This window comes from Lissotriton helveticus, chromosome 3_2, assembly GCF_964261635.1.
Source record: "Lissotriton helveticus chromosome 3_2, aLisHel1.1, whole genome shotgun sequence".
Taxonomy (NCBI): Eukaryota; Metazoa; Chordata; class Amphibia; order Caudata; family Salamandridae; genus Lissotriton; species Lissotriton helveticus.
Window position 1 is genome coordinate 401,817,171 of NC_136062.1, and position 288,358 is coordinate 402,105,528.

At 45.1% G+C, this 288,358-nt stretch overlaps 1 protein-coding gene across 3 annotated transcripts; it reads left to right on the forward strand.

Annotated features, from left to right (window-relative positions):
- The first annotated feature begins 16,600 nt into the window (after positions 1-16,600).
- Positions 16,601-203,045, forward strand: CD44 (CD44 molecule (IN blood group)). Of its 3 annotated transcripts, none has more exons than XM_078684321.1 (8): positions 16,601-16,819; positions 125,583-125,748; positions 143,927-144,063; positions 150,227-150,307; positions 154,602-155,951; positions 181,658-181,786; positions 183,192-183,270; positions 200,044-201,109. In XM_078684321.1, the coding sequence occupies exons 1-8, from the start codon at positions 16,753-16,755 to the stop codon at positions 200,258-200,260; spliced, it is 2,226 nt and encodes a 741-aa protein (XP_078540447.1). In that variant the 5' UTR covers positions 16,601-16,752; the 3' UTR covers positions 200,261-201,109. The 3 variants fall into 3 exon arrangements, with proteins under 3 accessions (XP_078540447.1, XP_078540448.1, XP_078540449.1); XM_078684322.1 differs by having other exon boundaries at positions 16,617-16,819; positions 183,192-183,264; positions 200,044-203,045; XM_078684323.1 differs by having other exon boundaries at positions 16,638-16,819; positions 154,602-155,432; positions 200,044-200,404.
- The last annotated feature ends 85,313 nt before the right edge of the window (positions 203,046-288,358 follow it).

The following is a 288,358-nucleotide window of genomic DNA, read 5'->3' on the forward strand; positions in this document are numbered from 1 at the left end:
GATGCCTGCAGAGATCTAAGGAAACACTTTGGAGATATAAGCTCAGGTATGCTGGACACCATCATTTTCAATAGGGCAACTATTCCTGTCACATTAAAAACACTATTTTGTGTCCAACAGTAGTTGGTAGCCATCAAAGTGCAGCATCATGTGACAATTACTAACTGATGTGTAACTAAATACTGTCCTTAACCCTACCTTCTATTCAGTATATGCTAGGTTCCATGTGAAACTCGCATCACAAATGACACTAAATTGTTCTTGTGCTCAGAGCTAGCCTAAGAAATAAAAGCAGATACATGTTTTGCTGCTCGCAAGAGGTGGTGAGGGGTGGGTGGATGGTGCTTCCCCCTCCAACGTTTGGGTGGAAAGTGTGCACTTACAGTACACATTTACAAACGTATACAAATCATTGCAGGACAACTGTGTGTGCCGTGGAAGAAACACGATTGTCCACTGCCAATCTTTTGGCCCCAAAGACTTCGAAAAGGAGATGAGCGAGAACAGATATGGTGGTGCCAGAGAATTAAGACAGTGGAATACTAAGCATAGAAAAAAAGAACTTACATTGAGAAGTAGTTGAACAACAAAGATGATAATAGTACGGTGCTCTTAGACCCCGTTTGAGGGACCACAGGGCAGGCAGGGGCTGCAAACTCATAACCATTGTGGTTGAGGTGGTTTTCCACTGGTGACCTGGGATCTGTCCTACTATGGTTCTAAAACTGGGCTAAGTACAACCCTTTCACTCTTGACTGTCAGGGTAGCGAGGATGCGCACTGAGCACTGAGCAGTCACACGCCTACTGTATCCCTGGCTAAGTACAAGTGCGCTATACTTTTCTGTTCCAGTACTCTCTACCCACCAGGGTGACACTAGAGTTCCCCTGGCCTCTATTCTGTGGTAGAGGAATGAATAAGGGACAGGTACAAATTAGATCACTGTGCACTCTCACAGGCTTAACATGCACAACTCAGTCAATAGAGTAAACGTCAGGTTTTAGTTGGACAGAAAGTCTTAACCCCTTGCATGTGTCGGATGCCCCCCGGCCATCCAAAGTCACGGTGGGCGTGTGCGGAGGACGGCCGGGGGCCGTCCGATCTGCGCACACGTCAGATTTGCCCGCAACGTGGTTAAGTACATAGGCCAAACTTCCTTAGAACGCATCTTAGTACTTTGCTCTGGCTGCAGCTGAAGCATTGCAGTGCCTGTGTGACGATACGATAGGCCAGTGTAGTCCCACACCTACCGTCCTCGTGGCAGCCTTTCATTGTCACATGCATTGATGGATGACTGCAGTGCAGTAGGTCAAGGGTTCACAGTGTGTCTAGCAGTTGTGACTACTTAGTCCACTCAGCAATGACAAATCTATGTTGTTGGATAGTTTAGCAGGCCTGGTAGTCACATTATGACTTCTCAAGCACTTCTAGCCTTCAAGGCCGACTGGCTATCCTCAGCGGCAACATGTAGTTCCGGCCTCCTGGAACGACCAGGGTCCACTCAGTAGTGACAAGTCTTCCTTCCAGCATCAGTAGCAGCAGCAGCAGCTCACAGCTCATAGCAGCAGGTGGTAGACTCAATTTGGTAAAGCCTTTGGGGCATTTCTCAGCCAGTACTGTGCAGACAGCCTGGGAGACACACTCTAGACTTTTAGGTTAAATATAGTTTGCTTTTTCTGGTGATGCTTCTCACACCAGGGTGTATCCAAGTAGGAGAATTGACCACATGAGCATTCAATCAATCAATCGGGCAATTGTTAAGCACCACTAGTCACCCATAAGGGGCTCAAGGCACTGGGTGAGTTGGGGTTGGGGGGGTTAGCAGGCTCCAGTCCATCAAGTGGGGGGTCTATCGAAGAGCCAGATTTTGAGGTTTCTTGCGAAGATGGAGAGCAATGTTATCTGTCTCAGGTGAAGCGGAAGGACGTTTCAGGCCCGGGCTGTGAGGAAGGAGCAGGAGCAGCCTCCTGATCTGGTCTTTCTGGTGCGGGGGACCGCAGCGTAGGAGAGCTGGACTGATCGTAGGGTCCTCTGAGGTGTGTGGAATTTGAGTCAGCAGTTCAGGTATGCTGGTCCGGTATCGTGGAGGCCCTTGTATGCGTGGGTGAGCATCTTGTATGACTCTAGCTTTGATGGGGAGCAAGTGGGGTGTGCGCAGGTGCTGGGAGATGTGGCAGTGTCTTGGCAGGTCAGGGACCAGTCTTGCGGCGACTTTCTGGATGTTCTGTAGCTTGCGGGTGAGGTTTTTGTTTATTCCGGCGTAGAGTGCGTTGCCGCAGTCGAGTCTGCTGGAGACTAGAGCAAGAGTGACGGTCTTTCTGTGTTCGAGTAGAATCCATTTGAAGGTCTTACAAAGGAGGCTAAGGGTGTGGAAGCAGGAGAACAAGACGGAGTTGATCTGGCTGTCCATTTTGAGCTCTGAGTCCAGTATAATTCCCAGGTTGCGTGAGGGTGGCGGGCTTCCTAGGGCGGGGGGCCACCAGGTGTCGTTCTATGTGTTCTATGCGTCGAGGTTTGGGCTCATGATGAGTACTTCTGTTTAGCTGTTTTTCATACAGTTGGCGATGGCTACCATGCCTTCTCGGCTGGCATCAAAGTCAATTGAAAAGCAAGGAATCTCAGGAGCCGCTTGGTGACCCTTGAGAGCAGTAGGCACATTGTAATATTCCGAATGTGAGCACTGAACGAAACAAGAACAAGGGGAGACAATAAGGAATCCAAACAAAGCCCTTCCCCTCCGCCCACCTTTTCTCCTTAGTGAGCCTAACAAAAGAGAAAAAAGAAAATGTCAGCATGTGTTCCCTATATGTTACTTCGTTTCTACCACATCAGTAAGTGGGATGATAGTGGCGTCGTCAGGGACCAATTTGAGGATAAGGAAGTACGGTGGGCAGGTCAGTTCTCGAAATTCTGTGGTGAGCATAGCTAAGAAGGGGGCCTAGGTTTTGGCATAGGCTTCACTCTTCCCTGCTGCTGCCATAGAAAGCTTCTCCATTGGCAGAAGATTCCAGAGCTGGTGTACCCAGTAAATATGCTCCACCTCAGCAGCCTTTAGTAGCAATTCTCATCACAGCGGCAGTGTATTGGTCTAGGAGGCTTAGGCCTCACTCATAATTCAGGTTTAGGTGATGGAGAGGCATACCAGGAGCAACAAAGTGGTGGGCAATATTTATACCACTTTGCTAAACTTGTCTCGACCTCCCTGATACACAGAAAAACAAAAAGATTCTTTAGATGGACCCAGTCAGTGTCTGTGTATTTATTTCCTTTTAGTGTTCAAACGCCTAGGATATTTTGAACTTCTTCCTGCTGCCAGGACTAAAGGCGTCTCTGGTAATTTTCACTTCACACAAGAAAAAGTGAGCTCCCATAAATTGAATATAAATATATAAAATACTTTCCAGGCTTCAAAGCTCTTTTAAAAGCTCGGAATGCATTAGTACTCATTCTCCTTGTAACATTGGCTCCATTTTCGTCAGGTTTGTAAACACTGTCTGCTTATATGCTGAATGTGTCTGGGTGTGTGTATATGTTATGTTATGTTAGGGATTGCTTGTATAGTACTCGTCTTTGTGCCTCCTTATCTGATAATACATCAATGTTGGATGACTGTGTATTACTGTGTGTGCCTATATACATGGGGGCAGATTTACAAGCCCCTTGCGACACATTTACGCCACCGTTGCGTCACTTCTGTGACACAGCAGCGGCGTAAACAATGCGCCGTATTTACAACGTGACGCCTCTAGGGAGATGTGTCACATTGTAAAGCCCTGTGCCACATGAAACCTGCGTCAGGTTTCATGAGGGCGTTCCGGCGCAGGGTGAGCGTTCCCTCGCAGCTACGCCTCGTAAAAATGATGCAGTGAAATCTACAAGATTTCACTGAGGCACTTTTACGGCCATGCTACGTCAAAACCCTGCGCCTGCTTGAAGCAGGTGTAAGGAGTGGCGCAGCATGTTAGGCATAGGGTGCCCCTGAGCCTTGCTGGAGCCGCGTCGCACCTGCAACGCGACTGCAGCAATGTGCCGCCTTTACGACAGGGATGCGACACGCATCTGCCCATCCGACGCGCCACGGCACGCCGCATTGTAAAAGCGGCGCATCAGTGGTGGTGCACGGGTCGGATTGTGTGTAGCATCTGTTCTGGCGCATCCCTGCTAATTTGCAGAGATGCGCCAGATCTCGTAAATCTGGCCCGTGTTCCTTTGTCTGTGTGTACCTGTGTGCCTGAAAGAATACAATTTGGAATTTCTGTGTCTATGACCTCTGTGTTTGCCACAAGGGAGCCAGGTTCTATTCATCTCAGCGCAACTATTATTGCTAATGTAAATTTCTGCAGTACTGTAGACGCTGATCAAATATGAGCATTATGTCAGCATTGTGGAAGCTGGGGATCTGCATACGTGATGGCAGGATTTTGACATGTTTTAAACTACATGTTTTATTTGTGTATTTACCAATTTAACAGTGTGCTGGCTGGTGGTGTTTTGCCACTTCATAGCGCAGTAGGGGCTGACAAAATAATACCCTAAATAGACCTGGGTGAATTTTTTATTTTGCCAATGTAATTCGGATAATTTGGGGAATTTTGTCTTATGCTATTATTAGACCTGTCAACCTTAGTGAGGTCTTCCAAACTTTTTACCTTCTCCACTCCTAGTCAACCTTAGAACCCGGTGCACATTACCACTGCTAACCAGTGCTAAGGTGCTTGTGCCCACACCCAAAAATGTGGTAAAATTGGTTTAAACCTAATTGCCATATTAAATTTACTTAGAAGTCCTGAGTGAAGTGGTATACAATATATACATAAGGCCGGTAAATTAACTCCTTAACCACAGCGCAAATTCCGCCGCGGTGGGGAAGGTCTATTAGGTGGGCGGGGCCGCATCGGCCGTGCGCAGCACTACCAAGGGAGTGCTTGCGACGGCCGTTGGCCGATGCCCGCATGCAACTAGTTAAATGCTACTAGTGGACTTGCAGCACTTATTGCACTACATACTTAGGTAGCCCCTAACATATGCTCCAGGCCTGCCATTTGAGCTTGTGCGCAATTTTAAATTGCCAATCCGACTTAATAAACCTTTTGCCAAAAACTCCCCTTTTACCACATATAAGTCACTCCAAGGGTAGGCCCTAAACAGTCCTAAAAGCAGAAGGCATTGTATTTAAAAAGTTTAACATGTACTTTTAAGTTTTACCCGGTCTGGTAGTGAAAAACTCACATATTTGTTTTTCACTTTTTCACTGTTGGGCCTACCTCACCCATAGAATAGCAGTGGATTATCTTATTACATTTAGTAAGTAATTACTTTTGTTTGGTAATAGGAGGATTGCCCTGCTGTTTGAGACCTGCCTTTATCCAGGACCACCAGAGTGACTCAATGTGCTAGTTTGTCGGCCTCCTGTTCAGCGCCACAGCTTCAACAACTTTTAAAGTGCATCTTGAAGTGACTCCTGACCCCCCACCCACAAGTGGTTCTCCTCAGCCCTGGACCCTTGAAAGTGGTGCTGAAGGTACCCAACCAGCTAGATTCCAAAACGTTTCTGCCAAAAGTGCTCGGAGAAATGAGAGGAGGCCAAGACTTACCTGCTCACTTATCTGTCTAAAATGTATTTCTTGTTGGCCTGACTTGGCGGTAGCTCCTGCCAATCCTGTTTAGCGTCTGCTCTCTGGAAGGGTATCCAGCCACCTGGAGCCCTCGTCAGATACCACCTGCAGCTACATCATGCTGCAGATCTTCGACTTCCAAAAAGAGACTAAGGGCCAAATGTAGGTAAATCCTTTTTTCTGACTCTAAAATACCGACTCATAACGAATCGGTATTTCAGAATCGGAAAATGGGATGTAGGTAAAAAATCAGTAAAATTTACCGATTCGGTATCACTCGGAATTCATAATCGGTATTTACCGATTCGGTATTTACCGAATCGGTAAATACCGATTCGGAAATACCCATTCACTCCTATGGTCCTTCTGGCCCATAGGAATGAATGGGATTTACCGAATCGGTATTTACCGATTCGGTAAATACCGAATCGGTAAATACCGAATCGGAAATCGGAAAAAAAACATGTGAGCCTGTAAACCAATCAGGAACACCCACCACACCCCACAACGAAGGTACAGAGGAACCAACCAATCAGATTCAAGCACCCCTCCCCAGTACCTGGGAGTGGCCACACCCATGCAGGTGCAGAGCAACTGAACAGTTTGGACAGCAGGAGGAAAGACAGAGGAGCTGGCTTACCTGAGCATACCTGAGCAGCAGAATGGAGTCCCAGGATGGCCAGAAGGATGCAGCAGAGCACAGGTGGAAGATCAAATTCAGCCTTGCAGAACTGCAGGTGCTAGTTGAGGAGGTGGTTAAACACCACACCTAAATTTTTGGAAAACAGTCTCTGCATGTTGCAGAGTCTGTGAAACGTACTACCTGGCTTAACATCCAAGCCAAGGTCAATGCCATTGGAGTCACCCACAGGGACATAGATGACCTCAAAAAAAGATGGTACGATCTGCGTATCATCACTAAGAAAAAAATTGTTGCACACAGAAAAGAAGCTGCAGCCACATGTGGAGAAAAAAACAGAGCACCACGACTGACAGACCTTGAGGAGCTGGTTAAATCCACCCTGGAGCCGGAGAGTATCCATGGCAATTGGGGACACTGACAGCTCTGCCAGAGCTGCAAGGAAACAAGGTAAGAAACATGGACAGTAATCCCATCCCATTTCCCTGTCCCCCTTCCCCACTGTGTGTGCCTGCATCACACTCCAGAACAGGTTTTACTTATGTCCAGCAATGCATCATGGGAGACGTAGTCATAGGTAGATACATCAATGCAGTCACCATAGAATTCAGCAAGGCATGCCACACACTACTACCAGAAGTTGATGTAGACCAGGCAATTGTGTGAGAGAAATGTGATTTAATCATGACACACAGGTGAACAACACCACTGACCCAATGTCCATATCTGTCCACAGGAGAGTCATCGCGCAAGACAGCACAGGAGAGGGAGGAGAGGGCACCGACAAAAGAGAGGAGGGAGAAGACAAGAGAAAGAGCAGGTGACAGAGCTGTTCAGCAAAGGAATACCACAGCGCAGGCAGCCACTACACCTGAGCGAGCCACCACACCACAGCCCCAGTCACCTCTGTTGTTTGTGACTCAAGACTCAGAACCAGCAGCACTTTCCCCCACACCAACATCACAGTCACCTGTGCAGGGAAGGGCAAGGAGGCTTAATGTGTCCCCGCTCCGGATTCTTGAAACATCAGAGGAGGAAGATGAGGAGGGTGACATGCCAACCAATCCAACTGTGTCAGACAACGCTGGGCAGCAGACTACTCCAAGAGCTGCGCGGTCCAGTGTCTGAGGCCGAAGGGCACAGGAGAGAGATGAAGGCCAGGATGTTGAGGGGGTCTTCTGCGGTCTTGAGGCCAACATGGTGAAGGTACAGCGCCTGCAGGCAAAGGCAATGTTGGCAGTTCACAGGCAGGTGCGCAGTATGAATTGCAAGATGGCAAACATCGACCAGGGCATAGGCAACATGACAGTGAGCATGCAGGCGATGGCAAAGGGGATGACAGACATGACCCAGTGCATGAGTGCTCTATGCGACAAATTAGATAGGGACCACTCAGAGAGGCGCAGAGTTCGTCTGTGTAAGCGGCAACAGACAAAAGCATTGAACCGATTTGCCACTGCAACCTCCCTGCTGTGCCACCATTCTGTTGCTATGCAGGATGCAATTGTGCACTGTTGCACCGATTTGTCAAGGGGGATGGGTAGAGTCACCTCTGCCATGGAGCTGATGCTTACGCAATAGGCTGCCACTGCTGGAGACACAGGTATGGGGGAAACGGATGAATCCACCAGCAGGAGCGGCTCGAGCACTCCTGTCCCTGAAATAAGTAGGAGTAGCAGGCGCCAATATGCTAAGCCAGGCACCACCGAAAGCCTTGTGAACCAGCCTCGTGCATCCCGCACTCTACTGCGTGAATGAAAACATTGAAAATGCCCTCAACCCACAGAACGGGTCACGGTGAGGTAAACTGTGACCACCCAGTCATGATAATGGACATTGTAATTCCATGGTGTGGTATCATTTGAATGCCGTAGTGACAATTAAACTACGTACTCCATATACTAAGCCTGTCTGTGTCTCATTACTTACTTAGAAATATTGGCGTGTGATCTCTGCCCGTCTCAGTCTCCCATCTGTTGCAGGTGCTGCTCCTGTTGCATAGGGCTCTGCCTGTTCTGTGTCGTCATCAATGTCCTCATGATGTGTAATCTCCTCCTCTGTGCCTTCCTTGGTGGCAAGATTGTGCAACATGCCACAGGTCGCTATTATTTTGCAGCACAAGATTGGAGTATACTGTCGTGCACCTCCGCTCTTGTGGAGGCAGCGGAACCTGCTCTTGAGGAGTCCAAATGTGCATTCCACAATGTTGTGAGTAGATCTCTGAGCCACATTGTAACGCCTCTCACTCCTGGTAGATGGATTGAGGTAGGGGGTGAGCACAAAGGACCGGAGGGCATATGCGCTATCGCCTAGGTGGAAAAGAGAATGCCATTAGTTACATACTCATAATACATTCATCTGCTATGACTGTCAGGGTGTGTCAAAGTCATTTACCTAGCAGGTATCCGTCCCCAAAATCTCCAGCGACTAGGCGTGTGTATATCCCACTGTTCTGGAATATGTACAAGTCATGGGTACTCCCAGGGAATTTAGCCACAATGTCTGTAATGATGTTGCCAGCGTTGCATATCACCTGCACATTTATGGAGTGCGTTGACTTCCGGTTCCTGTATATGTGTTCTGTGGCTGCAGGTGGGCAGAGTGGGATGTGGGTGCCATCTATGCAGCCTATCATGTGTGGGAAGTGTGCCAGTTGATATAAATCTGTCTTGGTCTTTGCAAGTTCCGCAGGTGTGTCAGGGAAACAAATATAATGATGCATCCTCTGCATCATGGCCTCAAGGAACTTCCTAAAGAAACGGACAGGCAGCTCTGGGAAACACCACCTACTGCAGCAATCACACTTTTGGTAACTACCAGAGGCAAGCAGGTGTAGGCTACACAGCACCTGCACATGGGGTGGGATGGCGTGCGCCCTTGGTGTTGGGTGCTCCAGGAGTGGGTGCAGGTCCCTGATCAGGTCCAGGATGGTTTGGGGTGTAGCCTGTACCTTTGCAGTATCTCTGGCTCAGTCAGTTGGAAAAGTGTTATCCTCTGCCTGTACACTTGCTCCTCCCTTATCCATTCCCTCTCTCCTGCTGCCTGTAGCCGTAGCCACCTTGCTATGACGTAGAAAGCCGCCATTCTGGTTACACTGTTGCACTTTGGGGCCTTATTTTATAGCCTGCACCTGGTTACCACCTGCTTTCAATCCATGGTAAATACCGACTCTTAAATACCGAATTTCATTGAATTCTGTATTTTTTTAGTTTACTACATCTCCATTGGCATTTTATACCATTTCTTATTCACCGATTCGGTAAATAATAATTCGGTAACTGAGGATTCAGTATATTCTGATTCGGGAAAATACTGACTCATATTTTCCGAATCTGTAAAATTTTGACTCCTACATCTCATTTTCTACATACTGGTCGGTAACGGCCGAAATTACCGATTTTCGGCCGTTACTGACTGGTATTGGCCTACCTACATCTGGCCCTAAGTCTGAACACAAAATCTCCACCGCTACTTCTGATGATGACGCTTCTTCTATAGACACCCTTTCAAACATTTTTCTTTTACATTTCTGCTAACCCCAAAGCATTCCTGGGTCCAATTGACTTCTTTGAGACACAACCACGCTCCATTAAAGTTGGCCAGAACTTTCAACTTTGCTCTGGACTTGCGCAACTAGATGTCCACCATTATCGCTTTGATCTTTTAGGCACTAGAATGCAGGAAACCTTTTTAAAAATTATAACTCTGGTTCCACAGATCGTTTTTTAGGTTTCGCTTGTCGAAAGCTGCGCAAGCAGCGTTTCACGCAGGCGAAATCTAATGTTAGAACAGTATGGGGGACTTGAACACGCCCCTTCTTCCATTGGCTAGCTCCATAAATGGAGGCTAGCCATTGGAAGAGATTGGCTGTCAATTACTCTTTCCCCGTCGGAACGCGATTCGGGGGCGTTTCCGTGTGTTTTTTTAAGTCCCGCCCTATCCTCTTCTCATTGGCTGGAATTTAACCTTCCAGCCAATGGGAAGGAGAGAGCACGAAAATCACGCCCACAAGGAGTTATTGTTGTGCCGTAAGCAGGGCGTTGTAGGTGGGGCAAGCTACTGTGAGGTCACAGGACTTTAAAAATCCCAATACTGGAATAATTTACGCACGGTGTATTTTACAAATAACTATACACAATTATAGACAATTATTGAATATATTGACAAAAGAAATGTGTATATTTTCCGGTGGTCTGTGCAGCAGATTCGGTGATACGACGACGGACAACACTGAATGCTCCAGTGTACCGCCAAATTTGAGCAAGTTCAGACTTGCTCCTACTCCTAGGACTGACGCTATTTCTCTGTGATCACTGTGACATTATAGGTCAGGTGGCGTGCAATCTGCTAGCCTCATTGCGCCCCACGACTCCTCCCTCTAACTCCCACACTTTCACAAAAAGCGGTCCCACTTCAAGATGGCACCCAATTGTTCGGAAAGGCTCTTTCGTAGTCTTTTCCCTCTGTCTACACAGCTACGCTTCCTGGTTATCCATTAGAAGGCCACTCCACTCCAGCACGACCCCTCCTACCTAGGCGTCAGGTCGCGTGCTGCCGCGCGCTCCATACTTGGCGATAGGTTGCGAGCTATGATCGGATTGGCTGCGACGAGAGCCGGCGGTGCAGGGTGCGGCCCGGCGACCCGGATGTGCAACTCCTTTGGAGGAGAGGAAGAGACCGGAGGAGAGAATGAGCCGCAATCATGGTGAGGGGGTGGGGGTATTAAGGGAGGGGGGAGACTGAATACTCCGGAGAGCCTCCTCGTCGTCATGGGAGGCGGAGGGTCCATGGTGTAAATGAATGAGGTGTAGCCTGTTACGGTGGCAGGAGAGGTATTGAGTGAATGAGGCTACAGGGACAGTCACACGTCTAGTGGGGTTTGGGGTGCAACCGCTGCAGTTCTGAATGACGTCTAACAGCCCGAAAATAAAGTGGTCGAGGGAAGCTAGACACTTCGTGGAGTATTGTGCAGATCATTGAGGGTGGAGGCGGCTGGTGGTGTAAGGGGCAGAGGGAGTATCACTGTAGTGATGACGATAGCAAGGTGTGGAGGATACCGGATACCTCTGAGGGAGTTGAGGGAGCCCCACTGGCGTTGCACTGCCATTTCTGTAACTGTTTCAGAAGGGGCGGATGGGCATGGAAAGTGTTGTTGCTATTAGTGGCCTCTTATTTACTGCCACCGGTTGGGGTTATTTCCCATTCAATCAAAGTAGTTATTATACGTTGTGACACAACGGGATGGCAGCTACCTTTTTTGTGTTTGTCATGTACCTTGGCCTTATTGATATCTCGAGTTAGTCCAATTATAAGGGCATGTTATTTTACTTGAGACATGTCACTCTTTCAAAAGTGAAAAAGTCGTATAGAAGGGCAGACATTTTATGTTGGCTGCTTGTGGGGCACTTCAACTGTTTTCTGTGGCTGCTTCAAAGCAGAGGTAGGATATTGGGGTAAGTTGGGTAGAAAAGAGCTGGACAATTTGTATCATTGGAGAGGGAATGTGGGAGAAGCTTTGTGAACATAATGGGCTACTGCAAAATGTTGACACTGGTGGCTTTGGACTTCTGCTGTCCTGGACAGGAAGGCGGTAATAGAAGAGGCCTAGCAGATTAAGCAATAATGCTTCAGTTTTGCCAAAGTAATGAATAAAGAGCTGCTTTTCAAAAATCATTGTCCGGGAAAAGGAAAAAGCTTTCTAACAAATAAGACCGGAGTGGAGAGGATGTGGTGCACCGGCCAGGGCTGCTGACTCGAGAGCTGGGGGTCCCTGTTCAAGTCTGCTGCGCCATGCAACACTCCGAGATTCTATGCAAATCACTTGTTTTACTTGTGCTTTCAGTTTCATTGCGACTGTGCGCATTTGTTTACATGTGGCTAGCCGTATTTACTTTACCGCAGCTGCGCGGACGGGAAGTAGCAGGGGGCACAGCCACACGGATGCCCCCACCCTCACTACAGTAAGGGGCCGCTGTCAGATGAGTTCGGGCAGAGAGTTCACTAAAGTGACGTACCGGGACAGGGTTAAACTGGAGTATTAGGAAGAGGGAGGCGAGTGTGTGTACAGCGCTACAGGGAGCAACATATACACGGAGAGTATACACAGGGGCAGCGGGCACTGTCGAACCAGGACAGTGGGCACTGTCTCATGGGGTGAGGGATGGTCATCGGTACAGGACAGTGACGAACGTGCCACCACCACCATACAGGGGTTAGAGATGTGTTTGCCTCAGTGGACAATGTGTTACTGGGCCTGTGCCCACAGAAGGTAGTTATTTGGTTCACTGAACAGTAGGCTCTATGGCCAAAGTGCACCACCGGTTGATACAAGAGAGAGAGTGTAGAGTGCCACGAAGCGGTGGGGGCTTGTTTTGTTAGGCACGGGGAGAGTGTGTGTGTGTGTGTGTGTGTGTCTCTGGTTGTGTGTGTGTGTGGCTCTGGGTGTGTGTGTGTGGCTCTGGGTGTGTGTGTGTGTGGCTCTGGGTGTGTGTGTGTGTGTGTGTGGCGCTAGGTGTGTGTGTGTGTGTGGCTCTGGGTGTGTGTGTGTGTGTGTGGCTCTAGGTGTGTGTGTGGCTCTGGGTGTGTGTGTGGCTCTGGGTGTGTGTGTGGCTCTGGGTGTGTGTGTGGCTCTGGGTGTGTGTGTGTGTGTGTGTGTGGCTCTGGGTGTGTGTGTGTGTGTGGCTCTGTGTGTGTGTGTGTGTGGCTCTGTGTGTGTGTGTGTGTGTGGCTCTGTGTGTGTGTGTGTGTGTGGCTCTGGGTGTGTGTGTGTGGCTCTAGGTGTGTGTGTGTGTGTGGCTCTGGGTGTGTGTGTGTGGCTCTGGGTGTGTGTGTGTGGCACTGGGTGTGTATGTGTGGTAGTAATTGCTGTATGCTGAGCTCATCCGTACGGTACAATAGGTCTCACATTTGCGAGTGATTAAGCTATTGGCAATGTAAATGACAATGCCATTTATTTATCTGTTTTCAAAACAAACACATAAATACTATTTTTGTCATTTACAATGCCAATAGCTCTAACTTTTTCAAAGGCAAAACCGTTGCATTGTAAATGCTTGTTATAGTTTAGTTATCAAATAATGCATTACATTTTACTATATTTTTCTAAATTGGTGAGGTATTTTTCTTGTGTTGTGTTTCCACTTTATTGCCAATTCAGAGCTGCGTAAATACATTAAACATTGCCTCTAAGTTAAGCCAGGCTACTTTTGTGTCAGCCAACCAGAGTTTCAAGCACAGGTAAAGCACAGACTTTTTTTTGTCTTGCTTATACCTTTGATGACGTTTGACCCTTTTCAAAAAGAAAGTTCTCCCACCTCAGCTCCTTTCTGGAAAGCTTTGGGTGATCTGTCAAGCAGGGGCCGGGAACACAAAATCCTCATGCATTTTCCGTAGACTTTGGAAAGAGATATTTAAAAACTGCTAAAGGAAGTCTAGATCCCTATCCAGATAGTGTACTTTTTGTGATTTGGTGTAAATCCATTCAGCAGTTTTTTAGAAATTAGGGATCAAAAATATTTGCATAGCTGGACAGATGTGATTCAGGCACTCACGCAAGAGTCCTTTAAAAACCCATTTTGAATAATAGATCGTTTTGATTGGCACAGTGCCCTTTTTTTCCTTTAGCCAATTCACTCCTACAGGAGATACACTCCTGCAGGACTCAGTGTTCTGATTGGCTGTCTGCAATATGAAGAAAATTGTTGAAGGCAGCCATTACAGGACTCGGAACCTAGTCCCTGTCCTGAAGTTAAACTTGAAAAATAATATAAATTAGGCAGGGTAAGGATACCCTGCCCACCTAGGGCCAGTGGGGGAGGAGGGGTCTCTACCAAAAGGCAACCCCAGGGCCACAATTTTTTTTTATATAAAAAAATCTGCAATCCTATGTGAGTCCTACGAGTGTGCGCTTCCCCCTCCCTAGACTGTGGCAAGCCCCAGGGGCCCAATCTCCCGGGGACAATTCATTATTAAAAATGGAAAGGGCGTGCAGCTCCCCTCATGAGGCTGAATGTGCCCAGAGGTACCCACACCCTGGGGCCAAAATAATTATTAGGGGAAGGGAGCACGCAGCCACACTCCCCAAGCAACCTCAGGGGTCCTAATATCCCAGAGCCATTCCCAAAATATAGGGCAGGTTAGGCTAGTTTCGACCCCCTCTCTGAACCTTAAAGGGCCCTGGGGACCTCACCTCTGGGGCCAGCTCATATACTGAGTTCCGGGCAGCCTACCTCTGGGGACACAGTAATTTCCCTGCAAGAAGCAGCATCGGCAGGGCAAGTAAGTCAACTACCACCTGGCGAACATGCCCCTCGTTAGAGCAGACTTTTGTTTCTCATCTGGTGGGAGCAGACTAAAACAGCTGCTTCTACCAGGCTGGAGGAATGCCGGCTCCTGAGGCAGCCAGAGTGGGGATGGAGGCCACTGGGGCCCGGGGCACCTCTCGGGGCCCTCAAACTAGTTCTGGGCAGGTGTCCTGGGTAGGTACCTAGGCACCCACCTAAAAGCCGATGGCAATTGTGGTGTGATCGCCACATGCGTAAATGTACTTTATAAACCTTAAATGTCAGCAGTTGTGATTCTGTGAACGCAATTGCCATTTTAGGTTTATGAAGTAGTTAGTTTGCACACCTAAGTCGAGCGTGAGTTCACGTACGCCCTGTGGCACTGGGAGTGTGAGTTTTTCGACTCATCACAGATCACCCCATGGGCCAAATTAAATAAACTTTACAATTGTTTATAATGCATCACATGCTCCCTTGCACCATGTCACTGTCAGCCTGGTGAGGAATAGATCAAGCAGAGTTTGCTGCTTTGTGTATTCATAAAGATTTTTGCACGAGGGAAACTGTCACAAACTGGCTTATCTGTGTCTTGCTGTCGAAAACTGACATATGGGACAAATATAACTTTCAAAACGTGAAAGATGAAACAGGGATTAAGGCCAAACCTCTGTGTTTCGTTTCTTCTGACCACAGCAGTATCAACATTGCAAAGATTAATGAGCGTCATTATTTTAACAAAACAAATGTTTTTTACTTAATAAGAAAAACTACTGCGCGCATAAAATATTATATGCAAAATAAGCCTCATATTTCTTTCCGCAATTCTTTCACCGTCAACTTTCTCTATCTGTGTACTTATGCAAAATTGTTTTTGTAAATTGCACGGGGGTAATCTATGTTATTCACTTCCTACTGCAAGCCGCACACCGGGGGCAGACGAGCCGTTTCTGCACGTGTTCACGTGTGCACCAGTGCAGTTAGTGAGTGCACTCTGGCCGCACGCGCAGACCCTTCCGTTCAGAAGCGGCTGCATTGGGGGCCGGTCTTGGATTACAATGAAGGAATTGTAAGGGAGGGGAGACACGCTGACATACTTCAGCTTTACCCAGGAGCCCCTGGGCTGCCTGTGATCGTAATATAAAACACATGCTTCCCTCAGCCCACTCCTCCCTTACCCTGCCCCTCCCACCACACACTGGAGGGGCAGCCACTGGCGAGCTCGGAGTACCTGGACTTCACGTATCTAGGGATAACTCGGAAGGAAGCGTGCACTGAATAGTTCGCTGAGTAACTGACAAGGTGAGCGTGCACACCTCGGTTATTCTACAGCCTCCATGAATTAAATAACTACAATAATAAAACAATCGCTTGTGTTTATTACGAGAGTGAGTGAACGCTCACCGCTGACATCAGCGGTGATCTGAATGTCCAGACTTTGAGTTCCGGGAGTCCGAACAGCCCCTAATGTCTTCTGTGTACGGAAGAGACGTGTAGTCGCTAATAGTAATATGTATCAGTGTTAGTGCTTAGAAACGGCAGGCGTTTGGTACGAGCCGCTATACAATACAAGTTATCGTGTAAGGGAAGGCTGCTACCCCTCCTCTGTGTGCCGACCTGCCCAGACCAACTGTTGGACCCCCGAACTTTCAGTCCGCTTTGGTTGTGGGAAAGAGGAGCGGTTCAGTGACTGGGAGGTGGGACGGTGGCTCCAGGAGACTGGGATTCCAATCCCTGTTTGGCTACTTGACCAACTGGTGTGACCCTGGGCATGTAACTTTATCCCCGGGCGCCTCAATTCCCTTCTATTCCTAAAGCTGCGAGTGCCCAGAGGTGATTGAGCGGGCACATTCGTAGGGAGCTATATCCCGTTGTGGGGACACGTGCCATTGGGGTGGTAAAAGTTCGTGCCTTTGTAGCCACACACCCTGTGTCAGCCAAGAGCAGCAGGCTGAGTAAACTCTCACAGCTACCCATCCACTTCGAAGGACGAGCCTTTCTCTCCCGCCCTCCCTCCTCCCTGTCTCTCTCTCTCTCTCCCCAGCCTGGGTGTGACTTTGAGTCAGCCTCTCTAACTTATGTCACTGCCTCAAGCTCCTTTGCATAGAGCCCTTGCCTGCCGTGTGCGCTCGCGGACGCAGCTCTAGCGCCCGGATCCCTTTCCTGCCTCCCGGATTGCGCCTTGGGGTGAGAAGGGGGGACGCAGCCCACAGACCACAATGGCCCGCCTCGTGCTGACCCTCACTTTCGGATTGTGCCTGCTGGCGGTGTGCGAGGCTGACACAAGTAAGTTGTGGGACTTTTGGCTGGATCCATGCGCGCGGAGTTGCGGTCTCCGTGGGAAGCACGAGTCGGCCACGCTTCGTGGCGTGGTTTTCACGCTTGTGTGTCTGTGCTTTCATCACAAATGTTGCATATGTGGAACACGCTGTCAGAAATGGCATAGAAGACGAGGGTGGCGCTTTTTTAATGTTATGTGCATTTTGTGTATTCGAATAACTGTTCAGAGACTCCAAGCTTGGCAACTATGCCTGTGTGTATAATACACAGGAGCACCCCCACCTCCGGTAAAAATACAGTAGGATAGAGAATGTCACGGGGTCGGGGCTGCAGACGGCATGGACGTGCTGAACAGGATGCTATGTTGCGGATCCGCACAGAAAGTTGAAAAGCGTGGCGTTTTTACGCACAGTTGGTGGCACGTGGCACTAACAAAAAAGTGCTGTCCCGAGGAAAGTACACAGAAGTTGCTGGTTGTCGAGCTCGGTGTGTGGCCACCCGGGACGAATAGACAAAGGGGACCAGGGTTTCTCGTCGTGTAGGGTCCCTGCCTCCCGCCCAAGGTCAGACAGCGCCCCCGGTTCGTCGGCGAGAGCTATTGGATGGCGGCACTGAGTTTGTAGTTGTGCATCAAAGTAGACAGTAGCCCCCTCTCTCCGAGGAAGTGTGGGGTGGGGTGAAATCTGAACTTTAGGGATAGTTCGTGTGCCAGCAGAAGGGGGGTCCGGGCGTAGGTCCGTGCAGTAGCTGAAGTGTGCAGCGCAGGCTTCGGTGAGAGTTGCTTCACTGCACACGGGGAACACCATGCACTTTCCCTATGACGGTGGCGTCTTGTGCAGTGTGTGCTCGTGACATCATAGGCTGTGTTGTTTGAATAAATATCCGTCACGTGTACACTGATCAATGCCTCACACACTCTCTCACTCCAACCTGTGTGAGTGCAGATATGAGATGGAACGCACATCCATGCGCACAAACACACGCAAATGTGCAAACGCATGTACATACCCACATCAGGCGCGAACGTACATGTACACATAGGTGAACACAAGCACATGCATTTGTGGCGGCGCATACCCACATGTTCACGCAGGTAGATATGCATGGACGTGCGTTACACGCACGCTTGCCATTTATGTACATGCATATATTTGCGCGCACGCACTACCGTGCACACCCCGTGCACAGTCAGCTGCACGGCACACGGCTGGAGCATACCGGTGCATCCTGAAATAGTTTATCCCTAGAACAGAGACCTATTGTGATGCAAACTGCCCGCAGGCTCGTGTTGGGCTCCTTCACGTGCTACCTGGCCTCTGTCCTTGGCTCGAGCCTTCCCTGGGAGCCGAGAGGCCAGGTCTGAGGACCTCGCAGCGCTGCATGGGCACCACTACAGCAGACGTTACCAGGGAGCTGCAGGCGCAGGGTCCACCTATAATCAGTAATATGTGTGGGACGGTGTCTAATAATGCGGTCACCGCACCCCTCTTCCTAGATTATCAGGTCTGGGTGGGGACAGGGCTTGTGTCATTTCCCTCTCTCTCTCTCACCAGCGCCTTTGAAAGTATGTGTACTAATGGCCTGTGTACCCACTCGTGTCTCTGGTTCTTGAGAATGTCTGAAAGCTCTGCGCACACATTGAAGTGACGCCGCCTCCACACTGTGGCCACTTTCCGAGCCTCAGTAAACTTTGAGGCAAAAAAGAGGATGTGGCGCAAGGAAAACTACGCAACCTCTGTTGCTATCTTTATGCAGATGAAAAACCGCAACACACGGTGGATGCGAGGAGCACACGCTGTCACGGGGAGGCTGCATAGAACCGCACAGCACTGGGCGTTTCACCCTGCTTTTCAGACAATGGTTTGAGAGAGTTCTTAGATACGACTTCTGGAAGAGTTGAGAAGATACTGTGCATGAGTGTGAGGGGCGTGGCCGAGCTCTAGCGCAGGCAGGGACCACCAATAACGAGTTTTACTTAAAGGGGCCTCCCAGAAAGTGTTGTCAGGCTAGGTCTCAAAACCGAATCAGACGTCATGAAACGAAGGGGGCATTCTTGAATCAGAGACCCAACCAGGCATCAGGAACCAAAGGGAAATTCAGGAGTCCCGAAACCCAGCATAAGATTAGAAGGCAAAGGGGCATTCTTGATTCCACAACTTAACTGGACTACATCATACATGGAGGTACTGGAACACGGAACTCCACCACTTATCATCAACCAAAGAGACGTTCTGGAATCGGCAACACAACAGGCCGTGATCAAACAAATGGACGTTCTGGAATACAGAAGAGATGTTCTGGAATCCGCAACACAACCGGCTGTGATCAAACAAATGGACGTTCTAGAACACAGAACTCCACCACTTATCATCAACCAAAGAGACGTTCTGGACTCCTCAACACAACGGCAGTGTTCAAACAAATGGAGGTTCTGGAAAACAGAACTCCACCACTTATCATCAACCAAAGAGATGTTCTGGAATCCGCAACACAACCAGCCATGATCAAACACATGGTCGTTCTGGAACATGGAAATCCACCACTTATCATCAACCAAAGAGACGTTCTGGAATCCGCAACACAACAGGCTGTGATCAAACACATGGACGTTCTGGAACACGGAACTTCACCTCTTATCATCAACCAAAGAGACGTTCTGGAATCCGCAACACAACCGGCCGTGATCAAACAAATGGACGTTCTGGAACACGGAACTCCACTACTTATCATCAACCAAAGAGACGTTCTGGACTCCTCAACACAACGGCAGTGATCAAACACATGGACGTTCTGGAACACGGAACTCCATCACTTATCATCAACCAAAGACATGTTCTGGAATCCGCAACACAACCGGCCGTGATCAAACACATGGACGTTCTGGAACATGGAACTCCACCACTTATCATCAACCAAACAGACGTTCTGGAATCCGCAACACAACAGGCCGTGATCAAACACATGGACGTTCTGGAACACGGTACTCCACCTCTTATCATCAACCAAAGAGACGTTCTGGAATCCGCAACACAACAGGCCGCGATCAAACAAATGGACGTTCTGAAACACGGAACTCCACCACTTATCATCAACCCAAGAGACGTTCTGGAACCCGCAACACAACAGGCCGTGATCAAACACATGGACGTTCTGGAACACGGAACTCCACCACTTATCATCAACCAAAGACATGTTCTGGAATCCACAATACAACCGGCTGTGATCAAACAAATGGACGTTCTGGAACACGGAACTCCACCACATATGGAACATTATGGAATGTGTGACACAAATGGACATGATCAAACAAATGGACGTACTGGAACACGGAACTCCACCACTAATCATCAACCAAAGAGATGTTCTGGAATCCGCAACACAACCGGCTGTGATCAAACAAATGGACGTTCTAGAACACAGAACTCCACCACTTATCATCAACCAAAGAGACGTTCTGGAATCCTCAACACAACAGGCCGTGATCAAACAAATGGCGGTTCTGGAAAACAGAACTCCACCACTTATCATCAACCAAAAAGATGTTCTGGAATCCGCAACACAACCGACTGTGATCAAACAAATGGACGTTCTAGAACACAGAACTCCACCACTTATCATCAACCAAAGAGACGTTCTGGAATCTGCAACACAACCAGCCATGATAAAACACATGGACGTTCTGGAACACGGAAATCCACCACTTATCATCAACCAAAGAGACGTTCTGGAATCCGCAACACAACAGGCTGTGATCAAACACATGGACGTTCTGGAACACGGAACTTCACCTCTTATCATCAACCAAAGAGACGTTCTGGAATCCGCAACACAACCGGCCGTGATCAAACAAATGGACGTTCTGGAACACGGAACTCCACTACTTATCATCAACCAAAGAGACGTTCTGGACTCCTCAACACAACGGCAGTGATCAAACACATGGACGTTCTGGAACACGGAACTCCATCACTTATCATCAACCAAAGACATGTTCTGGAATCCGCAACACAACCGGCCGTGATCAAACACATGGACGTTCTGGAACATGGAACTCCACCACTTATCATCAACCAAACAGACGTTCTGGAATCCGCAACACAACAGGCCGTGATCAAACACATGGACGTTCTGGAACACGGAACTCCACCTCTTATCATCAACCAAAGAGACGTTCTGGAATCCGCAACACAACAGGCCGCGATCAAACAAATGGACGTTCTGAAACACGGAACTCCACCACTTATCATCAACCCAAGGGACGTTCTGGAACCCGCAACACAACAGGCCGTGATCAAACACATGGACGTTCTGGAACACGGAATTCCACCACTTATCATCAACCAAAGACATGTTCTGGAATCCACAATACAACCGGCTGTGATCAAACAAATGGACGTACTGGAACACGGATCTCCACCTCTTATCATAAACCAAAGTGACATTCTGGAATCCGCAACACAACCGGCCGTGATCAAACAAATGGATGTTCTGGAGCACGGAACTCCACCACTTATCATCAACCAAAGAGACGTTCTGGACTCCTCAACACAACGGCAGTGATCAAACACATGGACGTTCTGGAACACGGAACTCCAGCACTTATCATCAGCCAAACAGACTTTCTGGAATCCACAACACAAAAGGCCGTGATCAAACACATGGACGTTCTGGAACACGGAACTCCACCTCTCATCATCAACCAAAGAGACGTTCTGAATGCGCAACACAACCGTCCGTGATCAATCAAATGGACGTTCTGGAACACGGAACTCCACCACTTATCATCAACCAAAGACATGTTCTGGAATACGCAACACAACCGGCCGGGATCAAACACATGGACGTTCTGGAACACGGAACTCCACCACTTATCATCAACCAAACAGACTTTCTGGAATCCGCAACACAACAGGCTGTGATCAAACACATGGATGTTCTAGAACACGGAACTCCACCTCTTATCATCAACCAAAGAGACGTTCTGGAATCCGCAATACAACAGGCCGTGAACAAACAAATTGACGTTCAGGAACACGGAACTCCACCATTTATCATCAACCAAAGACATGTTCTGGAATCCGCAATATAACCGTCTGTGATCAAACAAATGGATGTTCTGGAACACGGACCTCCACCACTTATGGAACATTATGGAATGTGTGACACAAATGGACATGATCAAACAAATGGACGTACTGGAACACGGAACGCCACCACTTATGGAACATTATGGAATGCGTGACACAAATGGACATGATCAAACAGATGGACGTACTGGAACACGGAGCTCCACCACTTATGGAACATTAGGGAATGTGTGACACAAATGGACATGATCAAACAAATGGACATTCTGGAACATAGAACTCCATCACTTATCATCAACCAAAGAGGCGTTCTGGAATCCCAAACACAATCGGTCGCAATCAAACAAATGGACGTCTTTTACCGTTGATGGGAAAACATCTAAAACTGGTTTCTGGACGGGAAACAACCTGGGAAATGTTTGTGAATACAAAGAAACTTGTGAGTTTGTGAGCATCGCTGTTTCATTACAGATGTGACAGAATGAAATGCCCACCAGCACCCACTAAGAGATTTACAACTACACCCTGCCTGTGCAATTGCACCTTTACCTGTGCAAACTCGTGCTGTGTGAATGAACACCACACTTGAATATGCTTTTGTAATTAACACTAATTGCATCTCTTGGTGTTGCTGAGGTGTGCCGATATATGTGTGAACCGAGTCCTGTGAATTAAAATAAGGCTTATTTACATATTCAATGAAACTCTGGTGTGGAACACGCCCCGATCCCCACCCCACTGCAGTGTAAACATGACGGGTAAATAGAGTGTGTATATAAAGAAAATGTCTGCTAGGCCTTCCTGGGAGTTAGAAAGCATGGCGACCTGTCCTACCTGTAGTATAGGGCACCTCTGTCAGGGCAAACCCATTGTTCACCAGCAGAGATCTATTTATTTGTTAGTTCTTTGAGTGATGTGCCATGCTGCCTCAAGGCACTAAACGGTGGTACTAAAGATAGTCACATGAAAAAAACAGTCATGGGTCTGAGGTGATGCCAGGCATAGATTCTCTGCTAAAATCACCAAGAAAAGTGACCGTCTGGTCGCCAATGAAGTCTCTTTGGTGATTATTTTGTAGAAACTTTCCGATTGGTAGAGACATCCTTACCCAGGCCCGGCACCTGCCAAGGTGAGGACAGGGTTGGTAATTGGGAGTTTAATTAAGCAATTCAGCCAGTAGTTGGAATAAAACCGACCACAGGATAAGATCATGCCTGGTTGTTTGGTGCTCAGGTAAAGACACCATAAAGGAAGGAAAGCACAACACCTCCACGCGAACCCCCTGCGCGTCGCTACACTGGGACCCCTACCAGTAGTAATGGACCACAGACGCTTTAATGCACAAGCCTGTGAGGACGTCAGTGGTCTGTCCAAGGGCTCTACAGACCACATACGCTTTAATGCACCAGCCCTGTGAGGACGTCAGTGGTCTGCCCCTGGGCTCTACGGACCACAGACGCTTTTATATACCAGTCTGTGAGGACGTCAGTGGTCTTCCCCAGGGCTCTGCGGACCACAGACAGTTTTATACACCCGTCTGTGAGGACGTCAGTGGTCTGACCCAGGGCTCTACGGACCACAGACAGTTTTATATACCAGTCTGTGAGAACGTCAGTGGTCTGAGCCAGGGCTCTACGGACCACAGACATTTTTATGTACCAGTCTGTGTGAACGTCAGTGGTCTGACCCAGGGCTCTACGGACCACAGACAGTTTTATGTACCAGTCTGTGAGGACGTCAGCGGTCTGTCACAGGGCTCTACGGACCACAGACAGTTTTATATACCAGTCTGTGAGAACGTCAGTGGTCTGAGCCAGGGCTCTACGGACCACAGACATTTTTATGTACCAGTCAGTGAGAACGTCAGTGGTCTGACCCAGGGCTCTACGGACCACAGACAGTTTTATATACCAGCCTGTGAGGACGTCAGCGGTCTGTCACAGGGCTCTATCGACCACAGACAGTTTTATGTACCAGTCTGTGAGGACGTCAGTGGTCTGTCCCAGGGCTCTACAGGCCACAGACAGTTTTATATACCAGCCTGTGAGGACGTCAGCGGTCTGTCACAGGGCTCTATGGACCACAGACAGTTTTATGTACCAGTCTGTGAGGACGTCAGTGGTCTGTCCCAGGGCTCTACGGACCACAGACAGTTTTATGTACCAGCCTTTGAGGACGTCAGCGGTCTGTCACAGGGCTCTGCGGACCACAGACAGTTTTATGTACCAGTCTGTGAGAACGTCAGTGGTCAGTCCCAGGGCTCTACAGGCCACAGACAGTTTTATATACCCGTCTGTGAGAACGTCAGTGGTCTGAGCTAGGGCTCTATGGACCACAGACAGTTTTATGTACCAGTCTGTGAGGACGTCAGTGGTCTGTCCCAGGGCTCTACAGGCCACAGACAGTTTTATATACCAGCCTGTGAGGACGTCAGCGGTCTGTCACAGGGCTCTATGGACCACAGACAGTTTTATATACCAGCCTGTGAGGACGTCAGCGGTCTGTCACAGGGCTATATGGACCACAGACAGTTTTATATACCAGCCTGTGAGGACGTCAGTGGTCTGTCCCAGGGCTCTACAGGCCACAGACAGTTTTATATACCAGCCTGTGAGGACGTCAGCGGTCTGTCACAGGGCTCTATGGACCACAGACAGTTTTATGTACCAGTCTGTGAGGACGTCAGTGGTCTGTCCCAGGGCTCTACATGCCACAGACAGTTTTATATACCAGCCTGTGAGGACGTCAGCGGTCTGTCACAGGGCTCTATGGACCACATACAGTTTTATGTACCAGTCTGTGAGGACGTCAGTGGTCTGACCCAGGGCTCTACGGACCACAGACAGTTTTATATACCAGTCTGTGAGAACGTCAGTGGTCTGAGCCAGGGCTCTACGGACCACAGACATTTTTATGTACCAGTCTGTGAGAACGTCAGTGGTCTGAGCCAGGGCTCTACGGACCACAGACATTTTTATGTACCAGTCTGTGAGAACGTCAGTGGTCTGACCCAGGGCTCTACGGACCACAGACAGTTTTATATACCAGCCTGTGAGGACGTCAGCGGTCTGTCACAGGGCTCTATCGACCACAGACAGTTTTATGTACCAGTCTGTGAGGACGTCAGTGGTCTGTCCCAGGGCTCTACAGGCCACAGACAGTTTTATATACCAGCCTGTGAGGACGTCAGCGGTCTGTCACAGGGCTCTATGGACCACAGACAGTTTTATGTACCAGTCTGTGAGGACCTCAGTGGTCTGTCCCAGGGCTCTACGGACCACAGACAGTTTTACGCACCAGCCTTTGAGGACGTCAGTGGTCTGTCCCAGGTCTCTATGGACCACAGACAGGGTTATGTACCAGTCTGTGAGAACGTCAGTGGTCTGACCCAGGGCTCTACGGACCACAGACAGTTTTATATACCAGCCTGTGAGGACGTCAGCGGTCTGTCACAGGGCTCTATCGACCACAGACAGTTTTATGTACCAGTCTGTGAGGACGTCAGTGGTCTGTCCCAGGGCTCTACAGGCCACAGACAGTTTTATATACCAGCCTGTGAGGACGTCAGCGGTCTGTCACAGGGCTCTATGGACCACAGACAGTTTTATGTACCAGTCTGTGAGGACGTCAGCGGTCTGTCACAGGGCTCTACAGGCCACAGACAGTTTTATATACCCGTCTGTGAGGACGTCAGTGGTCTGTCACAGGGCTCTATGGACCACAGACAGTTTTATGTACCAGTCTGTGAGGACGTCAGTGGTCTGTCCCAGGGCTCTACAGGCCACAGACAGTTTTATATACCCGTCTGTGAGGACGTCAGTGGTCTGTCACAGGGCTCTATGGACCACAGACAGTTTTATGTACCAGTCTGTGAGGACGTCAGTGGTCTGTCCCAGGGCTCTACAGGCCACAGACAGTTTTATATACCCGTCTGTGAGGACGTCAGCGGTCTGTCACGGCTCTACAGGCCACAGACAGTTTTATATACCCGTCTGTGAGGACGTCAGTGGTCTGACCCAGGGCTCTACGGACCAAAGACAGTTTTATGTACCAGTCTGTGAGAACGTCAGTGGTCTGACCCAGGGCTCTACGGACCACAGACAGTTTTATATACCAGCCTGTGAGGACGTCAGTGGTCTGTCACAGGGCTCTATGGACCACAGACAGTTTTATGTACCAGTCTGTGAGGACGTCAGTGGTCTGTCACAGGGCTCTATGGACCACAGACAGTTTTATATACCCGTCTGTGAGGACGTCATTCGTCTGTCCCAGGGCTCTACGGACCACAGACAGTTTTATATGCCAGTCTGTGAGGACGTCAGTGGTCTGACCCAGGGCTCTACGGACCAAAGACAGTTTTATATACCAGTTTGTGAGAACGTCAGTGGTCTGAGCCAGGGCTCTACGGACCACAGACAGTTTTACGCACCAGCCCGTGAGGACGTCAGTGGTCTGTCCCGGGGCTCTACGGACCACAGACGCTTTTATGCACCAGCCTGTGAGGACGTCAGTGGTCTGTCCCAGGGCTCTTCGGACCACAGACACTTTTATGCACCAGTCTGTGAGGACGTCAGTGGCCTGACCCAGGGCTCTATGGACCACAGACAGTTTTACGCACCAGCCTGTGAGGATGTCAGTGGTCTGTCCCAGGGCTCTACGGATCACAGCGTGGCTGGGACTCTGAGGTTCTTAGCAGGACAGCATTAACAGCACCACAACGCACCTCGAATCTCTTGGTTTTCTCATGACAATCATCACACTTAGAGTGTCGGCCAGCTGGCATGTGTCTATGCTGCTCATAACTGTACTCAGTTTGCATGAACAGAGAAGGGAATCGAGTCACAGGGAGAGCATGTGATTTGCCTAAGATCACACCCTGTGATTAAGTGAAGAACGCGGTCTCTGGCATCAACAGAAGGCAGATGGCCAGTAGCACCCTCCTTTCCCACTTTTGAAACGCCCAGGGGCATGAAAGACTTCCTTCATTGTTTTTAAAATATTCTGCTAGTCCATGTTGAAAAGCCTTGCTTTTATGGGGAGGGCAAGGGTTGGCACAATGAAGCTGATGGCAACGTATTCCGTGAAGCCGCGGAACGCAGAATTTTTGGAAATTTTGCGTTCTTCGCGGAATGCGAAATTATGCAAATTCCGCGAGCGGACCGGAATTTACCGCCCAGTCGTAGTCATGTGCCAACGTGATGATGAAAAAGATTGGAAAAAGGTAACACTGACAGTATATGCAGCAGGCATGTGACAGTCCACCGACCCCAACCATCCTTGGGTATTTATCTATTTTCATTTGGGGGTATCCAACGTAGGTACAGGAGGCACGGATCAATTCATAATTCTCGGTGTAACCACTGAATTTGACAGATGATCTCATATAGTACTCTGCACGTACATTGATTTCCTGTGGACATCCTAAATGTCTGGCATGAATCCGGCCTTTCTGGCTCTTTGTTGGACACCACCTCCGATATTTTCAGCCAAGCAACAAGCCACAAGCACCAGGTGTGTCTTTTCCTTGGAACCAGTGTTGACACTAAATTATATTAAACTTGAGGTGATTCTTTTCATTTCCCATTTATACAGAAGCACTGGGCAGTGGTGTGGCTTGTGGGGGCACTGTTTTTGGGGGTGTCGGAGATGAGTAAGTTGTGTTTGTCAACTACTACCATACCCCTGCCCACTGAGAACCAGTTGTCCATTTGCCGCCAGACCCTCCTCCCCCAGAACAAGTCGGCTGCTCACCCCCCACTCTTAACTGCACCGTGCGGCAAACTTAGGGTCTGCCCCGGATGGTAGTAGGTCTCTCTATGCCACTGGCACTGAGCTCCTTTTTAGGTCGCGGCCTATCAGGCAGTGGAGCTGCCTGGTTTGCTGACAACATCCTGGGGACATTCAGAAATCTACCCTAGGAATGCATTCCACCCTTTGCTCCCCATTTGCTTTGTGGTTTGCTACTCACACGTCCTTGCTTTCTATCTGCTGGCTCTATTTGTTTTAGGCTGTCCAGCTGGAGTTCCCCCTTTCTGTGGCCAATATGTTATTTACTGTTCCTATATTTACTATATCCTACCAGTAGTGCTCGATTTCTGTAAACAGGCCTTTAAATCTTGTTCTTATCATGTCATATTTGCTCTGCATTCAAAGATTAGGTCAAATGTCAGGCGCTGTCTGGAGGGAGCTTGGTGTTTACTATTTTCTTTCTCTGACTTGAAAGTGAGAGGATTTATGTGACAATCATGCTGGCTACTGAGGGAGTGCTATTTCTAGCACACAATAAAATATAAATGCCTGTAAATGAACTGTGCCGATATTTCAGAACTGAGGTAGCAGAAATGAAACATATTTTTTAGTAATTCTGAAATGTGGTGGAAATAAATATTTTAATACAATAAAAAAAACTCCAGTACACTAGGTAATGACAGTTCCACCCATTATAGTTTGTGCGATGTATACTTTTTTAAGTAAAACTGCATGTTTGTACAAATATAATGCTCATTTCAGTTGAAGATATGTTGTCTGTAATGGCAGTACGCTACCACACCATGCATACTGCACTTTACCCCACTGCACTCTATTCTGCACCACTCTGCTCTATGCCTATGCACAGCTGTACTTTACAGCACTCCAGTCTAGGCTACTCCACTCTACTCTGCACCACTCTACTCTACATCACTGCACTCCATGCCACTGCATTCTATGCCAGTGCAGTACCACTCCACTCTATGCCAGTGAACTCTATGTCAAGCTACTGTACACCACTCAAATCTACTGTTCACCACTGCACTTAGTGCCACTGTGCTTTTACACCACTGCACTCTACCCTGCATCACTTCACTCTAAACCATTTCACTCTGAAACAATCTACTCTGCGCCACTCCACTCTACTCCACTGCAGTCTGCCCTGCACTGTTTCACTCTGTGCCACTTTACTCTACTCTGTGCCACTCTACTCTGCTCTGCACCACTCTAATTTATGCCACTGCTCTCTATGCCAGTGCAGTACCACTCCACTTTATGTCAGTGAACTCTATGTCTATCTACTGCTCACCACTCTAATCTACTGTGCACTGTCACTGCACTTTACACCACTGCACTCAACCCTGTACCACTTCATTCTAAACTACTTCATTCTATTCTGAAACAATTTACAGTGCAGCACTCCAATTTACTCCACTGCAATCTACGCTGCACCACTTCACTCTGTGCCACTTTACTCTACTCTGTGCCAGTCGATTCTGCTCTGCACTACGGTACTCTTTGCCAGTAGACTTTACTCTAACCACGGCATTATATCTAAGGGTGGGCGGAGAGCTCCGCACCGCCCGCGGAGTGTGCGGAGTTCTACCTACTCCGCGCTCCACGGAGTAGGCAAAACTACACGCATTCCGCTGCGGAGCGTAGTTGTGCAGCCCATGCGTCCCACCCGCCCTATTAACAATTGTTATACAAGCTTAAAATAACAATATAAAGTAAATAAAAATGCCTTACCGGAGCTGCGGCTTTCCCAGGCTTCCCTCTTCCTTTATCGTGACTTCGAGATGACAACTATGCATGCGTGGGTGCCCGCGCATGCGCATTTCTCACGAGAACTCTACTTTACTCCAATCAGCGCCCCTGTATGCTGTGCTGTGGCACTCCAGTCTACATCGCTCTACTCTACATCACTCTACGGTAATCCACTCTACTCTGTAACCCTATTCTACATCAATTCACTCTACGCCAATGCACTCTACGACACTTTAGTCTAAATCTATGCACTCTAAGCCACTGCACTCTATGCTAATAGACTCTGTACTTTACGCCACTTCACTCTAGGCCACTCTACTCCACTCTACGACACTCCACTCCACGATACTCTACTCCATGACTCTCTACACTATTAAACGCTAATCCACTCTATGGCACTCCACAACACTCTACTCTACTATATGCCACTCTGCATCGTTACTCCACACCACGACCATCTCATCTGCTCTCTGCCATTCTACCAATCAATCAATCAATCAATCGCATTTGTAAAGCGCAGCACTGTCATTTGTGGGGTATTTGTGCTCCCTGGGTGTGACGTCTCAGTTGTAGAGCCAGTTCTTGAGTTTCTTTCTGAAGTCCGCCAGGGAGGGGGCTTTACGAAGATGGAAGGGCAGGCCATTTCAGGTCTTGGCAGCGATGATGTAGTGTCCCCCGCTGCGACGGATGTTAATTGAAAGATTAAGGAGAGTGGATGCCTAGAAATACGTTTTTTAAATGTTTGTCTTAGGTTTCAGAGAGTGGCTTCCAGAAAAAAAATGTATTCGTTTTTTGAAAAAATGTGAGTGTGTTATTGTAAAAAAGTTGATTTAAATTTAGTTTCAGGATAAGGGTAATTGCATTATTTCAACAAGTTAATTGAAATTTTCTTTCAAGATTAGGGAGAGTGTATACCTAGAAAGAAGTTTTTTTAAAGTTAGTTTTAGGTTTTAGAGAGTAGATGTCTGAAAAAAAATGTGTTCCTTTCATGAAAAAGTAGAGTGTGTTACTGTAAAAAAGTTGATTTAAATTTAGGAGAAGGGTTTCGGGGGCAAGTGGTGACCACTGGATGTCACAGGTGTAAGACACAGAGAAGGGGTGAATAGGAGAAGGGTTTCGTGGTCAAGCGGTGACCACTGGATGTCACAGGTGTAAGACACAGAGAAGGGGTGAATAGGAGAAGGGTTTCGGGGTCAAGGGGTAACCACTGGATGTTACAGGTGTAAGACACAGGGAAGGGGAGACGAGAATAAGGGTTTTTGGGGAAAGGGGTGACCACTGGATATCACAGGTGTAAGACACTAGGGAATGGGAGAAGAGAAAGGTTGCGGGGGCAAGGGGTGACCTACAGATGTTACAGGTGTAAGACACATGGGACAGGTAGGCTGGCCGTAGAGTTGCGGGGTCAAGGGTTGACCACGAGATATTACAGGTGTAAGACACAAGGGACAGGTAGGTTGGCCATAGAGCTGAGGGGTCAAGGGTTGACCATGAGATATTACTGATGTAAGACACAAGGGAGTGAGGTACAGGGAGAAGTGTTACGGGGCAAGGGGTGACCACCAGATGGTTACACGTGTAAAGCAAAAGGGAATGTAGTTCATACGATTAGATTTCCCATTTTGCCCTCAAACTATTGGACAACTTTCCTTAGTTCCTCTCAGACTCCTGGCATTGGCATTGTAGGCCATTTAATGTGCCTACAGGAAGGACTAACTTTTCAACTCCCCTGTAACACATTATACTCAGACCTATCCTGTACCTACCTGTAGCATCACGTTCTGCGAATACAAGCAGAGAAAATATTGGACCATCCGATGTTGTGCACCGTATAACAGTGTGCAGCTCCTACAACCACACATCTGTTCGTGATTTCACTTCTCCCTCCATGCCTGTATCCTGGCCGGTGCAGCCAATCACCTTATTGCACTGGGTGACCCTGCAATGAGCTTCTTGTTATGAATTATTGGAAAAGACGTATGTGGACGGGGTGTCTCCATAAGTACGGAGTAAGTGGCTAAATATACCCGTGTGCCACTGAGAAACTACGCAGATTGTGCCACAGTACAGCGCACGTCAATGACGTCATTGACCAAAGCAAGGACATCACCGGCCTATTATATTAATTGTTAAAAATAGATTCTTTTACGTATTGTTTTACGTAGCACATAGTGGCCTGGATTTTACTGTTTTGTCAAGCTTTGATTATAGCTTACTAATATTAGCCGTCACTAAGGCTTCCGTCATCGACCTCTGAAGAACGAAAGGCTGATTCAGCCCGGCCACAGTTTAAAACCGGAGACTTCTAGGTTACATACAGATCCCACAACTTTAAGATTGGAACTTGAGGCTACTGGTGGTGATAACCCCACTACCACTTCAACCATAACCTTTTTCAACCGGTTTCACTTTGGTTAGGAGAGTGTGATACAAGTAGAAAAGGGAAGTGACCGAAGGGAAAGCTACTGCGCGCAATCATGGTGCAAACTCGTGCGGCACTTTCCCCACAATACACAGAATTTGAATACTTTCTAGTTTCACGGCGTGATTGAACACCATTTTCTTGTGGATTATTAAATAGTGTTTTTCCAAGGATCTCATATAAGCGTAGCTATGCGTAACATCTGCTAAATAATCTACCTTCAATTGCATAATTTGTCTCAGAATTTGCATTTCCTTGCCACATTATTGTCTACCCTGCGCATAATTTGTTTTTCTATTAACACTTGATCGGAGTGGCCCGGGTCATCTATTAGATAGGTCTGTTTAGGTTTGTGATCCAATGATTCCACTTGTAAATTATTTAAGTGTGTGTCCCAGGTGTCAATCCAAATTATTTGGATGTGCCACAGCCCCCAGCACTTTAATAGGATAAGCTTGTTTCAACCAACCAAGTTGTGTTCAAATTTCATCAAGGTTGTTGTATGATTGGCCTCTCCCTGGAAATGGCTTTGGCCTGGCACAGACCTAAGTGTCTTCTGCTCTGTGTCTGGACCAGTTACTCTGGTTTTATGCTTCTTCCTAAGCAGTTTTACAGTTTGAGCGCTGCACCGTTTTTATGCACAGTTCTATGTCTCTTCATCAAGTGGAATTGTGGACTTAGATTTAGTCATACAACATTCTTTAGTACACAAATGATAATGATTGAGGGACATAGTCACTAGGCCATTTGGAAGTGTTAGTTTCAAATCTGTGATTCACAACATTTAGTTTTATTCTTTTGTATTCATAAAAAGAGTTACTCACATGATTTTGTGCGAGATTAACTTGAAAGTTTCAGACCACCTATAATTGTACTCAGCTGTGGGTATTCACAAATTTTGTGAGCCAATTTCAATTCGGAAACAGATTGAAGATTTACTCTTGCCTAGGGCCAGTTCAGAGCTCGAGGCAGCTCCACGTTGTCTCCCTGTTATCGAGTATGTGCTCCTTTTAGAAATGAAGACATCTGGTATTATGACTTGATTATTATGATTATTGTGGTTACCTTTGCACTTCTGCCATTTCTAAGAACTGTAAATAACAGATGTTACTATTACTAAATATATTAGGACTACATTTACAGAACTTGGAAGGATGAAAGGCTGATTTTGCCCTTCAGTAACCCAGCGTTGGTGCTACATTCAAGCTAAACAAATAGTTATAAAAAGGCACAGATGGAAATAGATTGCATACAATGGCCTCGTTCGTTGGTGAGAGGGGCCACACAGAGGACAAAGTAACGTTTTGGCTGCAGCATCAAAAATATTTGCATTTGAACTGTAGAGATTGAAACTCACGCCCTGCAGGCCATGGATGCTAATCGGGAGCTGTCAACAGCAGCCTCTACCCTCGTGTACTCTTTGGTACCCATGATACTGTCTATGTGTCTCTTTTGTACCCTTTGTACTGTCTTTGTGTCTCTTTGGTACCCCTGGCACTGCATTTGGTACCCTTTGGTGCCATTTACACTGTATTTCGTACCCTTGATACTGTCTTTGGTGATTGTGTTGCCCTTGATACTATAATTGTGTCTCTTTGGTGCCCTTGATACTGTCTTTGGTACCCCTTAGGACACTTGTCTGTCTATGTTTTTCTTTGGTACCATTGGCACTGTTTTCCTATGTGTTGGTACACTCGACACTGTCTTTGGTACACTTGATACTGTACCAAATGTACCTGTCTTTATTACCCGTGACACTGTTTGTGGTGCTTGTGTTACCTTTGACACTGTCTTTGGTACCATTGGCACTGCTTTGGTACACACTGGTGCCCCTGACACTCTCTTTGGCACCCTTTGGTACCTTTGACACTGTCTTTGCTTCCTTTGACATTGTCTTTGGTGCTTTTGTTGCCCTTGATACTATCTTAGTATCTCTTTGGTACCCTTGGTACTGTCTTTGGTACCTGTAAGTACACTTGTCTGTCAGTGTTTCTCTTTGGTACCATTGGCACTGTTTTCGTATGTGTTGGTACACTTGACACTGTCTTTGGTACACTTGACACTGTCTTTGTTACCCTTGACACTGTCTGTGGTGCTTGTATTACCTTTGACACCGTCTTTGGTACCACTGGCACTGTTTTGGTATGCTGTGGTACCCCTGGTCCTCTCCTTGGCACCCTTTGGTACCTTTGGAACTGTCTTTGGTGCCTTTGTTACCCTTGATACCATCATTGTGTCTCTTTGGTACCCTGGACACTGTCTTTGGTGCCTTTGTTACCCTTGATACCATCATTGTGTCTCTTTGGTACCCTTGATACTGTCTTTGGTACCCGTTAGTTTACTTGTCTGTCTTTGTTTCTCTTTGGTACTGTTTTAGTACGCTGTGGTACCCTTGTCATTGTCTGTGGTACCCTTTAGTGCCCTTCACACTGTCTTTAGTGCTTTTGTTACCATTGAAACTGTCGTGTGTCTCTTTGGTACCCATGGCACTGTCTTTGTGTCTCTTTGGTACTGGTGGGACTGTCTTTGGTAACATGTATTACCATTGACTGTCTGAGCTTCTCTTTGGTACATTTGACACTGTCTTTGTGTCTCGTTGGTACTGTTGGTACTGTATTTGGTAACATTTATTACCATTGACTGTCTGAGCTTCTCTTTGGTACCCTTGACACTGTCTTTGTGTCTCTTTGGTACTGTTGGTACTGTCTTTGGTAACATTTATTACCATTGACTGTCTGAGCTTCTCTTTGGTACCCTTGACACTGTCTTTGTGTCTCGTTGGTACTGTTGGTACTGTATTTGGTAACATTTATTACCTTTGACTGTCTGAGCTTCTCTTTGGTACCCATGGCACTGTCTTTGTGTTCCTTTGGTACTGTTGGTACTGTATTTGGTAACATTTATTACCTTTGACTGTATGTGCTTCTCTCTGGTACCCTTGACACTGTCTTTGGTACTCTATAGTGGCGTAGCTAGCCCTTTGGCCGCATTGCAGAGCGGGATGGTGCTTGTGATTGCTGCCCTCAAAACGTATTCAGCCCGTGTCGGAGCGCCCCCCCCCCCCCTCCTTGCTTTGCCACTGCTGGAACACTGCAGTATCACTGCTGGTCTGCTGGTCTGTGATGTCACTATGAAACTTCTAACATTTTGATGGATTGGAATCCATGCTCCAGATGTTTTCGGAACTCAGCAGATCTCACAGACAGAAGCTGAACCCATTGACCTATCTAGCCAGAAAGTTGTTATGAAATGAAATGAAAAATTATATTTGTATAGCGCCAAAACTACCCGGAGGCCTCGCAGCGCTTATATTGATTGTTAAAATGGGCTGCCGAGGTTACCGGGTTTTGGTGTACAGATGTGTTTTCAGCGCTTTCCTGAAGGCCATCCTGTTGGGGTTCCCTCTAAGGGCGAGGGGGATATTATGCCTATCACAGAAAGTGCAAATCAGCCCTCCATCGCCAAGACTAGTCAGGGATGACTGAAGATAACACTATGGCCCTCATTACAATAGTGGTGGGTTGACCGTCTGACTGCCAACGTTTTGGGATGGAGACCGCCCGACATGTAGTCGGCAGCTTCACCTGCCTAATTATGATACGACTGCTATGTAGGTGGTCGGAAACAGGTTATTTTCTATTGTGGTTTGTGCTGCGAGGCAGAAAGGGACTCACCAAAATGCTCAACAGAAAAAGAGAAGTCTTATACATCCATGCCCGTGTGCCAGGCACCATGTGGTGTAAATGTAAATGTAAATGTACATGTATTTATATAGCGCAAATCACCGACACGGTATCTAAGCGCTTGCTTAGGGAACCCGTCCTGGTATTCCCCTGTGAGATACCCCGGCAGGGTATCCACAAGGTAAAAGCCAGGCATCCCGCCACGAGGGGCCGTAGTGGAGATTAAGCAAGCTATTGCCCAGAGTCGCAGAGTGTGACCCCGTGAGTCGAGTGGGCACCGGAGCGAGAATTGTCGAGTCCGTGGAATTTTTGAGCTCGAGACCCGCCGAGGTGGGGAATCGAACCCTGGTCCACAGCTGATCTCAGCTTCCGGGTCTGCCGCCTCTAACCACTGAGCCACGCTTCTGCCTGACACAAGGTGCATGGATGTTTGTAGGAGCACCACATCTGCCCTCCGGGCCACACATAGGAAGCCCACGAGTGACTGGGTCACTGATGGGGGTCCCAAAGCCACTTTCCGACAGCCTTTTCATGGAGGCAGGACTGCAATGAAAAGGCTTTTGGAAACTGACATCCTAAATCCTACGGTGGTGCCTCTGTAGGCACCGCCTCCATTGTAGGGCTTAGGCTTCAATCGCCACCCCGACGGGCTCCTTCAGTCTGTCGGAGGCGATGGTCTTTCCATGCGCTCTAACTGCCAGTACAGTAATCCGACAGTCTGACCGCTGCCTCAAATGGCGAACAGACTGCCACCGATAGCCTGACGGTGACAATCTGCCCGACAACATAACTAAGCCCTATAACACAACTCTGCTCCTCTTTTAGGCACTGATTAGGAGTATAGGTGCTATTTAGGACACCTGATAGATAACGAGACGCTGGGGTACTTATTTATTGGGTGCAAACAATAGCTCCTATTACAGACTTGTTGGGAATAACTTGGATTTTGGGGTTTAACGCAAGTATCCGCATGGTACTGTAAACACTGTGTAAATTTCTCCTGTTCAATTTTGCAAGCTTTTTGGTATTTAACGCATCCGATAATTATTAGATGCTTTAAATACCTATTACCTTGTAATCCCGAACTGTACGTAGACATGGGTTTACATATGGGTTGGAATTAACTGACCCATACGTAATCAGGCACCTAATGTTATTTTGCAGTGATGTATGACATCCTCTTGCTTTAAGTAAGGCCTTGTAGTGTTTGGGTACCTTCTAGCTGGTCTTGGGATTCAGGAAAGGACAGCATTCTGATTTCTGGCTGAGTTGAGTCATCACTAGCGTGGGTGTGTTTTATAAGCATCTTTAATGTACGTTACAGATGGTAATTATCTTGTAATGGCTACTGTTGTTGGGTGTGTCTGCACAAGGACACGCCTTAACTCATTGAGGCTTGTGTTCAAGTTGGAGGATTTTCGTGTGTATTGCACAAATTGATGCATCTGAGGCAAATGAGTATTACGTGTCTTGTTAAGGCCCACCGTGCCACCCTAAACCAGACTAGCTGTGGGGTGTTTGAGTGGGTGTTGGTTTAATGCCTTTGGTGTTGTCATGGAGTGGTGTAGGGTTTGGTGAGAGTAATGTTCAGTTTGATGTAGGCCAACAGTATGATACCTCTGCACTTGGTTGGATCTGTGTCCGTTCATTTTGGTTGAGATGGTCTGATGGTGGTTGTGAGTCATTGTCTCTCAAAGCTGGCACTCTGGTGAGATTGGTGATACATAACTATATGGAATATCAGAGCTTTGTTACACGTGTGCTCAGTGCTCCGTATCTGATGGTTCTTATGTGTTGTTTCCAGACAGTAGGTGCTTTTCAGTGCACAGCAAAATCTCCAGTCAGTCAATTAGGATTTACAAGGCTAATCACCCGATAGGGCATCCAGGCGTTTTCAGGACCTGTACGCTTCTTCAGACAACCAGGGCATCCTGGCCATTCAGTATTCCATAGGTGAGGTAATGATCCGGAGGTGAGTTGAGAGCCTGTTCCAGGGGCCTCATTTATGAGGCCTTGCGTGAGTTTTGCGCTTCCGATGCGTCACTTTTTGTGACGCATCGGCGGCGTAAAACATGCCTCCTGTTGCGCACTATTTACAAAGTGACGCATCTAAGCAGATGCGTCACTTTGTAAACCCCTACGCTACATTATACCTGCGTCAGGTATAATGTATGCAGAGGGAGCGTTCACCCGCAAAAAGCCTCGTAATAGTGACGCAGTGAAATCTATGAGATTTCACTGCGTCACTTTTAGGACGCTGTTGCTTCAAAATCTTGCGCCTGCCTCACAGCAGGCGTAAGACTGACGCAAGCCCTTTCACATGGGGCTTTCCCCATGTGAAAGGACGCATTGCTGGAGTTGCGTCACTTTTGTGACACACTCCAGCAATGCGTCACTTTTGCGCCTACAGATACGTCAGAAATACTGACGTATCTGTAACTCCTTGCGACATGGTGCGTCATATTATAAATATGACGCATCAATCATGTCGCAGGGAGAGCGCTGTGAAAAGTGACGCATCGCTGTTTTCACGCAGCGATGCGTCACTTTTCATAAATGAGGCCCCTGGTTTTTTCTGCGATGTGGGAGTGTGGGAGAAGGAACGTACCCCACTTCTGCTTCGGGAGATGCGGGGAGTATGGGCAAGTGAGTGGGTGATACACCTGCATGGCTCCGTAATGATATGTGTAGCCTCATCCGGTGTGCACTTTTATTTCTATGTGTGAAGTTGTGTCTAACAGATTTGGACAATGTGTGCGTTTCATGTAGCTATGTGTAACCAGTGGGTACACATTAGCAGTATGGTGCGTTATGAACACCCAGATTGTATCTAATGATTGCATTTCGATTCCTGTCCATTTGACGGCGCTCTCAGTTCTGGGCTTAGTCACTGGGCGGTGCGCCTCGGTTCTGATGCTTTTTAGCCCTGTTTAGATCCGTTGCCTGGTCGTGATTGGACTGTGACTGGGATGAGCTCAGACTGTTAGTCAAGCAGGCGCAGCACTAGGCGCAGCCTGGAAACTACCCATCATATCTTGAGAAACATCTCCGGTTGGCAGGTTTATTTGGACGAATTAACAAGAGCAGGGAGGGTTGGGCGCCATGATGCAACCAGGCACCGCCAGGCAGGGAGCAGCAGCTCTCGATGCTTGATGTGGTGCAGACTGTGGAAATCCCAAAGCCTCAGCATTCTCTCCTCTGTGTCATTTGTATTTCAGAGTGACGTGTCTGTCGGAAAATCAGAATATATCCTGCCAGGATGCCTCTGAAAGGCTGAGTCAATCACATGTCACAGTTGTCGAGACAATGCACTTGATGGGTTGGAAGACAGGCGTAGGCACGTAATACACAGAATACAGGGCCCACTAGTGCTTAAAATGGAAATATAGCAGTGCATGTGCTTCCACTGCAGAGTGCATGCTTGCTCCTGAGCAGTACTGGTACCCTCTCATTACATGTGATGCAGTAGTGCTTCTGCTTTCAAATGAAAGCAGTACAGTTAATCAGTGCTGGACAGTACCTGCCCACAAAAGCACTACTGCCCACCCTTTTGTGGCACCTGCAGCGTCCCAACCCCTACTACCAAGAGCCTGGTAAGCACACACCATTTTGGCCAACCACATTGGTCCAAAATCTGGTTGTCCGAACTGGAATCATCATGTACAACGCATGTGTTACAACGCATGTCATTACAACACATTTTTACCTCGCAAAATCCATTACAACGCATGTCATTACTACGCATGTCATGTTATGTTAAAAAGTCTCTTTTATAGCGCACGGCTGCTCCGAGGAGCGTCCCGGCGCTTTGGCAAAGAGACATACAGCTAAGAAACACAACGCAACAACCCCGGAGGTCCCGACAGAAAAATTATACCGAAAAGAGCCAGGTCTTCAACTCCTTTCTGAAAACAAGAAGGTTGTTTGATTTCCTCAAGGAGACAGGAAGCTCGTTCCAGCAACGCGGGACCAGGTATCAAAAAGGCACGCCCTCCGATCCGGGCTAATTTAATTGGAGGGACGACAGCTTTGGCCAACAAAGCCGACCGAAGCGACCTCCTAGGGACATAAAAGGCCAGGCGCTTCTCCATATTCTTAGGACCAATAGAATGGAGGGCCTTGAATGCCAAGGTCAGCACCTTAAAGGTAATTCTTTTGGCAATGGGCAGCCAATGCAATCTCCTGAGAAGTTCTGAGGCTTTCGCCCTGCGTGGGAGACCAAAAATGGCTCTTGCAGCCGATTTCTGCACAATCTGCAATCGGGCCAGCAGATATTTAGGCAGCCCGATATACAGGGCGTTCGCATAGTCTAATCGCGAGCCAATCAGAGACTGCACGATGATTTTTTTATGCTGCAAGGGGAGAAACTTCCGAAGCATTTTCAATATGCCGAAGCATTTCCCCGATAGACCGATGATTTGAGGTCTAAAAGAGAGGCTGTCATCACATTGCACCCCGAGGTTTTTAACTTTCACAGCGGCCTCAGCAGGCGGAGACATGTCCTGGGGTCACCAGGTCTTCCAGTTAGGGTCCGGCGGACAGCCATAGAAAAGCAACTCCGACTTGTCGAAGTTGCATTTCAGCCCGTTCCGCCGAAACCAGTCGAAGACCACACCCAGGCACTCCCCAATCAAACCACCATCAAAAGCCTCACCCTTTTTAGATGTAAAAAGGAGCTGGGTGTCATCAGCATAGGATATGATCCGGGCACCGAAGGACTCCGCTACCGCCGCCAGAGGGGCCATATAGATATTGAAGAGGGTGGGGCTCAGGACAGACCCCTGAGGAACCCCCACCTCGAGCGGCGGCATTTCTGCGGAGAACGGAGGTGCCCAGACCACTTGTCGCCGGCCGGCCAGAAAGGACTTAAGCCAGTACCACACCGTCCCACGAAAGCCGAACTCCCAGAGTCTAGAAAGGAGAGCGGCATGGGGGACGGTGTCAAACGCCGCCGACAAGTCCAGCATAACCAGAATTGCCTTCCCCCCCAGATCAAGCGTCTCCCTGATGACATCGGTGATCTCGAGCAAATCTGTCTCCGTTCTATAATTAGCACGGAAGCCTGATTGGGAATCATGTAGAATGTTATTGCTCTCTATATAGTTGGAAATAGAGAGCTGGACATGTTTCTCGATCACCTTTGCGAGAGCAGGGAGAAGGGAGTTAGGCCTGTAGTTAGCATGGACTAAAGGATCCAGCGTGGGCTTTTTGAGTAGTGGCAAGATCAGGGCATGCTTCCAGGCCAACGGAACTTCGCCCGTAGTCAAGGACAGATTCAACAGCGGATTAAGCATACTGTTGATTGCAGGTGCTAATTTTCCTAGACATTTCGCTGGGCAAGGATCAAGTGGCGAGCCAGACTGGAGCCGAGAAAGAAGGTCGAGGGAAGAAGCTACAGATAAGGAAGGGAAGTTAGCAAAAACTGTACTTCTATCCGCAATGGACGAACAAACGATGGCCCGATGACTGGAAGATGGACCGAGACCGGCGTCAGAGAGAGAGTCCTGAATGGACTTAATTTTGTTAATAAAAAAGTCCCCCAGCTGACTGATCCAGACCTCAGAATGCGAATGCGAGGGGGAGTTCGAAGAAGGGGCAATGAACTCCTTTACAATCCTAAAGAGCTCTTTGCTCCTATTTTCCGCCTCGTCAATTCTGCGCTCCAAGAAAACCTTTTTTCCCTCGAGAATGTGCTTTCGGTAGCTCCTGACTACCTCCCGGTATTTAGATTTATCATCCGGGGCGTATTTACGCCGCCACATTCTCTCCGCTTTCTTGCATTCCTGGCGCATTTTTCCCATAGAAGGAGTAAACCATGGGGCCGAGGAAAGTCTGGCCCCAGATTTAGCTGGTCTCCTCGGGGCCAGCTCCTCAAATCTAGCAGCCACCCAGTTTTGGACGGAATCTAAGTCTTCCTCCAAACTGCCCGAAAGCCGACAAGGATGAAAACGCAAAGCATCGGCCAGCATTTCCACCGAGAACTGATGGAAAGGTCGCCCCGACCATTTGACCTCTTTCTGAATTCTGGAACCTTTCAGAGTGGAAGACAGAATGCAAAAGTCGATCAAAAAATGATCAGTCCAGAGCACAGGACGCGGCATAGAAACATCTAAGATCCTCGTCGAGAAAATCTGGTCAATGGTATGACCCTTGATATGCGTGGGGTTAGTAATATAAGAAATCAGCCCCAGAGGAGCCACAACCTCCTGTAATTTAATGGAGTCGGGATCCGCAACAATATCCATGTGGACATTCAGATCCCCCAGCAGGATACAGTGCTCCGATCTAAGGCAAGGCACCGATAATGCCGCCTGTAGATCGTCCAGAAAAGAGCCGAAATGCCCAGGAGCTCTATAGACAAGAATCCCCGTGCACGTTTGACTGGGAGAAAGCCTAAGGGTAAAACCTAAGGCTTCACAGCCTGTGATATTCTCAACGGCAAAGATGGAACAGGGGACATTCTTGTCCACGATCAGGGCCACACCCCCGCCTCTACCTCCCACTCTGTCCTTCCTGAAGATGTTATAATTGGGAGGAATGGCAGTTGCCAGGTCAGGACCTGAGCAATCCCCTAGCCAGGTTTCCGTGAGGAACAGGCAAGTTGTTCCAGAGCCATACAGCAGATTCCAGATGTCAACAGCATGTCTGCCTAGGGATCTGGTGTTAAGGAGAGAGCATTGATGGCGCGTGGGAGGGGGCATCGTGGCAGAGACCTTCAAAGTAGAGGCCCGCCAGCCACATGGCGCACATCCCTTCCTGAGAGAGCGGCTGCAAGGCAGAACATAGTGGCAATGGGAGGACTGTCTGCGCCACGCAAACAGCTCCGAAGATGAATAAATTAGCATGGATATGGAATACGAGCCCCTCAGCCGAAAGATCCAGGACTAGCGAGGTCCTACCTCGTCCGCTTCCGTGATGCAGACGGGCGCAGACGGGCAGGACTCTGGCACGACTCAGGCGCAGGGAAGGCGCTTCCGCTGCGCGTCACCGCTGCGCGCTAAGAGGCGAGCTTTAAATAGCCAGCTCTCAGCGTGGCTGGACGCAGGGACGCTCCAAGATGGCGTCCGCTACTCCCTGCCCTGCCCAACCCAAGATGTCGCTCCCCACCACAGAAACCTCCCCGGAACCGAACCCGCAAAAACTGCGGTGATCTTACAACAAATTTAAGGTGCAGGTAAGGGACCGGAGCGCGTTATTAAAAACAAGGGAAAACGCAAAAATAAATTAAATCAGATAGGAGAAAAAACGGACTGTTTAAAAATGTTCCAGAGCAGCGCTCTAGGCGCACGAGACAAACAGCGATGCGCCGCTGCGACTTTCACCCGCAGGACTCCTTAGCCAGACTGCCCCCTCAGCAAGCTCGCCCTAAATAGCCAGCTCTCAGCGTGGCTGGACGCAGGGACGCTCCAAGATGGCGTCCGCTACTCCCTGCCCTGCCCAACCCAAGATGTCGCTCCCCCCCACAGAAAACCTCCCCGGCACCGGACCCGCAAAAACTGCGGTGATCTTACAACAATTTTAAGGTGCAGGTAAGGGACCGGAGCACGTTATTAAAAACAAGGGAAAACGCTAAAATAAATTAAATCAGATAGGAGAAAAAACGGACTGTTTAAAAAAGTTCCAGAGCAGCGCTCTAGGCGCACGAGATAAACAGCGAGGCGCCGCTGCGACTCTCACCCGCAGGACTCCTTAGCCAGCTTAATCCATTACAACGCATTCCCCAAAGTAAATCACCAGCAGAGTTGGAATAGTAATTGCATCGTAATGGAGTATGCGTTGTAACAACATGCGTTATAGCGACATACGTTGTAAGGGATTTTGCATTGTAAAAAATGAGTGGTAATAACATGCGTTGGAACGCGTGCATTGTAAAGTCTCACATTCTGTCCGAACATCCAAATGACTGCAAGAGAGTCTTCTGATAGAAACACGTGAAAAGTTCTGCCCTTGGGTGGACATTGTGGTTGTTCGCCCATGGGTGAATAATAAAAAGTGTACAAGAGGCCCTGTACACCCCCTGGCCTAGGAACATCAGTGAGGTACACTGACATCTGGGCCACTGGAAGTGTTCAATTCTGCGGCTATGGCTTTTTTTGATTAATTATAGATTTGCCCCATTTACCACATAATTCATCATCTACTGCATAATCTGTAGATTTTAACAAAAAAAATGTTTTTTACTCAAACGGATCAAAAGTTACTAAAAACATACCCATGTGTGTTCGTGTGTAGTGGTAGACCCTTCGTGAAGGTTCACTGGTCATCTTTCAATTGCTTATTTCTGCATTCCGTTGTTATATTGGTGCTAATGAGGTTACATATTCGCAAAAACAGTATGTCTATGTGTAACAATGACAAAATATTGAAGTAATACAATCAAATAATGTATTGTATTTATGCAGCATAATTTTTCTTTTCTTGCATAATCTAGTCAATCTTGCCGCATAATTATGTTATTTCCTGGCCGATTAATTCCAGTGGTCCGGACTGTAATAAGAGATACACCGAACAGTGTGTGTGGGGGAGGGGTGATAGCTCAGTTGAAGACTACAAGGCAAGGAATTGTGATTGGTGGAGACTCACGGTTTAATTTACTTACTCCACAATAGAAATGAAAAATTCATCAATTTGTGAGAAAAGAGGCAAATTCCACCAAGATATTGGTGGGATTTTCCTGTAACATATGATATTGAGGAAATTCCACCATACTCCCTATTGGATTCAGCCCTTCCTCCGGAAATCGGAGCATTTTTCATTAGCACCCGTCTCCCACCAGGGCCGGTGACACAGCGTGCCTATGACCTGTATTCTCTGTGCGACGGTACCGTCATATAACAATCCAGATGTATTTCTGCCATCATCCTCTGCGCGGTGCAGCCGTCGTTTGCCAACCCAGGCCTTCTACCAACTGTGTTGAATGTTAAAGCTGCTGCGCTGGCCTCGAAAAATTTAAACCAGCCCCATGGTGGCCAGTGCCAAGAAGCCCCGCTCAACCTGCAGGCGCTAGAAACAGGAAAAAACACACCGCCAGAGCGAAAGGAGAAGTGGTTGGTGCCGCAAGCAGCCTCTGAGGAAGCAGTAGTCACCCCACGGACCGCAAGGTCTGTAACAACTGTCAGAGGAAACCTCTCCTCCTGCCCCAAACTCTGACTCACGAGTTCTTGTGAAGACCCAGCGCCCACGACCAACTGCAACACCCTTAGGCGCGTTGGAAAATGTTAAATGCGTTTCTGCTGCTCATGGAAGTTGCTGACCTCAGGTTGAAAGGACACACGCCCCCTAATTCTACTGAATTGATATTTTATTCACGCTCTAAAGCGAGCAGAGGGATCATCGCGGCGCTGTAAGAACCTACCAAATATATAACTAAACATGCAAATCTGAAAGAATGTTCGAGGCAAGAGGTCGGTACTCACATTATTCTTGATACACATTATCAGAGCTATCTGGGTGGCTCAGTGAGTTAATGTTTGCTGCTGATCTTCAAGTGCTCCGTAGGCCACAGATTCACATTCTGGCAAGACCAGCTCAGACTCCCATCTTTCTAGTTTGGGTAAACTGAAGTACCATTAAATTGGGATATGGTCACAACGTGTATTTCTAGTGCTTAGAAATGGCAGTGGTGCTGTATGAGGCACTATATAAAGGATCCTATATTAACACAGAACACACTACAGAAACGGTAGCAAGGTACATTGAGGCCACTCCCACATCATAATATTGCCAACAAAAAAGATGAAACCCGATGCAGCCGGTTAAATGCATCCAAAAGGCTGCCAGGTCCGCCTGCTTGTTGATGAATCTCCCGCCCTCCAATGAAGCCCGCCCGCCCGGTCTGGGTACCACTGTTGGCCCAAAACCACCCTCTTCTCGCGGTCCTCTGTGCTGCTTCAGTGGTGATTACACACTCCCTGGTTGTTTTCTTGCTCCACGAGTTCCCACATTCACGAAGGAGCAGTCCCACAGGCAGGAATTTCTTTTAAAATAGATCAAATGACTTTTGTTTGCGGTCTGGGGTCATATGAGGAAGGCAGTATCGTGTTCCCTCATTTTTTCACTCCGTAGAAGCTGGAGGAAAATGCGGCCTTCTCAAGTGGGCCCCGAGTAGCTGGCTGGCGTAAATGCCTCCCTTTTTTCACTTTAAAGTGTCCAGTAAGTGAATGACAACGCAAGACACACAAATAATGGACGGAATGTTGAACGAATCAAACATGAATATGTGATCTTACAACGAATTCCGTTGCAACGCATGCCTTTACCACGCATGCGTTACAACGGAATGCTTTTTCTTCGCAAAGGCTTTTCCTCTAATACTTCGTGGTGACGTCATACGTCGTTAAGAGGAAACAGAAGTTTCTTTCCGTTTCCTCTTTTAGGACGCCGTTTTCCTGCACAACTCGACGTATTTTCGAGGTGAGTTTCTTTTTTTGGGGAGGAGACCCCCCAAACCCCCCTTTTTTTTGTTACCCTTTACCACACATACCTTTACTACGTACCTCGTAGTAATGGTATGCGTGGTAAAGGCTTTCGTGGTAACCACGCATGCGTTGTAATGCATGCGTGGTTACTGTTTCCGTGGAAACGGCCGCGTTGTAGTGGCTGTTTCCCATCAAACATTCACGCCCAGTAAAGAGATCTGAGTTAAATCCATCCTTCTATTGCTCACCATGCCACCCCAGTTGAGACCCAGCCATATGGAAATCAGTCTTGACCCTGATCCTCATGAGAACAGTCCACCAAAACTGCCAAGTCAGGTCCTCTCTGGACCAGAAACAAGCATCCTGAGACGAGTTTCGGGGTATCACGCCTCATCAGCCAGGCAAGCTTGAATTCTGTGGCACAGTAGGCCCGTGACCCATATTTGGACATACCCAGCGCACTCAGTGAATGACATCGCAATGGGTCGTAACTCGTAAACCAGTAGTAGATGTGCATTAAAAACAGTATAGGAGCATTTTGGGGCAGGGAGAGTGAGCATGGGCACATAGTCAAAGGCCTGGCTAAAAAAGTAAAATATTCTGTATGCTTTTTCAGTCTTTCACCTTCAGGTGACTACATATAAAATAATGCACAGCTTGAATGAAAACGAATGCATTTTAAGTCAATCAGTGGAAAATGCACTATCACACATTATTAAACCACTATTACTTAATGCACAGCAGAGGTCTGTGTCTGTAACCAGAGGGCTGCAGTATTGAAACATGGATGGTGCAGTGGAGAATAGTGACTTGTGTAAGTTTAGTGCTACGAGATCCTTGTCTGTGACAGAAAGCCCTGTGAATATGTAGGTCATTATTTCAAAGTTGTATTATACACAGTAGAAGATAGTCTGCTATAAAATGTGCAAAAAGGTATAAGATAAAAAAGTGCTTCCAAAATATAGATTTATGTATATAGAGCAATTTTTTATAACTGTTCTTTAAAACGACACACTACACAGCTGCTTACTTCCTTGCAATACCACTCAAAATAATAAATCTGTGTTATCAGGACGTTTCAATGGTTCCAATATTAAACCAGTACCGGCTTTCAAACACTCTTTACAATTGCAGATTAACCCGTTGTGCACATTATTTTTTTTTTTCTGAGAAGCAGGCACCCTGGCAGGAAAGGCTTGTTTAGCAGTCTGCCCCTCCCTCGATTTAACAACACAGGAACTTCAGTTGTAGCATTTAGAATTACCAAGTGGTGGCTTTTTCTCAAAAAGTAGGGGACATTTTTTACTTAAATTAAAAACATATGGGCATGTAGTGGCCCTCAGATCTCGTCCATTTCAACCACTACTTTAATCCAAACTAGCCATAAACAAACAAAGACACGTTCTGCAATTAAGACTCAACGAGACATCTTTGAATAAAGGGCCGTTCTGTAAACCCCATAAAGATATTACTAAACAAGGGAAAACTCTGCAATCAAAAAACTAAACCAGACATTGTCCAGCAAAGGGTCGTGATGGAACCTAGTGCCTAACAGACATTATCACTGAAAGGGACTAAATGGTGAGACAATATAGAATCAAAAATGAAATACACGTGTTCCATCAAAAGCAAATCAGATGTCTTCCAACAAAGTGACGATGTAGAATTGAAAAGGAAATTCACGTTTTGCATCAAAGGGAAATATAGTGTCCAAAATGCGACCAGACGTCTTCCAACAAAGAGACAATACAGAATCGAAAATAAAATACACTTCTTCCATCAAAGGTAAATATGGAATCCAAAACCCAATGAGATGGCTTCCAACAAAGGACAAACTGAAATACAAAGCACAAACAGGTGTCTACCAACAAAATGACAATCTAGAGCCAAAACAAAAATACATGTCTTCCAGTAAAGGGACAGTATGGAATCCAATACCTAACCAGACGTCTTCCAACAAAGTGACAATATAAAATCGAAAATGAAATACACTTCTTCCAACAAAAGGAAATATGGTACCCAAAACCTAACCAAACGTCTTTCAACAAAGTGACAATATTGAATCGAAAATGAAATACACTTCTTCCATCAAAGGGAAATACGGTATCCAAAACCTAGCCAAACGCCTTTCAACAAAGTGACAATATTGAATCGAAAATGAAATATACTACTTCCATCAAAGGGAAATATGGAATCCAAAACCTAACCAGACCTCTTCCAACAAAGTGACACTATAGAATCGAAAATGAAATACACTTCTTCCATCAAAGGGAAATATGGTATCCAAAATCCAACCAAACGTCTTTCAACAAAGTGATAATATTGAATCGAAAATGAAATACACTTCTTCCATCAAAGGGATATATGGTATCCAAAACACAACCAAACGTCTTTTAACAAAGTGACAACATTGAATCGTAAATGAAATACACTTCTTCCATCAAAGGGAAATATGGTATCCAAAACCCAACCAAACGTCTTTCAACAAAGTGACAATATTGAATCAAAAATCAAATACACTTCTTCCAACAAAGGGAAATATGGAATGCACAACTTAACCAGACTTCTTCTAACAAAGTGACAATATAGAATCGAAAATGAAATACACTTCTACCATCAAAGGGAAATATGGTATCCAAAATACAACCAAATGTCTTTCAACAAAGTGACAATATAGAATCGAAAATGAATATAGTGCTTCCATCAAAGGGAAATATGGTACCCAAAACCTAACCAAAGGTCTTTCAACAAAGCGACAATATTGAATCGAACATGAAATATACTGCTTCCAGTAAAGGGACAGTTTGGAATCCAAAACCTAACCAGACGTCTTGTCACAGTTTTCATCAAAGGGAAATATGGTATCCAATACCTAATCAGACGTCTTTCAACAAAAAGTGACAAAATTGAATAGAAGATGAAATATACTTCTTCCAACAAAAAGAAATATGGTAACCAAACCAGACGTCTTCCAACAAAGTGACAATATTAAATCGAAAATGAAATACACTTGTTCAATCAAAGGGAAATATAGTATCCAAAACCAAACCAAACGTCTTTTCAACAAAGTGACAATATAGAATCGAAAATGAAATACACTTCTTCCATCAAAGGGAAATATGGTATCCAAAATCCATGTAAACGTCTTTCAACAAAGTGACAATATAGAATCGAAAATGAAATACACTTCTTCCATCAAAGGGAAATACGGAATCCAAAACCAAACGAGACTTCTTCCAACAAAGTGACAATATTGAATCGAAAATGAAATACACGTCTTCCATTAAAGGGAAATATAGTATCCAAAACCAAACCAGACGTCTTTCAACAAAGTGACAATATTGAATCGAAAATTAAATGCATTTCTTCCATCAAAGGAAAATATGGAATCCAAAACTTAACCAAACTTCGTTCAACAAAGTAACAATCTAGAATCAAAAATGAAATACACTTCTTCCATCAAAGGGAAATATGGTATCCAAAATCCAACCAAACGTCTTTCAGCAAAGTGACAATATAGAATCGAAAATTAAATATACTTCTTCCAACAAAGGGAAATATGGTACCCAAAACCTAACCAAACATCTTTCAACAAATTGGCAATATTGAATCGAACATGAAATATACTTCTTCCAGTAAAGGGACAGTATGGAATCCAAAATCTCACCAAATGTCTTGTCACAATTTTCATCAAAGGGACATATGTTATCCAATACACAATCAGACGTCTTTCAACAAAAAGTGACAATATTGAATAGAAAATGAAATACACATCTTCCATTAAAGGGAAATATGGTATCCAAAACCAAACCAGACGTCTTCCAACAAAGTGACAATATTGAATCGAAAATGAAATACATGTCTTCCATCAAAGGGAAATATGGTAAACAAAATCCAACCAGAAGTATTCTAACAAAGGGACAAACTGGAGTCCAAAGCACAACCAGATGTCTTCCAACAAAGGGAAAATATAGCATCCAAAACACAACCAGACGTCTTCTAACAAAGAGACACTATGAAATGAAAAAACAACTATAAGCATGCAGTAAAGTGACACAGTGGAATCTAAAACCCAACCAGACATCTTCTAATAAAGGGATAATCTGGAATCCAAAACCCAAACAGCCGTCTTACAGTAAAGTGACAATCTGGAACCCACCACATAACTACATGTCTTCTGATAGAGGGGCAGCATGGCACCCAAAACTCAACTAGACGTCTTCTAGTAGAGAAACAAACTTGAATCCCAAACCCAACTAGAAAGCTTCCAGTAAAGGGACAATCTGGAATAAAAAACACAACTACAGACTTCCAATAGAGGGACAACCTGGGACGTAAAGCACAGCCAGACGCCTTCAAATAACAGGGCAAATAACTACTGAAACTTAGCAAGCATCATAAAACTACTGGAAGTACCAAACTGTAAAATGACATCCATATTTGATTAAGAATAAACATTAACATATGCTTGGTCATATGCGTAAATATTAGATCTGTAATACATGGGAATAAATGTGCTTTATATAAATAAGGCTAGGTTTGCATACGTCATTGAAGCTGAAAGCCCTTCAGAACCTGCACATGGAGTAATTACCACCCTAGAAGAAAATTCTCCTATTCACTCTGTCAATCAGAAAGACATTTAAACAAATATATTGTCCGGATAAGTAACTGGCCCCTTTACATGTTCTTTCGCTCAGAAACAGGCACTCTGACAATAGCACACAGAGGCTGAGATGAAAGGCTGCTTGGCACCCTCCAGCCACCCTAAACACATGTCTGTGTGTGTCATATTAAAGTGCTGGATCTGGGCTCAGATATACAAAGTCCCGGGTCGTGTGAGGCTACCAAGGGGGTGGAGATGCAGTGCCCTAAGTAACTTCCCTGTGTACATCAGGATAATGAACGTTTTCCTGTGTCTTATCCACAACAGTAATCCAGCTGTGACAGGTTGTGAAACTGGGCATGAGCCAGAAAGAGGCTACTGGGAGATGCAGCCCTGGACTACATCCAGGGGCCCAGTGGAGGTGAGAAGAGCACCCTGAAGGCCCTGGACCAATCTTTTATCAGCATGGTAGCAAAGCAGTATTTGTTATTGGGCAAGACATGTATATGCTAGTTTTGATCCAAAGTGGAATGGGTCACTGAGTAATCAGTAGGGGTGCTCACCCGTCTACGCCTTTAGAAGCCTGGTGGAAAAGTGGCGGGGACAGTCGCAGGTCTGACCAGTGATGGACTCTGCACCAATCCTCCCATACCTCCACTCAGGCACTCTATAGGGAAACCTGAATCCTTAGAGTGCCAGAAATTTGTATCATTTGCTTATGCGTAATTAAGTGAAATTTTAGAAACATTACATGAAGTTACCCCCTACGCATACATGAAATGCAGATCTATCATTTAGCGCTATATTTTAGAGCAAAATGTGACTTCATGTGAAATTTTTAATGTGAGAATGTATTATGAGAAAAATAAACACAGCAAGCAATAACCACTCTCATGGTGTTGGTCCAGTGTGTGTTCAGTACATGTTTACCACTCCATCTGTGGTTTCGGACTAATGATGTAATCTCTGGAATTTAGTTTAATGCAAAATTCTCAAAGTAATGCTAATTACGCTGGCGTAATTATATTTTTGCCCAGGCCAACTGATTACCCAGCATACCTCTCAACCCTTGTTATGAGCTGAATACAGTTTGGTGTCGTGATGTAATAGAGTCCTGATTGGGTTAGTGTAGAGAGTGGGTTTCTAGTTATTTATGTATACACCTTTAAAAGAATGTAGTATTGCATTGTATTCTATATTCTGGAATGTTTAAAGTGCATCTTTCATTTTATACCTGATGTCTGACTGTATTAGTCGTGGGTTCTGTGTAAGAAAATAAATCTTCTCTCCATACCAGCAAACTTTGGAGCAGCTTTTATCTTTATTTTTAAAATAACTTCTTACATTTAATGGCGACGAGGAATGGATTGGATTCTGTTGTCAACGAGAATGATGGTGATGTGGTTTTCAACATCAGTGATTTAACACAGTGTAGTAAACAATCTGAGGAAGAATGGGTTACTTGGGTTAAGGGTGATCTCTGTCTTGAAAGAGTAAAAATATTTTTAGTCCAAGGTTGGCCTTGTGATAGGAGCTTATCTATGCAAGACGAATGCTACTCGCAGGTGGCGGCAGAATTATCAGTTGTGAATAATGTTCTAATCAGAGAGGACAAAGTAGTACCACCTGAAGGTATAAGGTCTAAAATCATTTCTCTTGCTCATGAGGGACACTTAGGAACATCTAGTACGGTTAGGAAGATTAAGGAGATGTATTGGTGGCCAGGTATCGATGGTCAAGTTAAGAGCTTTGTAGATAAGTGTCCGGAATGCTTATGCTCAGATAAGCATTGGTGCTTATCCACTTCTCCTTTGTGCCCTGTAGAGTGGCCTAAAGGTCCTTGGCAAAAGTTAGGAATGGATTTTTCATGTCCGTTTAATCTTCCTGGAGGTGATAATAGATTTTTGATTGTGATAATTGATTATTTTTCTAAGTGGCTATACTTTTCATTTGTACAGAAAGCTGATTCTAAATCTGTGGTTAAATTTTTACAACATTTATTTATGATTGAAGGTGTTCCTTCTGAAATTGTGACAGACAACGGAACTCATTTTGTTTCTAATGAGTTTGAAAATTTTCTGAGTGTTAGTTCGTCTGTATAGTCCAGCTTCTAATGGCCTGGTGGAAAGAGCAAATAGATTATTGAAAGAAGGTGTGCAGACAGCTGTGTCTAACAACTTTGATGTTTGTAAGTATCTTTTTGATATGGTCTGGAGTTACAACACAACACCCCATTCAACCACTGATGTTTCTCCTTATGTCTTACTAAGGGGTAGAAAACCTGTTTCTATGCTTAATCCATCATGGTTGAGAGGTAAATTAGGGGACATCGATTCTAACATTGATTTACGCAAAGTCATAGAATATGTAAAACAAAAACAAACAACATACAAAAGAAATTTTGATTTGAGAAAACATGTCAAAGTGACTTCTTTATCTCCTGGTGACTGGGTGCTTATAAAGAAACCTATTAAGGTAAGCAAAGGAGAATCAAAGTTTTCAGAACCTGCTAAATGTGTTAGGGTATCGAAAATAGCTGTAATGCTACAAGATCGTGGATGGTGGAATCGAAATGCGGTGATTAAAATTACACAGGAACAAGCTTAGATAATTTGTAAAGGATTCAAAACTCAAACTGACGCAAATTGGTTTGATTTTGGTGGTCTTGTTCAGAAGGATGACATTCTTAATCACACTTATTCTCATTCTTGTGATGCTTTTAGATCTGTCTGCAGCGTTCGACACCGTGTCACATTCCATCTTGACTGAGCGGTTGTCGAACGCTGGCATTAAGAACAAAGCCCTTGCCTGGTTAAGGAGTTTTTTATCCGATCGCACCCAGACTGTCACCATGGGTGCATATCGTTCAGTGGAGATGGAGATATCAAAAGGGGTGCCCCAGGGTTCGTGTCTAAGCCCGACCCTCTTCAACATTTATGTGGCACCCCTGGCTAGAGTGATGCGTAGGTACGGGTTTATCCCAGTATCCTACGCTGATGACACCCAGCTCCTCTTCCCCTTTAAAACCCTCTCCGCTGAAGTAAGAAACTCCTTCTCATCAGGCATGAAGGCGGTGGCGCACTGGATGTCCTCCAACTGCCTTCAGTGCAACGTCAGTAAGACGGAAGTCATGCTGTTTGGAGAAGCCAGGTTGCTTTGGGCCCCGGATTGGTGGCCACAGGATTTGGGAGCAGCCCCAGAACCCAAGCAGATAGTGAAAAACCTGGGGGTCCGTCTGGACCAAGAACTATCTCTAAAACAGCATTCCAACTTCATCTCGGGTTCTTGCTTCCATACCATCAGCCTGTTGCGTAAGGTCTTCCCTCTACTGCCGGATTCCTTTAGGAGGACGCTAGTTCAGGCACTCGTGCTAAGTCGGATCGACTATTGTAATGGCCTGCTGCTTTCTGCCAATGAAGGCGTGCTGGCTAAGCTCCAGGTCATTCAAAATACAGCGGCCCGCCTAGTTCTGAATGCCCCACCAAGAACTCCATCCAAACCCCTCCTTGAGCAATTACATTGGCTCTCGATCCGGCAAAGAACAAAATTTAAGACAGCTTGCCTGATCCACAAATGTCTTCATGGACAAGGGCCTGCATATCTTGGAAACAAATTTATTCCCTACATGCCATCTCGAACACTAAGATCAAGCAATAATCTGCTCCTAGTGGTGCCCCGCGCCAAGAAAGCGAGGCATGGGAATAAAGCGTTGTCAATTGCAGGACCCACATTATGGAACAGACTTCCTCTGTCCTTAAGACAGTGAGCACTTAAAATTCAGAAGGCAACTGAAAACTGTTTTATTTAAAAATGAGATCTAGCATCTGCTCCAAATTCTCATCTTCTGTTTAGCCGGCACCAAAAGCGCAGAGATACTCCATCTGGAGTCGATTCAAGCGCTATAAAAACCAGCAAATAAATAAATAAATAAATGGTTCAAAGATCTGTGAAAAATGTTCAAGATAACGCTATTGGATCTGGTGATAATGCAGCAATCAGGTGTAGTTCTCTAATCAGTGCTCCCTTTCGCTCTGATGATTTTGTTTATTATTGATATTGTTTCACTCACCTGTTGAACTCCTTTTCGTTTTGATGATTTTTGTTTATTATTGATATTGTTACACTCACCTGTTTGTGTGTATATATATATATATATATATATATATATATATATATACATATGTATATATATTTTTTTTTTATAGGTTGGGGAGTGTGTAGAGAGTGGGTTTCTAGTAATTTGTGTATACACCTTTAAAAGAATGTATTATTGCATTGTATTGTATATTCTGGAATGGTTAAAGTGCATCTTTCATTTTCTACCTGATGTCTGACTGGATTAGTCGTGGGTCCTGTGTAAGAAAATAAATCTTCTTTCCATACCAACAAACTTTGGAGCAGCTTTTATCTTTATTTTTAAAAGTACTTCTTACAGTTAGTTATATCATTACATATATGCTCTGAGCTTTTTGTACATTCAAGTCATTATTTGTGCTGGGGTGTGAGAGCAGAAGCTGCAAAGAGCAACTTACCTGGCGGAGCAATGTGCACCAAGCTACGGTCTCTGGAGGTGCCCCTCTGGAGGGGGTCGAACAGCGTAGGATTCGTAACGCGGGCATTCGGGCAATGCCTGAAGGGCCGGTATCCGAGTTCCTGCTGTGGCATGCTTTTTTTTAGCAATCTGGGGGCCGATTTGGGCGCTGTCTCTATTGTTCAAACAGCCAGCGGCCCAGTGAGTGTCTGAGTGGCCTTTCTATAGGCAGATGGGCGCTCGTTACCTCCTGTTTAGCAACAGGCAGAGGGGTCACACCCTTTGTCTCGCTGGCCCTCCCATTAACGTGTGCACATACTGAGCGGGGGGCAGGGGGCCTGAGTAGAGTGGCCTCACTTGTTTCCAGGTGTGTTTCCAGCAGTGTAAACTAACGTGTGCATTTTTTTTTTACCCCCACTTTTTTTTTTATAAGATTACGCCGAAGCAGTAATTTGAGGAAAGGCATTATGCAAATGTTGGCTGACTTTTTTTGCGTGCCCGGGCCGATTTTTAGCACCAATCCAACCCTGGGGTCGAACTCCTCTTGAGAGTATGCCGCACCCAAATATGTCCTTTTTTAGTCCCAGCGAGCTCCTTACTACCGAGAGCAGTGGGCGGCACCAGCCTTATCGAGCTTGTTAAGAACATATATCCCACTGATTGATTTAAGGAAGTGACCATACCTTAACAAGACGAGTGTTAGCAATGGGTAAATATAGAGATTTCCTGCCTTTCTTTCTTCTACTTTTTTCCCTTTCAGCCTTTTTACTTTTTATTTCTTCCCCAATATATACTTTTAAATTGCCAATGGACGTCATTTAGGTCGCTGCTGGGCCCCCTGTCATTCCCCCGTGACCCCTGGCGCTGCCAGACTATGCGACCTCTAGAGTCAGTTGTGGCAGAAACAGAATCAGCTCGTCCTTATGGACGTCCGTAGGGGCTTTACTCACCTTATTACATCTTTGTCAATTTTTCATTAAACTAATAGCGAATACAATTAAACTATCGCTATTAGTTTAATACAAAACATAGAGTACAAATAGTTGGAATATGATTTTCCCTGGCAGCTGAGGTAAGTACAAAGAAAGCTTTTTAATGTATGTATGTTGTGTGCGCGCTTGTAGTTTTGAGTGTGTTTATATAAGAGAGAGTGTGTGTATGTATGTGCATGTGTAGGCAGATTGTGTTTGTATGTGTGAGTGTGTGTATGTGTGAATGTGGGTGTACATATAGGCATATGTATTTGTAAGTGAAATTGAAGGTCAAGGGGCATGTGAAGTCACTTCCGCTACCCCTGGCATTTGGCTGAATTGATGTTCATGAAACTGCCTTCTATGACTCTTACATTTCAAACTTACATTATACTAATTTGGTATCGTATTCTTGTCCTCTATTAAATTAATAAAAAGCTGTCCAACTCCAAAGAGCTTAGTCGAGTTTCAGAGGGCAAAGAAGGCCCAAGTTTGCCTCTGTGTCTTTCATGTAGGAAGATGCAATACAGGTACTTTTGTGAGGAGCAATCTGCTGGATTCATAAAAGTCCCAAACAGATCAATGTATTGGATCTGATATAAATAAAACTTATTACCACTAGATTTACTTCTTAGGACGTTATAGGGTTTGTGTTTTTGTAAAAAACTGTTATTGCATGTTTAAGCACTGAAGCATACAGCATAGGGTGAACAGAATTGGAGATTCAAAACCAGGTACAGGTCAGACAGAATAGTATGATTAAAGCCTTTAGTTTTAATTCTATATCTGGCCTGTTCCGTTTTTTGCGTAGCCTTGTAAATGTGTGCGATATACGGGAAACATCCTTTACAAGGAAACTTTTACAACGGAGTGCTTTTACAACGCAGGTTTTACAACGAAAACCATTACAACGCATTGCACTGGGGGGTGCTCTAGGATAGGGAATAGTTTTAATTTACTATCCAACACCTTCCCTACTATCCACGGGGACTGGAGTTGGAATAGTAAATTAAACTATTCACTATCCAGCACCCCAAAGCGCTATGCGTTGTAACAGCATGCGTTGTCAAAACTGCGTTGTAACAGCATGTGTGGTTAAAGCATGCGTTGTAATGTCATACATCCGCGATATACACATACACATACACACACACACATACACACACACTAGGCTTGTAAATGTGTGTACACACATTTACATGGCTACATACCCTTGGCAATGGCAGGACCTCCACCCTGCGACACCCTGACCCCTCCTCCCCACCCTGTCTCTCTGCTGGATGCAGACAGGAGCCTCCTCCTGTGCTGCCTGGCAGAAAACAACAATTTATTTTAGACTGCAGAGGCCTCTGTGACAGGGGAAGATATATTTCAATTCTGCTTTGCAGGATAACCTGACCTTTGTCCCAAAAACCGGGACATGTAGCTACATTTACAACAGCGTCGGGACACCGGGACTGTCCGGGGAAACCCGGGACTGTGCGGGGTAATCCGGGACATCTGGTCACCCTAATACAGCAGCCTGGATCACGCTTTGATACTTCGATCTACGACAGACGAAAGATTATCAGGTGAAGCCTCAGCAGAGCAATGCAATAGATGGGTACATAAGTCACCTCTAAGTGGGTGTGGGGGCCCTAGGTGCGCCTCGATTTCTCATCCATCCGCGGTTCATAAAATCAGTAACATTGGGTTGGGACCCATAAATATCCATTGCACGTCACTAATGCAAGATTACCCTGGGGTGAGCACGCACACTAGAAGTATCCCTGTAGATTTAATGTTACGCGGTTCAACTAAGCGTACTTAGGGAAAGAATTACAAGCCCCTTGCGCCACTTTTGCGTCACTTTTAACACAGGAAAAGTGACGCAGAGTGGCGCAAGGGGCTTGTAGATCTGCCCTGTAGTATAGATTCGTTATACCATCTGAAAATGTTAAACAATTGCATACAAGTGCAGACGGTCGATTCTTTTATTGAAAAGAAACCTGAAATGTATGCCTATTATACACAGGCTTATCAACCCTAAAACAGAAATGGGATATAGCTACCCCTTTAAATATTGGGTTTGGGATAAATGACTCACAGGTTATTTTTTAATTCCCCACATATTAATATTCGGCTACAAAATATTTTTTGTTTTAAAGTGCATCCCCCAAATGGAGCAAAGACTAAAACAATCCTCATCAACAACACAAGTAAAGTGACTGTTCACATTCTACACCATTGCTTAGAAAACTGCGCTGGCTTCCAGTGAAGGATGGGCCGCATGGCGTTCAAGTGGCGAAACAATACTGCTGGAAAGAGTGGTAAAGCACCTACCTGTTCGCAATCTAAGTTCCAGTGTGGCCAATCGGCTGGTGGTTCCTAGATTTTGAAAACTTAGTAGGGGAGAGGAGTTGGCCTAACGGCTAGGGCGCTCGACCGGGGATCTGGGTTTGAGTCTCGGTACAAACGCCAAAAACCTCCTGTGAATCTGAGCAAATCACTTAATCTCCCCGTGCCTAAAATGAATGTGTGTCCTCATGTAACGTAACTGGTGCTATGTAAAGCGCACTGATACTCGATTCGGTTCAGGTCTAGTTCGCGCTATGTAAAACTCAGCAAAAAAAAAAGAGGTCTAAGCTTTTCTGTGGGGACCCTCTCTACTTGGAACGCGATACCAGCCAGAATGTGCCTGGTTCGCAATGTTTTGCAAACTGTTAAAACATAATTATTTAAATAGGCTTATTGCATAGGGTAGCTCTCAAGTAGGCTACAACTGCTCCAGGACTCCAAGAACCAAGCAACCGAGTGTGTGCTCTAGAAATATTATTAACATAACAACATAACATAACTACTGTTTAACCCACGGTGCCATTATTTCGGCGCAGTGCGGGCGTTCTACAGAGTGGGCGGGGCCGCAACGGCTGTTGAACGTTCGCAGCACCAGCCAGGTAGTGCTCCGAGCGTACAGTGGCCTACGGCAGCACTGATAGGGTTAAATGCTGCTATTAGTAAACGGTGGTCGTTGAGAATCTGTACAGCAAGGTAGAGGTGTTGTGACTTGATGGCTATAGGAGAGCAGAAGCCTATTCTGGGAGATTTCCATTTAACTGTTGTTTAACTGGGGGCAGCTACTTACACTTCTTCAGAATATTTTTTTTTTCTTTCTAATATTTTATTAAACATCACAATCTAAATAAGGTCATTATTTTGGCATCGTGAGATTATTGATTGACAAAGGAATGAAACCTGCATGTGTTAGAAGTGGAATCAATTTTATATTGCATAGTAATTAGTTTTCAAAATTGATATAAGGAGAATGGTGATATAGAATATTAGGTCAAATTGATGACAAGGAAAACGGCACTATTAAAAGGATTTTGTTATGGCAAGAACCAATTCTTTATATTTTGGGCTCTATCTTCTCCCTCAGTTAATGATCAATTATGATCTTATATTAGATCATCCCCATTGTAGCTACCCCTAGTATGTATTCACTTTGTAAAGTAGTTATATTGAATTTCTTTCTACCGTCTTAGAATGAACTCTCAAGTTGGTCTGTATGCCTGCTATTACTTTTTACTTGTTTAAAAGTATAATAATCTGATATTGTAACCTAGTTACATTTTGAAGTTCTTCAAATTGAATAAATGTGTACATTTGACAGCAGTGAAAGCTTAAGTGTATCTAGTGAAATGGAGAAGAAACATTTAAAAGTAGATAGTGATCATGATTAGAAGATCATGGAACAACTGTGTTTAGTTTCATGAACCCAACCAGTTATCCTACTATTTTTTAACAGACCCAATATATTATGATTAACATTAAGGCCAAAGCCCCCCAAGGTCCATTAATAACTGTCAAAAGAAAGGACTAGTTATAGGGCAATCCCGCTCTTTCACGTAGGCTGATGGCAATCCTCCTTAAGTAGTCGGATTGCTTTGGTCTAATTCCAGTCAGCTCTGTATTCTCATCTTTCCACCTCTTCCCACACAGATTCCTATTTCTGGCCTCCTGCCGTGAGTGGACTCTGTGGCATACATATGTAGCCACAAATAGAGGCGTGGGCTGCGCGGGAGGAAAGCTAGGGTAGGGTACTTATGTTTGTAGAAATAGGAAATAGAAAAGGTGAAGAGCCAGGGGCACCTTTGTTAACTAATGATATGAGAGATAATGTAAGGTTCTGAGTATTCTTCTTGCTCCTGTTCTAACTCTTCGTTGTCATCATCGTCATCATTATTACAATTATCATCTGTATCTTCTTTTTTCTTCTTCTTCACCTTCTTCTGTTTCTACTTCTTGTTCTTGTTCTCCTTCTACTTCTCTTTATTACCATTCATGTTTATATTATTATTAAGATTATTAGTGATACTTGTATTATTTTATTGTTCTTATTTGCATTATTAACAGTGGTAGTACTGGAGCAGCAGTAATAGTAAAGGATGTAATATTAAAACAACTATATTTTTATTACTATTATCACCCATGAGGGTATCCAGGCGATGGGGACCGGCGGGATTGCTGCTGCTGGGATGGTTGGGTAGAACAGCCAGGTTTTGAGGCTTCTCCTGAGCTCCTGCAGAGAGGGGGTCATGCAGAGGAGGAGGCTGGTCCATGATTCGGGTGCGAGATAGGAGAGAAGGTGCGGTCCCTGATCCTGCATCTGTGAATTGGGGGGGGGGGGGGTCAAGTAGAAGGGATATGATGAGTGAAGGTTCTGGGTAGGCTGGTGGAATTTCACCCCGTGTTTGCGCTAAGTTGCAGGGCTTTATAGGCATGGATGAGTAGGTTGAACTGGCACTGTTTGCTGATGGGGAGGCAGTGCAGCACATTGAGGTGGAAGGTGATGTAGGAACTCCTCGGGAGCTCGAGGATGAGCCTGGCTGCTGTGTTTTGAAAAGTTTGCGGTCTATTTAGTAGTTGTGCTATGATTCTCACTTAGAGGGAGTTGCCGTAGTCCAGGCGACAGGTGATAGAGACCTGGGTGACGGTGCACCTTGTGCAGTGCCATTTGAAAACTTTGCTGAGCATGTGCAGGGTGTAGAAGTAGGAGGAAGAGACAGTGGTTATATGCTTACTCATTGAGAGGTACTGACGAGTATGATTAAGAGGTTCCTTGCTTGCTCTGAGGATGTCGGGCCAAGTTCTGTTGGCCGCCAGGAGTCATCCCACAGAGAATTTCTTTTTACTAAAGATGATTATTTCAGTTTTGTGTGTGTTGAGTTTAAGGAATCTGTTTTGCATCCAGCTGGCGACGCTGCTCAGGCACCTGTGGAAGATGGATTTGGTGGTGGGTGGGTTTGAGGAGGACGAGAGGTTGAGCTGAGTGTCATCTACGTAGGTAATTATGTTCATGCCGTGAGTTGTTACCAGGGTGGCCAGAGGGGCCATGTAGGTATCGAAAAGGGTCGGGAGAATCCTTGTGGGAATCCACAGATTAATATTTCGGGCTCAAGTTGAATGGTGGGAGGCGGACGCTTTGGGTTCTTCCAGACAGGCAGAACACAATCATCTGGAGGGCTTACGCTTGGATGCTCATTTGGTGGAGACCGTGTAGGAGGGTGTAGTGGGACACAGTGTCAAATGCTGCAGAGAGATCAAGGAGAATTATTGTAGCCATTTCTACTCTGTCTATGAGAGTCCTGAAGTCATCTGTGGCTACTATGAGAACAGTTTCAGTGCTGTGATGTGTACGGAATCTGGATTGGGAGGGGTCCAGTAGGTTGTTTTCTTCCTAGGGGGAGGTAAGTTGGAGGTTTCTTGCTTTCTCCAATACTTTTGTCAGGAAGGGAGTTAAGGAGATAGGGTGGTCATTTTATAGGTCTTTGGGCTCTGCGGAGGGTTGTTTAAGAAGTGGTTAGACTTCCGCATGTTTCCATCCTTCAGGGAAGGAGGATGAGGTGATGCATGCGTTAATGGTGGTGGTGAGTACCTTGCTAATGGTGTCTTTACCCAAGTTGAACATTTGCTTGGTGGTGGCAAGGATAATCGGGTGCTCCTGAGTGGATTGAGTATATGATGGAGGTGGTGATGCTTGTAAAGAGAGAGGTACCCATGTGTTTAATGTGAGTTTGTGGGAGTTGGTGGTGTTGAGGGCCTGTTTAGCTCAGTTACAGGGGGTTGGGGATTGAAGTTTTGATAGATGGTGGTGATTTTGTTGTAGAAGAAGTCAGCAAGAGTATCTCAGAGCTCTTGGGAAGGGGTGACGGTATTCTCTGTGGCTGTAGGGTTGGAAAATTCTCTGATTATGCAAAGGAGTTCTTTACTGTGGTTGGAGCTGATGTCCAGACGGGTTGCTGTGGCATTTTCCTGGCTGTTGCGAGTTGTTGGTGGTACTTGTTGCAGGATAGTTTGTAGTTGGAGCGGTTATTGGTAGTTTTCTTGGTTTTCAGTTCTTTTCAAGTGCGCTTGAGGGATTTGATCTCAGGTGTGAACGAGCTGTGGTGTTTGGAGGGTTTGCTGGATTTGGGAGGTTTAAGTGGTGCGACGTGGCGGCATGGGAGGCTGGTCCAGAGTTCTTCTGTTAACTTGCTAAGAGCTTCTGCAGGGGGTGATGGGTGTTGGGTGGGGGGGGGGCATTATGTGGAAAAGGTCGATGGAGTGGTCTGACTAAGTGATTTCGGTGACATGCCTGTAACTTATTCTGTCACTGGCTGAAAATATGTGGTCCAGGATGTGTCCGGCGATGTGTGTGAGATCCGGGACCTGTTGGATGAGGACAATTATTTCCATGCTTTCCAGTAGGTCCATTGTGTTCATATTATTGTGGTCTTCCAAATGAAAGTTGAGGTCATCCAGAAAGAGGAAGCCTTAATAGTTTGTGGCCAGTGGTGTGATGAGATCGGAGATGGGCTTGCAAAAGTGGGGCGTGGTCCAGGGGGTCTGAAGGCAAGGGTGGCTCCGACTGTGTTTTTTTTGCAGTCTGTGTTGATCTGACAGTTGAGGTGTTCTATGATGGGGGTGGTGGTGTCGGAATGTGGCTGTGCAGTTTAGCTACTGGTATTATTTCTCTATTAATTATTTTTTGGGGATAGTGGCATTCGCTAATGTTGGGCCCAAGGAGGGGATTAGAATTTTTTCCCCAGTATTTTACATTATACTACAAGAGTGAGTGATTACATTCACACTCATGAGCCTTTAATGTCTAGGGAAGGATAAGTAGTGTGGAGACTATGTTGTGAGTAAATTCCTAGTTGCCACTATGACATTTGACAAGTTGAGTCAATAGATAGTTGGTACAAGGTAGTGGATATGTTGTTTGTTATTCACGGAGAAGGCTTGTTCTTCTAGTCATGCCTGGTGGAAAGTCCACCTCTCTGTGTAAAAGATGGCTTTGCACCGGGTAGCTGAGCTTCTGGTTGCCTCCCAGTCGCATTCTGGAAACAGAAGAAAATCTACGTAAAACAACCGCTTTTGCGACTCATAGGGAACGTTCCTAACACTCATAGACATGTAGTCCCTATAAACGAAGATCCCCAAAGGATGATATTTCAGCTTTCAATCACTCCCTGGTTGATCAGGTCTGCAACTGAGTTAATTGAATTTGTGCTGAACCTCTAATACGTCAGCGTTTGAGTCCAGTTATTCCCTCCAAATAACGAGAAGAAATAATACTTCACTCAAATCTGGGATTTCAGCCCCATTCGTTCACCAACCCTTCCAGGCAAGAACTAATGCAGTGGTTCCTATATGGGTTCTTAAAGTCGACAGTGTAGTAAACTGTTGATAAATGTCCTAAAACCAACTCGAGCCAGCACTCCTGCACTCCACTTGCGCATCCTACAGCGCAATACCACTTAAGATCTGTGACACCAGGCCTTCTATTTACATAAATTTCACAGAGCACAACCTGCAAATCCAAGATGGTTGCTGCCTCTCCAGAATTATTAGGTCTCTGTTAGAGTTCTGCTTGAACTCAGCCTCGGTTTCTAACTCATCGCCTCATTGGCGGCTGGCAAGGTGTCTTCTGGGTTCAGAGTTGCCTCAGTGACCAAGAAGAGTTTGGAGACAATTCACAGTTACACCCACCTGACATTAGCAGGCAAAGTTCAGAAGAGGTGCCCTAGCCCTTTTGCTGCCTTTTGGCCGTATTTTATATGCCCTTGTGAAGTGGATTTTGTTTACTCTGTGTGTATATAGATATATGAATGTAGTACATCCCGCTTAGTGGCTAACTGATATCCTGTGGTTGTTGCATTTCACACCAACGTTTTGAGAAAAAGGGTGTTGCGCTGATGCTTTAAAACACCCCAGCAGGTTAACAGTTAATGGCTCAACTGTGTAGGACGCCTTTATGATGTGCACACCAGGAGGTCCTAAGTAGCCATGCTCTATATATTTTTTTGTATTCTTGCCTATCTCAGTTGTTGATATAGTAATACAAATATATGGGCTGATTATGTAGGAAAGAGTTATATTCTTATTAAATTTGACTTGGAAAAGATAATTTAAATCGGATTATAGATAAGAGCATTTTGGCAAATTGGATAACTTTTTCAGATATAAATGTGTGCCCTCGACCGGTATCATTTTTTAATTAAAATGTTAAAACATGTGTTGAAGTATCCCTTATCTGCTGCGTGTACACTTTCACGAGTCATTGTACTGAAGACAAACATGATTTCGCCAGTTCCCCATAACGTCTGTTGTGTACAGAGGTCGCTCAATTGTGCGGCCGTCTCCAATAGAATCAGCTAATGCTGTGATGCCAGCCGAGAAGCCTGTGAAAGTGTCCACAGGAAGAGCAAGCACCCCTGTACACAGGCTGCCAAGTGTTTCCTTTTGTACTACAAAAGTACTATTACAAAGTACCTTTGTGCACAGGCTGCACAGTTTTTTTCTTCTTGTTCTACAGGAGCAGTACTCCAAAGTACCTTTGTGAACAGGATGCAAAGTGTTTCTTCTTGTACTACACGAGTACTATTACAAAGTACCTTTATGCACCGGCTGCAAAGTGTTTCTTCTTGTACTACATGAGTACTGCTACAAAGTACCCTTAGGCAGAGGCTGCAAAGTGTTTCTTCTTATACAACTAGAGTACTACTCCAAACTACCTTTGCGCACAGTGTTTCTACTTGTACTACAGGATTAGTCCTCCAAAGAAACTTTGTGCACAGGCTGCAAAGTTTTGTTTCTTCTTGTATTACAGGAGCAATACTCCAAAGTACCTTTGTGCACAGGCTGCAATGTGTTTCTTCTTGTACTAAAGTATTAGTACTGCAAAGTACCTTTTTACACAGGCTGCAATGTTTGTTTCTTTTTTGACTACAGGAGCAGTACTCCAAAGTACCTTTATGCACAGGATGCAAAAGTGTTTCTTCTTGTACTACATGACTACTGCTACAAAGTACCCTTTGGCAAAGGCTACAAAGTGTTTCTTCTTTTACTACAGGAGTACTACTCCAAAGTACCTTTGTGTACAGGCTGTAAAGTGTTTCTTCTTATACTACTGGATAGCTGCTCCAAAGTACTTTTGTACACGGGCTGTAAAGTGTTTCTTCTTGTACTACATGAGTACTGCTACAAAGTACCCTTTGGCAAAGGCTGCAAAGTGTTTCTTCTTATACTACAGGAGTACCACTCTCAAGTACATTTGTGTACAGCTGTAAAGTGTTTCTTCTTATACTATTGGAGTACTACTCCAAAGTACCTTTGCGCACAGGCTGCAAAGTGTTTCTACTTGTACTAAAGGGTTAGTACTCCAAAGTACCTTTGTGCACAGGCTGCAAATATATTCTTCTTGTACTACACGAGTACTGCTCCAAAGTATCCTTAACCACAGGCTGCAAAGTGTTTCTTCTTATACTACTGGAGTACTACTATTGCAAAGTACCTGTGTGTACAGGCTGCACAGTGTTACTTCTTGTACTACACAAGTCCTATTACAAAGTACATTTGTGCACAGGCTGCAAATTGTTACTTTTTGTACTACGGGATCACTGCTCCAGAATAGCTTTGTACACAGGAGCAAAGTGTTTTTTCTTGTTCTATTGGAGTACTACTCCAAAGTACCTAAGTGCACAGAATGCAAAGTGTTTTTTATTGTACTCCAATTGTACTGCCCAAAATGGAATGTTTAAGATACCTATTAAGAATACATTTGAACGGAAATGACTTCTGAAAACACAAAACTCCACTCAAAATACTACAATAAAAGGAAAAACATAAATCTACCGCGAAACCATCCACCGAAACCATCCCTCAGCAGCGCATGCTTATCACGTGGCGGTCAGGCTGCGTGTCATATGCGCGTCCTTCACGCTCTTCTCAACGGGCCCTCGGTGTTCTGGAGACAATGTCTGCCTTGTCCATCCTTTAATGCGCTGCTTTTGGCAGAGGATTGGAATTGGCAGCCTCTGATTGTTACTACGAGAGGCAGGAGCTGCGGACCCCTAGTTTTGACCGTGGCCTGGTCAATGGGTCAAGGGCCGGTGTATCCAGCTGGCCATCCAACAGAGACCAAGGTGACAGTGTTGGAGTGGTAGTCGTAAAATGGTATGCCTTAAATATTGCAGGGCTTTTTTACTTTTTTCCAAAGTCTCACTACTTCCACGTGTAACTTTTTTCCAAAGTCTCACTACTTCCACGCGTAACTTTTTGGGGAGTAAATGACAACCATGAACAAAATAATTGAGTCCACTAGCAGGGTGTGGTTGTAGCTCGAGTCCTCCTGGTTTATGGTGTTACTTGTAACGGAGGCGGTTGTCTTTGCAACCCTAGTGGGTGCCTGGCTGCTCTCCCTACCGGACCCTACAGCGGGCTCACTCCACGCTGCCTCCCTACACAACATAAATAGCAACCATTAACCACTAACTTTCTTCTAGCCTAGAACTATGCCTCAGATCAGTGCATCAGCTGGACTAATAATGCATGATAAAGGACTTACTGCAACACTCACAACTGGCAATAGAAACTGACACTTTGAAGTAAGCCTGGCCAGCTAATCTTGAGATATGTCCCTGCTCTGCTTAGACTTAAGGCCCTTGTCTCAGACTGTAGATGACACCGACCACTGCTGGTCCACATACCAGTGGTGCCACCAGGGGTATACACCTGTTACAACGCATTTTTTACTCCGCACTACCATTACAACGCGACTTTTACTCCGCATACCATTACAACGCATTGCGCTGGGGGGCGCTCTAGGATAGGGAATAAGTATAATTTACTATCCAACACCTTCCCTAGGGTCCACGGGGACTGGAGTTAGAATAGTAAATTATACTTACCACTATCCAGCACCTCTAAGCGCTATGCGTTGTAACGGTATGCGGTGTAAAAGTCGCGTTGTAACGGTCTGCGGAGTAAAAGTATGCGTTGTAACGTCATACATCCGCCACCAGGTAACAAATGGGCAACACTTCTCTGCTAGCTGCAACCACCAGTACATTCGTATAGGGTTGGTGGATGGATTATGTAGCATGACTGCGATTTTAAATACTCAAGTGCTGGGCTGCACAGGCAGGTATCTTTCATGGGGAGGCAGCATGTGCCACCATAGGTGTGTGTGTGACATCAGCACGCCATCTCCTATTGTAGCCTCTACCTCCCATGCAGTGGATTTTAGGTTATCTGCAGTTTGTCAATACTTGTAAGGCACCAATTCCAGTAACCCTGAACATAAACTAGTCTGAGCTAGGCTAAGCAGAGCCGGCCCACACACCTCACAGAACCTCAACACAAATGGGACGAGCCAACACGCTGCCCACAGGTTCCGTGAAGGGTGGCTAGAGTCAGACAGACATCTCACAGGTCTCCACTATGAGTGTTTAAAGCTGGTGCAACCTCGCTTCACACTTCCTCCAAGACTGACCAGAGCTAGTCCAATCACACCACTGGCCTCCACCACAAGTGGGACAGACTAACCTGCTGCGCACAGGCAACTACCCACAGGTTCCATGAGTGGTTGCCGGAGTCAGACAAGCATCTCATAGTTCTCCACTATGAGTGTTTACAGCTGGTCCAACCTCGCTTCACACCTCCACAAAGACTGATCAGAGCTGATCCAATCACACCACAGGCCTCCACCACAAGTGGGACAAACCATCCCGCTGCCCACTGGATCCATGAAGGGTGGCTAAAGTCAGTCAAACTACTCATAGGTCTCCACCATGAGTTTATAGAGCTGGTCCAACCTCGCCGCACACCTCCACCAAGACTAATCAGCGCTGATCCAACCACACCACAGGCCTTCACCACAAGTGGTACAACCTAACCAGCTGGCCACAAGCAGCTACCCACAGGTTCCATGATTGGTTGCCGGAGTCAGTCAAACTTCTCACAGATCTCCACCATGCGTTGGTTCTGCCTTGCTGCACACCTCCACCAAGACTGATCAGAGCTGATCCCATCACAGCACAGGCCTCCACCACAAGTGAGACAGACCAACCCGCTGCCCACTGGATCCATGAAGGGTGGCTAAAGTCAGTCAAACTACTCAAAGGTCTCCACAATGAGTTTGTAGAACTGGTCCAACCTCGCTGCACACCTCCACCAAGACTAATCAGCGCTGATGCAATCACACCACAGGCCTTCACCACAAGTGGTACAACCTAACCTGCTGGCCACAGGCAGCTACCCACAGGTTCCATGAATGGTTGCCGGAGTCAGTCAAACTTCTCACAGGTCTCCACCATGCGTTGGTCCTGCCTCGCTGCACACCTCCACCAGGACTGATCAGAGCTGATCCCATCACAGCACAGGCCTCCACCACAAGTGAGACAGACCAACCCGCTGCCCACTGGATCCATGAAGGGTGGCTAAAGTCAGTCAAACTACTCAAAGGTCTCCACAATGAGTTTGTAGAACTGGTCCAACCTCGCTGAACACCTCCACCAAGACTAATCAGCGCTGATGCAATCACACCACAGGCCTTCACCACAAGTGGTACAACCTAACCTGCTGGCCACAGGCAGCTACCCACAGGTTCCATGAATGGTTGCCGGAGTCAGTCAAACTTCTCACAGGTCTCCACCATGCGTTGGTCCTGCCTCGCTGCACACCTCCACCAGGACTGATCAGAGCTGATCCCATCATACCACAGGCCTCCACCACAAGTGGGACAGACCAACCCGCTGCCCACAGGATTCATGAAGGGTGGCCAGAGTCACTCAAACTTCTCATAGTTCTCCACCATGAGTTTGTAGAGCTGGTCCAACCACGCTTCTTACCTCCACCAAGACTTTGAACAGCTGGTCCAATCACCCCACAGTGGTACACGGCCGCCCAGCTGCTCAAAGGTTCCGTGAAGGGAGGCCACTCTCAGACAAACATCTCACAGGTCTCCATTATGAGCGTCTGTGGCTGGTGCAGCTCTCCAACTGGCCTTAGCACACATGGGAATACCTGAGCCACTGCCAGCAGGTTCCGTGAAAGGTGGACAGAGTCAGTCGAACTTCTCCCAGATCTCCACTAGGAGTAGAGCTGGTGAAACAATCCCAAAAAAATCCTCTACGGATATGAAGACTTATAGAGAGCTCCCTGCAAACCACCTGCACAGCGGCAGGCTTCTACTCTGAGTTGGAAGAGCAGGTCTCACTTCCAAATAGGTCCCCAGCACCTACCACACTTCCATCTTGTGGCTCTTCAAGTCAGTAGCGTAGCCTATATGTCATGGGTCATAGTGCAAGCAAGGAAATGGGCCCCAGGCTGCTGTTTGAATTATAAAACACAGCAATAATCAGGTTATACTGGGCCCCTAAAGCCTCTGGGCTCTGGTGCCACTGCACCTGCTGCACCAGTGGAAGCTACGCCTTTGTTCCAGCGGCCAGCACTTCTGCACTGGTGCCCTGAAGCCTTTCGTACCCTGCTAGCCTTTACTCTCTCTTGCTTGTCTGTTTGTTTCTTTCTTGCCGCTTTTTTTTATTTTTTACCCCTGAATTATTTCCTCCTTCATGCTCTATTTATTTCCTACTTTTATTGTGTATCTTCACTTTTGCCATTTATTTTTTTCGTTCTATTCACCGCCTCCGATATCCGCCCCAATTGTTTGTCCTTCCTGTCTCTCGTTTCCCAACAAGATCTTTGCTTTCTCTTCTCCTAAAATCGTGTGTGCAACGGTAGTAAGCCTCACCGTTGCGATCTGCTTAAATTCGCAGCATGTTTATTTATGGCCAGCCCTATAATGGCAGTGCCCTCTCCGAGGGGCAGCCCACGCTAATCCATGCCCATAATCCCACGTGGAATTCTGCATTCTTGTTTTAATTTGTGATGGAGCCGCAGTTAATCTTGGCCCCTGTGTTGTATCAAAGACTTTATTAACTGGTTTCTAGGAAGGAGAATGCCAGTGCCTGGCACGCCCTTTCATGGTGATTCGGTAATTCTTTCTGCTGAAAGGGCATCTTTTATTTTAGAATGAACCGTACAAAGCTTGATCAGTGACGTGAACTTTGAGGGCGTCGAATCCTAACTTCCGCCGAATGCCAAGTCATGTGGAGTCACTCTGGACACCGAGCTCAACCTCGAAGACACAATGTTAAAAACCACAAAGAGAGCCTGGTACCAGCTCAGTGTTTGTGCCGGAAAGGGACTTTAAAACTGCTGTCCAAGGCTGGCTTCATGGCCCCCAGACTCCACGCCGCTCCCCCTTTAGGGCATCCTACACGATGCAGGATGTCTCATCGAGAGCTGGAAGAAATAAAACCACATCACCCCTGTCTTGAGGAAGCTTCATTGGTTGCCCTTGTCGGCTACACCATCTTCAAAACCATCTGCATCATTTATAAAGCCAACATGACCCCCACCCCGCTCATCTTTCAGCGAGCCTCACTGTCTACGGTGGATCTTGGCCCACTCTCAGCCAGACTACAAACAAACTGGAGACTAACAGCTAGATTCATGAAAGGTAATTGCGCTCGCAAAGGGCCAGATTCTGAGTGTCTGGCCCTTTGCGAGCGCAATTTTTGCATTTGGGATTCATCATTCCAAATGCAAAAATCGCTATTTGCGAAATCGCATATTTGCGAGGAATTGCATTTAAGGAATCTCTATTTGAGATTCCTTAAATGCAATTCATTAACCAATTTTAAATTGTGAATTCGCAATTTCTGGCCGCTATTTACCACGAAGTCTGACTTTGTGGTAAATAGCGAAAAAAGTAGAAAAAAGCACTTTAGTGCATTTTTCTCAGTTGCATGTTACACACACACATGTCCTTTGGACATGTGTGTGCGCAACACCTGTGTAAATTTGCTTTTCAGGGGTGCTACAGGGAGTCCTTTGGACACCCCTGGCACCCTTGAAATCGCATCCTTATTTGCGATTAGCAAATTGCTAATCGCAAATAAGGAATAACTCCCCATTCATTCCATAGGAATGAATGGGGAGTTTGCGATTAGCAATTTGCTAATCGCAAATAAGGAAGCTGTAGGAATCGCAATTTATTTTGCGATTCCTACTTGAATCCCGTTTTGCAAGACCTTAATAGCGATTCCTTATGAATCACTATTAAAGACTCGCAAAACGGGTCTTTGATGAATCTAGCTGTAAGAGGTGCCAAAAAGAGACAACAAGACCACATGCCTTATTGATCTGCACAGACAGACTCCAGACTAGCATCCCTTATCGATAAGGGCTGCCCCATGTTGATCCAGGTCAGGAGAGAGTTGAAGACGCACCTCTTTAAAGAGCACTACATCACAATTCAGAAACTATGCAACAACCAGCTGCCTCTCCTAGACTATTCACTGTATGATCCCATCTGATCCTATACACTCTGCTGTCCTTGTGGGTAGGTCTGTGCTATACAAATAGCACACTTGTTGATATTTACAGTGTAGTGCATACGCCTAATATTAGGCGATGTGGTGAATAGGTGATGTATTCCTCAGGTGTGATGGCGGGAAGACTGTAGCGGTTCCCAAACCCCCAAAAAGATTTTGGAATTGTCAATTTAGCTCGAGGACTTTATAGCACTCTACAGTTAAGATTACGTTACACAATTTTTAAGGTACTCAGGGATTAAGAGATTTACCCAGAATCAAAGTATGTTGAGCCGAGGCCAGAATTCAAACCTGGTTCCCCAGTTCAAAAATCAGCAGCTGTTGTGGCTAGACCAACAAATCCTCAATTTCTATTCTCCTAGTAAAAGAAGGCATTGGCACACTTTCGGCAAGATGGAACACCTCACTTCATGTCATGATAAATAGTGTTTTTAGTCTTTGGCTTTCATTCTACATTATAATGCATTCTGGGTGTTGTAGTGTTGTTTTGCTTCCATTGAGTTTATTAGATTACAACACATGATAGCAATGACTGGTAAAGTAAAATCCCAGAACTCAGTGTCACCGATGACATGGGGTGAGGGTGGCATTGTATCATACTTTAAGGGAGGTACTATCGTGACAAGGAACTTGATTTGTACTGAATTACTATAGTCTGTAGGAAGTCTAGGCCTGTATTCGTGAAGGTAGGATAGGCTCAGTTTAGTGCATTGACTCTGATACATGATGTCCTGGTAGCTATTGTAACTAATGATAGACCCGCTTCTCCTAGTAGCTACTATAACTGACGAGAGCTCTTTTTAAAGTATTCTGCATTTTACTTTTTACCCGCCTGCTATCTGCACATCCCTCTCTACGTCCAGCCAGCCTTTTGACACTACTTCCATTCGCACTTTCTGTTTACTTTTTCGACATTTGTTCTTCTCCCATCTTACCCTTTCTCCTTCCCCCATCTCTGCAGTTTGAGACACCACCCATGATCCACCACTCCCTCATTCTTTTGAAGCTTGTGGGTCTCTGTGACTGTGCATTTCACTCCTCACAGTCGCTTCTCTCCTGGGCCATGCTACACCCTCATGCCTCACTGACAAATCTTCACATTTGTCTAGCCAGGCTCTGGCACCAGAATATCATTTATACTTCCGATCAAAAAACAAAACAAAAAACGGAAATGGAACTAAGGGAAAGAAACTATCTTATAAAAGAACCCTCACTCACCCTAGTGGTGACATGCTTCATCATAGGGTTCGTCACAGGAGGGGAAATATCCCTCCTGTGTGCTTCAACGCCTGCAATTGCAGCGGAGCTGGTGCAGTGGTTGTGGGGTGTGTGATGTGCGTAAGTGAGTATTAAAAGATCCCAACTATGCCCTCAACAAACTTTATTAAAAAGGGACAATTGTTCACACTAAAAGGTGTAGAAAATCACTACATGGCTTAGCATTATAACCATGGTGACTTTGTGAGAGAGGTCAACATGTTTCTGCTGTATGTGCTATATCAGCTCCGCTTTCTTCAGGACCAAAAAACAAAAAAACACAAACTCCTCCGGGGGTCCACACACACTAAGGTGCGTCCACACCGTGAGGAACACTTTGAGAAAATCAAGATTTTTGATACTCTCCTTCAAGAAAACTCACGGTTTTACCCGCAGTCAATCATCCAGGAATTTGCCCGGATACAATTTTGTCTGCAAAAACAACGTGCCACATGGACACGCAGTTCGGCAAATTCTTCACACCACGTTTTTATTTCCAACGGACGACTCGCCGCCTGGAACCTAGTGTTGATTTCACTGGTGTCCGGAAAGTGTTCCTCACGGTGTGGACGCACCTTAGTGTGTGTGGACCCCCGGAGGAGTTTGTGTTTTTTTGTTTTTTGGTCCTGAAGAAAGCGGAGCTGATATAGCACATACAGCAGAAACATGTTGACCTCTCTCACAAAGTCACCATGGTTATAATGCTAAGCCATGTAGTGATTTTCTACACCTTTTTAGTGTGAACAACTGTCCCTTTTTAATAAAGTTTGTTGAGGGCATAGTTGGGATCTTTTAATACTCACTTACGCACATCACACACCCCACAACCACTGCACCAGCTCCGCTGCAATTGCAGGCGTTGAAGCACACAGGAGGGATATTTCCCCTCCTGTGACGAACCCTATGATGAAGCATGTCACCACTAGGGTGAGTGAGGGTTCTTTTATAAGATAGTTTCTTTCCCTTAGTTCCATTTCCGTTTTTTGTTTTGTTTTTTGATCATCAGTACTCTAGACTGAAGGTTTAGTACATGCACTCATGTCTGTTCTTTTAGACTACTCTGTCTGATTGAATTTTTAACATTAGGCTCTCTCACGTTGGAAGTATATTGTATGGAGGGGTAGGAGGGAAGCCTTGAAAACCCTTTCTCTCAGGTTGTACATTAAAAACCAGAATATCATTGCCTAAATTTCATCTGATAAAAATATTGTGTCAAAAATATTGTTTACAAATGATTTGCCCCATTGGAGTTAATAGAAATCTACACCACAGAGACATTTTTGTAAAGGGCATTTAAGACATAAAATATAATTCAGACAATATTTTTGTAAGTGAAGACTTGCAACCCCAGCCAGGCACCTTCCTATCTGCCTCCTTACAGTATGTTTCTGCTGCAGACGTGTTTCTTTGCCATTTCTATTTCTGTCCTTCATTTTTTATGTGCCCTCTCTCCTTCAACCTCTCTGTTCCCGCTCTTTTACTTAAGCAGTCCCTCCGTATTTTGTCTAACCAGCCTCCTCTTCCTCACCCTCGCTGTCCTTCAATTTTTGTCTCTTTTCACCCTTTTCTGTGCATCGGATGCTGCGTCTCAAACTTCTTCCCTCTAATTAACCTTGTCCCGTCTCTCACTTCTCTGCTCCACCGTCTCTCTATTCCCTTCCTACGTCTTTATGCTTATCTGAATTCTTCTTTTTATCTCTCATAGCCCTTTTCCCTCTCCTCCACAGGCCTCTCCTGTAATCTTTCATTCCCTGTGTTAGACTCCCCTGCTTCCCCCTAGTCCACCACACTCTTTCACATTCCTTCCCTCCTGCATGATGGTTGGGGCAGTGAAAGGGGTCTCAGCCCTCTTTCCGCCTCCAGTCCACCCCTCCCTCCCCATGGACGTCAGTTTACCCAAAACTCATGGGTACGGCACACCCTTTGAACCATTATGACAAGGGTGTTCCAAAGACGCTTAACTAAGCCCAATTTCTCAAAATGTTGCAAAATGACACTTAATTAAGCAAAATGTTAATCCATTATTTTACTATTATATTTTAGCATGAAACGCGCACGGGAAGCTTCGTAGCCTCCATTGCTTGCGTCTAGGAAACAACCAATTTCCTTCTGGGTAAGCCCTTCAAGAGAGAGCACGTTCTTCATCTCTCTGCATGTGTGCTTACCCCCTCTGCCCTGCCCTCCGTGCTGCCCACTCTCTTGTGTGTCTTTCCCCCACCCCTGTGCTCTGTGTTGCTCTCCCCTTCGTAGCACACTCCTACATCACCCTTGTGTAGGTGCTGCTCCCCGCTCCGTCCGTGAATTTAGGAGCTTACCTGGAGGAGCAGATCTTATATCCCCCCACCTTTGTCATCCCGCCTGGATAGGTGTCTTCGCCTATTGGGGGTTCGTATGCCGCCCGGGCCCTCATTGGCCGGCGTGGCCGGCGCCTCTTCGGCAGCCACCGCGGGGGGGAGGGGAGGCGAGGCAAGGTTGTTTTTTCTCGCCTTGTCACTCTGCATGCCAAAACCCGTCCGCAAACTGGATTGTACCGGGAGGGGAGGGGCACGGTGATCGTTATGGCGCTGGCTCTCTAGCCCCCTTCGTGTGCAGCCTCTGCAATTGTCCACTGTGCTGCCTTATCCCTCTTGTGCTGCATAGAGTCTAAAACTGGCCCCCGCCCTGGCAGCCCACCGGGGAAATACATGCTGCCCACTTCTGCCGGTCCGGCCCTGCTGCTGCACCCTTTCTTATTTCACTACCCAACCAGCTCCCCCCACCCTCTCCTCCGTCGCTTCTCCCATCCCTTCAGTACACTTATTTGAATGTTTTATTTTGAGGGGAAAGCCAGGCAGAAAATTGCTACTACCCCTGCCTTAAAAACAGCACTTTTACACTACTACCTTATACGGCATCGCCAAACGGCATTGGCAAAGCCAATAGGTCTCAAAGGCAACACCTGCTGATTTTGCAAAGTCTTGTTTTTGTTCCTGTAGCTTCTTTCATAACTCTTTATGCCAGGGTTAGCAAAGGATGTGCCAGGCGTACCAAAGGGAAAGTCAGGGGCACCGGCCCTGGCCTATCAGGCCACCTATGCAGGGTATGTTCGTTCAGAATAGCTCCAGCGTGGTTGCTGGAGTCATGTGGGTATAGGGGAGTTTCAGCTCTCTTGTAAAAGGGTCAGGCCACCTCGCAGTAGCCTGAGGGTGCTTTGGGCAGGAATACCGATGCTCAGCAGCGGAAGAGTGATGAGGAATCCTAGGAGGTGAAGTTGGCAGTCAATCATCCACTGGTGGAGTGTCAATCAATTCATCATAGTAACTTCTATAGCATGACCAATCACCTGTATCAATTAATTAATCATAGTTACTTATATAGCATGACAAATCACCTGTGTCAATCAATTAATCATAGTTACATATATAGCATGACAAATCACCTGTGTCAATCAATTAATCATAGTTACTTATGTAGCATGTGTGAGATCTGGGGGTCTCTATTTGGCAATGGTATTCACCTTTGTCCAAATAGGGATCCTTACTTCTAAGTCAGGATAAGGGGATTACACTCCTTGATAACCCCTGTTCACCCCCTTGGTAACTTGGCACGAGCAGACAGGCTTATCCCAGAGGCAGTTTGTTAAGCATTTGTGAATATACACAATAATACAGTGATAACACTACAGATGGACACAACACAGTCCAAACTCCTGCAGCTTCCTTGGTTCTTCTCCATGGCAGAAAGGTTTCTTGTTCCAGAGGCGATCTAATTTCTTGGGATCAGGGTCCCAATATTTATACCCCAAAATCCTTTGTTCTCGGAAGGCAAAGTCTGCCTAGTCCAAACCAGTTCCTGAGCACTATGTTTACATGACTCTCCTCTTCCTTTCACTGTGCAGGGCAGAGACATCAGCCGCCCCACAGGGGGTGGAGCCAGCACAGGGGAGGCAAGATACAGCTCTGGAGCACTCTGTTGACATGATTCCTTCTCTCCTTTCACAGTGAAGGGCAGAGACATCAGACAAGCCACAGGGGGTGGAGCCAGCATTGTAGAGGGAAGGCCCAGACCTATTCAGGTCCCAAGTGTGACTCCTCCCTCCCATCTAGATGCAGATCTCTCTATTCACCACCGGGCTGCCCCAGCCTGTCTCCTGGAATTCCCCAGCCCTGTCACTCACAAACCCAGACAAGGAATACACAACCTAGCAGAGGCAGGCTCAAATGGTTAGGCAAGCAAATACCTGCTTTCTAAAAGTGGTATTTGCAAACACAGATTATTAAAATAACCTTTACTAAAAGATGTATTTTATTATTCTGAGTTCAGGCATACTAAATTCGAATTTCCACGATGTTCCCTGAGTCAGTTAGGATTATAAGAATGTAATAATCTAACTGCCCATTCTGGCCTATGAGAACAGGTAGCCTTCAATAGTGAAAAACGAAAATGGCTGTAATTCACTATTAGAACATGCTACACACATCGGAGCATGTCCTACCTTATACTTACAATGCACCCTGCCCTTGGGCCTACCATAGGGGTGTCTAATATGTTATGTTATGTTATGTTAATGGTTTTTATACCGCGCACAGCTGCCCCAGCAAAGGGGCGTCCTGGCGCAGAGAAAGGTATACACAACATCACAGAATGCAGCAGAATCAGGGAGTCTTATTAAAAAGAAAGGTTTTGATGACACGTCTGAACTGGAATAGGTCTTCCAAAGCATGGGTTTCATTAGGGAGAGCGTTCCATAGCTTGGCGGCTATTACTCGGAAGGAGCGGCCTCCAATCCTGCTCAGCAAAAAACGAGGCACAACAGCCAGATTCTGACCCATCGATCTCAAAGAGCGAGAGGGGACATATGGGGTCAGTAAATTCATGAGAATAGGTGGAGCCGTGCCCTTCAAAATTTGAAGCAGAGAGAAGGTTTAGGGACTGGCAAGAGGGTGCACTTGGCCAAGTCGACATGGCAGTGCTAGACTGCACATGGGCCTTGCAATGGCAGACCTGAGACACACTTTACAAGCTGGTTCTGTGGGTGGCACAGCCAGTGCTGCAAGCCCACCAGCAGCATTCGATTTACAAGCCCTGGGCACACATGGTGCACTGTAGTAGGGGCTGACAGATAAATCAAATGACCCAGTCATGGAATCCAATTAATACATCAATTTAACATAGGGAGCACTTGCACTATGGCACTGATTAGCAGTGGCACAGTGCCCAAAGCATAAATCCAGCAAAAACATATCGAATCAGAGGAGGCAATCCGTCAAAAATGTAAGGGAGACTCACGCCAATGATGTTTGGTCTAACAGCATGACACATCACCAGCGAGGGTCTCAGGGAGATGGTGTTGCTGTTAGCTTAGTAGTAGACTGCTCAGTCAAACAGCAAGGGTTGAGTCCTTCTCTAGTAACCCAGAGCGATGAGGTGGAGCAATGTGGCAGTGAAAGCCGCCAAGCATGTTGAAACCATGAAGAGGAACCAGCATGCCTTGGAGAGGCCTGGAGTGCTGGTGGCCATAGCTGGTGGCATCTGATGGGTTGTCATATTTTGCATCATTGTAACAATGTCTCTGAATCCCTATTTCTAGGATTCTCCTGTGCAGAGCTGCAGTGTCAGTGTGTGTTTATGTGTGTGTGTGGAGGGGGGTATATGTTTTATCTTGTATGCTTACAAAGGCCTCTGATAACTCTATAAGAATTCAGAAAGAAAAAACACTCCAAACCCTGTAATTAATGATGCGAGTGTTTAGTATAGCAACCGTATCCAAGCAGCTGCGCCTCGGAAGAGGAAATGCAAAGAACACAGCGAGACGGCGGATGATGAATGAGAGGGGCCGCTTTTGTTGCTGTCTCTGGGGATGCTCTCGCTCCAGAAATCTCTTTTTATAAATGTATTTAATGAGTTCTTGCAGTGACCAATTGTTAACCGAAGAGGTCCTCTTACCTGCTCCCTACTTGCTCCCCAGACCATGCAGTGCCAATCTTGCCACAAGTTGGGTTGGTGCCTGAACACACATAGTGCCATGTACACACAACCCCAGGAGGGCTACACATGAATAATCAATGCCACCAGCCTCTCCCCAAGTGACCATAGTCTTTTCAATCGCTCTGCAATTTAGCTCCTCGCTCATCACCAAACAGCACCCCAAGAAGTTGGCACGGATGCAAATAGTAACATACACCACCAGGATGCACTATGGCTTTCAACCGTGTGCCTCGAATAGTTGGCCGTCAATGTGGGTGGGTTCCACCCAGGGCCTGACCTACATCAAGGAGAGTGTGGTTCTAGGCAGCCTCCTAATGTACCCGCAACTGGAGGATGACAGATTTCCTCTAGTGGAATAAAAAAGAGCATCTATTCTGAGGGTGGCGGTAGAAGGGGTGTCATGCTCGGATAAATGCCACTCTTTCTGGGGAAGCCAACATCCTGGTACCAGTATTGGTAGCGCCAGAGCGAGATTCAGAACAATCCACCCTGCATCCCTCTGCAGCCTCTCTGGTCGCTGTTTAGAATTTTACTGAGTTTTGCAATGCAAATGATGCACAAACACATTTAGATGCACAATAAACATTGCGTCTGGAGCTGCACAAACAATCGGCAGCGTTTGTGGCATCTGTGCCAGTTAACCGACTCATGCCAACGTTCGTATTAAGGCAGCCAGCAACCTCACAAGAATCAGACTTATTTCATATTTTGAATATTTCATATTTTTTACGCAAATGACAATTAAATCAATGTCATCACTGATACGTCTTATGAATAACACACCAAATGATGGATGCAATGCCCCAATCAATTTCACAGACATGCCGCACAATCCATTCCATCCTTTTTTAGCTCGTCTGCTCCATACAGTGCAAACATGAGCCAACCATATACAAAATGAGTGAACAATAGGGGTCCACCCTAGACTGACAGACCGCCGTCAGTCTGGAAGGGGATTCATGCCACCCTGGACCAGTTTCAACCTTGTTGGGCTTCATCAGTGTGGTGTGCTCTGTGACACTGTGGCGTCAGGACCCCCGGCTGGGAAGAAGGGCTCGACTTTAGGGAGATCCGCTTGGCACAAAAAGTGGAGGACGAGGAGCTTGCATCAGCCGCAGTCAATGATAATTCATGTGGGCTACATTCCATTCCATCTTATTTGTTTATTTATTTATTTATTTAATGCGTTTTTATATAGCGCGGACTTTACCCGAAGGTGTCAGAGCGCTTCACAAAAAGAACAGAACTGATACGTTGGGAGAACATTACAAATGTACAAATTACAAAAGAAAACGTTAAGTTACATGCGGCACAAATGACAATTGTGAGCAAACAAAATAGAAGAGGTAGCAAACGGTGCATTACAGGAGGAAAAAGTGACATGTGTGCAGGTACCAAAAGCGTACAAAGTACAAGTAGAGGTATAATACTGCAATAAATGGCAGACACTCAGGCACAAGAACAAACGTTACGTAGGCAGCTTATCAAATTTGCATATGGTTAGTTCCTATCTGTAGTAGCACAGTGGGGAAAATGCATAGGACTGGAGTATTCTGTATTGGCTGGGATAAGTATTCCACCCAGCACTTTTTTGTTTTACTCAACTATTTAAAGCCCTGCCTATGTTAAATATTTTTCTTGCAAAGTCTGTATTAGGTTGTACACAATAATTCGAAACTTGAATGAGAAAGGTGGGTATGTACTCACACTTTTGAAAAGCCCTTCATGCAGTAAAACACTAAGGGGCAAATTACCAACAACTAGCGATATTTATCGCTAAATGCGCTTAGTGACTTTTTTTATCGCTGCCTATCGCTGGATATTTTAGCGGAGAAAACATGCTATTAGCAACGTTTTTCTCCATAGCGCTAAAATATCCAGCTATAGCGGCGTAATGCGAGAATATCGCTGAGAATATAGCGATGTTCTCGCATTAGCGCCGAAATGCTCTTAGCCATGTTATCCACCTCCCATTGGATAACATGGCTAAGAACTGGTCAGAGCAGGCGTTAGTTTTTGGCGATAGCAGGAATATTTCCATCGCTTAGCCAGCCTTGTGAATAGGCGATAGCGACGTTATCGACTGCTTTCAGTCGCTAACGGGTTGGGTACGCCCACTTTGCATGTCATTAGCGATAAATATCGCTAACATGCAAAGCGGGCCCCAAACCGCTCGCTATCGCCTTCAAGCTGTTGCTAACTGCTGTTAGCGACAGCTTGATAATAGGGCGATAGAATTTTCGCTGCTTAGCGGCTGAAAACGGCTGCTAAACCGGCGAAAAGTGCCTATCGCCCCCCTTGATAATATGCCCCCCAGTGTTAGAGTTTAAGTGCCATGGAAAGTAGAGCAGAGGTCAAAGTGGCGGCTCCTTGTCGAGGGCTTTAGAGCACTGCCGCCCCACGTCCTGTGATGCCCTACATTCTACAGGGACATCACAGGAGTCCCGACACCGTGCATTATTTAATGTAGCAGTGTTTTTGAAATCACTATTTTTGTTTTTTCATGAACACTGCCAGTGTGCAGGTCAGCTGTCTCTGCCTGTCTCCAAGCTCCTGATGACAGTAGGAGGAGGGGGCTGGCAGGGCTGGGCAACTACCAGTCCCAGAGGGCTGAGGCAACAACCAGTCACAGAGGGCTGAGTCCCAGAGGGCTGGGCAACTACCAGTCCCAGAGGGCTGAGGCAACAACCAGTCACAGAGGCTGAGGCAACAACCAGTCATAGAGGGCTGAGGCAACAACCAGTCACAGAGGGCTGAGGCAACAACCAGTCCCAGAGGGCTGAGGCAACAACCAGTCCCAGAGGGCTGAGGCAACAACCAGTCACAGAGGGCTGAGGCAAGAACCAGTCCCAGAGGGCTGAGGCAACAACCAGTCACAGAGGGCTGAGTCCCAGAGGGCTGAGGCAACAACCAGTCCCAGAGGGCTGAGGCAAGAACCAGTCTCAGAGGGCTGAGGCAACAACCAGTCCCAGAGGGCTGAGGCAAGAACCAGTCCCAGAGGGCTGAGGCAACAACCAGTCCCAGAGGGCTGAGGCAACAACCAGTCACAGAGGGCTGAGGCAACAACCAGTCCCAGAGGGCTGAGGCAAGAACCAGTCCCAGAGGGCTGAGGCAAGAACCAGTCCCAGAGGGCTGAGGCAACAACCAGTCCCAGAGGGCTGAGGCAACAACCAGTCACAGAGGGCTGAGTCCCAGAGGGCTGAGGCAACAACCAGTCCCAGAGGGCTGAGGCAAGAACCAATCCCAGAGGGCTGAGGCAACAACCAGTCCCAGAGTGCTGAGGCAAGAACCAGTCCCAGAGGGCTGAGGCAACAACCAGTCCCAGAGGGCTGAGGCATGAACCAGTCCCAGAGGGCTGACGCAACAACCAGTCCCAGAGGGCTGAGGCAACAACCAGTCCCAGAAGGCTGAGGCATGAACCAGTCCCAGAGGGTTGACACAACCACCAGTCCCAGAGGGCTGAGGCATGAACCAGTCCCAGAGGGCTGAGGCAACAACCAGTCCCAGAGGGCTGAGGCATGAACCAGTCACAGAGGGCTGAGGCAAGAACCAGTCCCAGAGTGCTGAGCCACGAACCAGTCCCAGAGGGCTGAGGCAAGAACCAGTCCCAGAGGGCTGAGGCATGAACCAGTCCCAGAGGGCTGAGGCAACAACCAGTCCCAGAGGGCTGACGCAACAACCAGTCCCAGAGGGCTGAGGCATGAACCAGTCACAGAGGGCTGAGGCAAGAACCAGTCCCAGAGAGCTGAGGCACGAACCAGTCCCAGAGGGCTGGGGCAACAACCAGTCCCAGAGGGCTGAGGCAACAACCAGTCACAGAGGGCTGAGTCCCAGAGGGCTGAGGCAACAACCAGTCCCAGAGGGCTGAGGCAACAACCAGTCCCAGAGGGCTGAGGCAACAACCAGTCCCAGAGGGCTGAGTCCCAGAGGGCTGAGGCAAGAACCAGTCCCAGAGGGCTGAGGCAAGAACCAGTCCCAGAGGGCTGAGGCAACAACCAGTCCCAGAGGACTGAGTCCCAGAGGGCTTAGGCAAGAACCAGTCCCAGAGGGCTGAGGCAAGAACCAGTCCCAGAGGGCTGAAGCAACAACCAGTCCCAGAGGGCTGAGGCATTAACCAGTCCCAGAGGGCTGACGCAAAAACCAGTCCCAGAGGGCTGAGACATGAACCAGTCACAGAGGGCTGAGGCAACAACCAGTCCCAGAGGGCTGAGGCACGAACCAGTCCCAGAGGGCTGAGGCAAGAACCAGTCCCAGAGGGCTGAGGCAAGAACCAGTCCCAGAGGGCTGAGGTAACAACCAGTCCCAGAGAGATGAGGCATGAACCAGTCCCAGAGGGCTGAGGCAACAACCAGTCCCTGAGAGCTGAGGCAAGGACCAGTCCCAGAGGGCTGAGGCAACAACCAGTCCCAGAGGGCTGAGGCAACAACCAGTCCCAGAGGGCTGAGGCAAAAACCATTCCCAGAGGGCTGTGTCAAGAACCAATCCCAGAGGGCTGAGGCAAAAACCATTCCCAGAGGGCTGTGTCAAGAACCAGTCCCAGAGGGCTGAGGCAAAAACCAGTCCCAGAGGGCTAAGGCAACAACCAGTCCCAGAGGGCTGAGGCAACAACCAGTCCCAGAGGGCTGAGGCAAGAACCAGTCCCAGAGGGCTGAGGCAAGAACCAGTCCCAGAGGGCTGAGGCAAGAACCAGTCCCAGAGGGCTGAGGCAACAACCAGTCCCAGAGGGCTGAGGCAACAACCAGTCACAGAGGGCTGAGGCAACAACCAGTCACAGAGGGCTGGTAAAACACAGCACTTAGGAGGATGTCTGAACTGCGCATGTCTCAGGGGACTGGTGCAACTGCGATCCTTTCATACAGGCATGCTCCATTTTATTTAGCAGACACACTGTACACGCCTCAAGCCTCAGAGTACATCTGCTAAATTGTGGCTGTCAAGGCACACATGAGTGCATCCCTGAAACCAACCAGAAGCCACACAGAGCAGCAGGTGCAGCATCCCCAGCTCTGTCCCAGCTTCTTACAGGGCTGAGTTTGTCTGGATGCTTGTTGGGAATCAGGGCATGCTGGTCCCAATGTCCAGCACCAGATTCCTGTTCTACTTCAATGAAAGTAAGATGAGTACAAACAAAATGTGTTTCTCTGTCCATGTGTGTATGAGTTCTTGAGTGATTGAACGTGGTTGGGGCTGATTGAAAGTGTGTGTGTGAGTGTGTTTGTGAGTGTCAATGATAGTGAATGTTAGTGACAATTTGAGTTTGAGAGTTTGAGTTTGTATTAACAAGTGAAGGTGAGTACGAAGGAGTGTGAGTGCATTAGAATGAGTGAGTGATTAGAGATTGTGAAAGGGAGTGGAGGTGAGTCTGGGTTGTAGCTATCAATGGTGCAGCAGGTTCAGTTGTACCAGGGCCCATGGCCAGTGAGTGTGAAAGCGTGAGTGTATATAAGTGTGTGACAATGAGAACCAGTGAGTATGAGTACGTTTGTGTGAGTAACAATACGTGGGAGTGAGTATGAGGGATAATGAGTAAGTAAGAGAATGTGAGTTAGAGTGAATTAGGGGGAAGGAAGTAAATGTGAGAGCCTGTGAGAATGACTAAGACAAATATAAGAAGAATGGTGTGAACTCCTGACAGGTATTACAGCCTACCACTTTCAAAGATCACCAGCCGACACTACAAACTGGAGTGAACTGTGGTGGAAGACCAGGGTTCATACAGGACTAACCATTGGTAGACTTTCTGAGATGTGTAAGGTTGAGGGGTGGAGATCTGAAGGTACAACTGTGTCCACTGTTTCTACATTTTTTCCACACAAGATAATGAGATCAGTCGAGGAATTTGTTTTCCTCTTTGCTAATAATACAAATCTAGATATATTGGTTAGTCTTGTCCCATGGGTCCTATATAGATAGTCAATTCAGAAATCTCCTTTTATAAAGTCTGACACAGCTTTAGCTGCCTGCCAGCCTCATGTTTTCTTAAAAATGAATACATTATCAGATGTATTCTTTGAGAAAAGGGCTTTCGGACAGCCATTGTTTGTCATTTGTTCATTTTGTTGTCAATCAAACACTGGGTCAGTGTACATAGACTATACATTTGGGGGCTTACATATGAGAGGCATGAACCACTATAGCGTCCCTTTTTGACGCATTAGCAGCGTTATACTCTCAGTCACATCCATGAGGTAACTCAAAGTCACTCTGCGTGGCTCTGCATGGCCTCATACTATGGAGTAAGACAAAGCAGCGCAAGGTGCTGTCTTGCCTAACTCTACAACAAGACGTCACCCCATGGGCATTGCAGTGGGTTTTCCCAGGCAGTGACCATGGATTTTGATGCTGCCCGCGTTTCACGTAAACCTGGGCAGTGCAAAAACCTTACGCCTCCACCGAACAGGCATAACTAGGAGGAATATGCTTATTTCTCCTCGTATTTACTCTTTCTCTGTGTACTGAATTCTGTGCCACCGATAGAAAGAGGCTAACGCCTCTTAGGATTGTATTTGTGCAAGAAGGTGCCACTTCCTGAACAAAAACAATCTTGTCTGCACCGGAGGCACCCTTGCAACTTGGGGGAAGAGTGCATATGTTGGCGCTAGGCAGCAAATTGTATGCCAGTGCAGTGCGAAAGGACAGAAATGCAACGTATTTCATAAATTAGGTGCAATCCAGCCCTTTTATATTGGAATAGGGCATCGCAGCAAGAAGACGTGCTGCGCTGCCCTACAACAAATCATCATAATTGAGGGCCCTAGTCTGGGGGTCGGTGTGTTCTTTTTAGCGATTTACTTTCACTTTCATTTCCTGTATCTTTTAGTTGAATTTGATTAGGTGGTATAACTGACTGTTATGTTGACAGCATTTTCCCTGTGCACTTCCAAGTAGTATTTGATGTATTCTTGCATGGAGCAGGCAGAACTTATTTTGTCTTACTGTGTGTTGGGGTAAATGTATTTGTTTTAGGATTTGGCTTGGTCCTACTGCGTTTGATGGAAGATGTGTTTGTTTGTTTATATGGCTGCATCTGCTGTGCAGAAGGAAAAAGAAGAGAATGAAACCATGCTTGATAGTGGCGCCTTTTAGCACGTTTACTGACATATAAACATCCGTTGACAAAGGCAACATTCGAAGCACAAACATGGATATGTTTAATTTGTATTATATTTACATGAAATAGCTTCTCCTGTGGTGACTCTGCACCTGAGCCTGTAATGCAGCTAGAGTCAATCTCCAGATATGGGAAACATCCTTTACAACGCAACTTTTATCACACAGTGCCTTTATGACGCAACTTTTACAACGCAAACCATTACAACGCATTGCGCTGGGGGGCGGTCTAGGATAGGGAATAGGTTTAATTTACTATCCAACACCTTCCCTACTATCCACGGGGACTGGAGTTGGAATAGTAAATTAAACTATTCACTATCCAGCGCCCCAAAGCACTATGCGTTGTAAAGGCATGCGTTGTAAAAACAGCGTTGTAAAGGCATGCGATGTAAAAGCATGCGTTGTAATGTCATACATCCCCAGACATTGATGCATTTTTTTAGGTCGAGCCTGGGCAGCGCATGCGTTGTTCTGCGAGGCATGCTGTACTCAGGTATAGAGTTGGTGCTCCGCCCACTCTCTGTCCATCTTTTCAATCGGCTCCTGTTACTGTCCTTTCTAAATGATTGCTTCTGGTTCATCATTAGGCTTGATAGCACCTCCTTAGTAAACCTAGTCTACATTCGTAACCTCTCATAAGAATTGGTATTTTTACTTGTGTGGTTACACATTATGATTATTCAGTCTGTGAGAACTATTTTCTTTCATTATTTTGCCCTACTCCAGACATACTGTGCGTTCCCGCAACAGGCGCACGCCATTCTTTCTTTATTTTTCCAGTGCCATCCGCTTTCAATAGAGTGGCCGCGCACCTTTCTTTCTTTATTTTTTCAGCCTGGTATGCTTTGAACAGATCGGCCGCACTCCTTTCTTTATTTATTAAATGCTTTATTTTATTAAAGCACCCCATGCTTCAAACAGTGCACATGTTTCGTTGCAACAAGAAACTGTGATGCCCAATTTGTGTCTTTTCAAAACTTTGTTCTTGCTTTATGAATTCATACAAGATTAGTAGCTGGACTTCTTTTTCTCTCCATCTTTGTATACATGTTATCAGCTAGAACTCTGTAAAAACACAGTATAGAGGTGCGTGGCTCTGTGTTGCCCACACCAGCCACTCTTGAAGTACTACTTCGGTGTGCGGCACACCACCTCATATTGCATCCATCTGTCGGGCTGTTATGCACCTTAGGTAAAAGTGCTGTGTAGAGACTTTATGTAAAGGTTGTGCTTCTCGTTACTGCTGTGCTATCACCATCTGATTTAATGCATGGTCAGCTAAATAGCTTTCGTAGCCTTTAAAGATAATTAAATACACATGCCAATTGAATTTTCAGTGCAAGACCTATTCGCTTTACCAATGCTTGTTTAGATTGAATTGAAGTGTGATATAGGGAATCACAAAGCTACTGTTTAAAATGTTTGTAGGTTTGTTTCTAATGTGTGAGTGAGCGTGCCAAGCTTTAAAATGGGACATTAAAGAGTTTGACAGCACAGTCCATGGGATTGACAATCAGCAGGAGAGACTGCACGTGTAAGAGGGTGAGGACCCGTAAGGCAGTGATGCTTTATTCTTTATATGAGATATATATAGCAACATCTGAGATGTGGTGCCGAACTGACCATTTATATAGCAAATTCTTCTGGAACACTTGGATCACGAACTAGCCTCTGGAAAATGAGGTTTGCAGAGCGCAAGCGAAGAGGAGAACGTGGCAGCATTCACAGGCCGGGGAGTCCAGCGTTGGTCCAGGAAGGAGGACACACAGTGAGGGTAAAGTCTGAAATGGTAAGGGTTGGACAAAGGCTCCCGCTTCCACTTGAGCTGTAGATCCCGTCCCAACCCCACTTGAACCGCTGCCAAGCGACGACCCTGCCAACTACATTACATCCACATCATTCTATGCATAACAAGAGCTCTTTCATAATCATTACAGAATATTCCTTCCATTCGTTCTACTTAAGAGCATTCTAGACATAAAAGAAGGGCTATCTTTTACATTGAAATAGGCAGTCTTTCTATTATGTCTGTACCGATATAAACATAATAGAAATACTATGATGATATTTCTAAGTGCTATAGATATCCTACCTTCCTTTCGGTGCCTATATGTATGGCGTAAATACTGAAAACAAACTGGTTGCCAACTAACAATTTGTGAAATCTTTGAGTTTCTAGCGCCCATTTGTCTTAAGGACATTTCCTTCACAGTATGGTTCAATAAATGAATTCATTATTTAAATTACAGATTAAATAGAGACTGTTTATCTCAGAGTCTGCCTTTCCTAATATAATAAAGAAAACACGACTTACCCTTTGGGTCCAGAGAGTGTTAGATAGTTCATCCACACTTAAACACCTAATCTTCCCACAGTAACACCCCTACAACGACGACCTGCCTTTACACGCTTTACTTTACCACACAAGTCATTACAATGACTAGTAGTAGGTGCTTGTTGTTGGACTGGTGTTAGATTATTAAGTCTAACACCTACACTACTGTGGAGTAGAATGGAGTTAGAATAGTGGAATAGACTGTTGTTAGATTATTAAGTCTAACACCTACACTACTGTGGAGTAGAATGGAGTTAGAATAGTGGCGTAGACTGGTGTTAGATTATTAAAACTAACACCTACCTTACTGTGGCGTAGACTGGAGTTAGAATAGTGGAATAGACTGTTGTTAGATTATTAAGTCTAACACCTACACTACTGTGGAGTAGAATGGAGTTAGAATAGTGGCGTAGACTGGTGTTAGATTATTAAGTCTAGCCCCTACCCTACTGTGGCGTAGACTGGAGTTAGAATAGTGGCGTAGACTGGTGTTAGATTATGAAGTCTAACACCTACCCTACTGTGGCGTAGAATGGAGTTAGAATAGTGGCGTAGACTGGTGTTAGATTATTAAGTCTAACACCTACCCTACTGTGGCGTAGACTGGAGTTAGAATAGTGGCGTAGACTGGTGTTAGAATATTAAATCTAACACCTACCCTCCTGTGGCGTAGACTGGAGTTAGAATGGTAATTTATACTATTCTAAAGTTTAGCGCCCCCAAAGAAAGCCGTTGTAACGACTAGCGTGGTTAAGTGCCGCATGGTAACGTCGCAGTTGGGGTAGTGAATGCATTGTAAAGGCATGCGGGGTGCCCGTCATACAACTGAGCAGAAAGATCTTTTTTCAACATTTACCATGTACAGCGTTCTTTTGACCAAATTTGGTGGCTCGCCTGCTCGTGAACAGATGCCAGGAAGGGATCTGGGCTGAAACAGCTCCGAATCGGAAAAAAACACCTTGTTTGTCTCTGAGTGCTAATATTAGATTTTCTTCAGAAAGGGAGAAGACAGCGAGAGTGGAAAAGGAATTCTGCAAGTAGGTCTAACAACACAATCACCGTGAGTAAGAGCGCCAGCCGTTCTAGAGGATGTATGACGTAACAACACATACTTTTACAACGCATACCTTTACAGCGCATTTTTTACAACGCAACATCCATTACAACGCATTCCATTACAACGCATGCAATTACAACGAATTTTTAAAAACTGCATTTACAACGCATTCCATTACAACGCATACTACCTTTACAACGCATACCATAACAACGCAAAACATTACATTGCATGTTTGGTAAGTATTGGATAGTGTAGGGGTAAAAATTACTATTCTAACTCCAGGGGGTGCAACAGTAGGGTAAGTGTTGGATAGCGTAGGGGTAAAAATTACTATTCTAACTCCAGGGGGTGAAACAGTAAGGTAAGTGTTGGATGGTACTGTTATGCGTTGTAATGGAATCCGTTGAATTGACTGCGTTGTAATAACATGCGTTATAGTGGTATGCGTTGTAGTGTCATGCATTGTAATGGTTGCGTAGTAATGGCATGCGTTGTAATGGATGTTGCGTTGTAAAAGTTTAGTTGTAATGGTAGTGCGTTGTAAAAGTTGCGTTGTAAAGGTTGTTTCCGGTTCTAGCATGCTGGGTCTTTTGGCTTAGTAGACTAATGCGTCCACTGTATGGGCCTGTGTTTGACCTCACGGTGTCAGGTTCGGAACCTGATGGGCCCCCTGAGCCTTTCATCCTTTGGAGATCAATAAAAGGAGTACCATTGAGTTGGGTAAGAATAAACATCTGTACTCTGGTGCCTTGGTATCCTGGGGTGATACTACGCTTTACAGATACACATTTTATGTTAGGGGTAAGGCTGCCATGAGCCCTGTCGTCCCTTTTTGGCAAGGGCCCATCCATTGCCGTAAACGCGAATGGGGCCCCTGTAGAATTGCTGAATGGCTCTTGAGCCTTTCTAATTCTCAAAGATATGCATTGGCCATGGGCTGAATGGAGTACCGTGAAGTGTTCGGAGCCCCCTGTAGGATTTGGCCCCCATGCACCACACGGATGCAGGGGTCTGCGTTCCACCCAGGTGCCCTTCACCCCTCTTGCAGGTGAGGCAATAGGTCTGAAACAACTCACAAAGGTGGCAAAGCTTCAAAAGCAGTGAAGACGCAGGGGGAGGGCCTAGCCAGTGACCACCTGGCATCTGTAGGTGCCCATGGGGGTGCAGTGGTGGGAGTGGCTAAAGGGAAGCTGTAAAGGTAGGAAATGGAGCCAAGACACCACAAACATCCCAAAAACGGTAGCAGCCAGCAAGAAATTAAATGTTCTTTCTTAAAGCTTGGTAAATACATTGATTTTCATTTAATTTTGTTGATGAGAGTGGAGGTTTCAAAGTATTAGGAGCAAATGATTACCCACTATGTTCCGTGATTACCGCTCTATTAGCGTGTGGATATTGCACCGGTAATGTACCACAAGTATTGCTTCAAGAAGAAAATACCGCCGGTGAAACCCATGTTAAATAGTGTAGCTTTTGGGACACATGTCTGAGTGTATTTGGCAACATGGCCTATGTTGCTGGAAGTACATTGTAATTTCTGGCAGTAAAATCGATGCCTGAGCAGTACAAATGCAGGCAGCATGCCAAGAATATATTGTAATTGCAAGAGAGGGTGATGCTCCCTGTAATAATCAGCACACTTCTGCATCACTGCTTCAGTGACTAGAGACCCCACTTGCACTTCACACTGTCGAGGCTGGTTAGGGCTCTAACCTGTGTAGGAGCAGCTCAGAACTGACCCGTTAGTGGACTGTGAATTCCATAACTATCAGGAAATATTGGGCCTCATTTATGAGAAATGACGCATCGCTGCGTGAAAGTAGCGATGCATCACTTCTCAGTGCGCACTCCTTGTGACATGATTGATGCGTCATATTTACTGTATGACGCGTCATGTCGCAAGGAGTTACAGATACGTCAGTATTTCTGACGTATCTGTAAGCGCAAAAGTCACGCATTCCTGGAGTGTGTCACAAAAATGACGCAACGCCAGCAATGCATCCTTTCACATGGGGAAAGCCCCATGTGTAAGGGCTTGCGTCAGTCTTACGCCTGCTGTGAGGCAGGCGCAAGAAATTGACGCAACAGCGTCCTAAAAGTGACGCAGTGAAATCTCATAGATTTCACTGCGTCACTATTATGAGGCTTTTTGCGGGGGAACGCCCCCTCTGCATACATTATACCTGACGCAGGTATAATGTAGCGCAGGGGTTTACAAAGTGACGCATCTGCTTAGATGCGTCACTTTGTAAATAGGGAGCAACAGGAGGCATGTTTTACGCCGCCGATGCATCACAAAAAGTGACGCATCGGAAGCGCAAAACTGACGCAAGGCCTCATAAGTGAGGCTCATTATTTTCTGTAATCCAGATTACACGCAGCCAGCGTCAGCTGGCTGCATGTAATCTGCGGTAATACATTTACAGCTGGAAATCATTTTGCTGTCAGTTGTAATTGAGGAAGATGATTTCAACAGTTTTTTACTCTATTTTCTCTTTCTTTAATAGCAGTGCTTAAAATGAGTAGTAATCACCCACAGTGCGACCACAAATGGTTCCATAATAAGGGCTGTCATGTATCAATAGTCTGTTTTCCATGCAAGTCAGCCCACTGCTCCTATTGAGACGGAATAGAGTTGGGCCTCTCTCAAACTTCTTTAACAATCACAAGCATGTTTTGTGGAGCTCATCAGTGGGAAGTTGAAGATATGCCCTCAGAGTCATAGGGTGGTAAATATATGTTTCCATAACAGATTAAAGCTGAATTCAAAATTAATACAAAAAGAAGAGAATAGTAGCCCCATTTCTGAAAAAAACAGCGAGATGAAAACACAATTTAGAAATTATGTTTGCTTATAATAAAAACGTCCTTAACAATTGATAAAAAAAATTATGTGGAGGGAGGAAGGGTAGGAAAGAGGTTAAGAGAAGGAATAAAGGTCCGAATGAGTCCCCTTGAAAAAGGGAAACATGGGGAGCATGGAAACAGCAAAAATAAAGGGATTTTAGAAATGAATTAAAAGAGTGTGGTTTGGGGCACCCCCTACAAACAAAAAGAGCAAGGGGAGGGAAAAGAAGTAAAAGGAGGCGAGAGAGAACAAGGTATTGGAAAGCCCCGAAAAGTAGGAAGATCTATTGGGGGCATAACCCCACCAGTATAGCAATTAAAACATGCATTGGCAGAGTCAAAATGTCTGGTGCTGGCAGCGAGCCTTTTTACTTTGTCAATGCATCTTTTGTTTTTGCAAATCTCTATTGTTTGGGAGCTGCTTTGCCATATAAAATATAAAAAAGCAAAAACATTTTTGTCAGAAAAATCACACATTTCGATAGTAGTTCAGACGCAGAAACAAACTACTAGGATTAAGTAAAGGCCCCTAGGGAGGAGTAGAATCCAGTCACCGACAGTGAAGTTGACCAGGGGCTAAATAGAGCTGACCCGTTATATTAGATGGTGCAAAACTAACCATAAATGCTGCATCCTATCCGGTGCAGCACTACTCTCCTGGCGGGATTTTAGTGAGCAGGAATGGGAAGGATTTCCTTCCTGAGCATTGGAACCAGCTCCAACCAATCCTGAAACAGTTTTCAGCATGACAGCAGCTCCAGGATTGGTTAGAGCAGGCTAACCCAGCGCTCATTTTGTAACACCCATGAAAATTGAATCTGCCCCAGATTTACAAAGTGCAAAACCTGGAAAAGCATCAATTGCGCACGTTTCCTGAGGTGAGGCGTAACAAGGAGAAATATGTTCATTTCACCTTGTTTTTCCTCTTTCCATGTGCGCAACACACATAGAAAGAGGAAACGCCTCCGAGGATTGGGTTTGTGCAGGAAGCTACCCCTTCCTGCACAAAAAGAAATCCTGTCCACAATGAATGCACCCTCACACAAGGATGCCTACGTTGGCAGTAGGCTGCCAAAACAGGCGCCAGCGCAAGCTAATAAATGGCGGCTGACATGGGTGTGGCCCTGCTGGTGTAGGGTTTGTGAGTGGTGTAGTAAGAGTGCTGACTCTGTTGGTGATCCTCTTACAGAGGCGGGAGTGGCCCCTAAACGGTGATCTTTGTGGGTGCCCGTGGTTCTGTGGGAGACTTCCTGAGAGCGTTTACGCCATGAGACCCCACTATTTGGGGTCCTCAGCTGGTGGAGATATTACATTGTTCCTTCAATGTTGAACTGGGATAGGATCAATGTGCGGTTTTATACACCGTGCTTCCTGGCAACCATATTTCTCTACTAGTTGGTTTACATTCAAGTTATTTAAAAAAAAAATATTTTAATTAAAATTTTATGTCAACTAAAAACAAAAACAACTAACCAACCAGCACATGGGACCATTCTTGGTGGGAGGGAAAATTCCGGCAGATTCTTCAATTTTAATATGAAATATAATTTTGCGTAATTTGCTCAGGAGGGCTGCAGAAGCGTCTGAGCAGTTCGTGGTGGAGTCACGGGGAGGGCCTGGTAACGTATTCAGAACGGTGCCGGCTGGGCTCATTAGAGCTGTCCATATGAACAGTCGCTTTTAATTAATCTCTAAGAACAGCAGAATGCGCAGATCTGCCAAGCTGCCAGTGCAGTGAAGGAAAAATGAAGCAAACATCAACAGCAGCGCGGCCTCCAACATCCTAAATGAGGCGATGCCGCGTGCTGACGCAAAACACAGTTTTATTCAACGCTGGTCCAGTTTTCTAGAAGGATTTCTGTTCTCAGAAACAACTGGGATTTAAATCTGTGTCTTCAAGAGTAGGCATATTCAAAGGACACACTGTGCGTATAAACATCTCTGTGGTGTGGTCCTTCCCTTTTCAGGTGTCTTCTGGCCAAAAGTAGGGTTCAGAAACAGGCAATATCAATGTTTTCCAACACTGGCAACAACTCCTAATACATCAACTTAACAGAAACTATACAGTTTTCCATCGTGTCTTCTGTTGGCAGACTTCATTTATCAGATTCTGTCCTTTTGCTACTCAGTGTGTTTTGATGATGATGATGGAAGCGACTTGTATCGTGCAAACCTAGGTGTCATCCGCAGCCACAGGCTCAAATTAACCCCTAATTCATAGTCATGTCTTGATAAGTGAAGAAAGGCAAAGCAGCGATGAGGGAAACACTGCTGAGTATCATCAACATACTTGTGGCAACCTACATCAAAGTGTACTACAGCGGGCTCAGTAAATATTAAGCAGGAGGAACAAGAGCCGAGATGCTGTGCGAACAAACAACTTATATTTGATGGCATTAACTGCTGTTGCCACCTTAGTTCTTTCACTGAGACCATTACATCCAAACAGTGGCTGCTCAAACTACAGCTCTATTTATTTATTTATTTATTAAAAGTTTTCTATAGCGCGAACAAGACCCTTAGGTATCAGAGCGCTTAACACACCAAGAAATACAGTAAAATTACATACACGTCTTTCCATAATGTACAGTACGATAGTATACGGTGATCTGAGGTAGGTAATGGAGTATGTATAGAGTACAGTATCAGTATAGAGTTGGTTATTTCCTATAAATTTTCCATAGTTAAAAAATTTAGTATCCTTTAAGTCAGGTGATGGATTGCCTTGTCTATGGGAGGAACTTACTCATGAGAAAGATCTTAGATTCTCTCTTGAATGTTCCAGTGTTAGTAATTTTTCTAATGTTCGGCGGGAGAGAGTTCCAGATTCTGGGGGCCGCTCCTGAAAACGCTCTATCGTATGTTTTTTTCTTCTTGAAGATTGGTGGTCTCAGCATCAGATCCTTGGCACTCCTGGAAGGTCTGTTTCCTCCCGATATTTCAATTTTCTGGGCAAGGTATCTAGGTGTGTTGTGATGAATAGCTTTGTGGGTAATACAATGTGATGTGGAAATCACATTTCACAATCCATGGCGGTGGGTGCAGCTGATAGGATTAACATCACAATGTGTCAGGCTCCCCCCTTGTTGACAATGACAAAAAAAGTTCTTTCTTTCTATGATTAAGAATGTTTCTTACTTCTTTCCCTCTGAATCACTCACTCCTAGTCACTGATTGGCAATTGCAGTCTCTGTAAAGTGCTGCTAAATGTGCTAAATGGCTGAATCTGACATGGGCAGAATTTGTAAAGCGCTGATAACCGGCTGACTAAGGCGTGGCTCCTGATTGGCCATTGCAGTGGCTATGAAAGTCCTCTATTCTAATAGGACCCTCTTCCCCAGCTTCCTCTTTTACAGCCCTATGAGCTTATACTACTCTAATCCTTCCCAGGAGATCCACTTTTCAATACCTCCTACTGCTCAGCGACCTGGCGGTGCAATACTCCCAACATAGCAACTACTCTTATATGGACATGTTTTCGCCAGTCGACTGCTGCAGTGCAACAATTCCCCTAGTGACATGGATGCAGACACTGCTCCCCTCATGTGATCATGAGTCTAGAAAAGGTGGAATCACAGGGCAGGCTGACATCTACTCAGACCACAAATGTATTTGCTCTTAAGAGAACGTGATCTATACTCTGGGGCAAGGGAACCTTCAAGAGGTAGTATGGGAATAAATGTAAATGAGGCAAACTACCAATTAGGAGTGTGTGAAATATGCAAATTTGTCTTTGCTACCATTCTTTTTTTGTTTTTAAAGTCCACCAACTTTTCTAATATTATCAACCTTAAAAAATGGTGAAAAGTAGGTATCCTCAAATATTCAATAAAAGAGACCGGCATAACTCTAGCCTCTGTGGGGCATATTATCAAGGGGGTTTATCTCCGCTTTTCTGGCTTTAAAAGCCAAGAAAGCGGAGATAAAATTATCTCCTTATTACCTAGCTGTCGCTAACACCAGTTAGCGACAGCTAGTAGGAGATAGCGACCATCTTGGGCCCCACTTTGCATGTCAGTGATATTTATCACTAATGACATGCAAAATGGGCGTGCCAAGATGTTAGCGACTGGAAACAGTCGCTAACATCGCTATCTCCTATTACCAACTTTTGGAGATATTCGCGCTAAGCGCGAATATCTCCAAAAGCTAACACCTGCCCTGAGCAGTTCTTAGCCATGTTATCCAATGGGAGGTGGATAACATGGCTAAGAGCATTAGCTCGGTAATGCATGAATATCGCTGACTTTTCAGCGATATTCATGCATTGCGGCCGTTTTTTATCGCATTTGCGATAAACCTTGGTAATACCAAGGTTTATCTGCGATAAAAAATCGCCGCAGCTCAGCGGTAAATTTTGTCTCTAACCAAGCAATAGCGATAATTATCGCTATTGCTTGGTAATATGCCCCTGTATCTCTAATAAAAAGTTTAGATTCTCTGCCCATCAGGGAGTGGAGACTCTACATTTTTCACTCTAAGTTGTATAAAAGTGACAATCTTTACAACTTTAGAAATTGTCACCTCTGTTTACCTTCGCCGGAGAAAGTATAATTTGTTCACTCCTGAGACCAACATATGTCCCTGACAAAGCCCCCGTCCGAGGTCACCTTGTCCAATGATACAGTAAAAGAAAGTGGAAGTCTGTCTACTGGTGAGAGCAGCGTTTTTATTATTATAACACTGCTCCTCGCCCTTTTTCCTATTTAGACCCACGTGGATGGCTAACAGAAGGACATAGAGGGAGGTGGCACCCTGCTGGGAATATGCACATGTTAATCTATGGAAAATCATTTTATTTTGATATGTGTAAATGTGTTGTATTTGTAAAGCGCACAGCTGCCCACGCGACGGGGCGTCCCGGTGCTGCACTCATACCACTGTGGAACCCTTCCTGGCTTTTCCATGTGAAATGTCCACTTCTGGGCACCCCCAAGGTGAAGCCAGGTATCCAAGCGCTGCTGGGGCCGTTGTGGAGATTAAACAAGCTATTGCCCAGAGTTGCAGAGTGGGACCCATGATTAGACTAGGCACCGAGGCGAGAATTATCAGGTCCGGGGAGATTGAGTCCAAAAACCGCCGAGGCGGGAATTGAACCCTGGTCCCGGGCCAGACCTCTGCATCAGGGTCTGCCGCTCTAAACATTGAGCCACGCTTCTTCTAATTGATGGTTATGTGTTAACCCTAGAGATCGCACACACTGTGCCAAGTGGAGTAGCGAGCTTTAATTGTCAGCCCCTGCCATCTCCATCGGAGTATATTAGTTTTGTATCAATGCATATTGATGTACATCTGTACTGACTATTGACATTCATTATACAAGTATGTACGGAGTATGGTTGTCACTTGCTCGGTAGGTGCAGTGGCACCGGAGCTCAGTCACTGCAGCCTTTTAGTACCCACCTGGGAATGGTAGTTGCCATTAAAGGGCCACAGCACTCGTGTTGCACCAGGATTGTGTTACTTGTGTACTCGCTGTAATTAGCCAGGCATCACACAGTCTACGAATAAAATGTACTGAGACATAAGTGGCGCCAAAAAGCTGCTGTTAAATAAGGCTCCAGTGTTCCTGAATTGATCATTGAATTGATAAGTTCTTCCTTGTGCGGCAGACATTCAGTTATTAACTATTAATGATGGCTATCAAGGAAGTCACCTCAACCCACAGGGCTAGTCTGCATTCCTGGGTTATCTGATGGACTCTGCAACCAGGATAACTCGTCCTAGTGGATGGTAGAGATTTCTCGCTAGACCGGTGTCACTGCAATAGAAGCATTCATCCTTGAGGCGCAACTGATCATTGATTATCAATAGACGATGGAAAGTGACTCTGCAGTGGGACCATTCACCCATGGACCACACCTGATAAGTGATTCTGGTGTAGATAATAGGTATTAGTGGGGCAGCAGTGCCAACATTCACCCGTAGGGACACCTTATATGTGATTCTCAGTAGACGATGGCAAGAGAATCTGTAGTTGAACCATTCACCCATTGACCCCTCCTTATAAGTGATTCTGGGTAGATCATGGCCGATGGTGCTGCAGTTGAACCAGTCATACCTGATAAGCGATGGTCGATAGAAAATAGCTCATGGGGCTGTATTGGAACCATTCACCCACGAGGAACCCCAAATCCATGACTCTCAGTTGACCATGGCTGGGACCGCTGTAGTGGAACCATTCACCTATGAGGCACCCCAGATCCAAAATTCTCAGTAGACCCTGCTGGTGCACCTATAGTGGAACCTTTCACCCCCGAGGCACCCCAGTTCCAAAATTCTCAGTAGACCATAGCGGGTGGTGCTGTAGTGGAGCCATTCACATGTGAGGCACCCCGGATACATGATTCTCAGTAGACCATGGCTGGTGCCCCTGTAGTGGAACCATTCACCCGTGAGGCACCCCGGATCTGTAATTCTCAGTAGACCATGCTGGTGCCCCTATAGTGGAACCATTCAGCCGTGAGGCACCCCAAATCCAAAATTCCCAGTAGACCATGCTGGTGCCCCTATAGTGGAACCATTCACCCGTGAGGCACCCAGGATCCATGATTCTCAGTAGACCATGGGTGGTGCCCCTGTAGTGGAACCATTCACCCGTGAGGCACCCAGGATCCATGATTCTCAGTAGACCATGGCTGGTGCCCCTGTAGTGGTACCATTCACCCGTGAGGCACCCAGGATCCATGATTCTCAGTAGACCATGGCTGGTGCCCCTATAGTGGAACCATTCACCTCTGAGGCACCCAGGATCTGTGATTCTCACTAGACCATGGCAGGTGGTGCTGCATTGGCACCATTTACCGGCGAGGCACACCTTAGTGATTATTGGTGCACCTTGGCTGGTGCTATTGCAGTGGTACCATTAAGGCATTAGGCATACTGGATACGCGATTCTCTGTAAAATACTCCTTGTTAGGACACTGGCTTTCCAGGTTGAAACCATGCCTTGGAGTCAGCTAGGCTAAATTTACAATCTATACATGCTTTGACTACACCTGGTGATGCTCTCAAAAGTCATGCCTATAGGATACCTGCTGTGTGTTACGAGTTGGTCTGAGGTATCCTATCTTCGGGAGATGTTGGCATTTGTGACCTTCTGGCAGGGCCTACCAGTTGTACTGTACTTTGTGCTCATTAAAGGTCTAGAGGACAACTTGGTCTGCAGCATATGTTCTGTGCCCTTTCATGGCCTTACTAATGTAAGACCGTGTACTTTGCACCCTGACCTTCAGTGTATGGCATTATAGTTGTAGATATGATCAGGATGGCCTCATTTCAAGTCAAAGAGAAGTGGAATAGCTCTGGTCACCCTGCACTTTGCAGTGTTCATTTGGGGAACCCCATATACATTTCATTGCAATTGTTCATGTGGGACATTACAACCAGCAGGACAAATACCATCCCCTATGGCAGGAGCAGCATTGAGAGGATTCCTCAGAGGAGGCGAAGGTGACATGAGCCTTCATCGTAATTGCAGTGACTTGTTGGAGAAACAATGGGTCAGGCTCTTGAAATAAGTGGCATTCACTGGACTGAGATTGTATATGTTCTTGAGGGGTGGATCTCAGGTGCCTGTGTTTTTGGTTATTGTGAGTATGACATTCTTCAGTTTTGACAATGCACCTCCTTGCCTCAGGAAGACGCCAAAAAGGTTACTGTGCAGAACCATCGTTCCTTGTTGTCATGGTGACAAGCTGTGATAAACATTGTGGTTTTCAGATTCGTTCTCCTTCTCTGGGGCTCCAACTTCAACCCCAAAAACACAGTATCTATATATTAACCTACATGTATCTTTGCATGGAGGATTTCTGGAGCACAAACTTAGCTAGAGAGCCACTGAGCACGGCAGAATCAGAGAGTAGTCAACTGGTCAGGTCCCATTGTTCCTCGCAGCCTGCAGCTATTCAGAAAAAGCAAGCAAAACCTGAACATTCTAATTGCAGCCAGGGTCCGTTGTTCCTCGCAGCCTGTAGCTTTTCATAAAAAGCAAGCAAAACCTGACCATTCTAATTGCAGTCAGGGTCCATTGTTCCTCGCAGCCTGTAGCTTTTCATAAAAAGCAAGCAAAACCTGAACATTCTAATTGCTGTCAGGATCCATTATTCCTCGCAGCCTCTAGCTTTTTATAGAAGCAAGTAAAACCTGAACCTGAACATTCTAATTGCTGTCAGGGTCCATTGTTCCTCGCAGCCTCTAGCTTTTTATAGAAGCAAGTAAAACCTAAACATTCTAATTGCAGTCAGAGTCCATTGTTCCTCGCAGCCTGTAGCTTTTCATGAAGAGCAAGCAAAACCTGAACATTCTAATTGCAGTCAGGGTCCATTGTTCCTCGCAGCCTCTAGCTCTTCATAGAAGCAAGCAAAACCTGAACATTCTAATTGCAGTCAGGGTCCATTGTTCCTCGCAACCTCTAGCTTTTCATAGAAGCAAGCAAAACCTGAACATTCTAATTGCAGTCAGGGTCCCTTGTTCCTCGCAGCCTGTAGCTTTTCATAAAAAGCAAGCAAAACCTGAACATTCTAATTGCAGTCAGGGTTTATTGTTCCTCGCAGCCTGTAGCTTTTCATAAAAAGCAAGCAAAACCTGAACAATCTAATTGCTATCAGGGTCCATTGTTCCTCGCAGCCTCTAGCTTTTTAGAGAAGCAAGTAAGACCTGAACATTCTAATTGCTGTCAGGGTCCATTGTTCCTCGCAGCCTCTAGCTTTTTATAGAAGCAAGTAAAACCTGAACATTCTAATTGCAGTCAGAGTCCATTGTTCCTCGCAGCCTGTAGCTTTTCATGAAGAGCAAGCAAAACCTGAACATTCTAATTGCAGTCAGGGTCCATTGTTCCTCGCAGCCGGTAGCTTTTCATAAAAAGCAAGCAAAACCTGAACATTCTAATTGCAGTCAGAGCCACGGTAGTACTGCATACAGGTATGATGAGAGAAGGGTTCATAGCTGTTATTAGTTTGTTTACCTCTTCCTTAAAGAATGAAGAGAATTCACAGAGGTTCACTGGTTCAGGTATGCGCCCTAGCACTGTTAGAGAGCGTATCTAGAAGGGTGTTGGCATTTTGGGTCCCAGCTTTGATGGTAGCAGGGCGCCTGGTCGTGAATGTTGTTCTACCAGTGCCTTGAAGGTTGCTCACATCTTAGAGTCTGTCACTGCTTGGAAGGTTCTGAAGAGCTACTCAAAAGATGTGTCAGTTTTAGATACTCCTGTCTGAAGGTGCATCTTTTTAGCTCTGATGAATGCCTGTTTGTAGCTGCTGTGAGGATACACGGTGCTCTGTGGTCAGGTTGACCTTGCAAGACCAGTCCACGTCTCTGCAGTGCCCTGGCAATACACTTGGGGACCGGTTTGGAAAGATCTGGATTTCTTTGCTTTATCTAGCATAATGCCCAAAGTCTAGAATACTCCTCAAGCATGTCAGGGTGTCGATAGGCGTAAAAGCGTACATACAGCCAATGGGTAAATAGGCTTCAGGTTACGGGACAGTAAATCAGTCTTGGTTTTATGTATGGAGTCAGTCAAGATGTTTTGATGAAACTTAAAGCGAGTGACGCTATTCTGCTCCTTCACAAAGTTGCTCCCTGATAGGCCAAGGAGTTCTATGTCGCTGTGTGTTCTTTTAGACCAAAAAATAGTTTTGCTTTTAGACAATATTTTTTTCATGTTGGCTAAAACCAGCAACTCCCACAGCAATAACGTTTTACAAGAACCATGACAAAATAAAACAAGTATGAACAAAACCAAAAGCCTGGCAGCAATAGGCAGACCTGTTGGCTGTGGCTTTACCAATGTTTGCTGATGAACGTAAGGATACCTGGATTGCACACTGCACCGGAAATGGGCCCGATTCACATAGATTTCCTCTGAATCCAATAAACATTCAGATTTCTTCCAGCAGTCCTACGCCGTAGACACACATATCTGAACCGGATCAAAGCTTGAGATACCAGCAGCAGGAGATGCTATTTTGTAAATGCTTGTGAAGTTCAGCAACACAAGTGCATCCGGCATCTCAAGAGTGCTCCACTTCTAGTCTGAGCGACCACGATGGCAATCTTAATAACATATTTTGGCTATGGAAACTTTACCGTAAGCTCTTTGCTCAGTTGGTTCTGTGTTACGCTACCACATCCTTTGTAGATGCCAAAAATTCAGGAACTGCAAACATCCGCGGAGATAAACACTTTCTGCAAGACTTCCTTGTTGTCATGGTGATAAGCTGTGATAAACATTGTGGTTTTCAGATTTGTCATCCTTCTCTGGGGCTCCAACTTCAACCCCCAAAACACAGTATCTATATATTAACCTATATGTTTCTATGTATGGAGGACTTCTGGAGCACAGACTTAGCTAGAGAGCCACTGAGCACGGCAGAATCAGAGAGTAATCAACTGGTCAGGTCCCATTGTTCCTCGCAGCCTGTAGCTTTTCATGAGAGCAAGCAAAACCTGAACATTCTAATTGCAGTCAGGGTCCATTGTTCCTCGCAGCCTGTAGCTTTTCAATAAAATCCATCAAAATCTGAACATTCTAATTGCAGCCAGGGTCCATTGTTCCTCGCAGCCCTTTGCTTTTCATGAAGAGCAAGCAAAACCTGAACACTCTAACTGCAGTAGGGGTCCATTGTTCCTCGCAGCCTGTAGCTTTTCATAAGAGCAAGCAAAACCTGAACATTCTAATTGCAGTCAGGGTCAATTGTTCCTCGCAGCCTGTAGCTTTTAATAAAAAGCTAGCAAAACCTGAACATTCTAATTGCAGCCAGGGTCCATTGTTCCTCGCAGCCTGTAGCTTTTCATGAAAAGCAAGCAAAACGTGAGCATCCTAATTGCAGTCAGGGTCCGTTGTTCCTCGCAGCCTGTAGCTTTTTATGAAAAGCTAGCAAAACCTGAAAATTCTAATTGCAGGCAGGGTCCATTGTTCCACGCAGCCTGTAGCTTTTCATGAAAAGCAAGCAAAACCTGAGCATTCTAATTGCAGTCAGGGTCCATTGTTCCACGCAGCCTGTAGCTTTTCATGAAAAGCAAGCAAAACCTGAGCATTCTAATTGCAGTCAGAGTCCATTGTTCCTCGCAGCCTGTAGCTTTTTATGAAAAGCAAGCAAAACCTGAAAATTCTAATTGCAGTCAGGGTCCATTGTTCCTCACAGCCTGTCGCTTTTAATAAAAAGCAAGCAAAACCTGAACATTCTAATTACAGTCAGGGCCCCTTGTGCAGAAAGCGGCCTTAAAAACAGTCACTACTACTATGTTATATTAAGCATTTCAAATAAAACATGTAATCTAAATATGAGGGTCTTCGAGTAAGAGTTAAAAGTGATCTGCATTTAAAAAATGTACCTTTGCTAAAACCACACTTGGAATACAACACAATCGACTTTTCTTTTTTCTAACTGCAAACAATGGAACAATGTATGCCAGTTTTTAACTTATACTTTAAAAAAAAATTGTGTTGAAAAGAACCCTAATTTTGTATGCGAACTACATTAAAAATAAGCATATAGGGGCAGATTTACAAGACCCATGCACCACTTTTGCGTCACTTTTAACATGGGAAAAGTGACTCAAAAGTGGTGCAAGGGTCTTGTAATTCTGCCCCATAATTTATAAAATTAAAGGGTAACCTAATACGTTTATATTATGTTCTCTTTGGGTCCTGTCACTTGTACAGACCGCCTTCGAGCTTGCCATCTAATTTGTATCTTTTAAATGGCAATACTGGACAATAGTGTAAAACACCGGGTGGGTATGCTCCAGATGTCTACATGCAAGCAAACAAAAGATCTCTTTTTATAAAACAAGCCACAGCCACCACCGATAAAACATCCACAGACAAGTCACAAATCACTGTCCAGCAGTCGCTCTGAGATAAGACCAATGCAGAAGTTATATTCAGTTGGTCTGATGATCTCATCCTTGCCTGGCAAGAAAGTGCTTTTTTCTCACACTTTTCCTGGTTGTATGTTCACGCTTTGCGCGATTGTATGTCACTATATCAAGGTCACTAATATGGACTACAAAAATATTGACTCCATTACATGGCCACGGTACATATATATATTGGGAAGTTCAGATGTACTGCTCTTAACTCTACATCTACTTACCTTGACAATATGTAGGTAGTTTGGATTTTTGTTTTGTATGTAGATAGTTCAACTATCATTTAGTGACCGCACCCTTGCTGCTGCCAGTGAGTGCATTTAATATTTCACCTCAGGGCAGACATCTTTGTAGTTCAGGTTTGTCAACAAACAATTCAATATGATTCTCACTTTTCTTCATGCTTTTTGCCCGACATGTGATGGTAAGTTTGATTGGTATTGGTGAACTAAATCTGTATGCAGAGCTCAAACTGGAATACCAAAACAAATGTACTGGAACAGATTTGAGAGATCACATGTATTGCCTTCCAGGTACTACAAAAGTAGTTATCTGGAGAAGGGCGGGTGTCCATGCAGGAGCAGGGTAGGGCAGGGACTCATCTGGAGAGCTAAGGCCTTTTGGGAAAATGCAGTGTGGGACACACGGAAACAATTGGATTGGTAGGGACTTTAACAATAGCAGACAGGATAAGGGTATGGTTGTACAATGGTACTAAGAAGATGGTAGGATTCAGATCCATTGCGATACAAAAGGGGATGATGGACGGAGCGTTTGAGCAAATCAAACACTCACCCGCAGTCAACTGATCTGGGTTTAATCCATCATCATTCTTTAGCCCACTCTGCCACCCCAGTTCAGACATGGCCATATGCAAATCAGTCTGACCCTGTGATTCAGATCCATTTCCTAGTGCCCCAACCTAAAAGAATATCTGAATGGTCTTTGTATTTATTCACATCTTTTGTAGTTGTCATAAAATATCAATTCACATGTGCTGGTGAAGAAATATTATTGAAAGTAACTAATGGAGGGTGGGTGGTATATTGAGGACATTGTGGTGTTAGGGCAATGCTGGTACCTCAGCAGACTACATTTGACTGTGCCCAGCAGATGAGGTTGGTCTCATATTCCCTCAAGTGTGATTTGAAAGCTTCAGCCACGCCACAGCCCACTGTGTGCATGCCTTCAAAGACACCCACACCGTTGGGTCTCCTGGTTGGCCCCCCAACTCTTAGCACCTTGAGACCTTCACAGGTGAGTAGACGCACTCTATAAACTCCTAATTGATTGATTGATCCGCAAACCCCAGCAGGACCACCGAAAGTAAGAGGAACAAGACATTGTGGTCCTGTATCAATCAGCATGTGGATCACACTGACAGCAGAGGTAGAGGATATAGTGCATTTGTAAACGTTTCCATCCGGCGGAGAGCGTCCTGAGGGTGCTGTGGTAGTGTGCATTATCAGTGGTCAGAGAGCAGCAAAACATGTCATTCCACTTCTACTCTGGACCTTAAGAAATGGGCAGTGTCATAGGGAAGGAGCTATGTACATATTGTTTGTGCATTTGGCGATCACTGCTTCTGTGCAACGTCATGGTAAAGTTTCTTTTTTAAGAGCACTACCCGGAAAAGGGTGTGTTGAGAAGATAAGATGACACTGCTGATTACTGTTGGGTAGGGTTGATGTATGGATTGTATTATTCCACGGAAAATTAAATATTTAGCAGCAGATAACCAGGTGGGACACTGTAAGGGGCTCTCTGGCCTCAGGTTGAGGAAAGAGTATAATAATAATCCACATTTGTAAAGCGCACACTCACCCGTAAGGGTCTCTAGGCGCTGGGGGCCATCAGGAAGATTAAGCAAGCTATTGCCCTGAGTCACATGGTGCTGGGCTAATCTGCCGCCGGTGCTGGGGATGGAACCCTGATCCCCAGATTCCGGAGTCAGTCGCCCTAGCCGCGGCGCCACACCAGTACAGAGGAGATGCACCAGGGTATCAGTCGATGCGGTACTCTTTGGAGTTCCTTTAAGCCACATGATATGTAGAATCCAAGATTGTATTAATTTCTCCATAGGGACATTACTGATTAAACTACGTTGAGAAATGGGCAAGAGAGGAGCGACCCAAATGGTGGACCAATATACAGCCGCGGCCCGTGCAGATAAGAGTGGTGGGGCTTAGTTGGGGGGGGGTGGAGCTTCGACAGACCACCACGCGGGGACATTAAATAAAAAATACATATTCCCTCGTTGTCGTCTGTCGAAATCCCCCACCCGCCCCCACCGTCCTACAGCTCTTACCTGCACGGGCCGCGGCTGCCAATTTAGCCACAAGTGCTACAGGAGATTCTCAGGAATCTAAAAACTTGTGCGCTGCGGTAAATGAGGGCCAATGGGAAGGGAGACTGATGTGTATGAACCTAAGTGTATACATGGATTAAATACAACACCACAGCTTGGGGCAGAGGAAGGCTCATTCTGCAACTAGAAACCAAAGTTGGGTACTGCTGGGGGAGGCTAAAGTCTAATACTAGAAAAACATGTTCGTGGACAGAATAGACCGATCCCCAGGGGAGGCGGTCGAGACAAACCGATGGATGTTCTAAAAAGACCTAGAACAGTTATAATAGAGAAGCAGTGCTGAGCAAGATGGAGTACCCACACCCGCCCACCACCTACCACTGTGGTCCCAGACCCAGTTTGCTGAACTAAGGGAGACACCGTTGAGCTCGCTGCCCCTTCACCACGGGGGATGCGGGGGCTAATGTAACACCACTGTTTCTGATGTTGGAGCTCAGCTGGCTCTGCCCTTAGACATCTTTGACAAGTTGGTCCATGTGCCACCGGGCCATCCAGTGGCACTTACCCACTTTCTTTAGGGCTGGGCAACCATCACTAGATTTCTATTCCTGGGATCAGCAAACAAGAAGGTACCAAAAAAGGAAACTGAATCATAGCCCCCACATGGAGGCATAAATCTAGTTGCTCGTTTGGCCCGATGATTATGTTTTTTTATGTACAGAGTATCTATCTTTGGGTGTTTATTCTTGAAAAACTAAAAATCTGGCGTCAGTCAAGGTGCCTGCTTGGTAAACTTTCAAATCTTCAGAGAACCCTCTACACTGTCAGCTGCTAAGAAGACTTAGAGATCCCTGTCAGGCAGGTGGGCATCTCTCACTCTGGCTGGTGGTCGTCCACCAGGGTGGCAGAGATCATCACTTACACTGACTTGGTGGCCTGAGGGACTGACAGCCACCCTCTAAAAGAGAACCTTGGTGTCCAGTGACAATTACATACAATTAAACTTACATAATATAATTTGCATATTCATGGATTGAACTGAAAACCTGACTTTGTGTAGAGTTATATATACATACAATAGTACTGCACGGGCTGTTACTTGCATATTTCTTTATTGAAAAGCTGTAGAGGTACATTCACACCAGGTGTCTCCAGCGAGTAGCTTGTGAGCTACCAGTAGTTCTCCAGGTAACTGTGAGTAGCTCTCCTGTGTGCAGCCCAGCCTTCTGATATAGAAGCTTTTGCTTAGTTAAATTATTATATGTATACCTCAATTAAAAATAATATATTCAAGACAAAAATGCAAGTCATAACTCATAAACTGATGAGAAAAATGGTCGAATTCTAAAAATATATCGAAAACTAATATACAAGTTGAAAATAATTCTTACTCATATTATTACTTGGTGCCACGGGGATTGCAGCAATGGCTTTTATGTATTGCCTGTGTAATATTTCCATTTAATTTGGAAAAGCCTATGGCAACGCCTTTTTTAATTTACTGCTCAAACCCTGCCTAATGCACTGATGCAATCACTGCTTTCAACCTTGGATGGGATGGTCACACTTACGTCACTGATATTAGCAGCTCGAAATGATGTAATTGAACAAGTGTAGCTCTTATTACAGTAAAGAGGTTGGAGACCCTTTATTTACACATAATAGATCGAAATGTGCTGTCTTTTGCATAGTTATTGCTTATATTGAAAACTGGACTTTTCAAGGGGTACATTTAGATACAAAAGTTCATAGAGTGGGCTGTCATTTGCATATTTATTAGAAATAGTGAAAAGCTGACCGTTTGTAGAGGTACATTTACATAATATATCTGCATGGACTGTCCTTTGCATATCTATTAAATATACTGCATATTCATTAGATATATTGAAAATCTGACCTTTTGTAGAGTTACATTTACATACCAGAAATCTGCCTGGGCTGTCATTAAATATTTATTAAATATATTGCAGATTTATTAGAAATATTGAAAAGTCGACCTTCAGTACAGGTACATTTACATACAATAGATCTGCATGGGCTGTCATTTGCATATTTATTATATCGAAAAGCTGACTTATTGTAGTGGTGCATTTACATACAATAGATCTACATGGGCTGTCATTTGAATATTTATTATATTGAAAAGCTGACCTTTTGTAGAGGTACATTTACATACAATAGATCTACATAGGCCGTCATTTGCATATTTAATATATTGAAAAGTTGACCTTTTGTAGAGGTACATTTACATACAATGGACCTGCATGGGCTGTCATTTGCATATTTATTATATCGAAAAGCTGTCTTATTTTAGAGGTACATTTACATACAATAGACCTGCATGGGCTCTCATTTGCATATTTATTATATTGAAAAGCTGACCTTTTGTAGAGGTACATTTACATACAATAGATCTGCATGGGCTCTCATTTGCATATTTATTATATTGAAAAGCTGACCTTTTGTAGAGGTACATTTACATACAATAGTTCTACATGGGCTGTCATTTGAATATTTATTATATTGAAAAGCTGACCTTTTGTAGAGGTACATTTACATACAATAGATCTACATGGGCTGTCATTTGCATATTTGATATATTGAAAAGTTGACCTTTTGTAGAGGTACATTTACATAGAATGAACCTGCATGGGCTGTCATTTGCATATTTATTATATCGAAAAGCTGTCTTATTTTAGAGGTACATTTACATACAATAGACCTGCATGGGCTCTCATTTGCATATATATTATATTGAAAAGCTGACCTTTTGTAGAGGTACATTTACATACAATAGATCTTCATGGGCTCTTATTTGCATATTTATTATATTGAAAAGCTGACCTTTTGTAGAGGTACATTTACATACAATAGATCTGCATGGCCTGTCATTTGCATATTTATTTTATTGAAAAGCTGACCTTTTGTAGAGGTACATTTACATACAATAGATCTGCATGGACTGTCATTTGCATACATACTGGTTATATTGAACATATGACGTTTTGTCGAGGTCCATCTACATGCAACGGATCTGAATGGGCTCCTGTTTGCATATCTATTAATTATACAAGAACGCGGAATTTGTGTGGAGATACATTTACATACAAAAGATATGAGAGAGCTATCATTTACATGTTTATAGATTATACAAAAAAACTAGAGATAGATGGGATGGATCGGAATAAGCTGTAAATTGCATATTCGTCAATGAAGAAGAAAAACTGGCTTGGTAGAGTCCTCAATGGACCTCTGTGAGTACCCAAGGGCTCATGGAAGCCACCTTGGCACAGAGGACCAGCCAGCAGATTAGCTTCAGCCAATGCCCTCTCTGTGACCAGAGTGGGTGCCAGGACAGGCACCAGAAGATAAACACCAGTGACATTCAACCCGTCTTCTCTGTTCATGATCAGATGTTGATAAAGCCTCTGCAAAGGTTACTTTTCGAGTTATAAATCCGCGATGTTAATAACTTGAGTTTATACTGAGATAAACAGCTGCCAGGCACTCCGACCACCAGGAGAATTTGAGGTTATTGCTTTCCGTGCCAAGAGATTGGTTGCACCGATACACAAGTACGTCACCACCGCAGTATTGAGAGCGGTGGGCTGGAGGCGTGAACCCTGTAGAAGAGATTATTACTTTTAATATCCTTCTGATCTGTAGCCCTCAGCAGCTGCTGGTGTTTCAAGAAAGAATAAAGCAGAATCTTTTTATGTTGTTTTTTGTGTGCCAAGATCAGCCGCAAAGCGTGGAAGCAGATAGACCAGACAATTCATTGGACGGCGACCACCTGGAGTCCCGCCATTTCTAGGATCCCATCCCACTAAAGAAAATGGCGGGTACAGTATAATAGCAGGACACGGTTTACTGCAGGATTCTAGGCGTAATCCCCTCCAGGACAACCCACTCTTGATAGGGCTTTTTCAGCAGCCAATCGGAACCTGCTGAAAACACACACCAATTGGGTTTGGTCAAAGTGCAGCCAGCCAGAATGGCTGAAATAATCTGGGGCCCCATTTATGAAAAGTGACGCATCGCTGAGTGAAAACAGCGATGTGTCACTTTTGACTGCGGCCTCCTTGCGAAACCAATGATGCGTCATATTTACAGTATGACGCATCATGGCGCAAGGAGTTACAGATACGTCAGTATTTCTGACGTATCTGTATGGCGCAAAAGTGACGCATTGCTAGAGTGTGTCACAAAAGTGACGCACCGGCGGCGTAAAAGTGACGTACGTCCTCATAAATGAGGCCCCTGGTGTTTTAGCCAACGCGAGTAGCTATCGTTCGATCAATCAGTTTCCATTTCACACCCATCTGATTGCATGCTGGGAGGCCAATCTCCATTACTGGTGGAGTGCTCCTGGAGCACTTTTATAGTTCTGCACCAGAGAGGCATGCCAGTGGTTAGTGGATTCTGGCGAGAGGGACTTTAAAAGTTTTACAGCACTTGAATTCGAGACAGTTAGTGGAATACCGCAGTATGAGATGAATGCTTTCCACATCTGTGAAAATGGTTACCCACCCTGACAGACCAGCTTTCGCTGCTCTAAGGTTTTGTCTTGTTTCCCAGTGGATGAACTGCTGTGTAGCACATTCCTTTTGACTGCAGTCGCTTCTTGGAGATGGTTTTCAGTGTATATATACCTCTAGTTGTTGCAGTTCTGATTATTCTATAACTAGTAGCAAAGCTCCTCGTAATTTTCCACTGAAAGTGCATAATGTACAAAACCCCATTTGCCGCAGCTGGAACCAGTATGCACCATTTGTAAACGGTGAACTATAGTTTCCGCCAGGGATGGTTGTTTTTAGCTACTGTGGTAGGTGTCCAACGCCCGCAAAGGAAGTGACTCAGACCTTAGTGGTTGTGACAGAATTTTCCCAAACCTCTGAGACGGAAGACCATGCAGGCCCTGGCAGGTTTTTACCTTACGATGACAGAGTAACCCATCCGCCGAGATCTAAATCAGACTTCTAGTGTGTTTTGAACCAGAATGCTGGAGGTACAGTGTGCAGGCACACCAGGGCAGTCCCCTGCGGCATCAGTGTAAAGGAGGGTTACACTGCACTACCGAGGGCGGGCTCAGCGTCACCACCAGGGTGTATGAACGCGAGGATCGCCTGGAGGTAGGGCGGCACATGCGTGCCCACAACACCTACATGCAGTGCAGGAATATTCATCAACTTGGCATGGTACTCTGAAAGCAGCTCTGCTTCCTCCCGCCAGAGTAGCACAATGTGCTTCACTTTTGGGGGATGAAGAAAGCTTCAACCAGTGTATATGTATGTGAGTTCTGTATGGCTCCATTAGGGCCTTCAAGGCACTACAGAGTAATTCAAGCATGACGATAAGGCCCCGTTGAAGCATTTATTTGTGTCCCTTCATAGTCGTCTCACACTATAGTTTTCTTTTGAATGTATATCCTTCTTACTATCCTGTCAATGTGCAGGGCAACTGATTGTGCTCTAGCTCTCTGGAATACCTTTTACCTCTGAAACAGTACTAACACCTTTTGGTCCAGAATGCTACCTGGGCTTGTGGAGAACCCTTGCGGTCCTTCCTCCGTCCAGTGAGCTTTAACGTTTACATAAACATTCAGAGCAAACCTGGACAGCCATTATCTATCTATGTATCTATCTATCTATCTATCTATCTATCTATCTATCTATCTATCTATCTATCTATCTATCTATCTATCTATCTATCTATCTATCTATCTATCTATCTATCTATCTATCTATCTATCTATCTATCTATCTATCTATCTATCTATCTATCTATCTATCTATCTATCTATCTATCTATCTATCTATCTATCTATCTATCTATCTATCTATCTATCTACCTATCTATCTATCTATCTATCTATCTATCTATCTATCTATCTATCTATCTATCTATCTATCTATCTATCTATCTATCTGTCTGTCTGTGTGTCTGTCTGTCTGTCTGTCTGTCTGTCTGTCTGTCTGTCTGTCTGTCTGTCTGTCTGTCTATCTATCTATCTATCTATCTATCTATCTATCTATCTATCTATCTGTCTATCTACCTCCCTACTTACCAACCTACCTACTGACCTATCCATCCATCCATTCATCTATCTATGAGTATTTATATAGTGTATACCTAACCAAGAGGCATCGGAGCACTTTAGAGAGTACAGTAACACACTAGACCTGAAGGTAGGTACCACAAAAAGGAAGAGCTGCTTACTTTTATTTATGGATAAGTGTATTTACGAAACACAAACTTAACTATGGCATCAAAGAGCTTTACAGACAAATAGTTAATATTTTTTGCACGAGCCCTGAAAATTGCAGTCAACAAGTTGGTTCACAGAAGCCAATTGTGGTAGCATTTACTTCGCACCAGTCAGCCAGGCCCAGTTACTTTATCCAAATGCCCTAGTTGCCCCTTACCCACCTCTATGAATCCATCTGGGGTCATCACCGTCCAGATGACAGGAGAGCACTACATGTCTAGCAGTTTCTACCCTGCTTTCTCCAAAATGTCAATATGTCCCTACGTGTTCCTACTTGCCCTGTAGCGCCTAGAGGCTTGGAGTAGCCTAAGGCAAACCAGGAAACTTTACAGGCTGCATTATTTTGTGCCCATTTTTCGGTGGTTGTTGGGGCACAGGGTCACCAGCCTTGTTGTTGGTGACTGGTCCATTGACGTAGATGGTGGAATCAGGGGTTCAGGTGGAGAAAACCGATAACTCTATGGAAATTTGTAAAGCGCTCACTACCCTAGTAATTGATGAGCGGTGCACTGTTCACTTCTGCTACTAGCCCCCTGAGAAAAAGGTTGTGTGCATCTCCCTCCGCACTAGTCCCACTGCACAGTTAAAGAACCCTATTTCTGACCACATGGCTCTACCATCTCTTCCTACCTCTGTTCTCCTGCCCCTATCTCACTCACTGTAGCTCTTGCGTTTCTGTGGGCGGAACTTAATATAACTCACCCAGGTGCTCAGGATTACGTCTGGGCGGAGTTTGCGGAGTTCTGCTGTGTGAAAGTACGCTAAGTGACAAAAAAACTCTGCCGCGCTCTGCGTAGTTTAGTAAAAGGCAGAGTGCAGTAAGTTGCATTGCTCGTGCTGATTTTTAGCAGTGGAGGTTCTCCTGCTCTGTCAATTCAGCACGAACGGCACCACGTGCAGCCAAAGAGGGTACTGCTTCTTTCTGCCTTTCGAGTAGTTGTTCTACTCGAGCGGCTGCTTCCTCAACGCGAGCAGCAGTTTTCTTTACACAAGCGGTAGCGACCTGCTGCGACTGCCCGCTTTGAGAAATGTTGCTGGGAGGTGCTCTTGCGTATAATTTACCTCACTTGCACTCTCCAACTTAACATTGACGAGCTACGCAGGAGGAAACTCTGCCCCGCTACGCAGAGTTTATCAGAACTTGGGGGCATATTATCAAGGGGGTTTATCTCCGCTTTTTTGGCTTTAAAAGCCAAGAAAGCGGAGATAAAATTATCTCCCTATTACCTAGCTGTCGCTAACACCAGTTAGTGAGAGTTAGTAGGAGATAGCGACGATCTTGGGCCCCACTTTGCATGTCAGTGATATTTATCTCTAATGACATGCAAAGTGGGCGTGCCAAGATGTTAGCGACTGGAAACAGTCGCTAACATCGCTATCTCCTATTACCAACTTTTGGAGATATTCGCGCTAAGCGCGAATATCTCCAAAAGCTAACACCTGCCCTGAGCAGTTCTTAGCCATGTTATCCAATGGGAGGTGGATAACATGGCTAAGAGCATTAGCTCGGTAATGCATGAATATCACTGACTTTTCAGCGATATTCATGCATTGCGGCCGTTTTTTATCGCATTTGCGATAAACCTTGGTAATACCAAGGTTTATCTGCGATAATTTCTGGCGATGCTTAGCGTTAAAAAATGTGTTGCTAAGCATCGTTAGCGATAAATATCGCTTAACATTGGTAATATGCCCCTTGGTGCTGTACGCCAAGGGGGAGTGTGCAAAACTCTGCGAACTCTGCCTGCAGAGCGGAATTCGCCGCCCACTTATACTCAGGATGCGCTCAAGGATCATGATGAAGAGAAGAATTGTGCATATGCTGATGTGCCTGGGTACAGCTACAGAGCGGTCCATGATGGTGAAACATCAGGTGGTGTCACTGGGTCATGTAAAAATCAAATAAACCAAAATTAAAAACACCCTGGACGGTGTGGGATGTACAGACAGCCCTGGCCTTATAGTGGGGACAGCTACATTTCCAGGAAAGGCTGAGCATCCCAGGCTCCATGTCAACGTTTGAGAGCATCAGTGCAGCGACATAGGAGAAGGATGTACATGAAGAATTGAGGTTCTGTCATTCCTTAGGGCAGTGTGATGTAGTCCCTGTAGCTAGCTACACTGCCATGATACTATGTACCTGCCTACTGGCCAGCGTCCGATGCCAGTGACGTTATTAGCAAATTAAAAGATCCGGAAACAAAGCTTAGGGGTTAATGCAGCTATAACAGAGATCAGTGTGCAAGCTGAAACTCCACATAGCCTTTATAGCCTCCACTAAACTCCATCCCCTGGGGAACTGGAGACAATTTATTTTGGGAGCAGTTTTGTACTGTACCACCCTATCTAAATCTCTGGGGGTGTTCGATCGGGACTGCCCATTCTCCCCCAGACCCCCAGGAGAAAGAAGACTGGTTTGACAGAGTCATGTCAGTCTCGTGTTGCCTGGATGGTATGACGAAGGCCATGTTGGTTCTAGACTGAGCTGGCATCGGTTCATTCTGAAGGAGAGGTTAGCAACAGCAATTCACGGCCCGACGCTGGAGGCTAGTCCATCCTACGGAGAAGAAAGCTCACGAGCTCCTGACCATCCCACTTTCAGCAGAGCACGTGCGTCCCATCCCGGTTGGGGACGCCAGTGAGGCTGGGGCCAGATGTTCGCAGCTGGCAGTGGACCCTTCAGACGGATGCTTCACTCCACGATTCTCCCTGGAGTTACATTTTTGCAGAATGAGCTGTTGGCTGCGGACTGAACCAAAAGTGTCCTGAGTTCAAATGCACGATTTTCCACATAGTCTAAGAAAGGATTCTCGCAGAAATTTGATTTTTGGAGGGTTAAGGGACTAAGAATACTTAACCGTCCTTCTGTTCATCAGTTTATCCTTCTGCAATTCTATCCATTTCCCATCTACCTATTGTTTGTCCCTTTCATTAATCCATCCGTCAATCATAACACCCTACATGTAACCAGTGTGTCCTTCACTACACCTCTCCTTTCCTCACTTTAATGTTTCCTCCTTCCTATGACTGCTTCTCCCCGTCTTCCCTCATTTCCCCTCTTTTCATTTTCTCCCCTCCTAGCTTTTTCTTGCTCACCTTTCTCTCTCCTGCTTTTTTTTCGCCGGACTCTCTCTATTCCCGTTTCAACATGTATCAGTTTCCTTTACTGTACTTGGTTCATTTGACAGCCCTGCGCCAACACCTCTTAGGTCTAGCACCAGAGACAAATAAAGTGTCCTCGGACAGAAGGAGTCCATAGATAACTCATCAGTGTGTAGACTCAGGTTCCCAAGCCATCGGGACCAGTGGCATTGTTTCCCTGTTAGCTGCTAGGGTTGGGAGTAGCAGAGATTTACAATTGACACTGATCCGTTGCCCTGATTTCCTGCACCCTGGGTGATGTGCCATAGTGCCACACCCTTAACTAGGAACAACAAAATGGGAGTGCATTATGCAGTATACTGTCCAATCGCCTCTTTGATAGCAAGCCTCTATGGAGCTGAAACTACACTGGCGTGAATTAGGAAAGACGGAGGGTATTAGGTGGATGAGAAGGAGGGCCTAGGACATGAGCTGCAAGCATAGTACAAAGAGTACTTACAGGGACTCCTTTCATCCTTCTGTGCCTTAATGAAACTCTAATCCCATATTGGAAGGTGGCTGCAGATCTGGACATCTCATGCCCTCATGACCACAGATGTGTGAGGTGTGGACCAACTCTATGTATGAGGAACAGTAAAAGTCTCTTGGCACATTGAGTGAGTCCATGAGTAAGACCACTTCCCAAAGAGTGAGGCTCACTCCTAATGCGTGAGATTTATATCAGAATAAGTATAGCAATGCCCCTAGCTGCCTCTAATTGAAGTCTTTACGCTATAGACGCTCCTTATACATTCAATGCCTCTTTTCAGTGACAAATTATGAGCTGGTCCCTGCATCGATTCCCTTTCACTCCTCATCGACCCCAACAAATCAGACATAGTTACTTCTGGCTCCCAACCTCAAGCTGTTTCTTTAACTCTGTTTTTTGTTGCCTTGATTTTCGATTGTAGTTTTCTCCTAACAGTAGACATTGTTTCTATAGGTTCACTTGATGCTATTAAATAATTTCATTGCTGTTGTTTATTTTAGTACTCAAGCGATCCTTGAGACTATTTAGGCACGGCTCGTGCTGCATCAAGAAACTGTAACCATCAGCTAAAAAAACAGTTCTTATCCCACTGCGGCCCTCCTCCTACCCTTCATGGCCCTGAACCCCTCTCTCGTGCTTCTTACTGATATTTCGCTCTTAAAACCACTTCATAATGTAATATACTCAATTATCCAGTACCTGACCTCGTTCTGTCATAATAAAAGCGGGAAACGGCCACTACAACGTAGCCGTTTCCACGAAATCCTTAACTACGCATGCAGTACAACGCATGCGTGGTTACCACTAAAGCCTTTACCACGCATACCTTTACTACGAGATTTGTAGTAAAGGCATATGTGGTAAAGGTAAAAAGTAAAACATTGGGGGGCTTGGGGGGGTCTCCCCCCCCAAAAAAAACTCACCAGAAGTCACGTCGGGATAGGAAGATAATCAGCGTCGTTTAAGAGAAATCGAAAAAAAATAATCCGTTTCCTCTTAACAACGTATGACGTCACCACGCAAGTATTCGAGGTAAAGGTTATGCGTGGAAAACGAATTCCGTTGTAACGCATGCGTGGTAAAGGCATGCGTTGCAACGGAATTCGTTGTAACGTCATACATTCAATAAAAGCACTCTGGCTTAAGCCTGATATAAATAAAATGAGTGAAATCAAATGAAATGGCATCTTATGGATCCATGCAAGGACGTACTAACCACTCATGCCCGGGTTTATGCATCTTCTGAGGTGCTTACTCTAAACCACACTGCGGCGGCCTGAGGTCTTAGGCACCTTCTGCAGAGAAGGTCACAACCGCATGCAGCTCCTCACAAGAGGTGCGGATAGGAAGCGCCTATGCAGCCCTCACCGCTTGGGTTGAAAGAACTAGCATCGCACCTGCTCTGAGAGAGCTACCTTGGAATGTGGCAGGCCGCATTAAAGACCGCCTTAAGATCTTGAAACTGATTTCCAGAGTTGTTGTGGCAACAATCCAAATCTATCTAAAATGACTCAGAAATGAGGATGAACTACAAGGTACCAGCATAGATTAACCAAGGAATTAAGCATTCCTGGTACACCTCAATTTGGAGAGGTTTTCTCATTGGCTATCAAGTTAAGGGATCATTGAACTGACCTGAAAGAAATGTCTCCCTCAAGAACAGTCAAGCACCAATAATTCTGGGAATTGGACAACTCATCTTCCCCAGCTAGACCACTAGAAAATGTGAAGATGAGCAGTTATGCTTTCCTTGGCTTACATGCTAACAATTGTACCCTGGGATGAGTCTTTTGTCAAGATTCACTCGCCACAACCATGCTGGTTCCTAAAATAATAGGCGGCCTTGGATTACACTGAGGAGCTGTCCAGTCAATCGAATCTAAGTAATTGGGGACATTCCATCGATCTGTCAAGGAAGATAAAACTACTTATAGGAGATTGAATATTTTATTTGGGAGTCTTTCCTTATCTCGTCCAATAGTGGAGTAACTGATTACCACCAGCTTTGTGCATTTCTAGGTAAGCAGCGTGCACTCAGAGGATTGGAGCTGAACACACCTACTAGGCTGGTGCCTGGGAAGGGTGATGTGATGGGGTCGGTCACATGACAGACAGTCTTCTAAGGCAAAGGTTAGCAAGGAAAACTCAATTTGTTTAGGCAGACCAATGTTTTCCAATGCATAACATACACTTAAAGTCAGCTGTGGGTCCACAACTACCCCATGATTGGATGATTTTGGTGTCTACTCATCCCTATTCTACTGTTTGTCTCTCCCAGGAGTATCCCGGTCTCTCTGTGTGCTAATTTTACGAGTTTTTGCCCTTCCCTAGCATACCTGAGGGGGACTTTTTTGTTTATTTGTTTTTCAGCACTAAATGGAGTGCATATGGTTCCTTGCTCTCCTTTCTTCTAAGATTGCCGGCCACACAAGCGCGTGAATGGTTGAACGTCAGTATAAACTGTTCACCTTAATTACAATGATAGCACAACTCACCCCCGATCATATTACCCCCAGGATCATGGATTCTTCAAATTGCATTTATTTAGATAAGTTTCTCTGTCTTCTAAGAATGCTTGGTTACATATTAACTTGCGCTTTAAGTGCAGAGGTGCATGATATCTTATCACAATTCAGAAAGGATAAAACACACTTACTGTTGTCAAAGTGCACATGCGTGCATTACGACATCATAAAAGAGCCCTCGCATTTGACGGTAGTGCACTTGGATGTGAAATCTATTCCAAGAACGCTTGGTCATGACATGAAAACCATGCTGGTCTAGAACTCTAAAGTGTCCTGAGTGAGTTTAATCTCACGATCAGTACAGTACATTCACAAACTTGAAGGGACTGTAAATGTGAAAATAGCAGAGTACAAGTAGATCCCAAAAATGTGGAACTATAGTGATCAAGTATTTTATAGAATAAAACCCAACTACATTCTAGTACACTTGACTTCAGGAGTGGTGCTACTAGAACGTGATCCGCGTGACCTCCTTACTCCAGCTCATTACAGACTCTGTCTGGAGGTCTGAAATGTTCACTTACAAATCATAGGGCCCGATTCACAGAACTAACTTAAGACAAAATCCTAAACTTACTACCATTTTGGTATTCACAGTAGGCAGTTACTCATTTTGGTATTCACAGAAGTTAGGACTCCTAACTTTAGGACTCCCAAATGCCTTCTGTGAATCCTGAAAGTCTTAAAGTTAAGATTTTTCTCAGTTACAGAGTAGTAAAGTTAGGACTCTTTACTTTAGGACTCCTAAACTGATAAAAATCCTAACTTTAAGACTTTTAGTATTCACAGAAGGCATTTAGGAGTCCTAAAGTTAGGAGTCCTAAGTTTACTACACTTAAACTGAGAAAAATCCTAACTTTAAGACTTTCAGTGTTCACAGAAGGCATTTAGGAGTTCTAAAGTTAGGACTCCTAACTTCTGTGAATACCAAAATGAGTAAGTGTCTTCTGTGAATACCAAAATGGTAGTAAGTTTAGGATTTTGTCTTAAGTTAGTTCGGTGAATCGGGCCCATAGATTTCAGGAATGTGAGTCTAATAATTAATTGTAAGCAAAACAGAACTACAACACCCAGAATACACTGCACTATAACACAGAAAAACAGACCTGGAAACACTCTCCCTAATGACCTGGATGGAAGTGGTCACCCCATAGGCAAAACAAGACATCTGTTGTAGGGGCTAGATTGCCCTTTAAAGGACTAGCTCAGTCCCCTTTAAGGGGGTGGGGAAAAGAGGTCATTCGGTCTAATGTATTACAAATCCTTGCACCAATTTTGCTAGACTGAAGCTGTCAGAATACAATAAGGAGATGAATATGAAAACGAAGTGCCACAAATTGTTCAGACTTAATAAATTGTGTGATCCTGCACATGTTCCTTTATATCCCTGTATTTCAGTTCCTTTATCACTCACACCTTTTATCGCCTTGGTTAGTAGTAGGATTCACACTCTTTCTGCTATGCCTCATAGTAGCTTTCTCATTAGCTTCCCTGTTGTGGTTGGTTTCAGCTTTTCAGAAGATCCTTGACTGCTCAGTGATCTGGGTGTCAGCTGTTGTGATTAAAGAGTGAATCTGTGTGCTCCTGAAGGGGGCCATGTTGGTTATTTCTCTGAGCACGGCTCCATTGGGATACAAACTCTCTGTTTCTTCAGTGCCTTGGGGGTATCAATGGTCTAATTACATATAGAAGTCTTTGAAAACTTCCACATACACTCTCTACAGTAGGATAAACATATAGGGACCTATTCACAAATGTAACCTATACTTTTGAATAAGTTTACACTTTGAGCAAGTTCACTACTTTTCGGTATTTACATACTGTACTATTATAGCACCTTACATTTGTGTAGTAACTTGCACATTTGTAGTAAAAGCAGAACTACACACACCAACTACTGGTACCTTAATGCCCTCCCATAGAAAATAAAGGAGGTAGGGAGTTAATACAAAATTGTTACTTACTACAAAAGTGAGGTTTGTGAATGGCGCCTTGTAGTATGTTTTGTAGTAATACACTAGTACTACAAAAGCGTACTCCAAAGTGCAGTTTGAGATCATTTGCTGGACTTCTAACTCACACGCTTTCATGGTGTGTCATACAATATTGGCTCCCTTCACTTGGTCACCCAATGAGGGGCTGATATCACACAACGGGAACACAATTAACTGGATCCCTTCAATGCAGTTGTGTGGGGGCTCTGCCAGCTGATGTCCATTCCAAGGCGTGAAACATCCCAGGACACTGGTGACTCCTCAACAGCTTTGTTTATTTTGGCGTGGGAGGAGCGAGGCAGTGAGTTAAAGTGCCTCAAGTTGATGTGCACGGCACAACGCCCCACCTCCTCAAAGGCCACTCTCTCTCTGACTCTTTTCCAAAACTAGGCTGTCAGCATTTGCCATACAGCCTCAGTGAGTCGAAGGATACTCTGGAATGCATTGCAAATTGTTAAGGAATGCTTTAAGTTCCACCCCACCGGAACTAATGGGAAGAGCTAGTGTGTGTGTAAATCTCCTCTTCTGTGTCCACAAGGACTAATAAAAAATCCACTCTTTTCCAGGAAGAAGAAAACTAAAAGAAGTTGGGGCATATTATCAAGGAACAGCGTTAACATTATCGCTGCTTTAGCATTAGAAAACTGACGCTAAAGTGCAGATAATGGTCTTGATAAATTGCCCTTGTGAATTCCCATAGAAGCCCCTTGATTTTTATATGTTGTGCAGCTATTTGTACTATTGCCCAAGGTCACTTACCCACAAATAGCAAAGGACTTATTTTTCTAAAATCTAGTCATTGATTGCTACCTTCATGCAGTTATTTATTTATTTATCTTTGGCATTGTGTTCATATATGGCACCTGCTTCTGGGCACTTTAGTAAAGTGATGGGAGAAGTAATCGGGAAAGAATGAGACTTAGAGCTCCTGGAGCCCCTTCAGACCACTTCCAGTCGTAGAAATGTCGAACAAGTGTGTCTTTTGGCTTCCATGGAAATTCATCAGGCCTACTCCATGTTGGGGTTGGGTAGATATTCTAAAGCTTTGAGACCGGAGAGGTTTTCTCCCAAAATGTTTATTCTTAGTCGTGGAAGCCCCCGGAAGATGTGGAACGCCAATATTTTGTGTCGGTAACGACAGGGCAGCAGTGTGAATCTAGTCAACATGTTCTTGTGGCCATTCCATGGCTGTGGGCACACCCTACTTCCAATCTTAATAAGATACGGAACTCAGGGGCATATTACCAAGGAGGGCGATAGGTGAAAATTGACGCGTTAGCGGCAATTTTTGGCCGCTGAGCGGCGATAATTCTATCGCCTTATTCACAAGCTGTCGCTAACAGCAGTTAGCGACAGCTTGTAGGCGATACCGAGCGGTTTGGGGCCCGCTTTGCATGTCAGCGATATTTATCGCTAATAGCATGCAAAGTGGGCGTACCCAACCCGTTAGCGACTGAAAGCAATCGATAACGACAGGCGGGCAGGCGTAGCGATGGAAATATTCGCGCTAAGCGCGAATATCTCCAAATAATAACACCTGCTCAGACCAGCTCTTAGCCATGTTATCCAACGGGAGGTGGATAACATGGCTAAGAGCATTTTGTCGCTAATGCATGAATATCGCTGTATTCTCAGCGATATTCACGCATTTCGCTGCTATCGCCTGGATTTTTATCGCTTTTGAGATAAACCTTGCTAATACCAAGTTATCTCAGCGATAAAAACCGGTGATGCGCGGCGATAAAAATATTGCCGCTAAGCCTACTTAGCGATAAATATCGCTATTTGTTGGTAATATGCCCCCATGTCCCAATGACTTCACGCTCCTGCTCCTACGGGGACGATGCACATTTTGAAGACCAAATGCTGTTGATTTAGTTTGCGCCAACCTATTACCACAAATGTTGCCTCCATTTTAATAGGGCTTTGCCAGTGCTCTCAATGCAGAGCTCTGGAACCTTCTATATCTAAGTAGGAAGAAACTTCTATGTGGCTCTAGGTTCAAATCGGACTACTTGAAAGTAGAGCTGGGCGAATTTTGAAAAGTTTTTCATCCTTAAATTCCTGAGTTATTTTTTTTTAAGTTTGCCATCCTGTAGAGCTTCAGTTAGTTTAAAATAAATTGTTCTGCAGAAGAACCCCGCTACTAAAATCAGGCTTTCAGGAGAAAAGATGAGCAGAAAAGTTTGATTTTCGAGAGAGAATACATTATCTTACAAAAAACAATTTGCAGAGGAAATTCCAGCAAACTCCAAAAACTGGGTAAAGTGCAAAATGGGCTTGCTAGGCCAAACTTCTTCATTTTTAAATGTCATTCACTTCTGCAGTAAAGTAGCACCATGCCACCAAACCACTATTCTCCTACGACAACAAACAGCTCTGGGAAACAAAGCTGCTCCAGCTTTCCAGATCTTCACAGACTGGTGAGCATTGTAGCTCATCCGCTTGCACCTCAGAGGTTGCCAGGGACGCGCCACCAGGAACTGGAGGAATTTTCCCTACTAGAATTGACTCCGGAAATCACGCCTTAATGTACACACAGGCGGTGACAATTTGAGATTAAAGGTCGGTGCGACGCGATATAAAAGGTCGGGAGCTGGGCAGACCAACAACCACCTCGTACCGCCACTGACTGTCGCAAAAGGATGCTGGGACCATGTTTTGTGTCTTTGCTTAGCAAGTCCAGCCTGGGTGAAAGGCCGAAGAGGACTCTGGGGATGTAGCTGGCGATGCTGATAACATTGGTAAACAGGATGGGCGGCAAAACATTAATGGAAGAAGGAATTGACCCAGACACAGGCTCAGTCAACCCCAGGCAGACCTTTTAGCGCCAACACAAATCACCCAATGAGGCGGGAGGGAGGATTCGAAGGGGGTTGGGGCTCCATGCTGAGAACTGCCCCATAGTCACTTCTGCACCTGGAAGAGGTGTGTTTCCGCGGCTAGGGCGACTGACTCCGGCTTCTGGGGATCACGGTTCGATCCCCGGCACCGGCGGCAGATTAGCCCAGCACCATGTGACTCTTGGAAATAGCTTGAGTAATCTTCCCAACGGCCCCCAGCGCCTAGAGACCCTTACGGGTGATTGTGCACTTTACAAATGTGGATGATTATTCTCCTATCAAACTCAATGCCCCTCCTGAAAACAATAGCTCTCTGAGGATGGTGACCACCGATGACCGGTTCAAAACCCTTAGGGCTTCATCCATGCAGAATTGTGCAACGCCGACAGTCTTCTTGCTGCACTGCCCTGCGCCAATGTGAAAGGGCAGCAATGCACCGGATTTAGGACGGTGCATTCCTGTCCTTGTCCCACTGCACTGGCGTGCCATGGTGCAAGGGTGCTTTCCTTGCAGGCAGGATTTTTTGTGCGCAGGAAGCGGTACCAATCTTTAGAGTCGTTTCCTCTTACTATACAGAAAGCAGCACACATAGAGAGAGGAAAAAACAAGGAGAAATACAAATATTTCTCCTCGCTACACCTGCTCTGGGGAGGCTACTCTAGGCTTACTTGATTAACCTCTTGCCCGCGGACGGAATTCCGCTGCGGTGCTGGACATTCCAATCGTGGGCGTGGTCATGACGGCTCCCGGCCGTCATCCGCACACGAGCACTGTGATGCATGACGGGCGGGAGCCGTTATCAGCACGCAAGGGGTTAAGTAAATATGGCACAGCATCAAAATCCATGGCTCCTGCGTGGGTAAACACACTGCAACGACCATGGTACGCCTCATTGACGCATAGTAAGGGAAGGCAGCGACTTGTGCTGCTTCGTCGCACTCCTTGTCTATGAGGCCTTGCAAAGCCAGACAGAGTGGCTTTGTGTCGCCTCATAGATATGATTGAGAGGTTTACGCCACCGGAGCGTCAAAAATAGTGACGCCCCAGCGTTGTAAGTCTCTCATACATAAGCCCCTAAATGTACAATGATTTCTCAGAGCCTCTAAAGCCGAGCTGGAAACCGACTCCGTGCAGGGGATTCGGCTAGCTATCCCTGTCACTGATCAGTTTTATATATACCTTGAAAAACATTTGAAAGGAGCACTCTGAGGTCAAGGAGGTGGTTGGATGACAGAATATTAAAATATAAATAGTGTGCTACAAACATATTATAACCATAATATTAAATACCAAACTATCATGAAAATAAGTACATGTAGGCATTGGCGTAACCAGGATTAATGGCGCCCATGGCAGCCCTGGCATTTGCCTCCTGCGATGGCCGTGTATAAGAGCGGTTGAGGCCACCGCCCCCTAAAACTCGTGCCGCCAGGGTGGACCGCCCTACCCAACCCACCTTGCATAGCTACTGCTTATAGGTAAGTATAGATTAACAATTTGTAACTCCAATCCTACTTAGAAAATCATAAATGAACGTGTATGTTGAGGCAATGATAGTAAATCTATGTATTCTGTTTTCCCAGTCACAGATTTTCATTTTTACCTCTGAACTTTTTGCCTTAATATAATTTTAGATACAATTATAAATGTGTTCATATTGATGCCATATATATCTGTACTATAATCCAACTTTCTCATCACTTTGCCTCAATATTTTCTGCAGATTGTTGAACTGACTTTAGCTGATATTACAATTTTTTGACTGTGCCAGATCACCTGATTTCTTTCTTTTCTTCTCATATCCCAGCTCTACACATAAGCTGTAGGTACCGCGGCGTCTACCATGTGGAAAGGAATGCACGCTACAACCTCTTGCTGGATGAGGCCATGCAACTGTGCGAAGCACTCAACAGCTCCTTGGCGACCATGTTGCAAATGCGCAACGCGTGGGACATCGGGTTTGAAACTTGCCGGTAAGACATTGATATGGAAATTATAGGGTGCTAAGATCCAAACTGGTTAGTAGAGGCTTCATTTGGACTCGATTTTCAGAATATTCATTGAATGTAGAAAGGTGTGATCAGTGAAAATTACTACTTTAAGGCCAGATTTAAAGTTTGGTGGGCCGGTTACCCCGTCACAAACATGACGGATATCCTGTCTGCTATTTTACAAATGCCATTGGATATAATGCACTTGTAATACGGCGAATGGTATATTCGTCATGTTTGTGACGGTAACCCGGTCCGCCAAACTCTAAATCAAGCCCTTAGTACTGAATCTTTCTATGGATTCCTTGTGGCTGTGGAGCGGTGGAACATGTAGTCTTTACTGAGGGTTCCACCATTTTTCTCCAGCAGCCCTTCTTGCATGACCTGTCCATGGCACTGAACAGGAGTCGCCTCTTACCTCTCAAAAGTAATGTGACAACACTGACTACTATGATGTGAATGGGGCAGCTAATAAAGGAGGTTGCGAGAAGGAGAGACCTCCAATGCACTACCTTGTAATGCCACACTTAAGCCACTAATGAAGTACATTTCAAGTCTGTGATAGAAGTGGTTCCTCCACGAGTAGTGCTTGATTTGTAAAAGAATGAGTGCTAGTGCCTGAAGGTCTGCTCAGATGCTCATGGCCGGTGCAATTAAATGTTGGTGCATTGAATGGCAAGGCTTTGTAGTCTTTAAATTCACCATATGCCTCTTTAAGTTACTACCAGGCACACCTGGCCCTTTATCTTACAGTTGACGGTCCCTGCTTTCTCCCTTTGTGGGTTTTTCGCCCCTTTCTCTTGCTCCACCTTTCCCCTTTGCGTATTCTTTCCCTCTCTTACACTCAGCAAAAGTCTGATGCATAAAACTTAATGCTGCTACCAATAAATTAGTGCCGGTGGCCACCATCAGCTCAAACTAAGTACTGTTCACAGGAGGTGAAACTGCTCCCCAGCTAGAAAGTAGTTTGTAATCTAGAGTTCCCCACTTTTTAATGTTTCTCGAAACACAGTTGAAGATTCTGAAGGACAGTCTCTAATATGTAATTAAAAGATATGTAAGTCAAGAAGACAAAAAGAGGTATGAGGAATAACCAATCTTTGGATATTTGCCAAGTTTAAGGTAAGGGTAAAGCACTGAGTAGTAAGCACGAAGTCTAGGTGGGTTGATTGACATAGTATGGAGAGTACCTTAGGAGTGCCCTTCCTGACACACATTTATACGTTTCTGGGCGTGATGTGGGATGACCGGGTGATGCACGAACTGTAGGAGTAGCAACTAATGCGTTCTGAGGTTCCCTCCTTCCTTATTGAGCAAATCCCAGGTGTAAAATCCCGGTACAGCCGGTATCCCTACTAGAAGCAGCAAATCCCAACAGAAAATACTATACATTTTCGGAGGGTTGCGCCAGACGACAGTAGATAGGAATCCACCAATAGCTGCGCAGTTGAATTATCCAATCATGTTTGGGGTTCCTTTCCAAAGAAGACAACACGATTTGTACAGAGCCACTGGCCATTCTTTTACAGAAAGAGTAGGAGACAGTTACAAGTAACATGTAAGAGGGGGCAGAGCTGCAGGCATGCTTTGGTACTGGGCTCAAATGTCCTATGAGCCCTTAGAATGGCCCTGTCCAAATCATCAGTATCTACATGGAGAACCTCTCTATAAACCTTACAGCAGTAGCATCAATGCATGCTATTTACAATGATGCATCTGGCATCCCGCTAACTAGCAAGTAAGCACAGTAGGCGGCTCTTGACCTCACGCTTGTCCCCCGCTCATCAAGAGGCAGCGGTTCAGGATTTTAGCCCCACCTCTTCAGCGCTTTCTGTCCAATTTGGGTATCGTTCCCCCTGGAAGTGCCCCAGCTTATATCTCTCTTCACTGTGCAGGACTCCCACCACAATGGCCCTTTTAATTACTTATTTCCTTAGCTCCTTTATGGGTCTACACACCATCACGCTTTAACTTCTGAAATATTTTTGTTTTTAACATTGGCATGAGCGCTAACCAGAAGGTAACCGTTCGAATTTAAATCCTATTAATCTAATTTCCATCTAGTGTCCCAAAGCAAGCTGGACCTTAACTCTGGTCCCATTTTTTAACCTTTTTAATGTAAACGTTTTCATAAAAGCTACAATATCTCTGAAGAGCAGCACGGTGCTACACACCATAAATCAATTACAAAAACACCTAAATTAGAAAAACAAGAGCATAAAGTACAAGAAATGTGAACATGTAAAGGGCATGACAAAGAATGTTTGGATGGTTAGAAAACGAAACAGACTATGCCGTCCCTGTGTTAATCAAGTGATTTAAGCAAATAAATCAACATTATTCCACTGTTTCTGGAATGCAAGTAGGAAAGGCACTAAAAAGAGAATGATTTTTTCTGAAGTAAGCCGTGGCTAAGATAAATAAGAAAGGGCTTGCCTACTACCTTCATATTTTTTGAATCATATGAACAGCTTAGTGGGAGGGACAAATGCTTACTTAATGGGAGGGACAAAGGCTTGCTTAGTGGAATGAACAAAGGCTCACTTAGTGGGGGGGGACAAAGGCTCACTTAGTGGGAGGGACAAAGGCTCACTTAATGGGAGGGACAAAACCTGCTTAGTAGGAGGGACACATGCTCACTTAGTGGGAGGGACGAAGGCTCACTTAGTGGGAGGGACAAAGGCTCACTTAATGGGAGGGACAATAGCCCAATAGCTTGCTTAGTGGGAGGGAAAAATGCTCACTTAGTGGGAGGGACTAAGGCTCACTTAATGGAAGGGACAAAGGCTTGCTCAGTGGGAGGGACAAAGGCTTGCTTAGTGGAAGGAACAAAGGCTCGCTTAGTGGGGGGGGGGACAAAGGCTCACTTAGTGGGAGGGACAAAGGCTCACTTAATGGGAGGGACAAACCCTGCTTAGTAGGAGGGACAAATGCTCACTTAGTGGGAGGGACGAAGGCTCACTTAGTGGGAGGGACAAAGGCTCACTTAATGGGAGGGACAATAGCCCAATAGCTTGCTTAGTGGGAGGGAAAAATGCTCACTTAGTGGGAGGGACTAAGGCTCACTTAATGGAAGGGACAAAGGCTTGCTCAGTGGGATGTACAAAGGCTTGCTTAGTGGAAGGAACAAAGGCTCACTTAGGGGGGGGGACAAAGGCTCACTTAGTGGGAGGGACAAAGGCTCACTTAATGGGAGGGACAAAGGCTCACTTAATGGGAGGGACAAACCCTGCTTAGTAGGAGGGACGAAGGCTCACTTAGTGGGAGGGACAAAGGCTCACTTAATGGGAGGGACAATAGCCCAATAGCTTGCTTAGTGGGAGGGAAAAATGCTCACTTAGTGGGAGGGACTAAGGCTCACTTAATGGAAGGGACAAAGGCTTGCTCAGTGGAAGGGACAAAGGCTCACTTAGTAGGAGGGACAAAGGCTCACTTAGTGGGAGGGACAAAGGCTCACTTAGTGGGAGGGACAAAGGCTCACTTAATAGGAGGGACAAAACTTGCTTAGTAGGAGGGACAAATGCTCACTTAGTGGGACGGACGACGGCTCACTTAGTGGAAGGGACAAAGGCTCACTTATTGGGAGGGACAATAGCTCAATAGCTTGCTTAGTGGGAGGGAAAAATGCTCACTTAGTGGGAGGGACTACGGATCACTTAGTGGCAGGGACACAGGCTTGCTTAGTAGGAGGGAAAAGGCCCATTTAGGGGTAGGGGCAAAGGCTCATTTGGGGTGGGGACAATGGCTATTTTAGTGGAAGTGTGGTAAATAATAATTACCGGGACTATTTTTCTATACATTAAATGAAAAGAATAGCTCAATAAATGAGAGGCAGAGTCCGTGGTATCTGAGTCATACGGGCTTTAATTAAGTGGCTCGAGCCAATGGACATCGGGTTCCATCACCTACTAAGGCTCAGAAAGGGATATTTAACATTTCATTAACATCATACAATATATATATAGTAAAACAGTACAGTTGCATTGAATACAGTAGGCGTAACAAGTGGAAAAAGAAAGATAAGAACATATGGGCGTGAAAGAAGGCGTGCACAGGGCGTGCACGGAGGTGTGTGATGTAGACGTCACAGAAGTGTCATAAGTGGGTGGACATATGGAGGGGGTTTCATGGGCAGCTGGAACCTTTAACCTGCTGGTGCGCGCAAAACGAGTCATGACGTGTAACTGGGGAGGGCTGGGGAGCGCTGACTTCTAGCACTAGAAGAGGAGACTGAAGTCTGGAATGTCAGAACGACCTGTACCTATAGCGTATCTGATATCTTGTGTTTGGAGTACATGTTGCTTGATTCTAAAAGTCATCAGGGCAAAGGCTTGCTTGTCACTAAAAGCTAGTGTATGCATATATTTCTTCATGTATTGCGTGTGCTATGGATCTTCTATGGATACTAATTCAGTAAATCACTTGCATGGAGACAGAAAGACTGGACTGTAGACGGATATGTTTATCCTGTTCGTTAGTTAGGAATATCAATCCGAGGAGCTGAACAGATAACTGTAGGCATAATATATTATTGGCAGGCAGGCCAGGCCGAGCCGGGCACCGCGTTGCTTGGCAGGAAGTAAGGGAAGGGTCAGGGATGCGGGCGGGGCTGTATCTCTCGGAGCGTTTCAGGAGGCTTGAGGCCTGGATCTTGTGTCCGGGCCCTGCGGAGCCTTAGAAACGGGTGCATCTCGATGATTTAACGTGCACCATGTAAAGACGTTGGCAACATAGGCCTAAAAGCCTAATTCACGTTGCTTTCACGGAGGACTGGATAACTGACATACTAACGTTGGACGCAACTGTAAATGCGTCTTTATTTCTCGGCCATGGAGGGAAAATGCATAGATTTCATGCACATATATTACATGTTGGGGAACACGTAGGGACACATAACAGGGCAAAATTCAATTTTCCTCATTCCCTCCTTGTTCCCTACGTTCCCTTCAGGAAACATCAATATTCATGAGACCATCTATCTGTTCATACAGCATCATTTGCTCGTCTTTTCTCATTTGGGTATGGGATTTTGGACGTGGAATACAAGCTGTGGCGCACAAGCCGCAAATCGCTGGACCACATTGTAAACAGAGACAACAACTGAATATGATCATTACTACTACTCCCAGGAATGACAGTACTCTCCATCCCCATGCAGATATTACACTCCAGAGCCAGCCGGACCAAGTCCAGGTGCCTGGATTCTGGTGTAGCTGATGAGCTATTTTATGAAGTCTAGTTATTGCTGAATACACAGACGGTGCGTTATTAGGAATGAAAACGCAACAACTAGATCCGATGACTCTACAAGCTCCGCCCCTATCGGCTAGGATGACGTCAAGGACAAGGCGGTTCTGAAGAACAACAAATCTCATAGCAGACTGCTCTTCTGTTAAGTTACCTAGGGCGGAAGTAGTCTCATTCACTACTGCTTCAAGGGTTCTGGTTAACCTGCGTATTAATTTACTATTCTGGACGGGACCTATGAAGAAAAAGAAACCTTTATTGAAATCCGTATACTGTTCCAATGCAGTTTCAGTCTGATCGACCATTGGGGACTCAATCTCCCTCCTATGTCTGACGTGTACTAGATGGGTATTTCGGTGATAATCGGATGGGGCTAAGAAAACTGGTGGCAATAGGAATGCAATATAACATGTTCCATCCCAATCTAGGGGCAAACGTACATAAGCGGTCTGACCACATATAAAATAGGAATGACGTGAAGCTTTGAAAGTAGACTTTCCTTTGTCACTGTACTCGACCACAGTAGTACAATCACTGTGTCCTAGGTGTACTGAACCATTCTTTCTAATACATAACTCGCCTTTCACTGGAAGAACTGTTATAGAAGGCAAGTCTGAATCAATCTCGGACTGAACATTCAAAACCATGAGGTTAGAGGAAAAATTACCTAGATCATATACTTCATTTTCTAGATCTATCCCTGTCCTATGGGGAAGACCGTCCTTGTCTGGGAAACAGGATTTATTCATAATTGTATTCAGAAGGGAAACTGTGGACTTATCGTCTAAAGATGACGTCAATGTAAACCACGCTCCACACGAACCATTGTGTGAAAACGGATAGGGAAAGAGTGGCAGAGCTCCCTTCACTGTCTGGAAAGGGGGGAGTCGACCACATACCCAGCAATTAGTGGCATTGCTGGTCTGATGCGAATAGTGTAACATACGAATAAAAGTATTGTTGCGCATTGCAAGTCGATAGGATAACTCGTGAGGGGGTAGTTCACTAAATGTGTGTTCTACAGTATCATTAGAGGAAAGGTGTGAATGTGAATCGAGAGGAGGAAAAAATACATGTAATATACAACTTATACATGTGATCATAAGACTCAGAATAAACATAAACAATAATGTAACGATGCATCTGCTTCGGAGATTTTTACAATATTTCGTTTTCTTGAAGTTTCGTCTATCTCTCTCACTATGTGGGTCTATCTCATACATGTCAGAAACCTGTCTAACCGCTTCACCCGAGGGGGACTTAAACAATTAAACGCTGTCTGACTTACTAGACCTAAGTTTGATTTTATACTCCTGCTGCGGAGTTTTCTCTAACAGGGGAAGTTTAGAGTCAGTATCGGGGCAGTCCTTGAAAAAAGTCTTTGGACACGGTCCATGGAAGCGCTTGATATGACTGGAATGGAGCCAGCCTTTTCTTCCTTCTAGTTTTACGGCGGTCCTTGTGGTCATCAGAACGAGTTTTGGCTCCTTCCAGCGTGGCTCCAGTGGGCTTGAGCGATCAAAATTTCGAACCAGGACTAGATCTCCGGGAACGACCTCGTGCGGTTTCACCTGGGTGTTGTCCGGGAAGGCAGCCGCGACCTGTGAACGACAAGAGAGTAGTGCAGACATCAAGGAAGCCAGGTAATCTGTCAGCATGTTACTGTCAACATCGGTAATTTTACGAGGCATATTCGGGGGACGACCAAAAACAACTTCATATGGTGACAAACCAGATCTGGAGTGAGCGACCATTCGCATATAGAAGAGGGCAACCGGCAGGGCTACCATCCAATCTACACTCTTTTCTGCACAGACCTTCGCTAATCGGGTTTTCAGAGTTTGATTGTGTCGCTCGACGAGGCCAGCTGCCTCGGGGTGTCGTACGCAGTGGAATTTCCACTGGTACCCTAACAGAAGTGATACCTGTTTCATGAGTTCGGACGAGAATGGCTGTCCATTATCTGAATACACGACACGGGGCAAACCATATCGAGGGAAAAACTCACGAACCAGCTGCTTGGCAGTGGTCACAGCAGTATAATCTGAGACTGGATAAGCTTCTGTCCATCTGGACAGAGCGCATACAACTACGAGGACATACTTGAATCCTCGACATCGGTCCATCTGTATATAATCCATCTGGAGGACTTCAAAAGGGTGGTCAGGAGGATGAAATCCACCTTGTTCCACGGGAACACCTTTACCTGGATTAAACTGACAACAGATCATGCAGGTACGCACTTTCTGCTTTGCTGCTGCTCGTAAATGCTTGTTAAACCAGAGATTCTGGATGCTGTCTAACATGGCTTTTTCTCCTAAGTGTGCTGGACTATGTGCAGTATTAATAATGACTTGAACCATAGAGTCGGGGAGAAACCATGTGGCTTTTCCCTTCGTCAACCATCCCTGATCTGTCTGGACCCCTCTTTGTTCAGTCCATTATCCTTATTTTGTCTGGAGTAGCATGGGTCTGTATGTCTAGTACATCTTGTGTAGGATCCTTGACTGTCATGCAAGTTGTCAGGACTGAAACGTCGGTCTTTGTCGTGTCAGCTGGAATGTCTGGAGTCTGAGCTGTAAGCTTGGCTGTTCGATCTGCCAGGTCGTTACCCTGGGAAATGGTGTCAGTGACTCTCGTATGTGCTTTGCACTTCATGACGGCTATAGCTGTAGGTAAATGTATTGCTTCTAACAGAGCTTGAATGAGGGGGCCATGCTGAATCTTGGCTCCATGAGACGTCATAAAACCTCTTTCTTGCCAGAGGACTCCAAAGTCGTGAACGACTCCGAATGCATAACGTGAATCTGTATATATATTTACTTTCAGGTTCTTGGCTCGTAGGCAGGCTTGGGTCAGAGCGATGAGCTCTGCTGCTTGAGCAGACAGGGTGTCAATACGATGTGTTTCTATAACTTCAGTTTCAGTAGTCACTGCATATGCTGCCACTAACTCTCCTGTACTTGTTCTCATACATGAACCATCCACATAAAGTGTCAGGTCTGGGTCAGGTAATGCAATGTCCGTCAAGTCTTGTCTTGGCTTTGTCATGGTGTTAATAACTTTCACACAATCATGTGTTGCAGGGTTTGAGGTAATCGAGGGTAACAGTGTAGCAGGGTTTAATGTGTTGCAGCGTCTGATCTCTATGTGTGGCTGAAACAGTGTCAGTTCATATCCTGTCAATCGTGCTATGGTCAAGTACTGAGTCTGTGTTCGGTTTAAAAGAACCTCCACGGAGTGTGGAATCTGTACTGTCAGGGGGTGTCCTAACACTATGGAATCACTTTGTCTGATAGCTAAAGCTGTGGCTGCAACTGATTTGAGGCACGCAGGCAAAGCCTGGGCTACTGGATCTAATGTGCTAGAAAAATAAGCACAAGGCTTGTGTTGTCCTGCTTGATCTTGTGTGAGAACAGATAATGCTGTACCATCGCGTTCAGTGACAAAAAGTGTAAAAGGTTTACTGTAGCATGGCGTCGCTAAAACAGGTGCTTGGCATAAAGCTTTCTTTAATTCGTTGAAAACAAGTGTATGTTCCTGGGTCCAAGGGAGGACAGTCGATGTCGCTGCCTCCTGTGTTGTCAACTGTATCAGTGGCTTGGCTAGATATGCGTACTGAGGGATCCATTGTCTGCAGTAAGAAGTGAGGCCGATAAAAGCTCGTACCTCCTTCTGTGTCTTGGGCTGTGGAAGATGTGCTATTAGCTGGATACGGTCAGGTGTCAGCTCTCTACCCCTCTCGGACAGCAAGTGACCAAGGTACACCACTTGCTGGACACAGAATTGCAATTTCGAAGGGGATACCTTGTGCCCCATTTCTGCCAGAAAATACAAGACTGTCAGTGACGCACGTTCGCAGTCACTTTCTGTACGGGCAGTAATCAATAGGTCATCAACGTACTGGAGCAGGGCAGTGTCAGTTGGCATGTGAATACTATCTAGTTGTCGTTTCAGTGCTTGACTGTAAATACTAGGACTTTCTGTGAACCCTTGAGGTGCACGTGTAAATTTATAGCTTCGTCCATTTAAACAGAATCCGAAAAGGAACTGGCTGTCCGGATGGATGGGGACACTAAAGAAGGCGTTCTTGAGATCGATGACAGTAAAGAACGCAGCTTCGGAATCAATGGCAGTCAATAGGGAAGAGATATCTGGAACCACTGGGTACTGGGGTATGATACATTTATTAAGTTCTCGAAGGTCAATCACTAGTCTATAGACTGGAGGTGCATTTGGGTCAGTACGTTTAAGGATCGGAATAATAGGGGAATTACATACATTGGAGTCAGTTTCTACAACCACTCCTTGAGCAATGAGCTCGTCAATGATTTTCGATAAGGCTGCTATAGCCTCAGGTGGCAACTTGTATTGTCGGATTCGGGGTAGTACAATTCCTGGTTTCAGAGTGACACGGTATGGTGTAATGTGCATATAACCTACATCAGTAGTGCCTTGCGCCCATAAATGCTGTGGTACATTCAGTAATCTTGGATCAAAATCTCTTTACACATAATGTCCTTTAAAATCACGTAAAAACAATCTCACTCCTTCCGGAGAACAACAAATCACTGCTCCCAATTCTTTCAATGTTTTAATACCAAGTTAGTTTTCTGGACATGATTTCGTAAGTAACAGGTCTGTAGTTCGGGACAATGGACCAACTTCTAGGGAAACTGGTTTCGATATTTCATTAACAATAGGCTTTCCTGAAAATCCCAGGGAAACATTTCTTGAGCCTGAGAGAGGAGCCCCTGGAACCTCGTCGTGACTGATGGTAGTCCTACTTGCACCTGTATCAATCAGAAATTTTCTGTCTTTCCCTAATACCTGGCTGTGTACATAGGGACCCTCTTGATCTACAGGAACCTCGATAAGAGGCAAGCCAACCTCCCTCTCTAGGCTGTTTCATGAATACTGCTGATAATCTGGATAATCTGACTGTGCGTACTGGTACATCTGCTGTGTAACTTGTTGTGTAGCAGCTATAGGCTGCGGTACTGTTACTGTCTGTTGTGCGTTCTGCGGTGGTTGCGTGTTTTGTGGAACATGTTCCTGTCTAGGAGGACGCGGTCTCTCTTTCGTCTTACCAGTAGCTATGTTGTGTTTCAGAACGGCACATTCGTTTATATAGTGACCTGGCTGTTTACAGTAATTGCATGTCCCTTTTACAGGAGCCGCAGAATGACTTGTCTGAGTCGTACCCCTCTTCTGACTATCCACTGGAACAGACTGTGCAACTAGTACTTTCATTTTCGTGTCTTTCATACGTCTCTTTTCGTGTTCTTGCTCTTCTCTGATTCGGTTCTGGTGGTACTGTAACATTTGTAACATTTAGGACGGGGTATTAGCTTGCCAGGTACTCTCTACTTTCGGTACTCGATTTTTAACTTGTGATAAAGAATTCTCTACTAATTTGGTAACAAAAAGATGTGGATACGATTCACTACTTGTTTTCAAGCCGCTATTAATAATGAAACATTTCTCAAATCTGGAATAAAAATCACTAGTGTCTTCATCTTGTTTCTGTTTACAGGCTGAGATGGCATCCCAGTCTTCATTTTTCGTGGTTAGTAATCTTGGCAAGACTTGTATTAACAACTCGGGCAATGCTTTGGCTTTATCCCCGAGACCAGTACCTGGAACTCGTGTTTTATCTTCGTTCTCTAATTCTGCCCAGTCAATCTTTTTCTCTCTCACCTCCCATTCTTTTTCTTTAAGTTTTTCATATATGCCCGCAGGCAACAGGACCTTTAACATTTTAATGATATCGGGATACGTGTATTCTCCCATGCGGAGCATGTCTTTTAATTCACGGTGGAATCCTGCTGGATCTTTATCGTGACAGGGCACTAACTTTTTCATTTCCAGTAGTTCTATTTTCGTTAAAGGGGTGTAAACAAATACTCGTTCGAGCGCACCTCCCCCTGTCCAAACAGGATGGACTTCTCGCAAGGGATTCTGTCTGTCTATGTAAAATGTCTTCCTTACTGGGGGTGGAACAGGAACGAAATGTGGAGTCAGGAACGTTCTGTATTTGTGGCGTTGTTCTAAAATCACATTAATCAATTCGGTACCTAGGCCTTTCCATCTGTTTAAGAGTAACTCGTCCAATACATTATATAGGGGACCTGGGTCAGAATGTTGACTTTCGTACAGTGTAATGAGGTGTTGGATCATGTACATACCCACCAGTCGCTGTTCGTCTGGGGAAAGATTCAGAAACGTCGGGCCACTACTTCGTCTTTAAATGTGCTAGAATTACTAGTCCATTGAACTGCTGATCGGGCTAGTTCCTGTTCATGCATGGTACTAAGCTCACTGTAACCTATTCGTTGTTTCAGACTCTATCGGTAGCTTGGAATAAATGTTCAAGAGAACACTGTTCTGGTACGGGAGGAAGAAAAGTTTTCTTACATTCTAGGCGTGTGGGTCTGTCAAAAGGTCTCGCCCTACCTACGTACGCTATTCTATCTGGGTTCTCTGTGTCTACATCTTCGTCTGAGGTCTCATTCTCTTTCTCAGTTTCTCTCGTTGCTTTCTCCCTTTCGTGTATGCCTAGAATTTCTTTACGAATCTTTCTATACATGGATTCTATACAACCTTGTTTAATGTGTTTTCCTTCGGCTATGTTATCACTCCATTTTGTCAGGGTTTTCATCTCGTCTTTGTTTTTACCTGGTTGGTCTTGTTCTCTTATTAAACAATTTATCAAAAACTGCAAGATCATATTTTGAGTCTCGACTTTCCTGTGTGCCATAGCCTCGTGAATACTTTCTGGTCTTTCCCCTGTTCTGATGAAATGATATATGTTGTCTAAATGTCCCCTCATTTCTGGTATGATAATCAAATAGTTTGTAACTCGTCTCAGACGTATGGAATATAATATCATCTGTTCTTCGCCTGGCACTGGGTCATATCTACAATCCGTAAGGTATTGCTTGAGGGCTGCGTATGTAGCTACTTTTGGCGTGCGTTGTAATGCTGCGTCTCTCAGCGTCATTCGTTTTACTTGAGGCGGGGTGATAGGGATACCTCCCCCTGCTCCTCCTGTAATAGAATCATCAACTAATACTGGATGTGCCGTTGGTAGTGTGACTGGTAATGTAGGCATACGTAATGTCGATTGGTCCTGGGTTACTGGCGGATTAAAAGGATTCCCGGGACCAGTGGCTGGAGGAACAGTAATAGCGTTAGTAACAGGGTTGTGAGGTTGAACAGGCGGAGTAGGATTCGGATTTGTATATTCTGGGACAGTGTCGTCTAAATAGGAAGAAAGGAAAATTTCAGCTGCGGTCGGTTTATGACGTAGCTTAGTCGGGACCAATGGTGGCGGTAAATTACAGGGTGCTTCCGGGGTCGCCTTAGGCAGGCCCTCGGCGAGAAGGGGATACATGCCTTTAATAAGGGCATTTCTTTGTCTGTCTAACTGTTCTGCTCTAACTCGTTCACCTTCTTCTAGTAGTTCCCTTTCTTGGGCTTTTTCTGATGATTCCCTACTTAGTTCTGCTTTTATGATTTCTTTTTCTGTTCTTTTATGCGATTCTTTACGCCACAATTCTATGGCATCTTTCTGGGATTGTCTGGCTTTCTTTTTCCATAATGCTTCCTCTACTCTCATGATGCACTCAGCATCCCAGGTTCCTGAAACAGGCCATCTATATTTCTCTTCCAGATGTTTGGTATAGTCTACCCATAAATCCAAGTACAGTATGGCATCTAAGCCATGCTTATGATACATGAAATGTCCGGGACTGTCCCTAGGTGGGACAGGAACTGATTCTTCGAGTATCCCTTTTCTGGTTCCTATCTGACGTAACTTTGAAAACAGAGGCATATTTGAACGTACTTGAACTTGAACACAATACACAGTAATGAATAGCAAACAAATCATTCATACCACGACATCGGACACATTAAAAACAGTTCGAACAGATACTACCTAGTACATTGAAAACATAATACTGGAAATCTCGAGAGACTATACTAGAAAAAAGAATTACTGGATGCACTGCTAAAACAGTACAGAACATACCGGTCTCATAAAGAGACACGTCATACCGTATCCACCTAGGTGAACACGTCGGACCGGATCTGTGTACCCAGACCCGTCTGGACCGGGCACAAATTAATGAACCCGTCTAGATGCGTTCCCAGCAATGGTACTCACCGGGAAGCAAAACTGAAGGCCTCGGAAACTCGACACTGGACTGGACTGCTACGACGTCTGGTTACTGCTACGCACTACGCATGCGCTTCGGGCTTCGGAAACAGGTGGGCCTCTGGATACCTCGGACCTTGCTCTCTCGGCTTGGGCTCTGGTCGGGACTTCCCGCATTCCTCACCGCCTCGTCTGGATGCTGGACCGCAGTCTCCGTCTCCTCCGTGGGCCTGAGGGAGTTTTTAGCAGGAAAACCTGCAGGTGCGCAGAAAGGGTCCGTCACGGCTGTAGAAGGGGTCAGGGGGCCTGCGTTACATCGCCGGCGCGTGGAGAAAGGGATCGTCCCTGTTCGGGCGCCATTATGTGGTAAATAATAATTACCGGGACTATTTTTCTATACATTAAATGAAAAGAATAGCTCAATAAATGAGAGGCAGAGTCCGTGGTATCTGAGTCATACGGGCTTTAATTAAGTGGCTCGAGCCAATGGACATCGGGTTCCATCACCTACTAAGGCTCAGGAAGGGATATTTAACATTTCATTAACATCATACAATATATATAGTAAAACAGTACAGTTGCATTGAATACAGTAGGCGTAACAAGTGGAAAAAGAAAGATAAGAACATATGGGCGTGAAAGAAGGCGTGCACAGGGCGTGCACGGAGGTGTGTGATGTAGACGTCACAGAAGTGTCATAAGTGGGTGGACATATGGAGGGGGTTTCATGGGCAGCTGGAACCTTTAACCTGCTGGTGCGCGCAAAACGAGTCATGACGTGTAACTGGGGAGGGCTGGGGAGCGCTGACTTCTAGCACTAGAAGAGGAGACTGAAGTCTGGGATGTCAGAACGACCTGTACCTATAGCGTATCTGATATCTTGTGTTTGGAGTACATGTTGCTTGATTCTAAAAGTCATCAGGGCAAAGGCTTGCTTGTCACTAAAAGCTAGTGTATGCATATATTTCTTCATGTATTGCGTGTGCTATGGATCTTCTATGGATACTAATTCAGTAAATCACTTGCATGGAGACAGAAAGACTGGACTGTAGACGGATATGTTTATCCTGTTCGTTAGTTAGGAATATCAATCCGAGGAGCTGAACAGATAACTGTAGGCATAATATATTCTTGGCAGGCAGGCCAGGCCGAGCCGGACACCGCGTTGCTTGGCAGGAAGTAAGGGAAGGGTCAGGGATGCGGGCGGGGCTGTATCTCTCGGAGCGTTTCAGGAGGCTTGAGGCCTGGATCTTGTGTCCGGGCCCTGCGGAGCCTTAGAAACGGGTGCATCTCGATGATTTAACGTGCACCATGTAAAGACGTTGGCAACATAGGCCTAAAAGCCTAATTCACGTTGCTTTCACGGAGGACTGGATAACTGACATACTAACGTTGGACGCAACTGTAAATGCGTCTTTATTTCTCGGCCATGGAGGGAAAATGCATAGATTTCATGCACATATATTACATGTTGGGGAACACGCAGGGACACATAACAGGGCAAAATTCAATTTTCCTCAGAAGGGACAAATGCTCATTTAGAGGCTCACTAAATAGGAGGGTCAAAGGCTCACTTACGGGGAGGGACACAGTTCTGCTCATATCAGCAGGTCATTGGTGAATGTGGTCCAAGGAGCGCATTTCTATGACTACCTCTTGAGTGTCCCATGAAGAGAATTGTGTTCCCACGCCCCTGGGAGAAAACATTTCAGAGCACCAAACAAAAAATATCTTGCCATTTGCATGCTTTTAGAACATTTGCCTCAAAATGGTGCCCTTTTTTGGCAATTCCAGGTGGCGCAGGCGTGCAAGATGGCTAAGTCAACCTTAAAATTCAGAGCCACAACAATACCATTACAATACAATACAATACAATACAATACAATAATTCATTTTATATCAGTGGCTCGCTTGAAATACTGCTCTGGCACCCAGGGACGTAATGCAAGGCCCATGCAGCCCCTGTAACACAGGGAGTTGGGGAGGGGTCCAACCCTTCAGGGGCCTCCAAACCCTTCAGGGTGCCCCATTCTATCCCAGTCCAATGAATATCTGTGACATATGTGAGTACAGATGTGTCATAAATCACAAGAAACAATACATTCTCACTCTTCAGTGGTTCCTAATTTTACTGCTTCTCCCAACTATAAGATGCTGAGTTAGCCCTGTGTATGTTCAAACCTGTGACACACACATATGCAACAGGCACAATAACCTGCGGAATAGTCTTACCGTAGCAAACAAATCAACATTCTCAAACTCTGAAGTGGGAGATTTCGAAATAAATCAGGGAACTTATTTTCCTCATTCACTACTATTGTAGCAGAGGCAATTTTAGGCGGGAGACACTTACAATAAAGCTATTTTTCGCTGAAAACGTAGTCTCCCATCTGAATAGGGTGCATTGACTCGTATGCCGCTGAGTTTATTATGCTGTTCTAGCTGCATAGACTCCCCTGTCCCTCTTATCCATACTAGTCACAGTGTTCTCCCTTCCTGAAGAGGTTTCCTCGTATGAAGGTAAAATTTGAATTTTCAGACCTCTGAACAATTAGGAGCACGTTTCACAATACACAATGAAGGACTCAACTGAGTATCAATTGAAAAGTAATTGGTCCAAATGGGTCCCAAATTTATAACGGACAAGTGGAATTGCATTTGTTGGTCCATCAAAATTTAGCCTACCTTCATTACCATTTGGATTTCCACAATAGATGTTGATCAGCTACAAAACCTTACATCGCATATTTGTAGAAAGATTACAGTGGCATTAATCAGTGGCCTGAAAAGGGGAACACATCTAACAAGAACCCAGTCCAAATATTTGTGCTGTCTGGTACTTCTAAGGGGAGTAAGGTCAGAGTGAGTTTTTTTTGGCATTTCTTCCTATTAGGTACCCTTGTGACAGGGTTATGTGTCCACCAAACTTTAACTCGGTGTTCACGTTTTCTTAAATAATAGCCAGGGCAAAGAATGTACCTGTATATTTCTCACATTTTCTTCAAAATATGAATTTGTACCAAGGCCGGCTGTAGGGCGGTGCGGGTGCTGACTCTTCGAGGGGGGCGCTGTGTTTGGAAGTATTTTATAGTTTTAAAACCACCTCTTGCTGCATTGCTGGCCTCCACAATTTTTATATAAAAAGAAAAATGTTCAGATAACTCGGTGATTAATGACCTTCCTGGAGAGAGAAAGAGTTTTGTCAAGTGGAAGTTTTTCCTCATTTTATGTATGGTAGCACAGAGGGCTAAAGTGCCTGCTGCAAAGAATGTGTACCACGCAGATCACAAAGTGCTTATAGTTTAAATAGGTCAGTGCTTTTGTCAGAGAGATCCTTTTGTTACTTGCCGTGTAGATGTTAAAATCCTAAAATGGAACAGCAAGCTAATAACTGTCATCAAAGAGCTGCAAGCAGACCGCAAGGTTTAGGTTAGAGCATTATGATGTTTTCCTCCATATTTCATTATTCTAATGTTTCAAAAAGGGTTCATGTGGGTAAAAAAAATCCTTATTATTAAATGTAACCCCCAACCATGATGTTAAGTTGTGAATTTCAAGTATGTGCTTCTCCAGACCAAGCACACTTAATCTATACTGCCTAGCAGCATGGATGACGCACAACTCCTACACCTTCAAAGCCTCTGTCTGATGAAACATTTCCTGTCCATTGATTTACACACCTATGTCTGATTGTCTCTGTGTAGTGTTTGTGAAGTAAAGTGCTCTGACACTCTAAAATGTTATAGGTGGCGGTATTCCCCTGCTGTGCTGGAGGGAGGGGATAGGGCGCATCGCGCCCCGGTGCTTATGACGAGCTCAGCTTGTCATGAGCCACGGTTCTCGTGTGCTCATGACGAGCTCAGCTCGTCACGGCCACGCCCGTTTCAATAGAACGCCCAGCACAGTAGGGGAATTATCCCCGCATGTGAGCGTTCTAACGTCCTTGACGAGCTGAGCTCGTCATGAGCACACGAGAACCGTGGCTCATGAATGGGAGGGGTTAAATACATCTGCGAGAGTACTTATGGAGACTTGAGTGAGCACTGTTAAAGGGTGGTAGTGAGGGAGCCTGTGGGGAACGAACGTGGGGGGCACCAACAAACATTGTCACACAGGGCGCCACCAGTGCTAAAGCTGGCCTTAATTTGTACCCTGATAAGTGTTTCTTGTAATAAAACTAACACATTTCAGTAATTCTGCCAATAACAAAATGGGTTCCAAGCACTAGCCTCCCAAGTAATGAACTAATATCTATGTATTAGCGCCTGTGTAGTTGGAGAAGCCTTCAAGCACTTTCAAAGTTTCATTGGCGTACAGCACACTACAACCAACACATGTCCATTGCAGAATTTATTTCTAAATTCACATGTTAAATTTTGTTTGTTATGAAAACCTTATGAAATATTCAATATCCATTTATCCTCGTGTTTTATCTGAATGCTTAGCATACAGGGGTCGTAAACGCTATATAAATACAATTTCAATTTTCACACATCATAGCTGACCGCATATGTGGTAAAAAACGTCCTTCCATTGGTTACCGCAAACTGCTAATTACAAAGCGTGTTTTCAGCTCCCGGTGGCATTCTGCTCCAGGCAAGCACATGGCACAGGTGACCCACGTAGCCCATGGCTTCCGCATGTCTACTAAGCAGCCATGCTACGTGATTAAACCTGACCAATCAGTGCCCTTGATTGTTGCCTCCCTCCCGGAAGTTGTAATCAGCAGGCTGTGTGTGTTTCCCTCTGCAGATACGGATGGATTGATGGAAACATCGTGATCCCGCGTATCCACGAAAACCCCATTTGTGCAGCCAATAACACAGGGGTGTATATACTTGTATCAAATATAACCGACAAGTACGACGCCTACTGCTACAATGCTTCAGGTAAGTGCTATGTTTACGCCAAGTGTAGCAGCGTTACAAAAAACTGAAAGACAGAGTGGGCGTGAGCCGCAGAAATAATAGCTGTAATAATGTATTGTCTACTTGGTTGAATTTACATGTAAGTGCTAGCTGTGAAGAGCTTCCCACCATCTAAGGTGGTGTCTTTTGCAGTTATTAATAGTTCTCCTTGTCAGATCTGTTTTCCTAGACTTGTTACAGCCAGCACCCCATGCCCACGCCAAACATCCAAGGCTATCCTTGCCGCTAAAGAGGAGAGAAAAATGCAACCCCCAGGGGTGCAGCTCACATCAGCAAGTGAAAACTGAGACTGTGAAAACATCTTCTGAAACAACATAGACTGCCAAATCTCAACCCTGCATGAATCTCTCCCTGCAGAGGTTCTGGCCCGCTCCTATTCCCATCAAGAAGCCCTTTTTCTCAAATTTGCTGGGCTGGAGTTAGAATAGTAAATCACCCTGCTCTTAAAATGTGTGGGTAGTAAGTCTGGCTGGATCAGGAATTGCCTACAGGTCAGATGTTTGTATCGAGATATTTCTGCGAGGATAATATTTTAGCAATGTATTTTTTAGAGTCTATGGGCCTGATTTAGATATCCGCGAATGGGTTACTCCGTCACAACGGTGACAAATATCTCATCCGCCAAAATATAAATCCCAATATATCCTATGGGATTTATAATCCGGCAGACTAGATATCCATCACCGTTTTGACAGAGCCATCCGTCAAGATCTCAATCGGGCCCTATGTTTTTGCAGTCTATAGTTTCTTATGGAACCATTGCTGAAACCTCACCCGGGTCTGTTAATTTACTGATGAGTACAAAGCAGAATCTCTGGCACGCGAGATAAAAAAACACTAAACCACCTCCAACAAGAGCATTCAACTCCAACCCGCCTCCTACTGTATTTCACTGATATACTGCACTTATTGCTTATGGAGAGGCTGAACGTGTCCAGGTTGTCAACATCCGAGAATTTCCATAACAGGTATTACCTGCTGAAATTTACAAAGGGAAAAATGTGTGGGTTGCAGTGTATATCGTACAAAACTCGTACATGCAAGAGTCTTAACAGAAGGTACTGCACATATCAAATTAATGAGACTGTCCATCATTGGGGTCCTAGACTTGTTGTATTAAGCCTTTCATGGTCCAGATGATGGGATTTGAAGATTCATTGTTTTGGGGCAGAAATTATAATTTTACATATCAAACAAGAGAAAATAGGAGTTTTCCTCTTAAGGTAGAAAAAGAACACAGACACTTCGCCTTGCAAAGCTGACCCTTCCATTGGTTACCGCAAACTGCTAATTACAAAGCGTGTTTTCAGCTCCTGGTGGCATTCTGCTCCAGGCAAGCACATGGCACAGGTGACCCACGTAGCCCATGGCTTCCGCATGTCTACTAAGCAGCCATGCTACGTGATTAAACCTGACCAATCAGTGCCCTTGACATCCCTGTAACTGTATATGTAGCATAACCCACTTCGGACCAAAGCAGACTCGCAATTCGAATTTCCATATTGGGAAAACATATTACATCAATGGTTTGTGGAATGGTGCTGGCCCATTGACCACATGTGTACAACGTGGGGATATGAGTGGGTTGACTGCTGAGAGAAGAACAGTGACCCATTCCTAAGGCCATCATTACAAGTAGTGCGGAATAGTGTGCTGTATTGCCACTAGGGGTGGATGGAACCCGTGGAGTTCACTAAAAACTCAGCGAGATTCTATGGAATTCCTCGAGCGGCGGAGCTCGGTACGTCGCGTAGCTTGTACTGATTATTAGCACTGGGAGCTTGTCTTGCTCTGTAAAATCAACGCGAACAGCACCACGCCAGAAGGCGATGCTTCTTTCTGTAGCTCAAGTAGATTTTCTACTTAAGTGGCAGCTTTCACAATGCGAGCAATAGCTACCTGCTGCTACCGCCCACTGTGAGAAATCTCGATTGGGAGGCGGTCGAGCGCTCAACTTTCCCCCTCGCTAACTTCCTTTTGGCGAGCTGCAAATGACAAAAAACTCTGCCACATGGAGGTCGGGAGGAGTGGAGTTTACCACCCACCCCTAATTACTACACAGTATAAGCATCACTACCTCCAGATGAGGTATTTACCGGATGTAGCAAATACCTCCTATTCCAGTTTCTCAACTTGGAAATGACTCATAACAGGGGAAATCAGTATTAAACACTGCATTGCACATGCTTTTAATTTTTCCGGGCCTTTTTTTCCTAGATACATTTTGACTAGTTTGACCTGCTTAAATCTAACAGGGGAAACTGTGAGGGTGTGACAATTACACAAATAGTAATACTTGTTTGCTCAATGATTGGACTCTGTCCTATACTTGAGGTATGGCCTAAGTAGGATTAATAAGTGGCAGCACTGCTCTGTTGAGCACTGTTAATATGCTCAGGTGGCTTCAGATTACCTTTTAGGGGGTGAGAAGGCAAAGTTAATAAGAAGTTGACATTTCAGGAATTCTTGAATTCACAAAGACGAAACTGGAGTTGTGTGGAGTAAAACGGTACATTTGTCATTTGTCTCCATGTATGTTGATGGACCTTAGCATTGGAACCATGACAAAAAGTAAGATTACCCAATTTAATTGAAAAGAGTGGGAATGACGCACCACCACCACGCTGCCACCTTGAGGGTTTCTTATATTGTGAAATGCGCAAGGGAAATTATGGGACTGGAACTAAGCTAGGATTCATCTAAGCCTCCCATCCTAAGAGTTTACAACTAATCGAGATTAGATGCAGGGGATGCAGTCTGACAGTGTTTGCTTTAATATCTTGGTATTAACTATGCACCGCAATAAAGGGTGCACACTCCGCAAAACTACACTTGTGGTGCTGGCCTAAATTCAGAGAGTTGTCATGGCCGCTGGCTGGGGGTGTTGCGATAGGGCAAGTATTTGATGGACTCTGCAACATCTGCAGTCCTGATCAGCTGTGGTTGACTGTACACTTCAGACACACCTATTGACCTCCAGCAGATGATACATGGTCTTCTCTTGATGTCCTGGGAGTGAACCTCTATCAGTATAGCGACACTGTTGCCTTGTAGCCGGCAGACTGAATTAGGCAGACCAGGGCTTAGAGACCCTAGGGTTGTCAAGGCAAAGCGAGTCAGAAACTGCCTGCAGACAAGGGCCTGAGTATGGGAAGGCTGGGTCTCCATTTAAGCTCTAAGTGTTGCCTTTGATAAATTGTGCGCAGCTGGGATGAGCCAAGTGGTTGGGTGTGTTGATATAGCGCTATAGATCCACGATAAGCAAAAAAACTCATCCCCTTTACCATCGTATGTGGTAAAGGGGATGAGTTTTTTTGCTTATCGTCATCTCGTGATGACCCCGAGAAGAATTAGGGAATGTTAAATACACAGCTGCATGACGGGGGCCCGTAGCACAAATTGAAATGGGTTCCCGTTTCAGCGGAGGGGCACCAAAATGGTCTCACACATGAGGATGCCGCCGGAAGGGATCGAAAGGTAGGGGACAGTTCACAGAGTTACCAGTCCAGTGATGGGAGGATGTAGAGAGGATGCTGCTATGGATTTCTGTCTAGCTGGAGTGGCAGAGAATGGAGATGCCACCCACAGCTATTGGTGATGAGTGTGGCTATCTTCCCCTCAGGGATGTCCTTAAACAGAAAACCAGCCACTGGGCATGCAACTTGTTTCTGAGCTTGTCCTGCCAGCCGGCGAGGGTCAGTTGCTAGCCTGAGTCCAGCACTTTGGCGGAACACACAAGCATACCAATAACTCCTGCCACTTCCCATGGTACCATGAGGGTAAAGGGCACCCTCCTGGAGCCTATGCCCTCACATCCAAGAAGAGGCTCCTACCTTTCCCTTGTCTGTCGTCCTGGTGAATCTGAGTCAGACACATGACGTCATCTCTGGAAGGAAGAAATTATTGTGACGTGTGACTGTCTGCCGTCTACACTTTTAGAGGCTCTGGCATGCTAAGGCATCCCCAGATTATCCTGCCAACCAATTCACTTTTCCAAAAAGCTGGTAGGGCTGGGGTAAGGTCAGTCATATATAAGGTTGGCTCTCTGAGTGATAACCAACATGAGGCTGCAAGAACTTACTTGTTGTGAATTGAGTTACCTTCTCGCCCCTCCTCCCAGTACTAAAAAACAACGCTTCTCCTATTTTGGGACAGAATCTCTTGCTGCTTATTCTGGGAAAGGTCGTCCCACACTCACCCAGTAAGGGTGGGGTTGGGTGAGATAGCATTCTCAGGATTCTCATAAGCCCCTCCACGCCCCCGATGCCCTAGCTATATGAGTGGTTCCTGTTAAATGTAACACAATGGGCTTCCTGATAATATACAAGTGTACGCTCCAAGCGTGAGCACAAAAGTAATCCCTTTGGTCGGATGGAACGTAATTCATTTTCTTACTACAAGGCACTCCTCACTTGGCCATGTGGGCACGGGGTGTTTATGCGGGCACGGGCTGGACTGTGCTGTTACTTGGGATGACACCTATATTTCATCTGGTCACTTTCCTGGGTCCCTTTGCACTGTCAAGCCAAAGTACAGGGCAGGAGACCAGAATCTCTTTGTACTGCAAACACAGCACTGTGCCAGAGTTTTGCTTGGTCTGGCGGCACAGTGGACTGATGCATCCTCTGCCGAGACCTGTTGGTATCTGCGTCTGTTCTATGAAGAGTGATAAATAATGTGTTTCCGGCTCAAGAAACTGTTTGTCCTTCTTCCATTTCGGCACCGAGAAAGTAGCAACAGCCAAGAGATGCGTCTTCCTTTGCCGGAGTCCGTCGAGCCTCACCGAGTTCCCCCACTTAATGCCTTGATCTGGAGCCGCCACACACCATCCTGGAATCAGTTGGAACCAGTTTAGAAATGCGAGGCTCGTGCAGGCCTCGGACAGTGACAACAGCAGTTATTCTGTCTTTACTTCCTGTCATTGCTTAAGTACTTCCGGTCTCTTTCATCCTGGCAGCAAAGGGTGGGGCAATGTTCTGTTCTGTTGGAGCCCTTGCCCTTGGGGAGGCAGGTGGAGTTACTAAACTGGTATTGATAGCATTTGGGCCTCTATTATATCTTTATCATTGCACCCACGTGCCACCAGCCATATGTCACTTCCATTCACCCGCCTGACAAACAAAATTACTCCATAGACCTATTGGGGACCTATTGGGGACGTCCCTTTTTCAAACCTATATCACCCTCGAAAAAGTGTCTTTCCCCAGATGATGTATCTATTCATTCTGCTTTTACAACATTTTTAACAATTGCATGGAAAAAATTAGAATGAGATAATATTAATCCTCATACTGACTGTATTCCTAGCCAATCTTTATTAAAGTTATGAATTTGTTTTATTCAAAATAGCTCTCACAATGTGTGTGTACAATTTTAAAGACTTACCGTTATCTAAAAAGCATTTTTAATGAGTTATCTTAATCTGAAATGTTCTTAATTGTGCTTTTCTTTTTGTAAAGATTTTAAATCAAACAATAAAAAAAAATACTTACTTACCCTCCAAAAAGGGTCTATACCGTATTAATCTTAATGGGAGCACCCTCGTTAGCACCTGGTTACACCTGCATTATTTTTTAGGTTGACAGATATGCTCTTGTTACTAGGTGTCAAGTTCATCTTAAGCGTTGGCCTACAGAGGCGAGAATGCAGAATTTATATCCTACTTCTGGGGTGAACATTATCTTATTAGTAACTCTTCAGCTATGAGAGAAATTTCCCACACACATAGTTTTGTGATTGATTTTTTGCAGGCAATCCTACTGCCATAAAGTTGTTTTATTAATTTTTTTTCCATCTAAAGCTGGTATCTTTTTGAAATTTGTGAGGACAACTTCGTCAGTTTTATAAACTCACACACTCTTAAATGAAATCCATAATCAAAAATTGGATTAAAGCTATTAAACTTATAATTACTCATTTATATTCCATAAAACACATTTACCCTGAAACCCAGTGATAACATCTCAGAATGCCAGCAGCATGCTTTTACAAACAGGTTATGGATGCTCTAAACATCAAAGTCAATAATTTCGCTGAAAATGTTTATCCTTTAGTCGAAGTTGTGTCATCTGTAAATACAAATACAGTGTACCTAAAGCTGTTTCTCTGTTTTTTACACACGCAGAAACTCGTGAAAAGGTCTGTGACAAGATTATTTTGCCAGAAAACTATCAATTCCATGTGCCCATTGACTCCAGCCTACAAGGTAATGTGCAAATTTAGCAAAGTGAGTGCAAATTAAGGAACGATTGTAACACATTTTCCCACACACTAGTCCAACTTGGGAGTGCAAAATGTTCCAGGTAGGCGGTGGAGCGGGCAGCCTCGAACGGCCCGCAGGATGCCTCGGGCCGCCTGGCAGAATGCCCCTTGTGCAGTTGTGCACACTGTAAACACGAGCTGTGCAGAAGAGCCTGTGATGGGCGAGTGTTTGTTTATTAGGTGACTACGAGGGAAGAGCTGTGCACATCTACCGCTGATGAATATTTAGAGATGTAATGTCTTACCTTTACAGATGCTAATTAGAAGCAATACGAAGGCCTTTAGTCAAGGTCACTGGCATTATTATACTGCAAGGAAAAATAAATTGCAAGGCAGCAAAAGGCAAATTATTTAAAAAATATTGTGATAAAGGTTAATTATGCAACCATTATATGGCAAAATTATCCAGCTAGTATGACATTTTAAAATTTTACGATGATGCAAATGTCTTACATTTTTCATTTGTAAGAAAAAAGAAAAATAGTTAATGTTCTTTTGAAACTTGACACTGACAATAAGGTGTTGCTGTTTTCACCGTAAGGAAAAGCTACTTATTTAGGGTACCCCTCATGGAAATCCATGCATTTTATGAATTTCTGTAAATTAGCCATGGACGTTTTGAGAATCCCAAAAGGTTAGAAACTGTGCCACATATGTGACTCTAACAGTTGCTAATTTCTTTGTGAATGAGATAATATGCAACCTTCGAAATGTGGTCACACTTAGCTAACAAATACAAAAACACAATTTTACTAATGTGTAGGTTTGCAAATGTGGGTAATGGAGTGATGACTCATATTGTCCATTTTCCATGATATAGTTAGTTTTTAATATTTTACTAACACTTTTCAAACAGAGATATTTATCTGCCCAAGAAGTTATCCTGATAGGGCAGTACCTTTAATGGCCTGTAGGGCGGCGCTCAACCTTTTGCATTGTCTCACACTGATAAGGCGGATGAATAGAGAGACTCATTGTAGTGTCAATTACAGAGAAATCGGCCATATGTCGGGCTTTGTAAAAATAAACATACAGATGTGGTTGACTTCAGGATCGGAGTCTCTTTGCTAGATTTGGTTTTGAAAATGCAAATTTCACCCCACGAAAGCTGCCTTAGAATGAGATTTTGTGGAATGTTGGGAACACCTACAACTTCTATCTTTCTACGCATCAAAATCAACTATGACTTATGCTCCATTGCCATCAGTTTTATCCTCCACTCACCAATAAACACATACTGCTCATTCCTTCTCATCATCACACCATCACTTCCCTTGAATGCCCAAGAAGCCTTTACCACGACGCCGTTACCACTCAAATGCCTTTACCACGCCACCTTTACCGCCTTTATCACACATGACTTTTTAATTCAGTTGCCTTTACCACGCATTCTTTTACTATGCAAGGTAAGTATATATGTTAAAAATACCTGTATGTTAACTGTAGGGTTTACGGGTGGGTAGCGGTAAAGCAATATTAAGTTGATTTTAGGCTTTGAGGGTGGGTAGTGGTGATGGGAGGATATGGTAATTTTATTGTTTAGAGGTGAATACTAGTAAAGGGTGGTTAGCATAATTTTAGTGTTTGGCGGTGAATACTGGTTAGAGTGGCTAGGGTAAATTTGTGTTTAGGGGTGGGTAGTGGTAAACGCTGGTAAGCACAATTTTATGATTTTGGGGTGAGCAGTGGTAAAGGAAGTAAGGGTAATTTTAGACTTTGGTGGTGGATAGTGGTCAAGGGAGGTATGGGTAGTTTTAGGGTTTAGGGCTGCGTATTGGCAAAGGGTGGTAATTTTAGGATTTAGTGGTGGGTAGTAGTAATGGGAGGTAAGGGTAAATTTAGGGTTATGGGGTGGATAGCGGTTAAGAGAGGTAAGGGTAAATATAGGGTTTTGGCTGGGTAATGTTAAAGGGAGGGTAGGGTAATTTTAGGGTTTAGGGTTGAATACTTCCCAAGGGTGATTGGGGTAATTTTATGGTTTAGGGGTGGGTAGTGTTAAAGGGGGAGTAAGATAATTTTTTGTTGTTTAGCAGTGAATACTATAAAGGTATGGTAGCATTATTTTAGGGTTTATGGGTGGATAGTGGTAAAGGGAGGTTAGGGTTCTTTTAGTGTTATGGGGCGAATACTGGTAAAGGGTGGTTAGGGTAATTTTTGGGTTTAGGGGTGAGTAGTGGTAAAGGAAGGTAAGCACACTTTTAGGATTTTGGGGTGAGCAGTGGTAAAGGAATTCTGGGTAATTTTAGACTTTGGTGGTGGATAGTGGTAAAGGGATATATGTGTAATTTTAATATTTAGGTGTCCGCAGTGATAAAGGGAGGTAAAGTTAATTTTATGGTGGGTAGTGGTAAAGGGAAGGTAGGGACATTTTTGTGTTTAGGGGTGAATGCTGGTAAAGGGTGGTAAGCACAATTTTAGGATTTTGGAATGAGCAGTGGTAAAGAAAGTAGGGTTCATTTTAGACTTTGGGGGTGGATAGTAGTCAAGTGAGCTATGGTTAATTTTAGGGTTTAGGGGTGAGTAGTGGTAAAGGGCAGTTAGAGTAATTTTAGGGTTTAGGGGTGCGTAGTGGCAAAGGGTGGTTAGCATCATTTTAGGATTTAGTGGTGGGTAGTAGTAATGGGAGGTAAGGGTACATTTAAGGTTATGAGGTGGGTAGCGGTAAAGAGAGGTAAGGGTAAATATAATGTTTTGGGGGTAGTGGTAAAGGGAGGTAAAAATTACTAGGGTTTCGGGGTGGTAGTGGTAAAAGGATGTATGAGTGATTTAAGTATTTAGGTGTGGGTAGTTGTAAATTGAGGTTAGAGTATAGTTAATATTTTAGGGGTGGGTAGCAGTAAAGGGGTAAAGGTAGCTTAAGAGTTGTGGGGTAGAGGGAGATAACGGTAAATGTAAGATTTAGAGGTGGGTAGTGGTAATGGAAGGTTTTGAGTACATTTTCAAAAGTGGGAGTCTTGGGGCTGTTGTCTCTTAAAAATAAGTAATGAAAATAAATATTACATTTTGGGTTTAGGTGTATGTAGTGGTAAATGGAGGTATGGGTCATTTTAGGGTTTAGGGGTGGGTAGTGGTCAAGGAAGATTACGAGTAAATAAAAAAAAGGTGGGGCCTCTGGGGTGTATTCTTCTAAAAAAGAAAGTATTTGAAAGAAATGTTAAATTTAGGGCTTAAGGGTTGGTAGTGGTAAATTGAGGTATGTGTAATTTTAGGGTTTAGGGTAATTATAGGGTTTAATGGTGGGTAGTGGTAACTGAAAATATCTGTATTCTTAGGGTTTATAGGTGGGTAGTGGTAAAGGAAGGTTAGTAGTAGGTAACAAAATTGGGGGATTAGGGGTGTTTTCCTCTTAAAAAGAGAGTAATTGAATGTAATATTCCATTGAGGGCTTAGGGGTAGATAGTGGTAAAGGAAAGAATGGATAATTTATGGTATAGAGGTGGATAGTGGGAAAGGAAGGTTAGGTGTAAATTACATAAAAGTGGCTGGCTTGTGTGGTGTTTACCCTAAAAAAGAAAGTAATTAAATCAAATATTACAATTAGAGTTGTAGGTAGTGGTTAATGGAAGTATGGGCAATGTTAGAGATTTAGCTAGTGGTAATGGAAGATTTGTAGTAGTGTAAAATAAAGAGGGTACCCCCCAAAATGAAAATAAATTAGTATTAAATTAAAATGTATTTATACATATATATATATATATATATAATATATATATATATATATATATATATATATATATATATATATATATATATATGGGTTTTACTTCGCTTAAATATAATTACATGAGTGGTAAAGGCATGCGTGGTAAGGGCATGTATGATAAAGACTGCTAAAGGCTACTAGGTAAAGGCATATATTGTAATGTCATACAACCCCTCATCACTGACCTGAACTTTTTGTGTTACCATTCTGACCTTCACTGTCCCGCTTACAATGAGAGGCCTTAAACCGTGCCCCACCCCTTATCTCATAACGGTGTCTTATGCCATTCCTTATTAATGCATCTTGCCCCATTCCCTTCCCTGCTGCCTATCATTTACAAGGCAGAGGGTCAAGTTGGCTGTCTTGATGCAGCTTGGTATGTTACATGATCCTAAGGCAAGTCAACTACACTGAAAAGACCAAGTATCCTATGACAGCAGATCTTCGCTTTCCTGTTCAGGTTTTTTACATCTGTATTTGAAAGGGGTTTGAAAAATGCTTGAACAGTGTTAAATATTACAATATGTCATTACAGACCCAAAGCACCCGCACAGAAAAGACACAGAAAAAGGACAGCAGTCTGGTGAGGATGTATCTGAAGATGGAACAGGTGACCCTCCTACCGATGGCTCCCATCATGTACAGCACCCCGAGGGGTCTTCTGACCAAGGAGCAGAGGAGGGAGTAACACATTCCTCTCAGCCTGGGGACTCAAGCCATGTGCTTCATCCGGGTGGGATTCCGGGTCCTGGAACAGAAGCCACAACAGATGCCCCTCACACTGGAGGTCCACATGAGGGATATCTTCCTGGTGGATTTATTGATCATGGATCCCATGATGACTCAACAGATGGGCCCAATCCTGAGGACCCTCGTCATGGTTCTCATGTCGATGGATTCGATGATGATGATGCAACAGATGCTCCCCGTCCTGGGGATTCAGGTCAAGATGGTCATCCTGGTGAATCTCCTCACCATGGGTCAGATGCCACCACCGATGCCACTCACCCTGGCCATCACCATCATGGGCACCATCCTCATGAATCACCTGATGAAGCACTAGGTTATGTTACAGATGTGCCCTTTCCTGATGGTTCTCACCATTCAGAATTCACCACTGCCATGGATCAACACAAAAGACCTGGATTCAATCCCAACATTGATTTGACTGATGACCGCTATCCTGATGATTCACATTATGATGACGACACAACAGATACTCCTCAACCCGGAAATTCAAATCACGGATCCCATGGTGGTGGATCTCGTGGTTCCAGTGACACAACAGATGCCACTCATCCTGGCCATTCTCATCATGGACACCATCCTATTGGATCATTTGACCAAGAACCAGGTGATGCGACAGGTGAGCCCTTGCCTGACGATTTTGACCCCTCTGTATCCACTAGTGCCACAGGTAAACCCAAAAGACCTGGATTCCACCCAAGCATTGATGCTGCTGTTACAGATTCACCGAATGCTGCAGGGCATCCTGATGTGAATGTACAGAGTGTCACAGAATCAGAGGGTTCGGACATGTCAAATTTTGTAGATTCAAATGCCGGCACGGACAAGTATCACGGTCGGCGTCATCAAACTAAGCCTAATGTCTGGCATCCTTTTGACAAAGATGACAGTCATTCAGGTAACAGTGTCACGTACACTGATGAGACTCCAGTCAGTCATGAGGACCATGCTGCTGGAGTTGGGGATTCAGAAAGTTATGTGGATGGAAATTCCCCACATGATATTAATTTAGATGATAATTTAGAAACTACAGAGGGAGACTTACTATATTCCAAACCCACCGGAGACCCAGAAGGTGCTGTTGTTCGTCCAGATGGAGCCCAGCCAGGTGGAGAAGATGGCCCAGCATCCACAAGCAGTAAGAAGAACATTGTCAATTTTCCATTCTTATTTATACTTGTAGGGCCTGATTCACAAAGGTAACTTACACTTTTGAGTAATTTACACTTCGGAGTAAGTTTACTACTTTTCCTAGTCGCAAACTGCGAGAGTAAATTCATTGCAAAAGTGTATGTTACATGTCTCCATCCCCTGTGTGCAGCAATTTGCTTACTTTTGTATGGGTGGGTGATGTCCTCTGTAAACACCTCCCTTTCCTTTCCTAAGTCTCTCATCAGTCCTCCACAATCCAATCCCTTTTTGCAGTAAGTCTGCCCCTTTTTCCACCCATCCCCTCCAGTCCCTTTCACATTTACAACTTAAACATATACTTATGTGTGCGGAGATTCCACCGTTGGGACGGAGAAATCCACACACATAAGTATAGTTGCTGCAGAGGGGCAAACTCTGCATGTTGTTTGTGAATAGCATTTTTTAGTATGTTTTGTAGAACTACAAAGTGTACTACAAAGTGCAGTTTGTGAATCAGGCCCATAGTGTGTGTACCGCAGAGTGCAGATTGATATTCATTGCAGAAATATGTTACTAAATTTGTGAAAAAAAACAAATCAGAAAAAGATAGATATTTTATTAAGGGTTATCGGATGGCAATCTAACGTAGAAAGTGATTTCATATAAGGATGCATAAAGGATGGGTGGATGAATGACTAATGACTATGAATGTGAGGCGGTGGAGAAGCCAAACAAGACATTTATTATGTAGACTTTTGCGGTCTTTACACCATCCATCAGGTCGGAGCACTACATTACGTCTGTCACCCTGACGGGTCAATGATCGACATACTTAGAGATCAATTAAAGTTCTCTATATCTTTTGAAGTACCGCCATCACAAACCTTTAAAGGTACTATAGGCTTTGTGGACAATGTCGTCAGTTTTGATGGCCATCCACCAAACTTTATCTTTTTCAAAAAGAAGCTAACAACATGGAAGTTTGATTTATAACTAATGACTTCCACATCCAGGTAGTTTTTTCCCGGATTGTGTCAGTATTATTATTTTTCACTGGTGGTGACAGACAGTAAAAAAAAAGGAGGGTGGTCGGTCAAGTGACCTTACTCTGACGGTCAGCACTCTGTGGGTTTGTTGGAGTAAGCTTCTGTCTACAGAGCCAACAGGGGCATCACTGACGAACAGCTGACAGTCCAACTCTAAATAGAGTGAATAGAACAGAAGTTTGGCAGACAGGATACTCTGTCATGTTTGTATAATGCCCATAATAAAAAAGAAAATAAACACTTCTTCCGTAGGGCGTAGGAGTATGCTAGTGGAGGAATGAGCAATTAAATAAATATTTGAATGAGGTAAGGAATAACTAAATGATTTAGTGGCTCAGTACATTCAAAACATAGCCACAATTTGTCTGAAATTTGTCTGAAAGAGATAATCGATGAAGGAGTGAGCAAATGCCTGAATTATTGAATGACTGAGTTGCTGAATACAAGGGTGAGATGTTGCGAATCCAAGCAATGATATGTATCCGTTTTTTAGTATATGAATAATTGTCAATGAGATGAATGAATGGCGTTATTAAATGGCATCTTTGATATTGAATGGGTTAATAAAGGAATTGTTGAATGTAGATTTAAGAGCCCATTTGAGGGTTGTTTATGTCACTTCTAACCATCCACTGTTCTGTCTAACTGTCTGTCTGGCCATCTGTCTCTCTATTTTTGTTCACTCATCCTGTCAGCCTTTCTACCTGCCAAATTATCTGTTTACTGGTTTCTGGTGTACAAATCACCAAGATGGGGAAAGGAAAGTACTACATATCTGAAAAAAATGCTATGAGGGCCGATGCAGAAAAGTGAATTAACATGTGTATATTTAATAACGTTTAGATCTACTACCACACCTTAGTGTAACTCATCCATGTTTCCACTTCACCATTTTTTAATAGAGATTTATAATTAGGTGTAAACTTGCATGGCTCTACGCCCTCCTACAACATAATGTATTAATGTAAAGCTACTGCAACTAACCTTTCACCTGCTGGTGGAGATCTCCACTATTATGGTGAAGATCTCCTGAAGAGAAAGTATAGGGGAATTTAATGAGGTTAGTTTTTTTAACTAAACATATTTTAATATGTGATATCAATGTAAAATATATGTATAATGTATATGTACACTAATTTAAAATATGTAATACTAACCTGGAATTAATACAATTGAAAGTTACAGCCCATTCAATCATCAAATGAAAAGTTTAGTAACTAATACAATAATTGAAATCTATTAATTTAATTTAAAAATATTAATTTTTAACAATATTTAAAAATTACCCACCCTCATCCCTCACTAACATTTTTATATTTGTTTAATTTTAGTAAACGTGATTAAAAGTTATGTATTAATTTATTTTAAATAATTTTGATTTTCTTTAGAAAAGGTAAACAATTTTTTGACTTAAGTCTACTAATTAATTACGAGCCTTCATTTTCTTCAGTGTGTGTGTGTTGCAGTACCAGGTGTTGCACATGTGTGGTGCTTGACCTAAAACAAAGCTGAGCTGTAGGTCATTTAAGCCTGTTTCGACATCCTTAGAGATATACTACTCTACTGTGGGTGTGTATTTTGTATTAGCAAGTCCCCCACAAACCTCTTCTTAAATTTCCCTTAACCCCACACATTTTGAGTAATGTTTCTCCATTTTCCCAGCACTCCACCGGTCACTCCTACATTTACTATTACTAGTAGTATACTTACGGGAGCAGAGATTACCACCCAAAAAGACAGGAGAGCTATAGGTGGTGGCCTGCCGCTGTAGGTCTGTGATTTGCATTTTGTACTACTGTAATAATAGTTTACACACTACAAAATTTAGTTTGTCAATCAGCCTTTATAGTTACATAAAAATAGCTTTTCTTATTCTATTTTTATGTTATTGGTATTCATACACCATATACTACAATTAGAAACTATAGTGCATCCTTAAGCAGCGGGTCTTGAACCTGGGTGTTCCATGACTCAATGGCATCCCTTGGTTGTTATTGTTTTGCGGTTAGAGAGTATGTTTAATGTTTAGCTTAAAAGTGGTTTGTGTAGATGAGAATGAATGTAAAATGTTAGGTCTTTGAAGGTGATGTTGGATGTGTATGGATTTTTACTTTAGATTAGATGGTTAGTTGTCCATTGATTTGCCAGGTAAAACGCCAGATAGGTAATTATGATGCAATATTGTATAGCTTACGGATGCAACATATTAATATTGGTTTTATAATAGTGATTTCCATCCTACTCGTGCCAGCGGTGCATGAATGCAGAATAGTATGTCCATTCAAATGTTATATAGAGTAGAGACAGGATTCATCCACAAATTACTTTCCAATTTTTCCAAGATCCCTATACGTCTTGCATATTGTGAAAGAGTAACCGAAGAATCTTTAGTGCTACTTGTAGTTAAACTGTATACCTTCACTTCTGGTAATCCCTCTAATTCTATTTCCTCGAAAGTTGTCAGTCTTCAATTTGAAAGTCAAAAAAATAATTCAGGATCATTACGTTTATCGCAAAATTCAATAAATTCAATATACTCATGGCATTGAGGAATTTCCAATTAATTTATTACCTCGCATAATAACCTTGTGCATTTGTGTGTATATATAACCCTTTGAATTTTGAATTTACGAACACCCACTGCCTCTGATCTTTCAGTGGGCTGACCATTCTTATGTCCAGTAGTTGCCACCGCTGCTACTACAGGCTACAAGTCATTGCTGACATCTCTGCCTTGTGTCTCTGCCACTACTGCTCTGGCCATTGCCTCATCAACACAAGCTACTTCATCATACTTCAAAACATAGCTGACATCACTTCTGGCTTGTCGGCGTCTAAAGTATACAACTCATTGCCAACGACACCACCTGGCATCCCTGCTTCTTCAAAATACTAGGGCGCATATTATCAAGGGGGTTTATCTCCGCTTTTTTGGCTTGAAAAGCCAAGAAAGCGGAGATAAAATTATCTCCCTATTACCTAGCTGTCGCTAACACCAGTTAGCGACAGCTAGTAGGAGATAGCGACCATCTTGGGCCCCAGATTGCATGTCAGTGATATTTATCACTAATGATATGCAAAGTGGGCGTGCCAAGATGTTAGTGACTGGAAACCGTCGCTAACATCACTATCTCCTATTACCAACTTTTGGTGATATTCGCGCTAAGCGCGAATATCTCCAAAAGCTAATACCTGCCCTGAGCAGTTCTTAGCCATGTTATCCAATGGGAGGTGGATAACATGGCTAAGAGCATTAGCTCGGTAATGCATGAATATCGCTGACTTTTCAGCGATATTCATGCATTGCGGCCGTTTTTTATCGCATTTGCGATAAACCTTGGTAATACCAAGGTTTATCTGCGATAAAAATCGCTGCAGCTTAGCGGTAAAATTTTGTCTCTAACCAAGCAATAGCGATAATTATCGCTATTGCTTGGTAATATGCCCCTAGATGTTGCTGACATCACCACAGGGCTTCTCTGCTTTTTCAGAGTACAGGGCATTGTTCCATCAACACCTGCCTGTTCTACTTTAGTGCTTTCATTACTAGACATGCCATGGACTTCGATTCACCAAAATGCCAGGGTTAGTGGAAGTGACATCAGCCATTCTTGTTCTTAATGACAGTCCAGGAAGTGACATGATATGACCTTTGAACTTCAATCTTACTAGGTAGTGATGTCACAAGAACGTTACCCCGAGGACGTCACAATGGTTTACATTGTTGAAGTTCCATAATAAAAGCATTGTTGAGGTAATAACACAACAAATACCAGTTTCTGTTTCAAATATAACTTGTATTAGGGTCCTGACATGATATGCAAGGGGATCATTACTTATTTCTCTTACTATTACAGCACAGGAAACCTAAATTGTTTGTACCACAAACTATCATGATTAAATAGTTCCCCTCCTGTATATTGATTTGAGAAATGTGTTAAAAAATAGTAGGGAGAAAAAAAAACGAGATTTAAATAAAAAAAATAGTAACTATGTCTACACTCATTGTCGTGGACCACATATTGTATGTACACTAGATTATTGTCCTAATTTATCCCATACTGTTAGTATAATTTGTTTTAAGATTGTTTCAAAGGCTATTTGACTCATGTGTAATAGAGAGTTGAATCTTTTATTCAGAAACTTTTTTCATATATTCACAATAATGAAATATGGCAACGTTGGTTTAAAAATGCTTGTTTTCGTAAAAAATGTTAACCAGAAGAATACAGATTACACTGCTAAATTTATTAATTTTACAAAACCTAACATGTGCCCCAGTCTCGGTCTAAGCAGGAGTTACAGAACGTAAAAAGTGCTTTTCGGGGTACTGTTTATCTTCTTTGCTTGGAGTGGGTTATTTTTAAAAGTGTTGGGACTTACTACTTGCCCAAAATTGTAGAGAATGAGCCTGACATCTTCTAGGCAGAGTTTTAAGACCTCTCCCCCCAAGAAAACCTTGAGAAAAAGGGACAAGATAGTGCATTTTCATTGTGCTAAAAAGACCCACGCCCCGATAAGCACTTGTTAAATATAAAAGTGTGTCCTGGTGTGCAGGGTCAATTTAGCCTTACTCTCCACAAGAGTTTATCCCATTTTTTCTAAACCTTTCGGGGGTGCCACCCTATGTCAAAAACTACCTCTGTTGTTCCAGGCCCAGTATATTGTCATGGGTTCTCCGGATATCCCATGAGTGCATTCAGTCCAAAATTACATACAGTATGCCACTGACAGAACTTTGCCATTAGTGCTGTTCATAACCCATGGGTGACCCCTTATGCCAAAAATTATCTCAGGGCCAGCAATGGGTCATGAATGTTCCCTTCCTATATGCTGTGGTTGGCCTCCCTTCAATTTGCTAGCACCAATATTTTACCTTGGGTGTTCCCTATCCCCAAATTTGCATTCAGTCTGCCACTGCTTGCATTTTGTCATGGGCGTGCAAGATAATCTATGGAGAACATCTCACCGAAACCTTCCAAGTGTGGACTAGAGTCCGCCAGGGTTGTTTACGCTCGCCTTTTTTATTCCTGCTGGCATTAAACTGGAAAATGAAGACATCTTTAGCAAGGAGAAGAAATGGGATCCAGTGGACAACTTGTACTTAACATCCACCGGGGAAAAAACAAGATCCTGAAGGCTAATGCAATCAGCACAATTGCAGTCAATCTTGTAGGTGATTCACTGGTAGAGGCTGAGGCCTTAACCTACCTGGGCCTTTTCAGTGTCAAGTACGGTGGCACGTACGCCGGCATCAAGGCATGAAATGGCATAGCAAGGGTTTTCTTCAGGTGTGGCGGTAGTGGGCATAGCAGGGCTGCCACGGAGACAGAACCAATCTCCGCACACTCCATTTAGCTCCGCTACACGTCGCCCACCTCGCGCCCGCACTATTAGAATGTTAAAAAATAACAATTTAAAACCACTTACCTTATCGGCGGCATCCCCGGGCTTCCCTCTTCCTCCATCATGCCTTCTTCTTGGAAACAGCACATGCGTGGGCGCCCGCGCATGCGCTTTCCTCACAAGAAATGCGCGGGCGCCCGTGCATGCCCAGTTTTCAAGCAGAAGTCACGCTTGAGGAAGAGGGAAGACAGGGGGTGCCGCCGATAAGGTAAGTGGTTTTAAATTGTTCTTTTTTCACATTTTAATAGTCCGGGTGGGTGGGAGGCCAACTCTTCTCCGCCCTAAGTGCGGAGAATTGCCTGCTCCACCTACTTCGCGGAACGTGGAACAGGCAAAATTCCACACATTCCGTGGGCGGAACGGAGTTGTCCGCCCACCCCTAGTTTTCTTCATTCAGCTAAAGAAGATCTGGAGATCCAAGAACCTAACGCTGCAAACCAAAATCAGGCTTTTTAACCCCAATGTAAAATCAGTCCTTCTGTATGGAGCAGAAACTTGGAAGACAACATAGACCACCGCCAACAAAGGCCGGACTTTGATCAAAACCTATCTGAGGAAAATTCTTTTACTCCGCCGGCCAAACATCATCAGCAACAACGACCTATGCAGCAATAACTTCATCTCACTGCTCATGAAGAAAACAAGAAATTTGGATAGTTCACACCCTTCGCAAGCCCGCATAATAGTCCACAGGGCAAGCTCTGACCCAGAACCCTCAAGGGAAAAGGAAAAGAAACAATGCCAAGAAACACCTGGTGCCCATGCCTGAAGGCTGACTGCTAGTAGATGAGTTACAACTGGAGTCAGACTGAAAGAAAAGCCTAGTACAGGGATTGATGGAGAGTCCTGGTTTATGACCTGAAGTCCATGAAGGGTTGTAGGCATAAGAAAGCACGTAAGTACCCATTTGCCAAGTATACCATGTAGAGTGACCTTGTTTGCTAACATTTTGTGAAGAACTGCCTTCAGAATGCCAGCGCTAGAATTTTCCCACAAGTATGTCTTAATGGCAAGAATGATCTTCAGTATGCATGGATCAAGGGCACATTTGTCAGTATTACACTGCATTCTCACTCATGCTCTCTTATATTCACTCATCACACTCTCACTCGTAACACACTAGTACTCCCTCAATCATTCTCACTCCAAATTATGTACGCTCACTGCCACTCGCTCATTCTTCCTCACACTCTCTCACACTCATTCTTTCAAACCCACATAACTCCCTCTTTTTTGCAGTGACTCTTTCTCTCACTCACTTATTTTCACTCACTGACTAACTCATACAGATTGACACTTAAGGCGCCTGTCCTAAAAAACAAATAGTGCCACGCAGTGCAGCAACCACAGTTGCTACTCTGCGTTGCGCTAGGGCAAGAGAGCATTGCATAGCCATATCTACTAAGAAGTGGCACCGCTGCTCTCTACCTAGGGCAGGCACACGGACAGACAGACTAGCACCACACATATTCCTTTACACCATGGTGCAAAGGTGTGCGCATGATGTCCTGGATAGGTTTTGCACTTCAAGGGTGACCTTCCAGTACAAAATACTATGCGTAGGCAAATTTGTAAGCTCTTCACTAATTGCATGTGTGTTGTATAGTGCAGCACACAAGTAATGTTTAAAAAATTAGAAGACATTAAAACATTTCTCCTACTTAACGCCTGCCTCTAGATGGTATTGTTTGGTGCAAAGCCCTGTCTAAGATTCTCCGTAGATAGGTTTGCATAAAAAAAAACGGGGTTGCAACATGGAAACACTAATATAATACCAAAGGCAGGCCATTAGGTGCAAAGCAGCACAAAGCATTAATTGCGCTACTTTAAATCGACTTTCCAGTGGGAAAAAAGGAGTGCAATGGAAATAAATAGTTTATAAAGACTTTGCATCTGTTTAAATCACTTTGCGTGACTTTGCACCGGCACACAGTCTTGATAACTCTGCCCTTCAACCTCCAACGCCTGGCAAGCCCTAAATGACGGCCATTCCCGCATCATTTCCTGGTTCCCCTGCATCTTCAGAAAACAGGCCATTACTGGCAACACCACTGCTTGAGTCTTTGCTGTATCAGAACACTACCTGCCTTCTCAACTCCTTCAGAGCACGAGACATACATTTTTGACATCATTAACCAGCTCTTCGCTCCACTAGATCACAGGCCATTTGTCACATCAACATAACCTCCTATTTGCCCGCAGAGCACAAGACATTGGGACATCAGCACTCACGTTATCCTATCTTCCACAGTGCAGGCTATTGTTCCATCAACACCCACCACATCTGGTTCTCTAGAACATGGGCTGATCTGAACATCGCAAATGATCAATCAATCAATCAATCAAGCAGGCATTTGTAGAGCGCACTACTAGCCCGTGAGGGTCTCAAATAGGCCTGGGCGGTAAATGACGTTCCGTTCACGGAATATGCGGAATTTGGGTAATTTCACGTTCCGTGGAGAACGCAAAATTGCCCAAAATTCTGTGTTCCGTGACTTTGCGAAATTTTTTGCTTGTTCGCTTTCTCAAATGAGTGTTCGCAAGATATTTCCCCCCGAGCACGCAAGCAGCAATTGCAAACAGTAAAAAAGCATCCCGAACAAGCAAATCCGCTTGTTCGCGGAATTTCTGTGTGTTCGCTGGGATTTTTTACCATTTCGCAGAGATTTGCGTAATGCGATTACGCAAATTCTGCCCACTCCTAGTCTCAAGGATCTAAGGGGGTAAGGGGGGTGGCAGCTACCGGTTGAACAGCCAAGTCTTGAGGAGTCTCCTGGGAGGTCAGCAGGTCCTGGTTATCTGGTATCTAATGATTTTAATAGTTCTCTTGAGCTCTGGACTTTTCTACATCTAGACCTACCTCCTCTAGAACTGAGTGCCGCTATGACAACTAACACGCCTAGGAGCGGCTTTGTCTGAACATCGAGAACACTGGTGGTTCTCGCTGCACGAATATCGAATGATACTGAGTTCTGGTCAGCATCTCTTTCGGCATCTGGACTTTTTTTATGCACCGGGCAAATCAGTAGGCATACTTTCTAATTTATATAACTAGTTTATCTCACAGACGCTATCTCTCAGGCACCTCATTCACTGCCGTATATGATAGAGGCGTGGTAATATTATCCGCTTCTTTTTTGGAGCTTGTGATCTCACTGAACCAATGAGAAACCAACGTCATGGGCACCATCTCTTCAGACTCCCTCTTTAAACAAATGTGGCAGTCTAGATTCCAATTGAAGGGTTGCAAAGAGTGACTGGAGTAAGCAGAAAAGCCTTTTAAAACAGATGCCATTCCATTTAAGCTTGATTTTTATTTTATTGAGGAAAATGTATGCATAAATACGAGCAACACATGGGAACGTACTGAATAGGAATTCTTTGGACATGGCAATTGTGGAACCAATGGGCTGGATGTTCTTGGCACAGTCAGTTTCTAAGCTCAGCAGATGTTGCTTATTTTCTAGTTAGCAGGCCATGGTGAATGTTTACAGCTGATGCTGTTTTGTGCCGTTCTACAGGCCAGATGCTGCCAAAAACAGTAATTAATGGGTACCATTTAGCTCAGTGCTTTCTGCGAGGTACAATACACCAGTGTTATAAACTGCATTGGTTAAAAATGCGTAAGCACCTGGTGGACTCATTTGCTGTTTTTGGCGATGAGCAGTCAATCAGGAAGTTAAATGGGAGGAAAAGGAAAGGCAAATACATGAAGGGAAAGAAGTGCGACAAAAACAGAAAAAGAGAAAAAGGTAGACAAACAGTCAAAACTAATAAAAGATGCAGTGCTTAATTTGAGCAAAAGTTAAGCACACATTCAATTACAGGGAGATGAAGTGATTTGCCCAGATTCGCAGGATGTTGAGCTGACGCTGAGTCTCGAACCTGGTTCCCAAGCTCCATAGTCGGCAGCTCTGGCACTTATATTTTTTACAAATTAACCACTGCACAAATGTGGATAGTCTGGTGTGAAGAATATTCCCAACAGATCACGAAAGGATTAGCCTGGATACTGGCACTATGTGCAGCCCAGGAAATATTTTCAAAATACATAGGAATGTGGCAATATGGTGTATACACAGAGTAATAGAAAATCATACCCCCCTCACAAAGGATTAGAACATTCCGCACCCCCCCGCACCCCACGTTCAAGGATCCAAATCAACAGAAGGATCACTGTCCCACAAGGGGACCTCTAAAAAGGGCCACACTTCATCCATGGAGGAATCCAGTAAGGGAGGAAAGAAAGTTGCTGTTCTCAGGAACACACCCCCTTTTCTGACAGGTGGCCACCAAACTCACCAGGCCTAGCTTTAGCCTCAATAAACCTTGAGCTGAATTGGAGACATCAACTCCCACCCCTGCGAGGACACGGAAGACCTCACCCCTCACCCCATCCTTCTCCCATTCAACCAATATGTGCCTGTCCCATGGGATCTAACAGCCAAGATTGATATGTATGATGCCACTGAATGCCTACCGTAGTCTTCTTACAACGCACTGGCAGTGAAATTGGAACAGTGCCGACGGTGGTAGGTGACTCCTCCACCACCACGATGCATATGGAAGAGGGCACAAATTGAAAGAACTTCTCAAAAACACGATGAGAAGCACATAGACCAGTGTTTTTAATCTTATGACTTCTGTGGATCCATATTTAGTCCTTACTGGAATCCCCACAGAATCCTTAGTTGTAACATGGGACCCCTGGCCTGAACATTTCACAACTATTTGAACCGCAGAACAATACATAAAAAGTGCAGAACCAAGCCTTCCTCAGACAAATATACATATTAATTATTTGATTTAATACACAAACAATTATTTAAAAATCAAAATTTTAATGGAAGGTTGAAGCTTTTCTAACTTCAATAATCCAAACTTTGTTCTGTTTGATGCACTTGCTCTGCTCCCATGAATCATTCTAAGGATACTCGCTTAATTTTGAATCCATTTTTAAATTCTTTCAAATTTGCAAAACATTTTATAATTTTAAATTGAAGATTTTTCTTCTTTATTTATATATGCTTTATAAATCTGATAATATTAATAATTTTTTAAGCAGGCGCGGGCCCCCTGAGTAGGCTTTGTAAACTCTAAAGGGGCCCCGGACCACCGGTTAAGAACCACTCGCCTAGACCATCTCATTTTCTAGACATACTACTGATGCCCAAGGATCCATTTGAATAATATGAAAATATAGTTTTTGAGACACAAAACCCACCAAAGATGATTGTTACTTTCTCTGCTGGATTCTCAAAGACCTTAAGTGGATTTTGGATTTTCTTTTGCTTTGACACAGTCAATGCTCCTTATCTCTATAATGCCTCTCCACACCCTCCTACTGTTTAAGGAATCTGTTTGCGGTGTAAATGACAATGGCTGCCAATGATAACATTTATTTATGTGCCATTCAGCAACTGGTGATGATTTTGTATGTACCAGTCTAAGATGACTGATACATTAATGTTTTTTCATATCTACTTTATCAAGGTATGCTTAATTGAATGGATATCTCCTCCTTCAAGAATTATAACATAGGGAGGTAATGCGTATTGTAAGTGTACTACATTGGTGTCGGGTGCCATATTCAAACCAGTAGTGTAAAGGTAGGTTAGGGGCATATTTATGACCAATTTTGCGTCATGTTTGCTCTACACAACGTGGTATATGCACAACACAAACCTTAAGTGAGATTTATGTAGTCACACAAGACCACTTGGCGTGGCCATGAGTGGCACCATCAATTTGGAGTAAAGCAACGCAGCTCAAATCTCTGTGTTTCCTTACTCTGCCATGGGAAAGCGTTCCCTGGGTTACCATGCAACTCCCATGGATTCTGACAAATTCCCATATTTACCAGAAATGGTTAACCTGGGAATAAGCTGTCAGCTGTAAGTGCAGGATTGTGCTCTGCTGTTAATCCTGTGTGTTTTTTCTTTACTTTCGTGCCTCCAGGGCTCACCCCCCGTCTGGGGCGATAAGTCTATAAGCTGCAAGTAGCAGTGATACCTAGTTGGGTATTACTGTCCCCCTGGGCACCGATTTGTGCTGTGCACCCAGCTCAAAAGTTCAATTCAAAGTTAAAGTTCAAAATGACTTAAAATGATGCTTCTTCATAATTGTGTTTATTTATCCATAATTTCATTTATTCCTCATGAAATCCAATGCATTTCGGCAGTTATTACTGCCTTCATCAGGGAAATAAGTTCTACAATAATCAGAAAATGAAAAATCAACATCAGTAATATCATCAATCTCATTACATATACTATTGTTCAACATGTTAACTCATTCGTATTTGGATTTTTATGAAACTCTAAATTAATTTAATGTGCGCTAAGTTTTGTGTGTCTCTCATTAAAACGTTGGAACTGTCTAAAGATAACATCGAAATAGCTTTCACTGAGCGTGTGCTTTACGAGGATAGTGCTATGGATTACTATGGCGGGTGTTCGCCGTCTACGTGTTTACCCTTCAGTCACCGCTATAGTGTCATTACAACATCGCTATACGCGCTGGCCTGTCAGTTTAAACATCTGGTGTAATGTTCGCTCAAACACCATGTCTACACACACTGCAGGCCTCTGGTTTCTAAGCGGTTTACGCGCTTACTGTGTTTTAACCCCACGTTTTTTAAAATTCAAATTGCTCACCTCGGCGTGTGTTACACACTGCTCTGTGGCTCAAAACGACCCGCTACCTCTCCTCTCTTCTGGTAAACGTTATGAGAGGTTCGCACCTGCGCACATTGATATCGCCTCCGCGATTTTTTGCTTACAATGTAACTTTATTGTTCACTAAGTGAATGCGAGGGTTACCGGTTCGATCCCCCCTGGTGCACGCTTCCAGCTATGATGGGTACTGCCTAAAAGCTGGTATCTTATTCACTAAGGCTAAATTTTTAATTTTAAGTACGTGGTATGAACTGAAATATGTGTATTTATAAGTAACAAAGAAATTCAGTCCGTTCATTAAGTCCGCTTGGTTTCAGGCTGCCAAGGTTATAAATCCAATAATTTTCCTGTTTTAATAAACTGGTTTTGTTGGAAGATCCTTCTTTTTTGGGCAATATTTCCAAAACGCACACTCTTAGTTGACTAACGTTATGCTGCATCTGAGTGAAATGTTCTGCAATGCTTGTCTTCGTGGATTTCAACCTTATAGTGCTTTTATGTTCATTTATGCGTATTTTCAGTTTTCTTTCGGTGTGTCCTACATAGACATCTCCACATGGGCACTTTATCATATAGATTAGGTTGGTAGAGTCGCATGTTGCATTCACTTTTAATGATATGGGGTACCCCTTTTGTGGATGTGTTATGGTGGATCCTTTTATAATGTTGTTACATGTGCTGCAGTTGTGACAGGGTACTGTGCCCCGAAAGGTGATTTTGCATGTTTCTTCGCTTCTTGGTTTGAGAAAATCTGCAAGATTTTTTGCACGAGTATGTGCAAAAATAGGTTCTTGTGCAAAGATGCCACGAAAATCCGGTTCCAACTTTAACATAGGCCAATGTTTTTTGATGATGTGCTCGAATTGTATGCTGACTGTGGAGAATTTACTTACGCATGTAATGCGGTTACTGGGTTTTTTATCGCTCCTTTTGAGGAGGTCTTGCCTTGGGTTTGATTGAGCCCGGGTTAGTGCTTTTTGAGTGACCTTCTGTGGATATCCTCTATCACTGAATCTCTTTGTCATATTGTCTAGTTGTTCTGCACATTGTGTGGCCTCGGAAACCACTCTCTTGACCCTGAGCATTTGAGAATATGGCAGATGTTTCTTAAGGGCTGGAGGATGGTGACTGTTGTATAGTAGTAAGTTATTTCTATCCGTGCTTTTGCGGTACAGGTTGGTAGAAAATTTGTTGGTGTGTTTGGTAATCTCTACATCTAAGTATTGTATACATGTTTCATTGATGTTCCATGTGAATCCTATTCGGTCTAACCTAGTGTCCAAAATCTTTATTTGTTCTTCCAAAGAGTCTTTGGTGCCCCTCCATATGACAAAAATATCGTCTATGAATCTTACATACGTCACTATGTGTTGGTTCCAAGTGGGGTTTTGGTAGACATGTTCTTCCTCGAATGCTGCCATGAACAGGTTGGCATATGCCGGTGCGGCACAATTTCCCATTGACGTGCCGTTCTTTTGGATATACCATTTATTTTCATGTTCAAAGTAACTGTGTAGCAGAGTGAACTGCATAAGTTCTAGTATGAAAACTTGTAATTCTTGTGGATACTCGCTATCCAAAAGTGCTCTTTCTATGGCTTCCAGCCCTTGATGGTGAGGTATCGAGGTATAAAGGGCTTTCACGTCGATGGTTGCCATGATCATATTTTCTTCAGGGCTGATGGTAGATAGTTTTAGCAGGAAATCTGTGGTGTCTTTCAGATATGATCGGGTTTTTAACACCAAAGACTGAGGGTATCTGTCCAGATATTTGCCCACTGGCTTGTGGATGCTTTGTTTGGTGGACACGATCGGTCTGCAGGGTGGATTCTGTAAGTTTTTATGTACTTTGGGTACAAGGTATATCGATGGTGATTTACAATTATCTTGAATTAGGTATTTTTTGGTTTTGTCCGTTATGATCCCTAGATCATGTGCCTTGTCTACTATTGTTAGCAAAGTTTTTTTGATCTCCTCTGTAGGGTTGAATTCCATCTCCATGTATAAGTCTGTGTCCTTAAGGTGTTCTGTCATGGTTTCTTGATAATATGTTTTGTTGAGTATTACAAGGACTCCTCCCTTAGCTGCCCTTTGGCAAATGATATTCTCGTTGGTCGCTATTGATCTTAAGATGCCAAACTCCTTTTTTGTCATGTTCATTTGGTGTGTCTTTTTCTTGGTGTTCAGTTGTTGTAGTTCCTTACTACAAAGTTGTTCATAGAGGTCAATCGTTTTGTGGCTTATTGGTGTCATATACGTACTTCGGGTTCTAAGACCCATGAGTTCATCCGGTTCATCTGTCGTCTTTTTTTCCACAACGTTCTCAAAAAAGTGTCTCAAACGCAGTTTCCTTGTTAGTTTAAATAGGCTAACATCGAGTTCTAATGTGTTAGTGTGGGCGGTAGGAACAAACGATAATCCCTTTTGTAACGTTTCTATTTGTGTGGAATTGAGTGTGAAGTCGGAAATGTTCAACACTAAGTTTTTGGTGTCTGTTGTTGCTTCTTCTTGTCTTTTTTTGTTGTTGTTGTTCGAGTTTGAGGTTGATTTGATACCTTTTCTTTTTCTGCGTCCCCTCCGGGGTCTTCTGTTTCTATCCGGCCTTCCTCTAAAAAAGCTACCGTCATTTGTGTTGCTGCTTTTTCGCTTTGTTGTTGCTCCTTTTGTGGTCTGTTTTTGGTTTGGGTTGTTCTTTCACTGTCCGTGGAGGACGTGTCTGTGTGGGACGTGTATCCTTTAGTTTGTCTTTTCCGGGCGTATACTTCCGCCCATGTGTACACTTCATGTAATTTATAGTCCAGTGTGTCACGTTTATATTTGCGCAATTTGCGCTCATTAACTTCTCGAGACAGACTGTTTAATTAATTGGTAATTTATATCCTCTAAAATGGTTGCGAGTTCTTCTGGTGAGATTAATTTTCCTAGTTCTGCTTTAGTTTGGTCTATATCCTGTTTAAGTTCTTCCAATATGTGAGCCAACTCCTCTATGATTAATAGAATAAGATCCAAACTACATTTGTTCAAGATGGCAAACCATTTTTCGGTGAAATTTTTTGAGTTTTTGCATAAGCCTGGCTTGAGAGCTATCCTGAACAATAAAGTTACATTGTAAGCAAAAAATCGCGGAGGCGATATCAATGTGCGCAGGTGCGAACCTCTCATAACGCTTACCGGAAGAGAGGAGAGGTAGCGGGTCGTTTTGAGCCACAGAGCAGAGCGTAACACACGCCGAGGTGAGCAATTTGAATTTTAAAAAACGGGGGGTTAAAACACAGTAAGCGCGTAAACCGCTTAGAAACCAGAGGCCTGCATTGTGTGTAGACATGGTGTTTGAGCGAACATTACACCAGACGTTTAAACTGACAGGCCAGCGCGTATAGCGAGGTTGTAATGACACTATAGCGGTGACTGAAGAGTAAACACGTAGACGGCGAACACCCGCCATAGTAATCCATAGCACTATCCTCGTAAAGCACACGCTCAGTGAAAGCTATTTCGATGTTATCTTTAGACAGTTCCAACGTTTTAATGAGAGACACACAAAACTTAGCGCATATTAAATTAATTTAGAGTTTCATAAAAATCCAAATACGAATGAGTTAACATGTTGAACAATAGTATATGTAATGAGATTGATGATATTACTGATGTTGATTTTTCATTTTCTGATTATTGTAGAACTTATTTCCCTAATGAAGGCAGTAATAACTGCCGAAATGCATTGGATTTCATGAGGAATAAATGAAATTATGGATAAATAAACACAATTATGAAGAAGCATCATTTTAAGTCATTTTGAACTTTAACTTTGAATTGAACTTTTGAGCTGGGTGCACAGCACAAATCGGTGCCCAGGGGGACAGTAATACCCAACTAGGTATCACTGCTTCTTGCAGCTAACCAGGGAATAAACCAAAGAGATATGCCTTCTCAGGAGAGGCATAACGAGGAGAAATATCTTTATATCTCCTCGTTACTTCCTCTTTCTATGTGCTGAATTCTGCAGCAGACATAGAAAGAGGACTACGCCTCCCAGGTTTATTTTTGTGCAGGAAGGCGCCCCTTCCGGCACAAAAATAATGCTGCATGAAAAAGTAGCACCCTTGCACTATGGTGCAAGGATTCCTGTATTGGTGCTAAACGCCAAAAGGGTGCCAGGGCAGGGAAAAGTGCACAAATACACCGTATTGGCTTACATACATGTGATGTGTTAACATCCCAGAAGATAGAAATTTAAAGTAGTTACCCATTTCTCAAACAGTGAAAACAACAAGGAACAATTGTAACATCACAATTCTTAGCCCATAACACCCAGACAGTGCTATCTCTAGGCGCTATGCTAGTTCTAGCAGATGAATAAATAATACGCCTATATCTTGAGTGTCAGAGGTGGTGTGCATGCCTGGGACAACACAATTTGTTGTTTATTTGGATCAGCTATCCAGCTATTTCGAGCACAAGGGCAAGAAGATTGTGTCTGTGTGAGAACACTATCCTGGCACCAGTTAGTGAAGGCAAAATGCTTCAAAGAGCCTCGGAGAGTCTTGCTAGAGCTTTCTTTGATGTAGGTGGAATCTGGTGCTGTGACCATCTGTGTCTGCATTTGGATCCGCACCAAGGTTGAAGTTTCTTTCTAATTCAGTGACCAATTCATGGAGTTTAAATAGGGCTGACTACTGACTCCTAACCTACAATGAGGTACTTTCCATTTATTCCGACACACAACTGGTAAAAATAAACATGAGAGTTATAAGTGAACTCAGACTGCATGTTCATTTTACAACATCACAGTCAGACCTTGAAACGTAGATATCATGCAACTAGTAGACTTGTGTCACCATATGTGTTAGGAAAGTCATTGTTTAAATAAGATGTCTTTGTCATGACTTTGGTGAATTATAATGACATGCTTAATCTGGACCAAAGTGCGGACAGGCCAACTAAAATGGAAACCGCAGCAAAAATTTAACCTATCCTGTATGTGTATAAGAACTTAAAACTAAAATAAAGAAGCCTAAAACCAAGAGCGAGACGTACGAGGCTTTTCAGCGTGCGCAAACGGGTCACAGACCCATTTGCTTATGCTAAATGGCATGGGCCCATCTACAAACGCACCTTCCTAATAGCGACCACAAAGCTGTGTACCAATGTTTACCGACCGCAATTGCTGTCGCGAAACACTCTCAAATTACAACCTACTTCAAGTAGGTGGTAATGCATTCGAAAATGGGAAGGGGTCCCCAAGGGACCCTACTACTTTACAAATGCATGCAATATTATTTTTTAAGGGCAGGCAGTGCTCCCGAGGACCACTGCCTACCCTTAAAAAATGAAACGAAAACGTATAATTTCCTTTTTTTACATGCATCCCGTTTTCCTTTCAGGAAATGTACTAAAGCGGTTACCAAAAAGAAATAAATGTGTCAAACTGTGAACTGGCCTGGAATACATTAAATGCTACACAGGGCGCTGTACTGGAAAAGTTACTATGTCCTGAACTGTGAAGCGTTCTGATACTCTACGGGGTCAAGTACGCGCTATACAAAACACTGAATAAATGAATACATAAATAAATAAAAGAAGTATTTTTTTATATTTTGTTGGCGCAGCCCACTACTGCTTTAGTCAGCTTTTTTGATAATGGCATTGGGGCATCAAGCACTTGGTACTACTTATCAGTCAGAAACTGTTTTCCCATAGGAAACAATTGCCCCACTCTCTGGTGTGGTTGTAGGACAAGACAGTAAAATGCGGCTCATTATAAAATTATTAAAGAGAACATAGGAGCCGATTACTATGTGGGGTTGACTTGCATCCGCCCAACACTGTATCAGTCTGAAACCGCCCAACCATAGGTCGGCGGTTTCGACCCCACAATTTGGAACATCCATTTCATTATGGCAGCACAAGCTGCCATAGTGAAATGGAAGTTTATAAACTTCCCTATGGTGCCTGCCACTCAGTGCAGGGATGTTTACAAGTTTAGAGGGGTTCCGTAGGTGCCCCCCAGAGCAGTGGCCAGGGGGTAAGTGGGCCCTACTAGGTGCCCCCAAAGTCATTCTCTGACAGCCTTACGATGTCGGAAAGGCTGTCAGAAAATAACGTCATAGTCCCGATGGTGGGGCCGCCATCATTAGGGGATTATGATGTCTTCCTGACACAACGAGGGGCTCAGAAGTGCCACAGACATTCCCACGGCCCGATACCATCGCCCAATATATTGTAATGCAGTGGCCGTACTGCAGGTGCACAAGTCGATAGGTCAGACACCAACATGCCGTTGATGTCGAACCCACTGACATCGTAATCAGCCCCATAATGTTTATGGCATCATTAATAACTAATAAACGAAACAGAATGTGTTTATGCATAAGCATGATTATCACTTAATTGTGATTTAGTAAGGACCATTGTCATGTGACAGGGACAAGAAATGAATCTTCTAAAAAGTGGCACTGGCCCATTAACGTACCGTAATCACACTAACAGGCAAGCCAAATATTACATGAAACCAGCACCGTTATTTTGATTTATGTGCATACTTCTCCTGTTCCAGAAGGGGGGGGTGCTATGTTACCACATTTTTATTTTTAAATGAGCACTACCAAAAATAGTTGTGAGCCAGCAGGTAGCATCGAGTTTCAGCACCAACTCCCATGAAGTGCATATTTGTTTATGTTTTCCTTGCCATTACCCAGGGCCGGACTGGCCGTAGCAGGCACCGGGCAATCCCCCGGTGCGCCGCACGGGTGGGGTCAGTTTTTGGGATTCCGGGTCCGTTTTTGTTGCAGGGCCAGTTTTGCAGCATAGCTGCAAAATCGGCCCTGTAACAAAAACTGCAGAAAAACGGCCCTGGCAAAGAGCTCGGCGTCACTCCCAACCCCCCACCCCCTCCACCCCCCGCCACCCCGCTGTGGGTGAGGAGGAAGTGGGAGTGAGCACTTTGCCAGGGCCGGTTTTGGTTCCCAGTCCGGCCCTGCCATTACCTCTTGATGCCTCTTGTGGAGAAATCATGAAAAAGCGGGTTGGAATCTAGCACTGGTGCTCATAGTGCCTAATTGGGAAAGGAACCAGTGCTGGTTCCTAAAGTCCTGTTCAGAAGCTAGCGGCTGGAGCAATTAATGTTGGCACACTCAATAGTCTTAGCCCAATAGGCTGCTAGCTTGAATCCACCCACGCCTCTTTAATCCACTAATAGACACTACTTGCCCTTTTATCTCACACTTGCGGGTTCCGTCAATCTCCTTTTGTTACTTTTTTTCTATGTTTCTCGTCCTCCGTCTTTCCACTTTATATATTTTAGCCTATCTTGCTCTTGGGAATTGTCTGATGTGGCAAAATAAGTGTGGTTCTTAAAAATGAGTGCTGGTGGCACCCACTGGCAGTGACCAGCTCAAATAAAGTACTGAATGTAACAAAGGAACAGAGAAAATATGATATGTGTCTTGCCAGGGTAGGGTATTGGTTGAGGAGCGTGCAGATAGTTGTCTGGAAAAGTGTTAGACATGAGCAGGCAGAAGGAGTTTATTTTGTTCTTTTTAGGTAAAAGTAAAGTAAAGTCCACATTTGTAAAGCGCACAATCACCCGTAAGGGTCTCTAGGCGCTGGGGGCCGTCGGGAAGATTAAGCGAGCTATTGCCCAGAGTCACATGGTGCTGGGCTAACCTGCCGCCGGAGCCGGGGATCGAACCGTGGTCCCCAGATTCCAGCGTCAGTCGCCCTGGCCGCGGCGCCACACCTCTCCCACAAATGGATCTCTGTGTAGATACATTCCTGATCATGAGCAAAAAAATGTAGTATTCAATTTCAACAAGTATACCAAAACAATTGTAAAAATAAAGTGTTTTGAGTGAAAAGTGAGAGGTACTAGAACTGTAGAAAAAATTATGTAATAAATAGTTTTTTGATAGGGGTTGAGAAAATTAGCTGACCTCAGTTACCCTTTGTTCCTAATTACTTCGACCTCAAATGTTCAGTGCCCTAGGAGCACCATCATTCAGGGTGTACCTAGGATTTTTGTAGTCACATGTGCAGAGCTGGAGTAATTGTAAGTATTTACTAATGCTGGTGTCCAGAGAGTAGCAATAAATGTAGCCTTATTAGCAGGCGTCAACATAATTACGGTATTTGGGTATGCTACCTTACACATTTTTATATAGTGTACATTCTCCCTTATTATGGCCCCATTGCACTATGGGGTTTGATCGGTCAATACCGTCTGCCCTGATTTGATTTCAAGGTTTACCACCTCCACTGGAGTGTGGTTCCATCAGTGGTGGTTCAGGTGCTTTTTAAAAATAGGGAGGCCATTTAGAGACTACCATCATGCCCATGGTTTTGATGTACTACTTTATTCTAATTCTAGACTACTTTGTGTAAACCCTCCTTCTAAGGTGTCAAGTCTCCCCCAAAGTTTCTCACTCCTGGGTGTGTAAGAAGTTCTTAGAATTCTCTCTCACTCTGGATTTTCACAGCCTGTTCCTGGAGGCCTCCTTTTCAATTTGTGAGGTTCCCTTCTTTTTCCAAATGGTCAGAGATCTGACAAACCAAAGGGTGCTTTGATGCTGAAAGGGAGGGTAAAAGGTATCCTTCCTTCCTTCCAGCAGTCCGTCCCACTAGCTCTCTTCCTAATATTGGCCCCCACTTACCTGTGAAGTAGATAGCTAGAGTATCAGGTACCCATCCTCTCACCTAGCAGCCTGTGCCGACTGTGACCTGTGACCTTTATTTATTTCTTGGGGCGAATAACCCCACATCTCTTGAGGCCATCCTGAATTCCTTAAGGCATTGCAAGCAATCCCACTTCCCCCTTTTCTCCTGTGGACCTCCTATTGACGTGGTTAATCCTCTTTTGGAGCCCACCTCCTATAAAGTTCATCCCGCATCATTCTTACAGTGTGCTCCTGTGTCGGCAGTAGAAGCTGATTGTCCACATGACGGTTTCAGGATCACCATGGTCGCTGCCATCCCTCTCTGCTGCCGATATCCCCTTTCAGCCAAGGTTGTCTCTCTTTCCTCCATTTCCTGGCCATCACACCGACCATGTGAGCCGACACTGATGGACCTGCTGCCTGCAGATCCTTTCCCTTGTAGATTGTTCAACTTGATTCTATGTATTAAACTCTTCCTATCAGCCTGTTAGAGGGTATTTTATTAATTCATAAGTTATGAAGTTTAGTGGATATCACTGGAGGTCTTACCAAAATGTTTGGTGCTGTATGGGTGATTTGGCTTGTCCCTTGCTGGTATGTTGTGTGGTGACATGGAGTAGGTGAAGTAAGTGGGGTGGTGGTGAGCTCTGATGACAAATGTCTTGTCTATCAAGGTTACCCAGGGAGGGTGGAAGAAACCCTGTTTAAGGTGTCCTTTGTCAATTAGTCAGGGGTTTATAACGTGCTGCCACTCACCCATGAGGATCCAAGGCACTGTGGGTGAGGGGGGCTGCTGATCCATCTGGGCGCTGGGGTTCAGTCTTAGAGCCAGGTCTTGAGATCCTTCCTAAATTGGGTCAGCGATGCGGATTGCCTGAGGTGGAGTGGCAGGGTGTACCAGGTCTTGGTGGTGAGGTGGGAGAAGGAACTTAATGTGGCTCCAGTGTTGTAGTTCCATAGAATGGTGGCGAGGACCAGTTGGGCTGAGCAGAGGTGTATGGCGGGTACTCGGAATGAGAGGCGGTGGTTCAGATATGCTGGTCCTGCGTCATGGAGAGCTTTCTAGGCATGTGTGAGGAGCTTGAAAGTAATTCTTTTGTTGACTGAGAGCCAGTGGAGTTCTCAAAGCTGTTCCTTGATGTGGCTGCGGTGGGGGATTTAGCGGACAGTCTGGCTGTGGCATTTTGAACGTTCTGTCTAGTAAAGTATACACTGTTGTGATTACTATAATGTCCAACATTATAACATATACAGAAATTGTTATGCATATGGGGGTCCCTCTAATATACAGTGCTGGATACTTCTGGATGTTTTATTTCTTAATAACAACTGCTGTTTGCGAGCACAATCTACTTTATATGTGCTACGTTGTAAGTGAATAATATGGTGTGTCGTATTTTTTAATGTGTGTGTTATTTCTTTGTGAATGTTGCCAGCATCTTGGTACGTAACTGCGGAGTGTGTCTATGCTACATGGATAGTTGTTCATTGTTCTGTCTACTCCGGCCTGTAGGACCTTAGGTTGAAGTTAGGTGGTATTGAGGGCACCAGCTGAGCCAATCTAAACGCATATCTGTGCCTTTCAGTATATAGGTGAAATACTCTGTCCAGTGCTCTTTTGGGTGTTGTCTTTCCTGCTGGACAGTGAAACAGTGAATGAGTGACTGTCACAGGAGGAAGGCACACATAGCAGTGAATGGTTTTATGAAGAAGCATTGAGTTAGTGAGAGGGTGTGTTACACATCCTTTCACGTGAGTGGATTGCTGGTGCCACCCATTGTTTTGGTATTGGTGTCCCAGGGCACACCCAGCAACAGCTGTACCTGGTCTCTTCAAGATTCTCATAGTAGTAATGAGGGAGACGATAATTCTGTAACCTTAAAACAGGGTGACCTTATATAGGGCTAAGTGAAGTCTGCCCTCAAAATATTGTAAAGATTGCAAAGTTACCTAACTTTATTAAACTCTGCTAGTGAAACTTTCTGCCAAAAAAAGATTTTGCTGACGAACTGTCACGTGAAAGATTAATTTGCTAGAGATTAATACATTTCTACAAAAAAACTTTCCAAATTTTGCAAAACTTCAAAACGTTTGTTAAGAGAAATACTTCCAACTCCTCACACTCCTATTTTAAATCCCCCCAGTAACTAAATCGGCGTTTACAAAAATTAGTCATGTCCTTAGAGGGAGATGCCCGCCTGAAACCATCTAGAGGCTGACAGGTTGTTAGCATGGCTTATCTGGCTAAAGTTAAGCTAACAGAACAAGTGGGGCCAGGTGTAGGTAATCCCATTTTACCGACTCTAAAATACCGAATCATACCGATTCGGTATTTTAGAATTGGAAAAAGGGATTAAGGTAATTTTTCGGTAAAAAATACCGAACCGTTAAGATTCGGTATTTACCGATTCAGTAATTGCCATTCATTCCTATGGGCCTGGAGGCCCATAGAAATGAATGTCAATTACCAAATCGGTAATTACCAAGTCGGTAAAAGGGGGAAAACATTGAAGGGTGGCAGGGTGTCACTTTGACACCCTGTTGCACCCCTCAATTGTGTATGGGTGCACATGTTGCAGACATACATGCCCTAAGGGCATGTATGTCTGCAACATGGACTGTTGGAAAAGCAAAAAAAATGCTTTTTCAAAGGTTTTAATTATTTACCACCAACTTGTAGTTGGTGGTAAATAACGAATCCTTAACTGAGGATGGCACTAACTTGAGTGCTCCATACATCCTGGATTCGGTAATTTACCGAATCGGTATGTTCAGAATTCGGTATTTAACCGAATCCCCAAATTACCGATTCTGTAAATTTCCGAATCCTACAAAAATGCCACCTACATCTAAAAAGCCCAATACCGGTCGGTAACGGCTGAAATTCGGAAGTTTCGGACGTTACCGACCCGTATTGGGCGACCTACATCTGGCCCGTGATCTATAAAAATATATATATATATGATTTTCATCGCAAATATTAGTTCTGGCCTTGCAACATTTTCAGCTGGCTCACCAGCCTCATGCAAGCAAAATAAATCATACATAAAAATACAGTTATATATAAATACATGAAGGCTCTCTGGGCTGCCCTCTATATTCATTGGTCTTTTATTGAGTCATTTAGTCAGCCCTCACTGTCTCTCCTGGACTGCTCTCTTACACTGTGTGTGACACCTTTTTTCTGATCATACATGCACATGTGCCCAAAAACGAAGTTTTGTTTGTTATTTCTAATCATCATCTTTTTTTTAGTTATCTTCGTGTGCCCAGAGCCGGACTGGCCGTAGCGGGCACCGGGCAATCCCCCGGTGCGCCGCAAGGGTGGGGGCCGGTTTTGGGCCCCTAGGTGCCGTTTTTGTTACATAGCTGCAAAATCGGCTCTGCAACAAAATCGGCCGAAAACCGGCCCCGGCAAAGAGCTCGGTCGCAACCATACCCTCCCCCCGGGGGGCCGACCGAGCACTTTGCCGGTGCCGGTTTTGGTTCCCAGTCCGGCCCGCGTGTGCCTAAAACAAGTCTTAAAGCTACAGTAATTCAAATTCAATAGTACATTTCATTTTCTCTGCCTTAAGAAAAATAATACATTTTCATGTAATAGCCATTAAAATTAAAGAGAGTTTCTAAACGTTTTCTAAGTACCCATTCCTGCTAGGAAGCAGTTCCACTGTTCTCCAAAAATGATATTGAAATGGTTGTTACTGAAAAACTATACTGCAAGCAGATGGCCTCAACGTTTAGGTGGGGGCGTGTCTTCTTTTTATTTTCTTATTTTTAGGTGTGTGGACTACTCTTGCAATAAAATAAATAAAAAATAATAAGAATAAGTTAATCTTTGCACCAGCTAGCCAAGACCACCCTTATTAGCTTTGCCAGCTCTTGTTTGTTAAGTGTTTAGCCAAGATGCCTGACACTGCCCTGGTTTTGTCATCAGATGGGGACCCTCGCGCCTCAGGGCTGAGCCCTAATGGTGAATGGTCAGGAGAGGAAGGCGGCAGCGCTGCATCTGGAGGCCTCATTACCACCAAAGGACCTGGATATAAAAGGCAGCCCCGCATTCCAGGTTGGTTTATGAATCTTTGTGATATGATCACCTTACACACCTTGGTTGTCTTTATCATATGTACGCTGTGTGTTGTGTGTAGAACAGAGTTCCTTGCTTGGTGTACAATAGCAGATGGGCTATAGCCCTGGAACATGTCCTTGTACCAGTTCAAGTTGGTACAAGGCACGTATGACCTACAAAAGGACCTACAGAAGGATGTCCTACAGAAGGATGTGTTTCTGATCATTGGCCCAGAACTCTACTCCACTCACAGGAACACTCCACTCTCAAGGGCATCAGGTCAAGCGTCTGCTCCTGATGAACCACTCTGCTGCCGGCATCTCTAGGCAAAGGCCAGATTCATTTTAAGCAGGCATCGCCTCTAATAGTAGGGCTGGTGCCACATTTAGACTACTGGAGGCAGATAATTAATGTTGTCAGCCACTAGAAGTCACAAGATGGTGCTACAATGGAACAGTGGCCCCAAGGAAGCCATGATGTTATGAGAACGCGAGCACCCAAGGGGTAGACTGTCTTGTTGCCTAGTGCTCTGAAAATCTTTGCGCTGCAGCTACCTCACACACCTTTGTACTGGTCCGTAATCAACTAACAGCAAGCCCCTCACGCCAAGTATGCCGTATAGAGACACGATGAAGTAGAGATGAAATTGCTGGCTGATAGTGATTGTTGGCTTGGCTGTATCTGGCTTTTTGAAAGCCACACTGGTCGTTTTAGGCCAGGACAAAATTGACCTATTATGTGGGGTGGTGTTGACACCAGCTCAGACAGTGAGGTGCCTTTGCAGGGGTTTGGGGAGGGGTGCTTTATTTCATGTTGATTTCTGCTTTGTCCTACAGATCTAGCAAGTAGCAAAGAACTCTTACCTACAAGTCATGATGCTCAGTAGAATATGTCCTCACCGCCAAACCAACTCCTGGGGGGGAACTAAACAGGTCTTTGATACTGTCTACAACAACAGGGGTTATAGAGGGGTATCCCAAAGGACACATTTGAAAGTTGCTGAGACTTTACAATAAACGGCAAGATCCGTTTAAACTTGAAAAATAGGAGCATAACAACTGCTCTGAAATCCCTGTTCAGTTCACGGTGGATTATGGAATAAAACAAAAGTCCTCTTGTTTCATGTTCAGCCCTGGCTAGAGCACATCACTTTAGCATCTCCAGAGTCGTTTGCTCTATTACAGGCTTCTTCTGCCACATCACAGTTAACTGGCTGGTATGAGACCCACCCTAAGAATCATAAGAAATCAGACTTCCAGCACTCCTCTTGCTGTAGATAGAAGATCCTCTCTGGTCAACAACACAGGGCCGAAAGCCCCTATTCGCTGATCCAAGCAGGGCAGCATCATTTAAAATAGGTGACTCGTGCTAATTTTAACACTTTCTCTCTTGCTTCCTACAGATTGGGTGATAATCGTGGTGGCCCTTGTGTGCCTGGCGGTCGTTCTAGCCGTGTGCATCGCAGTCAACAGTCGGTATGCGTGAGTACCCGCATCTTGTCTCTTGTTTTCAGGGACTTACCAGCTCTGTGGGCTTAGACTGCAGCTAAGCCTTGGTGTGTTCCATGAAGAAGGTGGTGGGCTCTGCTGTAGGTCCCCGGTGAAAGAATATGGTCTGGAAATGGCACTGATGGAATTACTTCATCTGGATATGGGAGGGCATTGAGGATCCACGCAAATAATGATATAAAAGATACACCTACGACTAAATAACTAATACTAAAATTAATATTAATTTTTATCAATTCTTACTAATTTTCTCATTTATGAGAGGGTTTCTTTACCCCTTTTTCTCATTATCTCTGTATCAGATTGTTCCTTGCTATAATATCTTTTGATGATAAAAGTTTTATCACTCTACTGTTTCATTTTATATTTTTCTGTTAACTTTGGCACTTTATTGTTATACCAATTAAAATTATTTAAAAAAGATATATATATATATTAATTTTAATCAAAGTTGTTTATATAGTATAAATTAAAACCTTTACTGTTTTGTAACATTTGTCTATTGTATAGCTCTATCTATCTATCTATCTATCTATCTATCTATCTATCTATCTATCTATCTATCTATCTATCTATCTATCTATCTATCTATCTATCTATCTATCTAACTATCTATCTATCTATCTATATATTAATAGGATTACGTACAGTTTAGAAATCTAAAAAATTCTTAACTGTGATGTCAAGATAGTATTACTTTCCTGCAATTAAATGAAAGGCTTAGGATGTAATATCTCCTGTTACGCAGCTGATGCAATGGCATGCCAACTTAATGTGTCTACATTATTATTCTTGTTCTAAAGTGAAAGATTGTTAGTCTTCCTGTGCAGCACACTAATAACTTTTAATTGGACTGTGCTTTGTACAAAAAAAAATAATAATAAAAAATAATAATTAGACCTTTCAAACATGATTGTAAACTAGTCACTGAAATAAACCCTTAGCAGACCTAAAGATAATCTTTGTCATTTAAAAACCACTATAATAGTAGAATTGTGTAACAGGGTCGTCTCAAACAAGCATATCTTTTCTTGCAATCCCAGCCCGTCAGACCCACCAGGGTCACAGAGACTTTTTTGGTCAATATTAAAGAGAACCCCCTCAAAGCACCAGATGGTGACACTGCTGATGTGTTGGTGATTCTCGACATTTCTGGGTTTGCAGGGTGGACTCCAGGGTGGGCGCAACAGGTGGTTTTCTTCCTCATCCCTGATTGTAATTCATAAATCAGGATCAGTCTATCAAATTCTCCGCCAAGAAGGTGAGTTGTGGTAGCACCGAGGCTTTGATCTGTATCCACCTAGGAGCAATGCGCACATGAGACCCTTGTCAGAGGTTGTCTCCTGACTATTCAAGATGCCAGCTAATGCCATACAAACCCAGCTGATAAAAGAGCATGCGTGGAGTAGAAATATCATTTAACCCCTTGAGCCCTCGTGACGGAACCATTCCGTCAAGAGCCACGGTGGGGCTGTGCTGGTGATGGAATGGTTCTGTCACGGCCCGGCCGCCGCGCCTGCGCGGCGCGTTCTATTGAGCGGGCGGGAACATGACGGAACCATTCCGTCACAAGCACAGCGCCACCGCGGCTCGTGACGGAGTGGTTCCGTCCCGAGCATGGCGGCGCTGCGCGGCCCCCCCTGCCCCCTAGCGCCGCGGCAGAATTACCGCCGCGGCCAAGGGGTTAATGTCTGTAGCATATAGAATGCTGAGTTACAGAAAACTATACTTGCAACAACAGGACAAAATTGACCTATCACTGGAGCAGTGTTGACACCAGCGCAGACAGTGAGGTGCCTTTGCAGGGCTGGGGGGGCTTTATTTCATGCAGATTTCTGCTTTGTCCCACAGATCTAGCAAGTAGCAAAGAAATCTAACCTACAAGTCATGATGCTCAGTAGAATATGTCCTCACCGCCAAACCAACTCTCGGGGGGAACTAAACAGGTCTTTGATACTGTCTACAACAACAGGGGTTATATAGGGGTATCCAAAAGACACATTTGAAAGTTGCTGAGACTTTACAATAAAAAGCAAGATCCGTTTAAACTTGAAAAATAGGAGCATAACAGCTGCTCTGAAATCCCTGTTCAGTTCCCAGTGGATTATGGATTGAAACAAAAGGCCTCATGTTTCATGTTCCACCCTGGCGAGAGCACATCACTTCAGCATCCCCAAAATCGTATGCTTTTTTGTAGGCTTCTTCAGCCACACCATTGTTATCTGGCTGGTATGAGACCCCCCCTAAGAATCATAAGAAATCGAACTTCCTCCACTCCTCTTGCTGTAGATGGAAATTCCTCTCCGGTCAACAACGCAGGGCCGAATGTAGGACAGTACTGGCAAGCAACAGCAAGGGGACAAGAGATACTCCATAGACTTTCCAAATAGGATAAAATAATATAAGAAGAGAAAAGGAGCATTCCTGAACTGTAACTCCTTGGCTTAGGTTCTGTGGTGATACTCAGACAGTAGATATTAGGAAGTTCTCCGCCATATTAACAAAGGCGGAGATGAGGTCTTCAGTAGAGCCAGGACACGTTTATGTTAGTTTTGAATGGATTTGACATCTTTCTAACCTCTTAAACTACTGGTCTCATCAGCAGGGTTAAAGAGAGCAGAATTACAATCTGACCCTGGATTCTCAAAAGACTAACTACACCTAATGACAAACAATAGCATACAGAACAGTGCTTAATTTGAGCCAGTGGTTTCCGATAATCAGCACCGGCTCTTAATCATCAACACTGGCACTTTTCATAAGTACCAAATATGGACACCTTCACTTTTGAGGAGATCGAGTGATTTTACCAGAATCACAAGATGTTGAGCCAACGCCGAGACTCGACCTAGTTCCCCAGCTCCGAAGTCTGCAGCTCCGACCATTTCACCACATCCTCTCCCCACTTTCATAGTTAGTAGTTGGTTCTGTTTTAGGTGCTAACAGGAGAAATGGGCTGGTGCAAGCTGCCTTCTGACCAGAACCTCAGCACTTATTATTATTTTTTTACAAATTAACGACTGGTGCAGAAGCCCTACTTTTCTGTCTACCCACAATCTGCTTGGCCTCTCACCCCCTATATTAAACACCTGTCATGTTGTTTATAGAGACTCAGATAATTTCGGTCAACTTTAGTTATTTCTCCCTCCGTGTATTGAGTTATCCATCACCAAATATTACAGATAACTGACTGTTTTCACAGGGAATGGTTTATGTACCGGTGGCAAAAATTTACTGGTTGCTGGGCGGGAATCAGACTGGCTCTGGTTCAAATTTATAAAAAGGTTCCTTATTTTGGTGGCTGAATAAAGAGCAAAATGTTGCATCTTCGGACAATTTTCTGTGCATAATAAACCAATGTATAGTAGTGTATATAACCTTTCCCAAACCTCTAATAAAATGACCCCCCCTTCTATTTTACTTTAATGGCCCATGTAATTGCCTGATTCGTGGATACAGCATCCCTGTTTCACTCACTGTCCCTTAAAGCCTTCAGCACTTTCGATTTCACACCTATGACGTAGTAACATATATACGTAAAGGGCCTGATTCGCAATGGTGATGGCCGTGTCACTGTGGCCAATCTGCAGGGCATAGGATTTGTTATCACGTAGATCCAGGCACAGCCAGTGAGGACAAGGGCTTATGTTGGAATAGGAATGTAAATTGATACTTGTATAGCGCACTACTCACCCGCAAGGGTCTCAAGGCGCTTGTACGAATACCGCTGTGGAACCCATCCTGGCTTTCCCTGTGAGGTGTCCACCCCTGGGCACCCCCAAGGTGGAGGCCAGGCATCCTTAGCGTTGTGGGGGCTGTTGTGGAGATTAAGCAAGCTATTGCCCAGAGTTGCAGAGTGGGACTCCATGATTGGAATAGGCACGAGGCGAGATTTATCAGGTCCGTGGAATTTTCTTTGAGCCCAAGACCCGCCGAGGCAAGGAATTGAACCCTGGTCCCGGGCTAGACCTCTGCATCAGGGTCTGCCGCTCTAACCATTGAGCCATACTTCTCCGTGCCACATTTGAGTTCCTCTTTAAACTACAGCTCACAGCTTTTGAAAAATCTTGGAATCGAGTACTAATTTGCATTATTTGAAGGAATCCCAGGCAGGGTTGTCACCAGATGTTTGTAGTAAAGTGATGAAAAATTCCAAAATATTTGTAGAATGGATAACAATTAATTAGTACCAAAAGCCTCACCAAAACAAACATTTGGCCTCCTTGAACACCTGAATGAACAAGTGCAGTGGCCCAGATTAAATGTTGCAAATATTTCACCGCTTGTGAGTGAGCGGGGCTCTATGTTCAGAGGGACCCCGCCCTTCAGCTGAAGAGACTCCCATGTTGTGGGGGGGGGGGGGCTTCCGGAAACCATAGCTGCCAAGTTTTCCAGGTCCATGCACTCTGCGATGCTCCAGTCCAGATTTTTTTCTATTAAATTCTGGGACTTGTAGCCCTATTTTACAATGGCCTAAACAAGACTACAAGTCTCAGAATTCAATGAGAAAACCTGAAATGGAGCAGCTCATCTCGCATGGACCAGGGAAACATAGTAGATATAGTATTGTATTGTAATTGCATTTATATAGTGCTTTCTACCCCTGACGAGATGTCAAAGCGCTTTTTGGTGAGTAACGTGGTTTTTGTAATTTCTTTGGCAATTAAGAGCTGTTCTGCACTAAGAAGGCCTCTGAGTAGACCAGCCGACCTCTTGACTCAAAAATGGAGGTAAAGATGGGTGTTTAAGAGAGTGGTCCTATTAAAGTGAATAATGTATAATTTACACTTTTTTTAAAGGATGAGATTGTTTTAAAGAGCAAGTGATCTCATTTTGTATGCCAGGCTGGTGAATAGACTTAAAAAGACGTTGACACACGCCAAATGCGTGGGAGTTATCAGGTGCTCATGTGGATGTAAGTTGCACGGTTATTTCTAGGCCTGGGCGGTAAATTCCGTTCCGCTCGCGGAGTTTGTGGAATTTAGGTAATTTTGCTTTTCGCGGAGAACGCGGAATTGACAAAAATACTGCGATCCGTGGCTTCACGGAATTTTTTGCTTGTTCGCATTTTCAAAATGCGTGTTCGCAAGATATTTCTCCCTGAGCACGCAAACAGCGTTCGCGAACAGGAAAAAAAGCACCGTGAACGGGCAGAACAAGCAATTCCGTGTGTTTGTGGAACTTTTGCGTGCTTGCAGAGATTTTTGACCGTTTCGCGGAGATTTGCGTAGCACGACTACGCAAATTTCACCCACCCTCCCCAGGAGAGATTCAGCCTGGTGTGAGCAGTAGTTCAAAGTGGCCTCTAAACATGTGAGTGTCACGTCTAATGAGTTAGACTTTAGGTCTCTGTAATTACAGAGAGCAGAAATAAGACAATAGCAAAGACTTTAGAAACACAACTTATCACATCTTTTAGTAGCATATCCTCCACTCTTGACACATTTGGAGTCCCCATTCTGTTAAAATATAGTCCAAACCCACCATTGCCGCTCTCAATTTTAAGTTGTAGCGATAGATAACTTTCGAGTAAATTTTTTCCCTTTTTTGTCCCTCTTAAGGATTAACTCTGCCCCATGGACTCGTTGAGGCAGCAGTCTAGTGTAGCCGCTCAGATGTGTGGGAGGAATTGGAAAATGCATTTTCACCACTCTGTCGGTAGTCGCGGCAGACTCCGAGCTGTATCTAGTTTCATAAACTTTACATCCTTTCACCGTTGAAACCTCTGCACACAAATGTCTTCCACATGGTCTAATCAAATAAAAAGCTTACAAGCCAGTTGTCACTTCATATGGGGCAGCTGGGATCTGAATGTTCTGGTTGGTTGAGCCGCCTGTCAGTTTTGTTAGGACTGAGAAGAAGGGCCTTAGTCTCCCGGTTGCCCTGGAAACAGGCAAACATGGCCGCCATCCAAACACAGCTACTGCAGTGCTGATCAGGAAGCGGGACATCTGGTAGCGGTTGACTGCGGAGCATAGTTTACTAAATTGGAACCATATCTTTGGCTGGAAGTTACACACAGTGCATAACTTTTACTTTTTTTTAAAAGGCACTTTATTTGAAGCTTGTTCATTTTCTGCTTTCCTCGTCTGGTCTCACTAAATCAAGCAGCCTCAGAAGCCTTCAAAGTCGTTGTCTTTTTTCCAAAGGATTTAATTCGCACGAAAAATATTTGACCTGGGGTTCCAAAGCCCTCTTTCCAGGAGGCAGGGAGACATTCCTTCCTCTACTATTGGCTGTTTATTTTTTTTGGTTACCCCCAGAGTTGTTGTTAAGCTGAGTTCTTGAGTGATGGATGACTCTGCAGTGCCTAAAGATGTTTGTTTTACTGGGGCCTCGTATGCATTCAGGGAAGAAAGACATCAGGAAAATATAAACCGATTTAGCTACTCGAGAAGTTTAATTATTAAAGAGAAAATGACATTAAAAAGTTACCTGTATTAGTACCTCAAAAAATAGCTAGTAGCAATCCAATGCACCAAAAATACTTTATTTCAGTATACGGTGGAACTATTTTGATTTTTTAATATTTATTGAATTATTGTGGTGACTAAATAGGCTCTGGGTGATTTGTTTGTGAGCAGTGATACCATCAAAGGTAGGTATATTAGTTTATACACATAGAGCGATCTTAATCTGGAGAAAACAACCCCCAAATTGCTCCCTTTTGTAGAGAGGTTTTGGGGCTTTCCGGTTGTAATGTTTACAAGTGATCAGAAGTTGGCCTTCCTCTGCAGGAATACAGTCCGCAAAGGAATATGAACATTTTAATCCTTTCATTGTATGTCCACATTATCCTTCCAGTCCTAATGGCAAGGCGAATCAACCTCTAAACCTCAATTTTGAAGACCCAGTCCTTTCTCTCTACTTTTCCTGAGTGTCACAGCCACACACTGTTTGTCTCGTGTGCTTTCTTACTAGCTGCATACGTCTCAATCCCTCAGTGGCATTTCAGTAGCATTAATCTTGTAAAGCATCTGGGCCCAGATGTAGGTAATAGCAAATTACCGAATCGTAAATACCGAATTTTGCCGATTCGGTATTTACTAATCGGTAATTGCTATGTAGGTTAAAAATTCGGTAAAAATACCAAATCGGTAAGATTTGGGGCCAGATGTAGGTAGGAATCATTTACCGATTTATAATTACCGAATTTTACCGATTCGGTAATTAAGAATCGGTAAATATGAAGGGTGGACATGTAGGTCCATCCAGATGTTTTTTTTACCGAATCGGTAAAAATCTGTATTTACCGATTCGGTAAATATCGACCGGTAATGGCCATTCATTCCTATGGGCTGTGAAGCCCATAGGAAAGAATGGGCATTACCGATTCGGTATTTACCGAATCGGTAAATACCGATTCCACAAGGGTGCAGGGGGTGTCACTTTGACACCCTCTAGCACCCCCAAAACATGTTCGGGTGCCATGTGGCAGGCATACCTGCCCTAAGGGCAGGTCTGCCTGTCATATGGCACAGGTGTGCATGCACACATGTGCATGCACAGCGGAATCAGTATTTTACCATCAAATAGAATTGATGGTAAAATACCGATTCTGTAAGGCTTGTGGGACTCTGAAGAGTCCCACCTACATCTCATAATTACCGAATCGGTAAAAATACCGATTCGGTATTTTACAGATTCTGTAAATTTACCGATCGGTAAATTTACCGATTCTGTAAAATTCAGGGCCCTACATACCAATTCTGATTTTCCGGTCGGTAACGGCCGAAAATACCGATTTTCGGCCGTTACCGACCGACCTACATCTGGCCCTTGGTTATTACCGATTCAGTAATTACCGAATCAGTATTTGCCACTGATTCCTATGGTCCTTGAAGCCCATAGGTTTCAACAGCAAATACCGATTCGGTAATTACCGAATCGGTAAAATTAACGATTTTACAAGGGGGACAGGGTGTCACTCTGACACCCTGTTGCACCCCTGTTTCTGGCTTGTGTGCCATGAAATTAAATGAAATGAAATGAAAATGGAATTTGTAAAGCGCTACAGTTGCCCTGAGGCGTCCAGGCGCTGAAAAACAAAAGATACCCTCAGAAGGTTACTATTTATTAAACAGAAGGGTTTTGAGCTGTTTCCGGAAGCTAGTTAGGTTGGAATTGTCTCGCATCTGCAGAGGGAGGGTGTTCCACAGTTTAGACACATTGTACGAGAACGAACGTCCTCCTGCTCTGGCTCTGAAGATTCTGGAAATTTTGGCTAATGACGCGGTTGAGGAGCGAAGTGCCCTGTTGGGCAGATATGGAAAGATCAGAGGACAGTTGATTTCTGGGCCCATTTTCCAGAAAGTCTGGTGGGCAATGCATAGAGCTTTGTACTTCACTCTGTCCCTAACGGGTAAACAGTGTAGAGTTCTTAGGCCGGTTTTTATTGAGGTCCTCCGTGGGACTCCCAGTAACGCACGGGCAGCACAATTTTGAGTGAGCTGAAGTTTCCGTAAGGTGTAGTCTGGTGCTCCAAGATAGAGGGCATTGTTGGAGTCCAGACGGGATTAGACAAGGCCCTGTATAATTATTTGTCTGGCCTCAAAAGGGAGAAGGGGAAGAATTTTTTTGATCACCCTAAGGAGGCCAAAACAAATGGCCGACACCTTGGTGGCCTGTGTGTTAAGGCTCAATGATTTATCAAGCCATACTCCCAGACTTTTGATCTTATCTCTTGGGGGTGGGGCCATACCCATGCTTGTGGGCCATATCAGCTCCAAGGTGGAGGGGGCAGCCGGGCCCAGGAGCATGAGCTCAGTTTTGTCGTCATTAAGTTTCAGACATGAGCTCATCATCCAGCTCTTTACAACTTCCAGGCAAGCCGCTAGATTAGGCGGAGATCGGAGGCCGCTCTTCTGTGCAAGGGAGACCACCAGCTGAGTGTCGTCCGCATAGGAGATGATACTAACACCATGCGGATGAACAATCCCAGCCAGTGGCCTCATGTATGCGTTGAAGAGCGATGGGCTCAGAGATGAGCCTTGCGGAACTCCGCACCCCAAAGGCCTACTAGATGAAACGGATGTGCCGTCAAAGACCTGGAAGGTTCTATCTGATAGAAAAGATTCGAACCATACCAGGGCTTCTCCGGACACTCCTAGGTCGGCGAGACGGTTCAGCAGAATTTTGTGATGTACCGTGTCAAACGCGGCACTCAGATCGAGTAGGATCACTGCCACTGACCCCCCTCGATCCAAGATCCGTCTTGCCTCCTCAGTTACGGCCAATAGAGCGGTCTCTGTCCCATGTTTTGGGCGAAAGCCCGTCTGGGAGGCATCGAGGAGATGGTTTTCCTCAAAGAATTTTGTCAGGGTGGTATTGACGTGCTTCTCCAGGATCTTAGATGCCCATGGGTGCAGAGAAATCGGGCGGTAGTTGCCTGGGTCAGCTGGGTCGAGGGAGTTTTTTTTTAGTAGGGCCCGCACCATTGCATGTTTCCAGGCCACAGGTACCGTCCCACTCAGTATAGAGGAATTCAATAATTCCAGAAGGGTAGGGAGAATAGTTATACTGGCCAGCCCCAGTGAGCCCGGTGGAGCAGGGTCGCACGGAGAGCCGTTTTTTATTTGTTGAGCTAGTTTCTCCAGTGTTTCCAGTGTCATCAGAGGAAAAGACTCCAGCCTATTGTCCCTATCAGGGACTGAGACCAGGTGATGAGAAGGCAGGTCAGTGGGTGGGTTAGGGAAGGAGAGGTAGATTTTATTCACTTTTAGAAAAAAGAATTCCACCAACTCATTACATATGGACGGTGAACTGCTATTGTCTGTGGCAGGCAAGGAGGCTTTTATCAGGGAGTTTACTATGCCATATATTTCTTTCGGCTTAGATTTAGCCGTTGTTATTTTGTGGTTATAATAGGCTGCTTGTGAAGTTTTTATGGCCAGTTTATAGTTCCTAATCATTTCCTTATAGACAATTTTTTCAGCAGGGATATAGGTCATACGCCATTTCCTCTCTTGTCTCTTGCAGAGACGCTTTTGATTACTGAGGTCTTCTGTATACCACGGAGCTGATTTACTTTGCCTTTTTGACCTAGATGGGTATAAAGGGAGAACCGAGTCAAGAGAGGTGGTTATCCACTTGACATATTTAGTGTTATTTAGCATCGGGTCATGGAAAAGCGGGGGTCTAGTGGTGCTGAGAGCCTTCATCCAGTTATCGATAGAGAGTTTGGACCAATTTCGAATTTTCCGAGATGTAAAAGAGGATGGGGGGGGGGGTTTGCTCGTGGTCCAAGTGAAGGTTATCAAGGAATGGTCCGACCATGGGAGGCTACTGATGGTGCCCACTTTAAGCTGGTCACTGTTACTAAAGATCGGGTCTAAAAGATGGCCCTTTTCATGTGTGGCAGAGGGGACTAATTGCTCCAGTTGAATGGCAGCCAGGCTTGACAGCATCTCTAGTGCCGTCGGATCCAACAGGTTGTCAAAATGGATATTAAGATCCCCCAGTAAGGTGAAATTGGAGGGAGAGACAACCAGTTGGGACCCTTAGGGCATGTCTGTGTGCCACATGGCACAGGTGTACATGCACAGATGTGCATGTACACTGGAATTTGTTATTTACCATGTAATAGTATTACATGGTAAATAACGAATCGGTAATGGCCTGTGGCACTGTTTTCAGTGACACCTACATCTGTATTTACCGATTACGTAAATTTACCGATTCGGTATTTTACAGAATCGGTAAATTTACCGAATTGGTAAATATACCGATTCTGTAAATTAAGCCTACCTACATGCCAAATCCCAAATGCCGGCCGGTAACGGCCGAAATCGGCCGTTACCGACCGGTAATTGGCGACTTACATCGGGCCCTTAATTGCTTAGGTAACTAGGCGGGGTCAGTTTGGCATGTGCGCCATGTGAAATCACAGTGGCTGTTTATTTTAAAATCACATTAACTGGTGAATAATGTTACTTTTTACTGCCTAGACCCGTCCGAAAGGGACCTTTAAACATAAAAGAAATAGTTAAAGTAGGAATAAATCCATAAACATAGATGACAGACTACACAATTCTCACATTCTATTTCGCATATCCAAATCTCTAATGAGTATGCTAGTAAAGAGTAAGTTAAAGTACTGGAATAACCATCTGTGCCCATAATTCACTCACCCATCTGGACAGATAATTATCTTTGGTCTGCACCATCTTCTATTCCCTAGGCAGTCACCAACATCCTCAAGCTGTGATGATTTTCTTTTGCTTAACTGATAAAAGAGGTTCCTCTACATATCTCTGATCCTTGCTGAGCCTCTCTGACACCATTATTCTTGTACTCATTTTGAGTCTCAAATCATCATCTCTTTGGTCCACCATTGTGGTAAGACACAATATCGAAGTACAGGAACTCTTCATTGGAAATCAATCCCTGATAAGCCTGTGAGCAGCTTAGTCCATTCCAATTTTTAAAGATTCTCTCTGCAGACTCATCTTCTATAGTCTGAGCTCTCAAATTGGAGTATATTATGCACCCACCTATTCCATACCACCAACAGCACCTGCTGTGTACCAATCTATGTGATCACATGCATTGCACACAATGATATGTAAATATAATTGTTATAACTGAGTTTAGAGCGGTACTCAATGCTGTGTAGGACTCAGCAGTAAGCAGTAGGTGGGACTGAGAGGCCTGTGGAAAGGAGCTCTTGGTTTGGCGTCAAAGAGCGGTTACCATCGTGGAGACTGATTTAGGTGTTTGGTGTCCGAGACATAATTCTTGTGACAGCACCCACTGTCTATGTAGTTAAAAGGGTGTGTAACGGTGTAGCTCGGATGGAATCATGTGGTTGAAAGGCTGATCACAGTCGAATGATACATTTTCTCATACATAACATAGGTTTCGCCCTACATCTAGAATTTGGAGTAAACTTACTTCTTCTGTTAATATTATTAGTAGTAATAATCATATAGTAATAGTATTAGAATTATAATTATAATTATTATGTGTTTCATAAAATTTGTAATGCACCATCGTTCACCACCAAGGTGGTCCCTTAAGCTGAGTTTACGAAGCAAGAAAGGGCAGAAAGAGTCGGTAGATACAGCAGTTAATACTTGAATAGGTTGTCTGTCTGTTTCCCAACCCACTTTCCTAAGTGGTTCATTAAACTGCAGCTGAGACTCCGATGTTGTTTGCTCCGAGGGATGGGCTTGAGTGCTTCTGTTAGGTTTGTGCTATACGAATAAACTTATAAATACATCATTGAGTTGTATTTCTTCTGGTGGCACCAGAGCGTGTCGATTCATCGTTGACTATTAGTGTCAAACGTCAGATTGTCTTGATAGGCCCTTAAAGAGAGCAATGCCTGAGAACTTTAGAACATCTGATATGACTGTCACTCAGACATAGAGCTTGCCCTAAGGTAAGAGCTGTTGCTGTAACTTACATTTTCATGACATTAGTGTGTTATTTTATCTTGATTACATTGATTATATTGATGTCAACGGGAGTACTTCCATAGCCTGCAGAAGCACTGCCTTCAAGGCTGCCTAACAAACTTCACCCGGTGTTCACGCAGACTCTGAAAAGACCCTCCTAACGGGTTGTATCAGAAATAAGTCTTCAAAAATGAGATCTGTCTCTTAAGGAAATACCAGAGGGTGTGTTATGTTAGTGTCACCTTAGAATTATAAGGAACAGCAAACCTGGTGTGCCCTTCCCCCACACACCATTTGGGAGACATCGTTTACAACAAATGCGCTACAACGAATTCCATTACAACGGGGTCATTCCAATGACCGCATTATTACAACGAGTGCCATTACATCACAAGTCGTGCAACGACTTGCTGTAGGGGTCAGAAGGTGTTGGATTGTAAATCCAACACCTTCTCTTATGTTGCACAAACTGGAGTAGGAATAGTAAGTTCACTAATCCTAATTCCTGCGCGCCCCCTACAGCAAGTCGTTGTAATGACCTCGTTGTAATGGAAGGCGTTGTAGCGCATTCGTAGTGAAGAGATATTTTCACACATTAATGAGGATCTTTCATAGAGTTCTACAAACTGGAGGGTGAGTGTTCTTCGGTCCTTCCAAAATATCCATAATCTTTGGATGCGTAGCCTGTCACAGTCAGGAACATACCACAGGCCCCTGCACCCCTGTAGTGCACCCCTCTGGGCCCCCCTAGTCTGCCTGAGGATTATGATTATCTGCAAGATACAGGTGTCTCAGGTGCCCTCGTCGCATTCTACCTCATTTTGTGTTAGACCCCTGGTCACAGTCTCTGTAAGTAGGTCCTACCTGACGAACAGGGGGCTCTCTGTATGCACATCAGGAATAGAATCTGTCTTGAGAAATAGAGAACATGGCTGCATCTGAACTGAGAAAGAGGGTCATTCATTAGTCATTAAGGAAGCTGGTCAGTAGGATCGGCCTAGACCAGGATGGGCATATTATTTCCACGCCTCGCGTAGCATCACCTCCTCCCTGTCCTTCTATATCTCATCCCTTCCTCACAGTGGAGGCCATGTAAGGTGATCATAAGTGCAAATCACCCATGCACAGAGGAGATGCCATTAATTGTTATCAGTTGAGAGGGCTGCCTCTATCCCAGTCCTTCTCACATTTGGAGAGCACCAAACTTTTAGGAATATTGTTTATTTCCACCCAAAAGTGGCCTGGCGGACTCCAAGGGTCACTGTTATTCAGTGGTGTGCAGTAGCCTAGAGTGATTACTTGTTAAAATGCAGCGCTCCAGCATAACTTCAGCAGTGGATCTAACAACGAACACGACTTTGCACATCTGGAACAGATTGCACAAACAAGGCCTGAGGAAATGCAGGTTCCCTAAAAATTGAGGAACTCACCAAACGTAGATGACCGGTATGAAATATAGTGGGGGCAGCGACCACAAAGATTCTATCTGGGATATGCAGAACACTGAGGTTTAACTGAACTCAGCAATGTGACATTAGATCTCCTTGTGCAAGCCTCAGAAATGAAACACAGTCTCAATCTGGGCCACTCTCAATGCCTCAGTCCAGAATCCCTGCGGTGAGTAGAGTGGCCGGCGCCAAAAGCACTGTAGGGCCACGCACGCAGTGCAAATGCGGCACGCACATGCATGTGGACTCACATGTGGCCTGTTCCAATACACAGGAATATTACTTGCTGCAACAAATCGTGTAGCCTGATACTTTGGAGCAGAAAAAGTACATCGAAGAGAATATAGAATAGTTAATCAGTGGCCTCAATTGAAGTATTGACAAAAAAAAGCACGCGTCAGGAGCAAAAACACAAATAAATATGCTGGGCCTAAGCACCCATTTTTAAGTATTGAAAACCAAATTTAGAAAAGCTTCAAACTTCCCACTAACATTTTTGATTTTTCAAATCTTTAATTTTAAATAAAATATTTCAATATTTATTGGTTTGTAATTTCCAATATTTTTTTTTATTTATTTGAAGTATACATGTTCCTGTAGTTTTATGTATTGTTTTGAGGCTGAAATCGTGGAAATTGTTTAAGAAGGAGGTCCCTAACATACAGTAATGACTCAGTGGGGGTGCCCAGATTCCAGTTATGATTCAGAGGGGGCCACAGAAGTCAAAATGTTCAGAACCTTAAAGAACGTGTTCAGTAGCATTGTATATCGCTCACGGAACTTATAAGTTTAAAATAAATGCATTTATATATATTTGTATGAAGATCACTTAATGTCCTACAAAACTTCACATACTGCAAACGTTGGCATTTGCGTTCTTTAGCAAATGGTGTAAATGTGAACAAAGGACTTTGATCTTCATTTTAAATCCATTTGGTTTAACAGTACACGCTCATCTATGATCCACGTACACATTCATATAGTTGAATGCATTTAATTAAATGGCGGATTTGCTTCCAATTTTATTGTATAGTAGTCATGGCAGCAATGTGAGATGATTATTCCCCCCATTGAGAGGCATTTAAGGGTTCATTTAGAAAATGTTGTCAGTGCAAAAAATTGTGTGGAAAGCACTTTGCCACACATGTTTAATATTTTCCTATTTAAATTTAAAATATGGCAATACCGTCAGACGCTGAGGGGCAAAACCTTGTTATAAATTGGCAGTTCTGACTGCATTTGAGTGGGTATGCCATTTCTGCACTGTATTTCCTCATGTAAAACTAAACTGGTAATTCCAAATGCCAACTGCACTAAGCACCACCCGTGGGTGGCTCGGTACAGGGCACGACTGATGGACCAGGTTTACCATCAGCAGGAGTATCTTTCATGCCAGCGTGATGCAAGGGATACAATTTTGCAGAGGTTATGCAGTATTATCACAAATTGTCCATCCTTTTCTAGATGAGAGCTTAAGGCTCGCCAAGGTTGACAACAAAGGGATAATTTCCAGTGGAGAGGTAGCAACATCCCCCTTCTGGTGCAAAGTTGAGGTGTTTGTATTGGCTACTAAATAGTGGAAGACTGTCTTGAGAAAAATGATTTCAATTGCCGGGACCCTTTAGAGATCATATAAAATCACCATCTTAAACACATTTTCTTCTATTTCAGTTTATTGGTTTATCGATTTACTCAGGGCTGGGCCTGGGGACCAAAAGCAGCCCAGGAAAAAAATTCTGATTAGTATAGGTCTCCTCCTCTGCACGTTCTCTCTGTCTCCTCTCTCCTTCACAAAGGCTCTCCTATTCCTCTCTGAACTTTCTGTCTATCTTCCTCCTTCCTCCCTTTCTCTCTCCCTTGAAGCACTCTTGTCCCTTCTGCTGTTCAGATGCTCCAGCAGCGGCCCTGGACTTTAAAAAGCTGGCCTCCAGTGACTCCAGCCTGCTGGGGAAATGCATGGTGGAATAAAAGGCCAGTCCAGCCTGTACTCACTTAGACTTGTAGAATTGAAAATAAACATATTCAAGGGAAAATATAAATAGGTTTCAATAGTTATCTTGACTCATGCACGCAAGTATTTCATTAGAAAGCACCTTAAGGAACCCAAAGATTGACCAATCTATAATAAATAATTGATTCTCAAATTCATTAACAGAGTGCAGGTTCTATTAATAGATTCAATTGAAAGCTGATATGGGGGCACTGCAAGTTACAGGGGCCAATCAAATCATTTCACAGAATTCAGTTCAATTGAAATATTTTAATTAAAATGTTATTGATGGAATTATGTTTGGATCTGCTAAGGTGGGCATGCCTCCAGATAAATGGGTGGGAATGGCATGGAGAGGTGGGTCGTATATCGGCCTGTCTGTGGTCGGTCAATAATTGTATGAGAATGAGGCTGGTAGATGGTAAGTGGCCAGAGTTGTCTCAAAAAGGATGCAGCGGTCATTTAGAACCTCCTAAATCTTGGCACAGAGGAATCACGCAGGCGGCAGGCCGCCACTCTTGTCCAGTGTATTTTCCTATTTCTTTTCGGTGTGTGAAAATTGAAACTTATGACAATTTTCAATGTATTTTCCCTGCAGAAGTTATGAGGAAGTTACATAGCAGACATCCCTGCATCAAGGGTTGTTAAAGCAGGAAGGGTTTAAGTTTCCCTTTTATTTGTGGGACTTTGGGAGAGGTTCTCTGTATGGAAAATTAAGCCTAGTTTTTAAACTACACTGCGTGTGCATTAGCCCAGTGTCCCCAAATTCTATCTGCAGTTTTTTGACAGCACCCACACAAAAAATGAGAGAAGTATGTGTTGCCTCCAACTTTATCCCGCTTTACAAATGTGAGCAGAATAGTCACATTCAGAATATTATGAGTAATTTTGTGTATTTTCCCCCAAACAGATGTGGGCAAAAGAAGAAGTTGGTGATCAATGGGAGTGGTGGTGCTGCGGAAGGAGGCCAGGCTGGCGGGATGAACGGCGATCCTAGCAAGTCCCAAGAAATGGTCAACTTGGTGCCCAAGGAACCAAAGGGTGACACCAGTGACCCCCAGGACCAACTGGTCCCTCCAGAGAACACGCAAAGCCAACAGAAACGTGATATGAATATTGGGGCTTAGACCAGTTCATCTGGGAGGGATTTGCAGCTCCCTGCACTTTCCTCCTTCCCCTGTCCAGTACAAGAACTGGGACTGGAACTAAATAGAGATGCAATGTGCTACTGATGCCCATCCTTGCATTCCCTTGTGTGCTTTCAATCGCGATTGAGTCCCAGCATCCAAGCATCTGCAGACTTGCAGAAGAAACCCCTCTGCTTTCGGCAGGCAAAGGCAAGGCAGATAATCCAAGACTGACAATTGCCATCACCAGCTGGGGACACCTGCTTTTTAGGTGAACCCAGGATGAAAATGCACGTGCACCCAAACTTGGAAATATAGCTTGTTTTTCAGCAGGAACATCTTTGCTAACACGATACCTGAAAGTGTGTAACTTTGATCCAAGCTTAAGCCAACAAGATGACTCCCATATGCCATTCAAGTTCTTTTTGAGAGAGGAGCCAGTTCTGGTGTTGGTTTGCATGGTTTCAAAATGGGTGGATGCCTATCCAACCCACCGATGTGATGCAATGATTGTGGCAAAGCTTTTGTCAAAGAACTAATCCCACACTTTGGTGGGTAATGAATAGTTGTAGTAAAGGCTGTGGACCTGGACTGAGCCATTGGGAAACTGGGATACTTGGCAACACAATGATGTCTTTTTAAGGCGGCAGGGATAGGCTTGCTAGTAACAAGTCCATACTTGTGTTGGGTGTGTGACTTGACTATATCTTTCAAAGGCAATAAATGGCTTGCCAGGAGTACAAGGTGTTACACACTGGTGGCTTGTTGAATTCTAGTTGACAATGGTTTTCTAGGTTTACCAGCTGCTGTTGTCATCTGGACGTAATAAAATCATAACTCGTGCACAAAGCTTGCATGGTTTCTGATTCAATGTGCAAGTGGCACTGCCTGTCCAGGAGTTTTCTTTCCATTCTGTTGTCAGTATTTTCATATAATCCTTCCAGATGGACAAAAAATTCACAGAATGCAAAGAAAATTGTGGACTGGACGAGCAACTTAGGGAATTGGAACTCTAGCACTCAGCATGCAATGTCACACATAGGGTGTCATTAGTCCTCAAAGGACTTGCTTGTCATTAAGATACCTAAGCAACCATGGCACATACAGACCATCACATTCATTTGTTGTGCCAGTTTCCCTGCTTTCTGTAATGGATGGAGTGTAGTGGAGGAAGTTTAATGCCTGGCTCATTGTTTTGCCTTCATTTGGGAATACTCGCTTGTTGACGGCTATATTCATTTTTGCAGCATCCCCTCAGTTTCAAACTCTTGCGCTATGGTGCGAAAATGTATTCTTCTGCCCGCTTTGCTCCCTCCAGTAAATGAAATTACAATATAGTCTAAAAATGATGACAAAAACATACCGTCCATATCAGAAACTGAAATAGCCCATTTTGTTTCCGTGATATCATACTCATATTTTTTGTCAGATATAGACTGCCATTTCCTTGCCACCGAACAACGATTTATATCAGCAATGCAGCAAAAATGGATTTTCCCTTTTCAAAATCAATTTATAGTTTCAGAATTCTGGACTGCTCAAAGGTTCAGAGGAAAAAGGTTCAACGCTAGCAAAGGATCCTGCTTTGTAGTAATTTGACAATGAAAACATTGTGCTTATCACCCGGTGGAGAAGATTTCACTTAAGTGCTGTGGTGTCTACCCAATCAAGAAGGCTACTGCATGCGCAGATATGCACATCAGATGGTAACCTTACATCCTGACCTGCTCTGTGTGATAATACTCTCAGGCGTCCTTTCCAAGCAGTGGTAAAGAACATGCAAGACTTCATGACTCCTGGTCCACTCTCTTCCTTACAATACTCTTGAATGTAAATAGCCAACTCTCTGCTGTTAAAGGTTTAGGTCCCAATGTCTCTGCATGCCTTATGACCACCCAGGACAATCTATGGACTTGCCAGTTTGTTATAAGCAGGTCTAGAAATGTGTTCCTCTCAGCTTTCTGGTCTACAAGGACTGAGCTTCTCAGAACATCTGTGCAGGATAAAAGTCCATTGTTTGAAGAGCTGAACACAGTGAAGGGACTGTAATTATATCAGAACAAATGTGTAAATTCCCATAATATCTTGTGGCAGTCAGCATGTGGCTCTGACATTGTTCGCAAATGTGTGAGGCTGTTGTAGCCATATCAGTGCCAAGGGTAAAGCCTTGTAGTGTCTAGTGTCAGATACAGCAGACTATGTTGTTTGACCATTTCTGGAAGCATTGTTTAGACTAGTTGACCTACTCTTCCCACAATAACTGTACTCTGCCCTACTTTCCTTTTCCAAATGTTTTTTACTATCCCTACTCGTTGGTTACCCCGTGAGATTCTCAGGAGTTTCTTTTATTTTTCCGCTTTGTTACCTTTGTCTTCCAATTGTATGTCTGCATCTCTTTCACAATCCCACATACATTCCCATCACATTTTCTTTAACATCCAATGCTAGTTTTTCAATTTTATGTAATATCCAAAGCAGCTTGTAACTTCATTCACCATTCCGTAATATTCTCACCAGTACTTGCCACTCCATCTCAGCAGTGGCGGCTGGTGAGGTTTGTGAGTGGTGGGGCAGGGCTGTGTTGGTGGGGGGAGTGTTCGTGAGTCACCATTTTCTGGGCAAATCTTATCAAACAAAAATGGGATAACAAGACCAAATAATAAGAACACAGGACATGTTAGTATTCAGATAATAGGATGGGTAGTGGGTAATAATCAAAATGACTCTCTGCTGCCAGAATAATAAATTGCAGAATAAAGAAGGCTCGCCCAAATGAAAAACGTAATCAGGGAATCAGTCGCATCATTTGTGCCTAAAATAGAGATCAGTTTGTTCTTTCTTAGCCGTGGGATTTAGAAACTGGCTAAATCGGTAAAGTTCCTCTGTGAATTGCAGGAAATCGTAAAATTACACCTACTCGAGATTGCTGCAGGCCTGACCTGCTTAGACACTATGGCTTCTCTTTGTTAAACGAAGTAAAATAAATGGACCTGCGTCATACCGGCTAATGGTGACCTGTGTCTTACCGGCTAATGGTGAAACACCGTCCGCACACTGTCACGACGTGCACAAGTCACACTACTACTGAGAGCAACCTGCTGTGCCCAAGGGACTCGCTAGTATACTGCTGGCCCTGCAGTAAATCAGACTGCTGCCTCAACCAACAACAGTTGCGGCCAGGAAGACGGGCTGGTGAGGGGGGGGACAAGTCCAGGAGAGTGTTGCGCAGGGGACGGCAAGGGTGTAAAATAAAGAACACTTACCTTCCTCCGGACCTCGGCTCCTTCTCCAAACCATGGGCCGAATCACACGCCGTGTCGCCGCCTCAGAGTCTCGACGAGTGTTCCATCAGTTATTTCAAATACATCCAGGCTGCGCAGTGGAGTTTCAGCCAATCCTGGCGCTGAATTAGCAGCACCACTGCGCCAGGATTGGCTGAGAGCAGGATTAGTGCCTGCCCTTATGAGACCCCGGGGGCCCGGGTCCCTTGCACGCTGAGTTGCTGTTGGGGAGAGAGGGGAAGGCACTCTACCATGAGCGCATGCGCGGGCAAGTCCAAAAAAATGTGTAGCCAGACATTGGCATGCGCAGACTGCAGCTGCGCTGTGTCTGCAGACTGCTGTACTGTCAATCACTGCCACAGGAAGCCCCGCCCCACACCTTCCGCGATGTCAGCCAGCCTTGTGCCGGTAATTGAGGCTAGCTTGAGCTAGGGTTGCCGCAGAGAAGTTTCGTGCGCGCTCATGCTCAGAAGTGGATTATCATGTACATTTTTAATCCTGCCTCAGCATGACGGTCGTCCATGGCTAGTGGGGCAACGCCCCAACGCCCCCAATGGACGCACCGCCACTGCATCTCAGGATCCAAAAACTGAAGAAGAAATTCCATAGACATCCACCAAAAGTTGTTCCCATTTCCGCCACTGTCTCTTGATGCTTACATATGTTCATATCCATTTTTTGGGTAACACTATACAAGACACTTCCTATTGACATCACTGAATTCCATAGTAGGCAATGCCATTGAACCCTGCCCATACTATTGCAATGTAACGGTGCTTAACCCACAGTGTCACTGGACACTACCCGTTCCATTATAGAAGTTACGGATCCATGCCCTTAGTATTGGCAAGGTCACTGAGCCTCACCAATAACATTACTGAATCCCACCTATAGCATTACTGGTGCTCACTGTAGGCTACCCAGGGCAGTGCCACACTCAATGACATCATCATTAAATCCCCAACATGCCAGTGTCATTGAACATCACCCCTGGCATTTCAAAAACCCTTCACCTCTCCCCCCAACCTCTCCCCAGTTCCAGGCCACATATTGTTGACGTCACTGAATCCCCTCAACATCACTGCCAGTATCACGGAATCATATCTTCAACATTGTCGACTGGTATTCCGTTTCATTCTTATTAGTTGGTCATTAAAGTCTACACCCGAAATATTTATGTTCATGGTGGCCCGATATAACTTTGGGGTGTGCTACGTTTTAAGGCACTTCGATTACCTAGAGAACTGACTACAAGATATTCACTTTTCAATTTTTTTTTATGTAATGAGCCCTACAAACCCGGACTTTAATGGTAATTACATGAGTCAAATTTCAAATCCAGTTATGTAAATATATATTTTATTATGTCAGAATCTATTCACTGCACGTAATATGCCAGATCCTGCATTTTGGGACCATCTTAAAAGAAGTCAAGTGCATATTTTTTAACTGGGCACACAATATTTGTAATTGTCATTTTGAAGACTGTTGCGGTAAAGTTTGACTTTTTTCTTGTCTACCTAAGCCCTTGTGGGTTTGAAGTGTATATATTTATTGAGTGAGAAGTGCTAAAGTGGTCCTTCAATCATTGGGACCATAACTAGATATAGTAGAACCCACCTACCCTACAGTAAAGTTTTCCTAACTTCTTCAAAACCACTGAAACTGCATTTTAGAGTCTGCGTCACAGTTATTAGAGAAGAAAGTTGGGGGGTTGGTATTCCACTGTAGTCTAATTCAGAGTCCACTGTAACCAGAAGATATATGGGGCTAGAGGGTTTTACTAAGGATTGCAAAATGTTATACTGCCCTCTAGGCTTTTATGATGGTAAGTAAATTGATGTGTTACTTTGCCCCACACAAGCCTTAGTAAATAGCTTCCATAATGTATACTATATATTTCTTATATTGTAAGTCATTCATTTGGGACTCCAGCAGTCATTTGGTTAGAAAGGCATTATTTGATAGGGCTAGGTATTGGTGGTGTAGCACTTACAGTGAATATTTCTGATATTAGCCCGTGTGAAGGTGTGTTGTAGTCTTTAGCAGAAAGCTAACAGCATATGTGTTGGCTAGCTGATATACTGACCATGACAATGGGGTATCATAATATTTTTGTCAGTACAGAAATGTTGTGTCCAAAATATTGTTGACAAAATACCACCCAATGGGAGTTTTTAATCTACAACCACTGGGATGATATTTTTATCAACAATATTTAAGACACGATATTGAGTTTGGACAATATTTCTGTAGATGATATTCGGACATGTACCCGATAGTGACACCCAACTGTATGTGGAGAGATTAGTTACTAATTCGTCTGTCACTTGTTCAAGGAATCATAGATCTCTGTAAGGCTAATTTACAAAGTTGTTGTATATAGAGAGGCTGCAGATCATCAAGAGAATGCTCAGTGTAGCTATAGTGCCAGAATATTGTGAATTTAATACAACCGCGGCCGCTGCAATTAAGAGAGGTGACTCAGTGGGCCAGCTGAGGGGGGATTTCGAGAGACGACCACGAGGGAAAATTAAATTAACAATTACTTTTCTTTCTTAGTCATCTCTCAAAATCGGCCCACACCTGACACCACAGATCTAACCTGCAGCGGCTGTGGCTGACTTAATAAGGCCCTCCAAAAATTTTACAGCCAAACTATCGACTATCATATTATCATCAATGTTTACTATACCTGACTCCACATATGTACCTAGACAGTATATACACATATATATATATATAGAGAGAGATGGATAGATAACAAGCGGCACACCTTAGGACTGCACAATACTTTATTGTGCAGAAAGACAACATGTTTCGGCGTAAGCCTTTATCCAGTGAGTTTGTGTGCGCAACCGCCAACAGAAATAGACATCCAATTCGTAGGCAGAGAAGAAATACTGTGCGCATATTTCAATTGTTCCAGACTGCAATGACATTTATCTCAAGTGGGTTTTGTAACTGCATAGGTACTATCAATTGGTTATATATATTAACGATTCAAAAGTTTTTTACTGTGACATCGTCAATTTTGTTAGGGTGCGAATATCTATTATTTTATATATATTAGTATGATTTCCATCCTTGCATCATTGTTATTGTTATTATTGGTAATGTACTATACTCAATCAATGTGATGTTCGCGCCCTGACAAAATTGACAATGTCACGGTAAAAAACTTTCGAATTGTTAGAATTGTGACCTTATATATAGCCAATCGTTGGTACCTTTTCAGTTTCAAAACTCACTGGAGATAAATTTCATTGCAGTCTGGAACAAATGAAATATGTACACAGTATTTCTACTCTGCCTGTCTAGTGTATGTCTATTTCTATGGGCGTTGTGCGCATGAACTCACTCGAAAAGGCTTTTGATGAAATGTGTTGCCTTTGTGCACAATAAAGTATTGTGCAGTCCTAAGGTGTGCCACTTGTTTTTCTTCTCGGATTCCTGGGAAGCAACGTGGGTGACAGCAGATATGTATATGTATATTGATATATCTATATATCTATATATATATTTATATATAGATATGTAGGTGCGGAGTAAGTATTAAATCTATGCTTACCTATATGCATTTATCTTGACAATATTTTGATAGTCAATGTTATGACTGCCATATTCTTGTAGGATGATATCAACATACACAATATTCTTACGTGGAGTAGTGTGGCTCACTGGTTAGAGGCAGCAGTCCCGAGAGCAGAAGTCGGCCCTGGACCAGGGTTCGATTCCCGACACGGCTGGGTCGTGGACCTTGGTCAGCGGACTCGATAATTCTCGCTTCGATGCTTACTCTAATCAGGGATCACACTCGGCAACTCTGGGCATTAGCTTGCCTCATCTCCACAACGGCCCCACCAATTCCGGGGATGCCTGGCTCCACCTTGGGGACTCCCAGCAGGGACCATCCCACAGGGAAAGGCAGGACGGGTTCCCCAGAGTTATACAGCGCCGGGACGCCCCGTTGCTGGGGCAGCTGTGCGCTTTACAAGTATACTACATTTACATTTACATTTACATTCCGCTGTGTGACTCTGACATCATACAATCCTCTGTGTAGCTCCGACTTTATGTCTGTATTTTCCACGTCTTAGCACGTCTTAGTAGAGATGTCCCAAGGGAGGTGGTCTAGCATTTACATTAGCATTACCAAAGTCTGGATATGTAAGTAGCTGCTGCCCTCGCTCCGAATACCCTGAGCTATGACAAGTGGACAAAATGCCCCTGTAACATTGAAACTTACTTCATAGGAAATTACGAACTACGTCATAATGTCAAAAATCTGAGGAATTTCAGCTAAGAGAAAATGGCAAATATTTTTCACAATAAAACCAAAAAATATTGAACAAAATATGTGGTCTCATGTGTTATGATTGACAGCTGTGCCATCATCTAATAGATAGGGGTTAACTAAGTCAATGACCTTTTCGAACCCACCTTACCCGGACTATGGTGCTGCATTATTAAATGGCAGGATATGTTCAGTTCGAAACATATTGAGGGATATTGAGTAGTTACCGTTGAGCTCTTAAAATGCGGTGAAAGATAGGTTAGTGTGACTTAAACACAATGGTGGCGCTTTTATGGATATGGGCATGCTTTTCCATTAGACTGATACATAAACAGATACCAGTATAATGCCATGGTTTTTGCAATCTCCATGGTAGCAAGATTTATTCTTATTGTCTCACTACTGGTTTTCTTCATCTGCCTAGTAGTGTCTGCCCTGTAGCTGCTTACTTTGTATATCTTAGGGAACAGCCACCCCTCTTTTTTACTTATCTAATAACTATATCAGAGAGAGACATGCCAAGACATATAGAACAAGCTCAGCTGCTCGCTGCGCCATAGCGCCTCTCCTACCATCGTCAACTGTAGACCATGGGTCCTTGATTCTAAAAATACAAATTATGCGTATATTGCGAGAGGAGTTATGGTTACTGCTGATGTAAAAACATTATTGCAACATGACCAACATAAACACAGTAGCAAATCCCTTACTGGTGTCTTTGTTGATACAAAACACAAGATTGCAGGTTCCACCCCCCATAGAAAGTCTGCATGGGTTGGCAGAAGCAGTTTATGTAGCATTTTGTAAGTGGCTGCGATAAAAAAGAAATGCCTAAACGTCTCAAAGCCATTCTGTTTTCTTCATTATTAAACCTTTCATAGATTCACAAGCTTTTGTTATTGCTCACTCTCCAGAGAGAGAGAGAGAGGGGTCTGAGGATGAGGAAAAATTCAAGGGTATGAATCTATAAAAGATACAAAAGCTTCAGTTACAGGTAAGTAACTTTTTCAGTTAGGAAGTCCATCACATGCTTGAAATGTTGTCAATAAATGGATTCCGTGACAAAACAGATAGAAGGCACAAGTTAGACGAGTCAGATGAGGTGAAGGCATGTAGCCAATCAGATCTGAAGGATTCCCAATCTGTGCACAGATGGTAGAGTCGTTAACAAGAACAGATGGATGTCAGCTAGTTTTACAATCCTTCGAGGCTCCACTCTGGTAAGTGGCATTTTAAATGCACTGCTTCCTTGGGAAGTATTTGAATTATTTGGCCCATATAAGAATCTAGAAAGATGTCATATAAGTTGCTACTTGGCAGGCCTCTTCTCTGATAGGCTATACAGGAGAACTCAGTGAAAACATTTCTCTCTACTTCAACTCGAAGGATATGTCTCCATCCAATCAACTGGGTTCCTGCGATAGGAATGCCTCAGACCTGATAAAGAAACGCATTCTTGCAAAATAACCCTTATCATTCCCTACTCATTGGTGGCATAAAATATCTGTAACGATATAGACAAAAAGAGGCCTGGGTGGTAAATTCCGTTCCGCTCACGGAATTTATGGAATTTGGGTAATTTCACGTTCCGCGGAGAACCCCGAATTGCCCAAAATTCTGCGTTTCCCGGCTTCGGAGACATTTTTTCTTGTTCGTGTTCTCAAAATGCGTGTTCGCAAGATATTTCCCCCGAGCACGCAAACAGCGTTCACGAACAGGAAATAAGTATCACAAACAAGCGATTCCGCGTGTTCAAGCAATTACTGCGTGCTCATGGAGATTTTTTACTGTGTTGCTGATCTATGCGTAGCACAACTACGCAAATTCCGCCCACCATAAGTTTCATGTTTTTGTTTAAAGGCTGCACCCTAACAAATACGCGTACGTGTGTCAGTGGTCCCACTCAAATGGGCTGTCCAAGGGGCCTTGCACATACATTGTCTACTCCTACAGCAACAACTATTGCATTTCTACTCCCCCAACACAGGCAACATCTAAGAATGGTCATAGTGTGAAACGCCACATATATGTTGTTTGGCTTGGGTATCCATATGAGTGTATAATGTACAATCCACGTACCAGGCCATCAAACAATGCGATTCAATGTTGAATAATATGATATGTCTTTGTGTCGCTATCTAAGCCTGTGTTTCTGATGGTAGGGGTGATAGGTGGGGCACAGTAGTTAGTGCATGTCTTTCTGTGGTACGTGCGCTATAGCATAAGTATGTTTTTGTATGGCCTGGACTAGTAACTCAAACTAGTCCTGGAAATATGCTTGACACCAGCTCAATTGCACCAAGTGAGGGGTAGAAGCAAACTGCTGCCCATGCCCTCTCCACAGAGGCTTGGCTGAAAACATTACTGTGCAGTACAGTAGGGATTCTAGGCAGCTTAGAAGGGCTCGTAAAATAATAACAATATTTCCTGGAACCTAGTAACCAACTAAATCAAAACAATGCGTTTTCTATCTAGTTTTCCTAAAAAAAAGAAAATGGCTAAAACCCCATACATTCGACAGGCATTTCAATTATCCTGGGTTACTTCTGCCTTCCACCTTCTTTGATATTCACATCTTGCACCTGCCACATAGGTTTTCTTTCTTATGTTATGACTGAGAATCTATTTAGGGAAGGCAGAGGGGGGAAAGTAAAAGGTATTTAAACCACAATCCGAGGCAACAGTCAGTTTAGCTGTTCATTACGTTTGGCAAATCTAACAGGATCCTGCACTTGAACTACCAGTCAAATTACAGACACCTCACAGGTTCAGACAACTAATCCATCCTGAAGGGGGACGCATATCGCATAGGCTCTGACAGCAACCAGCAGCAGTGCAGAAGATATAATGAACGTTTACCTTCCTAGATGATGAAATGTATACTTAGTGCCACAGGAGCGACTTCTGTCGCACCAAGGAAATATATTCGGCAATCAGTTTATACAATTTATCAAAATATTTTACGTAAGCCCAATGGGGCTTATTTATGAGTTGTGGCGCATATCTGCAAATCAGCAGGGATGGCCAGAACAAATGCGTCACGCAAAACTACCCTTGCGTCACGGCGGATGTGCCGCATTTACAATGCGGCACGCCGTGGCGCAAGGGTAGGCAGATGCGTGACGCATCTCTTGACGTAAGGGCGGCGCATCGCTGGAGTCGTGTCGCAAACGCGACGCGACTCCAGCAAAGCTCGGGTGTGCTCTAAACTTAATGTGCTGCATCAGTCCTTACGCCTGCTTCAAGCAGGTGTAAGGAATTGACGTAGCAGCGTCGCACAAGTGCCTGCGTGAAATCTTGTAGATTTCACGCAGGCACTTTTGCGATGTGCACCTGCCCCGGAACGCCCACCCTGCGCCGGAACGGCCACATGTGGCGCAGGGCTTTACAACGTGACGCATCTGCCTAGATGTGTCACGTTGTAAATGGGTCGCAGGGATGCGCCACATTTACGCCGCCTTTGCGTCACACAACGGCGGCGTAAACGTGGCGCAAGTGCCTTGTAAATCTGCCTCAATGTATTTATCCCCGAACAGCAATCTGACATGTTATGAAAAAATACATTTTTCCAGCTTTTCATTTTGTGTGTGAAAAAACTTGATGCCACACTTAAAAAGCTATTTATTTTTAAATAGCTATGTAGATCTCCAGATGCCTGATTTTTAATGTATACATCCAACCATGGGGCCTCAAAATACAGGCATGTCATTGTAAGCAAGCTCTCCCATGTGCCTATCCCCTCGTGAGCAGAAGTTGCCACACCGGGCCATATATCACAACTATGCGTATGGAAATACCATCATCAGGGCCGGACTGGGAACCAAATCCGGCCTTGGCAAAGTGCTTCTCCAAACCCCCGGGGGGTTGGGGGTGCGGCCAGGTGTTAGCCACGGCCGGTTTTGGCCGATTTCGTTACATCAGCCGATATTGCAGCTATGCTGCAAAAATAGCCCTGTAACAAAATCGGCCCCCAGGGGCCCAAAACCATCTCCCAACCCTGGCGGTCCACCGGGCCAATCATATTCTAATAGCAACTGTGAAAAAGTGGAATATTATTTGAATTGAATGGTAATCCACCACAAATAATAATTACACTGTTCTTGCTAGGGCCAGTAAAGGTGTCAGTAGCTTACACCTGAGCTCATTCCCTGGTAGCTATGGCACAGAGTAGACAGGCTTAACTTGCGAAAATGATTAAAGCTTTTGGGAGTACTAGGTACACTACACTGGGTTAAGGATAAGGTTTAAGACTGGCCACAATGGAGTACGAGCCCGATACAGAGACCAGGCCTATGATGGTCGAAAGTTTTACCTTCTGACTTAGTCTCTGAAATGGAAGTCAAATGTCTTCAGTGGGAAAAGACAGCAGGCTATGGCGTGGAAGGTTTTCACAGGACTGGATACCCAATAGACCAAGTGCTGACGGAGCTTTTGACTTGTGGCGGGAATGCTCAGAGCACGAGAAAATTTAAATTCACGTTCAAGGAAGGGCCCTGGCTGGTCGAATACTTTTGGTGCCTTCACTCGCTGAAAATGTCTACCTTTGGACTTAGTCAAATTTTTTGGTGCTCTGAATCCTGCTGTAGGGGAAGGCTGAAAGCTGTAGCCGAGCAACCCCTTCTCCATAGTACTTAACAATAGTTCTGAGAGCAGCTCCTCTCCTACTGGGTTTGGTGCCTGGCTGGATAGTGATACAAAGGAGAAGCCGGCCCAGGTGTAAGTTCTTACATGTCCTGTTCTTACATACCATGCACCCTGCTGAATGGACACTAAGGGCCCGAATAGGAGTTTAACCGTGGTCAGGCCGGCCGACAGGTTACGAGTTTAACTCGTGTCTGGCAGCCTTTTTTATTTCCTTCCCATTGCTTTGCTTTTAAAAACATACACTGCAATAGGAATGCGAAAATCAGTTCCTTCATGGCATGGACTCAAAAGTCCATGCTGTACAGGAACTGGTGTGCATGCACACCCTGTGTGCACACACTGGGTGTGAGTCACAAGGGGGCCCTGGAGTACCCCATTTGTTTCCTCTCTCCCAGGGTTTTCATTAGGCCCTTAGAGCTTACTTAGGGTGATTTATTAATATTTAAAAGGAGGAGTTAGGCCTGTCAGAAGAGGATAATTTGACAGGTCTAATTTGCAGCTTAAACCTTCACAGCCAGGCTACTGGTGGCAGGCCTGTAGTCAGGGCAGGACTGGCCGTAGCGGGCACCGGGCATTTCCCCGGTAGGCCGCTAGGGTGGGGGCTGGTATTAGGCCCCTGGGGGGCCGTTTTTGTTACCTGGGTTCGGCAATGTCGGCCCCCGGTAACAAAATCGTCCGAAACCGACTGTCACAAACTGCTCAGCTGCACTGCCCCTGACCCCATGGGGGCCAGCTGAGCAGCTTGCCAGGGCCGGTTTCTGTTCTCAGTACGGCCCTGCCTGTAGTAATGTATTGCAATGTCACTTTAGAGGTGGCACAATATGTGCTGCATCAACTAATGACATTTAATTTACAGGTCCTGGATACGGATCACTGACAGAATATCGACGATCAAAATATCGACCTCACAGAATATCGCTGACAAAATATTGACTACCAGTATATCAAATTCCTATCTACAAACAGGTAAGTACAAAAATATTGAATCCTAAATATCGTTGTAAATAATATAGTTTGCTAAAATATCAACTTTTTAAAATGTCCTAAACGTAATGTAAAATTAATGAAATAATTACTATAATTAAGAAAACATACTTAAAAATACTTAAATAACCTTAACAATTCTAAATAATAAATGTAAGTTAAAAAAAGTAAACATGCATTTTTATTTTTTATTATATATAATAACTTAATAATATTAAAAAGTATTTAATATCTTTAATAATTAAATGGTAAAAACATAATTTTAAATATCATTACATATATAACGCTCAGGAAACTTCTCCGTGTTTTGAAAAGAAGAGAGAGCAGCACTCCGGGGAGTTACTAAACAGCGTGCAGTTTATTTAGCACAACAAACGTTTCGGCAAAAAGCCTTCGTCGGTGTCACAACCCATTATCCAAAACACACATTTAAATAAAATCATGTGATAATTCATGAACATCAACAAGGGACTCAAACCCCCAGCAATACCATGGGCGCCATCTTAGAATGGTTTTTTAGGATCAAAAACCATACAGATTTAAACCATGAATTGGTTAAATCAAATAGGCAGAGGGCAAAATTCAATAATGCATTCCAATAATTGTACAAAAGATACAGCCGTGGATCGGCAGGGGTCCCTTGAGTGAAAAGAATAAACAAAATTCATGACCACATACAGTAATGTGCTGGAAATTATATATAGATATGTGCAAAATGGATGTAGCCTACTTCATATATCAGCAATAAAGACGAAAATTATTATGTGCTATAAATCCATCGTGAATAAGTAGTAAAAAGAAAAAAGTGATAAATCCTGCAACACAGCAAAGCAAACAGCCAGACGTCCGTCCAGCGGGGTACGTTCACTACAGACTATATACAACTGATCACAACTATACAAAGGAGAATGGTCATATCCTTGAAATCCATCCAATCATAAGCTTGATTAATGTAGAGAGTGATCAGGGTCAGAGTATATACACAAACATACAGATACTAGGACAATGTAAGAGGAGTGAGAATCCGATGCGAGACATAGGGTATATACATAATGATGGTAATAAAAGGATATACTATACTTGAGGAATCTAGTGATCACCGTAGGTGTGTGACTTGACCATGTAGTCTATACACTATATACACTATATACATATATACATTTTCATAAGTTGGCATTACTCTCAGATGGTCATACATAGTAGTATAGTGTACAGATGATATAGAGGCAAGATAGGATATCTGATGCTAGTGACTATGTACTCATGTTCAACCCTTCATTTTCCCAGATGGACCACCATATCCTCACCACTATTCATACCCTTGGGGAACTTGGTGGACAGATCGATTATGTATCTAGACTCAAGGCGTCTAAGCCTTCTCAGTCTGTCTCCTCCCTGTGGATTGAATGGAACATGGTCCAAGCCAAAGTAGCGTAATTTAGTTCTATCCTTTTTATGATGTTCGGCAAAATGCCTCGCTACTGGGTACGCGGGGTCCACCTTTTCGATAGCCCTCTGATGTTCAAGCACTCTCAGTTTAAGTTGGTTGATGGTACTACCAATATATCTGAGACCGCATGGGCATATCAAACAATACACAGCATAGGTGGTGCTGCAGGTAATGAATTTATGAATCTTCTTGGTCCTACCAGCATCGGGAATGTCATATTGCAGAACCCTACGACTGTTACTACAAGCTTTACATTTCCCGCATGGGAAAAAACCACTCATTGTTTTCAGGGTGTTGGTATTAGTTTGAGTGGGTAGGGGTTCTAGATGACTGTGTACTAGCACATCTCCCAGAGACCTAGCTTTGCTAAAGGTCACTAGAGGATGCGGAGGCAGATCTTCTCTAAGTACTTCATCTGTAAGCAAGATGTGCCAATTTTTGCGCATCAAGCTCCTCAGTCTATCTGCACCTGCAGAGTAAGGAGTAATCATTCTAAAGACATTCCCAGTGTTCTTATCTGGCATCCTCGTTTTCTCAGCTAATAGATCAGCTCTCGGAATCGTTCTCACTTTTTTCAGTGTATGGGACAACAGTGGCTCATCATAACCCCTGAGTCGGAAGCGGGATAGGCATTCCGAGGCAGCCGCCTCGAAATCCTTATCTTGGGTGCTGTTTCTTTTTATCCTCAAGAGTTCACCGTACGGGATACTCTTGACGAGCTTAGGTGGGTGGGCACTCCTAGCAAACAGAATGGAATTTCCTGCTGTCTCTTTGCGATAAAGAGACGTTTGGACTCGACCATCCTCAATGTAAACCCTTAGGTCCAGATAGTGTGCTGCCACCCCACTAATAGTACCAGACAGGTGCACATTGTAGATGTTATCATTGAGGATATCAATATATCTTCTGGCCGATTCCTCTGTACCCTGCCACACGATGAACAAGTCATCTATGTAGCGGTACCAATGTACCACCTTCCCACTTACACCCTCTTCATCATAGCTTCTGGGCACATGCTCCTCCCACCAGCCAACGAACAGGTTCGCGTAGCTGGGAGCGAAGCATGTGCCCATCGCTGTCCCAGAGGTTTGTCGGTATAGACTGTCTTCGAACAAAAAAATGTTGTTCTCTAAACAGAATTGCACAAATTCCATTAACATCGCATTATGTTGTGCAAACCGAATGGGACGTTTGTTGAGATAATGTTCAACAGCAGATAGTCCATGTCCATGCTCAATGATGGTGTATAGGCTGGTAATATCCATCACTAAGAATAGGTAATCATCTTGCCAATCCATATTGTCCACTCTCTTCAAAAAGTCCTTTGTATCTTGGACATAAGAGTCTAGTCCCACTACCAAAGGGAAGATGTAATTGTCCACAAATTTGGACATGTTCTCTGTTAGCCCACCGATAGATGCCACAATCGGTCGGCCAGGAGGAGTGACATTGTTCTTATGCAGTTTCGGCAAATGATAAAAAGTAGGTGTCATTGGATTACTACTTCTTAAAAAGATGTGTTCGTCCTTGACAAGCATAGAGAGGTTATACCACTTGAGGATCAGATTATCGTACTCCCTGATACTTGCATCATATAGATCTTTAGTCGTGATGACATAGTATTTTATGTCCGAAAGTTGCCTCATTGCTTCCTGGTGATAGTACTCTCTTGTCATTAAGACGACATTACCTCCCTTGTCCGAGGGTTTTATAATTGTTTGTTTGTCGCTTAATAGTTCCTGCAAGGCTCTCTTTTGGGATTGAGTGATGTTACTGGGAATAAAGTGGGAAACCTTTCTTTCTTTGACCAACTCCATCATCATGGATTCCGAGAAGGCATCAATTGCATCCCAAGGGGATTGAGGGATGAACGTTGAGAGAGGTTTGAACTGACTCCCATCTCTTTCTTGTTCAATGCCTTGAGCCACTGCCCTCTCTGCCATATTCATTGCCGAAATGTCCATATCAACGCTTTCATTCCTTAAAGCTTCCATGGCTTCAATACAGGACATGTCCTGACCGATCAAAGTATCAGTGGATGTTAACCTGAGCCCAGGTTTGGACATACCCTTGATATGTGGTCTGATTTTAAAATGTTTGTGCAACTTCAGTTTTCTAGTAAACTTGAAAAGGTCGATCTTGGTTTGTGTAAATTCGAGGTCCGCATTGGGGCAAAAGGTGAGCCCTAGGCTAAGGAGTTCTTCTTGTTCGTTGGTCAGGAGTTTGTTTGTGAGATTTACCACTGTAAGACTGCTCCCATTTTCGCGCTGTTGTTCAGCATTTCTTACTTCTTCGCTTTGCGATATGACCGTGTTTGGGGTTTTGTTTTACATATATATATATAAATAAACCTATAATATAAATATGAAAATACATTATATATAATAAGTTAAAACATTAAAATTATTATTTTTTTTAATTATATTTTACACTCCAACAAGTGGTACAGTAGGGAAAATGTTGGATAGCGAGTAAATAAAAATTACTATTCCCACTCCGGAGAGTGAAGCAGTAGAGAAAGCGTTGGATAGCGGGAGGGAAAATGTACTATTCCCACTCCAATGAGTTCAACAGTAGGGAAAGCGTTGGATAGCGTATTCCCACTCCAGTGAGTGAAATAGTAGGGAAAGTGTTGGATAGCGGGAGGGTAAACATTACTATTCCCACTCCAGGGAGTGCAACAGTAGGGAAAGCATTGGATAAGGGAGCGTAAAATATTACTATTCCCACTCCAGTGAGTGCAACAGTAGGGAAAGCGTTGGATAGCAGAAGGGTAAAAATTACTATTTCCACTCCAGTGTGTGCAACAGTAAGGGAAGTCTTGGATAGTGTAGGGGAATAATTTAATGTACCCACTCCTGAAATATAATTAATATGAATGAATAATTAATTATTTAGGAAAAATTAATTAATCTCCCACCATTTTCCCTATAAACATCACCTACAATATTGTAACATATTAATAAATTAACATAATTGAGTAACAATTAATTAATTATTGATTTACAATTAATAATATAATTAAATCACATACTTGCAAATACGTGTTAATAATGAATATCTAATCAATTACTAATTAATAAAAAATATTACACAATTAACATAATTACCTATTAATTATTATTAATTAATTTATAATTAATTATTAATACATTGATTAACTTAATTAACAATATAAATTATAAAAAATTAAATTAAGTAATACAATAATAAATTAATTTATTTCAATTAAATTACATCCCACCCTATTCCCCTATAAACCCATAATCTGCTACAGAATTAAATTACGCAAATTAGGTATTAAGACATTTTGTTAGTGAACCCCAAAGCTCATTATACTTTCCTCCAATCCAAAATGCATCACAATTTGCAAATTCCGCAACCGATGTTCTACTACACACTTTGGGCCTGATAATTATGCGGTTCGGACCGCAACCGATGGCTAGTCGCATCTACTGCTGCGGTCTGATGGACGCATTACGATGCTTGCGGTGTGAGGCAGCAGTCAAAGGGACCGACTTGGACAATCTGACGGGCTCATGGAGCCTGTCGGTCATTTGGAAAGGCCGCATTATCCCTAAAGCTTAAGGACGACATTTCCTCAGTCGGGATTATGATGCCGGTTTCCAACAGCCTATCCATGTCGGCCTTTCTGACATTGAAAAACTGTCGGAAAGCAACATTGGTGGCCCCCAGCAGGGCCACCTTTTCCCGTGGCCCTCCGCATCTGGGCTTGGTGGCACCTACGGTGCCATCCTGAACATACCTGCACCGTGTGGCAGGCACATTGAGGTGCCTGCCACATGGTGTAGGAATGTCCACAAACTCCCATCTCTCGATAGGAGGGAGCTTGTGCTTCGGGCGGTTTTCCGTCCCATCACACAAGCTCCCATTGAGAAATAGGAGTGTCCGACCACACCATGTGCAGTCGCATCCAAATGCTGCAGTCGGAACCACAGACCTGAGGTCTGTCAGTTCCCAATCCGCAACGGTGTCAGTCGGCGCCATCTCCAACCAGCATCATAATGAGGGCCATAGTCGCACACTGGCAACGACAGATGGGGTGAAGTGCCTACAGTACACCGAACTCACCCTGTCACTACTGTGGGGCTGATTATGATCTCGGTCAGAAAGCCTCTCACCATAGGTCATAGGCTTTCCGGACCGAGAATGTCGGTTTCATTACGACCACCTAATTACAATTTAGGGGGTCCGGAGTGAAACGGGTAGATCATTCCAGATGGATTCCACCAGGCTCCTTGAGCCCGTCGGAGACCAGGGCATAATTCATATGGACGGCGTCTGATGCCGTCTGGATTATGGTGCCCGGCAGGATTTCAATGCTGGGCTTTCTGACATGAAAAGCCTGTTGGAAAGCGAATTTGGAAGCCCTTATCATGGCTTCTTCTGTTTGGAGCCTCCGGTTGGGGGCTGAGGGGCCACCTGTGGTGCCCCCTTCTTGATCCCTGCGCTGTCTGGCAGGTAGCCTGAGGTGCCTGCAACCTGGTGCAATGATAAACACAACCACTCGTGTCCCTACGGGAGCTTGTGCTACAGCCAGTTTACAGGCATAGCACATGATCCCATAGGGAAATGTGTATATGCGACTGCACCATGTACAGTTGCATCGTAATTAAGCAGGGCGGGACTGCCGACCAGGGGTCAGTCATTCAGATCCGTATCCGCAATGGTGTTGGGATACACAAGTCCGCCCGACATCTTAATAAGCCCCTGTCTCTGATGTGTTGGTAAGGGGTCGGAGGTGCCCTTGACCAATGTGTGACTACAATATAGCCCCCACCCGACCTTGTAGATGAATTAGGAACAAATATTGATGGAGGGTAATTATATATGTAAGTACACAAAGAAATGCCTTACTGTATTGTACTATAATTATATTTATATAGCTCTTACTACCCCTGACGAGGCATTGTAGTGCATTACAACAAAGAGCATGCTACTCCGAGGCTGTTAGTTTGATTGGAAAGTATAATGGAGGGATAGAAGAGGGAAGAGTCTAGAATATGTTTATTGGGACATCATAGTAGTAAGATGTTACTTGGTTGAGAAAAGGAGAAATGGAGGAGAGAAGAGTCTATAGAAACAGATTAGGGAGGTCCTCCTAGTAAAATGAGGTCTCAGATGAGTATAAGGAGGGATACACGAGGGAAGAACTTGTTCTGCATGAAGTGTTATGCTAGGTAGAGATGGAGCTCCCCCTAGCCTTGAAGGAAGCCAGCAACCCCCAAAGGCATGTAAGATGTAGACAACATGTAGACAGTACCAAAATGGGTGTATGAAACATCATTTTTCTATAGCCATCCAAAGTCATTACTTTTTAAGCATATTTAATGTAGAATAAAGGAGAAATATTTTGGTTCTACCCTAAGATATCTTTAAAACAGCTGGACCCCTGTGTCTATCCAGAGAAAGATATTTTTTATCGAATTCCAAAAAGAGGTTGTGTCCATCTGCTTGGTATTGACCTACTCGGATGGGGAGAAGGCACCAATGATGAAGCAAGCCACTATCAGACCGTGAGCGAGGAGTCTCCTAATATTGTTTGATGTCTCTGATTTATAAGGAGACCACTGAAGGGATTACGCTTCTGCAAGAAATCCCACACATTTGTTTTTACAAATGTGGTCGGGTGTCTAAAGACCTGTGTTTGAACTAAATGTTGGTTTGGGGCAGAAAATGGCTTTGTAAATTTGGGCCTATTTTACTACTAAGACTTCATGTTTTTATGTAAGAGACAGTGGGATAGTGCAAAAGAGATAAAGAGAAATAGAGGAGCCTATTTACAAGCTGGTTTGTGTTTTGCTCTTGGACATAAACCTTAAGTCAGATTTATGAAGCCACGCAAGGCCACCTTGCATTTCCCTGAATGGCTCCATAACCCTAGTAAAGGCATTCCATGGGCCTTGTGTGGGAGTTCCCACATACCTCCATGGTTTTTGATGTATTCCCAGATTTACCAGAACTGAAAAACCTGGTAATGTGCCAAAGAGACACACCGTCCGAGGAGAGGCATAACGAGGAGAAATATCTTTGTTAATCCTCGTTACTTTCTGTTTCTATGTGTGCTGTATGCTGCAACACACATAGAAAAAGGAATATGCCTTTCAGGATTGTGTCTGTGCAGGAAGGTGTCTCTTCCTACACAAAAGCAATCCTGCATACAACGCAGGCACCGTTGCACCATGGTGCATGGGTTTCTGCATTGGCGCTAGGCTATCAAAAAGGTGCCAGGGCAGAGGAAAAGACAGGAACTCAACGCATTGTCTTAAATCTGGTGCATTCTTGTTCTTTTCCTGTTACGCAGTGCAGTGCAGCAAGACCCCAGAGAGAGAAAGAACCTGCCTATTTGGATAACTGGATTCTATCTGCACTCCTAGGGCCAGATGTAGGTAGCCAAATACCGGTCGGTAACGGCCGAATTCGGCCGTTACCGACCGGTATTTGGCTATTGAGATGTAGGGGCACGGAAACAGGGCAAATCGGTAATTTTACCGATTCGGTAAATATACCGGTCGGTAAATTTACCGACCGGTATATTTACCAAATCGGTAAAATTGCTATGTAGGTGGGACTCTTCTGAGTCCCACAAGGCCTACAAAATCGATATTTTACCATCAAATTCAATTTGATGGTAAAATACCGATTCAGGTGTGCATGCACATGTGTGCATGCACACCTGTGCCATATGACAGGCAGACCTGCCCTTAGGGCAGGTATGCCTGCCACATGGCCCCGAACCTTTTTTGGGGGTGCTAGAGGGTGTCAAAGTGACACCCCCTGCACCCATGTCAAAATCGGTATTTACCGAATCGGTAAATACCGACCGGTAATGCCCCATTCATTCCTATGGGCTACAAAGCCCATAGGAATGAATGGAGCATTACCGGTCGGTATTTACCGATTCGGTAAATACAGATATTTACCGAATCGGTAAAAAACACATCTGGATGGACCTACATGTCCACCCTTCATATTTACCGATTCTTAATTACCGAATCGGTAAAATTCGGTAATTAAGAATCGGTAAATATTTTTTACCTACATCTGGCCCCTAGTATTTTATATTTATTTTATTAGATGTTCATGTCTAGAGCTAATGCTTCAAATCAAAAGAAGTGAAAAAGTGGTGTGTGGGTAATTGGGTGGTAGTAGATAGATAAGAATTCATTTAGTAGTAAACAAATGAGTTTTCCCATAAATTCAATCGTAAAGCAGTGATCACAGCTTCCTGGTTCAAACTTCACAGTGGGATGTGTGCTTCATAGAGAGAATTCTAAAGTCTTTTCTAAGCCATGTAGTATGTTACGTCAGGATATTGCATTGCTATTCTCGCCGTGTATTGCCTTCAGCCCCACTGAATGTGGAAAATACACAAGGCTCTTGTTCTTGGCAGTGCACATGGCACTTGTGCCAGTAGGGGAAACTTGTTGAAAGCAAGGACAAGGGAAATTCCAAAGCTCAAGGCACACAGAGTGCTGCACACCAGCGGAATACAAAATGCATCCATTAAAAGGTAAACCTTGGACCCCTACAAGAACTACATTGGCTTATGTCTAATTAGACAGTAATTAGTTGTTTTCTGTAGTTCACTGCAGATAACAGGCGAGAGTCGTTAGTAGCTACTGAAGCATCATTTCCACATTTGTTGCTCTCACTCACATGTCTGTTCAGGAAAAAGTTACATCATACAAATCGTTCCTACACCTCAACAGGTGAGGCTGCATAAGCACAACCCCCATGTTTTTTTAAGTTTAGGCAAATTGTGCTGTGCTTTTAGCACAATCCAATCATTTTCATTGGCTCTAAAGAATATGGGGGCATATTATCAAGGGGGTTTATCTCCGCTTTTTTGGCTTTAAAAGCCAAGAAAGAGGAGATAAAATTATCTCTCTATTACCAAGCTGTCGCTAACACCAGTTAGCGACAGCTAATAGGAGATAGCGACCATCTTGGGCCCCGCTTTGCATGTCAGTGATATTTATCACTAATGACATGCAAAGTGGGCGTGCCAAGATGTTAGCGACTGGAAACAGTCGCTAACATTGCTATCTCCTATTACCAACTTTTGGAGATATTCGCGCTAAGCGCGAATATCTCCAAAAGCTAACTCCTGCCCTGAGCAGTTCTTAGCCATGTTAACCAATGGGAGGTGGATAACATGGCTAAGAGCATTTGCTCGATAATGCATGAATATCGCTGACTTTTCAGCGATATTCATGCATTGCGGCCGTTTTTTATCGCATTTGCGATAAACCTTGCTAATAGCAAGGTTTATCTGCGATAAAAATCGCCGATGTGCGGCGATAATGTTTGTCTCTAAACAAGTTAGAGACAAAAATTATCTCTATTGGTTGGTAATATGCCCCATGGCTCTTTACCACTAATTTGTTGTTCAAGCATTCCATTACAACGTGGTCGTTCCAACAACTGCGTTGTTTCTACGCAAACCATTACATCACTAGTCGTTTCAATGACTTGCTGTAGGGGCGCGCTAGACTTAGGAATAGTATTATTTACTATTCCTACTCCAGTTTGTGCAACACCAGCGCGCCCCCTACAGCAAGTCGTTGAAATGACTTGCGATGTAATGGTACGCATGGTAACAACGACCGCGTCGTAAAGGAACTGTGTTCTGCAGACAGTGTTGTAAACGTTGTTGCCCAGCTCTAAGACCTAAATAATTGCTTATTGTTTTAATTACTTGCCAGTAATTCCATTACTCTGTCTCCAGTCCTCTGGCTAATGATGTGAGTCCACAATAACAAACAGACTCTCTGTTCTCTCTTCATCTCCTTTTAAAATGTTAGCTGCTCCTACATCTCCATAGTAGTTTTATATAAGGGCCAGACACCCAGAAGACATTCTGTTCAGTCCCCAAGCCTCAAGTCCGCCAACGCTGTGTCCTTACGAAAGGGGAGTGGGGATGGTAAGTAATGGCAGAAAACAAGAAGAATGGAGTCAGAATAATCTGGTTGGAAATTTGCCTTGTCTGCATGGTTACCCTGGATTTTTCGGCTATGGCTGGACCTTATAGTTTGCTGGCTTAAACCTCTGTGCCCTTTTCCCTGTGCACGTTACACCCACTAAACAGTAGTCAAGTGCCCATGCTCATCCTTTTAAACATTGTTGAATTGGCCTAGCCCTAATTTAACTTACCTATAAGTATCTAGTATATGGTACAATTTGTAGCCAGAGCCTGTCAGTTAAATGTCACTAGTGGACTGCGGTATCTAATATGCCATCCACAACATGGGACCAGCTCAACAAATAATTAAACAACTATTTTTAATAGCTTTAAATCCAATTCAATTGTGAAGTCAGAGTTTTATTAAATATTATGAAAAATAACCTTTAGAAAGTTACCTTTTTCCATGCCTGTAGTTCCCGGAGGCTAATTTGCATTGGCTCGCTAGTTTCTCTAAGCCAGTAATTAGCCTTGAGTAGGTGTGAGTAGTTCTAAAATGCCTTCCAGGAGCAAACAATAGGTTTACCTGCGTGGGCAGAGATGGCTCCTCCAAACACCACAGAAGAGATGGGGTTGTAACTGTGGGCATCGTTTCTGACGATAGAATGTCTACTGCTTCTTGAGTATCAAATCCTGCTTGACAAGTATGGTGAGATCACAACTAACACATGGGGCACACTTGAAAGGAGATAACAGGTGCCAAGCAGTTCCTCTGGATCCACTGTCTGGTTACTAAAGGACTCTGCTTTTGTCCTACCTGACTCTGTCCTTGGGTTTACATATAACCCTTGGAGCACACTTGAAAGAGGAGAGAGATGAATGCAAAAACATTCTACTGGATCCACTGTCTGGTTGCTGAAGGACTCAGCTTTTGACATACCAGACTTCAGTCTCTGAGTTTATTGTGGGTACAGTGGCTGTCTCAAACTAGATTGTTGTGTAAGATGTGGGAGGATACTATGATTAACATAGCGAGCCATCAGAGCCAAAGTTTAGTGTAGCTGAAGACTTTGACCATATTAATAAAAGTCTTACAAAAAATTTGAGAGGGACCCTTTATAATCCAAAGGAGTAAGGCTCAATCCATAACAACAAAACAGTGTCCTTGGAAAATTACTTCAACACCCTTATCAGCTCACTCAATTCAGATGACTTCCATACACACTTGAGGGTTATTGCTACTGACCAAAGAAACACAGTGTATTAACACATAAGGTATTATCGCAAATTTATAAAAACAGTTTTTTAAAAGATTAAATGCAAATTTAAAAACAGTTCATGTACAATACATTATATACACCATCAACAAAATCACAATAAACAATGGCTGCAACAACTTAAATCACAAATATACAATACCAAAACTAAGCGAGATTAAAAGTAAAAAGACACTTCTCTTTGTCATAAAACACCATATCCATTTACTGAATCTTCAAGATGGCCCTGATGTGTTACAATCAATTAACATCAGAGTGACATCAACTTTTGTTGGTTTATGGTATGCGGGCGTCGACGTGTTTCGATGGTTGCCTGATTTAGACCAACTTTTTCAAGACTGAATGTATACACACTCTCTGTAAATGATATAACTAAAACAAAAAATACACACCTATGTAAAAAACTGAGCAAACATACCCAATATCAGTCTGCACAGTTATTGTTGTCTTTTTTGCACTGTTTTTTTCACAGCACATTGTTTTATGAATTAAACCACACTACAGTTTAGTCAATCCTCACAAATACCCTCTCTTTCTACCGCATTTGGACATCAATCAAAACCCATCCCCTCCTAATCCAGGGGCCAAGAACACTTTATATTAAAAAAAGTGGACATCGTCCCACCTTTTAATCAATCAGTACCCCAAAATAAGGATTTCTGTTTCGGGAAGGGGGGTGGTAATCGATGATATCTCCTGCTCCCGTTCTCAGCGTGTTATATTAAATATTTCCAATCTAGGTAAAAATCACATGAGGAGGTGTATAAATATACCTCACTTTGTTACACAAATTTGCTACCTTTTTACCTACAGGCAATCTTCCCATCATTGTATGGTGGGTATAAACAGCGCTCACCTTTAAAACAATTTTATTTGCCATAGGCTGCAGTGTAAGCCAAGTCCATTCTTGTAGGCTCAGAAAACTTCTGTTTAGTAATCTAAATTAGGAAAGAAATATGGGCAAATAATACTCTGTCTCCACTATTTGTTATCCTATTAGGTTATTAAACGACTTGTTATAGGCATGCTAATAACAACCAACATACCTCTTCGTGAGACTAATGCTCGTATCAATTGCCAGCGTCAACCAATGATATGCTGGAGATAAATTTTTAAAAAATATATGACGTCGCTTGTTAAGCTCTGCGTTCGGTAGGATTCTCTTTCTAAAACTAGAGGACAATAAGAAAAACAGAATGCACATCAGATTTTACTAGGCTAAAAAATATATTGCCTTCCACCAATCATGTCTAGCATTAATGCTCTTGACAGGGATTATAATAACATTCATGTGCTTATCTCTCGTGCTCAGGAGAAAAACTCCCCCCCAGTGGCTTCTTAACATTCTCTATTCGAGTTTTCGAATTTATAAACAAAAACCTCAAAACTACTTACTAACATGTTCCACAGAAGGATCCCTCTAGAACTAGACCTTGGTGAATAAGGGACCCATGGCTGACGGCTTATTTTAACTGGTCACAGCGTGAGGCAGGTTCCGATATATTGATACTAGGGAATGTATAAACACTGCTTAAAGAGAATGGAGCGTTACTTGAAAGACTAAGGCACACACTTAGCATAGGAGGTTCCACTATGGGTATCTAGCTCAAAAGGAGAGTATAGTTGATGAAATCAAATCAAATCAGATGTTTGTTAAGCGCGACTACTCACCCGTAAGGGTCTCAAGGCGCTGAGGATGTGGGGGGGTTCGCAGGTTCCAGCCCATCAAGCGGGGGTACTGTCAAAGAGCCAGGTTTTGAGGTTTCTTGCGTAGATGGTGAGCGATGTTATCTGCCAGAAGTGGAGCGGAAGCTCTCAAAGGTGCAAAACATGCACCAGGCAATGAAGTCTTAATCAGGAAGTTATATATATTCTATTCCTTTCTTTCAGTGTATATGGATCAGCAACAAGTAGATGGGGTAGGTGTGGCTCGGTCACAAATCTACTGTGGAAAGACATTGTGCGCAGATAGACTAGAATTTGTCAAGAAAGCAATTAGGTTGCTTCTGTAATGCTATGACAAGAAATGTAAAATATAAGCCTATAATTATTGAGTTTCAGTGTGCCTAGAAGAATCTGGGTTTGTTGAGAATCCATTTAGATAATTATGGTTCTGTGCAGAATAAAGTCAAAGAATAGATATAAACTATGAAAAGTGATTAACTTAAGAATGGTGGCCATATACACAACACTGTGTGGACCTTGCAGCTGTCAAGGAGATTACAGTTAGGGGATAAGAAGGCCAATGGGACAAATTGGGTTACTCGTTGAGGGGGTCAAACCCTACTCAAGCAGCAACAACAACCCTTGTCAGGTGGCAGGCACAAGCAAACCCCAAATTAACCTGTGCTCAACTTTCTGGTAGCTTGGACAGAGCAGTCAGGCTTAACTTAGAGGCATTTTGACGCTTCCCCCTATTTACAAGGGAAGCGTAAAGAGGTGGCAGTGCCAAAATTAAGTCCGGGGAAAGCTGGTCTTAAACAGGCGAAATGAGGAGAAATTCTTTATTTCTCATCGTTTTTGCTGTTTCCATGTGTGCTACTTTGTGCAGCACACATAAACACAGCTACATGGCATTGGTTGCTTATGTACAGGAAGGTGACCTTTCTTGCACAGAAACCACCTTAAAAAAATAAAATAAATTGGTAACTTCTGTGTCGGCTTCATTAAGTAGCACACATAAAAGTTACAAAACACCATTTAAAGATTATTTATGAGAGGAGACCTTCCTTCACATAAACAAACTTCCCCTCAATGCAGGCACCCTTGCACTATGGTGCAAGAGTGCATCAGTTGGCGCAAGGTAGCTAAATTTAGCACAGTGCAGGGGGGAAAGCAGGGCTTCGCCATAGAGTCTGTTATATGGTGCAGCCTTGCATTTCAGAAGTGGTGCAGCATGGTGTTAAGCCAAGGAGGCAACCAAAGCTCCATCACGTCAATGTACATATGCCCTTACGTGCACAAATAATAGCTTGGTGGGTTTGTGTTAGGACCAGGAGTGGCCTTCGTCGTCGTCTGTCAAAATCATCCCCCACCCTGTCCCTCCGCCCCACTGCTCTTACCTGCACGGGTCGCTGCTGGTCAGGACTGCAGTCCATTGGACATTTCTAACCTGAGTCCCCACTCCGGGGATTTGAGATCCCACTTCTGCAGTTCTGGGGGACATCTCTTGAATTCGTACCAACATCAATGCTAGCTCGCCCCACTGGGGTGCATAATCAGGGCAAGTACCAAGCGGTGGCCAGGGATAGTTGCACCACAGTATGCCCGGACTGGAGCTAGCAGAGTACTGTACTCTATTGTAGATGAATTTGCTAAAGAAAAGGCTTTGTATTTTAAAGGGCATTTCGTTAATGAAAGAATAGAGAAGAAACTGATTTTAAAATATTCCTGGAGGTAAAAGTGTGGTTCATAGACTCTGAAAACCTGGAATAGATGGAGCACACTGTCAAGAAATTCTACATTAATCTATAATATTCAACCTCAGAAGCAATAAGTACAAATTTAAATAGAGGATGTGCTAAAGAAACTTGTAAAAAATCAACATATGAGCATATAGTGCCACAAAAAAATACAAACATTTCTAACGTTTGAGTTTCAGTTTCAGTTTCAGTTTCTCCTTCCACATAATATACCAGGCTATACCCTCCAGCATCATGGCAGCATAACCACGAAACTGAAGCCTGCTCTCAGTGGTGGGTCTCCACATGTCTTTTTCCCTGGTTGGTCTGTGTGTTTTTGATGGCCCTTGTTCAATTTGTAATGCTGATTGCAAACTCATTTATCCCACATTTATCCCAGAAGTAATATAAAGTGAATCATTATATTAAGGTAAACTTTAATATTCATGGACAAGCATCAATTAGTTCTATAAAATTGTGGTTTCTCTTAGTTATTAGTCAAGGAGAGTCTTGATTTTATTACAAAAGAGGCAACTATGCAATTTCCTTTTCTGCTTTCTGCAATCAAAGAACCACTGCATTTCCCACAATCCTGCATTCTCAATGAGGAACCATTAACATAAAAGAAAAAAATCAAAGTCTATTAGTAGGCGTGGTCCCACACAAACTTCCTCTATTTAATTGATGTGTCTACATTGCATACCCTGGAGGAATTTAAGTATAACAACAACAAAAAACAGCAACAGCCAAGTCACTCTCCCTTCCCTTTACTGCAGGCCTCAGTATAAAAGTTTGCATTGCAATTTTGATCCTTTTTCACTCGAGTCAGGCCTGACCCCTCAGGCAGATGTTTGATTGGTTCAAACAGAACTGCAAACAATCAAAAAAGCTCATAAAACCAGGCCCCCTAGTGCAGGAAGCAAATATTCACATATATTGTTGCAGATATTATCCACCTTTGTTTTTCATGTTACCAGGACTCTCCCTCAAGGTTTATCTCGGACAATCTTCAATTTTATTACAGAAGAGAAGGCTCTATTTTGCAAGTTTATAGCATCCCCACCATGTTCATTGAGTCTGCTGAATAGGCTTACAATACAAGGCTTTGAGTGCAAAAACCATTAACAAATCTGTTGATTTTCGAATATCTTTCAGCCTGGCCCCAACCCTAACCGCCTTAGTAGCCAACGCCCCCTCCAATAAATGTGCACCAAAGTGACCTGAGTCCACCCCCTCCTAAGCCATTACCCCCTTCATTCATCATCAATCTATAGGGGTTAAGGGGGAAGGTAATAGGTAAGGCTGCCCCCCACTCAAACAACAATTAATCAACCAAAACCTCACCTAATCAGAGATGCATCCACATAAACGACCAGAAACCGGGGTACGATATCTTATTATCAATATGAATCCCCTGGATGTGTCAAATAACACTAGTCCTATGGTCACGATGCGTAATTGTTCACTGTAAAAACACACAGGTCCACACTCACTACAACCAGAAAAGGTGTAGAAAATAGAGAGAGTGCCTCACGGTAGTCACACCCTAGGGTGTTCCCGGCTAGCAATTACCGGTGTACCCACTTCTCATCACTGGTCACTCTCTCTATCTGAAAAGACAGAAGTGCACAAAAACATATAGTCGTGCACACGTGAGAATAGTGGTGAAAAGAGACCAGTGACAAACATATAAACACTGATGTGAAATATTGTGTACATAAATAAACCCCTAACCAGACAAACTGGTAAAACAAGGCAAGGTTTTGCTGGCTATTCGTTTTTATTCTGTTGCTGCAAGACCTGCCATTTAAAAATGATTAATTATATACCATAATTATTTTATCCTCAAGCCGACATGTTTCATCGCTCCAACTTTCAGCGATTTCATCAGGGCATTCGAGGGGTTCTCTATCCTCAGTCTTCTCAATAGAACAAGGACCTTAAGGGTGCCAAGTCTGCACGTACCGGCACCCCTCTGTTGGACCCCGTGTCGCGTGATCACGTGTCCGGTAATGGCTGGAAGTTGTCTCAGCCACTGCTGCCGAGTCCCTCCGGCGCTTCCGACGGTCCTCCCCTTCATTTATCAACAAAAAGTAGACGAGTAGACTGGTGCAACAGATGTTTGCACAACTATAAGTAAATGTAGGGCTGTCGACCGTAACCCCCCTGTAACCTGTATATAATATTGTAGACATCTTACTATATACAGTTGACGGTGTAGGGGAAAAAAGCAGAAACTAAATAGTAGTAGTACATCTTGTGAATGTAAAGTGTACCCAAACTGGAAAAATAGCATAACACATACATACAAAAACCTTTACTATTCTCTACTGAAGGAAAGCGATCATTACAATGCCCCATCTTGACTATGAGGAAATTAAGTAGCATCTTCTAACAGCCTTCCCTGGAAGAGTTGTTTAACTTAATTACCACCACACAACTAGGAACACCTATGTTTGGTGGGATTCTCATACCTGATCTCTTTCAACAATACAGACACCATAGGATGCTCGCCCACTGGCTTACACTCTAATTTCTGATGCTCTTCTGAAATTGCAGACCAGTAGGTGCTATCCATACTGTAGGATATTTGACCTGCTGCCAAGGATCCCCAAAAGTTTAGAACTCATGTGACATCCATACTATTGGGATCAGTGCCCAATTCCACACACCAGCCAACCAGACATCTCAGAGGGATATTCTCAAGAAAGTGTGATAATTACCACAAAATTAGCTTAACGCAACTCTTTACATCGAAGTCTATTGCGGGGAAAATAACGCTGTGTTAACGTTGTATTCTCAACACGGCGGTACCATGCAATAGGCTCACAATAACGTGTCAAATGTCCGTAATAAAGTCAATGCGATGCAATGCACGAATGCAAAAAAAGTTGCGATGAGGCCAATCGCGATACAAAAATCTGTGAAAACCAGAGACAGGCCTGCAATTCCCACGGGTCAAATGAGAAAACGCACCATAAAAGCAGAACAAAAACAAAGGGAAACAAAAATAAACTGGATAGCACCATGGATGCACCCGGACCGAGTGCAGAGGTCAACGCAAACCCCACAAGCCCCACAGACCACCAGCAAGCAACCTCGGGGTCAGGGAAAGCCAAGAAGAAGAGGAAGAGGAAGACGGGGTACAGTCCGCAGGAAAACCGGAACAGCGCGTCACGAAGGTGACAGAACACTACCGTCAACTGAACTTCAATTTGACTAACGTGAATGCAGTCAGAGTGTCAAGGAGGTCAATGGAGGAGGCCAAGAGGTGCTGGTATGATGTGAAAAGCCAATCCAAACACAAATCCGCTGCCAACAGGAAGGCAGCAATGGCAACAGAAGGTGCGAGTCCTGCGCCACAGGAGGAGCTGGAGGAAATGGAGGACACAGTCATCAGTGTGGAGACGGTGCAAGGAGTTGGGAGTCCAGACACAGCTCGATAGGACCTAACACAACATCAACAGGGTGAGTAACGACCAGGGACTGGAGGGACAGGGGCGATAGGTACAATGGCACACATGCGCAATGATGTGTAGCACACTGCACACCCACAATGACCCAGGATCATGTCCCTGATCTCTGATGTACACTGCAGCACACATACAAACACCAAGTAGCCCCCGTCCACCATGTGCCCAAAGGAGTTCCACCCTCCCACATCAACAATCCCACAACCAACACATGCCAACGTGCGAAACTCTGCACAGATGCGTATTTGTGAGCCACACTGACAATGCAAGTGACACTACATGATGATCAGCGTGGCTGTAGTACAATCATCATGACATTGTGCACGCCACGACATTGAGGTGGCTGAATGTGGACCACATCCGGAAAGGAACAGGACACACTCTGACACATCCACGTACACAAACAACCCCTGACCTCAACAAGATATCTGCAGACAAACAATGCACAAAGTTGCCAACATCTCAGCACCGTAAAAGCACAAAAGCCAAAGGCACACCGCCTCAAAGGGATAAGGGGCAGCAAAATCACAGCTGCATGGGGCGACTCACTCACAAATCTGCGCACACACATAGCAATAACAGCACATCCACATTGACGACAATGTGGTGCAAGGTTCAACACTTACACTGCAGAAGAGAGGACACAACTGGATCCGCTCATGCGTAGAAACAGGCCAATCACATCTGACATAGCAGGAATCTGTGAGATGAAAATGTACATGTACAACCTCACATCCGTTATGTAGTCCAAATGTCCACTGTCTCGCATCAAATATTCACCACCTCCTAATTGGTCATAATGTACATTGTAATACAGACTGCATGTAAACTTGAACAATGCACCAACATACATGTCAATACAGTGCCAAAATGCATCTCCCCTTTACATTGCAGAGGGACAAACAACACCTCCAGCAGAGCAGACTAGACAACTCATCAGTGATGCTGGAGAGTAGCTACACACCTTAGGGCGTCAGTGTCTAAGGTGTGTCAGATGAGCTGTTGTAGGGCACAACAGCTCATCTGATTCAGCAAAGAAATGATGGACGGAATGCTGACAATGCAAACATTCTCCCCCAGTCACAAAGATCTGGGTTAAATCCATCGTTCTTTTGCCCACCACGCCACCCCAGTTTGGATCCAGCCATGTGCAAATCAGTCTTGACCCTGTGCCGGATGAGAACAGTCCAGACCGAACTGCCAGACCAGGTCCTCCCTGGAACATAAACTAGCAACCTGGGACCGGTTTCTGGGTATGTCACCCTTCTACAGCCAGGCTAGCTTTAATCCAGTAAGTGGGATGGGTATGCCAAGACGTGGGTCTGGGGAAATCCATCCCACTCAGGGCGAAACGTGTTACAGCAAACAAATGAATGGAAAGTATGATGACAATGCAAACATTCTCCCCCAGTCAAAATATCTTGGTTAAATCCATTGTTCTTTTGCCCACTACGCCACCCCAGTTTGGACCCGGCCATATGCAAATCAGTCTTGACCTTGTGCCCCATGGGAACAGTCCAGACCGTACGGCCAAGCCAGGTCCTCCCTGGACAGGAATCAAGCATCCTGAGACCTGTTTCAGAGTATGTCATCCATGTTCAGCCAGGCTAGCTTAAATCCAGTGGCACAGTGAGCAAGGGACCCACATCTGGGCCTACCCATCCCACTTAAGGCGAAAAGTGTTACAGCAAACAAATGATGGACGGAATTCTGACAATGCAAATATACTCCCCAGTCCAAAGATCTGGGTTAAATCCATAGTTCTTTTGCCCACTACGCCACCCTAGTTTGTAACCCAGCCATATGCAAAACAGTCTTGACCATGTGCCCCATGTTAACAGTCCAGAACGTACTGCCAGGCCAGGTCCTTCCTGGATTGGAAACAAGCATCCTGGGACCGGTTTCAGGGTATGTAACCCTTCTTCAGCCAGGCTAGCTTGAACCCAGTGGCAAGATGAACAAGGGACCCATGTCTGGGCATACCCATCCCACTTAAGATCTGGGTTAAATCCATACTTCTTTTGGCCACTACACCACCCTAGTTTGGACCCAGCCATATGCAAATCAGTCAACCCTGTGCCCCATGGGAACCGCCCAGCCCTAACTGCCAGGCCAGGTCCTCCCTGGACCGGAATCAAGCATCCTGGGACCAGTTTCAGGGTATGTCAGCCATGTTCAGCCAGGCTAGCTTAAATCCAGTGGCACAGTGAGCAAGGGACCCACATCTGGGCCTACCCATCCCACTTAGGGCAAAACGTGTTACAACAAACAAATGATGGACAGAATACTGACAATGCAAACGTTCTCTCCCAGTCAAATGATCTGGGTTAAATCCATAGTTATTTTGCCCACTACGCCAACCCAGTTTGGACGCAGCCATATTATGCAAATCAGTCTTGACCCTGGGCCCCATGGGAACAGTCTAGACCGTACTGCCAGGCCAGTTCCTCCTTGGACCAGAAATAAGCATCCTGGAACCAGTATCAGGGTATATCACCCTTCTTCAGCCAGGCTAGCTTAAATCCAGTAGCGGTACAAAAGGGGGTACCCCCTTTTGTACAGCTTAAATCCAGTGGCACAGTGAGCAAGGGACCCACATTTGGGCCTACCCTTCCCACTTAGGCTGACAATACAAACATTCTCCCCCAGTCAAAAAATCTGGGTTAAATCCATTGTTTTTTTTGCCCACTACGCCACCCCAGTTTGGAACCAGCCATATGCAAATCAGTCTTGACCCTGTGCCCCATGGGAATTGGCAGTTCGGACTGGACTGTTCCCATTGGTCGCAGAGTCAAGACTGATTTGCATATGGCTGGGTCCAAAATGGAATGGCATGGTGAGCAAAAAATGTGATGGATTTAGGCCCAGATTTCTGTACTGGGGTGAATGTATGACATTGTTCTGCATTCTGTCCATCAGTTGTTCTTTTTGCACCTACAACAGCTCATTGACATCTTAGGCAACCAACCACCAGGAGCAGGGCAGCACAGCTGCATCGAGGAGACCCCACTCCCTGCACAGACCACACAGCAGGAAGCACACGCCACCACGGCTGGCTCTCAACACTTCACCGAGGAACACATCGCATTCCAATGCCAGGTGTCAGAATGCCAAAAGGAGGTGGCCGAACAGGTGCGGTTGGGGTCCGACATCTTGGAAGCCGAACTTGATCACATACCTGGGTGTCTAAGTCCCATCAGGGACCAACAACACCCCCAATGGAGACCCACACTGCGACAGAGACACATGCATTTGCACATTTCCTGTACTGAACCACGCCCAGAGACCCGGAATAATCTTTCACACCCCATGCTGGACCAGCGTACCACGCCGAGTCCTCTCCTCTTACGTATTGATTGCGTGACGACAAAGCTACAAGTTCAAGGTCTTACCCACTGCCTGCGGTGACATGGTTGGGTCTGCTGTACACAGCACAATGTAATGTTGTAGGGCCCAGGGCCCTCATGCATACATTTTGACCACACGGACACAATCAGATATTATGTGGAACTGGCTACGGGCACGTGCACCCAGCACCTTTATTGGCAGGGCCACAAGTACAGTGATGCCTGTGCTGGATGTGTGTGGGGTGAGTGTAAGCCAGCCCTCACGGAGTGGTTGGTGCAGACAACAACTTGAACAGTGATCACTAATGAAACGGGAACAGTAGACACCGCATTACATAAACAACTGCAAAGCATCATGGTGGTAGCCGGGGCAAGTACAGGGGTCACCCAATATGCAACAGAAGTGTCCGTTAGTTACAGTGCACTGAGGTTGGGGCACTAGAGCTGAGTGTCCTAATGTGAATAAATTGTGTAGGATTGCGTCCCTTCGGGATATTCCTGATGCAGCTGTAGTGGGGTGTGTTACACCTATATCATCTTCTTCATCATCGTCCCAGGTCTCCCACACTGTCTGTAGTGACACTGCTGCGTGAGCTCTCCACAGCACAAAACTCAATCAGAAATGGTCCATGAGTTGTGATGCACTAAGTTAATGGCACCTGAGGAGCTGAGCAGGGTATCAGGCAGATGATGGCATCCACAACAGGTGTGAGCGATTCTGATACTCTGCCAGTACGACTGTTCGACTCTGGCAGTTGTCGTTTGGAGGTGGCCTGGCGGTGTTGCGTGTGCCTCCTGCGGTGATGCGACGTCCCAGCCGGTCAGGACACGATTTGAGGTGTAAGTCCTGGTGGACCACAGTTGAGGCCGGAGTCAGCGGACAGCACAGGGCCATAGACACATGGCGTTGATGATCCCAAGGCCATCGACCCAGAGGCCATCCAATATCCTATTAGACATGGTCCCTGATGTGAGCTGCACAGAGTTAGTGGCCCCGGATATCAATCACCCTATGGGTGATCGCATCATAATACTGCAGTCAGTACTGCCAACCTAAGGTTGGGCGGTTCCAGACCCCAACGGGTGTCCCTTGGACCACTGCTTGCTCCTAAAATATATTTATTTGCCACTCTCAAAGGGTCCCTTGTGGACACCTTCCATTTGTCAATGGGGTACCACCATCTTTGAGTTGGCACATTTCGGGCGCAAAACATTCGTGCATACACATGTGAATCTGCATTTGGAATCGACACGTTAAACACACCCCTCCCAAATATTGATTCGCGAGCTCAAATTGCGATTCGATAACAGGTTATTGAATTGCAATTTGGGGGTTTGTATATTAAGTCATTCCTTTTGGCGTACGCAAACGGCCGATTCCACAAATCAGGTCTTTTGCGATCTGAAAAAGGCTTTGTCCCTCTAGGCCAAACTACAGGACAGAACTAAGCTCTAGAGCAAGCAGAGTTTAAGCACAGAGTAGTAATATAATAAAACAAAAGCACATGGATTCAACAGTAACTTAACTCGCAAGCCGCAGGAAAATATGTTGTTGTTTAGGGTCATGCCTACTTATAGTATTGCTTGTATTTCATTGATGTTAATGTTTCCTAATTGAAAATGCAGGATTGTTGGAAATGTAGCGTTTAATTTAGTGTGCTGTAAATAAAGCAGTAAAAGATCTGCTATGTCAGTAAAATGTTACATTTTAGAGCAACTACAGCATGAATTATGGGTATATTAGCTAGGAATAATTTAAGTTCATAAAATGTTTTTCACACTAGCAGAAATCTCTTACAGCCCTCGTCTAACATTTGCACTCACTTGTGATTGCTACAATTGCATAAAACCTTTAAATTTCAGTACTGAGGCCCAAAGGGAACATGCCTGTAACTGCCTCAGACCGTGAACTTTGCGGCTGTAAAGACCACTTTAAATGCAAGAAAGGCTTTTGCACATTCAGAACCTCAAAGCACAGTTGTTAGTTACAACACTAAAACTCTAGTGCAAGTTCTTCATTCCTCGAACCCTGGGAGAAATACTACGTACGCTCGCGTAGTTTGCGAAGTTTGCGCTACTTCACACTACTCGCATTGTAAGTAGCACAGTGCTAACACGCGTAGCAAAGCGGTCATTTTTTGCTTACTCGTAGTCCTCAACATCAAATGGGCGACCACGAACAAGCAGAATGACATCACGGCGAGACTTTTTCCTCGTTCGCGATCAGCAACATCAAGTTGCCGATCGCGAGGGTGGACGGGTATGCTCCCGACCGTTCGCGATGAGAAACTACCAGTTCGCATAGAGAAAGCTGCCACTCGAGTAGAAAACTACTCGAGCAGCAGAAAACGACCGCTTGCACAGTGAAAGATGCGGTTTGCACTGATTGCACAGTGCGGACATGCATCTGGCACTGTGCAATCAGTACGAACAGCATTTTTCACAGTGCACTATGCAGCTCGCGGAGCTACGCGTAGCTCGCATAGTGCAAATAGCACTACGCGTAGCGCTACTACACGAACTACGCCCAGGGTTATTCCTAAACCATACTGATATACTTGAAGTGGATACAATTGTCACTAGTTAACATGGAAGTTGGACTTGCTCTCCGTAACATGCCTTACTAGTTCCTTAACACCGAAACTTAAAACAAATTTCTACTCCAGGCCACTTTGAAAATACATCTATCAAGACAGCATATGAATTGGCCCTGTAGTGCCATGTGTCCCAGGGCACGTGTGAGCCTCATTGCATCTCTCTTGAACCACGCAACACCACGTAACATGGTGCAAGAATGAAGCAAATGAAACTTTTGATTCATGAAGCCAGGCAAGGCCACCTTGCGTGGCTCTGCGTGGCTTAATAAATCTTGAGTATTGCAACACAGCACAAATTTCTGCATTGCTTCATTCTGTGCCACTACGGCGTTTCTGGAATCGATGCTTCTACAGATTTACAAGACTTGTAAACCTGGGAATGCGCCTGAACGGGGCACTTCAGCCTTGAATAGCCTGATTCCAGTGGCACAGGGAGCACTGGACCCAGGTCTGGGCATACCTGTCATTCTTTGGACAACAATGTGATAGATGGAATACTAACCAGAGTAATTGCCAGTGGCTAGACTTATAGCAAGCATCCTCCCATCACCTTTGTGTGTTTGTAGTGCTGTTCTCAGTGGTCAAGGGTCTGCACAGACGTGGGTCCCAAGCTCACTGTTCCAGAAGGCTAAACCCGGCTGAAGAGCCCCAGTCAGGAAGAAACCGGTCTTGGGGTGCTTGTGTTCCAGTCCAAGTTGGGTCTGGCTTGGCAGTTTGTACTGGACTGTTCCAATCGGAGCAGGGTCAAGACTGCTTTCTATATAGCCAGAACAACTCTGTGGTGACATGGTGGGCACAAGATGGATGGGTTGGGCTGGGTATTCTCTCAAATTAACACTCTCTCACCCATTGGCACACACACAAAATATATTTAAAAATGTTCTTTACTTATGACAGGGAAAGACCCATTACAGCTAACTGCACTCCATTTTCTTACTGATATAATAATAGTAAATAATATAATATTATTCGCTACTATTGTAATAAAGACACACACAGGGGCCAGCCAGGAATCGCAGTTGCGACCCCTGGTGACCTCAAAATGATACCCATGACCTCTCCTCAAAAGAGAGGCTCCTTGCATGTCACGTGGAGTCATGGAGCGTGCCTCTGAGTGTCAAAGAGGTGTAGTTTCCATACTTCCTGTGACTGCCCAAGCTGCACGTGTGGCAGTGCTGCGAGTGCTTCACTGCTGCTAGTGCTCACTGCTGCTAGTGCTCACTGCTGCTAGTGCACACTGCTGCTGTACTCATACTGGAGCCTTCACCTGTCAGCTGCAAACAGATCAGGGGAGAGAAACCTCATGTGAATAGAGCCTCTCCCCATGTGCTGGCACATTGGGGAAAACCGAGCAGCTTCATCCCAAAGAAGAACATCTGTGAGTAGGCATAACACTGAGGTGTAGCTGCTACCCCTGACTACCCCTCTGCAACCCTGGCTCTTCCTCTGCTACTCAGGGTTTCAGTGGTCCTGAAGAAAGCAACAGGTATAGAAAGTAAATAGAGCCCTGGAAGCCCCACAGTTTCACACTCTTCTTACCCCAACGTCTCTCTAATAAATATGAAGCTTTTAAAGGGCTAAAGGTGGGGGTCAATTTTGGCAATTTGGGCATCATGAGAAAGGTGATAGAAAACCTTTACTTGTGATCATTTTAAAGCATACATGTGGACTGTCCGGGGCAGATGGCCATACTCATGGGTCGCTTTCAGTGGTGTGTGCACTGTTTAACAGAGCAGTACAGCAAGCTGAGCAGGGCTATACTGGGTGTTAAGTGCCCTCTTCCGGAGGAACACGCCAGGGCCCGAGACAAGCGATGATAGCGAGAACTGGCACCGCCTGAGGTAGAGGGCCTTTAATACTATTATGTAGAGTCCTGGCTTGGGGCCTATAATGAAGCAGACTAGACCACGCACTTGTGTAGTTGGTGGCTAGTACGTAACTGAACCACGCCCCGTGTCCAGGGCTTTTTATTAACTCCCCTATGTCTCCAGCGCTCACGCTGGGCTGAACCAAGACCCTCCTACGCTGGAGGGGATAACAGATCACAGGACTGGGAGGGGGCGTGTGCTGCAGTGGTACACCCCACTGCCAGCAACACTACATTCCTCCTTTACCTGGGAATAGAACAAAAACAGGAAAATCTGGAAACAGAATAGCACACATTTCACTTGCATAGTCTCTGGCTGTGGTGCTAACAACACAAAACATGTCTCTGATAGTCTCAGTTAAACATCTCGCTGGTAGAGTCACAGTGTGACTGCAAAACGTACAAAATACACAAACAGAACAGTCTTATTTTCTTCTCGGCGGGGTCACTCTCCGGTTCCGCTCAGCGCCAGCACTGCGCCACAAAGTCCCGGTATCTCTGGGATGGCCTGGGACACGGACGTAGACTGTACCTTCCCTGGCTGCGCCCCTCCACGGAGGTCTGGGATGGCTCTCCGGAGTCTCCGGTGCCGCTGACGCTGGGGCTCTCTGCTAGTCCTTCGGGCTCACGGACACTCGGGGTGGCGGTGTCTGACTGGCTTGCCAGGGCTTCTGCTCCAGTTGGTTCTGACGGTCTGTGCAGGGGGGTCGGATGCCAGTCGTCTAGTTCAGGATCGTCACGTCCCTCGGGTACTTTCTTGAAGAAGGATACATTTCTTGTCACCACTTCACCATTCCTGCTGGCAGTGACCATTGTTCCTTTCACCTCAGTCACTCTCCAGGGGTCAAGTTCAAATGGTAGCCGGAATTTTCCTCCGGGGTGACGGTCCTTGACAAGGACTCTGTCTACGACTTGAATGGGGCTGTCCGCTGCTCTCCGTCTCTGGGACGCCTCTTGGTTGTTCTTGGCGCGCTGTTCCATGGACCGGTTCCGAGGAGCTGGGGACAGCTCCCACGTAGGATGGTGCGGGATGGTGTCTGTGATAGCTCGATTGAAAGAGAGTCGGCTTGGAGAGACCCCGGTAGTGCAATGTGGAGTCAGACGATACTCACGGAGGAACTGATACAGGGCCAGTTCTAGATTTAGCGATTTGGATTGTTTTGTTTAGAGTCCTCATCAGTCTCTCGACTTCCCCGTTGGCTTGGGGCCGCCTTGGTGTTATTCGCTTGTGTTTGATGCCATGGCTCTGCAGGTATTCGGTGAACTCGCAGCCGTTAAACGGAGGTCCATTATCCGTGCGGACTTCTTCCAGGAGTCCATGGGTGGCAATGATTTTTTCGAACTTTGGAATCACTTCGGACGCCGCTGTGGACTCTACTATCTCCACCTCAGGATAGCGAGAGAAGTCATCAACCACAACAAGCATGTATTTGCCATTGGGGAGGCTGCCGAAATCCGCGCTGGCTCGCACCCACGGGGAGGTTGGCCCTTCTTCGGTGAGTACGGGTGCTGGGGGGTTGGGTAGGCTTGTCGCTAGGCACACTGGGCATCTCTGGACTACCTCTTCGACAGCCTTGTCGAGCCCCGGGAACCACAGCTTGCTTCGGAGCCTGTTCTTGTATTTCACGATCCCTTGGTGTGATCCGTGCGCCAACAAAGCGGCCTGCTGGGCAAGGCTGTTGGGCAATACGAGGCGAGGACCCCTCAGGAGGCACCCTTCAGCTGAAATGGACAATTCGTGTCTGACTTGGTGTAGAGCTCTTAGAATAGCCTGGGCTTCCGGGGTGCGAAATGACGCTGGGCTTTGGAGCGCCTTCCAATCACCGGATTCTACGGCTCGGATTGCAATCTGGAGGCAGTCGTCGTCCTTAGTGGCCCTCGCCACTTCCTCCAGGGACATCGGCCGTGGTCTTGACCGTGCAACGATCAGCCGGACATACTCTTCCGTGGCTGCTGCTTCTGCCGCTTCTGCGTCGGTGACTGGGCGGGCGTGTCTCGATAAGTAGTCTGCGGGATTCCGGGTACCAGGTCGATATTCCACCGTAAACTGGAAATCCTGCAACTGCAGCACCCACTTTTCGATTCTCGGGGGTGGGCGAGACGACGAGCCTTGGAAGAGTGGAATGAGGGGTTTATGATCGGTGATTACTGAGAAAGGATGTCCATAGAGGTAGATGTGGAAATGGCGGCACCCCCATAAAATGGCGATGGCTTCTCGTTCGATCTGCGAATACCGTTGTTCGGTAGGTGTTAGGGTGCGGCTGGCGTATGCAACTGGGGCCCACTCTCCACACGCTTGCTGTTGAGACAGGACAGCCCCGAGGCCTGTTGGGCTGGCATCAACCACCAGTTGCGATTCATGTCGCGGGTTGAAATAGGCCAGGGTTGTGTCCGCTGACAGAGCCGCTTTGGTCTTTACAAATGACTCCTGCTGTTCCGGGCCCCATTTCCAGGTGGTTGTTGATTTTGTGAGGTCACGAAGGGGGGCTGTCAGGTCCGACAGATCTTTAATGAAGCGCCCGCAGTATGTCACCATGCCCAGGAAGCTGCGGACGGCTGTCACAGACATGGGGGCTGGCGCGTTGTGGATGTCTTTGACCTTCTCCGGGTCTGGACCTACTCCTTGATCGGAGAACTTGTACCCAAAAAAACTGATATCTTTGCGTAAGAATTCGCATTTGTCTTTGTGGAGGGTCAGTCCTCTCTCTTGCAGCCGAGTGAACACCGCTTGGAGGCGTCAGATGTGTTCCTCTAAGGTCGGGCATGGACCAAAATATCATCGCTCACGTTGAGCACACCATCGCGGCCCTGCAGGACATTTTGGATGATGTTCTGAAAGACTTCAGCTGCGCTTGATATGCCGAAGTTGAGCCTGGTGTATCTCCAGAGGCCAGCGTGGGTGGAGAAGGTCGTGATTGGGCGTGAGTCTGGGTGAAGAGGGACTTGATGATACCCTGACCTTAAGTCCATCTTGGAGAACTACTTGGATCCTGAGAGTTCCCCGATGATGTCGTCGATGGTCGGCGTCAGGTGACGTTCTCTTTTGATTGCTAGGTTGGGTAGGCGCATGTCTACACAGATTCTTACCGCCTCAGGTTGCTTTGGCTTCTTGGCGACCACAATGGGGGACACCCATGGCGTGGGCCCGGTCACTCGTTCAATGATGCCAGCCTGTTCGAGCATTCGCAGCTCGCCTTCGACCTTCGGGCGGAGATGAAAAGCAATACGTCTGTGCCGGAGGACTACTGGGGCCACTGACTGGTCGATGTGAAGTCGGACAGGGGGCCCTCTCAAACATCCGATGCCCTCGAACAGCGAGGAGTGTTCTGATACCAGGTGATCTAAACCGTGGGCTTGTACTGTTAGGGCAAAGTGTATCAGCCCGAGTACTCGCGCTGTTTTGCAACCAAGAAGGAATCCTGACCCCTCTTGGGATACGTAGATATTTGTCTGCAGCTGCGTCCAGTCGTGGGACACAGTAGATCGGAATACGCCGCACAGACGCAGCGGGCGACGTGTCCCGTAAGCGAAAACTTGCACTCTGGTGGGGTGCAGTGTAGGAGCATTCTCTAGATCCCGATATGCGCTGGCGGCCATGAGGTTGATTGTTGCGCTCGTGTCGATGAGGGCTGTGACGGTCTGGCCGTGTACTTGGATGGTGCACATTGGTTCAGTAGATGACGTGGCTGCTAAGGTGTTGAGCATGCGCACCACGTGTACGGATGCGGCGTCCTCCTCATCGTCATCCATGTCGCTGCTGGTGGATGTGTTCGGCAGCGGCGCCATCTGTCGCACTCTCCTGGGTGGGCCACCCTGTCTCTTCCTTTGCGACGACAGGCAAACGCTCGCGAAGTGGTTGGCCTTGCCGCAAGCGCTGCAGATCTTGCCTTGGGCGGGGCAAGCACCTTTGTGGGGAGTAGCGCCTCCACACCACATGCATGCTTGGTCGTGGGCGGTTTGGGCCGGCTTCGGCCGGCCTTTGCGGGGTGGCTTCGACTGGTCGTCTGGAGCATGCGACTTGATGGCGCACACGGGTTCCGTTTTGACTGCGACCGCTGGTTTCGGCTCCATGTGGGCAGCGCGGGCTTTGGAAAGTTCTTTGGACCGCCCCAGGGCTAGGATGTCGTGCATCGACATGGCGTCCGTCTCTAGCACCCTCTCCCGCAACTTCAGGGAGGCACACCCCTGTATGAACTGGGCGCGGATTTCGTCCTCCTGTGGTAAATAAATAAATAATTACCGGTACTATTTTTCTATGCATTAACTGAAAAAGGATAGCTCAATAAATAAGAGGCAGAATCCGTGGTATCTGAGTCATACGGGCTTTAATCAGATGGCTCGAGCCAATGGACCATCGGGTTCCATCACCTGCAAAGGTTCAGGAAGGGACAGACACAGGACAAAGGGAAGTCGCGCAGCGCCTCATATTAACATCATACAGTATATATAGTAAAACAGTATAATTGCATTGAATACAGTAGGCGTAACAAGTGACAAACGGAAGATAAGAACATATGGGTGTAAAAAGAGGGGTGTACAGGGCGTGCATGGAGACATGTGATGTAAACGTCACAGAAGTGTCATAAGTGGGTGGATACATGGAGGGGGCTACCTGGGCAGCTGGAACCTTTAACCTACTGGTGCGCGCAAACGGGCCATGACGTGTAACTGGGGAGAGCTGGGGGCTCTGACTTCTGGCACTAGAAGAGGAGACTAAAGTCTGGGATGTCAGAACGACCTGTACCTATAGCATATCTGATATCTTGTGTTTGGAGTACATGTTGCTTGAATCTAAAAGTCATCAGGGCAAAGGCTACTTGTCACTAAGGCTAGTGCATGCATATATTTCTTCATGTATTGCGTGTGCTATGGATCTTCTATGGATATTAATTCAGTAATTCTCTTGCATGGAGACAGAAAGACTAGACTATGGATGAAGATGTTTATGCGGTTCGTTAGCTAGGAATGTGAAGCCGGGGAGCTGAACTGATAACTATAGGCATAACATATTCTTGGCAGATAGGCAGGCAGGCCAGGCCGGGCACCGCGCTGCTTGGCAGGAAGTAAGTGAAGGGTCAGGGATGCGGGAGGGGCTGCATCGCTCCTCGGAGTGGTTTCAGGAGACTTGAGGCTTGAATCTGGTGTCCGGGCCCTGTGAGGCCTGGAAACGGGTGCAACTCGATGATTTAACGTGCACAATGTAAAGACGTTGACAACATAGGCCTAATACTTGTTGCTTTCAGGAGGGACTGGATAACTAACATACTAACGTTGGACACAACTATAATTGCGTCTTTATTCGGTCAAGGGGGTAAATATGCATATTAAAAATGCACATATAACATATGATGGGGAACACGTAGGGACACATGACAGGGCAAAATTCAAGTTTCCTCATTCCCTCCTTGTTCCCTACGTTTCCTTCAGAAAACATCAATATTCATGATACCATCTATCTGTTCATACAGCATCATTTGCTCGTCTTTTATCTTTTGGGAATGGGACTTTGGACTTGGAATACAAGAGGTAGCGCACACGCCGCAAATCGCTGGGCCACATTGTAAACAGAGACAACAACTGAATATGATCATTACTACCATTCCTAGGAATGACAGTACTTTCCATCCCCAGGCAGATATTACACTCCAGAGCCAGCCGGACCATGTCCAGGTGCCTGGATTCTGGTGTAGCTGATGAGCTATTTTATGAAGTCTTGTTATTGCTGAATATACAGACGGTGCGTTATTAGGAATGAAAATGCAACAACTAGATCCGATGACTCTACAAGCTCCGCCCCTATCGGCCAGTATGACGTCAAGAACAAGGCGGTTCTGAAGAACAACAAATCTCATAGCAGACTGCTCTTCTGTTAAGTTACCTAGGGCGGAAGTAGTCTCATTCACTACTGCTTCAAGGGTTCTGGTTAACCTGCGTATTAATTTACTATTCTGGACAGGACCTATGAAGAAGAAGAAACCTTTATTGAAATCCGTATACTGTTCTAATGCAGTTTCAGTCTGATCGACAATTGGGGACTCGATCTCCCTTCTATGTCTGACGTGTACTAGATGTGTATTTCGATGATAATCGGATGGGGCCAGGAAAACTGGTGGCAGTAGGAAGGCAATATAACATGTTCCATCCCAATCTAGGGGCAAACGTACATAAGCGGTCTGACCACATATAAAATAGGAATGACGTGAGGCTTTGAAAGTAGACATCCCACTGTCACTGTACTCGACCACAGTAGTACAATCACTGTGTCCTAGGTGTACTGAACCATTCTTTCTGACACATAACTCGCCTTTCACTGGTAGAACTGTTATAGAAGGCAAGTCTGGAGTAGTCTCGGACTGAACATTCAAAACCATGAGGTTAGAGGAAAAATTACCTAGATCATATACTTCATTTTCTAGATCTAACCCTGTCCTATGGGAAAGACCTTCCTTGTCTGGGAAACATGTTTCATTCATAACTGTATTCAGATGGGAAACTGTGGACTTATCGTCTAAAGATGACGTCAATGTAAACCATGCTCCACACGAACCATTGTGTGAAAATGGATAGGGAAAGAGTGGCAGAACTCCCTTCACTGTCTGGTAAGGGGGGAGTCGACCACACACCCAACAATTAGTAGCATTGCTGGTCTGGTGTGAATAGTGTAACATACGGATAAAGGTATTGTTGCGCATTGCAAGTCGGTAGGATAACTCGTGAGGGGGTAGTTCACTAAAAGTGTGCTCTACTGTATCATTAGAAGAAAGATGTACATGCGAACCAAGAGGAGGAAAAAATACATGTAAAACGTAACTTATACATGTGATCGTAAGACTCAGAAATAACATAAACAATAATGTAACAACACATCTGCTGCGCAGATTCTTACAGTAACGTATTTTCTTGGAGTTTCTATCTCTCTTACTATGTGGGTCTATCTCATACATGTCAGGAACCTGTCTAACCGCTTCACCCGAGGGGGACTTAAACAATTAAACACTGTCTGACTTACTAGACCTCAATTTGAGTTTATACTCCTGCTGCGGAGTTTTCTCTAACAGGGGAAGTTTAGAGTCAGTATCGGGGCAGTCCTTGAGAAAAGTCTTTGGACGGAGTCCATGGAAACGCTTGATGTGGCTGGAGTGTAGCCAGCCTTTTCTTCCTTCCAGCTTTACGGCGGTCCTTGTGGTCATCAGAACAAGTTTTGGCTCCTTCCAGCGGGGCTCCAGCGGGCTTGAACGATCGAAGTTGCGGATCAAAACAAGGTCACCAGGAACGACCTCGTGCGGTGTCACCTGGGTGTTGTCTGGAAAGGCAGCCGCGACCTGTGAACGACAAGAGAGTAGTGCAGACATCAAGGAAGCTAGGTAATCTGTCAGCATATTACTGTCAACATCGGTGATTTTACGTGGCATAGGTGTACCCCACATGTTTGGGGGACGACCAAACACAACTTCAAAAGGTGACAGACCTGATTGGGAGTGAGCGACCATTCTCATATAGAAAAGGGCAACCGGCAGGGCTACCATCCAATCTACACCTTTCTCGGCACAGACCTTCGCTATTCGTATTTTCAGAGTTTGATTGTGTCTCTCGACGAGGCCAGCTGCCTCGGGATGTCGTACGCAGTGGAACTTCCACTGGTACCCTAACAGAAGAGATACTTGTTTCATGAGTTCAGATGAGAATGGCTGTCCGTTGTCTGAATACACGACCCTGGGTAAACCATAGCGAGGGAAGAACTCACGAACCAACTGCTTGGCAGTGGTCGCGGCAGTATAATCTGGGACTGGATATGCTTCTGTCCATCTGGACAAAGCGCATACAACTACGAGGACATACTTGAAACCTCGACATCGATCCATCTGGATATAATCCATCTGGAGGACTTCAAAAGGGTGGTCAGGAGGATGGAATCCACCTTGTTCCACCGGAACACCTCTACCTGGATTGAACTGACAACAGATCATGCAGGTACGCACTTTCTGCTTCGCTGCTGCTCGTAAATGCTTGTTAAACCAAAGGTTCTGGATGCTGTCTAACATGGCTTTTTCTCCTAAATGTGCTGGACTATGTGCTGTATTAATAATGACTTGAACCATAGAGTCGGGGAGAAACCATGTGGCTTTTCCCTTCGTCAACCATCCCTGATCTGTCTGGACCCCTCCTTGTTCAGACCATTTCTTGATTTCGTCTGGGGTAGCATGTGTCTGAATGTCTAGTACGTCTTGTGTAGGGTCCTTAACTGTCATACAAGTCGTCTGATCTGGAACATCTGTCTTTATTGTAGTAACTGGGATGTCTGGAGTCTGAGCTGTAAGCTTGGCTGTTCGATCTGCCAGATCGTTACCCTGGGAAATGGCGTCAGTGGCTTTCGTATGTGCTTTGCACTTCATAATGGCAATGGCTGTCGGTAAATGTATTGCTTCTAACAGAGCTTGAATGAGGGGGCCATGCTGAATCTTGGCTCCATGAGAGGTCATGAAACCTCTTTCTTGCCAGAGGACTCCAAAGTCGTGAACGACTCCGAATGCATAACGTGAATCTGTATATATGTTTACTTTCAGGTTCTTGGCTCGTATGCAGGCTTGGGTCAGAGCGATGAGCTCTGCTGCTTGAGCAGACAAGGTGTCAATACGATGTGTTTCTATAACTTCAGTTTCAGTAGTCACTGCATACGCGGCTACTAACTCTCCTTTACTTGTTCTCATACATGAACCATCCACATAAAGTGTCCGGTCTGGATCAGGTAATGCAATGTCCGTCAAGTCTTGTCTTGGCTTTGTCATAGTGTTAATAACTTCCACACAGTCATGTGTGGCAGGATTTGGAACAGTCGAGGGTAACAGTGTAGCAGGATTTAATATGTTGCAGCGTCTGATTTCTATGTGTGGCTGAAACAGTGTCAGTTCATATCCTGTTAATCGAGCTATAGTCAAATGCTGAGTCTGTGTTCGGTTTAAAAGAACTGCCACGGAGTGTGGAACCTGTACTGTCAGGGAGTGTCCTAACACTATGGAATCACTTTGTCTGATAGCTAGAGCTGTGGCGGCAACTGATTTGAGGCACGCAGGCAAAGCCTGGGCTACTGGATCTAATGTGCTAGAAAAATAAGCACAAGGCTTGTGTTGTCCTGCTTGATCTTGCGTGAGAACAGATAAGGCTGTACCATCACGTTCAGTGACAAAAAGTGTAAAAGGCTTACTGTAGTTCGGTGTCGCTAAGACAGGTGCGTTACATAAAGCTTTCTTTAACTCATTGAAAACAAGTGTATGTTCCTGGGTCCAAGGGAGGACAGTCGATGTGGCTGCCTCCTGTGTTGTCAACTGTATCAGTGGTTTGGCTAGATATGCGTACTGAGGAATCCATTGTCTGCAGTAAGAAGTGAGGCCGATAAAAGCTCGTACCTCCTTCTGTGTTTTGGGCTGTGGAAGATGTGCTATTAACTGGATACGGTCAGGTGTCAACTGTCTACCCCTCTTGGACAGCAAGTGTCCAAGGTATACCACTTGCTGGACACAGAATTGCAGTTTCGAAGGGGACACCTTGTGCCCCATTTCTGCCAGGAAATACAAGACTGTCAGTGACGCACGTTCGCAGTCACGTTCTGTATGGGCTGTGATCAATAAATCATCGACATACTGGAGCAGGGCAGTGTCAGTTGGCATGTGAATACTGTCTAGTTGTCGTTTAAGTGCTTGACTGTAAATACTAGGACTTTCTGTGAAACCTTGAGGTGCACGTGTGAATTTATAGCTACGTCCATTTAAACAGAATCCGAAAAGGAACTGACTGTCTGGATGAATGGGGACACTAAAGAATGCGTTCTTGAGATCAATAACAGTAAAGAACGTAGCTTCAGAATCAATGGTAGTCAATAGGGAAGAGATATCTGGAACCACTGGGTACTGGGGTATGATACATTTATTGAGTTCTCGGAGGTCAATCACTAATCGATAAACTGGAGGTGCATTTGGGTCAGTACGTTTAAGAATCGGAATGATAGGAGAATTACATACATTGGAGTCAGTTTCTACAACTACTCCTTGAGCAATGAGCACGTCAATAATTTTCGATAAGGCTGCTACAGCCTCAGGTGGCAATTTGTACTGTCGAATTCGTGGTAATACAACACCTTGTTTCAGAGTAACGCGATATGGTGTAATGTGCATACAACCTACATCAGTTGGACCTTGCGCCCATAAATGCTGTGGTACGTTCAGTAATCTTGGATCAAAATCACGTAACACATAATGTCCTTTAAAATCACGTAAAACAATCTCACTCCTTCTGGAGAACAGCAAATTACAGCTCCTAATTCTTTCAATGTTTTAATACCAAGTAAAATTTCAGGACATGATTTCGTAAGTAACAAGTCTGTAGTTCGGGACAATGGACCAACTTCTAGGGAAACTGGTTTCGATATTTCATTAACAATAGGCTTTCCTGAAAATCCCAGGGAAACATTTCTTGAGCCTGAGAGTGGAGCCCCTGGAACCTCGTCATGACTGATGGTAGTCCTACTTGCCCCTGTATTATTCAGAAACTTTCTGTCTTTCCCTAATACTTGACTGTGTACATAGGGACCCTCTTGATCTACAGGAACCTCGATGAGAGGCAAGCCAACCTCCCTCTCTAGGCTGTTTCATGAATACTGCTGATATTCTGGATAATCTGACTGTGCGTACTGGTACATCTGCTGTGTAACGTGTTGTGTGGCAGCTATAGGCTGCGGTACTGTTACTGTCTGTTGTGCGTTCTGCGGTGGTTGCGTGTTTTGCGGAACATGTTCCTGTCTAGGAGGACGCGGTCTCTCTTTCGTCTTACCTGTAGCTATGTTGTGTTTCAGAACTGCACATTCGTTTATGTAATGACCTGGCTGTTTACAGTAATTGCATGTCCCTTTAACGGGAGCTGCAGAATGACTAGTTTGATTCGTACCCCTCTGCTGACTATCTGCTGGAACAGACTGTGCAACTAGTACTTTCATTTTTGTGTCTTTCATACGTCTCCTTTCGTGTTATTGCTCTTCCCTGATTCTGTTCTGGTGATACTGTAACATCTGTAGCATTTGGGACGGAGTATTAGCTTGCCAGGTACTCTCGACTTTTAATACTCGATTTTTAACTTGTGGTAAAGAATTCTCAACTAGTTTAGTAACAAAAAGATGTGGATATGACTCACTACTTGTCTTCAAACCGCTATTTATAATGAAACATTTCTCAAATCTGGAATAAAAATCACTAGTGTCTTCGTCTTGTTTCTGTTTACAGGCTGAGATGGCATCCCAGTCTTCCTTTTTCGTGGCTAGTAATCTTGGCAAGACTTGTATTAACAACTCGGGCAATGCTTTGGCTTTATCCCCAAGAGCAGTACCTGGGACTCGTGTGTTATCTTCGTTCTCTAAGGCGGTCCAATCAATCTTTTTCTCTCCCACCTCCCATTCTTTTTCTTTGAGTTTTTCATATATGCCCGCAGGCAACAGGACCTTTAACATTTTGATGATATCGGGATACGTGTATTCTCCCATACGGAGCATGTCTTTTAACTCTCGGTGGAACCCTGCTGGATCTTTATCGTGACAGGGCACTAACTTTTTCATTTCCAATAGTTCTATTTTCGTTATAGGGGTGTAAACAAATACTCGTTCGAGCTCACCCCCCGTTCCCTTAACAGGATGCACTTCTCGCAACGGATTCTGTCTATCTATGTAGAATGGGGGTGAAACAGGAACAAAATGCGGAGTCAGGAACGTTCTGTATTTGTGGCGCTGTTCTAAAATGACACTAATTAAATCGGTACCTAGACCTTTCCATCGGTTTAGGAGTAACTCGTTCAATACATTATATAATGAACCTGGATCAGAATGCTGATCCTCGTACAGTGTAATGAGGTGCTGGATCATGTACATACCCACCAGTCGCTGCTCGGCTGGGGGCAGCTTCAGAAACATTTGAGCCACTACTTCGTCTGAATACGTGGTAGAATCACTAGTCCATCGAACTGCCGATCGGGCTAGTTCTTGTTCATGCATGGTACTAAGCTCACTGTAACCTATTCGTAGTTTCAGAACTTTATCGGTAGCCTGGAATAATTGTTCAAGAGAACACTGTTCTGGTACGGGAGGAGGAAAAGCTTTCTTGTAGTCTAGGCGTGTGTGTCTATCAGAAGGTCTCGTCCTACCTACATACGCTATTCTGTTTGGATTCTCGTTGTCTATATCTTCGTCTGAAGAGTCATTCTCTTTCTCTGCTATTATTCTTGCTTTCTCCCTCTCGTGTATGCCTATGATTTCTTTACGAATCTTTCTGTACATCGTTTCTATACTATTCTGGGTCTTGTGTTTTCCGTCTGCTATATTGTCACTCCATCTTGTCAGGACCTTCATCTCTTCTGGATTTTTATCAGGACGATCCTGTTCTCTTATTAAACAATTTATTAGAAATTGTAAAATTATGTCTTGAATCTCGACTTTCCTGTGTGCCATAGCTTCGTGAATACTTTCTGGTTTCTCCCCTGTTCGGATGAAATGATATATTCTGTCTAGATGTTCTTTCATATCTGATATGGTAATCAAAAAGTTTGCAACTCGTCGTAAACGTACGGAATGCAATATCATGTGATCTTCACCTGGCACTGGGTCATATCTACAATCATTAAGGAACCGTTTGAGTGCTTCGTACGTGGCCACTTTTGGCGTACGCTGTAATGCGGCGTCTCTCAGCGTCAGGCGCTTTGTTTGAGGCGGGGTGATAGGAATACCTCCCCCTGCTCCTCCTGAACTAGAATCGTCAATTAATACTGAGTGTGCAGCTGCTGGTAACGTGACTGGTAAAGTAGGTGTACGTAATGTGGGTTGGTCCTGGGGTACTGGCACATGGACAGGATTCCCGGGACCCACGGCTGGAGGCACAGTGATTACGTTATTAACAGGGTGCTGAGGTTGAACAGGCGGAATAGGATTCGGATTTGCATATTCTGGGACAGCGTCGTCTAAATAGGAAGAAAGGAAGATTTCAGCTGCAGTCGGTTTATGACGTAGCTTAGTCGGGACCAACGGTGGCGGTAAATTACGGGGTGTTTCTGGGGTCGCTTTAGGCAAACCCTCGGCGAGAATGGGATACATACCTTTAATAAGGGCATTTCTTTGTCTGTCTGATTGTTCTGCTCTAACTCGTTCACCTTCTTCTAGTAGTTCCCTTTCTTGGGCTTTTTCTGAGGATTCCCTACTTAGTTCTGCTTTTCTGAATTCCTTTTCAGTTCTTTTATGCGATTCTTTACGCCACAATTCTATGGCATCTTTCTGGGATTGTCTGGCTTTCTTTTTCCATAATGCTTCTTCTACTCTCATGATGCACTCAGCATCCCAGGTTCCTGAAACAGGCCATCTATATTTCTCTTTGAGATCTTTGGTGTAGTCCACCCATAAATCTAGATACAGTATGGCATCTAAGCCATGCTTATGATACATGAAATGTCCAGGACTGTCCCTAGGAGGGACAGGAACTGATTCTTCGAGTAACCCTTTTCTGGTTTTTATCTGACGTAACTTAGAAAACAGCGGCATATTTGAACCGTACTTGAACTTGAACACAATACACAATGAACACAATCACTCATACCACGACATCAAAAATACATTGACAACAGTTCGAACAGATAGTACCTAATACATTGAAAACATAATACTTGAATTTCTCGAGAACAGACTTACTAGAATTACTGGATGCACTGCTAAAACAGTACAGAACATACCGGTCTCCTAAAGAGACACGTCATACCGTATCCACCTAAGTGAACACGTCGGACCGGATCTGTGTACCCAAACCCGTCGGACCGGGCACAAATTAATGAACCCGTCTAGATACGTTCCCAGCAACGGTACTCACCGGGAAGCAAAACTGAAGGCCTCGGACTGGACTGGACTGCTACGACGTCTGGTTACTGCTACGCACTACGCATGCGCCTCGGGCTTCGGAAACAGGTGGGCCTCCGGATACCTCGGACCTTGCTCTCTCGGCTTGGGCTCTGGTCGGGACGATCCGCCTTCCTCACCGCCTCGTCTGGATGCCGGACCGCAGTCTCCGTCTCCTCCGTGGGCCTGAGGGAGACTTGAGGCAGAAATATCTGCACGTGCACAGTAGGGGTCCGTCACGGCTGTAGAAGGGTCAGGGGGCCTGCGTTACATCGCCGGCGCGTGGGGAAGGGGCTCGTCCCTATTCGGGCGCCATTATGTGGTAAATAAATAAATAATTACCGGTACTATTTTTCTATGCATTAACTGAAAAAGGATAGCTCAATAAATAAGAGGCAGAATCCGTGGTATCTGAGTCATACGGGCTTTAATCAGATGGCTCGAGCCAATGGACCATCGGGTTCCATCACCTGCAAAGGTTCAGGAAGGGACAGACACAGGACAAAGGGAAGTCGCGCAGCGCCTCATATTAACATCATACAGTATATATAGTAAAACAGTATAATTGCATTGAATACAGTAGGCGTAACAAGTGACAAACGGAAGATAAGAACATATGGGCGTAAAAAGAGGCGTGTACAGGGCGTGCATGGAGACATGTGATGTAAACGTCACAGAAGTGTCATAAGTGGGTGGATACATGGAGGGGGCTACCTGGGCAGCTGGAACCTTTAACCTACTGGTGCGCGCAAACGGGCCATGACGTGTAACTGGGGAGAGCTGGGGGCTCTGACTTCTGGCACTAGAAGAGGAGACTAAAGTCTGGGATGTCAGAACGACCTGTACCTATAGCATATCTGATATCTTGTGTTTGGAGTACATGTTGCTTGAATCTAAAAGTCATCAGGGCAAAGGCTACTTGTCACTAAGGCTAGTGCATGCATATATTTCTTCATGTAATGCGTGTGCTATGGATCTTCTATGGATATTAAATCAGTAATTCTCTTGCATGGAGACAGAAAGACTAGACTATGGATGAAGATGTTTATGCGGTTCGTTAGCTAGGAATGTGAAGCCGGGGAGCTGAACTGATAACTATAGGCATAACATATTCTTGGCAGACAGGCAGGCAGGCCAGGCCGGGCACCGCGCTGCTTGGCAGGAAGTAAGTGAAGGGTCAGGGATGCGGGAGGGGCTGCATCGCTCCTCGGAGTGGTTTCAGGAGACTTGAGGCTTGAATCTGGTGTCCGGGCCCTGTGAGGCCTAGAAACGGGTGCAACTCGATGATTTAACGTGCACAATGTAAAGACGTTGACAACATAGGCCTAATACTTGTTGCTTTCAGGAGGGACTGGATAACTAACATACTAACGTTGGACACAACTATAATTGCGTCTTTATTCGGTCAAGGGGGTAAATATGCATATTAATCATGCACATATAACATATGATGGGGAACACGTAGGGACACATGACAGGGCAAAATTCAATTTTCCTCACTCCGCATCCGGGAGGGTGCACGTGCTGGCTAGCTTCTTGAGCCGAGCGTAGAATATATCTACGGACTCCTCGGGGAGTTGGCGGGCTTGACAAAGTAGAAAGCGCTCGTAGTCCGCACTGGCGAATGGTTCAAAATACCTCGTGATGGCGTCACGTAGAGTGTTGTACGTGTGGGGCGGGTCTCCTTCCGTGATGTCCTTGGAGATGTCGTGGATTGCCTCTCCCCCTAGGTGCAAGAGCATAGCGCGACGTCGCGCCACTGCAATATCCGCTGCAATAAAGTAGTTTTCAAGACGCTCCACCCACTTCCGCCACCGGGCAGCCTGTGATGGGGGTGTCCCAGTGACAGCGAAGGGTTCTAGCGGTGGTACGTTGGCCATTATGGCTGAAGCGTGGCAGCGGGGGTGACAGGTGGGGCTCTAGATGGCAGCGTAGGCACCTGCAGGCACTCGAGATGGAGTTGGGCACTGTGGGGGACTCGTAGGCACTGCTCCGCGAGAAGCGTGAGGTTTGGCAGGGTCCGATGACACGCGGGATGCGTGAGGAAGAGCGGAGAGGTCGCGTTGCACGCTAGAAGCGTGGTGCAGGGCGCTCACAGCGCACGCGCGGGACAGCTGCGGAGCCACACGGGACCGGGCCTGGGGAGCGAGACACCGCCTGGGGCCGGAGGCGGCGGGGGACAGCAGGAGGGCTCGCTGGGGTACCTGTGGGCCACGCTCCAGTCCACACTGCCGGGGATGACGTCGGACGGCCTGGGAGGCAGACGGTAACCACGCAGGAGCACCGGTGAGCAGCGCGTGCCGCAGGCGTGCAGGCAGGTCTTTGGTCCTGTCGAGGCGGGCCACAGCAGGTCGCAGGCGGTGCGCCACGTGCAGGCTTGCACGGCGTCGGGCACCGGGCACCAGGGATGCACCGGCTGTGCGACAGGGCACGCGGTAGGGTGGGCACTTGACCACCCTCGTCGCCAGTGTAGAGTCCTGGCTTGGGGCCTATAATGGAGCAGACTAGACCACGCACTTGTGTAGTTGGTGGCTAGTACGTAACTGAACCACGCCCCGTGTCCAGGGCTTTTTATTAACTCCCCTACGTCTCCAGCGCTCACGCTGGGCTGAACCAAGACCCTCCTACGCTGGAGGGGATAACAGATCACAGGACTGGGAGGGGGCGTGTGCTGCAGTGGTACACCCCACTGCCAGCAACACTACATATTAGAACATTCCAAACACAGAGGGTAGACAGTGCAGAAATAAACAGAGAGGAGCTGAAAAAGAAACATTGGAATGATGGTCAAGTGAAATGGCTGTGTGTTCGTACTTACCAGAAGTGATTCCTCAGATATGGTCTGGGTGTTTTGTGAAGATTTACTGGGAGCATTGGGAAGTCTTTAAGAACATATGAGTGTATTTAATCTATGAGCCATGTGAGTTTCTCTTGTGAGGTAAGTGAGACGTCTTGAGGCTGATTGAGTATGTCTTGGAGGATAGACGAGGATTTGCTGAGGTCTCGTCTGGGTCTCACGGGTGATTTGCTGGTCTGAGTGAGTGGGTGAGTGCTACTGTTCGTGCCCACCACCACCCTCTTACAGCGGTCTACCCAGTGTGGTTGGCCTTCAGCTTCTTCTAGAATTCCAACCAGGTACAGCATTGTCTCATATATACACGACAAGAGACATTTTCAGAGTAGTGCAGCATAAGCTGAAATAGAGCAGTTATCGTGTGAGATTATATGTCTGTACCATATATGTGATCTGATAACGTGGCTTGCCTGTGTTTGTTTCACAGTCTAAGCTATATAAATGTCTTAAATGTTCAGTAATGCTGGGGAGGGTGGGAGCCTTGTGGTACTCAACGCCTTCCTGTTGTTAACTGTGAGTGTAAAGGGCCCTGTTTAACCTAGTGTATGTGGTTTGGAAAAACATAGTGGAACCACTGTAGAGAGTTGATGGGGTCTGTTAGGATCTATGAAAGGCTATATCTGGGATACTGAAGTCTGTTTTGGCTATGTGAGTGCCAGGTTTTGCTAGTGTTATCATAAGAGAGAGAGAGGGAGAGACAGAGCGAGAGAGAGAGAGAGAGAGAAAGAGAGAAAGAGAGAGAGAGAGAGAGAGAGAGAGAGAGAGAGAAATAACACGCCCAACTCTTCTTTGGTGCGGCCCTCTGGTGTTACATCTCTGGTCACAGTGCAGACATTCAGAAAGACTCACAGGAAGCAGTGTGAGTCACTAATAAAAAAAGTATAGCCAGTATTTTAGCGATAGTAATATATAATATTCCACACAAACATTTAATAAGCATGTATAATCATCAAAAGGTGACTCACAGTAAACCTAAGCCAAGAGGAAGTGTAGACGGTAAGCTGCAACGTCAGGCAAGGATTCGAGTATGAGTAGGGTAAGGGAGTGGGAGAAAACAGGCAGACAACAGAGTCACGGCAGAGTGCAAAAAACAAGAGCAGCAGAACAGTATAAAAGAGAGAGAGTCGTACAACTCAACAGGCAGTATAATGCCAGAATCTAACACAATCCATAGAGTAAGGTCAGGATAAAAGGGAAAAGGTTCAAAGAGCCACAGAGGGTGAAATTCAGAGCCTTAGCCAAGTACAATTCAAAGAAGAAGGTCAGTATAAACAGGCAAAAGATCAAAGGAACTGAGGTACCCTAAGAGGAGAAAACAACAGAGGTGAGTGACAGGAACAGTAGATAAACTAGCGAAGTGGAGCAAAGAGCAAATATAGCAGGTGCCTAGTGCTTTGCTGATGGCCAAATAATGCAGCTGCCTGTCGTGATTCAGAAATCCCGCCCTTGACTGCGGCAGGCTAGGTATTCGCTGCTCCACAGCCATCTTGTCTATACAAGTATGCCAAAAAGGAACATGTCTCCCAGCTTGTCTCATAATCTTTCTAGAAACACAGGAGCCCCTCTGAGTCCTGAGCTGTACCAGGTTCTGGTGAGGTTATGATAGGGTCAGTTGTAGCCATAGCAACGCCATTAGCAATATGTGTCTTATGTGGCATGCTTTGGAGGTCATGGGTGGTTGTACTAATGTAGATTAGTCTGTTGGGTGGTATGGTAATGTATGTTTGTATGGTGGTGGAAAAGACTGTAGGGAGCTAGAAAAACCTACCTGCGTGGTTCGCAGGGTTTACTAGGCTTGGGTATAAAAAAGGGGGACCCCTGCAACTAGATGAGAGTTCCTAGGACAGGGCAACAATATTTAAAAAATAACAGATTCCTAGGCAACTGAAGGGCCCGCAGAATGGCAGGTCAAACAACAGATAACATGTGCTACAGTATACTGAACAAATAATAACAAAACGAATAAACAGTTATTTTTCATTTATTTTGTATGAATTGACACTTGGTCCATTCCTTCCATTGCCTGAGTTGCTCCCCTAGACACTTCTGTGAACATTGTGGATCACCCCTATCGAAGGATGGTCAGTGGGACGCTCCTTGCTAGCCAGCAGCCCCTCCATTCTCGGCCCATTTGTGTCAATGCCTACTTAGGACAGGGAGTGAGGGTGTGTGAAGCCCACACAACCTAACAGCTAGTATCAGACTGCCATATATTAAAGTTTAAAAAACATCCATACAGGGGAAAATGGCCATAACAACCTGGGCAGAGCCACGCCTGCCGTATCCCTGCAAGCTCAACAACGCATGCCTTAACCACACATATGCGTGGTTAAGTCAGCGCGAGGTCTAGATGCTGGGCTGGGCAGGCACAAGAGCAGGAAGTATTGGGAGAAGATGCAGTGAGGTAAGTGGGGCGGGGGATAGGGACGGGGGTGCCAGACAGTAGTTTTTAGGGCTATGTTGGTCTGGTAGTGTTTTGGGGTGAGGGGGGTCGGGTAGTGTTTAGGGCTCCAGGGGGGGTGGTCGGGGTAGTGTTTAGGGCTCAAGGGGTTGTGGTACTGTTTAGGACTCAGGATAGGCAGGGTATTGTTTAGGGCTCTGGTAAGTTGGGGAAGTGCTAGGCAGAGTATCCGTTTGTAACACATGGAAGTGAAAGCCAAAACAAAAAAATGTTTTTTATAAAATTGGTCATTTATTATTTTAAGATTTTCGATAATGGTTTTAGGCTCCTGCTTTGCCACTAGAGGTTTATAAGGAAGGTTGTAGTATTTTGAGAAAGACGATTTCTTTGTTTTATGTACATTTTTAAGCAAAAATGCTACTTGAAAAACAAATAGAAAAATGAGGATTGTGCATTTTTTCTCAATCTTGTTTTGTGTCAGCCATATTGTGTTTCTAAAATTTTAACTCTGTTTTGTATAAATGATGCACACTTTTGACCATTCCCCATGCTGCTGTGGCACTAATGTCCTAACCAGGCATGAATGTCCTCTGCATAAATCGTCTTCACAAGGCGAGTGTAGAGCATCATTTCTGCACGAGGCCTGTGGCAGTGCCATGTTGGGTTTGGCCCAGGATTTTGAGCACCCTACAATAACATCTGTGTCTCTCCTCAGACCTGATCCAGTGCTTGGGTTGGGTATGTGGACATCACAGTCAACTTTTCTGTTTTAACAGTATGAACACGCCCAGGTGTGCTGTCCCACCTCACCATACTTGTTCCTTACTCTGCATGGGTAGTATGTGCCTCAACAGGCAGGCGTTGGTACAGCATGCCAACACCCTGCAGCAAGCAGACTGAGCAGTGCAGACAAGTTTAAAAAAAGGAAGGGTGTGGTCTACTCTTGATCAGAAGTTCACTCAACACCTGCAGGAATTACTATATGGGCCAGGTGGTTACTATATATTGCTTCTTGATTCCGCTTTAACCCCTTCGGTGCTGATGACGGCTCCCGGTCGTCATCAGTTACGGTGGGAGTGTGCTGATGACGGCCCGGGGCCATCATGACCATGCACGCGATCGGAATGTTCCTGCACAGGCTCAGAATTCCGGCCACGGCGGAGGGGTTAAAATATATGTACATTTGTGACTTTTCTTCAGCGTGAAGCATGCCTAAATTCCGTATAGTGCTGGAAACTATCTAAGACCAAGATATGGAGAAGGAATTGTAGGAAAGGTAGCTTAATGGTGGACTCTTAATGCGTTGTTATGTAGTGTTTTGAAAGTGAATCTTCAGCTCTGTTGAGGCAGTCCTAATGCATATGGAGATGTTGTCCCACATCATGGGTGCATGGATAGAAACGTCAGCTGTCTTGCTTTTCTCTCTTTTTACACCTACACATCGCAAATTTGACCCGAAGCTATTAGAGAGCTTTACATGAGCACCTGTTGTGTTACAGATGGACACATTCATTTTTAGGCATGGAGAGATTAAGTGATTTGTCCAGAATCACAGGATGTTGAGCATCCCTGCTGAGACTCGAACCTGGTCCCCAGCTTGTGGTGTCCTGGCTGCCGGTATACCGGAACCAACCAGAGATAATGGTCTTGTCTGAAAGAACAGCAGAGATATATTCAAGTCTGCTGCCAAACTTCTGTAGGGCTTTCCCAAGGGTACAACAGTAACTGCCACCATTCAGAAACTACAATGGCAACCGGTAAAGCAGTGTTTTAACATTAATGTGTCTGCACATTCACCTCAAATCACATTTGGTTTTCTCCACAAATCTATTCTGGTTATCACAAAACATCACTGGCGAGATCATGCAAATTTTACAGTACGAGAAAATATTCCAGGCAGATGGTCTAATTCCAAGGGGGCATATTAGCAAGGAATTGCAAAATTTATTGCAAAACGCGCTTAGCGTGTTTTTTTTATTGCTGCCTATCGCTGGATATGTTAGCAGAGAAAACATGTTATTAGCAACGTTTTTCTCCATTGTGCTAAAATATCCAGTGATAGCGGCAAAATAAGTGAATATCGCTGGAAATCCAGCGATATTCAACCATTAACGCCAATGGGGGCTTAACCTGACAATCCACCATGTGTTATGGCTGAGAATCTTATGGGAAGGGCATGGTAAAAGAAAATAGACACATCTTGCAATTTTAGTCGGTACATCAGAACTAGACTTGTGGTACAGACTCCTACAGCAGTGCTATCTCTCTGTTTACAGACACCTTTACAGGTACGGACAGGAAACAGAATACAATAACCTTACAAAGTATGTTTTCTGACAGAAGTGTTAGCATCCAGATCAGTAATGTTGTCCCCTAATATCAACTTGAGAGTTCATGAAAATACTCACATTTTGCTAATATTTACATACTTTGTAGTCTGAATATATAAACTCAAATAAAATCATATCATTTCTAGGAGATAAATGACATTTGTGTCTAAAATAATATCTTTTTTATTTGAATATGTACAAGTATGGTGCCCTAATATCTACTTCTCATTTTCACCCCAATAATCACAAGTCCTACCGTCACACATTGTGACTAACATTTCAGTGTATTATCGTCTCGGGCCATGAACACCCACAATACGCCAAGAATTACCACCATTATCATAGGACAAGCAGTTTGCCAAGGGTAGGCCCAGACAATGCTAGGGACTACCGCCATGATGCAAGGGGCAGTATTATATGATGTATGGGCACCATCATGTCATAGATGCCCACAATACGAGAAGAATATGACAAAACTGTGCCCAGCCTCGCATTTTGCCAAGGGGTGGGCCACATCATACAAAAGATGTCCCCAAAAGGGCAATAATTAACACCGACATGCAAGAGTTGCCAAATTGTGGCCACCAAAATTCCAGTTAGGAGCCGTGCATCACTTTTGCGCCGCCGGTGCATCACTTTTTGTGACGCACCAGTGGCGGAAAAAATGTGCCTTGTTGCACCATATTTACAAAGTGACACATCTAGGTAGATCCGTCACTTTGTAAACCCCTGCACCACATTATACCTGCGCCAGGTATAATGTATGCAGGGGGGCGTTCTGACGCAAGAAAGTGTCATAGAAGTGACAGTGAAATCTATAACATTTGACTGCGCAACTTTTAGGACGCAAATGCGTCAATATCTAACGCCTGCCTCACAGCAGGCGTCCGACCGACGCAGGCCCTTTCACATGGGGCTTGTCCATGTGAAAGGACACATTGCTGGAGTTGCGTCACTTTTGTGACACACTCCAGCAATGCGTCACTTTTGCTCCATACAGATAAGTCAGAAATACTGACGTATTTGTAACTCCTTGCGACATGATGCGTCATACAGTAAATATGACGCATCAATCATGTCGTAAGGAGGGCGCACTGGGAAGTGATGCATCGCTGCTTTCATGCAGTGATGCTTCACTTCTCATAAATGAGACCCTATGTTTTTTGGCACCAGAATTCAATAGAATAACCCAGGCGGCTCCTGCTGTGGGTATGCAAGTACTCCACAGCGTCTTAGTGACGTTGTCAGACCTGATTAAGGAAGCCACCAAATAAGTATTGTTAAAGCTCATAAGTCCGGAAACACACAAATAAAATGTTTGACTGTGATATTATATTAAAGGTAGATGTACTGGGTATGCTAATTCACATTATTCTTAAACAAAAGAGGGATTCAGCTGGCTGTTTATTCACAGTGCAGATGGTGTTTTGTACCCCTCCTAACTAAGAACATCCAGGTAAGTTTGTAAATGACTATGGTAATACAGATCTCATGAAAATAGGGAAGAAAGCTGTTGACTGGGAGCTCCTGGCCACTGAAAAAGAAGTAAAACTATGACAGTGCTTGCTGTGCAACTGGGCTGTAGGATAGTCCTGGCAAAGGCATTAAACAAATAGTTTCAGGGAAAAGAGCATTAAAGGATTGCTTTATGAATTTAATGCTTTTAGTCATAAATTAATCCCCATGCATACAATGCAAACACAACATATTAGATGGAGTATTAAACTTAACAGCCAATAGCATATGATGAGCGAGAAATACTCTTTTTAGCAGAGGCGATGCACACTCTAAGTATACTTTTAAGAAATGGTAGAAAAAGGGCCATTAGCAATTTGAGCTGTCAAGTCAGACCTAAAATCTGAGGGCCTTATTTATAAAAGCCTTCCGCCGCCGTATTTAGTGACGCTGCAGCGGTGTAATTAATGTGCCATACTGCACCCTATTTACATCTCGGCAGATGCATCACTAAGTAAATGCCTGTGCAACATTATACCTGTGTCAGGTAATAATGTATGCAGAGTGGGTGTTCCCATGTAAACAATAGGCTCCTATAAGTGGCACAGTGAAATGTATGAGATTTCACTGCCCCTCTTCCACGAGTTGGTCAAATCCTTACGCCTGCTTCAAGCGATGAAGGGCCTTTCACTCGGGACTTGCGCCATGGAGTTGCGTCACATTGCTGGCATTGCGTCACGTTACATGCACACTCCAGCAATGCATCACTACTGTGCTTCCAGATACATCAGGCTTCCTGACGCATCTGGTCAATCCTTGCGACATGAAACGCTGTAGTGGGAATACAGCGCATCCATGGTGTCGCATGGTGGGCGGAATCAAAGTGTTGCACTGCTGTTTTTCCCCAGCGGGCAAACACTATTCATAAATGAGGCCCTGTATGTCTTTTTTCTCAGGTTGGTCATTCCTGAAGTAAACCACATTCCTGGTTCCAGGCGTGTGGTTCTTCTGGTGCTGTACATGATGTGAAGTGCCAACCTGTGCAAACGATTTTTTTATCAGCAGGTGTTGCAATTTTTTGTTGAATACTGTTGCAAAGTTGCCTGGCACCAATGCTAACTTGTATGGTGTCAGTGCAGAACCACCCAACACTGGTTTACTTTACAAAATGAGATCCTGTTTTGTTCATATTGGGCCATATGTACGACCAGAATTTTTCTGCGACTTGCAAATTTTAATTTTTAGCGACTTGCAGTTATTAGTGAGTCCTAAAATCTATGTACAAAGGAGTCTCATACACTGTTTGGGATTCCTAAATGGGTCGCAAGGGACCTGCCACAATAATACGAGCAATTCGCAACCCATTGTGAATGGCCGCCACTCACAGGGATGGTGGCCAGTAGATCACCATGTCTGAGACTGCTTTTTAAATAAAGCACTGTGTTTATTTTATTTTTTAAATACTGGCCTTTTTCCTAAAAGGATAACAGGATGCACTACAAAAATAAAATGAATGATTTTTTTCATGTTTTTTTACAGTGGCCAGCAGTTCTCGGGACCACTACCTACTCTGAAAAATGTTGCAGCCCCATTTACAAACTTGACCCCTTCCCGTTTGCGAATGGCTTGCCACCAATTTGAAATTAGTGGTAATCTGCATATGTTTTGCAAACGCAATCCCGGTCGCAAAACACTCATAGATACCAGACGCCCTTCATATGCCCCTTCCTAATACCGACTCGCAAAACCTATTATGCGAGTTAGCAATAGGTTAGCGACTCACAAAATACGTTTTGTACATAGGAAAATACATTTTACCAGTAAGATGTTTCATATATCTGGCCCTTAGAGAGCTTTGTAAATTCCCAGACACCGGTCCATTTTAGCAGAAGTGTGATATGTCGCTGGCTGCAAAAGACAGATGTGCTGGGAAAGAGTCAGTCACATGACAGGCTGATTGTGTGTCCAAGTGTTGCTGGCTGACCAGCGTTTCACAGACACTGGCACACCAGAATACAACTGGATTCCCAATGTGTTATTTTACCCCAGACTCGTGTAGCTTGAAGAGAAAGCACTGGATGGTAAGTGCCCCCGCCTATACTTAGGGAAGCTGGACTGTGGCCAATGAACTCACAGTCTATTCCAGCATCCAGCCCTGGCGAGCACCCTGACTTCCTTCCAACCTGTGCCAGTCTCTGCCGGTGGCCTGGCGCAGAGAAGCTACCCTGAAACCTGTTTAGCCGCGCAGGTCTCCTGAATATCTTTTATTAATTTGAGCTGATCCTTCTGTCGCAATCCCTCACCTGCCCACGCCTCCCCCCACGTCAGGATGTGAACAGGAAGGTTCTGGAACCCAGCCAGCGCGCTACCAGCTCGTCGTGCACGCACAAGGGCGCAGCAAGGAGGCGGAGCCGGGATTGTCATATTAATTACACAGCCAAGGGGATTATTTCGTAAAATTTGCTTGAGCAATGCAATATAAAGACTTTTTTTGTAATTATACTTTTTATTCTGTTTCTGAACAAGCACACCACACATCCAGGGTTTTGCCATTACACAATAGAACCCCCTGGCGTTTATACAGAAACAGACGCTAAAAAATTACAAGAAATTAACTTGCCACGATTTTTTGCAGAGTAGAATAAGGAATGGAGGAAAATTGTTCCATCCGGTTCACTGTCCCAGAACATTCGTAATTAAACAGCTTTGTAAATCGGCAACCAAATTCAATTTAAAGAACCACTGACTACGAACTGAAAGAGTTTATTACAAAGCCAAAAATAAATGGACATACAAACACCTGAGCAAGTGGTTCAAGAAATATACTGGCACTAATACAAACATAATCCTACGAAGGAGTCTCAATCGACTCAGAATAAAAAGCAAAGTCAATTCTCGAAACATAAGGCATCCAATTACCGTCCCTATTTGAATTCTGCCCTTGATTTCTTGTAGTCTAGCCATTCCAGGCAATCCGATGGATGAATGGTCCTTTCTCGTAGCACGGTTCATGGTGGCCACTCTCGCTTTTCTCATGAACATCTATGTTTTTTGTTTATGTTATATATGAGTGGTCCAATGTAGCTTTTGGTTGACTGATCAACAGCAGCATTTCAAGATAATCACTTACTATGTACATAAACTCCAATTAGATTAATTCAATGTAGCTTTCATTTTACGTGGTTATCCCGGATACCGAGCCAAGTTCCGCATCTCCAGGACCCACACTGGACGCTAACTAAGGAATGGTGTACACACAGGCACCTCCCACTTTCATCTACAATTTTATTTCACAAAAAATAGGACTGTTATTGCGCACACAAGGGATGTTGAATGCTGGTCTACCCCAGGTCGATCCAGTCCAAAATTTCAAAAACATATATATATATATATATATATATATATATATATATATATATATATATATATATATATATATATATATATATATATATATATTTCTCAACGATTGCCCAAGAGCAGCACTGCAAGCTAAGTTTTAAAATGCACTCGCCTTTCATTTTCCTAACCTTACTTAAAAGACATACAGCCTGATTCATGAAGCTAAATAGCGCCCGCAATCGCTGCGAAAATGCAATTGCGGGTGCAAATTACGGAATTGGCATTCAAGAACAAAATAGCGAATTCGCAAACACAGAATAGCGAATATAATAGCGATTACGCTATAATAGTCGCAGATTCCCGGTAGTCGAGCATTAGCGATACGGAAATAGCGACCAACCACGGAATCTGCGAAATAAATAGCGAAACGCAATATATTCTCTATCGGCATTCATGAAAATTATACAATTGCGAAAACCCCCAAATTCACAGTTTGCGCGGCGCAAATTAAGGACAACTCAAAGCAGGTGGTAACCATAAAAGCCATGATTAAGTAAAATTTGAAAAACCGTTGGCCAATCACCAACAGGTCCAGGCCTGACCAATCACACATAAGGACATTCAGCAGCAGCATTAGGCGTTCCACAATGCCAGGAATGTACATGGTGGTGAGGCGGCAAAGGCTACAGCGAGCAGCACGGAGGAGACGCATGAGGCAGGAAAGGATTTACCGGCAGCGGGTCACCTTGCTGGGCCAAACCAGAGAACAGATATATGCTAAATACAGGCTGAATGGGGAAATGATCATCTGGCTGATACATGAACTTGACCCCCTCATGCAGCACCCAACAAGGCGAAACAATTCGGTGCCTACACATGTGCAGGTATTGTGCAGCCTGCACCTCCTGGCCTCCGGCAGTTTCCAGGGCATAGTAGCGGCTGCTGGGGGGATATCCCAGCCCACCATGTCACGCTGCCCCCACACTTTTGTTGACGCCATGCTCACCCAGCTCCACCGCCACATCACATTTCCCACGAGCCAACAGGAATTGGACCTGACAAAACTACAATTTTACAATGTAGCCCATTTTCCCCATGTCCTCGGCTGCATCTGCCCACCAGCTGCCACGGAGTATATGTACCGCAACAGGAAGTCCTACCACTCCCTCAACATACAGATGGTCTGCAATGCCAAGACCATCATCACTGACATTGTCGCCCAGTACCCAGGGAGTACCCATGACTCCTTTATCTTCAGGCACAGCGGACTCCACACACGACTGCTCAGGGGAGAGTTTGGGGAAGGACACCTACTTGGTAAGTACACTTTGTCAACAATGTCACATTGCAATGAAGTCACTGCGCTGCACAGGCAATCAACATCTGCTCCTCTCATTCAGGTGACAGTGGCTACGCCCTACGGGAATACATCCTGACCCCTTACCTCAACCCTGCCACACCTCAGCAACGGCGCTACAATGTTGCGCACATCCGGACAAGGAACTATATAGAAAGGACATTTGGGCTGCTCAAGAGCAGGTTCCGTATACTGCACAAGACAGGTGGGGCCATGTATTACAGTCCTGCTGCGTGCTGCCGCATTGTGGCTGTCTGTGCAATGCTTCATAACATTGCAACCAAGCGCCGGATACCTGTTGAGATCTCAGGCAGTGAATCAGAAGGGGACGACCGGCCACCAGCACATGCGCACCATGCACGCGGGGAGAACCCAGCTGAAGGACACAGACGTCGCAACCACATCACAGAGAACAATTTCTAGCCCACCCTCTTCCCCCTCCCCACAAATCACAATCGCATGCAAAATGTAATGATTACACAAGGCTAATGTGTGCTGCAAAATAAATATATTTGTTTCATTCACAAAAAAAAGGTAATCAGTACAACTATTTACAACTAACAGTATTCCTTCATACTGCAGTGTGAAAGCACATGGCAGGCTTATAGTCAGCCTGTACCAGTGTTTTTCTGACAGAGTCAATTGCGCTTCCTGCGCGTTATGCCCAAGCGCCTCTGAGGCTCTTCCACTTCCGGGGCACCTGTACCTGGCGTTGCCCTGGTGCTGCGCCTAAGTGGCGGGACTAGTGTGGCAGATTGGCTGCTGACGCTGGAAGCCCCCTCACTGCCATCGTCACCCCCTACAGTGGCAGGTAGAGCAGGAGGGTGTAGTGCCGTTACCGCCGTGGTGAGGTGCTCCAGGACCCTGGTGATGTCCTCACAGCACTGTACTAGTTGGTGCTGCTGTGTGAGTGACCGCCGCGACAACTGTGAGGTGGCATTTGCAGCCACATAATTAGACCTGCTGTAGGAGGCCAGCCGGCTCATGAGCTGGTGGTGGCGCCGGCTTGCTGCACTGCGCTGCTTGATCATCGCAGCAGTGTTTGCCTCCATGGCTGCAGTCATGCGGCCCATGGCCGCCGTCATGCGGTCCATGCGGTCTCCCACTCCGGCCACATTGCGCCCAATTTTGTGCAGCTGGAGCTGAATGGCACCTTGCTGCTGTGACTGGCACTGATGGATCCTCAGCATGCGTCTTTCTACGCTCAAACAGGCATGGCGCTGTCCATTGCCCCTCCTGCTGATTGGAGCTGTGGTGTGATGGCGAGAACTCCCACGCCTGCTCTGCTGGCCTGTCACAGTGGCTGGCCGCTGTGTTGGCGCTGTTGCAGGCCCAGATGTCGTAGCACCAGCTGCAGGTGGTGTCACAGCAGGCGTTGCTGGTGCGGCAGGGACTGGAGGCACATTAGTGGGGTGCCTGGCTCTGGCTGCGGGTGGAACGGCAGGTGCAGGGGCCACAACGGTGGGGGGCCTGGCTTTGGCTGCGGGTGGAACGGCAGATGCAGGGGCCACAACGGTGGGGGGCCTGGCTTTGGCTGCGGGTGGAACGGCAGATGCAGGGGCCACAACGGTGGGGGGCCTGGCTTTGGCTGCGGGTGGAACGGCAGATGCAGGGGCCACAACGGTGGGGGGCCTGGCTGCTGGTGTTGTTGCAGCAGCAGGGGCTGGTGCCTGGGTTTCCGGTTGAAAATCCTCCTCCTGGGCCTCCTCATCTATCTGCAGCCTCTCACTGTCGCTGCTTTCTGCGCCACCTGTGAGGGTAAGTGGATACTCATTAGTTGCATGTGACTGTCAGACGTGCTGATGTTACATGCATGCTGGGTGACATTCCCTGGATGGCTGTGGATTTGCGTACTTTGGAACCTGTCTGGCTGCATTGTGGTACTACTACATTGTGGACATACTACATCTCCCACAATGCTTCAGGGCATTTCCTGATGCGCAACAAAGGCATGACTAAGGGCCATTATGTGAGCCTATTTGGTCAGGGACGGTCATAGGGGACAGGGTCGCAGTCCCATGCCACTTACCTTGGGTGTCTTGGCTGGGGCGGGAGGAGTCCAGAAGTGTGACGTCAACGCACGCCTCCCTCTCAAGGGTGTTCTCCACCTGGTCCTCCAAGGGTGTGTTGGGAGGGACTGTAGGTCCGCCACCTCCAGTGCCCGATGCCTCTCCAAGGCGCTCCGCCACCCTCTCCTTGGCACGACCTCGGAGGTCATACCATCGCTTCTTGAGCTCCTCCAATGACCTATCGGCCACACCCACGGAGTTCACACTGGAGGCTATTCCCAGCCAGATCCTCCTTTTGTCTTGCTCTGGGACCTTCCTGGAGTTGATCCCAAAGAGTCTGTCGTGGTTGGCCACCACCCCTTCGATCAGATTCTCGAGCTCCTGCTCTGAGAACTTCAGCTTCCTCTTCCGCCCTGTGTTGTTGCTGGGGCCAGGAACAGGTTCCTCAGACATGGCAGCAGTTTGGTAGTAATTTCGCTATCACAATCACAAGATTAGCTGCTGCTTTCCGACTTGCTCCCTCGAGGTTTGCCTCACTGTGGTGTTTGGGGGTGGGAACTGCCTGCTTCCTGGTTGTGATGTCATCACTGTGCTCGAAAAGCGACTTCCCGTTTTCCCGATCGCGCGAGATTGCGACTCGCATTCCCGATCGCACGAGATTGCGACTCGCATTCCCGATCGCACGAGATTGCGACTCGCATTGCCGACGCTGGTAGCCGGAAATAGCGATTATTCTGCGATTATAGTTAGTCGCTAACGGATTTAGCGCCCGCGTGCGAGTCGCTTTTTTTTTCCCGTAATGTACATGAATTCTGATTTGCGAGTTCTCAATAGCGATTCGCATTTTATCGCTATTTGAGACTCGCAAATGCCGTTTTTCATGAATCAGGCTGTTAATAACATTAACCTATGCAGTTGCAACAATACCCACTCTGGGTAAATTTTACTCGTTTCTGGGACTACATTTCCCATAAAGCAATGCCGTGATTTATGTGAGCGTGATGCCCAATAGGGGGCCAATTGGAGAATAAAAGCGGAGATGGAAATAAGAAACAAGTGTTTGATGCATCTCCAAACTGCCCTTGAAGAAGAGTCGTGAGGACTTGAAACGCGTTGGCAAATTTGAATATTATCGGATGATGGGGCGAGTCAAAGTGTAATCAGGTTGGATGGCGAACAGTTGTGTGCCCTCCTGAGCTCTTGGGCCATTGTTGAGAAATATATATATATATATATATATATATATATATATATATATATATATATATATATATATATATATATTGTTCACGTCCTCCACCAATACCGCCGGGACACCGAGACAGCGGTGCATCACAGGGGCAGAGGTAACCCTGTTACTCAATTCAGTTTCACAACGCGCAGCCAGAAATGCGCAGATGCACTCTGCTCCGAAAGTATAAAGATCACTCCAATCGCCAATGCACAGTCCAAGGAAAGTTTATTCATTCATTGCAGCATGTGAAAAACGGGCAATGGAGCAAAAAACCCCAACGCGTTTCGGCGAAACACTCGCCTTGTTCACGGGTATTTTTACGATGATACTAGACAGTAAATAAAGTTTTTGGAAAAGACAAGTCTCGTGTGTACACAAATGTGAGAATAAAGAAAGGACTCTAGGCCCGTTATGCAGCGGCCATCTTGTAGTGGGGTATCACTGATAATACATCAAAGGAATGGCTTAATCCAATGCATCTGCACTAAATGAGTGATATTAAGGCAAAACAGTCTTAATCGTTAGTGACTGGTCATGAATATAATCGGTAACCAAAATTATATATATGTCTTTGACCATGTACGGGGCTCCGCTGCCTGTTGTCTAGGTTCATGATATACAAATACATGATGAATACATACATATGTATGGATGGATATAACACAGTGTACAATGCACTTGTCTAGAATGTCTAGTATACTGCTATGTATTATGCTGTGCGCACTTACTGCTCTGCTGAAGAAAATGTTGCCTGCCCCTTGAGCTACCTCTAGAGCCATGTCTATGCTATGCTATAAAACACACTAATATATATAGAATGATGAATTATAGTTCTGAATTAAAATATGGCTGTCTGGCTAGACCTTAAAAGTAATAATAATTCCATATTTGTAAAGCACCTACTTATCACCCCTATGAGTATTCAAGTACTGGGGGCCATCGGGGAGATTAAGTGAGCTATTGCCCAGAGTCACATATTGCTGAGCTGGGTTGCCGCCGGCGCCAGGCATTGAACCATGAGCCACGCTCAGGAGTCAGATGCTCAGCTAGTGCGCCACACCACTCTGTTAAAGTGGAGGTTTCGTTCTTACTCCCTCAATATCAATAAAAGATGATGGATGAATGCTTTTCTTTTTAATATGTTTGTGGGAAAGGGTGCATAAGTGAGTTTATATATCATTGTTCAAAGAGGCCATGTAGGCATGGCAACATATTCTTAAAATTCCTCCCAGTGCAGGGCAGTCCTGTAGGGGATGGGATTCTTATCTAGAGTTTTACCTTTTCAATTCTCCAGAAATAGAATCCCAAGACAGGTCGACTGGACCTTTTTGTCTGCTAAGAAGTGTAGAGGGGAGGTTTCCAAACTCGTAATTAAACAGCTTTGTAAATCGGCAACCAAATTCAATTTAAACAACCACTGACTACGAACTGAAATTAAGAGTTTATTACAAAGCCAAAAATAATTGAACATACAAACACCTGAGCTAGTGGTTCAAGAAATAGACTGGCACTAATACAAACATAATCCTACGAAGAAGTCTCAATCGACTCAGAATAAAAAGCAAAGTCAATTCTAGAAACATCAGGCATCCAATTACCATCACTATTTGAAGTCTGGCCTGCATTTACAAAAAGGAAAGAAAAAGGTTAATCTGTCCCTACACTAACTCTAAGGTAACATCCCTACTTAACAATTCCCTTCAGGCAAGAGTAAAGGTGTCAGCAGTGCAGACTTCCTAAGAAGTACATTCACGTTTCACAAATACGTAGTCTAAACTACTGAGCTTGTTCTAAGATGCTCCTTCCTACACCCCACTCTGCCCTAAGTTCCCTCACCGCTGTCTAAGTTGCCTACATCCTGCTCTAGCAACCTCCTGACAAAATCTGCTATCCACCCTTGGGGTCTGTCCCTAATAGAAAACCCCCCTAATCGTAGACACACCCAAGGCACACCCCTCTGGGCAGGTGTTGGTTTTCGAGTTTTTCCAGCATGGTATTCTTCCATCCAGCGTCCGTTGAGGTGTCCTTGGATCCCAGGCACCTTCCCCGCTAAATGTTGCTGATGGACATTCCTCTAGCACCTTCTCGTCCTCACTCCTATAGGCCTAACTTCCAAACAATGGATCTTTCTACCTAACGAGCACCATGGCCTTGCACCTGCAACTGAAATACGTGAGAAGCAACCTTGCGCACATCCAAAGTTACAATTCAATATTCGCTTAGAACAGCACTCTACCCAACAAGCAACTTTTTCACAAGAATAACCAATGCTAACTAAAGAAATTACAGTTAGGCCTCTACTGGCTTTTCTTCATGTCCCAGGCCTTTACGCGTTTAAATGCATTTCTAAATGATTCTACATTATAAGCAACACACTTCCTTGGTTTCCCCTGGTCTTGTTGTCCTTGGAGGTTGGCCTTGTTGGCTCTTGCTGCTCTGGCCTTTCCTGGCAGGCCCTGGTTCTGTTTCTGGGCCATTTGTCTGTGGGCCAGGTTTATGCCTGCTGGGGTTGTGGTCTCTGCTGGGCCTGATCCCTTCTGGCTCTTGGGACCTTGTGGGGCGACGTTCTGGGGTTGGGGTCGTGTTTCCCCGGTTTTGTTTGTGGGTGCCTTGCCTTTCTCTCTTGGCCTGTCCCGGGGCTCTGTCTTGCCTTCCGGGCTGGGTGCTTGGGGGTTATCGTCTGTCGGCTCTCTTCTTTCCTGGGCCTGGTGTTTCTCTGTGGGGTTCCGATGGCTTTGTCCTCTGGTCTGGATCGTTCTGTTTGGGGGCAGGAGCTGCTTACCCCCTTTCTGGTTATGTCTGGGTGGTCTTGCCCTTGTCTTGTTTTTTGAGGGGATTGTGCCTTTGCCCTGTTGACTGGCTGTGTCCTCTTTCCTTTTTGGATTGGTCCTTTGTGCCTGCCTGGTGGTGCTGGGCTTCTTGGCCTTTTGTCCTGTGGCCGTCCTTGGCTGTGTCCTGTTGGGGCTTCCTTTTCTCTTGCCCGCTGCGGGCCGGGTGTTGGTTGCTTTGGCGCCTGTCCCTTCTGGGATTTTGCGCTTGGGGTCTCTTTGGTGTTCCTTCTTTCGGCTTCCTATTTTTGGTCTGGTCGCCTTTTTCGACTTGCTCCCCTTCGCATTGTGGTGTGGGTTTTTCCCTTTAGTTGGCCTACGTTCTCTATTTCTTGTTTTCTGTTAGGGTGCCTCCTTGCTGCTGCTGTCACCTTCTGTTTTCTTTGGTTCCTGTTCCAGTCCTTGGTTGCGTCCCCGCTGGCTGGTTCTGTCTGTTTGGCCCATTGGGCTGCTGGGGGTCTTCGGTCCTTTTCTTTGGGGGGCCTTCTGACTGGCCATTGTTGTTGATAGCCTTTGTTTGCCTTTTTTTTGTTGGGCTTGTTCTCCTCCTTCCTTGTCCACTAGGGAGGAGGGGGGTGCTCCTGGTGTTTGCTGGATGCCCTCTGTGGATTGTCCGCCTCTTCCTGTTGTCTGTTGTTTTGCTAGATGCGTCCATGTTTTGGTGGGGCGCCCTCATGTCGGGGTGCTCTGCCTGGTATTTCTGGCGATTATCCCTTTTGCTTCCCTTGGTTTGCTGCCTTTGGTGTGGTTTCTTAGGTGTGCTTGCGGATTTTGGAAGGCCGGGTTTCTGCTTTGGTATTCTCCACTTTGTATTTAATGGGACGAGGACAGGAGGGACCTGGGGGATAATGCTCTATTACTAACCAGTAATCTTCATTACTCCGGGTCCCGTTGTCCTCGTCCCATTTCTACCCCCCGCCCTCCCTCCCTGACAGCCCGCCTTCCTGTTGGGGGCTTGTTAGTTCAGGCGGAATGCGGGGTAAGTGCTGCTTGTGTGCTCCCAGTAGGAGGGGCGAGGTTGGGATTCCCAGCATTCCTCTGGTCTTTTTTCTGTCGGGAGATGGTTGTCTCCTCTTTGTATTGAATGGGACGAGGACAACGGGACCTGGAGTAATGAGGATTACCGGTAATTAATAGAAAATTGCCAGGCAACTGATTCTGTAACCACCTATACTAATTGAGACCTGGATGTCTTCACAATAAACTTTGGTTCTCCTATACATGTCCGAACATATCAGTGCAGAAGTATGTGCATAGTTCCTTCCAGAGTAGGAGTTCATCATGTTGTGCTTGTGCTCTGATTCTGGGCTGGTGGCGGCAACTTTGCAGATTTTATCCAAGGAAGAGGGGCACAAAGTCAGTAAAAAGTGATAAATTCTGCACATGCATTCTCAATGATTTGTGCACCCAGTCCAAGTTTGAAACACTTCCCCACAGGAACAAGGTGTCTACCCAAGGAGATCACCTCATAATATTATGCAATGTTCTTATAGCTTCCCATAATTTAATTCACTACAGCAAACAACATTTATATTTTCCATTTCTCAATTAATTAAGGGGGTAAATCATATGTGCTACTATGCTCCCTCATGTACCTATCCATCTCACTTACTACCTATAATGTCGATATACCTAATGACCTGCTACTCACTCTCTTGTTGTTATTCCCTGCTTTGTAAAGCGCTCTGATATCTGCAAAGATCTTGTTCGCGCTATATAAAACTTTCAAAATAAATAAATAAATAAAGACAACATTACATTTCATCTCTAAACGTAAGTTATTTTCCACATTAAAGCATCACATTCTATCTCCTACACGTGCAACTCTTAATATGGCACGTTTATTAATCCTACAATACACACGTTTAGTAGCATTTCTACATTATCACGCTCCTGTTAAGGCTCTACATTAATCTGCAACTTTATGAATACATTGTTTACACATTGCACTTATTCCCAACCTACTATTATATCTCTAAAAGTTCACGTTAGTATACCCTCTAAATATGCGGGTGCTGAATACGGGAGATGTGGTGCACCCCTACAATTTTCCAAAACAACATGGCGCTCTCCCAGTCCCACTACCAAAAATAACTGATTCTTAAAAATGTAGTTTGTATTATGAGTGCTAAAGCCCACCTGGCATGCGATTGCCAAGACTAGGTTTCTCGTAAAGTAGACTAGATAACACCCTCCAGTTACTTTGAGCATAATGGTTTTTATCCTTGTTAAATGCAAGTTCCAGACAGCGCTAAATTTGTAAAAAACAAAGTGCCAGGGCGCTCATAAGGAGGCCACTGAAGATTGTATAACACATTGCCCCTGCCAGTACTGCCAATGATAGCAAAAACAAAACTATTAACCTTTCACTCTCACAAGTGTGACAATTCGAACTATTTCAGGCCTCCGAAGCTATAAAGACTGCCTGGATGGCAGGTAATTGTCGTTTTGAATGTATAGTAAACTAAAAATTAACTGTTGGTGTAGTCATTTCGAAATTAGTCAGACAGCGCCACCTTGTGACAGGCTGTCACAAGCGCAGGTGATGATGATTAGGTGCCAGTGCATAGCACTGGAAACCACTTGCTCAAATTAAGCACTGACTAGAGCATAGCTACTTGCACACAGTAGGCCATTCTGATGTGCTAGTTACGATTGCTTTGTTCTGTTCTGTTATGTGAACATCTTCACGCTTTACTTGCAGAAGTGATGACTATTGAAGCTTCTGGCACTAAGCTCTGCTAGTGGAATCGTGAAGGTTGAGCTCTTTCGATGGAAAGTCAATCAAAGAAATTGTATAACCTGTGAGAGGTGGGCACATAGGTGTACGTTTAATGGATGTAACGGCACAGTGTTTGGAATTGTCTGCAGCCTCTGCAGTTAGAAAAGTGGACCAATTGATAGTCTGTTTGCATAGCAATGTATTTAAGAGGATATTGAGGTGGTCATCGAAAGCGTCTGTGGGAATACTAGATGATGGAACATTCATGCTAGGTTTCCATTTTAAGAGTACTTTTTGTGATATGGTGTAATTGTGTAGCCTAGTGAGAGCCGCAATCCATGACCCACTTCTGCTGAAGTAGTTGGTGAAACTTCAACTTCCTGAGGCCAAACAATCAGAGGATGGTACTTTTCCAAGTTTTTGTTTGGGCAAGTTGAGGTTAAGAAAATTAATTAACATTTGTTGATCCATTGCATAGAGGCAGTTTTTTAGTCTTGAAATGTCAAAATCACTTATTCTGGTTGGAGAATGATGGGTGTGGCATGTATATAGCTCTAGCACATTTAGTCAGAACTCCATTCTGAAGGCCATAGGTCACGCAGAGGTTACTGGGCCCAAACTGCAGCATTTAGGCCTTTCACTCCTGATGTCTTTGGCCAGACCTACATTGGGTTCTGAGCAACGGGGTTTAGTACCCCTTCAGCACTTGACTTTCAGTTGTAGGGCAGGATACGCAGTCCAGGGCTTCTCCGGGGGTCATAACTCGAAATGCACACAGCAATAGTTAATGATTGTCTAGTCAAATACTTGCTTTTGTGAAAATTAGTATTTGTCCATGACTCCAAAGTGAAATACCACAGTCTAAAACAATACACACAGTCCCCTGAGGTCAGAGTACTAGTGTTTCATAAGCGAATCCCTGAGTCCAACTCCCAGGGCCGGACTGGGAACCACAACTGGCCCTGGCAAAGTACTCGGCCAGCCCCCCCTCCCCACTCGGGGGGGTTGGAGGTGCCGCGAGCTCTTTACCGGGGCCAGTCTTCGCCCGATTTTGGTACAGGGTCAATTTTGCAGCTATGCTGCAAAAACGGCCTTGTAACAAAAACGGCCCCCAGGGGCCTAAAACCGGACCTCACCCGTGCGGCGCACTGGGGGATTGCCGAGTGCCCGCTATTGCCAGTTCAGCCCTGCCAACTCCTCTCAAGTTAGTGCGAGTGGTTATTCCCCATTCACTATAGATGACATTCAGGTTAAGACCCACTAGTAGACAGGGTCTCAGGAGTCCCACTCCAACTCTATTAAAGTCAAAAGTGTTCCTGCACTGAAGCGCTATCTGGCAAGCACGTGCGCCCGGTGCCAACTGGCCTGAAATCAACCTTACCCACAGGAGTCTCTGAGCGTGTCCTCTCCATGAGTACTGGAGCTGTATTTTCATAGCGTGGCTCTGTGGTGCTTCATAGCGCTTGACATTCATCACTGTTGTTGGTAACTGGATTGTTGGCTGTAGCGCTCCACTGCTCGCCCGACCTCACCCTGCTTACATTTGTTTTGGTTGCTGCCATTTTGTTGTTGTGCCGTCCCAGCCCGTACCTCCAACACGCTCCCGCCTCCCAGCTGACCCTCCCTCACCCCTCCCCCTCCACTATCTACATATGTCAGAACAGCTGACGCGCAGCGTCCACGCGCAGCGGAAGCGCGCTGAAGGTGCGCCAAAGGTAAGCCCGTCTACGCCCGTCCGCGCCTGGACCGCGCCCAGTGCCAGACCCCCTGGTCCACGCAAACCCCACTCCACCCGCATAACGTATGCCGCCGCCACCATTCTAGCCCTTAACCCCGGACGCACACCGCAATGCTACGAAGCTGGCCCGGGACGTACCCACGGTCCCTTCGCCTGCCACTCCTGCAAATATACCAGCATCAAGACCCATACCACATCCGCTAACCCCAAAAACAGCTCCGACTCTTATCACCTGAAGTGCATCCTGCTAAACACCCGCTCGATCTACAGACACGCCACTGAACTCTGGGATCTACTGGACACTACATCACCGGACATTGCCTTCCTTACTGAAACATGGATGAACGCGTCATCAACACCCGCCATCGCCATAGCCATCCCGGACGACTACAAAATCATCTGAAAAGACCGCACCATCCAAACAGGAGGAGGCATCGCCATCGTCCATAAGAACACCATCAAAATCACGACCAACTCAGACGATAACCTCACAACCGCTGAACACCTCCACTTCCTGATCCACACCGACCCTAGGACCACACTTAGAGGCACCCTCATCTACAGGCCTCCAGGAACCCGTAAACAATTCAGCGAAGACATCACTGACTTCATCAGTCCACATGCCCTCGCATCCGAGAACTACATTCTACTAGGAGACCTCAACTTCCACCTGGAAAAGAATAACGACACCAACACCACCACCCTTCTTGACAACCTGGCCAATCTCGGCCTCAAACAACTTGTTGACACCCCCACCCATGTAGCCGGACATAAGCTCGACCCAATATTCACCTCCAGCAAACATATCTCCTTTGATCACACCACAGCCCTCCATTGGACGGACCACAGTTGTGTTCACTTCATCTACAAAACCACCTCGACCCACATCCCCCCACAACCTATTCCCCGAAGAAAATGGAACAAAATCACCACCGACCAACTCCTCACATCGCTCAACCAAAACCCACCCACCCTCTCATCGGACCCAAACGAAGCTGCCATCAAACTCAAACAATGGATCACTCACCACGAATTAGCACCCTTGAAAAACCATCGCACCAAACAAGACAGCAAAAAGGCCCCCTGGTTCAACGATGACCTTAAGAAATCCAAGAAGCTATGCCATACTCTCGAGAAAACATGGAGAAAAAACCCAACCACCAACAACATGTCCACCCTCAAGGCAGCCACCCGCAAGCACCACCAGCTGATTCGATCCACCAAGAAATCTGCATTCAAGAATCGACTCGACAACAACGGCCATAACAGCAAGGAACTATTCAACATCGTCAAAGAATTCACCAACCCCACCGCAGCCTCAAACAACATCACCCCCTCCCAAAACCTCTGTGACTCGTTATCCTCCTTCTTCTACAACAAAATTGCAGACATACATAAAAGTTTCGGAAACAGCTCCAACGAACAATACTCTCCACCCCCCTCAGAACCTAAACAACCCTCTAACAACCTCAGCACCTGGAACCCAATTTCCACTGAAGACACCATTCGCCTGATGAACTCCATCCATTCTGGCTCGCCAACCGACCCATGCCCCCACCACATCTTCAACAAAGCTGACTCCATCATCACACCCCATCTCCGTGATGTCATCAACTGCTCCTTCAACTCTGCTACCTTACCAGAAAGCTGGAAACATGCCGAAGTCAGCGCCCTCCTGAAGAAACCAACTGCAGACCCCTCCGAACTAAAAAACTACCGCCCCATATCCCTCCTCCCATTCCCAGCCAAAGTCATTGAGAAAGCCGTCAATAGCCAACTCGCCGCCTTCCTCGAATCCAACAACTCCCTCGATCCCTCACAGTCCGGCTTTCGAGCCAAACACAGCACCGAAACCGCCCTCATCGCTGCAACAGACGACATCCGAACACTACTGGACAACGGAGAAACAGTGGCCCTCATTCTACTCGACCTCTCAGCCGCCTTCGACACGGTATGCCACAGCACCCTCATACAACGTCTCAACAACATCGGAATACAAGGAAAAGCCTTGGACTGGATCACCTCGTTCCTAGCTGGGAGAACTCAGAAAGTCCGACTTCCCCCGTTCAGATCAGAGGCAACAGAAGTCATCTGCGGTGTACCACAAGGATCATCACTCAGTCCCACCCTCTTCAACGTTTACATGAGTCCACTCGCTTCCATCGCGCGTCAACACAACCTTAACATCATCTCCTACGCCGACGACACCCAGCTGATCCTTTCCCTCACCAAAGACCCCAACATCGCCAAAACCAATCTTCACGATGGCATGAAAGAAGTAGCCGTCTGGATGAAAAACAGCAGCCTAAAACTCAACTCAGACAAAACGGAAGTGCTCATCCTAGGATCATCCCCCTCTGCCTGGGACGACTCATGGTGGCCTGCGGATCTGGGCTCAGCACCCATACCCACAGACCACGCACGTAACCTTGGCTTCATCCTAGACTCCTCACTCTCGATGACCAAACAAGTCAACGCCGTCTCATCCTCCTGCTTCAACGTACTTCGTATGCTCAAAAAAATCTTCCATTGGATCCCCACCGAAACAAGAAAGACTGTCACCCACGCACTGGTTACGAGTCGACTAGACTACGGAAACACCCTCTACGCCGGAATTACAGCCAAATTACAGAAAAAACTCCAACGCATCCAAAACGCATCAGCTAGACTCATTCTGGACATCCCTCGCCAAGATCACATCACCGGCCACCTGAAAGACCTCTACTGGCTTCCCGTCAACAAGAGAATAACATTCCATCTCCTCACCCATGCACACAAGGCCCTCTACAAACTAGGACCCGAATGCCTCAACACTCGACTATCCTTCTACACACCCACCCGCCAACTAAGATCCTCCAATCAAGGCCTCGCCGCAGTTCCCGTATCAAAAGATCCACCATGGGAGGTAGATCCTTCTCCTACTTGGCGGCCAAGACCTGGAACTCACTCCCCACTCACCTCCGCCTTACACAGAACCACATCCCCTTCAGAAAAGAACTCAAAACCTGGCTATTCGATAAATAATAAATCCCCCTCCCCAAGCGCCTTGAGACCCTCTGGGTGAGTAGTGCGCTATATAAATCCTTGAACTTGAACTTGAACTTAAGTCTTTCATATGAGGCCCATATGGGCTTATGTGCGTTGAATCCTCACATGCGCTCCTGCAGTACTCTTCATGGTAGCCCCACCGGGCAATCAGGGTTGCTGACTTAACACCACACACAGGCTGCAGCTCACTCAGCACAGCAGGACTGTTCACGGTGACCCCACCTGTCATACAGGGTTGCCAATTTCACCTGCACATCAGCAACAACCTGTTCTGTGCAGCAATGATCACAAATCACTTCTTGGTGGCCCTCCTCTGGCGTACGAGGTTCGCCGACTACCCCTGAACACGGGCAATGATGTGATTGGTGCAGCAGCAATCTGCTCACACCTCACTACAGGGATCCCCTCACCAGGATTCTCCTCTGGACCTCTTTCCCTCCAACACTCTCCTCTTCCTCACAGGGTACACAGGTTAAGGCAAGCAGGCAACTGCTGATTCTCCAGGTTCCAGAGCAGGTAGCCTTGAATTCTTTGTGCAATGTCCAGCTGGGAGACTAGAAGGCCTTGACCTCCATTGCTGGTCAGAGGCAGGAACCTTACAGAGCTTCTCCTCCTCCCACAACCCGTCTTGTTGCTTGACAGTTGGCCATTTTTAGGTCTCAAGCTCCCCTTCTTATAATCCTTTTCCAGAAAACAAAAGTGATTTTAGAGTCTGAGTCTTCACAGTTTGTGTTGGTGTGTTGTGCTTCCTTTGGAAGTGCCCACACCTGTTCTCTCTTCTTCCTGAAAGCAGTCTGTCACAGCAGGAGCGACTCCAAACCTTACAGTCCCACAATACAGGCCATGGGCATGATTAGAGTTCACACATGGATGTCAGCCACAGTTATATGTGTATCAAAAGGTTACCTGCAGCCCTGCTCTTTGATTCTCTTATCAGCCCCATCTCCTTACTGAGATGTGCGCAGGCCCCTTTCTTGTGACCTTTCTCTGAATCAAAGAGCACCCTTTGAAGTGTGTTGGGTAGCATGTTCTCCTTTACCCAGTGTGTCCTAAACAGCTCACAGGAATTCAGCAATACACAAATATGTTTTGGGGAAATTCCTCTACCTCATGTTTTACCATTCAGGCCTTAGTCTCCCAAACTGGAAACCAAAGTCTGCTATGTATTGTACCATTCACAGGCACACATACACACAGTACATGCATTTAATACACACGCACTGCACAGTACTTTATCCTTCATGTACTGTACCACTCAGAGGCACACATACACCCAGTACATGCATATCACATACACGCAATGCACAATACTGCATTATCCCTATATTGTTCCATTCACAGAGATATATACACCCAGCACATGTAAATCATACATGCACTGCGAAAAAACTACACACAAAACTACTGTAGGCCAAGTGTGAGTTAAGCACACAGCAGTAGAAATATAAGTGACTTTGACAGTAGGCCTCAATCCAGCGACATAGGCAAAAAGGACCTGTTCAACGCTACTGATTACTACATGGTATGCTGCCGCTACCGGGCTGCTTAACTCAGGGTTTAAGACAGTAGCCTTTCACCACTATAAGGGTAGGGCTTTGAGCAATCCTCTCTAGCAAGAGCAGAATCCGTAAGACAGGCCTACATCATGGTGCACACGCATGTTCCATGTTAGGCTATGGTAATAAAAACTGCATTAGGGATTCAGACAACAGTATAGTTGGAGCTCTCGTGGCAGAGGTGCACGCCCATCACCATGCAAAGTACTAATTGTTTCAGCAATGTTGAAAAGCAGTAAGCAATGATTGCTCCTGAGGGTTTGCGAGCCGTACTGTTGAAAGTCAGGGATGTAAATGGAAGAAGCAAGAGAACGCTTGATTTGCCTATGAATAAGGATGTCTTTTTCTCTTTTGTCCAATCAATCACAGCCTCTGAATAAGGTAATACAGTTCAACAGATCTTAAGTCAGGGTTAATAGCTCATTATCTAACAAAGGAGTGTGCAACCTTCTTTTAAATAATGCTCACCTCTGATCACAGAAGGCAGAAATATGTTATAGCAAGGTCATGTTTCTCTTTTCTAAAGGTGTACCTACTTTTTCAGTATTCCCACCAAAATATGACACAAAATGGCTACTTTAGTTTAATCACCAGGAGGTCAAGGGTTTACATCAATAAAATAGAGTGTGTTCTGGCTTGTCCTGGCTTTTGTGCATACTCTATTCCTAAAAGGCATAACATCTTTCTACCCCGCTTGGGGTAGGCTGGGGAATTTACCTCCACTCTGCACTCCCATGAGAGGGGGGTAAAAGCACATAAATGGAAAGGGGCGACCACTCGGTCCCCCCGAACGTATGGTGGAGTACCCCGATCCCCCCGGGAAACCGTTTTGGGCGGGGAGGCGTGGCTTGGCTGGTATGCCCGTAGTGGCGTAGCCGGGGCGCGCCTTTTTCCCGCCCAAAGAAGGGTTGTCCTAGACACCTACACCGTTCGAACCGCCCCGTAGGCGTGTTGGGGAAGGTCCACGCCCTCCCGAAGAAGGATAAAAGGAGCATCTTGCCAAGGAAGCATCCTCTTGTTCCTGTGCTTGGAAGCTGCACCTCCTCGTTGCTCGTGAGCCCGAGACGGAACAAGGAGCCAATTTTGAGAACTTGTAATTTTTTGTGTTTCTCTTTCAGTGAGTCCGAAGCTTTGGATCCAGGACCTCGTTGGAATCCCGCGATACGATGCCTGGCAAGAGGGTCGGAAAGAAAGTTGGGACTGAACAACTGCTTCGCACGCTGGTGAAAGATATGGCGGACATGAAGAAGCAGATGGCGGCAATGAATGGTAGACCGAAGAAGACCATCGGGCCAGCATTGCCGGGAATAGTCCCTGCCGGGAGAGGTAAAAGGGTCAGGAGTAGGGCGGCAGGTGGGGAGTCCCCGGTTCTTGAGTCACCACCGGCGAGCCCGGTCGGTCCAGTGGGGGCCCCAGTTCCGATCCCGAACGCGGGACAGCCGATCCCTGTGGTAGTTACGCCTATGAGTGAGGGGGATATGCCTCCCGAACTGGCCGCTCAGTTGGCGGCATGGTTGGGCAAAAACAACAAGAGTGCTCCGGCACCAAGAGACACGGCGGCAGAGGCCAGGTTGATAATGAAGCAGTTGCGGATATCGAGAGATGCTGCGGAGGCACCTTGTCCTCTTGTTTCCCCGCAGGTTCCCTCGGATAAACCGGCACCGGTCGTTGGAACAACAGCTGCAACAGATACGGCTCATGGTTCTGGTAAGCAGCCGTTGCCGATAGCAGGGGAGGGATCGTTACCCTCTAGGAGGGAAAAAATTGTTCAGCATATCCCGATGGATGTGAAAGAGAGGATTTGGGCCGATAAATATGTGAACATGTTTTCGTTGTTAACCGATCACTATGAGATAGAACACGTTAAAAATCAGAAGGAGTTGTTGCATCCGAGTGTATGGCGTGCTAAAATGGCGGGTTTCAGGGTGGAGGAAACAATCGCTAATTGGGCCAGGGCGTTCGGTATGTTTACTGCAATCATGGGGGAACGTAGGCCTGAAGTATTATCAGAATTGGCCTGTTATCAGACACGTATTATGGAATTTTTTGAAGCATATGAAGGTAATCAATGGATGGGTTATGATAACAAGTTTCGTAAGGCCAAGGAGCACCACTCATCCCTGACGTGGGATTGTTTCGACTCCATTTCCTGGCAGAAGCAAGTTATGCCGAACACGGCGAGGTCGTCTTCTTTGGGCGGGAATGGCGCAGAGCCTCCCCGCCATTACTTGGCGGCGCCCTTTCGGGCAGGCGCCAATGGGGATCAGCACAACAAGAATAATGGGAACTCAGGTAAAAAAGGGGTGTGTTGGAGCTTTAACAGAGGCAAGTGCACTAGGCCACAAGGAACATGCAAGTTCAGGCATGAGTGTGCAGGGTGTGGACAGTCCTCACACCCCGAGAGTTCGTGCAGAGCAAAGAATGGTGAGACGGAGGTAGAGGGGGTGCCAAACAGGTCTAGCATCGCCCGAGGGGCACAGTTACCTACTCCTGTTGACATCATGGCATTGATCCCTTGGCTGAACCGATACCCAGACCATGTCTCCGCTGGGGTGTTGCGAGACGGTTTTTCATATGGTTTCCGCATCCCGGCGGGGGGTTTACGGGGGGAAGCACAGTGTAAGAATCAACTATCTGTGCAACGAAACACGACGGTGGTGCAGGCAAAAATTGCAAAAGAGGTGACCCGAGGTCGGGTTGCGGGGCCGTTTGTGCACCCGCCTGTTGTTAACTTTGTATGTTCGCCGTTGGGAGTAGTCCCCAAAAAGGACCCAGGTGAGTTTCGGTTGATCCATAATTTGTCTGCTCCCAGGGGTCTTTCGGTGAACGATGCGATTGACCCGGGACTGTGAACGGTGCGGTACGCATCCTTTGATGAGGCCGTCGCCATGTTGAATCGCCTAGGGCTCGGAGCGCTGATGGCTAAATCAGATATTGAGTCAGCGTTCCGGTTGCTCCCGGTACACCCACAGGATCAGCGCCTCTTAGGTTTTGTGTTCCAAGGACGTTATTACATGGATAAATGTATGCCGATGGGTTGCTCCATTTCTTGTGCATATTTTGAGAAGTTCAGTACATTTTTGCAATGGGCGTTCACTAGAGCCACGGGCCTCACACAGGTAATGCACTACCTTGATGATTTCCTGTTTCTGGGGGTAGCCGGGGGCACGGAATGTGAACAGGCTTTGATGGAATTCTGTAATCTCATGAAAAGTTTTGGTGTGCCATTGGCACCGGGCAAGACAGTGGGGCCATCTACGTCTCTCGAGTTTCTTGGAATTGAGCTGGATTCAGTAGAGGGGTGCTTCCGTTTGCCCAGGGAGAAGGTAATGAAGTTTAAGGCCGCACTAGAAGTATGCATTGGCGAGAGGAAAGTAACTCTCCATCAGCTGCAACAGGTTGTGGGTCAGCTTAACTTTGCCCTCAGAGTAATACCGATGGCCCGCCCCTTTTCTCGCTCTATCGCACAAGCCATGGTGGGTCTCAAGGAAGGACACCACCGCACAAGACTGTCAGCCGAGGTTCGCCAGGACATGCGCATATGGTTGGCATTTCTGGTGGATTTCAACGGTCGTGTCGTGTGGAACAAGCCAGCAGTTTCCTCCGAGGAGCTGGGGTTGTGGACTGACTCGGCAGGGAGTGTGGGTTTTGGCGCCATATTTGGTGAGAAATGGTCGGCACAAACATGGCCGGCGTGGTGGCACGATAGTGGGCTCACAGGTAACATCGGGTTCCTCGAGCTGTTCCCCATTCTGGTGGCCTTGAAAACATGGCCAGAGGGGTTGCATGATTGTGCTGTGGTGTTCTGGTCTGATAATATGACTGTTGTTGAATGTATCAATAATCAGGCAGCACTTTGCAAATGGATTTTGAGATTGCTGAAAGAAATTGTCCTGATATGTATGAGATTAAATGTCCACTTTAGGGCAAGACACGTGCCGGGGGTACTGAACCAGGCAGCTGATGCACTCTCTCGTTCCCATATGCAGGCCTTCAGGGGTTTTCTGCCCTCAGCGGACTTGGTGGCGGCACCATTTCCCGAAGCTCTCTGGTCTCTCGGTGCCCCGGATTACAAAACCTCGTGGGAGAGAGTTTAGCACCCAGGACAAGGAAGGCATATGAAGGAGCGTTCCGTTCATATTGGTCATTTTTGGGTTCAACGGGGGGGGAGCATTGGGGACAGGAGGAGTCTGTTCTGCAATTTCTGGTAGCACTACATCAGGCAGGCCGATCACTGGCAACAGCCAACAGGCACAGGGCCGCCATTGCCTTCATGGCACAGGCGCATGGCATCCAGGACCCCACATCGTCCTTTCTCGTGAAAAGAGCGTTGCGTGGGTGGCAACGCCTTGAGGGTCGGAGAGTGGATGGAAGGCACCCGATAGATCTGGCTAGGTTGTCCCTGTTAATGTCCGTACTCCCTGCGACTTGTTCATCTCAATCAGAGACGGTGCTGTTCCGGGCCGCTTTTGCATTAGCATTCCATGGGGCTATGCGGGTGAGCGAGCTGGTAGCAAGGAATAAGTGGGATACGGGGGGAGGTCTGTGTCGAGACCACATTCAGATCAAGGGTGACACAATGGTGGTCACAATAGCCAGTTCCAAGACCGATCAGGAAGCCATCGGGGACAGTGTGGTAGTCCAGCGGATCCCGGAGTCTCCCATGTGCCCGGTAAAATGCGTGGAGGAGTATTTAGCGCAGAGGGCGGCAGCATGGGGGGGGAGTTTGTTGAGACACACCGATGCCACCCCACTGACGAGGTTTCAGTTTCAGCGGGTGTTATCAATGGCAATCGCGTCAGCGGGCTTGGACCCGAGCGATTTTGGGACCCATTCCTTCTGGATAGGGGCTGCTACGGAGGCTACAGCCAGGGGTCTGAGTGTTGAAAAAGTGAAACAATTGGGGCGTTGGTCCTCGAATTGCTATAAGAGGTATGTGCGGTTGCACATGTTGTGAAGCCTATGTCATGCACTCACGCTTCTTGTTTTCTGTTTGATTTTCAGTTGCACGAGCAGGCCTTGCGGGGCGGTCAGTGCTGTTGACCCGACACCTGGGGACCAGCGGTCAAAGTTCACCGGCTGAGGAAAGAGTAGTGTGGGTCATTGGCCACTCATACTTGAGGCGCGCCGCGGATGTATTCAAAGCAGGTGACATGATTCACGTTGCGGGGGAATACGGGTACAGGGTGACCTTCCACGGAAGGGGCGGGCTCTGTATTGACCAGTTTCAAGGTTTTATGGAGGGTTTGTTAGGGCGGACAAGGTCACCGCCGTCTGTAATCATAGTACATCTTGGGGGCAATGATTTGGTGACCATTGGTCGACGAGTACTTCTTGAGTTAATCTTGGCCTCGGTAAACTGGTTGGCAAGGAGGGTTCCGGGGAGCACGATCGCATGGTCACACATGATTCCTCGGAAGGTGTGGCGGGGGGCCCTCTCTGTGTCAGCTTTGAATCACTCGGTAAAGAAGGTTAATAGCAAATTAGGTAGACTGTTTCGCACTGGAAAATTGCATTGTGTGCCACATGGATGTATTCGGGGGGATCATATGTATCTGGAGGATGGGGTCCATTTGACCCCGGAAGGAAATGTCTTACTCATAGGGGACTTCCTAGCTTGGTTACAAAGTTTGAATAGCCATGACCTTTAGTAGGAGTTTTTGGGGGGTCCGGATAGCCGGTCAACTATCCGGCCTGTGGCGGTAAGGTCATGATCGGTGAGCAGTAATTGGAAGATCCCTAGAGGTGGGGCGCCACCCATTATGGAT

Coding starts and splice junctions, on each gene's coding strand:
- CD44 (XM_078684321.1), top strand. CDS start 16,753: ATGGCCCGCCTCGTGCTGACCCTCACTTTCGGATTGTGCCTGCTGGCG. Junction 16,820..125,582: donor GGTGTGCGAGGCTGACACAA/GTAAGTTGTGGG, acceptor CTCATATCCCAG/CTCTACACATAAGCTGTAGG. Junction 183,271..200,043: donor GCAGTCAACAGTCGGTATGC/GTGAGTACCCGC, acceptor TCCCCCAAACAG/ATGTGGGCAAAAGAAGAAGT.